Source organism: Manacus candei, unplaced genomic scaffold, assembly GCF_025592945.1.
Source record: "Manacus candei isolate 608988 ecotype Guabito, Panama unplaced genomic scaffold, ASM2559294v1 h1tg000073l, whole genome shotgun sequence".
Taxonomy (NCBI): Eukaryota; Metazoa; Chordata; class Aves; order Passeriformes; family Pipridae; genus Manacus; species Manacus candei.
Window position 1 is genome coordinate 3,385,024 of NW_026138121.1, and position 284,426 is coordinate 3,669,449.

Genomic DNA, 284,426 nt, shown 5'->3' on the forward strand with positions numbered 1-284,426 from the left:
TGAAGGGCAAGGAGAGGCCACGGCCAGGAGCTGCCAGGGCTCCCCTCGGGGGTCACCTTCACCTGAGGGAGGATGGGGACACCGGGGGGTGTCATAGAATCACTGAGAAAAAAACCTCTGAGATTATCGAGTCCACTCTGTGCCCCATCCCCACCTTGTCCCCCAGCCCAGAGCACTGAGAGCCACGTCCAGTCCTTCCTTGGACACCTCCAGGGATGGGGACTCCCCCACCTCCCTGGGCAGCCCCTTCCAACGTCTAATCACCCTCTCTGTGAAGAAATTCTTCCCGACGTCCAACCTAAACCTCCCCTGGTGCAGCTTAAGCCTGTGTCCTCTCGTCCTGTCTGTTGTTCCCTGGGAGCAGAGGCGGGACCCCCACAGCCCAATTTCAAGGAGTCGCAGAGAGCCAGAAGGTCCCCCCTGAGCCTCCTTTTCTCAGGCTGAGCCCCCCCAGCTCCCTCAGTTCTCCTGCTGCTCCAGCCCCTTCCCAGCTCCATCCCCTTCCCCGGACACGCTCCAGCCCCTCCGTGTCCTTGTCGCGGGGGGCCCAGACCCGGACAGAGCCCCGGCGGTGCCGGGCACGGGGGCACAACCCCGCTCAAGCCGCAACACGAGGGGAGGGGAGGACGCGGCCGCCCCGCACCTGCCCCGGGCCCTTCCCCGGAACTTCTCCCGGGGCTCCCCGTCCCTGCCCGGCCGCTCCGGCCCCGCCACCCCCGCCCGCCCCGCTGGCTCCTCCCCGGGGCCGCGGCCGCGGAGGGCGGAGCGGACGCGGCGCCGCCGCCGCGCAGAGAAGCGACCGAGCCCGGAGCGCCGAGCCCCGGAGCCCCGGAGCCCCGGAGCGCCCGAGCGGCGGCGGCGGCGGCGGGAGGAGGCGGCCCCGGGGGAGGCGGCGGTGAGCGGGGCCCGGGGGCAGCGGGGGGAGCGGCGGGAGCGGGGCGAGCGGCGGGTCCGGCCGCGGGGTGTCCCCGCTTCGGGCCTGGCGAGGCCGCGGCGGGGCGGGCGGAGCGGGGCAGGGGCCGGCGCGGGGTCCGGCGGGGTCCGGGCGGGGGCGGCGGGGACGCGGCGGGCGCTGCCGGAGCCCGGGCGGGCGGCGAGGGGGAGGCGGCTCCGCTCCGGCCCCGACCCGGCTCCGGCTCCAGCCTCCGGCCCCGTCCTGCCCCGTCCCGTCCCGTCCGCGGCTGGACATCCATCTTGTGCAGCCGGGCGGGGGTGGCTGGCCCTGGGCGAGCCTCGGGAAGAATGACCGGGATTGCCGTGGCGTTCGGGGCAGTCAGGTGTGTGCGGGGCGTCCCGGGCTCGCTGCACCCCGGCGTGTCCGGGGGGACTGTGCGGTACCGGCCCCCGGGACCACCGGAGGTAAAGGGGAAGAGAGGATGGAGGGTACCCAGGGTGGGCTGACACAGGGGGATGGCAGGACGAGGACAGGGGGATGGCAGGACAAGGGACAGGGGGATAGCAGGACAAGGGAGAGGCTTCACCAGCCCCCTCGCTTCTCCACCCCGGATGGACAGCAGGAGGTTTTGGGCAGGTGGGACAAGCCAAGGGGGCAGCCCCTCGTGAGCCATGTGGAGTGATGTGTTGGTCCATCCTCATCCTCTGGGTCCATTCTCATCCTCCTGACCCAGCCTCATCATCCTGGCCCACCCTCGTCCTCCCAGCCCAAGGACCAGTTGTCTCAGACCACATCAGCTCCAGAAAGGTTTCTTTGCACTTCCTTCGGTCGCTTTAAAGAGAAACTGTTCTCTGCTTAGGGAAACTTCGGTGTTTTAGATACTTCTCGTTAATTGGTGCCTTCGGTTGCGATATTTGAGGTGCAGTACGTGTGGTTTTGGCGCGAGGATTCCTGCGAAGCTTTCTCAGCAGGAGGGTTGGGGTTTGGACACACCGATTTTGACCAACACGGAGCTGGAATCAGCGCCTGGGTTTTGCTTTGCTCACTGGTTGGAAGGAGCTGCAAACAGGAAGGGCAAATCATGAATACTCTGGGTTGGGTTTTTTTTTTTTTTTTCCTTTTGGTAGCTTAACAGGGGAGATAATATTTCTTAAAATAGTTCTTTGACTTGAAAACGCCTGTCTGCCTTTGGAGTATTGTATCAGCACTCTGTCATTTCTGTGGCTGTTGTGATTCTCTCTGAGTAGCTGTTTTGCTCCACGTAAAGAGACACCAGATTATTTGAAGAGTTGAGTTGAGGGAAGCGGCTGCTCAGTTGACAGTGCCTGTCTGCCGTGAAATGTGTCACTGCTGGGATTCGTGTCGTTGCTTTTTTCTTGCTGGAGTGGTGTGTCAGTAACTCCCACTGGTGTAGCAGCATTAAAACAGGGTTTTAATGTGGGAATTTGTGAGGCTTTCAGGAAGTAACGGATGGAGCTTGGAGAAACCGAAAGTGGTGCATTAGCAGAGCTCTGTGCCTTCAACGACAAGTTATCCAAAATCAGCCAACTTGAAGGGAAGTTCCAGATGCCACATTCTTACTTTTGCATTCATAGAAGCAACTTTTTGAGTTCGTGGAAGCGATGCATCTCACCAAGTATGAAATGCTGGCTGATTATTCTGACATCATTATCACGTTGCTATAGTGACTTCATCACGCCGGGAATGCCATGTTCACATCCTGTTGCTATGGGGGGAAAAAAAAAAAATCGGCGTAATAAATAAAAACATTTAACGTTCTGTTCATCGCCGCGGCAGGAAAAGAGGCATCGATTTATTGACGCCGGCGAAGACCGGCAGCATATTCCAACAGCGGCTCTTCGTGCCAAGTTGGAAACTGGGAAATCGTCACTCGGAGCTCTCGGCAGATTGTCCCTTCCCTCCCTGTGTTGTGGCAGGTAGCAGAAGTTGTGAAATCCCGGTTTTGGAGCGGGAGGGTGACAGCGTGTGCGCGGCGTTCTCCAAGGTGGAGCCGGCAGGAAGCGCCGCGCTCGCTGCTAAAAATAATCCTGTTTTTGTGTGTGGCGTTCGCCACGCCGGGTCTGCGTGCGGCCAGATCGTCCACACGCGCCGAGTTAGCCTTAAAAACAGATTTCTTACAGCCTCTGGGAAGGTGTGAGGCGCCCAGAGGGGTGTAGGGGGCTGGTGAAGGGACCACGGTGACGTTTGGAGGCCCGGCGGTGTCAGAGCGCAGAGTTGTCACTCTGAGGGCTCGCAGGGAGCTGAGCAGTGTCTGCCATCACGTGTCCCGGCTCTGGCGTGGCCCTTTTGAGGGTAAGTAGCTTTGCTGGAGGTTCTGAGAGGATCTGTGTGCCAAAAGGGCTGAATTACCAGCGCAGCATAAGTCCGGTGACACGTTAATGCTTTTATTTGGAGACTCGTGTTTACACAGCGTAGCAAAACAGTTTATATTTGAAACCATAAGCTGCAAATATACAGACATAGGTTATTAGTGATGGCGTTTCGTGGCTGTTCATCCAGTCTGAGGGCTGTTCTTAAAAAAAAAAACACCTGAAAAGTAATTAAATAGCAGGAGTGTAACATGTGGACCTACTCGAACATAAAAGTTTTAATTGTGTATTGAATCATCGTCTTGGGCATAAACAACTCGAGACTTTGTTTGTGCTGTGTATTGCAGTGTTTTTCCTTGTGCTGTGCACGTGCACAGTGTACTCAGGGGCACTTTGAACTTGTGCTTAGCATTTAGGGAACAGATTGCTTCTGTGCAACTTCACAGGCTTCAAAAAATCATCCTGAAGAGGAATGTTAATATTCCGAGAGCAGGAACGTGTTATCTGTTTTCCTGGAATAAAAGGAAGTGGCTCTTTTGAACATAATGCAAGTTCTAATCTTCAGTCTTTATATTTGAAATGTTTTTTACTTGTAGTTGTTTGAAATTCAGAATTGTCCTTGGTCTGGTGTTACTTTCAAGCCTTCAGAAATCAGCTCGGCTGGCTCTGGCTGTGGATCCTGATGAAGACTTTGGGTTTTTAGGATAAGATGGGAGACTTCCTTTTTTATCACTTTGTTTTACTTTCTGAAGAACCACATTAATGTTGAACATCAGTCAGATTGTAACCTTGTGTATTTAATTCTGCAGAAGCAGATTCAAGAGAGGCACAACTTCTAAAACTCAGTCAAGTCCTGGGGTTGTATTTGGATTTTTTTTTGGCCTTGATTTGGGTTGGGTTTTGGGTTAGTGTTTTGAAGAGGTAGTGAGGATGGTGGTTAAAGTACAGCCTGAATTCATTTTATGCTGTGCTCTGAAATAGTTATTGATTTGCTTTTACTCTTCCATTCAATAGTTACTGGGAAATTAAACAGAACAGTAATGGAAGCATCTTCTTAAAAGGCTGCTGATAAATCCCAGGGACGAAATTTCACTTAGACATTTTGTGTTTGCACTTTGCAAAAACTTCTGCTGCTGGAAACATGACACCTAATGGCAGAGATAAGTAAGGATGTCCTAAAGTTTTCTGAAAGAAAAGTTAATCTTGCTGAACTGTTCTCTTTGGTCCAGTCTGTCTTGCTCAGGTGCTAAAACTTGGCTGAGGTGTTTTGGTTTGTTTGCTGCAGTACTGAAGTGTGGTGGCAGCCAGGATTTATTTGTGTTCCTAGACTGCTCTCTGGGTAGAAGTTAATGTCCTGAAAAGTTCACCTCCCAAACAGGTTTCTCCTTGGATTATATCCTTCATCGGAAGTAGGAAAGGATAAAGGAGGACTTGGCTTTTTGTTCCTAAAGCACAGGCTGGATCAACAGTAGAGCTGTGTCACCTCATGGCTGTTACTCAGCACACTCAAAATACAATGGGCTTCCTCCTGCTGGGATTGCAGATGTCATGGAATGTTGTTAGGGAATCCCAGACCACTAGCCCAGGTTGCTCCAAGCTCCTTCCAGCCTGGCCTTGGACACTTCCAGGGATGGGGCAGCCACAGCTTCTCTGGGCACCCTGTGCCAGGGCCTCCCCACCCTCCCAGGGAAGGATTTCGTCCTAATATCCAATGTAAACCTTCTCCCTGTCAGTGGGAAGCCATTCCCTCAACTCCTGTCACTCCAGGCCCCTGGCAATAGTCTCTCTCTTTCTGTAGGATCCCTTCAGGCACTGGAAGGTGGAATCCAGTTCCCTGTGTTTCAGTGAATGGAAATGGTGAAACAGAGCTCAGAGTTATGAAGATGAATTTATTCCAGTCCTCCATACACAGGTGATAGGAGGCATTAGTCAGGCCAAGGAGAGAGGCACAATTTTTGTGGGGAAAACACGTCCCAGAATGGTTGGGCTCTGCAGTTAGAACTCGTAGTAGGTTACTCACCCTGAGGTGAGTAAGGCAGGTCATAGATTGAACTCCTTTTCCCCCACTGTTGAATTTTTATTCAATAAGAACCCAGCAGGAGACCAAGTGATCCAGTTTGGTGTCTCCAGCACTAATATTAGAGTGAAAAAAACCACCTGTGTTGGTTAAAGCAAGAGCTGTTGAACTATTATAGCAGAAGAGAAAGGCTTAAAATAAGTGTGAAGATGATACACTTTCATTAATGGCTTCTGTGTAAGAAGGATATTTTAAAAAATTACCTAATGCACTTTATTTATATATAAATATGTTGAAATAGAAATAACCTTGATTAGCCTGAATATACACCTCACATTACATGTTGAAAAAATAGCATCCAGGCATATGACAGGAATTCTGTATTTCAGTGTGGCTTTTAGTTGTCTTCCCTTAAAATCCTGTACTGCCTACGAAAGTTATTGCAGGAAGGAGAACTTATATTTTTATATTCTTTGATAGCTCAACCCAAATGTAGTTTAAATTTGTGTTTGAGACAAGTCTGTGCTCTAAATAACTGAGGATGTTGTGGCCTGGATTTAGTTTGATGACCAGTTCTGCTCTGAAGTGGCCCCTTCTCTGTTGTTTCACTACCTGTATTTATGTCCAACTTCCTCCTTAAGATTTCTTGATTTACATGTAAACAAGCTCTCCAGAATGCATGGTTGCTTTTGATTTATAAAATATACAAGATTTTAAATACTGGCTTTTTTGGCCATACCTTGCTTGCTAAGGTTACTGTTTAGCAAGTGGACCTGGTGTTCAACACAGCATTTTTTCCAATAAGGTAAGATTTTTAGGAGAAACCTTGTTATAGCACATAAAAAAAATGATGTTTTGGTTGTATTTTATGTCACCAGGATTGAAAGCACCTACAAGGTTAAATGGCTTTAATGTGAGCTCTGAGGCTCCAGCCGAGTGTGCTTGGAGTTGATTTGCTTTTGCTCAGGTATCAGAGCATCCTCCAAGGCCAGAGTGGGTTTGCTGTGGGTGACAGTCCTGGGAGGGCAGAGTAGGAAACTTGGGTTTCTGTAGGTCAAGGGTTCCATGAGCTAAAAAAAAAGGAGATTTTTTTCAAATGGTATGTGGTGAGATGTGGCTGCCCAGGCATCTGTGTCATCAGAGAGACACAGAACTGGACTGGGCAAGGTCTTGAGTGACTGGTCTGACTTCAAAGCCCCATTTGGAGCAGAGGGGTTGTAGCAGAGGGCTTTGGAGTTCCATCTCAGTCTGAATGACCCTCTGTTTCCTGGGATTTGCGTGGAATGGTTGTCCTGTGTGGGAGGGCGGGCGGGATGCGGTGGAAGCTCAGCGAAGGCAGAGCTGCAGGCTGTGGTTTCATGGTCACACCCCCCCAGTGTCCCCTTTGCTCTCATCCTTGCACTGTACATGCTGAGGCAGCTCAGGGAGCTCAGCAAGCTGAGAACTGAGCTCATCCCAAAAATACAGGCGTAATTTTCAACCAGCTCAACTCTTGCTCTGACTCACTGTGCGGTTGTGGAGGTACCACTGCTGATGGAGGGAAGGAGCTGAGAGCAAGAAACTGCAGTTCCTGAGCAGGTCTGACTCAGGGCAGCGTCCTTTGCTCTTGGGTAGAGTAGGGGCAACGTGGTGGCTCAGCTTTGCCTGTGACAACTGGGAAGAACACGACCTGTGGCTTGTTCAGGGTGGTGGATAAATATGTGAGCGTTTGCTCTGTGTCCTCGGTGGTAACAGGTTGTTATTGGCAAGAACCAGCCTGCATTTATGGGAGTTACATCAAGCTGCCCTTCTGTTGCAACAAATTGAGGGTCTTCACTGCTTGTTTTTCAGCTGGCTTTGCTTGTTGGTGGTGGCTGTTGACGTGCTCTGTGAGCTGGTTTGACATGTCTGACTGAAACCCTTCGGAGCTAAATGGCTCATTACTAGAAGCTTCCTGTTCTTTCCTGTGATAGCATAATTTTGTTAATTAATGCCTATTTTCTGAGCTCCTTTCTGAAGACAGGGGGGTGCAGGGGGAGCTGTATAGACCCAGTGACAGCAGAGCATCAATCAGGACACACTTGTACCTGTTCAGCTGTTGGTGTTTCTGCTGAAGCACTTTGGGGCTGAACCTCTGATGCCATTTTACTCCCAGGTTTGCTATGAAACTCGTTCTGATCTGCAAAGGGACAGAAACTGGTTACTGAGAGATCACTTCTTCCCTTGCAAATACTGCAATAATTAAGGTTGTCTCAAGTAATCCATCTAACAATATTAAAATGAGGCGGCTGTGGGAAGGAGGGAGGAGCCACTGGGTGTTGCATTCCTGGTCAGAAATGCTGTGTTTAAACTTAAATTGCATTGATGTGCTGTGGGAAGATCCTCTGAGGTGTGTGTGTGGAGGGGGGAAGGAACAGGACACCAGAAACCACCCCTCTTTTGGGTCACCAGTCGTTTTGGGGTTTGTAGCTTCTACACTGGCAGGTTGCACTCGCAGCCCTGGAGCAGCCAGTGCTTCTGGTTAAAAAAGAGAGCTTTAAAACTCTGTGTTTCTGTCTCTCCCGTGGCAGCAGAGCCACAGGGCTCTTTCTCACCGTTGCCAGCTGCTGAAGCAGGTCGGGTGGCCCTGCCTGAATCCCAGTGTGGCCACATGAAGACGGTGTTTTGATGTTTTGATGTGTGTTCCTGCTCCTGCTGTGAGTGGTCCAGCAGGTATTGGGTGCTGGCTGTTGGGAAAGACCTGCTATACCTGAACAGGCACTTCCCCAGTGCAGCTGCAGTGGCTTGACCTGAACCCAGGGGGAGGCACGGATTGGATTTTTTTTTTTTTTTTTTTTTTGGGGATTGAGAAATCCAAATGCTGACAAAAGCAGACTCGGTGTGTTCTGAAAACTGCTGGTTGTTAGCTTTTGATGAACAAAATGATCTGTCTGAGGGGAAAGTCTGACCCTCCACAGGGCTTTTCTGGCAGGGAAGAAACAGGTAACAGGACAAACAGCAAAAAAAGAGTCCATGGCTGCAGGTGGTGCCTTGGCTTTCTCACCCATTTCACTTTGTTTGACTTAAAATCTGGGGAGCCAGGCAATAACCAATGGTCCTGTGGAGCAGGTGGCCTGAGTCATTATGGTCTGTTATTTATTTTTAATATTGATAAGCTGGAAAATATTTAAATCCAGCTGAAGCAAGAGGTCTGGATATGCCCACAGCAGTGGCTGAAACAGATCTTTATTAATAATTAAATGAGGCAATCAGAAATACACCGGTGACGAGCAGGATGAACCTTTCTGTAAGAGGTGGTTGTTGCCCTGTCAGAAATTACTGCAAAAAACCCTGCTTTTTGGAAATAACACTGCAACCAGCACCGTGTTTGTCAATGGGTTGTGTTGCATAACTGCTGCTTGCTGGAGCGTTACAGAAAAACAGACACTTGCATTTCACTTGTCGGTGGCTACAACTGCAAATTCAAGGCTGGCTGGAATGTTTGAGGGTTTGGGGGTTTTTTTGGGGTTTGTTTGTTTTTTTTTTGGTCGGAATATTTGTTGGATTTGATGATGATGTCGTGTTCTGCAGTGTTCTAATCCCGAAAACATTTGAACTCGTCACGTTTAAATCAGGGTTATTGCATGTGAAGTCATGGCAGGGAAAGCTGCTCTGGGAAGGATCTGAGCATCTCTGGCTGCAGCTGGGGCTTCACTTGGTCCAAGTGGAAAATCTGTATGAAATCAGGCATTTCTCACATTTTTATCAGGAAATAGACCTCTGGAAAGCCTGGGGAATGTGGGAGGAGCAGTTCAGCTGGATGTATGGGTTGCAGGGCCTTTTATGTTGTATTTTTATGTAATATTCTTTTCTCTCATGCAAATAAACTCCAAGTTGTAGGGAGGGGCTGCTGAGAAGAGGAAAACTTTCATTACAGACAGCTGACATGCAGAATAATATCTTTTTATGTGCCACTCACCACGTGACAGTTGGAAGTAATTCATAGTTCACTGGGTAAGGCTATTTCTGGTGCAGTTCTCTGTTTTTTGGGTAAGAGTCTCATTCCAGCACATTTTGCTTTACCCTGGGATTTGATGTTAGTCCTGTGCTGTGTAACAGTGACTGGGTATCAAGCCTGAAGAGCAGAAATCTTGATGGATTTATCAAATAAATACAGCTGAAGATAAATTTAGCCAATTGTTGCTTTCTACTTCGGGTTAGAACAGTAATTGTAGTTGAAAATTACATTAAGATTAAAGATACAGACTGAAGCGGTTCCAGACAGCCTTTGTCATGAAATATTTATGCATTTAGAGCTTTTAACTCATCAGATCACTTATAAAGTCATAGAGATTACAGTACTGTTATGGCTTTGCCTTGTTTTGTGGATACACTCCATTGACATATTGATCACTAGAACACAGTCAAATCTAGAGCAAAGCTTTTTCAGGAATCTCATTTGAAACGACCAAACAGATGTTTTAATGCTCCAGGGCACTTTCCTCAGTGGTGTGATTCCGAGAAAGTGTTCTTTATTCTGTATTTTCAGTGCTTTGTAGCCTCTGTTAAATGAACTGTTTGCTCTAAACCCTTGTCATAAACACAATATCGAGTCCAAATCCATTTAGCACTAAAGCAAACTCAAGGTGGGTGATGGGGGTGGCTCAGCAGGTGTCAGAAGAATTAAGTGATGTCTCTAAAGCTGAGATGCTGGAGCTTCTTTTGTTGCCCTTTACATGCCAGGTTCAGATCCACTGCATTTTTATGGGCAGGAGTTAAAATATATATTTAGGAACTTTTTTAAACCGGTGGTGATGAGCTCAGGGGTTTGGCTGATGTTGTACTTGTAGATTTGCTGGAGAAAAAACAGTTGACTGGGAGTTTCTACTTGGGTGGGAAGTGTCCTCCCCAACAGGGAAAGCACAGAAATTGTGGGTGATGGCAATTAACACTCAGATTAATTGTGGTGTGTTCTCAGGTCTTGCTCAGAGTGCAGAACCAGCTGTCTCCAGGCCGTGTGTTTAACAAATGGACATAACTAACATGGGAGAGATTTTTGTTTTTCCTATTGCCCCGTGTCTTGTCATTTCAAAAGCACATTCTAAAAATAAGGCTTTTTTTTTTTTTTGTTCCTCTTTGGATGCTCTTGGTGAGGTGGAGGGGAAGGACTGGCTGATGCCAGTGGTGCTCATCTTGAAGGATGTGTCCTCCCTTCCGTGGGAGTCAAACACAGCTCTGGGAGCAGGAGCCCAGCTGCCCCTGGGTTTTGTTTTTGTTGCTGTTTAAAGCCAGCTCTATAATAATCTGTTTTGGTTGTAGTCAAGCTTGACCTATAAATACTGAAATGGCTCATATAAAACTGATTAAACCATCAGATCTATTTCCTTTAGTGCCACCTTTTGTTTTCCATAAAGGAAATTCCAGGATGAATTGGCCAAGTAGTTTTGCCCTTTTGAGCAGGTTCAGGAGGATTAAAAAAACTTCAGAGAACCCCTCCCCAGTGCAGAGGCCAGATCTGCCAGTGGTTTGGTTATAACACTCCTGGCCTCATAGTTCTCACTTCAGCACTGGAGTGTTAATCACATATTTGAATATTCCTTCAGTTAAAACCTTCCCACAGAAGAAAGTTTCACTTTTCTTATAAAAGAAAACTCAGTTTCCACCCCCCTTCTGCCCCCCCAGGAAGCAGCATTAAGGGGCTGAGCTAAATACTGGAGGATCAAGCACCATATTAAACAACTTAATTGCTTTATGAAAGGTAATGAAACTGTTACTTTTGCCTCTATTTTAAGCTAATTCTGTGCTTTTACTGCTATTCAGGCTCCTATCAAGCCTTAAAATCTGCCGTGAAACCCTTTCAAGAGGTGCAGTTGTACCTCACACATCCGTTGTTAACTGTGTTTAAGCCCTCATTACATGGATACTCGTTGCTGTAGGGGTTTTATTTAAACTGATAAACAAATGCAGTATTAATAAGTGGCCATATGGTCAGTGGGGCTTTTCATTCAAAAAAAAATGGTTGTTAAAAGAGGCGTTTAATTAGCGGCGGTTGCGTGGGAACGGTCGGGCTTTGGTTGCTCGTGGCTCTCACACACACACACAACTCACCAGGCATTGGAAACCTCAGGGCTGCAAATGCAAACCTGACCTTTAGATCAGCCCCCGTGGCCAAATCCAGTGTGTACACACTGATTGCTGCAGCTTTGCCAGGAAGATTTAAAGAATCTTGATATTTTCGGGAATTTGTAAATTAGGCTCCTGGAAAGCTGGGAAGTGGCCCTTGCTGACAGTGTGGGTGTAGAGGCTTGATGTTAGTCTTGGAATTTATCACTGGTGGGTAGAAATCATTGAATCACAGAATGGTTTGGGTTGGAAGGATCTTAAAGATCATCTGGTTCCACCCCCTGCCACGGGCAGGGACACCTTCCTCTATCCCAGGTGGCTCCAAGCCCCGTCCAACCTGGCCTTGGACACTTCCAGGGATCCAGGGGCAGCCACAGCTTCTCTGGGCAACCTGTGCCAGGGCCTCCCCACCCTCACAGGGAAGGAATTTCTTCCCAATATCCAATTTGCTCAGTTATTTAGAGCATGATGTTCGTAACACCAATATTGTGAGTTCAATCCCCCCACGGGTCATTCACTTCAGAGCTGAACTTGATTCCAACTCCGAATATTCTGTCAAATTTCTGTCAGTCTAAACCTGCTCTCTTTCTGTATGAAATACATTAAAAGAGCAGTTTAAACCTCTACAACTTGAGAAATTTCAAAGAACGCTTTGCTCAGGGGGAAGCTTGTCTTGTTCTCTCCATCAAAGATTCGATGCTGGAGACCAAATAAAGGCAAACTGGGCTTTATGACCAGTGTCTGGGCACTGTTACTGCAGAAATAAAATAATTCAAGTGCCAAGCTGAAATGGCAGTGACAATCTACCCTACCTCATGTCACTTATTTACTCTAATTATATAAACCAGGAAGAATAGTGAAGAACGTTGCCAAGCTACTATCAGCACAACAAATTGTTCTTAGCAAGTATAATGGAGTTGGGCTTTTGCTATGACTGAGCTTCCTCGAGTCTGTCTGGAATTTAAACCATATTGTGAAAGGTCAGAATATTTTTCACTCTAAAGAAAATGGAGAAAGCAAAAAAAACCCTAACTTTATAGGACTTTAAAGTCAGTGGCAAGTTGGGGGTGGGGATAAACAACAGATGGAGGAAGTCCCATAAACGGCTGCTGTGGTGATGCCTTTTAACATTTACATGTTTAGCTGATGAGGAAGGGGGAAAGGAAGTATTTTTTCTTTTTTTTTTTTTATTTCCAAAAGAAGCTGTTGAGATCTCCTGAGTGGAGTTCTGAAATACTCAAGTAGGTCTGGATGAGAAGATGAGAAATGGTCGAGTGCGACCGTGGCGTCGCCTGGGAGGACCTGCGACCACACAAGGCTTCCTATAGGCTGTTTTTTTTATATATATATATTTATATATATATAAATTACTGAGAAGAGACTGTTTTCCCCTCAGTCCTCACACTTTGTGGCTGGCTGTCCTGTTTGCAGCTCAGTGCTCATTAGTATGAAATTTGCAGCAGTGCCGCAGTCGGTCCGGAGGGGCGGCTGCCAACTCCACCAGTGACGTGGAGGGCTGTTCTAATTTGGGGATGCAGTGTGTGTTGGCCTTTGAGTTTTGCTGCTGGCTTCCTTTCCCCTCTCTTTGTCTGCCTGGCACATGGCCCTAGCAACTTTCTGCAAGTGCAGACCAATAGGACAAAACATAAATTAGCCGTTTCAGCACGGCAAGGTTTGGCTGCCCAGAGCCCTTGTTCCCTTGCCTGGAGAGCTTCTCTAGCAAAGCAATTCCCAATGAATAATTAGGCAGTCACTTCCATGGAAGTGAACATTATGTTGTTCAAAATTGCAGGTTCAGCGTGAGGCTGATGGCACAAAAAGATTACAGGCTGAGCAGGATCAATCTCGCTGTGTTTGTGCCTGAAATGACTATTTCAAATGACAGAATTATTGCTGTTTTTCCAAGAAGTTTGTTCCTCTGCCTTGTTTGTGTGGGCTGCAGTTAATTTGCTCAAAGCTCCAGCTCAGCACAACAGTGGAGTCGGAAGGACTCTGTTGCTGGAGGACTTTACTCTTCGCCCAGGCTTTTATGGCCTTGGCCCTGGCTCAGGAACCTTCCCAGCCCGGCACAGAACATGGGGATGAGGCAGAAACGGGGGATTTGGATGTGGCTCACAGGAGCACATGGCAGGGGCTTGAGTTTTTGGGAAGGGGTGCAAGGTTTGAAGGCCAGTCTCTTGCCTTTTCTGGTTAAACACTTCAGGTAACACCCCTGACCAATGTCGTTGTTCATTTGTGTTCTCAGATACCTGTTTGTTTATTTGGCTTCTCACCAGCTTTATTTTTTTGCCTGGGTACTTCTTGCTGTGTCTTTTTGGGTTTATTTGCTCCCTCAAAAACAAAACAAAACAAAACAAATCAATTTACTTAAATTACTGATTGGTTGGATAAAGTATGTCGTTAAAATCACAGGATAATAGAATCCCAGAATGATTTGGATTGGGAGGAATCTTAAAGCTCATCTCACTCCACCCCCTGCCATGGGCAGGGACACCTTCCCCTGTCCCAGGTTGCTCCAAGCCCTGTCCAACCTGGACACTTGGACACTTCCAGGGATGGGGAGTCCACAACCCAGAGACACAAATGTGGCTGCCTTCTGGTTGTAAGTTTATGAATTATTGGTGAAAGCTCTCTTTTAGAAATATTAAAATATTGTTATACTTTCCACAGTCATGGTGAATTCAGTTCATAGTGCTTTTTAGGTTCAGGACTCGATGCAATTCCCAAGACTTATTGTAGGGAATTGGAACTTAGTTAAAGAGTTTCTTCAGTTCTTCAATGTTCTTGTGCTTCCCTCAAGAAAAGTCCCTGATCCCAAATACCTCTTTTCTAGTGCTGAAGCTGCTGACATATAAGGTAGTTTGATTAGGCTGTGTGAATTCCTGCCTGGAACCAAAATGTTTTCTTTGTTTTTAAAAGAAATAAGTTTTGTCCTGCACTGATTCCAGGAGACTAAAAGCTTCTAAAGCAAGAGGGATGGGATATGTGTCCCAGCATCAGGAATGTTCTACAGTGGGGTCATGACTCATCCTACCCCAGCCTTGTGGATACAGTTAATTACACATTTGTTGCCTTGATTGGTATTTAATTTGATGCTGAAAGCAGTCAGTGGAAATGATAATGATTTTATTGTTGAAATTAAAAAAATTGAGGCTGAGATTCCTGTCACAGTGTATAAAATATGTTTCCTCTTATGTAACATTAATATATAAAACACAATTACTTTGCTGTCAGATACCGCAGTGATAATGACTAATAAAATAAAATACAGTGTCTGGGAATGGAAGTTTGTCAAATTGTGCTTTAAAGTCACACTGAAGTCCTGCTCTCTGCTTAGTCTGGTCTTTTGGTCTTTTTATTTTCCTCTTCCCTCTCGTTTTTCTGGGGTTGGTGATCTCAGGAAAGGCGGAGGAGGTTTTCCACGTACCCTAAAGCCAGGGAGTTTGACTGCCTTGGGCAAGTGAGTCCATGGCAGTGATTTTTATCAATTAACTCAACTCCCTGCTAATTAACAGGGTCATCTCTGGCAGTGCTTGCCTTGCTGCTTTTCAGGGGAGGTGTCTGCTAATTAACTGTGGGATTTCCAGCCAAACACCCTTTCATTTGGGATCCACCATCGCTGCTCCCTGTCGCTCTCGTGTAACAGTTGTGTAATTGCTGACAGCTTTGATGAATATTAGGGAAGTATTTAATGTGCTTTTGACTTCATTGAGTAATTCAATATCTAAGAACAGGGTGTAGAACAGATCAGGGAGCAGGTGGTGAGTGGAGCTGTTGTTGGGCTGTGCTGGAACTGGTTGAAGCCGAGGGGAGAGCCCTGGTCTTGTGTTTCCAGCCTTCTCTGCTGGATCATTCTCTTTGTTTGTTTGGATTTTCCTTTATTGTAGAGGGAATCTGTCAGTTGGAGTGTGATTTTGATGGCTGTAAATCTTCCCTTTGCAGAAGTGCTGGATTTGGGTTTGTTTTGCCAACAGGGCTCTGAGTAATGAAGGGATTTTGGTGGAGTATTGAGCAATGTTTAGTTGACACTTTTAAAAAAAGAAAATCCAGCCCTTTCCATGGCCTAGTTTATAGTGACTGAAAAAAACTGGCACAGAGAACATTTACAAGTTGAAAATTAAACAGGTTTGTTTATAGTAGCCACGATCCAGTATTTAGCTGCCAGGATAAAAATAACCAGGACATGTGGCTGCAACATCCCAAGAATCTGCCTCTCAGCTGGGAAATGGGATGGGCATGGCCACAGGGGTGGCACAGCCAGCCTGGGGTGCTGGAGTTCACACAGGCATCTGTGCTTCTCTCCCAAATCTGCGAAATCCTGGTGGCACATTTCCCCCTGGAAATGCTCAAACTTCTGGTTCCCGCTGGTGAAAATCAGAAAATGGGAGGTGGGGGTGACGAGCAAGCAAGGAGTTACCCTCTTCTCTCTTCCTTAAAGCCAGGTGAGTGATCCTTGCTCCCTGCCCCTCTCTCCTCTATGCCAGGGACACCTTTCCCTGTCTTTCTGTATCCCAGTGCATCCTCCTGGGGCAGAGCCAAGCCCAGCTCAGTGAGCAGTGCCCGTGGCAGTGGAAGCTGTGCCGGGAGCGGCTCTTTCACAGTCTCTGGGAACTGCTGCTCTGGTTGCTGTGCTTCCTTCTGTGCCTCACTTCTTTCTGTTCCTTTTCTCTCACCCTTTTTTAAGCTCAGGCTGTGCCTTGTGCTTTTTGAGGGCCAGTGCAGTCGGTGCCCTTGTCTGTCCCCAGTCCTGTAGCTGGGACTGGCAGTGCTTGCACTAAAAATCAGGGAATCCCAGACTGGTTTGGATTGGAAGGGACCTTAAAGCCCATCTCATTCTACGCCCTGCCATGGGCAGGGACACCTCCCACTAGCCCAGGTTGCTCCAGACCCTGTCCAACCTGGCCTTGGAGACTCCCAGGGATGGGGCAGCCACAGCTTCTCTGGGCAACCTGTGCCAGGGCCTCCCCACCCTCCCAGGGAAGGATTTCTTCCCAATATCCCATCTCACCCTGCCCTCTGGCAGTGGGAAGCCATTCCCCCTTGTCCTGCCCCTCCTGACCCTTGTCCCAAGTCCCTCTCCAGCTCTCTTGGAGCCCCTTTAGGCACTGCAAGGGGCTCTCAGGTCTCTCTGGAGCCTTCTCTCCTCCAGGCTGAACCCCCAGCTCTCCCAGCCTTGCTTTAGGAGAAATCCCTGTTTTCAGGTGTGTCCAAATTGGACCCAAGCAAATACCTTCAGCAAGAGCTGACTGAATGAACTCTGCTTTGCTGGAGACTCACTTCTTATTATATTTGGGAAAATGCTTGACAGGGGTTATGACATCCATTATCAGTTTCTAAACAGTTTTGATTTCTGTGGCTCCAGGGTGGTTCTGGATTGCTGGGTACAGAGCTCTTAAAAGGAGATATTTTCAAAAAAGCAACTTAGCAGGTTTTCATTTGAACTTCCTATGATTCTAGAGGAACAACTGATTCTTTTATCCCTTGAAAAGAAAGGATGAAGTGCTGAACCTGTAAAAGACAGAGGACCCTTTGCCTGTCGTAGCAGCAGGCAGTGCTGTGATGACTGAAGTACCAGTGGTGCTGCAGTTCAGTGTTCCTGAACAAAGGATTGGGATGCTGCAGGTGTCACAGCCTCCTCAAACACTTGGACAGGAGCCAGAGGGTTCCTGGGGGAGGAGGATGGTGGTGCAGGGAGTTGTCCTGCTCTTGAGAACTGTCACAGAATCCCAGACTGGTTTGAGTTGGAAGGGACCTTAAAGCTCATCCCATTCCACCCCCTGCCATGGGCAGGGACACCTCCCACTAGCCCAGGTTGCTCCAAGCCCTGTCCAACCTGGCCTTGGACACTCCCAGGGATGGGGCAGCCACAGCTTCTCTGGGCAACCTGTGCCAGGGCCTCCCCACCCTTTATAGTAAAGAATTTCTTTGCAATCTCTACTCTCACCCTGCCCTCTGGCAGTTTAAATCCTGCCAAGATGCTCTGGCTGTCGAGGCACCCCCAGCCTGGGTTCCCCTCTGTGCCCTCCCCTCTGCCCTCAGCTCTTCCCACAGCTCGTAGCTGCTCTTTGAGTCGTGTCCCCGTGTACCACCTGCTCTGCCCAGCCTGTCCCCTCCATCCTGCTGCTGCCAGGTGGCTGGGGGAGGAACCGAGGGCACAGCAGGGCTGGGGGATGTGGGACAGGATGTTGGGCTGGTTCAGAGGGACTCTGATACCATCAGAACCTGCTGCTTCTGCTTCCTGTGCCTGGCACTGGCGTGTGCTGCAGGGCAGACACACGGGCTTTGTGTGTGCCCCACAGGAAAGAAACTCAGTGCATCCCTAAAATAATTCTACTTTTCAGGTGTTGTATTGAATTTTACCAGGGCAGTGTTGATCAGGAGTGATGGTTTTTCCCCTTTAACATCACTCAGGTTGTTGGGCTGCTCTAAACATCCTTTTCTTTGATAGTACTTTCTGTAAAATGCATTGCACACTTGATAGAGTCTCAAGCAGGGTTAGTTTGACCTCAGTTTGTCTTTTTTAAGTGAAGTCTTCCAGAGAGTATATTGGGAAGGAAAAGTCCCCAGGAACATGGTGGTTTGACTTAAGCCCTTCAGTGATGAGTTGCAAATGCTGTCTTTGAAAGATGATTAATTATTTTGATATTTTCTGGTTTTTTTCAGTCCCTTGTGGGGAGCCTGGAGGACCTTCAGTAGAGCTGCTAACACTGATGAGAGATCTTTTATGCCAAGGTAGGAGTTTTTTAGTGTTCTCAGAATATTTCAAATGCAATTTCTGTGAACATAGGAGTTGATAATGGATAAGTAAAGTTGTTGCACCCACTCTCTTTTTCAGTGTTGTGTTCACTTATCTTTGTTTATGCTTCTCTCTCCTCACCACCCGAGTTGTAAACTTCTGGATGAGCTGCTGAAACTTTTGTAAGAGGAGCAGCTAATTTTTGCATCAGGTTTCTGTCCTGAAGGGCCTCAGCCCTCCTCCCCCCCCACCCTCCCCCAGCTCCTTCCGCTGCTTGGGAAATACCCTCCAAGTTTTGCTTCTTCCTACCCCGGTTTGGCCCCAGGGCTGCAGGAGGGTGAAGGATGATTTGTGCATTTAGGAGAGTGCACAAGGCTCTGGCTGAATAAAGAGGCAGGTGAGTGGGTGCTCAGAGCCCCATTTCAGGTTACAACCCCACTTGTGTTTGCTTCCATCCTCTGGTCCTTCTCAGAGACCCCCTGCCTTTCAGTTTTGCACATTAAAACAAATATATTGCATCTTTTCTTTATTCAGCATCTGTTACCAGAATAGAGCCCTTCACTTTTGCCTCAGGAAGGAGCTGGGCATCTTGGGGCTGATGCTGTGAATTGATAAACATCCATTTCTGTTGCTTCCCTGGCAGGGTTGGTGACAGTTAGCAGCAGAGAAGAGATGCTCCTGTTAAAGAACAAAGAAAAGAGATTAATTCTGATGTATCAACTGTTTCACAGTGTAGAAGCAAAGGTTTTTGATGCTTATAGATGACAGAACCCTACTGATTTATTACCCTGCAGGTGCTGGGTGGTTTGGAGGGTCTGGTAGGGAAGGCAGGAGGGAGTTGCTGCTGCTCAGGGCAGTGGTGGGTTGTGTGACACGAGCTCTGTGCCCCGTGGTTGTCCTGCTGGAGCTTGGTTGGGCTCTGTGTGCCTGGGAGAAGGGAGCAGGAGCAAGGAGACAATACTCAGCTTTTGCTTTATTTCTGCACCTCAGCGTTCAGAACTAATGAGGGCACTTTCACAACATTTACAGTTATTTTTTCCACGCTCCTTAGCGATCATCCTCTTTTTTTTTGACTCCAAAGAAACGCTTAGCACCCATAATTTAATTCCATTTTGAAATGGAGCCCTTGCTTCATGGCATGTGACTCCACTCCAGGGAGCTCTGGAGGGAGATGAATGCTGCTGTGTGTGACTGTGTTTAGGTGGGCTTCAACAGTTGCCAAATGAAAAGTTGGCTGGGATGCAGCATAGTAATTTCTTGAGCACTCTATTCAATGTTGTATAAACAGATAACATTAACAGACTCGTGAAAGAGCTACAAGATAATTAAGATGTGTGGGGTTTGCAGTAATGAGGCTCGTGTGGTTCAGGATCTTGGTTTCCTGTTGCACCTGAAAAAAAAAAAAGTCAGCAAATACTGTAGACAAGAAATGAGAAGTTAGTCTTGTACTGCTCCCAGCTGAAACTTTCCCACAAGTGTTTTTTACTATAAATAAGAAGTGAAAGAGTTCACAGCTAAATTTAACCCTTAGCTTGGTCGCTTCCCAAGTTTTCCTTGGTGGAAGTGACTGTGGAGCTGGAGGAGGAGGAAGATAAACTGGATCAATAAGTTGCATTTGTGCTTTATAAAAAATGCCTTGCCTTTTAATTTCTAGGGATGATCAAGGGGAAAATAATTGTTAATTGGACTTTCCCTCTCCTCCCCATCCGAAATCGTGATTTTTGGAAGAAAGGAAGTGTTACTTCTCAGGGAAATGTTCAAGCAGAAGAGCTCACAGTTCCAGAATTTTAACCAAAACCACTGTAAATGTCCTAGAGTGCCTAGACCTCACTGGCTCTGCTTTTAGACAGCTTCTGGAAAACCCCTTTCAGTTTGACTTGGTTTCACAATTTTCATGAAGTTAAGCAACTGCAGCTCACATGGGCTTCAAGAGCTGAGGAAAGACCTCCTCAAGGTGCTTAAAATGATGGGCTGCACTGATAACTTCAGCTTTATTCCCTCTCTAAGGCTTGGGTGAGTGAAGGGCAGCTTTGCTATGTGACTCAGCACGGGCAAATCCTTTATTTCTGTTATTCTGACTTAAAAATGAGCTTGAAGTCGAGCTGAACTGGACACAGAATTTGTGTGTCTCTCTCCAGCTGCACGTGGGATTTTTTTCGTTTTTGTTTAAACCTGTACTTGTGTCACATTTAGACCATAAAACAGGCTGTGGTTGAGGGGTGAGGGATAAATTAGGATGTTTAGGGAAGGTCTCAGTGTTCAGCAGCTGGTCCTGATGCAGCTCTGGCAGGGACTGGAGATGGGTGAGCAGCAGCACGTGGGTTTCCTCTTCATCCTCTGTTTTCCAACTTCCCTTGGGAATTGAAATGATAGAACCTGCCCCCATTTAATGATTATATAAAATCCTGAAACACAGATTGTCAGGGAGTTCTCCACACTGCAAAGCTAAAAATACAATCCCTTCTCTCCGCAGACCCACTAACGGCAGTCGACAAGGTGATACATTTCTCTATCAAACTCCTTGGAATATGCTTTTATTTTCGAAGGCTGTAGCCAGTGAACCCATAAATCCTGTGGTAACGTTAGTTTGAAATGCCTTTGAGGAGTGGAGCTTGCCCAGGCTCCTTGCACTGGAGGCTCTGAAGCCTTACTTGGGAAGGAAGCTCTGTCTCGCTGGGAAGGGGGAATTCGCTGCTGAGGTCATTGTTTGCTTGAGCTCCGTGGCTCGGGACAGCCCAGCCTGCCTTCTAATGTAAACATAGTGTAAAATGTTTATCACCAGCTTTGTCATTTGCCTTATTTGTCAGGGACTCTGGAGGAGAGTGAGGAGTTTTCTGGTGCTGCACGGGGGGAGTCGAGGGAGTCGCAAGATTTCCATAAAAAGGCAGAGTCGGTGCTTGGGCGAGCAGAGAGGTTCTGCCTTGGCAGCCCTGTGTTGGGGCTGACCTTTTCCAGAGAGAAAACACTGACCTAAATCCTTCCCTGCTGGGAGTGGAGGGGAGAAGAAACCTCTTGGTTGCATCTTTCTGATCTAATTTCCTTGTCCAGCAGTCGGTGGTTTGTGCTGTGAAATGCTGAGGCAGCAGAGGACGCGCAGGGGGAGCTGGAGTGGGCACGTGTGGCTGTGCCATGTTTGTACCATGTGTGTCCTTCCTCTTCCTCTCTGAGCACCATCAGGCTGAGCTTTGGGCATCTCATGTAAACTGGGGCTGTCAGAGGTGCCACCTGAGTGTCCAGGTGGAAAAATAAAAAACATAACTAAGTATTCACAAAGACATCCTCGTTCTCAGGACTGCTTGCTGAAGGGAGCGTGTTGCTGCTTTCAGGAGACAGTGCCCTGAATCCACCTGTGTTTTTAACTGCTTTTTTTTCCTCCTTTGCAGATTGTTGCTGTCTGAACAGGCCACACCATGCGTGAGTACAAGCTGGTGGTCCTTGGTTCAGGAGGTGTGGGCAAGTCCGCTTTGGTGAGTTTTGGGGAGTGGTTCTCAAACTGACACACCAACTTCCAACTGTCTCATTGCAGACTATGTTATTAATGCATCAGGAGATCTGTAGGACTTTTAGTACGTGCCATGGCTTCACTGTTGCACTGCTGAGAGAGCTGAGGAGGTGTGTCATGATTTTGGAGAGGTGATTAATCACTGTTGCAGTAGCATTTCATGTCTGCTTCCTGCCTGGGTGTTGTGTTGTAAAACACTGAATGTCCGTGGCCAAGTATTAAAAACCCAACCTACACTGGAACAGCAAGTGAAGTCTGGCTGTGCAGTGAAGTAGAATAATGGAATTAGGGGTGGTTTCAACCCTGCACACCTTGAATGCTGCGTGTTGTCCATCCTGAATGAGCAACCTGGGCTGAAAAATGAGAATTCCCCCCCAGCCTGTGTGCAGTGCAGAGGGAGAAGCAGAGTGATGACACTTTGCACTCCTTAAGTGCTTGTGTTTGTTTCTAAGAAGAGGTTTACATAGCAGAGTTGATAGTCAAGCATTGTAAGAGGGATTCCTGTCACCCATTTATCACTAATCAGTCCAACAGCTCCCTGCAACAAGAAAGGCAAAGAACTGGTCAAGTGTAAAGTTATCTCCAACAAGGAACTGCCCTGTGTTCCTTGTCACAGGGGGTGATAATGGCTGAGCAGCCTTTCATGTCCTGCACCCTTGTTTATTCTGCTGATACAACCAGGTAATAATCCTGGTAAATCACCTGCAGAATCCAGATGAGCAGGAGGAAAGATTATTCAGTTGTGTATCAGATTTGAGGTGCTCTCTCAGAGATCCCATCCTAATCTTCACAAGGTGGAGGCATAATTTTTTTATAAGCTCTGTTCTTCCACAGCAACTTAAGCAATCTGTGTTACTTTTTGCACCAGCACCTCCTTGATTATCTCACTTTTGTTATGTAGCATTGACAGGCTCGCTGGGTAAAAGAGGCCACTTATTAATATGCTGTACATAAGAATTACTCAGCATCTGACATACCTGAATTTCCTTATTTGCTATTTGAAGTCTGAGTCAGCACCATCACTGCCCTTTTTTAACAGCTGAAATGCAAATACTCAGTCTGGTAAACAAAAGTTAAATTCTTTTTGGCAGTCTGGGTGCTAAATCAGCATATTTTGTAATTCATGTGCCACATAGATCCATTATGTTTATAACAGCACACAATAAGTGCCAATTAGCAGCTGAGAGTGGATAATATTTAGCTTTCAAGGTAACTGTTTGCTTATTTACAAGGAGTAGTTACAAGGTGGGATTTAAAATAATATGGAGGTCACTTTAAATTTTGTTCTTCCAACTGTATAAACTGAACTGTCCAACAAAGAGGTTGGTGTTGATTTTCAGCTCTGTGTTTTCATGAGAGTGGGGATGACAATATGATGTTGTTTTACTGCAGATCCTCCTTGTTGTTTTAACTCTTCTGTGCCAGTATGATGCTGATTGTGCTTTTGGTAGCGATGGTGGAATAGCAGAAAGCTTTTTACAGTTATTAAGGCACAGTTATTTTGCAACTTTTGTTTCCTGTTCAGCAGTTTTCTCCCCGTTTCTGAGGCTAAAAATGCTCTGGAGTAGCAGTGGGTGACAGTATTAGAAGAGTGTCCAATTGTTCAGAGTCTTACATAGAACTGGAAACTAAAGTTTGGATGCAGAACCCCAAACTAAGGGAAAGTTGTGTAAGTCTTGGAGCTACACAGAACCCAAAACCACCCCAGACTTGTGTCTTCTCCCTTGGCCTCTCTTTTCAGCTATAACCAATAAAAATAAAGTTCATCAGAGGGTAACAATCTTACATAGCAAAATAGGCTGTGGATTAAGGTGAATATAATCATACTTAGGATTGTAATTGTTGTCTGTGTGAACACACAGCACCAGTTGAGAGGACAGAAGTTAGGACAGTGATTTATCAGCAATAACACATTTTGAGAGGAGAATACATGGGTTCAGGTAATTTTCATTCAGTGTAGTGCTGTATTTGCAGATATAGAATAAGTTTTGTGGGTGTTATAAAAGAAAGCTTCAGTATTGTGAGTGATTTGTTGGATTCTCACACTCAGGGCTCACAGAGCTCCCAAAATAAAGTGGTGCAGATGTGACCAACTCCAGTGCTCATGTGTGAGCCTCCTGGCAAAGTCTCCTGGTCAGCAGCTGGGCTAACCTAAATATCCTAAAATGCTCAGTAACAGTCCTAAAATACAATCTGCAACCTACAATTCTTGCTGTGGGGTTTTATTGTTGATGTAACCCCGTCATCCACATTCAGTGGTTCCTTACTAGGATGATTTTGCTGAGATCTCTTATCTCAGGCAAACTGGGACAGCTGTTCAGTGTGACAAGAAAATACCAGAGAAGCTGAGACTTTGATCATTGGAGTGTAAAATATGTTTATTTAGTGATATAGAATGATTTTTAAATGGGGTAGATTGTCCTAGAAGTCGTTTCTTCTTATGTTAAAAGAAAGCAAATCGTGAGGAACTGCTCAGTTTCCAACAAGGTGTGTGATAGGAGATGAGGGAATGGCTTTAAGCTGAAGTAGGGTAGATTTAGATTAGATTTTTTAGGAAGAAATTCTTCCCTGTGAGGGTGGGGAGGCCCTGGCACAGGTTGCCCAGAGAAGCTGTGGCTGCCCCATCCCTGGAAATGTCCAAGGCCAGGTTGGATGGTTCTTGGAGCAACCTGGGCTGGTGGAAGGTGTCCCTGCCCATGGCAGGGGGTGGCACTGGGTGACCTTTAAGGTCCCTTCCAACCCAAACCATTCTGGGATTCTTTGTTCTCCATTGTCTTCTGCCCAAACAAAACACGATTTCTTTAAACAGGGAGTGAATTTGCAGAATTTGGGTATAAAACCTGTGGAAAGTTCAGTTGGCAGAAGGTGTTTGGTGTGGTTGTTGGTTTTCCAGAGGCAAAACGAAGCACTGGGATCTCAGCTCTTAGTTTGACAAACAATTACCAATATCAGTGAAATATTCAGACACTCCTGTGCTGTTCTACTGCAGATTGTTGTAGGTGAGGGTGAAAAGGGAAAGGGAGCTTCGCCTACAGAGGAGAAGGAAAACTGTGGCCAGAACACCCTGGGATGTCCATAGAGGGGCCACATCCATGTGACAACTCGGTGGGAAGTGTTTAGAGTAGATTTGCTTTGAATAATTATATGGGCAAGAAAGATTTCCCCTTTGGACTGAGTGGTGTCTCCTCCTTTAATGGTTTAACAGAGATTGAGTGGCTGGAGGCTCTCCAGGTGTCACTTGTCTGTGCTCTGGGGGTTTGATCCAGAGCAGCCCCACTGTAGCTCTGGGATGATTTGGACCAAAATGTGGATTTTCCACAGTGGACAGGTTGCCAGTTCTTCTGATGAAATTTCAGGTCTTCCATATTTGGTGGGTTTTTGTTCTTCTGAAGTCCCAGGCACTGGAGTAAAGGCATTTTTGAGGGTATTAACCTTTCTGAGAAAAGCAAGCAGGCAGTTCACATGCAGAAAACATTTTGAAAACGTGCTTGAATAAAGTGATCTTAATGGAACAGAAAATACACAAATTCTGTTTTAAAAATTGAAATTTTATATGTCTTTTTTTTCTGGTCCCCACTATTAAATTTTAACAGTGATTTTTTTGTTACTTCTTGATAAATGTTTCTGCTTGTGTTCAGTTCACTTAATTTTTTTTTTTCCTTCTTTCCTTTCTCCCCAGACTGTACAGTTTGTTCAGGGAATTTTTGTTGAAAAATATGACCCAACAATAGAAGATTCATACAGAAAGGTAAAATGCCATCATTTTTGTTTCTTTCAAGTCTCACAGAGCTTTCTTTTTAATAATGCAACAAAAGCTTGTCAGGATGAGAAGGGTCTTTTCCGAGGAAAAAAGTCATGTGTGCTTGGAATAGCAGAAGGAAAGGGATGCATGGGAAAGGATCAGCCTTGGAAATGGTTTCATGCAGGTAGTTTCCTTTGGCTTTCCAGAGTATTTTACTGGCTTAGGGCCTCTGAATGCAATCAGACAAATTGTGGCAGCTCCTGGAAAGCTGAATTATCAGGGCACGATGATGCCATGAATTGGGCTGTTTCCTCACTTAGTTAAACAGGAAGATTAAATCTCCATTACTCCATAAAACAAGAGCTTTCATGTTGTGTCTCTGATGACTGGGGGCAGTTTGAGGCTGCAGCTTCTCCCCTGTTTGCTGTTTATTCCTCAGAGGTTACTACACCTGCCCTGTGTGTGCTCTGTAGATGTTGTTACACAGGATATATCCCTCTAATATATCAGGTTGGATTGCTGGAGCACAGCACTTGCCTTGTGTTCTCTTTCAGGAATGGCTGTTTTGCCACTTAACTCAAACATGTCCTGCTTGCTTTGAAGGATGTGGAATTCTTTGGGGCTGTTCAGGATGCAGGGTTGGGATTGCTGAGCAGGAGTCCTTGTCAGGATCCCTGAGCTGTGGTTCTCTACTTAATTCCATCCACAGAGCTGCTTTCTTCACTGCACTGATGTCAAGTGACCCATTGTTTTAGGGATTAGCATAAATGTCACCATCATTAAAGGCACCAAAACATAAAACAAAAAACGTTTTTGCCCCGTGACAATCAAGTGTAAATTGTGGGATCAGTTCTGCTGTTAAATTTACTTGACTCTCCTGGAAAATTACCCTTGTTGGATCTGAGAAACTTCTCAGTGAGTGGAAGATTTGCAAAGCCTGACTGTGAGGGGCCTGAAATATTTTGCTTTTTCTTTTCTTCCTTCCCTCCCTTCTCCCCCAGCAGCAAAGAAAAATTCAAGTTTTAACGTCCCTTGATTTGGGAGAGTGGATTAAGTTGGGATATTTACAATCTCACTTAAGTTGAGATGTTTACAGTGAGCTGCTCATTTAAGCCTTTATAATGAAGGGAGTCCTGGAGCATGTGAGCTGACCCAAATGCCTGGCTTGGGGCATAATTAATCCTCTAAAAGCAGTGCTGCTCAGCCCTAGGGAAGTGCAGGTGCCTGGCTTGCTTAGGGAGGTCTTTGTGACAGGGTTAAAAATGAAGCTGAGATTCCTCCTGCCTGTCCCATTTCAGATATTTTAGTTCTAAGTGTTTGTCTCTTCCCTTTTTTTTCCCCAGCAAGTGGAAGTAGACTGTCAACAGTGTATGCTTGAGATCCTCGACACAGCAGGGACAGTAAGTCTTGTTTCTTTTTCTGATGGCTGTGGAGTTTCTTTGTTAAGAACGATAATCCTGCCCAAGCAAAACCAACAAATCAGCTGCAGTGATTTAAATGGAAGGATTTTGTTAAATAACCCCCACCCAGGGTGTTGAATGAGCCCCTCCAGTGGTGGTGCCCCAGTGCTGGGACACAAAGGTTGGTGCCTCCTGTGCCACTCACCTTTTCTCTGCCATCCACTGTCGTCTGGTTTTCAACACTCTGGCACAATTTGAATTCTAAACATTAATTTTTCGAGTGGCCAGAAGCCACAGACACAGACTGAAGCCAATCCCAGGCACAGGAATTGCCTCCCACATGTCACATCAGCCTGGTGGCACCTCCCTGGCACTGCCTGGTGCTGCTTTGGGAGGCCCACGTTGTCCCTCCAGAGCTGGGGTGAGTCCCTTTGCTGTGCCAGTGTCACCTGCAGCCCTGCAAAGCCCTGGCACTGAGCAAACAAACCCTGTGGTGGTCGAGTGAACATCACAGGAGGGGAGGTCCTGCTCCCTAAAAGTTGGATTTATTTAGAAAGCTTTGAGAACAACCAAGAGCAGGGGCAGAAATCGTCATCACTGGTGACATTCCTGTCACAGGCTGGGACAAAGGCAGCTCTGAGCTGGGACACACTGTCCAGCCTGCTCTGGCATTTCACTGATTGAACCTCTGAGCCACTGTCCTGCTAGAGATGTTTGGAATTAAACTGTGCATGTTCAGAGGTGACCAGGCAGTGCCTTCCACGCAGCAAATCCTGAGTGTGTGGCACTGTTTCCTTGTATGAGAGGAAAAAATTTGAATTTCCACTCCCTGCCTGTTGTCTGGGGAATTGGTTTGATGGCAGACTGGTGCTTAACACCTTATCAGCAAATAAATGCAAGATCACTGCAAAATATATCACCCAAATCTAAATACTTTGTGGTTGGGACGTACAACAGTCCATCTGCAGAGATGTTTATTGCTAATCTTTGTATAGAAGAAAGCCTTTTGTCTATTAGGGGGGAAAAAAAAACACACAAAGGGAAAGAGATGTGTTAATGCTTTTATTAAATTTCCATGCTTCAGTGGATTTCTGAGAGGGGAAAATATGTAAATCCACGTTGTGTGACACCATATTCTCTCCTCCAGTATAATAGAAGTATTCCTTTGTAACTGCTCATCAGCTGCATTCACTGGCTAATTACTTTAAAAAAAAAATATTTGATTACAGGAGCAATTTACAGCCATGAGGGATCTCTACATGAAGAATGGGCAAGGGTTTGCACTAGTATATTCTATAACAGCACAGTCCACGTTTAACGACCTACAGGACCTGCGGGAACAGATTTTACGGGTTAAGGACACTGAAGATGTAAGTGGAATATTTTTGTTTTGCTTCTGCAAATGGTTAAGAAGTGTTTGTGATAAACATACAGGATTTGGAGAGCGAAGTTTCTTTCAAAGAATGTTCTTGGTTTGTGTTGAATTAAGTTTCCCTCAGCGTTGTTATTTCAGTGTTGTTGTTTGAGGCCCCACACCTGCTAAGGGGCATCATGAAACCAGATTTTCCCATGTCCTGGAAGTCTGACAGCCTTTGGAATTGGTGGGTGTTGATTGAAAACAACATTATGTCTTTTTTTCTCCTTTTAACTCCTTTCCAGTATTTGCATTTTCTTTCTTCTCTGTGCTTTAGCAAAGTTAAGGAAAAATAACAGTTGAGCTCTCTGCTGCTGATGTTGTTGTTGGTAAATCTGCAGCTGTGGAGACTTAACCTCGCTCTTCCCAAATGTATGAAGGGGAAACTGAAGTCCAAAGCTGCCACATTTCCCAGAGGTCAGCTGGGAATTCCCTGGAGCAGGGCAGTGCTGTTCCCTGTGCCCTCAGGGGCACGTCAGGAGCCAAGCTGATGAACTGCAAATAGAAAGGAGTGGTCAACTTAGTGACCAGGCTGTGCTGTGTCCTTTCAGTGTCATTAGGATTAATAGCCTTTTTTTGGAAATCACTGAGTGTTCCTTGGGTTTCATGTCTCCCTGTGAGGGGCTGGGGAGCTGAGCTGAGAGCCTGACCCTGAAGTAGCCCTGGGTCTTGTGGCCTGAAGTAGAGATTCCCTTGGAATTGTTAAGGTTGGAAATGACCTCTGAGATCATCAAGTCCAGTCAACCCAGCAGCACCACCACGTTCACCACCCTCCCTGCAGCTGTGCAGCCTCCTGGTGTGTGGGCTCTACATTTATGGGACTTTAGGTTGTTGTATGAAAATGTGCTTGGCCCTTTCTGTAGGAAAGGAGGATGTTCACGGCTCTGTGACTCCTGTGACACGTGTGTGTGAGCTGGGATGGTCCAGCTCTGCCCTGCAGCTGTGCCTGTCCCTGGCAATGCCACTGGGAGCACCCTCACAGCCCGAGGCTTTTCAGCTCTCAACAGTTTTCTTCAAAGGAGGTCACAGAGTTGCATGAATTAAATAATTAAGACTCTTATGAGAGTCTTAGACAGTGATGCAAGGTTGTAATTTTAGTTGCTTAAAGCCCTTTTTAAAATAAGGAAAAATTCCATGTGGATGGTTTGCATTCAGTGCTGTTGGACAGAAGAAAACCATGCACCATATTTCCAATTCAGGCCCCAACTCCTGGAACTCCTTGGTGGGCCCTGAGTTCCTAAAGGTGGGATGCAGGTGAGGTTCCAGGTGGCTTTTGCCATGGAGGCTGTGTGGGAACCCTCTCTCTGTGTAGGCATCCTCCAGAAGAAGCTGGGAATGCCTTCAGGTGTTTGCCCTGAGGACTGGGAAAAAGGTTGCCCGTGTTTTTCCACTGACAGCTCCAAAGTGTCCCCTGCCTTTGCTGTGGATCCCTCTGGGGTGGTTTGGGCTGGGCTGGGCTCCCACAACTCTTGCCCACAGGGCCAGGACACCTATTTAGGCCAAATCCTGGCTAAGCCACGTGTGTTGTAGTCAGATCTCCATCCAGGAAAAGGCAGTTGGAGCCACCCAGGGCGACCTCCCAGGGCAGCTGCTTCCCTGGGATCCTCCTCGTCCCCCAGCCTGGTTACCTGGCTTTGCAGGGCTTTGCTTCCCTCCTTGGTTTAACAAGCTGAACTACTATTTATGCCAAACTGCTTTTCATTTAGGCAGGGATTATTCTGGGGTAAATCCCTGGTAACAGGAGTCCTGGATTGGCCTCGCTCTCTGGAGGGAATTTGTCCCCTGAGCTGGGCAGGTTCATCCCATAATGGGCACTGTGGCTTTCCTTTTTACTTCAGTGATTTAATTCTTAAAATGCATGTATTTCTTTTGTGATAGGGAGATTTTACTCACTGAATCCAAGCTTGAGAACCTTTTGAATGTTTAAGCCACATTCTGCTGAGTTACTACCTACACTCCTTCCTGTAGGTAGTTTCAGAATGTGTCTTTTTAAAGTCCCAGTGCATAAACCATTAAATTATCTATGTCTGGCAAAGTTTAAATTCCAGTCTTCTATGTGAAATACTAAATGATCAGAAGGTAGATGTCCATCAAAGTCCATTTTTGGCTCTGTGATAAACAATTAATACCTTTTGAAATAACCTTATACAGAGTTTCATGTCTTTCAAATCTATACTGCTTACCCATCACCTTTTACCCTATTATTTCACACCTTCATATACTTTTATTTTTTTTGCTGAACAAACACATTTTCACGTTTTGGTATGAGAAAATTTCTCATAACCATCTAGAAAACAGTAAGGAAGGGGATTAAGCTGATATTAGATGTAAATATCCCGTAGATCTCTGATTTGAAATGAGCTTTTTTTAATTTTTTTTCATCTGTACTGTGACTCCAAGTTCCTGATGTTGTATGTAAAGCTCTAGTTCTCCAAAATAAAAATATGATCATTTTCTAATGGGTTTTAAACACAAAAATGAATCCTGAACGTGGTTGTGTCGGGAAGAGACTACAAATACTAACATTGAAGCCGATTAAAAACACACACAGTGTGTTGCAAATTACCAAAGGAAGCGGATAATGATTTATTTTCCAGCTGGAAAGTGCTCATTTTCTGTTCAAAGAATGAAATGTCTGAGGAAATGGAGCGGGTGCACACCCTGATCAGCAGTTCTTTAGGGGTTTTTTTTCTGCTCCTACCCCGGGTAAGGGAAACAGGATGCTGCTGCTGCTGCTGCTGCTGCTGAGGGCACGTCCTGCTGTGGTCTTCCCTTCAAACCCACCTCAGCTGGGGCTGTCTCATCCCCTGAGGTCTGTGGGGTGCAGGATGTGTAAAAAGCAAATTCAGCATTCCACTGGAACCTGCAGTGCTCAGGTGCACAAAGGCCTGAACTCTGGGGGGCTGCCCCTGAGGTGGGGCTGGAGCTGGGACCCCCTGGAGGGACAGGCAGTGAGTGGGATCACGCTTGGCATCGTGGGGGTGTGGAAATGGCACCTGAGAGGAGGTGGGTTCAGTTGTCATCGAGAGATTTTGGGGTGTTTTGAGTATTTTTCGTTTGCTTGTTTGAGGTCTTAGAGAATCCCAGACTGGGTTGGGTTGGGAGGGATGTTAAAGCTCATCCAGTTCCACCTCCTGCCGTGGGCAGGGACCCCTTCCACTAGCCCAGGTTGTTCCAAACCCTGTCCAACCTGGCCTTGAACAGTTTCTTTTCTACCTATTTGTGACATGTTGGAGGGCTGCAGCTGTGGGAGAGGCTGTCTGAAAACAGAGAAAGCCTTCTGAAGTGATCTATCAGGACATTCTCTCTCTGAGAAGTCGTAGTGCTGGTTTTAACTGAGCTTTTTGCCTGATTTCTTTCTGCTGAGAGAGTTTTAACTCAACATCTAAGCATGACTGAGGAGAGCAAGTCCAGAAAAGAGCCCCCAGCTTTTCTGTTGCCCCTTGTGCCATTTATGAGGGGGGTGCTGGGCAAGATGTGTCAGGAGTTGTCAGGCTGGGGCTGTGCCAGGGCAGGGTCAGGTTGGATCTCAGGAAAAGGTTCTTCCCCAGAGGGTGGTTGGGCACTGACCAGGCTCCCCAGGGCAGTGGGCACAGCCCCAAGGCTGCCAGAGCTCCAGGAGGGTTTGGACAACGCTCTCAGGGACAGGGTGGGATTTTGGGGTGTCCTGTGCAGGGCCAGGAGCTGGACTGGATGATCCCTGTGTGTCCCTTCCAGCTCAGGATATTTTATGGTTCTGTTATTCCTTTCCCTGCTGCCTGATGCCAACAGGTGGGTAATGAGCATTTACTGCAGCCAAGGTCCTTTTCCTACAGTATTAAATGTCTGGGTTTCTACAGGATGTGTCACCAGGAATATGGTTTCCCCAAGGCACTTTTTTCCTCATGAAGGAGCAAGAAGGTGACTCACCCAGACACTTTAGAAAGCCAGTGGCTTAAGGAGAGGGGCAGATGCCATTTCATCATTGTCTTGAACAAATCATTTGCCTGCATTTGCATGATGAGTCCTTTGAACTTCTATCAAGTGTTTGTTTTGATACTGCGTGAGATTACTTTTGGGAAGTGATGTGCTTTCAGGAACTGAGCTGGTGGGTGGTCACTAGCTGGGCATTTCAATTATTCAAAGCTAATAAATATCAAGCAGTGTTTGTGCCTTTTGTAGTGAACATCCTCTGTGTGTGTGTGCAAAACATGTCAGTGGGATGAGATTGCATTGGGATGGGAAAGGCAGGTGGGCTTGTGCTCAGGGCTGTGGGAATACTTGACTCCTTTTTATTCCACATCCAGGGCAGTGATTTTTAAAGGTGTTTCCATTTATTATTGTGTGGCTTGACAAGACAGGTCAAAGGGGCTGAAACACAGAATATATGCCTGAAAACACGTGCTGTGTGTGCTGTGCAGACAGAAGTTGTCTGCTGCTGGCAGCAGCTCATCCTGCTGTCACAGGGAAGCCCTGAGATGAATTTCAGGAGTGAATTAAGTTTTGCACCAGAATGGTGTCGCAGAAAATAAAACCTCACTGGCTTAAAATTCTGCTGAAACATTATCATTCGGGTTTACATGTGTTTAATTTAGTGCCCCAGGGTGTCTGTGCTGTGCACTTTGTTCGACCCTTTCCCAGCAGGCACCTGAATTCCAACCTGGTCCATCAACTCTGCAGAGCTCCTGATTGTCAATGTTTTTCATACTTGATGCTGTATTTTTCCTGCTTTGTTTCCTCAGTCTGTGAGCCAGTTGTGCAGCCCACACTGTACACAAACTTGATGTCTCTCTCCTTTCTTCCTTGTTCCTCTGCAGGTTCCCATGATTCTGGTTGGCAATAAATGTGACCTGGAGGAAGAGCGAGTCGTTGGCAAAGAGCAGGGCCAGAACTTAGCAAGACAGTGGTGTAACTGTGCCTTTCTAGAATCATCTGCAAAGTCTAAAATCAACGTAAATGAGGTAACTATCAGCTGCTCCCCTGCCTTTCCGACTCGAATGTGACATCAAACCAGCACATATCTCTCCTAATTGGGAAGATTCAGGGTGATTCTGAATTCTCAGCCTGAGAAAGGTTTGCCATGCAGTGTATTTAGCTGCTTTCTGTTTGTTTTAAGGAGATCTGCTCCTTTTAGTCTGTAGAGGGTGGGTGACTTTCCAGGTAAGAGTTTTCTTACTGGGAATAGCAGAGGGTCCTGAACAAGCCTGGTGAGCTGGATGACTCTCAGCTCAGATAAACTTTATCTGCAAACTGTATTTCTTCAAGATAACTGCTGCTATTCTGGACGTGGGTTATGCCCCATTGTGTTGCTTGTCCCGTTGTGTAGTGCTGGCTGGTTTTGAAGTATTTGCATTTCACATTCCTGCTCGAGGAGTCTCCCCATCTCTCTAAGCCACCAACTCACTAAGACTGTGCCCAAACACAGATCCAAGCAGCTCCCCAACTTGAAATGAGCTGAAATGAGCTTGGCTCTTGCCCTGGAGTGCCTTCTCCTGCCTCCTGGGGCCGCGGGGTTGTGCTGAGGGAGCTCTGCTCCGCGCCGGGCCCCAGGTTTTTATTCGGCGCCGCGAATTATCTGCCTGTGACAGAGGCCAGGTTTGCAGGCACAAAAGCTAAGGTGACCCCGTGCAGCGAGGCTGGTTTGGTGCCAGCAGATAACTGGGAGCGTTTAGGAGGCTGGGAGATAAGCAGGAGCAGCAGGATCTTGGCCTGAGCCCAGGGCTGGGTTGGCAGCCGGAGGGACATGCCCGCACTGCATCGAGCTGGTTCAGAGGGAAGGGAGCTCCAGGCTGCAGGAATTGCAGCTTCTGTGGCTGGGATTAGCCTGGCTGGAGAGCATTGATCCAGCCCAGGAAACAGGGCTGAGCCACACTGCTGCCAGGAGGGCTTTATTCCTGGGTGTGTGTGGCTGAGCTGTAGTAAAACTGTGGCTGTTAATGAAGGACCGAGCGGCTCTGCCCTCAAACACCCCCCAGAGCTGGGTTATTTGTGTTTCTGCAGCTGGTGGTGTAACACTGACCTCTCAGCAGCCAAAGGTGCCTCAGCCCAGGGTGGGAAAGGGGGTTCTGTGGTGGGCAGAGCCCTGAGCTGTCCCAGCTTTACATCCCCCCATCCCTGACGGGTGAATCCCGGGTCTCCCCGTTTCCCCGCAGCCTCCGGGGAGATCAGATCACAGAGAGGAAAACAACTGTCTGGAAGATTAGTTTCTGGTTTCATTGTGATCTTCATTTTTCTGGGTTCCTGCCAGTTTAGGTTGTCTGGTTGTGAAAAGTGTAAAAGCTGAGGAAATCAAAAGAGGAGAAACACTGTGAATGAAGCAGCTCGGTGCTCTGGTTGTTTGTCCTGCTGGCCTGTGGGCTGAGGGAGTGTTGGCATTACTTTGGCTTTTGTTTTTGCTTTCTTGCTACTTTTGGACTTTCTAACCCTTGTTAAAATCTGGGTGAAGGGTGCTAAATTTCTATGTGCATTTGCTGAATGTGAATCAAACCTTTCATCCAAATAATAAAGCTTTTAATCCAGAGAGTGAGTCTTGGTAGCAGCACATCAAGTGTCCTTCTGGTGACCTCTGAGATGTTCTTGCCATCTGAACCACACTGACTTTTTTAGGGATGGTGGCATTTCTGAAACCTTGTTGCAGACTCCTGTACTCACAGTCAGTACTGGCACTTAGATAATCTAATTTATTACAAAGGAAAATCCTAAAATTTCCAGTTGTTACATTATGCTATAAACTGTCTCTTTGTCTTCTGAATTTCCTTGGAATCAACAAGAATTTGTGAGCTTTCAGCCACTCCAGGAAGGGAAAAAAGTAAACAAGGACAAGGGTGGAGCCTTCTGAAGGTTGAAATATTTCTCCTCAGTGCTGTGACCCAGCTCCAAGCTTTTTTGCAAAGCTCATTTCGCTATAAATGGGTTGAGTATTGCTGGGAAAACAACTCACAGCAAGAGCCTTCACAAGAAACTCGTCTCTGCAGCTGAAAGAGGGCCCTGTAATCGTCCCCTTCTGGAAATGTCGGAGTTCAGGGCAGATGTTTGGAGGGAGAAAGCCAAGGAAAAGGGCTGCCTGCCCTTTCCCTGCAGTGGGAATACACTGCTGCTGGTGGAGCAGTGCTCTGCAGACACTCCCCAGCCCGAGGATGCCAGGGAGAAGATGATCCTTAAGGATATTATGCCAGTCTTAAAAACCCTTTTGTTACTCCCCGTTTTTTTCCCACTTTTCCAAAGTAGGGAAGTCATTTCCATTTCATTGCCAGCCTCTTCTGAAGCCTTTGGTCATGATAAACTGAGTTTACAGCTCCCTTATGTTCTGCACACTGGTGTGAGCTCTGTGTCTCTTGTTCCATAAGCAGCTGCTTGAGAAACATGGCTTAGTAAATTCAGACACTTTAATTGAATTTATGCAACTGCAGCCACCAGGAAAGAGTGGCAGCTCCTCAGCCTGCCTCAGTTGTGACACTTGGTGTTTTATCAGTTGGGTTTTTCAGCTTGTGTTTTTCATTTTCAGATCTTTTATGACCTGGTCAGACAAATAAATAGAAAAACACCAGTGGAAAAGAAGAAGCCTAAAAAGAAATCATGTCTGCTGCTTTAGACTCCCACCATGCAGCAGCTCTGAGCCAGGTAAGAGGGGTCTGAATTCTACCTGTGGCTCAGGTGATTGGTGAGCTGCTCCTAACAGAAAGGACTCTCTCCCCTTCCCTCTGCTCCTCTTCCTTCTGTCTGCTCCCAGATAGGGAATTAAAAAGTCACTTTTGCTGACTGACCTGACCTGCTTCTCTCCCTTTCCCTTTTTGCTTGGGTTGATGAGTGTGACAGAGCAGGAGCTTCCTTTTGACTCCTGCAGGTTCTCCCTCTGGGTTGTGACAGGGAGCTCTGAGCCCCCATGGCTCAGTTTTGCTTCCTTTTCATCCTCTTGATGGCATTTGGTAGCATCTGTGTAACTTCTGTTGCTGTCTCAGTCCCGGGTGCTCTGGGGACAATTAAAATTGGGTTGGGTGGGACGTGGCTTTCAGTGGCACAGAAATAAAAAGCTGCCCACCAAAAAAAGGAAAACAACAAAAAACCCAAACACACACACACAAAAAAAAAAACCCACCCAAAAAAACACCCCAAGGTTGGACAGAGCTAAAAATAATCTTCCTGTGTATCTTGGCAGGGAACTCTGTGTGCTTACAGCTGTTCTGTCGTGCTCCTGAAAGGAAACAGCAGCTCTGTAGCTCCAGGTTTTGGACAGAAATATCCCTGTTTGGAGGCAGAGCAGGGAGCTGGGTAATGGCCCATCTCTGCCACGTGTCTGTGTCACCATGGGCTGCACAGGCTGTCACCTCAGGAGGGTTTCTGTGACCCAGCAGAACCTCTGTGCTCTGTCCTGTAGTTGATCAGAAGGCACAGTGAGCTGGCAAAGCAGCTCAGCTGCCCTTGTCCTACAGCATTTAAGACAAAGCTGTGGTCTTAGAAGGATTTCAGGGATGAATTCCTCTGAAGTCCATGCTGTAGGTGGTCATTTGGGCAGCCTGGGTGTGACTGAGCAGCAGAGGTGGAGCTGTGCAGGTAACCTGGCTGCTGATGGGCTTCCCTGGGGGATGAGGCTCTTACCTGAGCTCTGGGCTCCAGAAAACAACAGCTTAGGGCTTGGGGGGAACAGTGGCTTTAGGAACAGAAATGGAAGAGTCTTAAGTGGCTTTTCCTGCTGCTCAGGTGATCATCTGAATTGAGCTGGTGTGGTGTCAGGTTCCCCAGCCCAGGATGGGACCTGCTCAGAGCTGGACTGGCACAGCTCTGCCTGGGATCCTGCACACAAAGCCCAGCCCAGCAGCAGATGGGGACTGGAATACTGGGAACTGCTGAGGGAGTTCCTGCATTCAGTCAGTTATCCCAGAATGGTTTGGGTTGGAAGGGACCTTAAACCTCCTTCCACCCCCTGCCATGGGCAGGGACACCTTCCACCAGCCCAGGTTGCTCCAAGCCCTGTCCAACCTGGCCTTGGACACTTCCAGGGATGGGGCAGCCACAGCTTCTCTGGGCAGCCTGTGCCAGGGCCTGCCCACCCTCTCAGGGAAGAACTACTTCCTCACATCCAACCTAAATGTCCCCTCTTCCAGTTTGAACCCATTCTTCTTCATCCTGTCCCCGTATAAACAGTCCCTTTTCCTCTTTTTTAGAAGCCCTTTTGGGCACTGGAAGGGGCTCTGAGATCTCCTGGAGCCTTCTCTTCTCCAGGCTGAACACCCCCAGCCCTCCCAGTCACTGATGCCCCTTCACTGTCTCCTGCCCATGCCCCCAAATCCGCTCTGGATGGTCAAAATCCCACAGTGTCTCCCTCACTCTTCCCAAATCTCTTCCCAATTCCCTGCCTGTTGTTTGCAGCTGGATTAGTGCTCGGGTCTTTGGACTCATTAGGCTTTTAGAGCACCTCAGAAATACAAAAACTGAGATCCCTCCCCCCCTAAATTGTCCATCCATGGGTGAATTCCAGCCCCCTTTGCCTGTCTCTGCCTCACAGGGTGGGTGCTGGAGGGGCACTGGTGTTATCACAGCAGTGACACAGGACTGGCAGTTGGTTGTCACTGCTTTGTGGCCCTGATAAAACAAGAATATCTTTCTTAGAATTATGCTTTCCAAAGCCTCTTCGCTGTCTGTACCCAGGAACAAACCCCAATTCTGGGAAAGACAAGCTCTTCTGCTGAAGTTCTGTGTTTTACCAGCCTGGGCACGGGAAACTTTGAGGCCTTTGGGGTCATTCATCTCATCAGTAAAACAAAAAATATCCCTCCACCATCTTTTATTTTTTTTATTTTTTTTACTTTCTCCAGAGGGAGAACTGTTGTCTAAATGGGAACAAACCCCAGTTCTGGGAAAAACAAGCTCTTCTGCTGAAGTTCTGTGTGTTTTACCAGCCTGGGCACGGGAAACTTTCAGGCCTTTGGGGTCATTCATCTCATCAGGAAAATAAAAAAATATCCCTCCACCATCTTTATTTTTTTTTTTAATTTAATTTTATTATACTTTATTTTATTTTATTTTTTACTTTCTCCAGATTGCAGGAATGAAGAACTGTTGCCTAAAAATGGAAAGTGCCAGCATTCCCGACTTCAAAAACCTTATGGAAATTAATGACATATCGGAAGAAGCTTCTCCTGTTTTGGTTTTTTTTTTTTATATACTACGAGAAGAATTTAGATCTTAAAAAAATGGTTTGCACACACAGTCCCTGGAAAAAAAAGAAAACAAACAAACAAAAAAAAAAAAAGGCAATTGCTCTGTGTATATCTCTTGGAAATTTAAGCCAATATTCCTCCTCCTTTGCAATAGCAATTAACAGATGTGAAAATAAATATAATTGACTCTAGTGTATGATTATCCCAAGGAGCATGGATGCATTTCAAATGTTAGAGATTGCTACTATAATTAAAATTTCATATTGACCATTTTATCATCATTTCTCCCCATCAAGCACTAAAAATGTTCCACTGTTATATTTTATATCTATAACTATAGATATATATTATGTGAAATCTCCCTTTGAACTCACCACAGCAAATAACTTTTTGAGTCATTGACTTCATTTTATATTTAAAAGTTACGGAATATCATTATTTTCATTCTGCCATTATATTCTAATTAAAAATGTTTGTGCATAATGCTTTGGAAAAAATGGGTCTTTTATAGGAAAAAAAAACACCTGGGATAACTGATTTCTATGGCTTTAAAAGCAAAAATATATAATATACTAAACCAACTCTAATATTGCTTCTTGTGTTTTCCTGTCACAGATTAAATTACAGCTTTTATGAATGATTAAATTTTAGTACATTTTCATTTTTTTTGTTTCTGTGTTTTTGTTACGGTTTCCAGACTTTTGGGTTGTTTGTTTTGTTTTTTTTTTTTTTTTAATCCATGTTTTGTGAGTTCCTCTCCCATCCTGGCAGATTTTGTCACGACAGACCCCAACTCTGTGATGTCTCCCTGGGTTGGACGTGTACCAAAAGTACAGCAGGCAACTTCAAATTGATTTGGTGCGTTCTTCTGGTTGTTTAAAGATTGTATTTCTGCTGGAGACATTTCCTCTGTACACTTATTTTTTACTATGTACAAATTTCGTGCTGTACCAAGGCCTGACTGACAATGATTTTGGTTTCACCCCTTGTTTGGGGACAGTCCCTGTTTTGGCTGCTGGTCCCTGATCAGCTAAAAGGGTTTTTTTAATTTCATTTTGGGTTTGTTTCTTGTGTATTTTTATTTTTTTTTTAAATACCTGTTGGTTTCATAAAGCTTCAAAGAGCAGGATACGAAGAGAGCCGTGGGTGCTCCATCCTCCTGTCTGTGTGCAAGTCAAAGAGCCTCCCGTGGGACCCAAATCTCTGGAATTCCAACTCTCTGGAATTCCCACAGGGCTGGGGGACTTGCTCCTGCTTCGCTTCTGAGTAAGTGAGAAGAGAAATGTATCTTCACAGTGGAGAAAACTCAGGCCAGGCCTTGTCCCGGTGCTTTAAACGGGAAATCAAAATGTAACAGATGTTCCTGGACCCGCTGTAGAGTTTTATTGGAAACCAGGGGGGGAGAAATTTCTATAAATAGGTTTTTTTTCTAAAACTGTGTTCCTGATGCAGCTGTTGAATTATACAGAGATCCCAGTTTCTAAAAGCAGCCCAAATAAGACTGGTTGAAAACATCTGGATAATGTGAAAACATCTGCCTAACTTACAAGCTACTAGGACAAACATAGTTACTTTAGCTGGTTGTCTTCAACCTTCCTCTGTGCTTCCTTTTTCGGGAGGAGCAGGAGCATGGTGTTTGCAGGTTGGTTATCTTTACTAAATGTAAAAATATTTTAGTAATAAAGTAATTTTAATGAACGTGCTGATTGCTAGATGTGTCTCTTCTATAAAACCAGAAACTTAAAACCTTAATTTTTTTATTTTTATTTTTTTTTGAGATGCAGGGACGGTAGGGAGGGTCATCAAAATAATCTCTTTAACAAAATAACCTCGTTTTAGAAATGTGAAACCTCGTTTCAGAAATGTGAAACCTCATCTCAGAAATGTGAAACCTCATCTCAAAAATGTGAAACTTCATTTTATAAACTTTTATAAAACTTCCAGTGTGTTTTCTGTGGCAGAACCAACTGCTGGGTGCTCAACCTTCTGGCACTTTTCCGCCTCACTCCTCAGCCTCGTGTCTCCCAGTTTGGATGTTCCCGCAGTTTAACTGGTCAGGCTGGTGAAGGCAAGTCTAGCCTCTCCATTGGCATTTTTTCCCTGTCCCGGGATCTTCCTGGAGTGCTCAGGACCCGCTCCCAGGCCCCGATCCCACTGGGGGTGTCTGAGGGTCCCCGTGATGGGGTTTCTGCTCCATCACCTACAAAACCTGGAGGGGTTTGCAGTCGATGGTGGCTTCCCAGGAATGGCAGGATATGCATCCCTGGGATGCAGAAGGAGTGGTAAATTGGGTGTAAGGGATGGAGGAAGAGGTGGGAAGGCTTCCCGAGCCTCTCGGCTTTGCCACTAGATGGTGGTGTCGGAGAAGCTCCGGGCTGGTGGAGGCTCCGACTGAAGTTCCACGGGAATTCGGGTTATTTGCAGGGTGAAGCCCCGCTTCCCATCACTCCCCCAGCCCCGGGACCCTCGGTGTGCTCCCCTCTGCCTCCCACAACGCGTTGTTTTCTCACTGGATAAAAAAAACCACAAAACCCACCAACAAATCTCTAATGGATTTCAGCACAAAAGCCCCAGTTCTGCCCCGGGACACACTCGAGCCGCCGCGTTGTTTCGTGTCAAACACAAATGTCCCGGAGCACCGGGGGGGGTTTAATGTTTCACCGGGTTAAGAACGACTTCACTGGAGAATGTCCTCAAGAAAGGGTGAAAGGAAAACCTCCCAGGAGGAGTCACACGCCGCTGCCTTTGACCATCCAGCCGAGCAAAGCCACACTTTGCTGCGAGCAAAGGAGCGCATTTGGAATCTCACTGAAGCCCCAGAGCCATCCAGCTCCTCTCTGAGCTGCTGGAGTGTGCACAGATTCCACCAAAGTGATGCCCTGCCCTCTGTGCAAATAGGCTGTTCTCTAACTCCTCAGCCTGTGTTTATTTTTTGTGTCGTCTAAAGGTTGTTTTCAATCACGTTTTCGGGTGATAACAGCCCGGTGCCACATGTCCTGCCTCACTGGGAAGATGCAATTTGGGTTTTGACCCAAATGCACCAGCAAAAGAAAGAAGAATGTCATTTTTGGAGAGTGTGGAGATGCTGGTGCTCCTGTAGTTTCAGAGAATCGTGGAGTATTTGGGGTTGGACGGGACCTTAAAGCTCATCTCAATTCCAGCCCCTGCAGGGACACCTTTCCCAGTTTGTGGGCTGATGTGGGAGGTCTGACATCCAGCAGCCACTTAATGAGAAAATTCATGTTAAATTCAGCATCAACCTTTGCAAAATCACCCAAACTAATGAATATTTCATTTATTTTGCCAGGATTAGGCACTGAGGAAGCGAAATCGGATTTTCCAGAGGCCCAGGTGCCGTTTGGTGAATTGCTGGCACGTGCTGGCTGCCCTGGCTGGGGCTAAATGTCCTTCCCATCCTGCTGGCTGGGGCTGGGACCTGGCACTGCTTTCCCTGCAGCAGCTGGTCAGTGCTCTGGCTTTCAGCCACAGCCTTGTCTTTCCCCTCGGAAAGAAAAGCCCCGAATTTGGAGACAAACCCTGTGCAGGAGGAGGGAGAGGAGCCGCCCTGGAGGATCCCCAGCAGCCTCAGGAACAAAAAAAGAACGTGCCCAGCAGTGAAACCAGCACTGGGCTGGGTGCCTGGGGCCTTTCCTGGCTTTTTAACTTGGATTGTTGCCAGGGAAGGCCTCCAGCAAACAAGGTACTGCGTGGGGTTTTGTGCTGGGGTTTTGTGCTGGTTCCCCCCACCCCTCACCTGGAAAAGCAGCGTCCCTTCCAGGAGGGTGGTGCTGTGAGCAGGGAATGCTCCTGCCTGTGCCTTGGAGGGGTTCCTGCTCCTCCTGGGCCCCGCAGGAATGTCCTGCCCGTGGTGGGAGCTGGGGATGGGCAGCTCTGGGCAGTGAGTGCCCCTGGAGTGGGGGGCTCAGAGCTCAGCAGCCCCAAGCCAGGGCTAATCAGCCCTTCTGCAAGCTCAGGGCAGCCCTGGCACAGAACTGCTCCTGGCAGGGGCCGGGCTCTTTAGCTCAGTTACTAATCCCAGGGTTGGGAAATGCTGTTTGTGTTATCCTGGGACTGAAACAAGCCTTCTCTCCCTCGCTTTGCAGGGAAGTGGCACAGAAGTAAACTCAGCTCACTGCTCGTGTCAGAGGCCAGAGCAGTGAGTGGCACCCCGTGATCCATGCTGTCCTGGATCCTCTGTCCATGCTGTCCTGGATCCTCTGTCCCTCATCGGAGGGAGCAGCACCAGAGGAAGATGAAATCATTTGGCAGAGATTTTGGACAAGTCCCTGGTGGAGCTGGAAGTGCAGCCCCTGCTGGAGTCGGAGATGCCCATCCTGGCCTGGCCCTGCCAGCTCTGGACTCGCCCCTTTTTGCCCCACAGGCTTTGGGGACACAGGGATTGCTCAGATGAGCCCTTTTCCCCCCGGGCTGGCCCCGGAGTTCAAACATCCCTGGCATTTTCCTTGGGTGGCACCGACGTTCCAGGCCAGGAGCCAGCCCAGAAGCCAGCCCCCCTCTTCCTGGCACGGCTGGGGGTGCACAAGGAGCCCGTTGTGCTGCCAGGGAGGATGCTGAGGGAGGATGCTGGAGTGCTCCGTGCCCATGTGGGCGGGGTGGCAGCGCGGGGGGTGCGTGGTGGCAGCTGCTCCTCCTTCCACGGCCCAAAATCAAGGAACAAAGGACAAATTCATGGGGCTGGGAGTGGCTCCCCGTGGGCTGAGCACACTTGGAGCATTGTGGAGCTGGGAGAGGCAGCGCTGGGCAGCCCCTCACCCCCACAGTGGGTGACCACCCCTGTGTCCTGCACCTTTGCCGGAGGCTCCCGGGATCCATTTCCATGGAGGGCTGTTTTTCAGCCAAGAAACCTGAGAAACCCCTGGCTCTCCTTCAGAGCAACCCCATGGAGAGCAGTCCAGCTCCCCTGCAACATGGAAGTTTACCATAATCCTGCCTTTTTCCCCCCTGCAGGTGTTTCACATATAAATCAAGTTTCTCGCTCCCATTTTGGGGGAGCGATGGTGGAGCTGAGTGAAAGGAAGCAGTGTTGGAGCTCTGCTGCCCTTCCCTACCCAGGTGGTTACAAATCACTGCATAAACTGCCTTCAGCTCCCTTCCACCTCCACTCACCCTCCCCGTGGTCAGAATGTGGATCCAACACTTTGAGGGCCGCAGACATCCAGCATCCTACTCCCATTTTTCATTTAGCTCTGGAAATAAGCAGTGTCAAGCTGCTGTGTCAGTTTGGCTTAAATTCACAGGAGAACTCATTTGATTTGGAGCCGTTTGCATTATTAAATATGACTGCACGAGAGCCCCTGGGGGATAATCCTTTATGATAAATGATGTTTGAAATGAGGGAGACCCGATCCCGGCCGGCTCAGGCTCCAGTCACAGCTAATCTGCAGCAACAAGGAAAGGCACAGCAGAGCAAAAGGGCAGGGGCTGAATGTGGACAAACCAGCAGCTCAACCTGCAGCACCATCAGTGTGACAGCAAAGGCACAACATCTTTCTGGATGGTTCTTTCTGGAGCATCTTGCTGTGACACATCCCTGGAAGTGCTCAAAAGCCCTGTGGATGTGGCACCTGGGGATGAGGGTCAGTGGTGGACCTGGCAGTGCTGGGGAAATGGTTGGACTTGGTGGTCTTGGAGCTCTTCTCCAACCTCAGTGGTGCTGTGATAAAGCCAACACTTCCCTACCTGAGGGTTTCTCTCCTGTAAATGCACCTCGGTCCACTCTCGATATGGTTTAGTGCAGAAGCACCAGAAATCTGGCAAGAAACCTCAATGGCAAACAAAAGCCTCTTGTTTCCTGAAATTCCTTTGGAAATGTACGTGGGTTTCAGTGGAAACAAGGAAAGCATCCATTTTCTGCAGGACTCCAGCACTGGGAGACACTTATTTGTCCTGTCACCCTCTCACAGGCTCTGTTTGAGTCAAGGGTAACACACCTTTTGCTGGCCTTGGAGGGAAGTTTTCTCATCTGAATGTATTGATTTGGTTCTGACATGAAAATCCCTGTGCACAGGGAGGATAAATGCACAGAAACAGGGACTTAAGGTTTAAGAGAAACTGTGGTGAAAGTATAACCTTGGTATAGTTTGGGACTTCAGGGGTTAACTCAGTGCCCTCTCTCAGCTGAAAACTACCCCAAAGGAGGTTTTCTCCAAGAGACTCTCAATGTGCTGTTTGTTAGGAGTTGTTTAAAGGGTTCCCTGGTTGCCAGTGAAACCTCAGAGCTCTTCTGCCTCCCTCCCCAGGATTTCAGGAGCACTGAGCAACCCCAGACAGGCTCAGGCTAAAGGAGGAAGTGAGGAAACGTCTCTCCTGGCTGGTACTTGCTCTGTGTGCCCGAGCCAGGCTGCTATTTTGCTGTGTTAAGAATGGCTTTCTAACTGTGTCACAGCTGGGTGCACATTTCCCACCAGCTCCTGCAGGAACAGGGCCTGGATTTGCTGCCCTGCTGAGCTCAGGGTGTTGCCATCCATTCAACACTGAGATGCAGGGGCTGATTAGCAGCCAACAGGCAGCTTTTTGGCCCTTTCCTTCTGAAACAATCAGTGTTTAGGGCTTGACTGAGAAGGATTTGGTGTGAGATAAGCTTCCCAGAGTGGGGCCAGGACTGAAGTAATAATTGAATAAGTGTGAGGTGGTGAATGAGACACGTAAGGATGAGTCAGAGCCAAAGCTGCCCTTGGGAAGGAGGGAAAAGGCTCCTTGGTGTCTCCTCTGCCACCTGCCCCGGGTGGGACTGAGCTCCTCGAGCTGCTGGAAGGAGATTTTCTGGGGGGAAAGGCCAGGGAGGGGCTGTGCTGGTGTCCTGCAGCTCAGGGTGCTTGGCCACAGGGCTGAGCTCCTGTGTTGGGATTCTGCCTCTTCTCCCTCATCCACGCTGAGGTTTGGGGTGCCAGGGCCAGGACAAGGTGCAGGGAGGGAGGGACAACATCCAGCACGGGGAGCTGGAGCCCAGGACCAGCCTTGTTCCCACCCCTGGAAGAAAACACATCCCCGTGTGTTTTCCCCTGGCAGATGTGAATTTATTTGCTGCTGTCTGATGTGAGTTGTGCAGTCCTGACAGACTCGGGGCTGTGCTGTTGCCATCTCACTTCCCTTCTGTTGGATTTCCCACTTCCTTTAATTTTTTATCAGTTTGGTTGCTGCTCTCAGCAGAGGCAGCTCTGTGGGAAGGAGAAGAAATCAAATGTTTTATTTTTAGACGCTGCCAAAAGAGTTCAACCCAAGGCAAATACAATTACTTCAGGTTGTGCACAGGCTTCTGAGAAGCAAAGGAGGAATATTTTCCAAATGGGAAATGCCCTAAAACCCAATGCCACGAAGCCACTGGGCAATCAGGGCATCGTGAAGACATTTGAGGACCACATTTAACCCTTGTGGAAGGTGTCCCTGCCCATGGCAGGGGGTGGAATGAGATGATCTTGAAAGTCCCTTCCTAAACCAAAGTATTCTGTGATTCCAAGGGGTGGGAGGTGTTCCCAAACTATTTTGTGATTCCAAGGGGTGGGAGGTGTTCCCAAACTATTCTGTGATTCCAAGGGGTGGGAGGTGTTCCCACTGCCTGCTCTGGACACCCCACTGCTGCCTCACATCCCACCCAGCCCCTTGCTCCTGGCAAAGCCCCTCCAGCTCTGCCAGCCTGCCTCTGTCCTCTGGGATGTTTTCCTGCTGGAAGGGGCCTCCCAGATGCTATTCCTGGCCCAGTTTTAGGGCATCCACTGCCTGAAGCTTCCGCTGGGCTGTTTCTGGAGAGCTCCTGGCCGGGGCAGAGGAGCAGGGGTGGGCAGGGAGGCTCCTCACTGGAAGCTTTCACTCTGTAATTAAGCTGAACAAGAGGCTGAGTTAAATCCCTGGTTCCCTCGCTCTGCCTGAGCGAACACAAAGAGCAGAAAAGGCCCGAGCCAGACAATTAAAACAAGCAATAAAATTGCACAGAGAGGTCCGTGGAATGATTTTTTTTTTTCCTTGACACGCTCGCCCCCAACAAGTGCCACATGTCCTGTGTATAAATAGCAGCTGCCCAGACTTGCTTAATCATCCCATTGTTGCTTTATAATATTAATTAAACATTCCTCTGGGATTGTTTGCATCCTAATTAAGTGGGGAACTTACAAAAGGCAGCGAGGAAACCAAACAAGTGTGTGCTGGGGGTGCTAAACTGTGTGCGACTGGGGTTTCAAAAAAACCACCAAAACCGAAGTTTAAAATCGCAGGACTGTGGTTTAAAGGCATTTTTAATAGTCACCAGTGCTGGGGACTGTTTGATTAGTGGTTCTGGGGGGTCAGGGAGGGGCAATGAGGAGGGTCTGGGGGCACTGGAAGGGATGGGTGTCCCCCCATCAGTGTGACAGGAGCGAAGCGTCCCTGGCAGGGATATCAAAGGGCCAATTAATCCGCAGCTGCTCCGCTCCGAGGGGAGGGGATGGCGGGAGACAAGGACCTGCTGGAATCGGCAGCTGGGAGCCAGGGCCACGAGGAACCCTGGAAATCCCACTGGGCAAGGGAGGAGCCCTGAAAAAAAAACCGCACTGGACGAGCAGGGCTGAAGGGCCAGGAAAGGGCGTGAGGCTGAACCCACGCGTGGCAGGGTTTTATGGGGCGGGATCCTGATGGCTCCGGTGCCGGGGGAGGAGAAACCTTCCCCAGGGGACACAACCCCACAGCCCCGGGCCCCTGTCTGGGCTCATCCTCCCCATCCCCTCCTTTCATGTAGCCGGGAAGACTCCAGCACATTGTTCCCTGCTCAGACTCCTGCACCCTGCAGGGATGTGCTGTGAATTACCTCCCAAATTATGTGAGTAATTAAAATCAATGAGAGGGTATCCTGTTAAATAACGTAATTAGATGAGCACAGCGAGCAGGGATGAGTGCAATAGCGTTTTTGTTCTCCTGCCTGGAGACAGCTTTTAACTCTTTCCCTCTTGTCTCTTCCCTGGGAAGGGCAGGGAGGGCTCCTCGGGGTCGTGCCCCTCTGTGCCCTCCTCTCCTCCCAGCGCTGAGGTTTTTTTCCAGGAAAAAAACCTCTCCCTGCTTCCTCCAGTGCTTCCTTCAGACCAGGATTTTCTTTCCCCCCCTCCAATCTCCAGCCCTGTGTTATGCTGCAACCTCAGGGCTACAAACATCTGAAGCTCTGAGAAAACAGAACTGCCTTTAAATCCACTCCGGGGCAGAGGCAAACACGTCTCGTGCAGCAGCTCCTGCAGCCGAGCTGGAAACGGAGGCCCCACGGAGTGGAAATGGGAATTATCTTGATGTGCATAATGAATTGTCTGAGCCTTCCACCCCCAGGTCCCTGTCCCGGGGGCAGAGTCCCAGCCTGGGCGTTTTTCCATCGCCTAAACCGGGATGTGGGGCTGGGAGGGATGAGCAGCAGCACAGAGCTCAGGCTGGAGCAGCCAAACTCCAGCTCTCCACGAACACGTGTGTGTGTTTACTGAGGCACAAAGGTTTGATGTGTTGCCTTAATTCCAGAGGAAACTAAATGGCTGAGGAACCCAAGTGCTAAGAGTCATTTTTGTTCCATTCCTGCTGGTTCCCTGGGCAGGGAGAAGCCTCCAGTTCCATTAAGATCCTGGTGGATATCTCGATCCTTCAGCATGGAGTGCTGTCAGCTCTGAGGGGGCTCTGGTAAGGGTAAAGGCATCTGGCCAGATGGCTCTCATTGCAGGGCTGGAATCTAAATAATTAATTTATGGTATTGTGTTCAGGACTTTGCTGTCTCCCAAAGGAAGCCCTGAAAAGTCCTTAACTTGGTGCTTATTTTTTCCAGCTGCGACGCACAGAGAGATGCTGAGTCTCTGCATCCTGCTGGATTTTAAGCTTGGTGGTGATTTTTCCGAGGTGGTGAATTGTTGCAGAGATGTGCCACATCTAATTACACTTGTCACATGAAATCATATTATGGCAAAGTACCTGAGCCCCTGCTGGGAACGTAATCCCCTCGGGTAGGGATAGGGGGAAACCTACCTTTGACGTGCTGCAGGAGTGACAGGTTGTTCTAGAAGGGATTTAAACACACACACACACAAAAAAAAAGGCAGGAGCACACCCTCACGGAGCCTGGAGCTCCTCCCAGGTGGGATGGCTCTGGTGGGATGCTGGAGCCATCACTGCCATGCTGTCACCCCGCTGTGCTGCCCCCGGGGTTGGGCTCCTGGAGGAGATCCAGTGCTGGCACGCAGCAGGCAGGGCTGCACCCCTGTTCCTAAGCAGAGGAAGAGGAGGGAGGAGGAGGAATTGCCCTCTGGGTGTCGGGAAGAAACCACAGGGTTCGCTGTTTTATGGGCAGGGTGTCTTATCCTGTCCATCTCTGAGTGATTTAGAGGTGCCATAAAACCTCTGTGGAAGGAGGACTTTTGCTCCACTTTCCTGGCAGTGCATCTTATCTCCAGTGGATTTCCCAATGCTCTGCTTGTTGCTGCAAATAGAATGTTTCTCTTGGGAATAAATACGAATTCCTCTTAGGAATATATATGTTGTTTACCTCAAAAAGGCAAATAACACATGAATCCTGTGAAAAGCTCAGATCCTCTTGCTGGCAGCATCAGCCAGCGACACGTTTGAAAACCCAGGCAAGCAGTTAAACAGAAAGTCCCCTTCTTGAATGATTTCAAATCCAGAGGATCTGGTCTCTCCTTTTTTTTTTTTTTTTCCCAAGCAGAGCTCAATTCAGGGCACAGGAAACTCAGCACAAAGCCTGCCCTGAATGGTTTCCACACCATTAGCATGAGCGCATGCAGATCAGGCAGCTGCAGCATCAACGCCTGGCTGGCTGCCTTTGGGTGCAAACTCCCAGGAATTGGGCTGGAACAGAAAGAACAGAGAAGGAGGAGGAGGAGGGAGGAAGTCTGAGCAGGTAGTTCTGGAGAGCTGCAGCTGAGTGATCCCAGGATGGGGCTGGACAGGAGCAGACTGAGCAACATGCTCAGAACGGGGCCGGGATCCTCGGGATCTGCAAGGATGAGACCAGCCCCCCCCCGAGTCCCCAGGACACTTTTCCTGCTGCTTTGGCCATCTGCACTGTCTGGGAGCAGAGTCACTGGACACGTGGGTGTGCTTGGAGAGTTTGTTCCTTGTGTTCCACCACTGCCTGTCACAGCCTCTGCCACGGGGACCCCACTTCGTGCTGCCCTTTGGAGGGAACTGGTGCTGCAATGCCCTCGGTCTGGGCCAGGGTTGAACAATACTCTGCCACATTCCTGCTCTCTGCACACACCCAGCCCGTCCTCTGAGGGGACTCTTTCAGCCCCAGAAGACACAGACAATACAGAGAATAAAGAGAGCACAGAAAATACAATGTGGGGGCCTGGAGTGACCCTCCAGTTATCCCAAGCAGGCAAAGGGAGGTTGCTGGTTGCTCTCAGCACAAACATTTAAGAATAAATCAACTGCTTCATAAGGCAACTGCTCATGTCAGTCCCAGAATCTGCTCCTCTGCCCATGGAGCCTTCAGAGGTGACAGTGCCCTGTCCCTGCCAGCCCTGGCCAGGCTTGTGGAGGCAGAGCAAAGGGACTAATTAACCCTGACAGGACGTCACGTTCATTATCTCCGGGCCTGAAATGTCACATCTCCAACTCCAACCCCGATGCCAGGAATGCTCCAGAGCCCTCTGGGAAGGTCCAGCCTGGATTGCTGGGCTGTTAATGAGGGAAAGGATCTGCCCCCTCGTTGCCTGGGCAGTGGGAGCCCCACGGGCAGCGTGGAGGTGCTGGAGCAGCACAGGATCCATGTGGGAAAGCTGGCTGGGGCAGTTCTGTGCCACCAGCTCTCTGTGCCAGGGATGCTGCTCTGCCTGCCCAGGGACCCCACGTGAGGAGGAGCAGGGGAAGCACAAAACCACTCCACCAAGGCTGGGGCCATATCCAGCTCCTTCCCCTGGGTGCTAAGGATAGAGTGACCGTGAGCTGGGACCCCACAGCCTCCCCTCCAGATCCTGGAGCTCGTGTCCTTCCAGCTCCAGTGGGATTTAACATTTACAGCATGCTGGAAAGTGCTTTCTGAATTAACCTCCAGCCTGCCCAAGGTGAGGACTGACACGGGATCGGGCGTTTCTTCTTTCTGGGATATTGATTTTCCCCCCTTTCACTTTCCTGTTCAGCCAAAGACAGGAAATCTGAGCCAGCTCAGAGGCTTTGCTCCGTACTGTTATTGCAGGAAATGCTCCCAAAATGAGGAGGGGTCGCTGGTCCTGGCCAGGAATGACCCCTCCAGCTGCAGAAGGGCCAGTGAGGAGGTTGGGGACATCAGCCCTGTCCAACCATGCAGAGCTGAGCCAGGGGGGTGACGGGGCTCCCCCAAAAGCTGCCACAGCTCAGCCTCGCTGAGGCAAATTGTTGCAGTCAACTCATTTTTATTTATGCTCCAACACCAGCACAGGAGACTGCCTGCCAGCTGGAAGGGGTACCATTCCCTGATTAGCAATGCCACGTGGATACAAATGAACTTGAACAAAAGGGAAGAGAAATAAAACACAGCCTCCTCCGCGGGGACGTGCGGCCCGTGCTGCACAAACGCTGCTCAGAGAAGTGGAAGAGCTTCTGCTGCTGTTTAATAACACCAGGAAGGTGATGGGGAATAAACCAGTGCTGGACTTCAATTAAAATGGATCTCAGTTCGGCCAGGATGTGGCTGTTGGTTTCTTTCCTGCTGGATTCAGTAGGAATTGAGGGGATGTTGTTGTGTTGGCTGATCCATGGTCAGAAAGCCTTTTGGGTCAGCTGGGCACATCAGCACGGATGATTAACGGGGCCAGAGCTGAGCATCATTTGGGGACAGGAGCACTGGCAGGCCTCAGCAGCAGTGCAGGTTTGCAGGGCACAGGAGACCCCCAGTTTCAGCAGGTAAATCCCAGAACCCCACAGTGGTTTGGGTGGGAATGGACCTTAAAAATCATCTCAAACCACCCTCTGCCATGGGCAGGGACACCTTCCACTACACCAGGCTGTTCCAAGCCCTGCCCAGCCTGTCCTTGGACACTTCCAGGGATGGGGCAGCCACAGCTCCTCTGGGCAACCTGTGCCATGGCCTCCCCACCCTCATAGGGAAGGATTTCTTCCCAAAATCCAATCTAAACATACTCTCTGTCAGTTTAAAGCCATTCCCTTCTATCCTGTCACTACATAACCAGCACAAACACCCCGTGCCAGCAGCAAAGGAAAACCCTCCACGGGGCAGCGAGCCCGTGCTGCCCTTCCCTCCTGCCCAGCCTGAGAAGCCCCATCTCACTGTCAGAAGAGTAAGCTGTGAAATGGGGTTGAAAATAAAGGCTTTTTAATTGCAGGCCCATTTGTGAGCCTTCTGGAAGCCATCTGGCTGGGAGAGCAGGGTGTCAGCCTGGGCACTGGGAAGGGAAAGCCCAGGGAGCTGAGCAGGGAGCAGCTCCTGGAAAAGCCCTCAATTAACTTTAAGAGCTAAATCCTCTCTGGACATTAAGCCACACGGGCCTGATCCAGCTCCTCTCCATTCCAGTGGTACCTGATCCAGCTCCTCTCCATTCCAGTGGTGCCAGAGCAGTGCTGGGTGCTGTGGGCTTTGGGTGTGCTGCTCCTCCAGCCCCTGGATGAGACTGGACAGGGATTTCTAAGAATGCCAGAGCTGCATTCCCTGGGACAAGTTCACAGGGAACCTGTGATTATTCCTGTAATTATTGTCCCATGTTTAGGATTAACCACTTCTATCACTGATGCACCACACAGCCAGGGCCTCGTTAGAGACTGTCATTGTGCTAATTAGGCAGGTTTCAGACTTAATAACAAGGAACTATTTCATGGCAGTTTCATGAAAAAGAAGTAAAAAAAAAAAAAAGAGGAGTAAAAGCCATTATAATTTCAGGAAAAGTCCCTGGAGAAGTGAAATGGTAATTCACAAATCCAACTCTGATCTATTAGCTCTGGAGACTAAATTAGGGAGGATGTCTGGCTTGCCTGCTATTCTCTATTATTTGAATGTCTATAAAGAATATTTATTAAATATTTTTTCTCTGAAGAACTTTGAAACGCAGCTACATTTACTCACCATTTCCAGGTGCCTGTTTGAAGCCAAGATCCCACTAAATTTGCCCCTGGAAAATCCTCTTTTGATGCAAAACATGCTTTGAAGAAACACTTAACAGGCAGAAGAGAGAACATAAATTCGGAACTATGTTGGGTGTTTGGTCAGCTGTCCATGCAAAGTGCCCGAATAGGGTCTGATCCTTTGGAAAAGGAAGAAATTAAGGAAGAAATTAAGGAAACCACTGTCCTCAGGTGTCCACCCTAGAGCTGAAGGGAGGAGCAGTGGGTGCTGGTGGGCTCTGTCCCTGCCACAGGGATGTGGGTGGCAATGGGCACGGCCTGGGAAGTGCAGCAGGAGCAATTATTTGGGGTGGGAAAGGAACACGTGGGTGGCAGCTGGGGCCAAGAACTGCCCTTTCCACGTGAAACTACAAACAATAGTCCCTCCTGGGAGCAGGGCTGGGCCTGGCAGCTGATCCCTGAGCAGCAGGAGCACCCAGCACTGCTCTGGGGGGCAGCTGTCGGGAGCACGGGGGCCAGAGGGGCTTTTCCTCCAGAGAAACCTCCTGATGGTGCCTCAAGAGAACCCCATGGATGGGGGAGAGGCCCCACAACAGCTGCTGGGGTGTGGGATCAGCGTTTATGAGGGACCACTTGTGCTGGGAAAGGGGGTCTGAGTGTCTGAAGCTGCACAGGCTCTGCAGGGAGCTGGAGGTGGGACGGCACCCAGGGGTGGGGGGGAGTCCCTGAAAGCAGCTTCCCAACGTGCATTTTAAGCTCCAGATGTCCCTGTGTGCTGCAGAAACACATCCTGTCCCCTGGGTAACACAAGGCCTTGCAGAGGGAGCCACCTGCAGAATTGTACCCAGCACCTCCTCTCGCCCAAGTGCCCCCGTGCCCCTGCCCCACCCTGCTCAGCCTGGCCCTCCCCTGGTGCCCACCACAGCCATCACAGCCAAGGGCAATGCCAGGGACAGGTTAAAAAAGCCCCTGGTGGGTTTGTTTCCCTGGGCATCTCCCCAGTCACACTCTCTCCATGGGGCCCAGCCTTTGGTGCCAGTCAGGAACGTGCTCCTGGGGATGGGGGTGCCCAGGGTTGGGTCCCCCCAGGTTGTGCCTAGGCTGAAGGGAAGCCCAGGGGCGATGCCACACTTCCCAGGACTGAGGTTGGTGCAGGAAAAAAACTCTTGCTCTCTCCAGAAAACTCCTTCTCCTCTTTGCTGACCCTCTGGAAAAGGGGCAGGGAGGGCGTGTTTGTACCAAACAGGATGAACTGCTGATAAAAGAGGAGGAAAACAGAATGCTTTAGAAACAGCCCTTCAGCATTCAGAGAAATTAGGAAAGGGGGGAAACAACCAGCCCCGGAGCCTGTGAGGAGGAAAAACAAAAGCTTGCTTGCAACTCAGGTTCCTGAAAAAGTGCTGAGCACAGCCTTCGGATGCTGCCCTGCTCCTCTCCTTGTATGGGCACAAACAGGGCCTGCCTTGTGCCTATATTTAATTTGCAAGGGTGAAAAAAATTCTCTCTCCATGCCTCTTGCTCCACTGGCCTCTCTCTCTGCCTGGGGAAGTTACAACAGGAATAGAATTGCATGTTTAAAAAAAAAAAGAATAATAATGCCACAGCTCACACATAAGGCCTTCCTAAACTTGGAGTGAGTGGAACAGGTTTTTGGAACATAACACTGTGGCACACACGAAGCATCTGGTGAGGCTCTTGGCTGATGGGGAGGGGGGGCTGCAGTACAAGCCACAGGCTCTTGCTGTCTGCACATTCCTGTGGCTCCGGGAGCTGCCAGGGATTCACCTCAGGTTGAATTCCTGGAGATCAGGGGGGAACAGGAGGCTGTGGCAGGACCCCCAAGGCCCTGTGCCCCTCCACAAATCAGGGGCTGTGTGGCTCTGAGGCTCTTTCCTTGGCAGCAGTTTCTCCCCCAGAGTTTTTCCCCTGGTGGTGCTGGGGGAGGAAGGTGGATGTTGAAGTGTCACCTGAAGGCTCTCAGGGCTGTGCCTGTTCTGCAGTGGGATGTGCCCCTGGAGCAGCACTGGCACCCTGGCAGGGACCTCTCTGCCTGCAGCCCTTCTCCCTGCTGTGATTTACAACCTCTCCTTGAATGGAAACTCTCCTGGCTGCTCCCCAAACTCCCTGATCCCAGCTGGGAACAGCCTGACACGGACCACAGGCTCCCAGTGCCAACCCCCCCAGATGATCCACGTGTGGTTCCACGATGGGGAACACCCCAAAAGGAGAGAAGCAGGACCCAGGGTGTCCCACACTGGAGACAAAACTGATTCCACTTTATTGGAAACTCTTGGAGAGTCGGACACTGAAGAACTTGGTTCTGTCAAGACAAGGTTTGTACAACAACAGCAACAGGAAACACAACAATAAACGAAGTTTTTTTAACTTTGCCTGTGAAAACTCAACAATTAACTCTTGCAATGTTGTATCTGGTGCAACCTGTGGGGACAAGGGGAGGGGAGAGGGGCAAACCCCACCAACACCCCCAGGGTCACAAATCCCCCTGCAAGGAGCCTTGTGCCCTGCTGGTTTAACTGGCAGAGGAAGGAGAGGTGCTGGGAGCACACTGGTTTAAGTGGAAAACTCCCCCAAGTTGGGGTTTCACCTCCCATTCAGCAACTGTTCAAGTCTTATAAATTCAAACTTATTCCTTTCCATTTAAATAACAAGTGCTTCGGGTACAAGGCTTGGGCTGCCTGGTTTATAACCCAGTTTCAAGTGCACACAAGCAGGAATAGATTTTTCTTTGTTTTAAAAAACTATATATATATTTGCACACTCACACACACACACACACACACACACACACACACACATGCACACAGTGGATTTTGTGCTGCAGCCATTTAGCTGGAGATGATGGAATGGGCCTGGAGTGGCTGTCACCAGCCCAGGCCCAGGAGCTGGTCATCCATGGCACCACTCACCCTAAAGCTGCTAAAGATTCGGATTATTTTTGCAAACACCAGTCCCCAAAACTCTGTGTCAGCTGCTGCTCAGGCTGTCCCTGAAGATGCACTTGTCCAGCAAATTCTATCTGCGAGTGAAACCCTCAGCATGTTTTGCAGAGGACTCATCTCAGTCCATGTGGAGAGCTCAGGGGTCTCCTGAAAAGACAAGTGTGGCCCCCAGCTCCTCTCTGGGGTGGGACAAACGCTGGGCAGGGCAGAGAACACGGACAAACTCAGACCCAAACAGCTGTGTTGATGTCAAACCCAGACTGGGTGTAGTCTCTGGACTCGTGGACTTTCTTGGTGCCCGTTTTGGGGCGCTCGCTGTGGCTTTCTGCCTTCGGGCACCTCTCTGCTTTGCCGTGGTGGCTCCCGTGGAGTGGGAAGTAAAATGTCCCCTTGAGTTTGTTCATCTTTTTGGATCTCTTGGAGATCTCGGGCTGTTTGTCTTCGGGAGGAAGCCAGCAAGGCTTCTCCTTGAGCAGCCTGTCTCGGTCCGGCCGGACGCTCCTCAGGAACTTCTTGAAGATGTTGGCCGTGAGGGAGAACTTCCTGCAGAGCTCCTGGGACCTGCTCACGGACAGGGACGCCTCGCTCTTCTCCCCCTTCTTCTCCAGCTCTGGCAGGTCCAACCAGTTCCCAACCAAGTCTGCAAAGATGTTGTCCCCCAGCACCAGCGGCTGCCGGTTCCTGCTCTGGGACATCAGGGAGGATGTCCAGTCGTGGCCGTCGTCACAGCCCGGGCACTCCCGGCATTCCGGCCACCCCCCGGCCGTGCCCTGGATGCTGCACTCCAGAGCCCTGGGGCGGACGTGCTCGGCTCTGCTGGACACACAGGCAGGTCCTGTTGGGGCATAAACACCCTCCCCACAGAGGCTGCTGGAGGAGGAGGGGGTGTCCCCGAGGTGGTCGCTCTCCAGGAGCGCGGTGGGGCGGGCCAGCCCCGCTGGATGTGGGAAGGACGTGGGGCTGTGCCCCTCCACTGACGGCTCGTCCTGCCAGGCCCTGGGAACGTCCCCCCGGCTCCGGCAGCACCGGTGCTGCTCCACCCCACAGCCGGGGTTGCGGCTCCCGGAGATGTCCAACTGCTCCAGAGCCGTCTGGACCTGGAGCAGCTTCAGCTCCTGCAGGGCCCCCATCATGCAGTTCATCTGCTCGTGCAGCCCGTCCCCGACCTCCTTCATGGAGAGCTGTGGAGGGAAGGAAGCACACGTTGGATCAGCAGCCCCAGGAGCCAGGAGAGAGCAAGAACATTTGGAGCAGCTTTCTGAACCACCACCTCTTCCTACTGCCTGCATTTTCCACGCACTGCCCTGTACTACATCCATTCCACTGGATTTTCCTTAGATTTTTCTAGGAGTTTCCCCTCTAGGAATCAGAGGAGCTGACAGAAGCGGGTTGTTTGACCTGACAACAAAAATAAATAGTCTGAGTTCCCATTAATGGCTTGGCAGAAACCCAAGGTGTGGAACTATGAATGGGTTTTGGTTGCTGCCAGTTTTAGCATATTCTTCTGCTTTTGTGCCTTTTGTGCCCTGGCACCAACTGAAACCAGGGGCCAGAATAACGAACAGAGGTGCCTTCCATGGAAAACCTTGTTCCTTTACCTGAAGTGCTAAAGCAAACTAAAAATAAACCCCACACAACACATCTTCAGATCTGAACACCCTCCCTGCAGCCACCTCTCGCTAGAGGACAATCAAAGACACTTCACTGCACTGGAAATTTCGTACAAAACAACCAACAAACTCTAAAGTTACTTACAATCAACTAGGAGTTCCTTGATTCCCAGGCTAGGACCTTTAGCAGCAGTTCTGCTTTATCCATGAACCTCACCACAAAAGATTGAACTTTCTACACTAGACTTAAAATAAGCAAGTTATTCTCCAGAGCTTCTCAACTCCCCCCTCTTCTCTTTCGCTCTGCTGCTTTCTCTCTCTCCTGGAGGATCTGGATCATATTCCCAAAGCGGCACCATAAAACAAATGGGCTCTACTTTCCAACAGCTGCCACTTATTTTTTTTTTTGTTTTCCAGCAGGGAGGGGGGACTGGGGACTGGGCAGGAGAAGGGAGGAACAGCAGGGCACAGCAGGGCTGGAGGTGAGGCCGTGTCACACCGATGGAAGGTGGTTTGCACGAGAGATTACCACTGTCTAGGAAAGCTCCAGCCTACGCTGCCACAAACAGTTTAAACGGCTCAGCACCATTTTTGTGCAGCAACAGATCTCAAGATCAGGGTGGGGAAAGCCCAGGTTTTTTAATTCTTACGCCCAGCTTTACATTCTCACACTTTATTTTCTACGACTCCTTCATTTTAACTAAGTTAGTTCAATCACTTGCTCCATTTCCATCTCTGCACGTGGATGTGAGCAGAGAGAAAGAGCAGCCATCAGAACCCCTGTAACAAGCCAGCTCTGTAACTGCTCAGCAGTTCCTGACCACAAATCTCCATTTCAAACCCCAGAACCTAAAGCTAAACAGGTTACAATGATTTTTCAGAGCTTTGCTCTCAAGAAACTTATTTATCAGCCAGAACGAGCACACAGGCTACGAAAACACAGAAAATCTGTGTTTAGCTTCCTGCTTACACTGAGTGCCTCCAGCTCTCCCATTTTTTAAGATCAGCAAATAAACTACTTCTGCAGACATGCAAATAATGTCCCACTTCCAGCCTGACTGCACCCTGGCTCCCCACACCAAGCTGGGGCCATGTGCTCTACCAGCCTCCGACAAAACTATCACCTTACCTCTCCAGCTTGGCTGCAGTGCTGCTCGTCCTAACCTTTCTTGCCTTATTAATGGAAGCCTGTTTTATCTGGGGCTTTGCAAAAAGCTGGATTTGGAGCCGGCTTGGCCCCTCATTGGCCACTTCCCACCAAATCCCCTGGCTGGTGCAGGGCTGTAATCGCTCCGTAGGGAGTGACGAGGGTCCTGCCGTAATGACTGGGCTGATCAAACCCCCTGGCATCTGCTGGGCGGCTCTTGTTCACCTCATTGATTCGATTAACTCCCCCCCTGTGATGGGTGGGATCCTCACAATTCCTCAGCCAGGCTTTAGGAAGCATTAAAATTTCATAGGCGGCGTTTGGATAAGCGACGGTCGCTGTGACTGCTCTGCTGTGATTGCTCTTTGCAGGCAGATCCAGTCGCCCCCGACAAGAAAAGACCTGAAAAGCCCAGAATCCAGCACTTTTCTTCCTGAACAAAGGAGGTGGATCTGCCAAACCTGGTGCCAGCACCAGCCTGGGGAGCCTGAGCTGCTGGAAAAGGACTGGAGATGTTTTCAGCCGTGAAAAGCCTTTCCTGGAAGTGACTGAGATTTGGACACTTCCCCCCCTGATCCCCAGGCTGAGCTGCCCCCTCAGAGCAGGGGAGGGAGGAAAAGGGGGTTTTCAGGATGTGACTCATTTGTCCTGTTTCAGTGACCTGCTTTGGGTGGGATGAATCCTGCCCTCCAGCCTCGGGGTCCCTCTGGCAACGTGAATCCCCCCACCAGCAAAAAAGCATCCCAAGGCTTTTAGCTCTGCTTGATGAAATTTTGGGTTGTGCAAGATAAAAAAACGAAGCAAACCAATCCCCCTCTGCTTTATCTGGTATCTGCTCAGTCTTTTACAGACCTGGAGAGTGAGGGAAACCCAGCCCAAAGTGAAGTCACTGCCTGGTGATGACCAAACAGCCTGCAGGGCTTGGATTCCATCCACCTGTAATTATCCTGGGGTAATTAAGAGTATTCACCTTACAAAGAAAATTCTGGAGGGAAAAAAAACCTTCTTCCCCAGTGTCTAACTGCCACCCTCTCCTCCTTGCCAAGAAGATCTCAGTGAGAACTGAGAACCAAGACCAGAGTGGCTTCCCTGAAGCTCTCCAGCAAAGAATAATGTCCCAGAGAACAGGGACCATCACCCTGGCACAGGGTCAGAACTGAACTATCTGGGCTGCAAAAGGAAAACAGGATTCTGCAAATAATTCAGCACAGTGGGCTGGAAATCAGAGGCACTGATGAAGGAGATGGGAGGTCCAGGCTGAAGGGACAAGCCTTGTAGCCTCACTGGCTCTTGGTCACACATTTCAAGTAGAAGGAAGTGGAATTTGTGATGAACTGGAGGACAATTCCAAACGGAGCGTGAATGTGACACAAAACCCCAGAGAGCCTTAATTTGGCATGGAGAGAGCCCCTGACAGAACTTGCTGGGGTTATGCAAGTGCCATTATGTAAGCTGCCCACCACTGGCATCAGGAGATGTTCTGGCTTGTGCCTCTCTGTGAGCTGCAAATCCCAAACTTGTGCTTGGATCAGTTGGGCTGCAGAGTGCAGGGGCAGCAGCATTCCCCACCAAATTTTGGGTCCAGCACAGATCCTGCTCATCAGCATCCTCCCTTCTTGTCCCTCCTGGTCTCTCCTCAAGGTGCACAAACTCATCAGCATTTCAAAGGACTCCTGGTGTCTAATTTGAGACGCTTTGTGCTTCAAAATAAGTGGTGGTTTGGCACCTCTGCTTCCAAGAAAAGCCCTGTTAGAACTATGATAACTTGCAGATATCCAAATCTATCTCTACAAACCAGTTAAAAATCAGATGCCTCAAGCTGGATCTCATTATTCCTGAAACTTTTGCAATCCCTGAAAACTGGCAAGAAGAATTTTATGTCTAATTCTGCACAAGCCAACTCCTGTCTTTTAGAGCAAGACAAGTACACACAGGGCTGAGGGTGACGTGCGTGTTCCATTTCGGTGCCTGGGATTTGGTGTGTGATGGGAAAAGGTTCCTTTCTCCAGCAGAAAACCTGGATCTATCCTCCTGCAAAGGCAGCTCTGGCTAAATGTTTCCCCCAAAGCAAAGCTCTTTCAAACTACAGACACCCCAAGCACTGAAAACTGAAGTGCAAAATTCAAAATTCCACTCGTGAATGATCATCAAGGAATATTCAACACAAGGAGGGGGGCAAACAAAAAATTGTCAGAGTTCAAATATGGAGGTTTTTTGTTCCATTCCGAGCAGCCAAGGCACTAATTGCTTTGTAAGCCACCTTTTCAATTATGTCCTCAAAATACTTATTGCCAGAATGGGTTTACCCAGTTTGTAAGTCAGTGATCTCCCACCACTGATTAACACAGCAAATACCTGAGACCTGCAAATAAGGGAAATTTTTCCTTGTCACTTCCCACTTCCCAGGTAAATAAATAACTTTTTTAACCCACTTTGGGAACTGATGTTTTTTTTATTACCATCTACCTTCGCTGAGCTCTCAGAGTCCAGTTCCCATCAATCCCCTTGAGCCACAGCTGTCTGTATTCCCAGCCCATCCACACATCTGCAGCTTTGTGATGCTGATGGGAGGAAAGGAAAATCCCAACAACCCCCCTCAGCCTTCAGCTGAGCACAGAGAGCTGGGAAGAAGAGCCCTGAGTGGTGTTTGTCACCACGAGGAGGAAGACAGATGTCCAGCTCTTGGGGAAAAGAGCTGCAAAGAGAGGAAGTTATTGCTAAGAGGACAGGAAAGAGCAAATGGCAAATAGTTCTTAATAATAGTTCTGATGGGCAGCAGAGCCAGCGACAAACAATTGGTATTTAAAGGGGGTGACATAATAGAGACCAAAATTATTTTAGAACTGCTGAGCTGACCATATTGTTTCTGTGTTTTCCTCTGGGTCACTAACTGGATTAATCTTCAACAAGCCTGCAGTTGTGGCTGGGCATAACCCCTGCTGCACAGCTCCCAGAGAGCTTCTCTCCAGCTCCACATCCCACCTTTCTTTCCCTTCTCTTGGTGTTCTTTTAGTCCTTGCACTTTGCCACAATAATTTCATGCCTCTTTTTTCCCTCTTGTCCTTCCAGAGTACTGTAGGTGTAAATGAGGATGTGAACTGTGAGCTCACAATATCTGAAAGAGGAAGGATGCTGAAACTGTACCAAACACTCCCCCCCACAAGAGTTTAAATAGATCCAAACCAGATGTTCCCCATGAAAGACGTGGTTCACAGCACTCCATTAACCACCTTCCTCACTCAATGGCCTTCCTTCCCACTGGGATGATATTGTTCTGGGCTTCCCAATAACACTTGCTACGTTTAAAGGCAAATTAGAAAAATCAATTCTCTACAAGCAGGAAATAAATGGACCAGAAAGAGCTCCAAGAGACTCCTTCAGATTTTTACTCACAGATAACAGAGATCAAAACCTCAATGGATGGACTGACCATTGAAGATGATGGCTAAAAGTGCTGGTTTTCACCCCAGGGCTGCTTCCCCGGGGATCTGGTCTTTAAATCCCTGAACACACGAAGCTGGGAGTCTAAAAAAAATCCATCATCACCTTCAGGAGTCTTCTCTGGAAATAACCAAGCAGACAAAGCCTGTGACTGCTTTTTCTCCCCAGTTCTATGTGGCAGGACATCTGCTGTCAAGTCACTCCCTTGCACCTTCCCTTAGGGAACACCAAGGAACGAGATCCTGCCATAACCACCCAAGTTTCTGATGGAACCTCCAGCAGTGGTGGATAAAGTCACCTTTAAAGGGGCCATTTTATCAGCAGAGACACAAATGGAGCTGCCTGTTCCCACCTGCTGGAGCTGGGACCCTGAGGTCTGTTATTTGTGCCTCACACACCTGCAAACCAGAGGAGCTGCCCCTTCAGAAGGAGCAGTAAATGAAAACACAGCAGATCCTCTCAGAGCGTGACACAGTTACCAGAATAGGGCCCAGTGTGAGAGAAAGAGTAAAAATAATTGGCTGTATTTCTCTCTCGGACCAAATGTTCTATTCCTGCAGGATATTCATAGCAAGAAACATTGTCTACCAGGACATAAATTAATGTAAGGAAGGAGTCAGACTCTATCAAACTCAGTAATTCGATGCATTTATGACAAATGTGCAGGGAGAACACTCAGAAGTTGAAGTCAGACTGGTTGTTTTAAATAGCTGCTTTAATACTTTTCCTCCTAGAAAAAAAGCAACGGAAAAACCCAGAAATCTGCTGGATTCCTCTAGAAAAACACGCAAAGTAAAGTTATAACCACAGCTCATGTGACTGTGACCCCTTGCCTGTTACAGCCAGAGATAAATCTGCCCCAGGGACTCCCCAGTCCCCACTGAAAAGAAGGGATTTATTCTTGCTGCAGATGAGTCCCAAACCCTCATCCCACGGCGTGTGTGCTGATGTTGCTCCCCAGAAATGCAAGCAATCCCCATGTCAGAGAGTGCAGGGAGGTAATGCACAGAGAGGCAGGGAAATGAAATTCCTCCCTGCTAATCCCTCAGCAAGACAATTCTTGTTAAATCTGATCTTTCAGCTGAGATAAGGGCGTGCGACTCGCAGAGCAGACACAGTTCTGCTGGGCCTCAGGATGGTGCTTCCAGAGTCCAAAAGGGCTTTTAGCATCGGGATTAATGGCATGAATGGAAGATTCCCAAGCTCTGTGGCACATTTCATGACTGCCACAGGAAGGGCAGATGCCAGGAGTGGAGAAGCACAGCTTATTCCACCACCAGACCTACAAGCCAGCACTGCTTATTCTCACGAGCCACACTGTGTCCAGAAATCTCCAGGGGCTTCCCAGGGGAGAACAAGGTCTGATGGATTTTCTGCACACAGGGATGAGGTGCAGAGAGCTGGCACAGCTTGTCCAAAACAGCTCCATGGGCCAGTGTCAGCCTGGGATGAGGATCCCGGCCCCTGATCCCAGCACGGGCTGGGATGAATGGCTGTGTCAGCTGAGGCTCTCCTGGCTCTGAAGCATTTGCATGTGGAAGCTTCTGAATGAATTCCAATCAAAGGGACACCACACATGCCAGAAACTATCAGCTTACAATGGAAAACTCGCGGCTGGAATAGCAGATCTCTCTCTCCCATTGACTGAAATGGGGCAGATCCATCCCTGGGAGCCCTGGCAGAGCTTTCCCCCAGGAGATGGGAAGAGCAGGGTAAGCACACCTGGACCAGGCTCATCTGGGACTTCTCTGGCACAGCACGGTGTGGCCTCAGTGCTCAGGTGAGATGTGGGGGCACAGCAGCAGCCCAGGCCGAGCACACCGTTATTTAAACGTGTTTTTAATAAACAAAGCAAGAGAAAGCAAAACCAGAGCTGGAATCCTCGAATCTCACACTGGTGGGGGATTGAGTTGCACTGGAAGATAACCTTTCCTTGGGAACTGGGAGCTGTGCCAACGTCCTCTGCTTTTTGAGCAAATCCCCTCCTCAAAACCAGCCCAAAGTCTTGGTTGACCAAAGCAGAGGCTGTTTGCACTGGGACAAACTGATCCTGGGAACAGGATGGCCTCGTTTGCCATGGGACACTGAAACCTGCTTCCTCAAAAGTGGGAATTTCTGCCCGACTTCCCTGCCCGACAGAGCTGCTCCTGAGACACAACACAAACCACTGTGTTCCTAAATCCACAGGGATGCCCTGGAGCTGGATTCCCACTGACTCCACACGAGGTGGCTCATTGTGTCCATCTGGCCCAGCCATTCCCACCATTCCTGCCCTGTGACTCCTGGTTATGGTGCATTTAGTGTGTGAGGCATGACCTGCCCAGCAATGAAGAAAGTGGCAAAGCAGCAGGATCAGGAGCTCAGTTCCCACTCCCCATCGGGGCAGATGGGCCCAGCTGTCCCTCGTGCTGCTCTTTAAAGAAACATTAATCTATTTTAATTCCAGGCTATCATGACAGTATTGATGTTTAAAAGCTGTTATTGCTCAGGATACCATTTGTGGTGGTTTTAATTAATACAGTTGCTCCAATCTTCATTAAATGCAACCTGCAGCTCCCTCAAGTTGCAGGGGAAGGGGGAGGGAAGTGATTTCAGGGGTGAGCTGGAATTGTGAGCACACCCCTGCTCACAACTGCACTCTGACACCCTGAGAACTTGTGTTAAAGGAAGTTTTTAAGTCTGAATAACAAAAACTGGGCAGTGGAGGGAGAAAGAACAGGACTAGTGAAAATCAAATGAATGAAGATCCAGGCTGCTTTCAGACAAGGTGACAACTGTCCCTTCCCAGTTTTTTAAGTCAAGCATTCACCTAAATTTATGCCAGGCTAAGTCTTGGTTTATTAATGTAATAAAAATTGTTGCACTTTTAGAATTGAAAAGAAGTCTATTACTGCATTATAGCAAGGGTGTGAACAAACCCAGAATTTTCTCATTTCAAGTATTTTTTTTTTTGGTTTTCACATTAAGTGTGAGGGATTTGCCTCCCCTTTGAATATACTGACTTTTCAGAAGTTATGCACTACAAAACAGGCATGTTTTAGACTCACATAAAGGTGCAATGTTTAGGCTTTTCTAAAAAAAAATTGATCAGATAACAGAACTCATTTGTTTAGAAGACAAAACATTGATTTAGGATTCTTAGGATGCTCTTTTGGAAGTTACTCCTTTTACCCATCTCACCTTCCAACTCAGATTTTAAAGACCTCCCAGAGTGCCCTGTACACGTCCTGGTCTGCAGTTTGCATTTCATTCATCACACCCAGCTCACAGCACACCAGTGACTCTCATTTTCCTTTGTTTTAGTTTGTCTTCCAGCTCCTGTGTTTGCTGGGGAAACACTGGGAACGCCAGCAGGTTAAATGTCAATGCTGCCACATTTATTCAGAGTAAAAGGCCACTGCCCCAGCCCATGTTTCACAAGAGCTGGAGGAGCACAGGGTTCTCCTGCCCCGGGCACAACTGGAACTCTGCCTGGCTCTGTATGGCCTCGAATGGTGTTGTCACACAGGGAATGCTTCCTGCAACCCAGGCGTGACAGCAGCACCGCACACAACTCCAGGGAGCACAACAACCAGCCCCGTGCAACATCCCTTCCAGCCCAAACCGGGAGCTTTTGTGCATTCAGAAACTTCACCCACCCGCTTTTTTGCTCTGCCTTGTCTTCCCCTTTTGTTCTCATTATCTATTTATCAGGGTAGCGCACGGCTGCGAGCCAGACCCGCTGGGAGCCCTATTTCGGGAAGTATCAGCTCTTCCTACCAACCCACCCCCAGCGAGCCCCAGTGCACCAACAATCCCTTCGGGCTCGTGGACAAGCCTCAGCAAGTCGGGGGAGCGGGGTTACCTCCTGAACAGGAGCGGGAGGAGGGCGAAAACAGCGCTGATCCCTGACAAAGGCTTCCCTATTAAAGAAGTATTTTCAGAGAGTATCGGGAGCGCAGAGCGCTCTCTCCCTTCACATCCCTTTTATCCCTATAAACTTATTCTTAGCGGAGATCTCTGTGGGTGTTTCTCTGATTTCTGACCTGTGCTGGCGGCTTGTCCCTAAAGCCCCCGCACGCCCCCGGGCGCGGTTTCTCTCCGACAGACGGACGGACGGAGCCCCGAGCAGCTGGCGCTGCCTCCCGGCTCAAAGCAATGGGAGAGCCGGGACCCCCAACCCCCGGTGGGGACCCCCAACACCCGGCCGGGACCAGAACCGGGACCCCCAACCCCTGGCCCGGACCAACATCTGGACCCCTGACCGGGACCTGCCTCCCCGCTCACAGCAACGGGAGAAGCAGGACCCCCGACCCCTGGCCGGGACCAGCAGCAGGACCCTCGACCCCCGAGCAGGACCTGCCTTCCCGCTCACAGCCATAGGAAAGCAGGACCCCTGAACAGGACCTGCCTGCCCGCTCACAGCCATAGGAACAACAGGACCCCCAAACCCTGAGCAGGACCTGCGTGCCCGCTCACAGCCATAGGAACAGCAGGACCCCTGAGCAGGACCTGTCTCCCCGCTCACAGCCACAAGAACAGCAGGACCCCCGACCCCCAAGCAGGAGCTGCCTGCCCGCTCACAGCCATAGGAACAGCAGGACCCCTGAACAGGACCTGCCTGCCCGCTCACAGCCATAGGATCCCTGGCCCCCCCGGTGCCGCTGCCCACCAAGTGCCGACCCCTCTCTCCCCGCAGGACGACCCCCGGCACCCACCGCCCCCTTCCCTTTCCTTCGCGTCCCTTTTCCCTCCCTTCCCTTACCAGCTCCTGCCGCAGGCGCCGCAGGTGCTGCTCCATGGCCCGGCTCTGGGCGGCCGGGGCGCGGGCGGGGAGGGGGCTGCGCGGGGGGCGGCCCCGGGGGGCGGTGGCAGAGCGCGGGGCCGCGGGTGCTGCCGGAGCGGCCGCATCATCCCCCCGCCCGGCTCCGGAGCCCGCAGCACCGGGGGGGAAAGGGGGAGTGGGAGGCGGCGAGAGGCTCCTCCGGACCCAGCCCAGCGCCCCGCTCCCTCCTCCCAAAGTTTGGGTGGTTTTAGTTTGGGGGCTCCGTGTGTGTGTGTGTGGGTTCCGCGCAGCGCTGCGCGGGGAAGGACCACCCCGGCCAAAAGCGCGGATTAACCTACATGGCTTTAATCACGAGAAATTGCAAAGCCACCCGGTCGCGGTGTCCCCGTTCTGTCCTCGCCGCGGGGCCGGGGTTGCTCGCCCTGCGCTGGGGGATGTGACAGGTCCCGTGGGAAGGGGACAGCGGCACCTCGCACATGACCGTGCCCGTTATCCCAGTGCCCTTTGTCAGGCAGGGACAGCCGCGTGTTCGCAGAGCTGCGAGAAAACAGGTGTTGAAAATCCTTTTATTTTCAGAACGGGTTTTTTCCCCCCCTCCCCGTGTTTTCCAAGCGGACGGCGGGAGCCACTGGAAAACTGGATGTGTGAGGGATGTTGTCGCTGCTCCTCTAAGACCAGGATCTTTTTTTTTTTACCTCAGATCAACAACCTCTGATGCTGTTTGTCACCACAGGACATCAAACAGATGGACAGGCAAGCCCGGAAAAGGCACAAACACTCTTGGATCATCATTACAACTGCATTGAATTTGAAAGGGTTTGAATTTTTTCCGGGCTTCTCACAAATATATAAGTATTATTCTCAGTTTATATGCCAAATGTGGTGTTTAGCTGATAAGTGCTGAGTCCCCTGCAATAATTTAACAAGGTTTATCTGAATCTCTGCAATGCTAAAGAACCTGACAGGAAGAAGAATACTACTTTCTGTTTTCAAATTTGGGATTAAAAACATAATTACTTGCTTTTCCCCATAAATTTGTCAAAGACTGGCTACAATTTTTGCTTTCCAGGTCTTTATTTTTTGAAAGAAAACCTTTTTTTTTTATAGATGGCAATAGGATTTTGTTAGTTCCCTTGTTTGTTTGTAGAAATCAACCTCGGTGTTTTTGAAAGCTGACCTTTGTGTCAACATCCAATTTAAATAAGAAATCTGTGATCTGCCCTTTCACGTATGTTTGGGAAACACTCCAGAGTTAACATTTATTGATCCTTCCAGCATCTCTTTCATTATGGGCCAAAATTTCTTGCCTGTTTACTCGTTTCAGGGTTCCCATTTCCCATCTCTTAAGCATGAAAACAGCATCTGTCTTTGAGGCTCTGCAGAACGTTGGGCAGTAAACATATTAATGTATTTAAAAAGTGACCTTATTGAAAAGTCAATCACTTCCAACGAGGTATGTCATGATGCAATCAGGATACTTGCCAGTTTTGAGTCTTTTTTAAAGCCTAAGCCAACTAGCCCAGTTATGATTTTTTCCTTGAGATCTGGCAGGATTTGTTGGCCAGCTGGTTGTTCCCCACGGGCCAGGGTGGGGTGTGGATGTCCCCAGCCTACCCAAGCATATGGCAGGTTGAACAGCCAGGCAGGGGTAAAAAATCAGAGAGATGGCACCATGTGGAGAACAGGAGCTGAAATTCCTGCCTCCAGCACTCCACCTTCCCTTGCCTGTCCCAGTGTCCCAGACAAGGATCCGCGTGCAAGAAGAGCCCCAGTCTCAGCATCCAGGTTTCTGTGTTGCTTAGGTGGCTTGGGACCTTTATTTTCTACTAGAACTATGTTTTTATGGTTTCTTTTATTATCTCAGTTCTATCAAGTAACATTTAGACAGGATTTCTTCCCTGTGGCACAGCAGCAAAGCTGAAACAAAACTGCATTTTCTCTTGATGTTTTATCAGCACAGAGCCGGGTTCAGCTGGTCTGAGCTCAAAACGGACCATGGGCTTTATTTATCCCAGCCAGCTTTGGGCAGTGGTATTTTTAGGTATTGTTTTATATTTGGTAGGGAAGAGACTTCAATGTCAGTGACAATCATGAGGTTGGGGACTCTCCATTCCTGGATGTGTTCCAGGCCAGACTGGACAAGGCTTGGAGCAACCCGGGCTAGTGGAAGGTGTCCCTGCCCATGGCAGGGGGTGGAATGAGATGAGCTTTAAGGTCCCTTCCAAGCCAAATGATTCTGGGGTTCATTCTGTGATTCCATGATTCTCTTATCCTGGAGTTACCACACTGCTGATGAGCTCTATGGCTCTGGCACCTTGAAAAACTCCACGGACTCAGAGCAGGGATTATCCCAAGCACAGGATGCTCCCTGCAAGGTTTTCTTTACAATACCATGCATTTTTTTAAACCCTATCATCCCTGAGTTTGTTTTAACTGATGCTTTTCACAGCACTTTGACTATTCCAGCACAGAAGAGATACAAACAATGCACGTGGTTATTGGAAGCATCAGATCTAAGTTAATCCATACTGTATTTTCCAGCACATCAAGCATTCAGGAGGCCAACTGCAGGTGGACATGGCAAGTGTTCCAAAAAACCTCCTGTGCCACTTGCAAGACACCAAACTCTGTGATCTGCTGGCAGATGAACAGGAAGAGCTTTTAGGCTCTTTGGCTTCTGTTAAGGACATCTTTTTGATCCATTTTCCAGCCCCCGGGGCTGCTCCTGTCCCGGGAGACTGATAAAGGAGTTCATGAGCACAGAAGAAAGGAAAGGCCGGAATATTCATGTGCTCCAAACTCCTGGGAACTTGCAAGAGGAGAGAAAAATCTGAGATATTTTCTCAGTAGGATTTCCTTACTTAAGCAACATTTTTCTCTTGCGTGTAGACAACTGGTTCAAAGCAGCACCGACACCTCATGCCAGGCCCTGCTCTCCTCCTGCTCTGTCGTGGTGCAAACCATGAGCAGATGGTGCAGTGCAGTGGAAAAATCAGATCTCCAAGAAAACACGGAGCTGAGAATAAAACAGCCCTCGAGGAGAAAGCTGCGTGGTTTATTTCGGGATAACATGAAAAACTGAGATCCTTGGGCAAAAATTAGGCTACTCCTTCAGAGTGGAGTATTCCACTTCTGTGAACTGCCTCGTTCCTTGCCGAGTGAGGGAACATCCATCCCTTCACAGCTGAGGGCTCTTCTCATTTGTTGTCTTTCAGTTCATTGATCTGGTTTCTCCAGGCTCCCACGTGACTGTTCTTTGCTGAACTAACAAGCGTGATTATCCCTGAATTTCTCTCTCGTTTTCGACTTCCTTGCGCGCTGACGACAAACCTTTCAGAAAATTCATTCCCACTTCAGCTGCAGCCTGACCTGAATTGCATCCATCTTTGTTTAAACCCGCTGGGGCAGAAACATCCAGCCAAGATAGGTAAGGATATAATGTCAAAACTTCAATTCTGGTTTTATGTTTGTGCATAAAGAGATAAAATACCCCTGAAAATGTGAGCGTTTCTTCCATCAAGCCTGATTTAGTGCATGTGGTCTCTGCACTTGTGGCCTTTAAAGTTCCTGACGTGTCCCTGCCTCGCTGTGCCCTGTCCCCAAAATTAAAACTTTTAACTCTGCTCCAGTGAAATTCCAGCTCCTGACATTCCTCTGCTTGCACTGGGGTGCCAGGAGTGAGTACCAGGGAAACTCCTCGTGCTGGTTTGTGGTAAAGAACCGTTGGATTTGATCTCGGCTCGCTGCCTTTTCGTGACCTACATCCTGTTCACGGGAGCTGAAAAAAAATCTTGGTATCCAAGATTAAAATGGGGTGATGTTTATTTATCTGGAGGAAAACATCAGGAGTGAAATATTGGCCTTTCTCACAGAAATAGCTGCTCTGCCCTGATCCCTGGGTTCTGCTTTCTTTTATCTGCAGCTGCATCCCTGCGTGTGCCTGTGGGGACCCCCCTGTGTAATTCAGATTGCACCTGAAATTTGTGGAATTCTCCTTGATCCTTCTGACGAGGAACCAAACCCATTCTGCAGGAGGGCACGGAAATGAGCCTTAGATGGATGTAAGACCCCATCATCATCATCATTATTTTTGACAACTCCATGCACCAGACTTGCTGGGAAAAATCCAAGACTGGGCCAGTTACTAAAGCAACAAAGAGGATTCTGCTGCTCCAAAGACTTGCTACTTGTTGATAACTTGCCATCCAGCTTTTTTTTTTTTTTTTTCCAAAGGGAAAATGAATGTGGAGGGTGCTTGGAGTCAATTTTTGGTGGGGAATATGCAGTCACTGTCTCTGCTGGTATCAATGGCCCTTTCACTGTACTGGGCTTTACTGTACAGGGAACAAACACAGTTTCCATGGCAGTGTAAACACAAATACACCCCACACTCCAAAGAGTGACTCACACGTGCTGCAGAGAAGAGACAAACTTCCCTGTCTTAATCCGAACACATCTGGGAGAGGAGGATGAGATTATCTCAGTTTAAAAGTATTCCATAAATATTATGTAAACCTGAGATTTGCTCAGAATAATTCCATGCCTTGGCAGATCTGAAAGACAAATCCTTTGAAGGTAAAGGAATAAGACAAGGCCAGTGCCTGTTTGCAGTAGCAATGTTCAAATCTATAATGATTTTCTTCTTAAATACAGACACAAGCTGACAGCTCTGGAAGCTGATACAAATTCTCCATGAGCAGTTTATCTCGCTCTTCAGGGAGTTACAAGAAGAATTTAACTGTTGTAAATGAACAGTAAGTTCAGAACAAAAGGAAGAGATGGATAAATCTGGGGGGGCTACTTAGTACTGGTCTTAAGTGTTGCAGGTGTTAACCTGAAATAGTCTGAGATAGTGAGACCCTGACCTTGGGTATCAGCAGCATCACCTCACGAGTGTCTTAGAACATCATTTATCCAAAACTGATGTTCAGATTTGGAGGAAAATGAGTCTGGGATGGAATTAAAATCAAATATGTGACATGCACTTTGTAACGGGGAGGAAAAGGTGCTGAGCACTGTTTTGGAGGAATGAAACATGCTCTCAGTGTGTATGAAAGGAAGAGTTTTCCCTAGCAAGACTTTTCTAGGTCCCAAAACCTTGAGGTTTTTTATGACCCCGAGCTAGAGAGTTTATATCCCTTCATAAGAACCTGTTATTTTTGTCATACTCCATCTCTGAAGGATGTCTCATCTGCTTCTCTTACTAACCTAAATCCTTTCCCAGGATCTGCCTGCAGATTAAATGTCAAGATTTCCAAAGGCTGCTCTGAGCAGGAATATTTCCTTTGGATCTTACTGCAGGCGAAAGCAAAGCAATGTCATGGCAAAACTGCAGATTCCTCTTGGCTGGGCTGACATGTGAATGTCGACAAGGGGAATTCAGTATTTGAGAGTCACTGAGGTAAAACAAGGCCTGAAGGGTGAGGATTGCTATTTATACAGTGACTCATGGCAGAGCACACAACTTACAGAGAGCTTACAACAAAGTTAGGAGCAGTAGCAGTTAAGCTCTGCTACGGGAATAAGGGTTAAAACAAAACCTTTCATGAGATCAACTGATACAGCTGCAGGAGCCTGACCTAAATCTGACACAGCCCCCTCAGTCAGGGCCAAAACCAAAGGGAGAGGGACAATAAATCTGTCAGTCGTGGTGTCAAAGGGTGTCTCAGCACACAGACAGTGAGACAGTTTGGAATCTGTCCGAACTGAACATCTGAAGGGAAATTAAAGAACTACAAACAGCAGCATCTTTCTGAATGAAGGTGAAGTGTCTGAATGTCTCATTAATGCACTGCTGAGAGTAATGTCTGTCTCTAAATCACCTCGGTTGTACTGCAACGTGCAGGAAACCTCGGGGGAGAGAAGGAATAAGCGAGAAAAATAGAGAGGGGAAGCAGTTCCTGGCAATGGCTCTTGGGGGCTGTTTTGTCACCTCTTTGCTGCCCTTCCTCCCTGGGAACAGTCACTTCTGACTGCTCTTCGTTGTCTGTTCAAATCACATCAAGTCAAAAGGGTTATGAGAGGCTGTATTTAATCAAATGTTTGTTGTGTCCAGGTGTCTTTGTCTGTCTCCTTTCCCAGATTTATCCAGAGGTAATTATCTCGTGTTGGAGGCTCGTATCCCCTTGAGGACCAATGAGAATACCCACTTAAAAATTTAAAAATAATTGGACCTAACAGAATGCCTGGAGATCCCTGTCCCGTTCCTTCTGTCCTGGTCTGTCCCCACTTGGTGGAGGTGAACTCTCCAAACTGGAATTGTTCTTTGTCCTCTGGGGCCCCGCTCTTGGTCGGTACTCAGATATTCACAGGAAAAAAATGCCATAATACTAAAAATTACCAACTGAATAGAATCTGACAGACTTTTCTCCCCCATCAGGAACATAAACACGAGGAATTTCAAAGGCGTGACCAAGCCTGTGATGCACCAAAAGCCATTAAAATTCATTTTTGGGCTGCCTGGCACTGTAAGAAGAATGACACAGTGTATGTGCTCGGACAGTAGAAGCCACTGTGGAGATTTTTTTCAAATCCTGTTGCAGTGAATGGAAGCTACAATAACGGAAGCTACAACCACTAAAATAAAAGTTGATATTCATCAGAACGAAAGTTGATATTCATAAAACTCACCCACGATTTAAAATAAGTGGCCTGCAGAGGGTAGTAAGTAACGCACATAAGAGATTTACACTTTTGGCCTAGCCATTTGTGGTGTAATGAGTGTTTTAAGGTCACTCAAAAGCAAGGGGGGTGATGCACCACCACACCGGTGAGTACCATACTGTTAATTTTTGTAGCATCCTGGCTTTTAAAGCTTGTTTCCGTGTGCTGTAGAGCTGTGTCCTCTCCTCGGGGAAGCAGCCATGGCCCCAAGGCTGCCAGAGCTCAAGGAGCGCTCGGACAACGCTTTGAGACACGGGGTGGGATTTTGGGGGCATCATAGGCACGGCCACGAGTTGGACTGGATGATGCTTGTGCATCCCTTCCAGCTCAGGATATTCTGTGATTATGAGTGTGTTCGGACGGGATAGTTTGCACGTATCGAGGACATTCTGCGATTAAACCAAACCCTCACCCGCTCTGAGGCGGCGCCGCCATTTCTCTCCCCCCGCCCCTCCCCTGACGGAGCCCGCGCGCCGCGCGGCGCCCCCTGGCGGCGCTGGGCGGGGTATCGGGATGAAGCGCGGGATTAAGACACATCTCGCGATATTTCCCCCTCCGCCGTTCCCCCCCCTAAGATGGCGGCGCCCACGGAGCCGCCGCCGCCTCAGGGCCGGTTCCGCACCCGGGACGTGCTGGTGCCCGGCGGCCCCTCCGATTTCGGGTCTCTCCTGCTGTCTCCGCCAGTGCTGGCGGGGCTGGAGGCGGCCGGCTTCCTCCGGCCGTCGCCGGTGCAGCTGAAGGCCATCCCGCTGGGGCGCTGCGGGCTGGGTGAGCGAGCGGGCGGGCGGGCGCGGGGCTGGGGGTCACCCCGAGGCACCCCGGGGGACTCCCCTGACCTTTGTGGAGGCTCTTTGCAGATCTCATCGTTCAGGCCAAGTCCGGCACCGGCAAAACATGCGTGTTCGCCACCATCGCCCTGGACGCGGTGCTGCTGGAGAGCCCCGCCACGCAGGTGAGCTTTGCAACAGAAAATCTCTCTTTGCAACAGAAAATCCCTCTTTTTGTGGGGGAAAAAGGGCGTTGAAGCCCTTGAGGCACAGCGGTTTAAATCGGGCTTTTGCTGTCAGAGCCATCCTGCGGCTCTCTCGTTTAATCCTCGCCCCTCGCAGATCCTGGTCCTGGCGCCCACCAGGGAGATCGCGGTGCAGATCCACGCCGTCATCACGACTATCGCGATAAAAATGGAAGGCTTGGAATGCCACGTGTTCATCGGGGGGACCCCGCTGAGCCAGGACAAGAGCAGGCTGAAGAAGTGTCATATCGCTGTTGGCTCCCCAGGTAGGGATGGGCTTCGTTGTGATTCAGGTCCTGTGTGGTCCTTCACAGGACATAACTGGAGCTCTTTGTACCCAGGTGGGGTTTTTATCTTGTTATTAGTATTGCACAGCCTCAAAAGGTTGTGCTAGAGGCATTGAGACGAGCTCTTTTTAGTGAGAAGGTATTTTTCATGAGAGGTTTGGCAGGCTGAGAGTTGCAGCCTGGAGAAGAGAAGGTGGTGTGGAGACCTCACAGCACCTTCCAGTGTCTGAAGGGGCTCCAAGGAAACTGGAGAGGGGACTCTGCACCTGGAACTGGAGTGACAGGACAAGGATTATTGGGTTCAAACTGAAAGACTGGAAGTTTAGGTTGGATGTTGGGAAGGAATCCTTCTCTGTGAGGGTGGAGAGGCCCTGGCACAGGTTGCCCAGAGAAGCTGTGGCTGCTCCTGGATCCCTGGAAGTGTCCAAGGCCACGTTGGACAGGGCTTGGAGCAACCTGGGCTAGTGGAAGGTGTCCCTGCCCATGGCAGGGGGTGGAACTGGGTGATCTTTAAGGTCCTTCCCATCCCAAACCATTTTATTTTATGTCTCTGTGATTATTCCAAATATGCCTTTTTTTAAGTCTTACTGAAATAAATTTAAAAACCCATTAGAAGTTCATCATTAGAACCTTTCAGTTCATAACTTCTGAAGTTCTTTTTCCTCTTTTCCTCCTGTGCAGGTCGAATCAAACAGCTCATAGAGCTGGACTACCTGAACACAGCCAGTATCAGGCTCTTCATCCTGGATGAGGCAGACAAGCTCCTGGAGGAAGGCAGCTTCCAGGAGCAAATCAAGTAAGAAAAGCCACTCATCTCATGCATTTCTCAGTAGATTAGATACATTTTTGTTAATCATTCCCACTTTTATATCTCCCAGCTGGATTTACTCCTCACTCCCAGCCAATAAGCAGATGTTGGCTGTGTCAGCGACTTACCCCGAGTCCTTGGCTCGTACTCTGACCAGGTACATGAGGGAGCCAACCTTTGTGAGGCTGAACCCCACTGATCCAAGCCTCCTTGGTGAGTGAACATCCAATTATAGTGATATTGTTGCCAACAGATTAGGAGGAATCTACTAAAACCAAAATAGGTACCTTTAAAAGTCATGGTTTTTCATAATTTCGCTCCACACCTGAGTTGTTTAGTTATAAAATACTGATTCCCAGTGAACCTTCTAGTAGAAGGTGTCCACTAGACCATGGAATGAGATGGTCATTAAGGTCCTTTCCCACCCAAACCATCCTGTGATTCTGTGTATTTAAAACACCAGTGACAAATGTAACTCTCTGGGTTTTTTTATCCATTCAAAAAATATTTCAGCTTTTTAAGAAAAACCTCTCTCCTGGAGGTTCTTATTTGGCCACATGTGTGTGTTTGAATTGGAATTTTTTCCTTTGCCTGCAGTGACACAGTTGACATAGCACTGTACATGTTTTTCTGGCAACCCATAATCTGTTCTTTTGGTTTCTTTCCTCAGGGCTGAAGCAGTACTACAAAATTGTGAATTCCCATCCACTTCCACACAAAACATTTGAGGAAAAAACCCAGCACCTGCAGGAATTGTTCAGCAAGATTCCATTCAATCAAGCCTTAGTCTTCTCAAATTTGCACAGCAGGTGATAAATTTGAAATAAAAACTGTAAAAAGCAGTGGTTGTAATGCCCAGTCAGGGATAAATTTATGGATAAATTTATGGATATGGATAAGTTTATGAGACCTGTAAGGTCTCAGAGCACTCTGCACATTTCAGATCTGAAATACAGCCAGTTTTATTCCCAGTTTTCCTTGTCTGTGTTCCATCAGGGCTCAACATCTGGCTGAAATCCTGACATCCAGAGGCTTCCCTGCTGAGTGCATTTCAGGTGAGTCCATTCACAACTTCTAATGAACTTATTCTGTTCTATTCTATTGAAATTGTGCATAAATATAACCTAAAATAGGAAAATTAATCTTAAATCTTGGTTTGCATGGCCCCTGATTAAATAACTGAGAATAGCATTTGAATCTTCATAAGTCTCTTGAGACTTAATCAGTGTAAAAATTAATTAACATTTAACTTTCTTGTTTTTACATTTGTTTGAGAGCCATTTTTATGAATGCATTTGCTTATTTGCAAAGAGAAAGGACTCACATTTGCAGGTTGAAGCTGGGTTTCTTTGGGATGCAGGTGTTGAATTTAAATCTTTATTTCAGTAATCTATAAAAGTTGAAAGCTGGCACCTGCTGCTTTTTAGAAACCTTGAATTTTTACTTCAGCTTCCATGGCTTAGGTGTTTAAAATCCATCTCAAATCAGTGCTGTTTAAGTGGGTTAAGCATCTGCATAATTGGCTCCTATTGAAAATCAGTAGAATTATCTTTGTAACGAATTACCTTATTTTTCAAGTTCTGTTTGTTCCTTGTTTACTTATTTAAAACTGATATTTGAAGAGGTTTTTCCTCAACCTTATTTTTGATCTCATCCACAAGTTTTACAAACCAGTGTTTTTTTAGATTTTTGAGGGGCCTAAAGCTGCAAGAATGTACTTTATTTCTAATTTTTATCTTTCCAGGCAACATGAATCAAAGCCAACGACTCGATGCTATGGCCAAATTAAAGCAATTCCACTGTCGAGTCCTGATCTCCACAGACTTGGTGAGTTTTTACTGCTCTTGAACAAGCTTTGGACAGGTTTTATTTCAAATTTACTGCCTACTGTGCACATGGTGCAGCATGCAGGAGTATTGCACATAAAGTTACTCAGAGAATTAGATTTGACTTGGAATTGAACATAAAAGTGCTGACCAAGCACTGTGAGACTGTGTGACTTATTGTCACTGGGAACTTAAAAATTGCCTCCTATTCCTCATCTGGTTGGGATGAGATGATCTTTTAAGATCTCATCCAACACAAACCAGTCTGTGATTTGGTTCATAAATTAATTTATGTGTTGCTTTGTTGATGCTTTAAAGTTCAAGGGACTTCAGAATTGTTTCCTTTGCATGGGAGCTGTGGGGAGGAATAGTTTGTTTCTCTGGTGCCACAGTGACATTGCAAACAGCTGAACAGAGCAGTGGTTATGTTTGGGACACTCTCAGCTTCTCATTGTTGAGGAATTTTGTTCTTTGGTTGATGGTTTGAGGTGCTGCCATGAGAAGATGTCTCCGTGTTGTCAGCGTGGACTTTTTGAATCTGGGGGTGAAATAATCCTGGCTTGTATTTGAGAAGTGGAAGGTAGAAGAAAAATGATTCCTAGTTTTCATGTCCCAAAACAACGTGCCTGTTTTACCTGTAATGCTGTAAAATGGTTGGAAAATTGTAGGTGCTTTATGGTGTGTTATAATAATTCAAAGTTCTCATCTGAGTTGGTGGGAGTAACTCCAGGGAGGTTGGACCAGGTGGCCCCACTGTGGTCCTTTCCAGCCTCACCCTGTGCTCCTGTGTTCACTTAAAGCTCTGTTCAGCACATTCACTTCTCACTCCCCTTCTCTCCTTCCCATTTTCTCCAGACATCCCGTGGAATTGATGCTGAGAAAGTGAACCTGGTTGTCAACCTGGACGTCCCTGTGGACTGGGAGACCTACATGCACCGGATTGGCAGGGCTGGCCGCTTTGGTGAGAGCCAAATCCATGGATTTGTGGAGCTTTCCCTTGCTTTGCTGGCTCTCTTTGGTGATTAATTAATTCTTTTGTGTGTCACAGGCACTCTGGGTTTGTCTGTGACCTACTGCTGCCGTGGGGAGGAGGAGAACACGATGATGAAAATTGCTCAGAAGTGTAATCTGCAGCTCCTTCCTCTGCCAGGTGTGCTCTGGGCTTGGGATGCAGCTGGGATTTGGTTGTTTTGTGCTATTCAGAGCTTCAGGCAAGTCCACAGGGAGCTGATATGTGGCTTCTCTGCTGGAGCTGCATTACTTTTAGGCCAGGTTTGTCATACTCTCTGCTGATGACTCCTTGTGGAGCTGCTGCAGTTGTGTGGAACAGTAAAAATGGACTGAGTGCTCAGGGAGAGGAACTCTGCATCCAGCTGTGCTTAAGCAACCACATAACTACCTGGATTTCCAGAAATCTGGTATTAAACCTTGCTCAAGTGTGAAGATACAGCAGTGCAAGGAAGGAGTAATTAAAACAGCAGATTTGCTTGCCTTGCTTTGCCAGAAGCTGTTCTGCTGAAAGGGAGGATTTACCTTCTTGTCTAAGTTCAAAATAAGTGAAGAATAGATGACAAGGAATGCAGTGCTGTTTGTCCTCATCAGCCTCATGATGCCTTCCATGAAGGAAATGTTCTGGCTCCTTGAGCTCTTCCAAGAATTGAAGGAGTTGGTTTGTAGCCATAATTTAATATTTTACTGTGCAATTTTGCAGAGCTTTGTTTGGGTACTCATTCAAGTTCTAGGGGGAAGGATGGACTTAAAATTAATTGCCTGCTTGTTTCCCTTCTGTGCAGAGCCAATACCTCCTGGAATGATGGATCAGTTTGAAGATGGGGAGGTGGAAGTTAAACCTGCTGTACTTCCAGGACCTTTGGTGAATTGTGACACTGTGTGTCTTAAACCAGAGGAACCAGTGCTGCAGCCTGTCCAGAATGGTTTTCCAGAGGCACCTCAGCCTCTCTCCACTCTTCCAAGGGATAATTCTGCTGCAGAAAGGCCAAAAAAGTCTCAGAAGCAAAAGCAGATAAAAAAGTGCACAAATCCTGCAAATAAAAATAGTAGAACCCCCCGAACTCCCAGTTGTCACACAGAGCAGAGGAATCAAGTGAAAACTGTCTCCAGGACAGATGGACATGACAACACTCAGGCTCCAGATGAGGAGGCCTTAAAAAAAAACCTTCCCAAAATTCCATGCTTGTCTTCCTTCAAAAACCAGCTCAACAATCCCTGGAGCTTCTCAGAATTCGTTGAGGACTATGAGTATTTCATGAAAGAAGGGTCTGAGAGACAGGTGGAAATTTTGAGGAGCTATTCAGGCCCAGGAGAGCAACGTGAGCTCCCCAGGAACGGGGATGTGGAGTGGGAAGAGCTGGGACATCACACAGAGACAGCAGCAAACGGTGACATTTCTGGTGACAGTGATGGTTCAGACACTTCCAGGGATTCCTTTAGTAGTAGGGAGGATAATTCATGCTTTGAAGCATTTTCCAGGGCTTCCTCTAATGGCAGGGAGAACAACTCATGCTTTGAAGCATTTTCCAGGGCTTCCTCTAATAGTAGGGAGAACAACTCATGCTTTGAAGGATTTTCAGACACACAGGAGAGAAATGCTGTCCCCAAAAGGCATCAGGGTCGTTCAGGCTTCTGTCCTACACCAGAGAAGCCTCAGGAGCCATCCCAGGTCCCAAAGCAAAAGGAAGTGAAAAAGAAAGTTCTGAAACAAAATGCTAAACAAAAGAAAAGCCACAACCATCAATTCTCGAGTTCTTCCCCGAGGAAAACTGAAGAGGACTGGACCTGCAGCTCCTGGGATGATGCTCCATCTGAGCACTGGAGTTATGAGGACTATTGGAAATGTTATAATGAAGCTTGGCAGAGCTACTATGCAGCAGTGTCTCACTACAGGGAGAGTTACAGGCAGTTCAGCTGGATGAGGGCCTACCACATCAACTCTGTGTATCTCCAGGAGCTCCTGAAAAGTGGGGATTGATGCCCTGATGCTGCTGGTTGGGACCAGCAATGGACATGATCCATGAAAACTCTGCTGGTCTGAAGGACGTTGACAGACAGACATGGTTGGGGATTGAAGAAAAATGTTGTCTTTTTGTAAGCAGCTGTGTTTTGGTAAATGTTTTACACGAGTTCAGTGACGGTGTTACAAGTTGGTAATAAAAGGAAAAGAAAGGCAGTTGGATGCTCTGTTGGAATCTTTGCAATCCAAAGTAAACAAAGGATGATCAAAGGCAGCCATGTACATTTAAGAAATGTCACTAAGGAGAAAACACAAACTAATCCCAGTTGTATTTCATGGAGTCCCAGGATGGTTTGGGTTGGAAGGGACCTTAAAGCTCATCTCATTCCAACCCCTGCTGTGGCAGGGACACCTTCCACGAGCCCAGGTTGCTCTGACTTGGCCTTGGCCACTTCCAGGGATCCAGGGGCAGCCACAGCTTCTCTGGGCAACCTGTGCCAGGGCCTCCCCACCCTCTTGCTTGACTTGTCTTCCCTGTGATTTTGGGTGAAGAGGAATTCCCTGTAACTCCATAGCCTGTTCATAATTGGTGATCATTCTACATTCCATAATTCTCTTGGTAAACACCAGGCACTGATTATATCCTGGTTAAGTGAGGGAGTGAACATGCATCTCAATGCCTGTATTGCTAATTTAAATCCAGTTAATTACCACTGTATAAATAACATTCTAAAGCAAGGTGTGCAGCCCAAGGATGGTTTAATTATGGAGAGAATGTGCAGCAATCGTAATTGTTCTGTCCCTCTGGGTGCAACAATATCAAACTTGCCACACTTACAGGAAAGCTTTAATTAGAACTGAAATTACCTATTAGTGCTAAAACTAATTGATGTTTCCTGTTTGGCTTGCAGTGCCTTGTATGGAGCTGTCCTGAAGCAGGAAAAGATGGGAGTACTGGCTGGCTTAGGGTGCTGACCCTGGGCTGACTCTGCACTGATTTTGAAACTTCATCTTTTAGCTTTTAGTATGTTTGAGATCATTAGACATTTTTTTCAGCAACTTCCCTTGATTTCTCAGTGTTCCAATGTTCCCCAGAGCACCTACAGTGTGCTTTTGGTTGTTTTCTTTTCCTTGTGCAGACTTAGGCTGGAATTTTCTTAGCAGTGCATCCTGCCTATGAACTGCCCTTCCCAGGAGACTTGCTGCTTTAAATTGGTGCTCTGGGGGTCTCCAGGGCTGTTGGATTGCTCACCTTCAGCCACTCTTATTTTTAGAAACACACAGTTTTCCCTCAGCTCACACAAACCTGAGTGTTCCTGTCACCCTTACAAAATTCCCTGTGCAAATCCTGTGCTGTCCCCAGTCTTTCTGACCTTTTTTTTGTGGAGTGGTGGGTCTAAACTTTAACCTGTGTGATGCAGACTCGTTTTTCAGCGTGCAGGAGGTTTCTAACACTGATTTAGCTCAGGAATGGTGTGGGAATGCAGCCCAGGATGGGCTCTGGGGCTGTTCTGGGCTGGTGTGAGAGCAGCTCACTGGGGCACTGAGGGCTCCTAGTGGGACTCAGCCTTTACTACAAGAGAGGAAAGTGTGTGTAAGCTGTTAGGAGTCACTTAATAAGAGTTTTTGTTTTCTGCTTAAATAATTTTATAGATTTTAGTGATGCCTCCAAGTGCTTTTTTTCTGGCAACCCTCCTTGTTTTAGCATCAGCTTGTTTTGACCACGTCTGCAACACAGAATGTAAGACTGGCCTAAACAGCTGAGGCTGCCTTTGAAAAGAAAGGCATAATACATGCTATTATTAATATTAATAGATCTTGTTAGAAGTATTTTTCCTTCTCTGTTTTTCCTGCCCCAGGGATGGGTTTCACCTCGATTTTGTTGGCAGAGTTTGATGATTTTGTCTCCAAGACGAATTTTTTTGCAACCCTAGACATCCAAAAGGAGGGGTTTCACTTCAGTGTCTGTGTTATTGCTCTCCTGTGACAGCTCAGTGTTTTCATTAAATAAGAGCTATTAGTGTTTAAATGCAACTTGACTTAGTTAAACACCCAAAGTTCTCCAAAAGAACCTCCCAGGATTTGGTTATTATTTTTTTTCAGAAGAAATCTCCAGCATCATGTTGGTATTTGTGGCACATACTCTGTTTAATCCGGATTGGATACATCAGGTACAGCAGTGGCACAAGACTCAATACTGTAAATGATATACAAGTTTCAACATATGCACTACAATTCCAAAAGAAGACAACAGGAAACTTGGTTCTTCTAGAAAGTTGTTCTCAAATGAAGCTACCTGCAGCTGTGTACAGTACAGTTCGGATCTGTCCTCTGTAAGCAAAGCCCACTTAGAGTATGAAAATAGAAAATAATAAAGGTTGAGAGCTTCTCAGAACATAAAACTCCTAAAGGAAACACCACTGGAATGCCAGACTGGTTTATCAAAAAGAGACCATCACACCAGTGTGGAAGATGCTCCACTGGCCCGGGGTGGGAGCTCCTGGTTGGAGTGGCACCAGAAGGGAGAGGAGCCCTCAGTGTGGGTGGTGCCTTCCCCCCTGCCAGCTGAGAGTCCTGGACTAGCACTAACTGAACCCCAAAGGGAGAGGAACACGTGCACACGGATACACACAAGGGAACAGACCTGACTGAGAACACAGGAAGGGGTTTTTCACGAGCTCTTTGTCACCTGCTCTTTCTCCCGTTCCCCCCGAAGCCTTCCCGGCCCACGTTTTGCTTCCCCAACACCAGCAGCAGCTCTGGGGCACTGGCTGCAGAATTCCCTGTGGCTGCAGAATTCCCTGTGGCTGCAGAATTCCCTGGGGGATTTCTGGGGGTGTCATGGATTGGGTTTCACTTATTGCAAGAGGAAGGGTTGGTTTCCCTGCGGGTTGGATAATTGGCAGAGAGATGAAATGACTTTTTTTGGGATCTCTTAGTGGTTCATCAGGACAACCAGGAGCAGAATTCCCAGTGCTCAGTCTCCTGGCTCTGATCCTTGTGCTCCCTGCCTTCCCCTTGCTCTTACAGGATAAAATTATTGAAGAGTTTATGGCAAGTGAGAAGCCTAAAAACCCAGGCTTTAAAGCCACATATCTACTGCAGTTGGCCTAAAGTGTTGGAGAAAAAGAAGTGACTGAAAAGAAAATCAATTAAGATAGACTAGATGGGCAAATTATGTGGAAAATTCACCTAAATTCAAAAGCAGAATGAAATCTGCTGATATTCACAGCCATCCATGAGTGCTTTGTAACTCTGCATTAGTCCAACATGGAAAAACATGACAGGATCCAAGGGATGTTTCAGCACAGGAATGAAACATAATTCGTAATTTACTGAATATTCTTTATAATGCATGTAAGACACAACATGTTTGCAACCTCTTTACTTAAAGAAGCAAAATATTTGAAGAAACTTTGCTTTCTTTAGCTGTTATTAATCTGATTTTTTGTGTAAGCTGCCTAAACTAGAAGGATAAATGCTGGGTTGCAGTTTATTATCAATAGTTTTAGGTTAAACAAGTGGCACTGATTAAATTTAGTCTTTCTGGCCAATTAAAGAGGGATGTATTTTGAATTATCCATTAACTTTATTCCACACTGAGGCCATGTGTGTTACTTAGGTTATCTTTCCCCTGAAACTTCTAACAATGATAATTATTTAACGGATAAAAGTGGTCTCTGGGAGAAGAATTTGCTGTAGAAAGTTTTATATTCCTCTTGTGGAAAGGGGAATCATTTAAATGGTGCAAGGGAGTACAAATGGCAGCAAGAGAGGAGAAAATAAGGAGAGAATTATGGCTGAACAGCTGGAGAAAAATCCTTGGCATTGAGGTCTGTCACTCTGGAAAAAGCTCCCCAGGGAAATAGAGGAAGTCCTTGGAGAGTTTTAAATGTAATTAAGTCTAAAAGAGCAGTGCCATGTATCACAGTGAAGGATCCTGTGCTAGCAGAGGAGAGATTAAATTTTATAATCCTTGAATTTTTGTGTGCCAAGATGTGTTATCTGTGGCCTCTTCTTTATGGGCGTCCTTAAGATTTTTAAGGAAAATGAAAGTAAAAGGTGGATTTTGGATGGAGTAGATGGAAGTCAAAGCTTACATGTGAAAGATATTTCTCATCATTCTCTGCCACTTGGGTGTGACTCCTGTTTGCAGCCCAATGCCAGGTGGGAAGAGAGGAAATCTCTGAACAGAATGTGCTGAAAGTCCATGAAAATATTTTTTTTCCCCTCTGAAAAAAAACTTCAGAAAGGAAATCAAATGCTCAGAAAATCTGATATTTTTGATATTGCTTTTTGTACAAAGAACCCATTTTTATCTTTTTTTTTTTGTTTTTTTTCCCCAAGAACCTTTTCTAAAACTATAAAAAGTAAGGAATTAGGGGAGGGGGAAAGGCTTGGACATGATCTGCCAGCACACTCCTGGTGGACAGTCTGACCAACGGGGTTGTTTTCTAGAACCTGCCTCTTTTCCTGGATGCTTCTCCTCTCAGAGGGAGCTGGAGAAGCCTCAGGAATGACCAGGATTGCTGGGGGAGGTGCTGGTTTTTGGGTTGGGATCCATGGACATGCCTGGCCCCGGGATGGGAGGGCAGTGCTGGTCACACTGGGCAGCACTGGGACCACTGGGGAGAACAGTCCACACCCTCCAGGTAAAGTCCTGGCTGAGGAATTTTCAGGATTGGCTTGACCTTATCTCAGCAATGGTTTCTAAGTTGCTATTTGAAGATTGTGAAGATCTCTGTGGTTTGGGGAGGCTGATTTGCCTCCCTTTATTGAGGGAAGAAGTGGCTGCAGTGCCATTCCCGGGCTCTGCTCTGCCAAGGCTTTCCCTTTTTCCCTTTTTTCCTGCCAGGGATGCTCTGTTGTGCCCTTCCAAGCCCTGCCTGTGCTGTTTCAGTGCTTTCCCCCCAAGGATGGGGCTGGTTTTGGGCAGTGCAGGAGGGGTTTCAGAGTTACTTCAATTCCAGGTTAAAGGGACCTATTGCCTCCACTAAATATGTTTTTAGCCCTGTTCCTCTGGGCTCAGATTCCCTTAATTTTGCCTGGTTTTATGCTCTGAGAGTCTGGCTGTGTGGGGCAGCACCTGCCCAGTTCATGGCAGAAGAGGCAAACCACGGATTTCTGAGCAAGGATAACAATTCCTCTTCCATGGAAGAGAGCAGAGGCCGTGGCTGCCTTGACAAGCTGAGCCCAAGCAGCCACCCAGAAACCCCTAGGGCTGGCTTTCCTCCTTATTTTTATTTTTTTTCTTTTAAAAATGTTGAATTTTATATTTTTTTTTCCCCAAAAAAAGCCTTTTGATGGATAGCAATTAAAAGCCCCAGGAGTGCTTTGGCCAAGGGCTGCTACAATTGCTATTTACAGACTGAGAGATGGGTGCAGAGAGGTGACAAATCCATGATAAATCGGGAATAAGGAAGGCAGCACCAAGAATCCGTGTTGAATCCCTGATTCTCTGTGATTTTTTTCATTCCTGTGCCCTGTCAGCACATCTCACCCTCACTCTGTGCCAGCATGAATGAGGTTGCAAGGTGGGAGGTTGGTGGAGAGCAAGGCCTCTGATCTACAAGGGTGAGGGTGCAGATGATGACAGTTAATGAAATTAAAGCAAAGATTAAATTAAAACATCGAGAAAAAAACCTCAATAATGGTAAGATTAACTGCAGTACAACCTCCTACAGGAAGCAGCAAAAGGCAGAGCATTTTAATCATTAAAAAACAGGGCTAAACATAGTTTTTGGGGAACATATTGCAGCACTGGGATAAATGAGTAGAAGCTGGTGCAGCTACTGGAGGCTTAGCCATAATTCTAGTATTCCTGGGATGTTGTAGGATTCTAAGGAGGGCAGTGGGTTAATGCATCAGCCATCAAGTCCACTCTACAGACAAGCAGCAGTGCTACCAAAGCAGGTTGTCAGCTCCTATGTGTGAGTCAGCATGGAGGTCTATGAATTATCTATACATGTCTGTGTGTCTGGGGTTATTTAGATGTGGATGTGGCTGTAAATATTACATCAGGTTGGGGCAGATGTTAAAAAAAAGGTCATCCCTTTGCTGGATCAGCCCCAGACGTGCTTTGAGCTGTTCTTTTAACCCTGGTGTTGGTGAAACCCCTGCTCAGAACAGGACACTTGTTGTCTTTCCTCGTTCTCTACAAGCTGTTGGGGGGTGGTGCCTCCCCCTTCGTGGGGTCACTGAAGAGGTTTGGGCACGAGCACAGGGATCAGATGAGTGGGAAGGTGGGTGATGATGTTCCTCACCCTGCCCTTCCTCTCACACCGTGGATCTCCCCCTTGGAATGGGAGAAAAGAGTTGCTCACGTGGGGGGCAAAACCGGTTGTGTTTCAGGTCCCTGTGTTTCCTCACAATAAATCATTCCTAGAAGGATCTCAGGGGGTAGGACTGGCCACAGCTTGGGCAGAAGGATGAGCTACTTGGCAGTACCACCCAGTGCTCTTCAGTTTTTGGCTGATTTAGAAGTCCAGGATTTAGACTTTTCCCAGACTAAGGGTAGGGCTGTGAAAAGCAAATGCTGTCTCTGTAGCACACGTTCTCAGGTGGTTTCCACACTCCAGGACTGCTCCCCCTTCTCATCAGATCCTGTGCTGAGCCTGGAGAACTAAAACTGCTCATCTATCCCCAAAATCAGTGCAACCCAGAAGCCACTGCTGAGACAACTAGAGCCCTAAGACTGTGAGAAAGCCAAATACCTCTCTGTCCATGCAAGATATTTGGCTCTGGGGTTAATTATTATCAAGTATAAATCCAGACATTATTTGGCTACTATTTACAATGGGTTGTACGTCCAGTGCTAGCAAAGAAATTTCTACATAGAACCCAAAAATTAAAAAGCATGGGCATACATTACAAGAAACCTTTGTTAGACTTATGAATGCTTGATGCAGTTGAGTTCAGTGCTTTCATTCTTTGCCATTTGTGTGCACAGTATTAAAAAAGAATCCTACCTTTTTTTTTTTTCCTTTTTAAAAATACAGAACCGTAGTCTAGTCACACTCTTACAAGTAAGTGATAACAAAAATAGAAAGCAGATACCCATGTGGGACTAAAACTCTACTAAAGCCTGTCTTTTTTTTTTTTTGTTGGTTTTTCTTTTTGTTTGTTTTGTCGTTTAGTTTTTTTCCTCCACAAATATGTTTTCACAGACAATAATTAGCAGACAAACACACTGTTTGCAATTGCACTGTATTGACTTAAAAGGCGGGTACAAAATTGTCTAAATAAAGAAATGCCATCCAGGGTGAGAGAGAGGGTGTGTGTGTGTGTGCACATGTGTGTGCTGACACATGCTTGTGTTTCCCAATCATGGGAAGGTGCCCTGCCCTTTGGAATTCAGTGTTTTCCTGCTGCACACACTCACACACACACACACACACACAGAGGAATGGAGAGAGATCTCTGTGACAGGTGGCTTCTTTTTGCCTAAATCTTTTCCTATAAAAGAAAAAAAAAAAAAAAAAAGAAGAAAACGAGAAATGTGAAATTTTGGTCGGTTTAAAGGTTCTTGCTCCATGAAGAAGAAACGAACGAACGAACGGAGAAAAAAAAAGAAAAAAATAATTCACAAAAATCCATTGTTTTTTTTTTCACCTTTTCAGTCATTTCCTCGTGAATAAATATTATCCATTAAAAACCTTTAAAAAGGTGCTGCGATACACAGTGTTATATTCCCGTTTGCTTTATCGACTCTCTTCGGTTGCCACGATGGTTCTTCCCCTCCGGGAGGGTATTTTTTTCTCCTCTCGCAGGAATCCTTCCTCAGTCCCCGTCCGAAGGAAGGTGCCTCCCCCGCGGGGCCGGGGACAGAACACGTCGGTCGGTCCATCCAGGCACGAGTTTGCAGCACGAAAGGAGCGGCGGAGGGGCGGAGGGACAGGGGGACTTCCAGCCTCGGGAGACGGTCTTACAAGGCGGAGACCTTGACGATGTTGGCCGTGCTGGGGGTGGGAATGTTCGTGGAGTGCCCGGGGCTGCCGGGGGGGGGTCTGCTCTCGCCCTCGGGGGTGAGGGCGGGCGGGGTGGGGATGCTGATGATGGCTGTGGTGATCTGGGCAGCTTTGCAGTTCGGTCTCAGCCCGTCGTCTGACTTCATGTTGAGGCTGGAACGACTAGAAAACAAATTCAAGTGCTTGGCTTGTTGGTTTTTTGTTTGTTTGTTTTTTCCCCCTCCCCACGAGAAATATCCTGGCGGGGAGGTTTAGGTTGGATATTAGGAGGAATTTCTTTCCAGAGAGGGTGCTCAGCCATTGGAATGGGCTGCCCAGGGAAGTGGGGGATTCTCCATCCCTGGAGGTTTTTAAGAAGAGACTGGATGTGGCATCAGTGCCATGGGCTGGGAACCACAGTGGGGTTGGATCCAGGGTTGGACTTGATGATCTCAGAGGTCCCTTCCAGCCCAGCTGATTCTGTGATTCCATGGAATATTCAGAAGACTCCACTGAAATGGTCCCTCCCCACCCTGTTCCTGCAAGAAACCCTTTATGTCTGCCCAGATGACACTAAGCTTTGGTAATATTCCCCTTGGTTAAGACACGGCTTTTCACAGGGCAAATTGTTCTGTTTCCATTTCTTTCTTGCATAATTGTAGTTTATTTAGGAGGACATCTAAATACACTGTCCTGTGTACTGCATCTTTTCAGAGCACAGGTAGTTCTTTCTGAGGAAGATGTTGTCTTCCTTGCATTTCAAATACCTCTTTCAAATTCACTGTCCCTTGATCTTTTCTATTTTTTTTTTCTCCCTCTCTCTGCAGTAGTTTCAAGGATCTGGCAGCTGGGAGCATTCTTATTAGATCTGCATCAATTGCATCCTATAATTAATTACAGAGGGAAAATGATAGGTTGGTTTCTGTGCATCTGCACAGCTACAGGAGTCTGCTATTACCAGCCCAACGTGTTCATTTTAAACACAAGGTCTGTCCTTTCAGGATGTAAAGCTCCCAGTTGGAAAGCTCTTGCTGTTGTTATCTCAGACTGACTCACCAAGAGGACGGGTTTTGATCTCTCAAGCATCCCAAGAACAGCAGAACCCTTTCTGTGCTCCCTGGATGCTTCAGGCACAAGCTGAGAGTGGGGCACTTTTAGGGCCTGGGTGGTTCTGCCAGTGCTAACCAGTACACCCAGCTAGTTGCATTCCACAGGAAAAACAACTTAAAAGCTTTTTTTTTGTCTCTCTCTCTCTCTCTCTCTGTTCTTCCACAGTTTGGTAAGCAAGTGAAATAAGCGTTGACATTTAAAATATCACAGGCGTCTGATTTAGCACCCACTGAAACAGGCAGAATAGTTGACATTCCACGAAATTACTGCTTCAGGTGCTGGTTTAAAATATTGTCATATTGAAAGTGAAATAGCTGGAGACTTGTTTTGTGCTTATTCATTCATAATTCATGCTCTGAAATGCCCTTCTGGCACAAAGTAATCGCTTGCTGCCCTAAAGGCAGCTTTGTTTCAGTTCCTACATCCCTTTGATAGGAGTGGGGAGAAGAAGAATGGGAAGTTCAAAACCAGCTCTGGTGCACAAGAAACTTAATGAGCTGAGAGGGATTTAGAAAGTAATTTAATGTTTGCAAGAACGATACGGTGAATAAATGATTTTTTCCCAGCAAGTTATGCATAAAATGGAATTTTCAAAGTTTTCTATTCAGGGACAATTCACCTGTGTCATTTATGGCTTTTTAGGTGGGGGCTGCTAAGACAGCACTGTGAAATTCCTCCTTATTTGTTTCCCAGTGATGCTTAGAGTTGCAATTTAGACTGTTGGACAATGAAAATCAGTGGAGTGAGTGTCCCCGGGGGGCCATGTCAGTGTGTGCAGCTCTCTAACAGCTTTTGCTGACAGGCACTATTAGCCCATTGGGTTTGCCTGCTCCCAGGAAAGGTTTGGAAGTGCTGGGACGGCTGGGAGGGGGGCTGGGAGCTGGTCCTGGGCCAGCTTTGGTGAGTGCCCCACACCTGGGAGCTGCTCCTGCCTGTGCTGGGTGTCACTTGGAATTCATATTTCTACATCCAATCTGGCCAGAGAAGAATCACAGAATATCCTGAGCTGGAAAGGACCCACAAGGATTGTGGGTGCACAGGGCACCCCTGCACAGGGCACCCCAAAATCCCACCCTGTCCCTGGGAGTGTTGTCCAAACACCCCTTGAGCTCTGGCAGCCTTGGGGCTGTGCCCACTGCCCTGAGGAGCCTGTTCAGTGCCAACCACCCTCTGGGGGAAGAACTTTTCCCTAATATCCAACCTAAACCTCCCCTGGCACAGCTCCAGCCTGTCACAGGGAGGGAGAAGGGAGGAACAGGCAGACACTATGAATGGAACAGTTCATATATACAAATTACACTATTCAAACATACTTAGAATCATAGGATATCCTGAGCTGGAAGGGACCCACAAGGATCATCCAGCCCAACTCCTGGCCCTGCACAGGACACCCCAAAATCCCACCCTGTCCCTGAGAGTGTTGTCCAAACACTCCCTGAGCTCTGGCAGCACAGGACCCCCCAAAATCCCACCCTGTCCCTGAGAGCATTGTCCAAACACTCCCTGAGCTCTGGCAGCCTTGGGGCTGTGCCCACTGCCCTGGGGAGCCTGTTCAGTGCCCAACCACCCTCTGGGGGAAGAACCTGTCCCTGAAATCCAGCCCAAGAGCTGCACTAGAGCCTGGCTTAGACCTGGTTCATCCAGGAGCAGCTTGGAGCTGCTTTCCCGGGGTTATCAAAAGCAGGAGGGAAACAAAACCGCTCCCAGCACCAGCACCCCGTCCCTGGCTGGAGAAGAGTCCTGCAGGACCCTGCAGGTGGGTGATGCCCCCCGAGGCTGGCACTGTACCTTGTGGTGAGGGAGGGCTGCTCGCTGCACTGGATGTGGATGGTGCTGAGCTCCTGCATGCTCCGCAGGCGCGTGGCCGGCACGCTGGAGTTGGGCAGGTGAGTGGTCTTCTTGTTGCGGCGGGAGCAGCACGAGGTGGTCAGTCCGTGGTGGCTGGACAGGGAGGGGCTCCGAGAGGAAGGGTAGTTCTGCATCGAGCTCTCCATGCAGTTCTGCTCGAACATCTGCTCATCTATGAACTCGTGGTTCTGGCGGGGAGGGGGGAAAGAACAGGGTCGTCAGTCTCTGGTGGCACCGACGGCTTGGGCCCAACAGCAGTTTGTGTGTGATGGCACCTTGGGCTGGGCTGGGGGAGGGGGTGTCAACCCCTGGGCCCTCTGCCTCTGTGCCTGGAAAGATCTGCACTGGGCAGATCTCAGAAAGATTTTTAAATGATCTTTAAAAAGATCTTAAAATTATTCTGGTCTTAAAACGATTCTGCCCTCACTGCAACCACAAGGAGATTTTGCTCTCCTGTGCCAGCAGGGGAACAGGAGGGGTCTGTCAGTGCTGCCTTACATAGTCTGAGGTGGTTAATCTCTTGTGGTTGAATTTCCTTCCATTTTTGTGTCTGCACTCCAGAAGTGCCTTCAAAAATCCTGGAATGACACACGGAGGAGTTCATGCCCCCCCTTTTGTTTTTTATGCTTGGGGCAGGATTGTGTTTTATTTAGATGCCCACCTGGATGTAAAACTTAACTGCAGGATGTCACTGTTGGGTTCAAAGCATCCCTGCAGTGCCTTGGATGAATGGAATAAACATGGCAGGTGAGAGTGGGAAGTGAGTAGGGAAAGGAAATTCAGAAAGCTGACTCTGGAAAGAGTTATTTTGCTAAGGAACAAGAAATCCTGGAAGAAAGAACTCGTATGTGTGTACATGAACACTCACATAGTTCTAGAGAACAGACTTTATCCAGTCCCTAAAAAGGATAGGAGACAAAAGCAACCATGCTGAAGGCAGCCATCAGATTCCATCAGAACAACTAACAACTCTCACAGGAAACAAGAGCACTGGAGAACCAAAGGGAGCCACGTGCACAAACTCCCAAGTACAAGACCAAGAACGAGAAAACCAGCAAACACTCTGCAGACATGTCACAGAGACCATAGAGAAAACAGATCGAATTGAAAAGGAAATACCTTGATGGTGGAAGTTCGTACAGATAACAGGGGATCATCCACAAGATAGGACAATCCCTACGGGACAACATGCCAACAAAAGATAAAAACACAATTGATTGTCCATTCCAGCATTCAGAAGTTTAGTCCCAGCACTGCATCTCTTGCCTCAGCATTCCAGCTCACTCAAGTTTGAATGGGCAACAGGACCTTCTCTTCACCAAACCTCGCCTGAATCAGACCCCTTTTGTTCCTTCCTTCTCCAGCTTTTGAGTGTTCTGTTCTTGGAAACAGAACAAAACCCATCACAACGTTTTGACTTTGATCTTTTCAGAGCTGAAGGCGAAGGAAAACAAAGTTTCAGCTGCTGATTCGCAAGCCAAGAGTTGGAATTGCTTTGCCAATGGGTGTGGGGTTTGATCACACTCTGTGAAAACACAGCAGAAAGGTTTGGGTTGAAGGACTGGGTTCCAGGCACTCAGCACTTGGAGGAAAACACGGCCTGTGAATGTCCATGCTCAATCTGGGAGTTGGAAGGAGAGGAAAAACCTCCTTTTGTTTGAACAAACTCCATCTGTTGTGTTAATATGACAAAGTAATCTCTGTTGTGGCAGCTACAAGTACTCCAGGGTCACTTTGTCATCTGACACAGCAGATTTGTGAGCCATTCACAGCCATTCAGCTGTAAGTGTGTGCTGGTGACAGCCCAGACACCAGGTCAATAAATCACCGACTTTGAGAGTCCTCTCTAGTCTAAGGAAAGGTGAATTGCCCATTGAAACAAGTTTGCAACCATGGTACATTCCTCATTCCATTCCTGCAACTTGGTCACAAAATGACTCTTCAGCGTTTAAAAATGCTTTCACTACGATTTCAATTTTGGGGAGGAGAACTGTTGCACAGTGTTTTAATAGATTATGGGAGCTACAGAATTTCCACACAAAGCCATTGAACTATTTGGATTGATAATTCCAGGCCAGAACCCAAACTTGCAGTGTGATTTTGGTGCTGCATCATGGTAATAACTGGCTGAAAAATGTGGGGGGAAAACACATTAAACATTGTGCAGATTCTCTCTCTGGCTTTTAATCAAAATTCAAGTATCGCTGTTATTGCCATTCCCAGCTGAGAAGAGCAACATTTGGAATGTTTTCAATGCCTGAGCAGGTTTGTGTGCTGGAGGCAATCAAACCTTTGTTAGGCTGATTCAGGTACTAGGGTACAAATTACCCTGCATCCCCAAATTAGGGTCCACTTTGGCCACAGTGCTTCCATCACTCTCCAGGCTCATTAGTGATGGAGCAACTCCTGCAAAGCCCAGAGAGGTTCACCTGGCCTGTGCAGGGGTCAGAATTTCCAAAAGCCTTTATCAAATCAGGCCTTGCAAGGGCAGACCCTGCAGGCAGGGCTGTCAGCTCTGGTTTGCCTCACCCACTTTTGTTCAGGTTCTCAGGTGGGAGGGTTTTTGTGGAACACGGGTTGTGGCAGTGAAGGTTTTTGAGCAGAAAGCTCTAAGCTGAAGAGTCAGGCTGTGAAATATCTGCTGGTTATGTAACATCCAAAAATTTCTGGTCGAAATTAAAGGCAAGATGAGTCTTAAAAAACAAATTCAATAGTCATTGATACAGGAAGAATCAGTTCACTGCCCTCGGTGACCTTTAGAGCTCGTTGGGCTCAGAGGTCACTGTGATTAATCAGCATCTTCTTCCAGTGTATCTCTGAGGCCTAAGTGGTGTTATTCCAGCACAAACCAAACCATGGAAGTGAAGGTGATTTATCTAAAAGAAAGCTCTGGCAAGTCAAAAAAGCCAAAAGTACATTTGATGATGGATGCAGATAGAAAAAGGCATGAATATTTCAAGTGTTAACCTCGCTTCATTCTCTCTAGAATGAATCATGGGATAGATAATGTGTTCCTTTTCTGCAGAACCTTTTATATAAACCTGGAAGCGAAACATATGTATCAAATAAACATCTGAAACGTTCCCAGAGACTTCTGCATACACAATCACTTAATAATAAAAAACAAAGCTCTCACTGCCAACACCTTGCACGATGCAAACAGAAAAGTCATGCTGGAGAAAAACTGCTTGGCTGGCTTTGAGATAAATTACCTGCCCCTGTAACCAGGCTGAAAGGAGAAAAGATATGTGTAACCTTTAAACCCACTGACAGAGTTCATCTGCTCTGAGCCATCTCATGGGCTAAAGGTTATTTTCTTTCCAGCCTCTTGGCACTGGTGACTAGGCTGGGGTTTGGAGTCACCACCAGCATCTTCTTCCTCTTTAAGGCAGCAGAACTGTCCTCTGTTGCTAATTAGCACAAATGAGGGGTGGATATGATGTGTGACTGACAGTACAGGACAAATGCAGTTTAGTTCTCTTTCAGAAACACCAAAGAAATGAAACTTGTGATTCTGGGACCTCCCTAATTCTGTGCTGAAAACTTCTTTGCCTTCAGGCGACCTCGACTGAGCAACCTGCTGCTGACTTTGTGCAGGTGTAGGTGACTGAGGAGCAGCAGATAATCCCACCTTTATCCCCTTGCACGGGGATCATTTTTATTATTTTAAGAAGACAAGGAAATAGAAGTGCTTTAGAACATCAGGAGCTTTAGAACCAGCCCCTCTGGCACACACCAGGTACTGGATGTGTCTGACCAAGGGCCACCAAGAGCATTCCGAGGGCACTTTACCCATGGGGAGCCCTTGCCAGGCACACAGACCTGGGCGGGGTGGAGGGATCGTGTTGGTACTTACGGTTGTTTTTTCCAGGCAGTGCAGCAGATGGTGGTGTTGGCTTTCGATTAAGGAGGTGCCTTTAGTCATGTGCTGTTCCTCTTCGGTGGATCCCTGAACAGCCACGAAAAGAGGGGTGTGGGGGGGAAACAAAACCCAAACCAGGTGTAAAACCACGAAAACAAACAGAAATACCAGTCCCAGCACGAGCTTTCAGAGGGGTAAAGATAACACTTGCAGTGCTGCCAGCTCTCAGGTTTTTTTCCCAGCTCTTAGGAGTTTTCCTCTTTTTTTTTTTGCCCTAATGATTTGGGTTGTAAACTGAAGTGAGGAGCTCAGGTTGGATCCCAAACCTGTGTGTTTCCAGGTATTGCATAGCTGGGGAGGAGATGTGGGAATGACTGCTGGCATAGGATGTCAAGGCTCAGGAGCCAGAATGTCAAGAGAAGAAGAACCTGTGCTGTTGTATTTTTCCAAAATGCATTAAGGTTTCTAAGCTTGACGTGACCTTTGAATGCCAGCAGATGTACCCTGAACCCTGGGCTGTGTTAGGAGACAAAACAAAAGCTGTCCTGCCTTCTCTGAGCTAAAGCCTGGCTCTGCCTGACCTTCAGGAACTTGGGTGTGTTATTTGCCAAACCCTCCTGAGCCACAGCTGCACGTGGGAGCAGAAAATGTGAACCTGGGCACCCCAAAATCCCACCCCATCCCTGAGAGCATTGTCCAAACACCCCTTGAGCTCTGGCAGCCTTGGGGCTGTGCCCACTGCCCTGGGGAGCCTCTTCAGTGCCCAACCACCCTCTGGGGGAAGAACTTTTTCCTGAGATCCAACCTAACCCTCCCCTGGCACAGCTCCAGCCTGTCACTGGTCACCAGAGGGAAGAATTCCAATGAAGAAGCCTCGTGCAGCAGTGGCAGAGGGTTGATGTTCACCTGAAATGTGGCAGCAGTTCCTTGGCAGAAGGAAAGGTCCCATCTGCATTAGTTTCTGATGGATTAGATGGATTATGGCCCTCAGCAGCAGGGCTGCCTGTGATTTGTGTTTTAGTAACACAGCACTCAGGAGTCCTGCATACTGACCTGCAACCCTCTGGGCATCATTTAGCACAAAACCAGGACAAGGAGAACCTGGTCCAGAGGCCTCACCATCCACATCCTTGGCTCACTGCACAGGAATCCTGGACAAGTGGGAACCAGCTCTCTTCACCTGTGCACTCAAACTGCTGAAATGGGGGCAACAAATTCATAAGCTAAATCAAAGCAGGTGTGTTTAGGCAGCCTGTGCCTTTTGAGGAGCAACTGGGCACAGCTGAGAGTATTTAGCTTGAAAAGCTGTTAAAAGGAGTGGCTCCACCCAGGAAAGCATAAGAAGAGTTGGAGGAGAATAATCTGCTTTTGGTTTGTGTGGCTCTGGGTTGGAAGGACTCTTTGGGGCACTTCTGCTGTTCTGCCTGTGGCTTCTGCACCAGGTAGGTGTGTTTGTGGTGATTTGGGGAGGAACAGCTCAGGCTGCAGAGTTCTTAGTGGTTGGGATAAGCTCCAGGTTTCAGCCTGGTCTCTCTGTTAAGCTGAGGGACTTGAGCTGCTTGAAGCCTCTGGGACAGAAGTGGATGAGAGGTTGGGAGCTCGAGTTCAGTGGTGTTTAGCTCACACAGAAAGCTTTGTCTCAAGCACTCATCAAAACAGCAATAGCCCAATTTAGTTGACTGAATTGGTGTGTGGGGAGAAAACCAGGGCTCTGTATTTTTGATTTCTGCACCGTATCAGTGAATCAGATGTTTCTCAAACATCTGCCATGTTACTTCCCCTGTGATCTGATGGTCAGATACACCTCAGAAATTAATGGAAAAGTAGCAAATGGGGTTGCCTGCAGAGTTTCTGTGCTATGGGAGAGCCAGAAGTATTTTTCTCCCTTTCTCTGTTGTGTGGTGGCAGATTTAAGATTGTAAGGTGGCAGATTTTTAAGGATATTCTCTTACTACTACTACTACTACTTAAGTTCCTGGTCTTGAAGCTCCCTGTGATTTCATCACACTTTAATCTGTGTGTGTCTTTGAGGACCCGCATTTTCAAAGACAATGACGTGCATTAAAATAGCAATTAGGTGCTGTAAAATGTTTTCCACAAGTAAAGGGTGCCTGGTGTTTTGTGTGATGCCAAAATCCTGAAGTCAGAAGTGGCTGTGCATGGCTGGAATCTCTGCTCAGACACGAAGCAGCAATATCTGGCTGCTCAAGAGAGGTAATGGGTGGGATGGGAGACACGGCAGAACATCTTGTCAGAAGTGCCAAGACATTGTCTGTAGCTCCCAAGGGGGTCAAATCCATCTCTGGTTGAAGCACTGCATTTAAACACACCCCTGTGTCCCGGTGATTCACTGCAAATGCTTCTCCTGGATGCCATTTCCAGGCTGGTGCTGTGATCCTTAAGTGAAGGAATAACTCTGTCTCTGACAGATGCCAAAACACAGCTGAAGTGGTGCATTAAGGAAGCTGACTTACTGTACACAGAATTAATAGATTCCTGGGGGAATGCATCTTAGGCAGGTTATGGATTTTTTTTTTTTTTTTTTTTTTGGTTGTTGTTGTTGTTGTTTTGGAGGATGAGCATTCCCAGAAGTATTTTTAGAAGTGGCCCAAAAGAAAACAACAAAAAAAATCAGTTCCATTTTTCTTCTTAACAATCCTCCTGGTGAGGTAACACACCCAGCAGGTCCTGTTGGTACCTGCTGAGAGCACTGACTCTGCTGGAGGCTGGGCTGGAATGTTTCCCATGGAGGTCCTTGGAGGCCCTAAAGCAGATAGGATGCTGCACTAAAACACTGGAAAAGGAGAGGGGAAGAGCATATATTGCAAACAGTATCCTTTTTTTATGAGGATTTGCTCGGGAGGAAATCTAAATGGGATCTGAGAGCAAAGATAGAGCTTTGGTACCTCTGGCAGGAGAGTTAAGCCAATTGTTGAATGTTGGCAGCACAGCTCAGCCTCTCCCTGTGCCTTCCATCCCAAGGCTGGGTTTGTCACTGAGGGAAATGGCTCAAGGGATGTGTCACTCAAGGGCAGTGACCAGGAAGAACGTGGAATATCAGGGATTGTGACTTGTTCCTTATCTTCCTTTTGGATTTTTTTGGGTTTTTTTTCAGTCAGCTCAGTGTTTCCAGAAACAAAGAGCAGGCAACCACTGAGCCCACCCTAAGTGGAAATTAGGCATGAGATCTGCTGGAAGTCCTGCCCTAGGACAGTGACAGTGCCAACATCACAGAAACTGGGCATTTTGACAGCTCTGTTGAGGGAAATGAACCTACAGAGGTTGCACTAGTGGTACTGCAGGCAACCAAAATCTGTGTCTTCATTAGGAGAGGCTGGCTGGAATGGAGGAGCTAGTGGGGAGGAGGGAGGAGAGGGGATGGTTTGCTTTTGGAGCTGGGATGCCAGTTTTGCAGGGATTTGATGCCAGCTGCCATTCAGTTTGTTCTTGGAAGACATTCAGTGAACTGCTGGTTGCCTGGAGGGAGGCTGAGACACACTGAAATCCAAAATACTTCCACTCTGCCTCTCTTTAAGTGCTCCATCACACAGAATTGGGCCCTGGTGAACCCAGATGAGCTGGTTCAGGGGTTGGACTGTCCCTGCCCATGGGAGCAGCTCCAAGGCTTATCTATGGCTAAGCAGGTTCTGCTTGTGAAAAGGCACAAGACCTCACAAACCTCCTGTTCCCGGGATATACAGCTCCCAGCATTTCAGCTAAAAGGGAATTTCAGCTGGCTGTACAAGGAGATTAGTGCTAAGAGGATATGTAGGCTGCTGCCATGGGAAGGAGCTCACCCATCCCTTGAGCACATTTGACATAAAGCCCACTGAAAAAAAAAAATAAAACCTCTAAATGAGAAGCAAACAGTTCTGAGTACTTCGTGTCTAGATGGCAAATGCCACAAATCCACATGTTTGTGAAGCAAGAGCCTGTATTCTTGCTGGAAGCAGATCTCCTTCCTGCTGCTGTCCTTGGATGAATCCTTTTCTTCCCTCTTTCCCTCTGCTTTGATGGGAGGCCACGGGCTGGAGACGTGCTGTTCCCTGGGAGGATGGTGTCAGTGCATTCATTCTGCTGCTAATGAAAGGACATTCTGGCACACGTTCTGGAATCCTGAACAGTCCTTATTTTCCAATTTATTAGTTTGACTGCAGAGCCACAGCCAGGCTATGTCGTGGGGCAGTTGTTCTGTGACCCCTCTGAGTGTCAGAGTGCCAGGCAATGTGCTGGGCCTTTGTAAAACAATAACACATGTGGGATTGCTGCTGATGGAAGTGATAATATCTGCTCATGGCCACGGAGTAATTGCAGTTGGAATTGCTGCTGGGTGACACACCAGCCCTAAGGCAATCTGGCCATGTGCAGCCCATTACTGTGAGCAAGAATCCCGGGCAAGGTGTCAAAATGGGATGTGCACCTGACCACTGAAGCAGTTTGATCCTAATTTGACTGACAAATATGCACAGTATGGAGATAATATTTTGGTGCCTAAATATAGCAACTGCAGGAGTCACATTCCTTCATATTTTTACAGCTTAAAAAATTTGGCTGTCTAGACTAGGCTGTCATTCACATTTTGTACCCTTCAGAATAGTTTGTTCTCCTGCCATGAAATGAAAGGACATGAAATCCTGCCTCGTGGAGTTAAAATGGTCATGTAAAGAGAGGATGTTCTGCAGTCCCCATCCACCTGGGGATGGAGAGACGTGTTGGGTTTTGATTCAGGTCCTCAGGTAGTCAAAGACCATTTCCTGGTGCTTGTGCAGGTGCCAGGCATGGCTTTGGCAAGTTTCTTCTTTTAATAAATTAATAAAAATTTAGTAATTTAGTGAATTAAAAAAAAATTATATTCCAACATGTCACATAACTCTTTGACTATTTCAACAGGGAGTTCCTTCAGGGGGGGATATTTTCTTACAGAGTGTTAATACCAATGTACACAGTATTTAGTGCTTTTCAGAGTGGGATTTGTGGTTCTTACTGGGCTGTGGGGGAGTCATGTCAGCATTTCAACCTTCCATCTAGTGGCAGATTCCCTGTCCAATGCAGGGGGTTGAAACCAAAGCATCTTTATGTCCCTTCCAACCCAAACCACCCTGTGTCTCTGATTTAGAGTTATAAACCCACCAGAAAGCAAGTTACACCCAGAAAACCCTGCAAAAACCTGCTCTAGGTGTTACTATATATATAAATTTAGTTATTAATGGGTAAAAAAAAAATCCTCTAGAACCTCTTCAGGAATGTTTTTGTTTTAGTTCCTGTGTCTACAGGAGCTTTGTAGCCAACAAAACGATCCCTTTCCTGCTGATTTTTGGGCAGGTGCCAAGAAATGAGCCCATTCAGCCAAATATTTCTCTCAACCTCCTGCATTTTGGACTTTAAGCATTGGTGAGTCAGCTGCTCTTCCCTGAGTGGTCTTGGCAGGGAGTTTTGGTTGACAAGAGAAGTGAGGAGATTCTTGGTGGGATGACAGGCTGGAAGATCAAGTGCAAACCAAGTGTCCCTGCTAAGCTCTCCTGGCGTTTTTTTTTAAAAAAAACCAGAAATCTAAAGCTTAAAAGGAAATTTTCAATTTTTAGTCACATTTTTTTGCCTGTTTCTGGGTAGTGAAAAAGCAGAATCCCAGCAGAGTTGGTTTCCCTGAGCCCTTCCTGGATGGGGATGAGGTTCTGGAATAGGTGTGACCCGCCTGCCTGGTCTTTACTTGATAAAGAAACTTCTCTTGAGCTGCTCAACAGCAACATATGGTTCAAGAAACAGGTTTTTTCGGGTGTTGCTGCCATTCACAGAGCAGGAGACAACGTTGGGTGTGTAGCCAGAAGGATCAAACTTGTTTTGGAGGGGAGAACAGCAACTGATCTGGGCCCCCCACCTTCCAAATCTGTGCTTCGTGTGAAGGGCTTTTGTAGAGTCCCTTGAAAAAGGATTCCAGTTGTAAAGGGCCGGGTTTCTGGATCCCAGTGTGCACTGAGCACCTTCCCACGTGGCAAACAGGGTGCTGCACGACTTCCCTGTGCTGTGCCCACCAAACTGGGCTGGGAGTGGGCTCAGGGCTTTGGGGAGCAGCTTTAACCATGAACTGGAAAGGGTTTTCAGCTTGGATTTTATGGAACTGTTAAGGTTGGAAAAGACCTCCAGGACTGAGTCTGACATTTGACTCATCCCCACCTTGTCCCCCAGCCCAGAGCACTGAGGGCCACGGCCAGGCCTTCCTTGGACACCTCCAGGGGTGGGGACTCCACCTGGGCAGCCCCTTCCAAGGCTTGACCACCCTTTCCAGGAGGAAATTCCTCCTGATGTCCAACCTGAGCCTCTCCTGGCACAGCTTGAGGCTGTTTCTCCTCATCCTGTCCCTTGTTCCCTGGGAGCAGAGCCCGACCCCCCCCGGCTCCCCCCTCCTGTCAGGGGGTTGCAGAGCCAGAAGGTCCCCCCTGAGCCTCCTTTTCTCCAGGCTGAGCCCCCCCAGCTCCCTCAGCAGAACTTACTCTCCAGCCCCTTCCCCACCTCTATTCCCTTTCTCTGGACACAAATGCAAGGACATGCCAGGGAAAATCACATTTTATGAAGGATTAGACCCCAAGTAAGGATGCATGAACGAATGCTAGGTGGCTCAATTAAACATCCTTTATCTCCTCTCTGCTTCCCACGTGCATGGAAGGCTGATTTATTTGGAATGAAATCCATGAAATGTGCTAATACCTCCTCTGGTGTGGATCAGGCTTAATGTGATAACCTCACCTCGTGTTCACTGGTTCTGCTGAGCAACCTGACACACTCAGAGCTTCCCTCCTCCTGAACAGCCAGGGGCCTTTAAAAATAAACCCACCACCCAGCTGCCTCAATCAGGAGCTAGGGAATGTTCTCCTGTCCTGTTGGAGATGATCAGGTAGCCCATGTTGTGTTCTTAGAAAACAAATGACTGCGTGCTGGAAGGGAGTGGAGTGGGCAGAGCCCGGGCTGTGGAAACCAACAGAGGGATTAGAGGGAACTGTGCTCGCTGCTGGAAAGCCAGATCCTTTTCTATCTCGAGGAGGAACCCACAGGAGCTTTTTCCTCCCATCCAGCTGTATTCCAGCTATGCCTCCATACCATAGAATCACAGAATGAGCTGGGTTGGAAGGGACCTCTGAGATCATCAAGTCCAACCCTTGATCCAACCCCACTGTGGTTCCCAGCCCATGGCACTGATGCCACATCCAGTCTCAGCTTAAAAACCTCCAGGGATGGAGAATCCACCCCTTCCCTGGGCAGCCCATTCCAATGGCTGAGCACCCTCTCTGCAAAGAAATTCTTCCTAATATCCAACCTAAACCTCCCCTGGCACAGCTCGAGACCCAGCCCTCTTGTCTTGCTGAGAGTTGCCTGGGAAAAGAGACCAACCCCCCCCCGGCTCCCCCCTCCTGTCAGGGAGTTGCAGAGAGTGAGGAGGTCTCCCCTGAGCCTCCTCTTCTCCAGGCTGAACAGCCCCAGCTCCCTCAGCCTCTCCTCACAGCACTTGTGCTCCAGTCCCTTCCCCAGCCTCGTTGCTCTCCTCTGGACCTGCTCCAGCCCCTCCATGTCCTTCCTGAGCTGAGGGCCCAGAACTGGACACAGCACTCCAGGGGTGGCCTCACCAGCACCATTCCATGTGCGTGGCCACCACGCTGGATAACGAGCAATTAAGTGGCAACGAGAGAGAGAAAGGGAAGGGATCCCAGGGAGAGGAGTGGGAACAGGGAACTTTGGGGAAGTCTGTGGCAGGAGGTGGCACGTCCCCACTCACCGTGAGCTCCAGGGCTTCGTTGAGGAGGCCGTTGCGTTTGCTGTGCAGGTACGCGTTGGAGCTGCCGGTCTTGGCCACGCGGATCCGGGCGAGCCGGGCTTTCTGTGGGGGAGGGAGACAGCAGAGTTAGGACCTGGGACACACTGAGGGATGGGCATGCCAGGACAGGAGCAGGAGGAAGGAAATGTCAGGTTCTCGCCCTGCCTGGGGTGGGCAGAGGGGCCGAGGTGCTGCTGGAGCAGCCGGCACGGGCCTGTCTGTGGGACCCGAAGCACTTCAGCTGCCACAGAGGGTTAAAAACCTCTCCAGAGATGACAAATGAGCTGCTTCAGAGGGTTTTTTTACCCTTTCAAAAGTTCACTGTAATTTTTTGGGGTGAGCCTTGTCTTGGACCAGGATGATTTTGACTTTATTTTCTATACTTCACCCAGATTTCACTGTCCCATTTTAATGCTGAGGCTCCTAATCAGCATCTGAGAGCGAAATCTCTGTGTTGGGGCCAAGGTCCAATCTGGTCACCCTGAGAAAGGGGCACAGGTCTTGGACAAGGATGATTTTGGGTGGTTTAGCACCAAGCATGTGTTTTTTTCCTGGCTCACCTTCCCTCTAACGTGCTTGGTTGTTTAGTCCTTTCTTCATCTTCCAGCTCTGTTCTCTTGCATCTCTGTTGTCACTTGGCAGTGTTAGTTTATTAACTTTACTGTCTGATAATATAAAACTGCCCAAAAATACACATCTCTTAACAACTGACAGAAGTCACTCTGCAACAACACAGGCATTCAAGTCTCCTTGTGTTTATTCATCCCTGACCTTTTAGATCTCCAGGGGGACAAGTTAGATGATAAAAGGCAGCCCAGAACAAAGCAAACAAGAAAAATTAATGCCCTCTTCCTTTTTGATAATTTTTGATCATTCCTTTTAGCATTTCATTTTTTTTTTCCCAATTGCTGCCTGCTCCTCTGTCAAGTGCTGATTTGCCTTTTTCTACAGTTAATTTATGACTCAAACACCATTAAAAGTAAATACATGAAATAGCTGCGGCTATTAAAAAATAATTACATTGTGCTGTAGTTTTAAAATGCTGCATAATCCCTTAAATAACATGGAGCTCGTGATTTTGCCTTCTAATTAGAGGTGCTAATGGGTAGACACTGTAGGAAGAATAAAGTATCTGCAGTGGGTCCAGGGAGCACTGTCATTCCAGGAGCTTTATTCCTGGGAGTGTGTGAGTGACTGTGGCCTTCAATGGTTGAAAGATTTCTTTAACCTCAAGACCTTCTGCTCAAACAGACAATTTCCCAGGCAAAGACATGCCCAGGGGACCAGTTTGCAGCTTTAACTGGGTGACACAGGCTCTGACCAGTCTGAAAAATAGGTCGTCTTTTGACCCCCCCCTAAAATGGGGACATCCCAAATTGACTTTATTTTCTATACTTCACCTAGATTTCACTGTCCCATTTTAATGCTGAGGCTCCTAATCAGCATTTGAGAGTGAAATCTCTGTGCTGGGGCCAAGGTCCAATCTGGTCACCCTGAGAAAGGGGCACGGGTTGTATTTGCAAGATTTAGACTGGGAATACAACAAGAAAGTGAAATTGGAGCTTCAGTTTTCTCTGAAAACTTTCCCACCCTGCTGTGTTGCTTTAGGCCCCAAGTAAGACTGGCCTGAGGCTGTAATCCAAAAATCCATAGGGACTCCTATGGATTAAGGGGAGAGAGCAGGGGATAAGGGACTGAAGGATATTCCATTTTCCAGTGAAGTGCCATTGCCTGTCTGTTCCTGGTAATTCAATAGAAATGTAATTATTTCTTCTCTATGCAGGTATATGCCTTTGTAGCTCTGATCCTTACTTTTCTCAATGATCTTAAGACTGGATTTTGGATGCAGTAATGATCTTTACAGGGAGGCTCTGAGGGCTACCCCTGAAAATTCCCTTTTTTTTCTATGCTTGACCAAACATCAGCTCCTTTGCTGGAGGAATTGCCAGAGTAGCCCAGCTCAGCTCACCTGTAGCAGGAAAGGTTTCCTCCTCACCTCCAGTTCAGTCAATTGTTCAAGTGGATTCAGTCTCAGGCTGTTGTAATGAACATTATTCCCTTTGCCTCCAGGCTAGCAGGGGATCAAATATTAATAGCTGTACTCCATGTGGACTGAAGCTGGTTCATTTCTGAGGTCTGTTCTCTTTTTCTTTTTGAAACAGGGCCACCAGCTATCTAAATAATTAAGCCCCACAGCTTTTGTAGTTTAGAACAGACGTTATTTTAAAAAATGTCAGTGGGGCAGGACAGAAGTTAATCCCATTCTCCTCACACAAAGGATTGTCTGGGATCATCACATATCCCAGCTCTGTGTCCCCATCGTGATTAAATTTGGGAGATATCTTGATTAACTCAGCTAGAGCAGTTAATTAAAATGGGTGCCTAAAATTGGTTTGGCCCTCCAGACAGTTTCCTGCACTGGACTAGAAACAACTCTGAAACAACAGTTCAGGTTTTTAGGTGAAAGTCTGTGTTAAATGGGAATTATTTGGGGAAGCTTCTCGCTCAAGCACCACAAGCTTTGTGTATTTAGGTACCTGTTGTCTGTTTATGTGGGATGTGCTACTTTGGTCAAGCCTGACAGTGAAAAAGGGTTTTGAGATCCTTCAAATTCTGCCTGTTTTTACCACCTGTGGCTATGTTTTTGTCCTCCCTGCCCTGCAGAGCTCAGTGCTCCTGGTCTGAGGACAGAGATGGACAACTGGAGGACTGTGGTTTTCTGCCTTTGTGCTGCAAATGTCTTTTTTTTTTTTTTTTTTTTTTTTTTGAGGGAATTTGGGGGGGAATAGGTGCCTTTTGCATCTTATCCCCCAAAATGTGACAGACTAAAGGTCATCAGGGCCAGGCCTGAGATCACTGTTGCTGAATATAACCCCTGCACAGAGAGTCTAAAAAAGGAAAAGAAAGCAGCACGCTGTGTCTGCATGGAGAGTGGGGAGAGGAGTTGCTAGGAAACCACAGGATCTCAAAATGCATATGACCTAATCTGGAAGATAATTTATATGATGAAAATAATAATACTAATGACAGCCACTTACAGGTTAGAATGATTAATTTGGTTATCTTGGAGCCCACGTGTTTCTGAGGGCAGGATGGAAGGCAGGGCTCAACAACTTCTGGGGTTTTACTGTTTTTTGGGAAACTGGAGGCTTGGGATAAGGAGTCAAGACCTGTACAGGTGGAGAGCTGAGGTGCAGTGGGGAGGATTTCAGCATCCTGGGTATCTGCACTTCCCAAGGGGACTGGTAGAGGAGGAAAAAAAAATAGCCTGAGTTCATCTTCTAGCTTTTGGGAGAAGTGCAAGGAGCAGGAGCTGCTGGCTGGGAAAACTGCTTACCAGATGGCAGGCTCAGGAAACAGCTAATTATTATTTATTAATGATTTTCATCTAGTTCTTATGGAGATAAAGTTCACTCTTGATTTATGTGGTCTAATAAACTATTAAGCTACAGCCTGTGACATAGTTTCATATTTGCCAGACATCTTGAGCTTTGCAGACCCTCAGTACCTGAGCGAGGAGTGACTGCAGTACCTGTGTGTCAGTGATACGTGCACAGGTCCTGCACCCACCTCTCCCTCTTGGGACTGGAGCTGTTATTAAAATTAACCTTCACAGGATGGTTGAGGTTGGAAGGGACCTCTGGGAGTCATGCCATGGGGCATCTGGTCCAACTTTCCTTCTCAAACAGGGCCACCTACACCCAGTTGCCCAGACCTGTGTCCAGGTGGCTTTTGAGGATCTCCAAAGATGGAAACCTGAATAGACACATATTGTATATAAATATTGCTGTATATATATATTTAATATATATTCAGGTATATATTTATATATCTTAACATATATACATCAATAAGATCCCTCTGAGCTTTCTCTTTTTTAACCTAAACAGTCCCAGCTCCCTCAGCCTTTCCTGGTGTTGGAGGTGCTCCATCCACATCCCTTCTACTTTTATCTGCTAAAACCACACTAAGAGGATTCCTGGCAGAAAAACGCAGCCACACGAGATAATTAACGGTGTTTCACATGCTAATTCCCAAACAATTAGTAGTTTGAATTTGAATAGACCTATTGGTGGCTGCTGCAGTTTGGGTGCACTGCCCGGTTCTTTTAAGGTTGAAATGAAGCTGCTCTCAGAAGTAATCAAGAGAATATCTGATTTTTATTCTCAAGGTGAAACATCACAGCAAGTCTTTGCGTTTTTCTGCATCTGTTGCTAGGTTGGGGTTTGGGCTTTAATTCTGGATGGAAAGAACCGTGGTTGATTTTAGGATATGGAAAGGGCAACAAGCAGATTGTAGAGTTAAACAGGAGTTTGTGCAGGCTTAACACCAGGGCTTGGAGTATGGAGTGACAAAAAAGGATCTTCTTGTAGTTGTGTTCTCACCTCCCTAAAATGATCTTGTCTGTGGTACCTTCGACTAATTATAGCATAAAACTCAGAGAGGAATTCAGCAGAGGCTTCAGTCTGTGCTTCTGAGTGGGAACTCAGTGCCCAAATGTGACTTGGGAAGGGGATGGATGGACCCTTCACCTGGTGGGAACCAGCTCAGCCCCCCAGCCTACTGTGGGAGCCCTTCCTTGCCCAGCAGAACGTGGAAAAACCTTCATTTTTAAAAAATAATGGAGTGGAGAAGACATTAAATGGATCTAGTGCCCGTGGAGTGCTTTCCTCAGTCTAATGAGGCACCACTGATCATCTGTCCTGCTCCTGACACCGAGAAGCTGCTTTGCCATCTCTGACAGAGCAGGTTGGAGAGGGAAATCAGGGCTGGGGGTTGTAACACGTGTTTGAATGCTGAGTGGAATCATGGCTGTTTAAAAAGCAAATGGTCCATATAATAAGAACTAGTTGTTATTCTGCTTGCCATGGTCCATCTGGCTGTGGTAATGGGCAGGCAGTGGAGGCACAGAACTGTTACATGCTCAAAAACTACATTTTTTTTTTCCTCCTTTTAACCTTTTTTTTTTCCCCCCCTAAGAAACAAAAGTATGCACATTTAAAATTTCCTTCCTCTCCAATCTTTACATTAAACAGCTTTTGAGTTGAGTTTAAATATCCTGTCACTTCTGCTTTGGGGGGAGACGTTATAGAGCTGCATATGGAAATTAGATGGTGTAGAACTCATTATATTCCTATATAATTTGATAGAACCACTTACAGTCAGACCTTGATCTTATTTTGGGCCTCTTCATTACTTTCCAGAGATGAAAGATTCCCCTCTCCTCCTCTGTATCTCTCCTTTTAATCCTACCTTACCCTTGGCACCATTAAAGCAACAGAACATCATTTCAAATGAACTTTATCGTTTAATCTTTTCCAACACCGAAGAACACGATGTTCAACCTATTTATAGAACAATGCACAGAATATGGAGTTTAATGGATCTGGGCTTCTCTACCAGTCACAGATATCCTGGCTGATTAAACAGAGAATTTTAAAATTCTCATAATATGCAAAATTCACAGAGAAACGCAGGAAGCCCCTGGAGCACCAGGACTGGTCCCTCTCTATTGTAAACTACTTTTTGTACATTTTCATCCTGAGACTTACAAGCTCTGGCTCAAACTTAGTGAAGCTCTTACTCCTACAGGGCGTTTATTTCAGAAATTTATTCTTCTGTTTAGAAAACTTCTGATTTCCAGCCTCTGTTTATTCATTGCCAGTTTTACTCAGTTGCCATTGTACTGTCATTTTCTTTTCACACAGACCATCCCCTTTCTGGTGTTTTCTGCATTTTTCAGGGAAGAACAAAATAAACTTCACTTTTTTTTTTTTTATAGAGCTTGACAATTCTCACTTTATCCCCTTCTTTGCCATTTAAGTAGTAGGCTTTTTGGGAGGCCATTTCATATTTTTATCCTCTGAAGATGCCCTGCTTATTTTTAATACCTTTTTCAAGTTATCTATGTATTCATCCACCCAATATGGGTTACAGTCAGACCTTGATCTCTATAAGAACTGACCTTAGGGACAGTTTTTCCTTGATGGAATTATGTGTTACACAGTTGCTGCATCTTGGCTGGAATTCAAAGCTTCCTCTGTGCTGAAGTTCCCACGCTACCAGTCCAGCTGACTGACAAAGCCACCTCTCTTCCCTTCTTTTCCCCTTCCTGAAATAATGATAAAAGAAATCCCTACATGGGCTTTTTTAAAAATATTTTTAGTGCTATAAGAGATTTTAGAGCTTGGGTCAAAATTGCTCTGAGGAATGGTGGTTAAAGAGGTGCCCAGTTGCAATGGGAATAATCTGGTACAGATAGAGTTGTTATGGGGTTTAAATCAGGGTCAGAATTTGTCCAGAACTGTATTACTTAATAAAAGTATCAAGAGAAGACCCTGATGTTTTTCTGCCTCATTAATAGAGATGTTGCTGCTCTCTATTAATCTAAAATAAGGTTCTGTGTTTCACTGGAAGCTGAGTGTGATGAGCATCTGTCTGCCTGTGATTTATCTGTCTGTCTTTTTTTTAATCTATGTTTCCAGATCTCACTCTTGTAACATCTTTCACAGAGCTCACACCCCTAATTAATGGCTATAAAGTATTCAGGGGATGGAGAAATTAAGAGAATTTGATCTGGTGTCACATGCCAACTCACTGGGCCTGATAGATGAACCTAATTAATGATGTGGAGGCCTGTGTTAGCTGCAGAAGAGGAAGGGAACTGCTCACATAGTGCTGCTCACACCTGCCCAAGGAGGTGGTGAAAACCTGGGGGGGTGGGATGGGGGCAGTGACCAAAAAGCCTTGAAATGGGAGAAAAAATAAGCAAGTCTGTAAAATTTGTGTTCTTTGTTCTCCCCCCCGGAATGAAGCCCCAGGGAAAGAGATGATGATGGGGCTGTTGTCCTGCTCCCTGGCAGCTACAGAATCCTTTAGGTTGGGGAAGACCTCCAAGGTCATTGAGTTCAACCTGTGACCATCCCCTCCTTGTCCCCCAGCCCAGAGCACTGAGGGCCACAGCCAGTCCTTCCTTGGACACCTCCAGGGATGGGGACTCCAACACCTCCCTGGGCAGCCCCTGCCAAGGCCTGACCACCCTTTCCAGGAAGAAATTCCTCCTGATGTCCAACCTGACCCTCCCCTGGCACAGCTGGAGGCCATTCCCTCTCCTCCTGTCCCTTGTTCCCTGGAGCAGAGCCCAACCCCCCCGGCTCCCCCCTCCTGTCAGGGGGTTGCAGAGCCAGAAGGTCCCCCCTGAGCCTCCTTTTCTCCAGGCTGAGCCCCCCCAGCTCCCTCAGTTCTCCTGCTGCTCCAGCCCCTTCCCCAGCTCCGTCCCCTTCCCTGGACACGCTCCAGCACTTGGTGTCAGTGTGTGTCAGTGGGGCAGGTACCCACTGAGAGGAGTAAAGGGGGTTCTGTGCTGCATCCCTCTTCTCTGTGCTGCAAGTTTTCAGCATTAATTGAGAATTAATCGAGAAAAGCGTCTCTTGCTGGCAAACAAAATCACTCAGAACTCATCACACGCCAACAAAGCCACGGTGCAATTCCTTCCTTACAGAAGCTGCTCCCGCTTGTCCCTCTTGCTCTTGGTGTGTCTGGGGACAAACCTCTTGCAATGTTTGGGGGGGAAATCCACCTCAAACCCTTCCCGTGGTCGTGTTCGAGCGAAGGCTTCGGGGACAACGCGTGTCTGGGCTGCCGTCCTTGCGCTGACAGCCACAACACGCTGGCCCCGTGCCGGGCTGGCAGATGCGGCGGGAGAAGCCTCGCCTGGATCCGTCCCGGCCGCTGGAGCGCTCCCGGCTCGTCACTGGAGCTGCGGAGTCGTCATGGCTACACGCTGCTCTGGCCCTGGTCTGGGCGTCCCAGCATCACTGCCCTGCTGGAACGGCTCCTAATTGTCCCGACTCAAGCGCTGACGGGGCTGATGCTCGTCCGCGTGTGACAGGGGCGAGCCGCGGACAGCGCCTGGCATCGCTCTCTGTCGCCTGGCATCGCTCGGGCTGAACGGCTGCGCTTCCACCGGGAACAGGCGGCTGGAATTACCTCGGGCAGCAGTTTTTTTGCATCGTGAACACGGGTTCTGCCGTAGCGAGGCAGAGGAGAAACCAGGGACCGTTTCCTACCGAGCAATTTGTGGGCTGAGCTGCCTCCCCTTCCTGCGCGGTGCTGGCGGGCAGGCTGCGACTTCTCCACGTAGATATTTTTTTTTTTTTGAGAGTGTTTGTTATCTGTGCGAGTTTTATGCACGCTCTGGATTCCCCTGCCTGCTCGTTAACCATTCTCTGCCAGCGTTTCCTGCTCTCTGTGGCCGGTCAGGAAAGCTCACGCTGTCATTTCTGCCGCCTTGGGTGGTGAGAGAGGGAGAGCTGCGAGCACAGAAAGCTCTGATGGGCAAATTAAAAACCCTGGGTGTGATTGTTACGGCCACAAGATGGTTTCACTTTATGGCCTCTGCAAGAATGCACTGAGCCGGGGAAGGAAGTGGATTTATCCCAGTTTTAGGCACGAATAAAGGAGTCACAGAGGGAAGTATGGAAGGGCGATGCTGCCGTGGTGTCAGAGTTCGACTAAATAGGGTGTAATAGGGAGATGAAAGAGGAGGGCTCGTGCCTGGAGAGCACCTGCCTCGTGCTGGTTTAAAGCCTGATGTGATGTAGAAGTCACCAGCAGTTACTGTTTGATGGGATATTCACGACCTTCAAACTGCAGAGGCTCGTTCTGAGTCAGACTTTGCCGGCCACTGCTGCTGGGTGGAGTGGGAGGAGCGCAGGAATAAGATTCTTCGGGCTCCTCGAGGGAAGCTGTGTGAGACGTGGCAGTGTGTGAGCAGGGAAGGGCTGCAGTGGCCCTTGGGGATGTGCTGGTTGCCCACTGAGTGTTCCCATGGACCTGAGAGGTGATCAGAGACCCCGTGCTGCCATCCCAGCACCGCCTGTGCCAGCCACGAGTGCCATCCTGCATTTGCTTATTGCTGCCAGGCTACGAATTACTAACCACAATAAGCTCTACTACCAATTCCACCCACTTCAGTGATGTTTTTTTCCTGGCCCAGTGGATGTATCCATATCCATTAATCCAGACACAACCATGTGCTGGGGCTGAGCTGTGTTCATTGTGGAGCTTGGGAACTGCTGGGGGCTAAACTGTGCCCAGCCCACTCCATTGTGGTTATTTAGGCAGGGTGGTAAAATATTAACTAGGTGCTAAAGGTAACAGCAAAGAACCTGATCACCAGAAGCCAATTCCAAAGAGCAGGATAGGGCTTCCCAATGTTTTTTGGCTGAATGTTTTGCATCCAGGTCTCCTTGACGAGGCGATTTCAAGCCTGCATTTATTCAGACATCTGGGATGGAGTGGGCAACATTATCCATAACAAATCCTACCAACTGTGCTACATAATGGAGCCATCTGGACAGAGGCTGCCACACAAACCTGGGCTTCCAAAGACTGAGGAGAGAGACACCCTCGTGCTGAGGTGACCAAGGACAGACCTTGGGGATGGATTAGTTGGGTCCTTGTGTGTTGTAAGCTGTTATCTGGTGAGGGAGACGTGATGTGAAAGGGCCTCAAGGCATGAAATAAATGTAGAGCAGCTTCTGGACGTGTGTGGAAGTAATTTCAGCTGGGCACTGGGCCACTATTGACAACAGGCTTTAATATTTGGATGTATGGGATGGCTTTGGAGGCTGAACCTATAAGCTGTAGCTCAGGGATGTGAGCCCTTCCTTTCAGAGGAGATCTCTTCTTGTCTTATGCAATTTGGGGCTCAGGGAATTTGAACAAGCTGAACTGATGGAAAATGTCATTTTGCTTTCCTCGCTGATATGAAAGAAGAGAGGCAGGATTCCTGGTTGGCTTAATTGTTTCTTTAGTGTTTTTTTTCTCCCCCCCTCCCCCCTTGAACTCTACTAAAGGATGTGACAAACAGCAAACAGAGGAGGAAGAGGTACCTACCCCAGCAAAGTTGAAATATCTTTAAAAAAAATAATAAAAGAGCTTTTTTTCCCCCCCTGTCAAAGACTGTTAAATATCAACAACAACAAAAACATGTTCCACACAGATTCGTTGTGGTTGAAAAAAAACCCCATGTTTTTAAAATGTCAGCCAGCTCCAGTTTTAACCTTATTGTTTCTCCCTCTCCTTAAGTTCCCAACCCCATCCCCTGCTGGGGACTGACTCATGTTCTGTTGTGAGCTCTCCTCAGACAGCTCACAGCTCTGCTCCAGTCGCTTTTTCTGGCCCTTCTGTTCTCCACGCTCTGAGGTTCACTAAACCCACCTCCAAAATTTAGGGTGTCAGCTGGAAAACAGAACATTTCAAAGCTGACTCCCCTGCTCGGGAGCAAATCAATTATTCCAACGGCCTGGTTATTGGCAGGTGTGTGGGATGTCTTTCTCCTGGGTGCAGGGATGACACAAATCCAGTGTTCAGCGTTCTCCTCATCACCAGCTCCCCTCTCCATGCCCCCTGCTCCCTCCAGCCCTGCTTGCTGTGCCTCCAGCTCTGCAACTGCCTGTTTCTGACGTGCCTCTCAGGGAACAATCACACATTTGTGTCCTTACTCTCCCTTCCTTTTGGCTCAGGCCCCTTTTAAGCATCTCCATAGTTACCTCTTCCTCAGGCTGCACAGTCAGAGCTGCCTGTGTGCAACCATCTCATCACGAGGAGCTCTCGTTGTGTGGAACAACCTTCCTCCATCTACTTCCTCCTATGAAAGGATGCAGCTTTTCCCTCTCCTCTGGTGACTGAATGCTTTGATTCATCCACCAGACCATGTGTCCACTTCTCTGCTTCACCTAATTCATCCCAGCTGCCCTCTGATAGCCTGTGAGACAGCTTTCAGTCTGATATTACAGTTCTGTGTGAGAGCAGCTCTACAAAACCATTTTGCCCAGCGTAGTCCTTGCCTTGCCTAAATCTGTGTTTGACCCTTTCTTGGGAGCTTTACAACCTGGAGGATGAAATGAGAAGCTTGTCTCGAGGCTTTTGCAGTGCACTGCTTGTTCTCAGGGAGTCAAAGGCCAGCAGATAATAAATGAAATGAATTGAACAGACTAAGAGGCTGCGGTCGTCAAAAGCATATTTACTGCAGGCTTGAAACCAAGCACTGTGATTACTGAAGTTTTATATTTGCAGACAGATCCAGTTTAGCCCCTGTGAAATGCACCACTAAAACCAATGCCAATCCTCCTGAGATTATCAGCCATTCCAGGATCTCGGCTCATTTAGCAAATCTAACCATTAAAGGATAAATGCACTTCAAACAGGTTTTTTTCTTTTTTCCTTTTTCTTTTTTTTCCCCCCACAGCATCTGAGCAATTGCATTTCTCCTCCTGTTGTTCCTACCTCATTTTGTAAGGGACCACTCTTTGTTTTCCCCCAAACTGAGAACTAGAACAACTCAGTTAAATTTTAGCCCTCGGGGGGCTGGTCTAGAGACCATTTGCTTTAGGCTGGTTTTGCTATTTCCAAACTCTTCAGCAGCCCCTCTACCTCTGTGTGCTTCCTGAGCCTGTCCAAAACTGCTTTAAATGTGCTTTTGAGGGCTTGGTGTCTTCATCTGCACGTGTGTTCACGTGTGAGGGAGTTGGGGCTGTCATTTCCTCAGGAACTGTAGTGACAGGACAAGGGGGATGGATTCAAACTGAAGGAGTACTTTTAGATTGGGTATTGGGAAAAAATTCTTCCCTGGGAGGGTGGGGAGGCCCTGACACAGGTTGCCCCACCCCTGGAAGTGTCCAAGGCCAGGTTGGATGGGGCTTGGAGCAACCTGGGCTAGTGGAAGGTGTCCCTGCCCATGGCAGGGGGTGGGATGAGATGAGCTTTAAGGTCCCTTCCAACCCCAAGCCATTCTGGCATTCTGTGAATGCTTTATTACCTTTGTTATAGCTTTTATTTTTCTGTCTTACCACTTTTTCTCCCTGAAAAGCCCCCAGTGCAGGTGACTATGTGCCAGTCATTGGCTCACCTCAGCAAACTCACAGTTCTGAGAACTCCTGTAGCATTTATTGCCAGCTCCTCTTTCCCCACAGGACAGGACATTGGCTCTGAGGGGATTGTGCTGCTGGAATTAGTTGGGAGCAGTTTGGGGAGATATCAAAGGGATCTCTAGTTGTCTTTTTCTGCAGCATCATTTTGGGAACAAAAAGCCCCTCCCAGAACAAACTAATTTTGCCCTGAGCACAATCTTTCCAGCTGAGGGACCTGACTTGGTGATTTTAAAGCTGGACAAAGAGAACTATCATTGGACCTGGGAGATTAAGGACCAACAAAGGCTCCTATAATACTTTGAAAAACACCTTTCTGGAAGTATTGTCACTAAGAGGTCTCATTTTTGCTTCTCTCTTTTCTTCCTTTCTTTTCTGTTTTTTTTTTGGTTTGTTTTTTTTTTACTGTTCTTGCTAAGACGGTACCTTTAATTTTAATATTGGTTCTCCACTAAAAGACGTGGGAATAAATTTGCCTGTCAGCCTCTAGAGTTTGCTCAAGAAGAATCATCTTTGCAGGATTTTGAGCAGTGGCTGAGTCCAGCAAACCTTGGGAGAGCAACCTGCCCTTCTGGGATCTTTGCTGCACCCCACTATTGTGTCTTCCAGCCCTGCTCTGGTGGGAATAACTCGGGACTGTATTGGCTCAGTCTCCAGCTTCTAAAAAATGAACTGTTCTCCTTTTTCCACTGCTAAAGGAGCAGCATTCCAGTAGCTGTCAGCAGCTGCCTCTGCTTTCTCTTGCCAGGGTTGAGAAGTGGGTGTGGGAGGTGTAGCCCCTGAACCAGCACCAGATCCTTGCCTCCCTCTCCTTTGCATCCCTGCTGTAAACTGAACACAGGGAGAGAGGCTCCAGCATCATCTGAATTACAAAACCATTCTATTGTCAAGCCTTGAAGTGTCACATTCTCTTTCAAAACCCAAGGCTGTGATATTCACTGAAGAACAGCTCGTTTCAAAGTCAGGGAGGGCTATTCTTAGCACTTCAGTCAAAAAAGGAGGGGGAAAAAAATGTCTTTGGAGGGGGGGAAAAAACTACAACAATTTTACCAAAATGAACCTTGTCAGAAATGATCAATTCACCCTCCATTCAGGCTGACCTGGTCCTTGCTGCGTGCCAGAGGACAGAATTTGTTGACATGGCACAATAAATTAAGATTGCCAGATCTCCTTGTAATTAATTGTCTTGCAGCCCAGGTTTGGCAAAGAATAATTCAAAGTGATTAAATCACTGGTAGTTTGGTTTTGGGTTCTTTTTTGTTGTTGGGTTTTTTTTTTTCCCTTTTTGAGGAACGTTTCTCCTCAGTTAGTTGAAGAATAGATGCTGATGAGTAACAGCCACCTCCCAGTCCTTTATTTGTGCTATTTAAATACCTCTTCCTGCTAGACCAGTGCCTCCTCAGCAGTCAAGAGACAAAGACATTATAAGAGTTATGATTCTTAAATTAAATAGAAATTCTAAAGCAATTGTCCTAATACACACTCAACAAACTACTCTTCAATTAAACAAGAAAAAGAATTTACTGGGTTTCTAGAGTGCTAACTGAACATCTGTGTCTTCTAAATTCTGTCTATAAGGAGCTTCTGCTGGTGGATTCTTCATATTCAAGGGCTGAGAGTGCAAAGAGCTTTTTCCAACCTGCTTGAAAAAGCCACGCAAAATTATTTATATCTTTAATTGGATGGGGCCAGGGGATGTTTCTGAGGATGGGATTCATTGGGGGATGATGCTGGAGCAAGTCTGCTGTCCAAGCAGATCCTTGACACCCCTGGGTACATCCTGACCATCTCCAGAGGGACTGTCATTAATGTGCCTCTCTCTTTCCTTCTCTTTAGTATTCATGCAGTGATGATCATGTGAAAATTACTCACACTTCTGACTTGAGAAAACTTTCTTAGCCGAGAAATCCAACCAATATTGGAGGGAATTAGAAATTCAAATGGGGGGAAATTATACACTGTGTGTGTCAATACAGCAAACCTCATAAAGGCTGCAATCAATCACACTGGCATCAAAGGTGCTGGTACTTTTCCCTGTCACCAAGTCCAATGAATAAAGGAAAAGGTTAATCAGGAGAAGAAACCTTGCTTTGCTGCCTGGAGAGAGGCAAAAGCACAGAGCTGGAGTGAGTTCTGGAGCTTCTTTGGTTGTGATCCGTGCTCATGCACAAATCTGGGCTGCAGAGAAGGTTCTGTCTGTGTTTGTGCTGATTCAGTAGAGGAGCTTTCTCTCAATCTTCATTTCTTGTAATGGGCTATTGCAGTGTCCCCTCAAACCCTGCCTGAGTTCCCCAGTGCTTTGACACCTCCCCTGTTCCTGCTGCAGGTTAAATCCCAATTCCTTCTGCCTGGGTGCAGCCTCACATTAGGGAGCTCACTCTGCAAATCACTTCAACTCATTAAATGAATGTAATGATCCGTCCTGGTCTCCCACTGTCCAGCTGCTGATGGAACAGCATGTGGTGCAGAGTGGACTTTCACAATGATATCTTGATACTTTTTTTTATCTTTATTCTGCTGTATGACTGATCCAAACAGCAGCTCTCCCTCAAGGACACCTCCCCTGTTTCACCTGAGCAGTGTCAGACCTCGGGCAGGGACGTGTCAAACCCAGCAGTGACTTGCAGAGGCTGCAAGTGATCCCTGCACGATCCTGTCTCTCTGCTCCTTCTCCTTTTTGTTGTTTTGACTGCCAAACTGTGTGGTTTTGTAGGTCTTGTATCTCAGCTCTCTGCTGTCAACTCCCTGAGATGCAAGAAGCAGGCACGGCCCAGATGCTTGCCTGGAGCAGAAATAGCACAGCTTTCTACTACTATTCCCCATCAGGTCCCCTGAGCCGTGGATTTCTGGCAGACAGCATTCCATGGGGAGCAAAAGAACCTCAGGCCTTTAGTTTGCAGTTGTAAAAAACCCGATTCTGGTTTTGGTGTAATTTAGCAGATTGAAAGGGAGAAAGAATAAATCTCTGAGCGACTCAGGAAGCTTTTACTGGTTCAAAACTGTTCAGATTTTTGGAATATTCAGTAATCCCCTCGCATTTCCAGGGGCTTTCGTGTCCTCTCAGTGTCACAGCTACAGCTTTGAGGGGTATGTGTGCTGATAAGTGCATGTTTGCATGTTGCTGGATGGGTGTTTTCAAAACTACAAGAGGAATGAAGCAGCCAGAAGGATAAGCAGCTCCTGGTGATGATTTAAGACTTTCTGTGTACATATATATATTATTTTCAGACAGGGGTGTAGGAAAGGTGAGCAATAAGAGCCCCAGTGCTTCTGATGCTGAAAATACACCAGTTCAGCACGTGCAAAAAATGAGGTTGTGTCTGTACAGTGAAACAGGAGCCAGGCCTAAAAGAGTTAACTGAGATATCTTGGCCAGTTAAGAAACCCCAATACCTGTTTTGCTAGAAAAACCTTTTAGGAGCACTGGTTAATATCATGTTCTGTTCTGCTCACTGGACCAAAGGCCTTATTATAGAAAGAATAGGAGTAGCACACACACAGAGTAATAAATTAGGTAAACTAGGTGTTTGAATAAGATCTAGAAGGCCCAGAGCCAGGATTTTGCAAGCTTGAAGAATTCAGGTCACCTCATTGAAGAGGTCAAATTGAGGAAGACGTCCATGGCAACCACCAGAGGGATGAAGGCTTGAGGAGAAGACCCCCACAGCAGAAGATTGCACATGTCTGGAAAGACTCTGTCCAGAGACCAGCCTGCTTATTAATATGTCTAATAAATGATGTAACCACGGATCTAAAGTGTATAAAATGGCTCAGTTTTGCACTTGCAAGTCGAGCAAGTTTGTCCAGGGCGAGCTGGCTTGCTCCCAACGTTGGATAAACAAACACCTAGCTGCTTAAAGATAAAAAACCCATCTCTGAGCAGTCCTTTGGGCTGATTTTTCGGATCCAACAGGTGTGGGTGTAGGTGCAGGGAGTGCTCAGAACCATGCCTGGTGTCTCCCCAGCCCGTGGTGACCCTCCCAGGAGCTGAGGATGACTTACCTTCTGTGCCCTCCTCTTGTCAGCTCGCTGGTTCTGGTGGTAAATCCGGCTGAAGTTGGAAACAATGACTGGAACGGGCAGAGCAATGACCAGCACCCCGCTCAGGGAGCAAATGGAGCCAAAGATCTTCCCAGCGATTGTCTTGGGCACCATGTCACCATAACTAGGGGGAAAAAAACAAACAAACAAACAAAAAAAGGGAAGCCCCTCCTTCAGACAAAAAAAAAGCCTTCTCGGGTTTTTTTCGGAGCGCGCAGCGAACGGCGTGTCCACGTTGGACACTAAAAGCTTAGAAATCCGCCATGCAAGGGATAATTTGTGGTGCTGTCACCCTGAAATGACCACTGACAACCACACTTTGACTGGGAACGGGGCTAAACTAAAGAAAAGCACCTTTGTTGCTGGTTCAGGCAGCTGCTGAGTATTTAAATTCCTGTCCTCGCTTGTTCCGTGCCACCTCTCCACGCAGATGAGCTCTGGCAAACCTTAAACTCTGTCATATATTTTCATTCCCCTGTATCCAGGTGCAAATGAAGACTGATTTACACTTCCATTTCAAAGCCCAGCAGTTGCCTGGCCATCTGCACAGTGAGAAATTTGGGGGTTGTTCAGAGTCTGTGCTCAGTGAAAGGTGAATTCTCAGGGACGGGAGACCAGCTGAAAAATGTTCAGAGAAACCTCTGCACTGGGTTTGACCCAACAATCTTCATTTGTAATTTGAGTTACAGAGTAGGGACCTGGACCTGCAGGTCCAGAGGGTGTCACAGAGATGCTCAGCCCCTCAGCTCTGGAGAAAACCTGACAATGGAAATCTGGAGAAGCCCTTATCTGTTGTTTGGAATTTCTGTGGTCTTCTCTGAGATGTTCTAGTGTTTGATGCAGGAAATACTGAAAAGCAAAATGCTTTTTTTACAGCTGAGGCTTTATTTTTACCTTTGATGTCAGCATATGACCAGCAAAGAGCTTTGATGGGGAACAGAGTTGAGCCGAGAATAATTGACATCCAAGAGGAAAACCAAATATTTCAAAGTACCTTTTTTATCAGCTGAACTTCTTGCCCCCATCCAAGAACTTGTTGGTCTGAGGGTCTGAATAAAAGCAGAAGTCATTACATGTTAAATACTTCAGGCTTCATTAGCTAAGGCTTATTTATCCCAAGCACGATCCTTCTCCACCTTCACCCACGTTAAAACCCTCAGAATACCTCGAATCGATAATTGCTCTTCATGTCTATTAACTTTTTAGCTTCTGCTTTATGCAAAGATAGTTTCAAAGCTCTTTGCTAAGTGGCAAGGTCTTCTACCTCATTTAACAGTGGCTTAAAAAAAATAAAATCCTACTTTTCTCCTGCCAGCCCTTAACACAATAAGGCTGCAAATTAATCATATGCCTCAAACATGATCTCAGTGACCCAGAGCACGGAGAGAAAGCCCTTCTGTGCATTTGGAGGAAGTATAATGATAAGTGTCTGGCTCACAGTCTGTCTTGTGGAGTTTTGTTCTTCCATGCAGACTGAGAGTTACCTCATTACTTGGGGCTTCAGAGGAGGTGCTTTCAAACACCACCAAAGATCAAACTCCTGGAGCAAGGGAAGGTTTTGCCTGGGAGATGGAGAACTTCACTTGCAAAACTATTATGAGGGAGACTGGAATGAGGGACTTGGCTCTGGCTGGAGCAAACTGCACAGAAACAAGACCTAAACCTTGTCACTCTGACTCGTGGATGTACCACAGAGTCACCCACGGGGAGGACTCTGCTGGATTCTCCCCCCAGGGCTGGAATGGCACCTCAGGCCCTTGGGAGGGGTTGGCTGACCTAGGCTGGAAATCCCAGACCTGATGTTTGGGAATATCACAATAAAACCCAGCTGGAGCTCGATCCAGATCTCTTTGCACTTCATGAGAGGCCTCCTTTTGACTTTGAACCTCTACAGTTGCAATTGTTCTGCTCCCCTATTGACACACCCACAGCTCCTGCAATATTAATTGCTGGAGTGACTATTTCTGTCCTGATGGTACCATAAGGTACTAATGGCCCCATGGCATATTTATAACAGGTACAGTGCCAAATAAACTCAGCTATTGGATTTCAGTTAGCACTAATTAGGCATTTCAAACCCCAAAAACTTCTTTTCCCCAGACTGGAATGAGAGGACTCAACTTTCCCATTAATTTGTTTAGTAAAAAAGGCAAGTTGTCATCTAAAAAACTTCTACTGAAAAGTGCATTTTAAGTAATTCATCAATAATCTCATTAGAGAAGCAAGAAGATAGAGGAGTTGGGTAATGATTAACATTCAGGGGGTCTAACAGGATGTTTGAGCCTGCAAGAAAACAACAGGAGGCTGCAAATTCAGTAGGCTTTTAATGTGACCTCTAGTAAATCATTTCAACTTTCTGCACCTCGGTTCCCCACTTAAGAAAAAGGGCAATTAATTACTTATTCTTTGCCTGGTTGGTTAAGTAGGTGTTGGTTCTTCAGAGCTGGAGCTGCCCCATATTCTGAATATACCCAGTGGTGACTCCTTAGTGCTGCTGCATCACAAATATTAATAATGCAGAGCAGTTGTAGGGAAATCTGGGATAAATCTGGGATAAACACAGCCTGCACGTGGCTCCAGGCTCATTCCCTGGGACAGGCTGAGGGTCCAGAGCATCAGCTGGAGCTGAGCATCAGCCCAGACGTGGAACATGCCTGGAGAAAAACACACTCTCTGCTTATTTGGCCAGGAATCCAGTTAGATGGCAACAGATCCAGCTGGTTTGCAGCTGCTGAATTCAATGGGAGTGGAAGGTTCCTTGCCCATGGCAGGGGGTGGAATGAGATGATCTTAAAAGTCCCTTTGAACCTGAACCATTTTAGGATTCATTGCTCTGCTCTCTGGCTGTGCCAGGTGAGATGCACCCAGACAGCCCTGGGGGAAGGGGGGGTGTGTAAAAAAAAAAATTTAAAAAAATTACTTTTACTTGTTTTTAAATTAAAAATTTAAAATTAAATTTTAAATTAAGTTAAAAATTAAATTTAATTTAAAAAATTTAAATTAAATTAAATTAATTAAAAAATTGGTCACTCTTCAGACTGCAAAACATTGAATGCAGAATTTCAAACAAGTTTGTTGGGTTTTTTTTCTTTTTAATTTGTAGTGTGACTTCTACATTCTTTGGATATAAAATGGGGGTCATATGTCACTCACCCTAATTAGCAGCTATTAGTCTTGACAACATAATGTGCTGTTGTTTGTCTCTCTGTCAGCAGAGAAGGTGTTACCAAATAGAGGTCACTGCTTCCAAGTCCTGGTTTTAGCCACAGAGGTGTCTGGACGTTGCTCAGGTCCCCAGCTGGGGACAGCAATAAATAAGGTGCTGAACAGCTCATCAAATGACTCACTCCAAAAATAGCCTCTCGCAGCATCTCTGGTGATCCTGTGTCTCTGTGAAATGTTCACAGCCCTAGAAATAGGGAATTGCAGGAAAACAGCTGGAATACCCCGTGCTGCAGGGCCATGGGAAGGTGGAATGGCAGTGACAGCTCTGGGGGGACAGTGGGACAGCTTTACAGAGGATGCTCTTTCCCAGAAGCCTTTTGGTACCACCTCTTCTGCCTGGGGAAGGCAGAGCTGGGAAGGGGCTTCTGGCTCATAAAGGACCATTTGTCTGCTGGTGTCTCCCTGGGTTCCACTGGATGCAGAGGAGGCAACAGTGCCACTGAAAATCGCTGAGCCTGTGCAGAATTCTAGAATGGTTTGGGTTGGAAGGGACCTTAAAAATCATCTCAACCCACCCCCTGCCACGGACAGGGACACCTTCCACTAGCCCAGGTTGCTCAGAGCTTCATCCAACTGGCCCTTGGGCACTTCCAGGGATGGGGCAGCCACAGCTTCTATGGGCAACCTGTGCCAGGGCCTCCCCACCCTCACAGGGAAGAATTCCTCCCCAATATCCCATCTAACCCTGCCCTCTGGGGGCATTCCCCCTTGTCCTGTCCCTCCATCCCTTGTCCCCAGTCCCTCTCCAGCTCTCCTGGAGCCCCTTTAGGCCCTGGAAGGGGCTCTCAGGTCTCCCTGGAGCCTTCCTTTCTCCAGGTGAACATCCCCAATTCCCTCAGCCTGGCTCCATGGGCTTGGTCTTTGGACTCCTTCCAACAGCTCCACATCTTTCTGGTGTTGGGGATCCCACAGAGCTGGAGGCAGCACTGCAGGTGAGGTCTCACCAGAGCAGAGTAGAGGGGACAACACCTTCCTTCTTACCAGCAAACCTGGTTTTGGACATCATTCAACACCCGTCCCTGCTCTGCAGAGCTGCCTCCAGGGAGGGAGGGAGGGAGGTGAGGCTCCCACAGAGCTCAGCACATCCAGGTGCCCCCAGGTGACTTGGTTTGGGTCACAGAGCCACCACAAGGACTCAGGGGACACCCAAGCTGTGCACCCACACCCCAGGATGGTGCTTGTCCTGATTGCCAATTTTAACTGCTCAAGAGTCACCAGGCCTGGTGGTGAAAAACCGTGTGGTTTTCACCTCCCCAGAGCCTCTGAAAGCTGAAATATCTGATGGAGCTGGAAACAGAAACAATGCTCCTTCCCCTGATTTAGTATTTCTGCCTCATCCTGGCATTAACAGCTCTGGGAGAGCTGCTTTATCTCCCTAACCTTTTGCCCAGCACGGAAGAGTCAAAAGAAGATTTCACTCCAGCCTGTAAGTGTCTGCTTTTAGGACAATAAGGACAGAATAATAACATTATGTACTTTACAATAGACCATGATTTTGAAAGCCTTTTGCATGAAAGGGCTGGAATAAAGCATGGAATTAGCATGTAGCTTTCCAGGTGCAAGAGATCCTTTTTTATACTGTAAGTAAATCACGAGGCAATGTTGGGATTTGCACAAAGGAGAGGGAAAAATGGCTAAAATTCATCAAGAACGTTTCAGTTGCACTGGCAGACTGTGTGTGTTGTATCTGACAGCTCAGAGGAGCTCCTGTCCCTCCATTTCATAGGTGCAAGTCCAATGTAATCTTGTTAATGCTGCTTTGAACCCCCAGTGAAATAATGATCGTGTCACTTGTAATGATCCAAAGGAAACCAACCCAAGCATTACTCATTCCTTTTGCACATGACAAATGAGCAGGGAATTAACAGCTCTGCTACGAGGGCTGGGGGTAGTTAGGTCTTTTGTTTAGGGTTTAATTCATCACTTCTCTGCCACATTACCTGTTTCATCTGCCTGGAATTAGCCCTCAAAACCCACAGCCCTCTGGAGCACAGGGAATTGCTGTTTGCCTGCTGTTGTGACCATGGAATCATTGAGTAGTTTGAGTTGGAAGGGACCTTTTAAAGGCCATCTGGTCCAAACTCCTGTGAAGAACAGGGACATTTTCAACTAGATCAGGTTGCTCAGAGCTCTGTCCAACCTAACCTTGAACATTTCTAGGGAAGTCTGGTTGGGTTTTGTAGAATCCCAGAATGGTTTGGACTGGAAGGGACCTTAAAGCTCAGCTCATTCCAACCCCCTGCCATGGGCAGGGACACCTTCCACTAGCCCAGGTTGCCCCAAGCCCTGTCCAACCTGGCCTTGGACACTTCCAGGGATGGGGCAGCCACAGCTTCTCTGGGCAACCTGTGCCAGGGCCTGCCCACCCTCACAGGGAAGGATTTCTCCCTAATATCTAATCCAAATCCCCTAATCCTGTCACCTCTTCATTCCTCCAAGCATGCAAAGATGCTGTTGCCTTTTTCAGCAGAGCCATGGAAACATTCAGCTGAGTTGTAATAAATCCCTGGGCACTGGGCAGGTGGGAGAAGGGCTCTGGAGATGCTGGGCCAGTGATACCACCTGAGGGATTGAAGGTGGCACAGCAGCACTCCTGGAGCCTGAAACCAAACCCTGTCATGGCCTCAGGAAAGACAAATCCACTCTTTATCTGATTTTTTTTTCCCATTTCCATAAGAGATCAAAATATTTCCAGACCTGTCCTGGACAAATGTTGTGAGGATTAATTAGTGAAGGCTGGCTTGAATTTTTTAAACTCTAGAAGTGTCTTGGAAGTGTTTTGCAGCCTGGACTCTGTAACCCACGAGGATGGGGTGGGATGTTAATGTCAGCTTTTCAAACCAGCCCATCCTGGAAGGAGCAGGACGTGCTGCTGGAAGCCTGAGGGGGCTCGTGGTGCCTCCTCAAAGAGTTGAGCTGTAAACAGAGCCCTGATGGCTTTGAAGCAGGAGAATCTATAAACAGGCTGTCAAACAACAGGCTGGAACAGCAAATCAGCTGTGGCTGGGGAAGCACAGAGCCTATTTCATGCTAGGATTCTTTTACATTAAATATACTTATTTTCTACCTTGTTTTGAGCTGGGCAGCTCCCCAGCTGGGGATTCAACTTCGGCCACATCTGGCTTGGTTTTACGCCACTGTTTTCTTTTTTTTCCTGGCATATTTTATTTGGGAATGTTTTCTTGGATGCTCTAGATATTCAGCTGAAATTCCACCCATCAGCCAAGCTGTGAGGGATGAGGGCTGGAGATGGAGATCAGCTTTAGCAGCAGCAGCTTATCTTCAGGACGTGGATTCATTTTGATTTTATGTAAAGCTCTGGTCAGCTGTTACTTAGTAGGGATTTTCCAGGTAAAGTTGCCTTTTTGATTTTGTCCTGGTTTATAAATTCATATTTCTTACTGAGTATTGTGTAACAAAAGGACTGAGAGATGTATCTAAAATTGTCCTCCTCTGAGGAGATGCAAGTTCTGTTGCTTCTCTAATTAGGAAGAGAGGCAGATTATTCCCTGGTGGCTTTCCCAGGGTGCCTCTGAACTGGATAACTTGTACCAACCCTCACCAAATCCAGGGATAAGATGGACTTGGGGTCAGCTGTAGCTTGAACAGAAAAGGTGACCCAGTTGAAGGTCTCTGAGAGCAACTGGTGGCATAAATATTCCTTACAACAACAGCAGGTGCTGCCCAAAGAAATGGGAATGTTTATGTAGACTTGGGAATAAACTGAGTAGGTTATTTAATACACAGAGGGTGGAGAATACTTAATATATGAACACCCTGGTTCCATTTATTCTTCCTGGCTTGGATAAACTTCTCAGCCTGTAGGCAGTTAAAACAGATGGTCTGAATTTGGGTAACATTCAGACCTTGAGTTGGAGCTAAAAATGGAATTTCATTGGCAAGGAAAGTAGGTCAGAAAGCTAAAGCCCCTAGTCCTAAAATGATGAAAGGCTTCTAATCAAGCCTTCCCTATTACCATTCATTAAACAGAGCAGGGGAAGAAGTATTATTAGAGACCTTGGCAAAAGGGATTACGGTGGGATCATGAGCATCCTCCTTCCTGCAAGGAGACCTGGCCACTTGCAAACCTCTTTGGGTGTGAGCTGGTCCATTCCCAGAGTCCTGCAGGCTGGACTGGAGCCACAGCAGGATGGGGCTGGTTTTCTTGGTGGCAACACAAGCAACTTCATCTTCTGCTTCAGTCCCAGGAGTGCTGAGAGGAGCCTCTCTGCACATCCTCTATTAATACCTCTCCCACTAATCATCCCTTCCACGCTGCCGCTGTCAAAGCCCTGACTCAGGGTCTGTCATTCCGTGGGCTCTGCAAAGTGTGACTTGCAGCAGCTCTGGGCCTTTCAGGCACTGGTTTCTTTTGCTCTCCATCATTTTCAAATGTGTGCCAGCTGCTAAAGGCTCTCTCTTCCTTGGAGCTGACAGGAATTATTCAAAGCAAATGGGGAACCTGTACCAGCTCACACAGTGGTCCCAGTTCACTCCTCCTTCCAGCTCTTGATTAACACCACCAACCTAATTCCTGCTCGTGCTCATTCAAAGATGCTTTTGAACTGGTACCAAGGTGACTGTTTACTCCTTGCATTTGGCAAAGCCAAGCTGATGCACTGTCATTATTCCTCCCCCTTTCCCCTCAGACAACTGCTGGAAATTACACTCCTCTGGATGGAGAATTGCTGGCATTTCAGCCCTGCCAGCAAACGCATTTTCAGAGATAATGTCAGAGATGTCCTGTTTGCTCTCCCTTAATGGTAGATGTTGACCATCTGCCTTGCTCCTCAGCCATCACTGTCACTGTGGCAGGTAACAAAAGCAGGAACTCAAATCTGGATCATCCCATTGGTTTGAATAACTCAGCAATGGTGTGCAGGGAAATTTGCTGCTTAACAGAACCAGAAATAGCACTTTACTATGTCATACACATCTCACTAAAGGAGAAGAGATGATGTCTTCTTTTTTATGATAGCTCAGCTATTTCCATGACTACTTGTTAAAGCATTGACTATTTTTTAATGAAAAAAAAAAGGAATATTTAAACTGTTGATTTAACAGTTTTCAGAGAAAAAGTGAAATTTAGTTCAATGTAGAATCAACATAAGAGAAGCTGAATTTCACTTTGGAGAAAATACCTCCAGTCTTAACTTCCACACCTTGTATTCCTGATGTTTATTCATTCAGCTTTTCAGAAGAAGCTCTGCTCCTTTTAGTTCTTGCAAAGCTGAGATATCTAGCAAAAAGTAATCTCAGGGGTTTTTTGCTTCATGTCATCTGAGTTTTTGATCCTCAGATCTCAGTTTTGACTGTGACAGATGGATCAGAAAAAGCTTTTTAAGATTTTTTTTGTTTGTTTTGGTCCCCCTGCTGAACTGAACAGCAGTTTTGGTTAGTCAGGGTTTTTTTTTTTTCCAATTGACAGTTACTCATGATTTTAACTTTGTTCAGAAGACTTAATGTTTTTGGTGTTTGGGCTGTGATTTTTCTGACCAGATGATGACTGTGAAGAGGAAACATTTCAGTGGACTCCAGTACAAGTGTGGGGGTGGACATTTTATTCCATTCTGAAGTTCTCTGCACAGGAGAATTCGAGTGAAGAGCAGCTGCTACTTGTTGATGCAGCTCAGCCCCTCCAGCAATTCTGATCACATGCTGGAAGTTTGTGTGTGTGTGTTGCAGGACAATGCAGAACAAAAAAAAAGGAGGCAGAACCCATTTCCCACACTTAGAATTCCAGATTTTATTGTGTTGGAAGAGACCTTAAAGCTCATCTCATCCCACCCCAGGGACACCTTCCACTAGCCCAGGTTGCTCCAAGCCCCGTCCAGGTTGTCCTTGGACATCTCTAGACACTCAAATTTTGCAAATTGTGAAGGTTCTTGGTTCCCTGAATGAGGAAAGTTGGTCTTTTTTCCCTTATTCTAAACTGCTGATTGCCAGAGTTCTGCTGATGGCAGCGTGGGGATCTGGGGGTCTCCGAGGGAATTTATTGTCAGCACAATTAAAAAATGCATAAATGTTCCCAACAAGTTCCTGCTCAGTCCTTCAACTCACCGTTATCCCTTGAGAAAAATCTCACTGCTTTACCATAATAGAAGGGATTTATTGTCATACATGAGCAAAAAAGAAGAATCTATTTGATTCTCTCTCTCTTTGCTGACAAAGCCCACCCTGGCTCTGTCTTTCTATATAATTTTTTTTCCCCCTTTAAAGGTGAAAGTAGGATATTATTTTCAAGGACTCCTGCTTCCTTGGTAATGAAAGCTTTTCACCCTGAACCTGACAGCAAGTTATTCTAGGTCAATATTTAATTTAATTTAAATTCTGATGTGGGTACTAAGACTCAAATCCATTTACAAGAATTAGCCCTCGTGGTGGCACAGGGCAGTCACACCCCAGGGCTCCTCTTTGGCCCTTTAAAGCAGAGCTGTGGCACAAGCTGTGATGAGGCTCCATGGGCTGATCTTGGTGGTTATTTTAATGTGTTTTATTTCATTTAAGTGAGGGCAGGTCTGTGGTGTGAGCTCTGATGCTCAGGGGTGTCTTCCCTAGCAGCTCATGGTGATAACACGCCTGAAGAAGTCACTGTACACACAGTTATAATTAATTTATGATTTAGCTTTGTTATCATTTTACCAGGATGTCAGTCATCCTAATTTGTCTGCAAGTGAGCAGAGATGTATTTTATCCAACACAGAGCACCCACCAAGTGAAATAAGGCCAGGGAAAGTGAAAATTAGGGGATTCTGCCCCTCTGAGGTGAGACACCCCCCCTGCAGAGCTGCCTCCAGCTCTGGATCCCAGCACAGGAAGGATGTGGAGCTGTTGGAGCCAGTCCAGAGGAGGCACCAGGAAGATCAGAGGGCTGGAGCAGCTCTGCTGGGAGGAAAGGCTGGAGAATTGGGATTGTTCAGCCTGGAGAGAAACTTTGGGGTGACTTAACTGTGGCCTTTCAGTACCTGAAGGAGCTCCAAGAAAGATGGAGAGAGAGTGTTTGCAAGAACCTGGAGGGACAGCACAAGGGGGAATGGCTTCAAACTGATAGAGGGTAAATTTAGATTAGATATTGGGAAGAAATTCTCCCCTGTGAGGGTGGGGAGCCCTGGCACAGGTTGCCCAGAGAAGCTGTGGCTGCCCCATCCCTGGAAGTGTCCAAGGCCAGGTTGGACAGGGCTTGGAGCAACCTGGGCTGGTGGAAGGTGTCCCTGCCCATGGCAGGGGGTGGGACTGGGTGAGCTTTAAGGTCCCTTCTGACCCAAACCATTCTGGGACTCCATGAAACAGCAGCTTTGCAGCTCAGTGAGTTCTTCATCTTGAATTTCTCATTGTGACCCAAAGTAATACTTTTAACCTTCATGTTTTCTACAGCCATTAAATGTGAGGAATACTCAGGGAATGTTAGGAAGGAGTTCTGAGTATTATTGTCCATTTGAGTCTCATCTGATACAGGCATCTGGCATGGGAGCCACTGAGTGCTGCCCTCCTCAGTAATACCCACTTTTTAAAAAGTGTTTGTTTTAATGGAAAATAAAATGTCCCAGATTAAGGCATTATTTATTTCTGGCTGCATACACTAAAGGCCTTTTAAATTACTTTGTTCATGATTAATTCAAGAAGAATCCTCATATTACTCAGAGTGAAAACCTTACACGATTATCTGCTCATAGGATCCATTTTTTTTTTTTGAGCATCTTCAAGTTGTCTGTAAAAGGAACCTTTTTGGAAAACACACGGGCTGGAGAGGGCAGTCAGTGCATTGAGCAATTAGATTTCTCACCTAATAGCAGGGTTGAAGGCTCCCTGCCCTGTCTTAAATCCTTAGCTGTGGTGTCAGCTTAAAGGAAATGCTGGGTTTTCTCTTTCATTTTATCCTCATCTTTTTCTTTTCTGTCTTTTTAAGCAGCTTGAGTGTCCATGCTGAGCCGTGTCACATTCCAAATGATCCCCACACTGTGCATTTTAATGAGCTGCTAACACTGATTATACAAAAAGCAATCTCAGAAATATTTACTGAGTCAAAAAGCAAAAAAAAAAAAAAAAAAAAAAAAAAGCCTATGGGGAACTAATTAGCTTTTTAAGAATTGGCTTTTTGAAAGCCTCGGATTCTGGAAAAGTGGAACTTGGAAGGAGTTTCAAAGAAGTTGGAGAAGTGAGGAGAAGGAAAGGGAGTAAGTTGAGATGGAGTATTACACATCCCAGGCATCTCTGTGCTGGTCAGAAATGCACTGGAAGTTGAATATATAATATCTATACCTACAATAAATGCCATTATTATGCAGAGGAATGTCATGCTGTTCCTGGATCCTGTGGAAAGTCTCTGTAGCCTTTCTAATGGGTTGATCAGAGAGGGACAAAATCATTGTCCCTCTGTCCCTGGCCAGTTCCCTCCACCATAATTTTTTAAATCATGATGTTGGAAACTCACTTCATTCAAGGCAATGGGCAGTCTCAAGCAAATTCCTGATCTGATTAAAGCTTCCCTTTCCTGCCATTTCAGGGCTTGATATTCCTTAAATACACATTTCTGTCTCTTCCACGGGAAAGTGATGTAATAACCTGACATTTGACATCAAATAGTGCCAGGAAAGGAATGGAGAATTGACTTGGATCAGGCATAGATTGCAAATAAAAGATATATTCCAGTGATACAGGAATTGCATGAGCATCCAAGTGCTCATTTTGCACAGGGTACTTATGAGCTTTACAGAAACTACTTGAGTGCAGACTCCTCAAGCCCTGGAAATGTAAGGACCAAATCCTTCTAATAATGGGTTGAAAGGCAGTTTGGAAATTCAAATGTGGTGCTTGAGGGCTGGCTTTGTGTGCAGAGGATATGAGTGAGATGAGGAAGATCTGGAAGGAGTTTGCTTCACTGCCCTTCAGCACAGTCACAAATAACACTGCAAGTGCTGGGGGGTGGGAAGACAGCACAGGATTCTGGCTCTGTCTTTTAGAGGATTTGTGTGCAGGGTGTGCCAGCCTTCACTTTGAGCAGAGCAGGACCAGGGGGCTTTGGGAAGGTCAGGGTGTGTCTCCATGATATCCATGATCCATGTAGCCATGATTTCACAGGCACTGCCACAGAATCCCAGACTGGCTTGGGTCGGAAGGGACCTGAAAGATTATCCAGTGCCACCCCTGCCATGGGCAGGGACACCTTCCACAGGTTGCTCCAAGCCCTGTCCAACCTGGCCTTGGACACTTCCAGGGATCCAGGAGCAGCCACAGCTTCTCTGGACAACCTGTGCCAGGGCCTCCCCCACCCTCACAGGGAGGAATTTCTTCCCAATATCCCACCTGACCCTGCTCTCTGTGTGGATGTGTCTTTTGAAGGTTCCAAAGCAGCTCAGGGATCCTCACCTGTGAGGGTGGGGAGGCCCTGGCACAGGTTGCCCAGAGAAGCTGTGGTTGCCCCTGGATCCCTGGAAGTGTCCAAGACCAGGTTGGACAGGGCTTGGAGCCACCTGGGCTGGTGGAAGGTGTCCCTGCCCATGGCAGGGGGTGGAATGAGATGGGCTTTAAGATCCTTTCTGACCCAAACCATTCTGGGATTCTCTGTGTGATTACAGTGTGAAGCCCTTCCCCCTTGTCCTGTCACTACATGCTCTTGTAAAAAGTCCCTCTCCATCCTCCTTGTCTCCCTCCTGGAACAGGGTGCTGGATTCCCTCCTTCCAGCCTGGCCCTGCCCAGCTCCTCGTGGCTTTGCTCTCCCCTCGTGTGTGAGCAGAATTAGAGCTGATGTAGGGTTCCATTTCCGAAGTTAACTGAGCTCCTCAGAGGGCTCACTGAAGCACTGGTGCAGGCCTAATGCTATTTGCATCTTTACACACCTAAATAACTTTGCAAAGCCGGCCACAGACACTGCACAGGGCTCCTAAATCCACTCAGGTTTCAGCTCACATCAAACCCAGCCAGGAGACACAGGTTCCTGCTGCAGCAAGAGGCACAGGCTGAGCTTTACACACCATGAAAAACTGGGAGGTGGCACCCAGAAGGTGTTAAACTCTTCCAACCAGCCCAGGCTGCTCCCTCTGCAATGCAGAAGACACTGTTGGCGTGGGCTTGCTTTGTTCTGCCCTGAGTTAGACACTTAATGCTTCCTTCTCTGTGCCCCCCCCTCCTTTCTAATGGTCTGTTTAAATAAATATTAATGCCTTGGCTTTGAGCAGGTGCAAACCTGGGCTCCAGAAAGGCTGTGTTATGGTTGCAGAACCATTATCCCATCCCTATCAATCTCATTCCCATTTGCTCCTGGGATGGAAGGAGCACCTGTGGCTACTCAGCTACAGACTTTATGACAAGCTGGATGACTTGAGCACTCCTTGCTCAGAGCTGTGCTCCTCCTGCTTTCTTTTCCATGAATAAAATTTGAGGTTTTGGAAGCTTTGAAATAAATTCCACCCCCCCTTCATTTCATGTATAGCAGAATATAAAGATAAATAATAACCCCCCAAGAAATACAGGTGCCTCTCTGCAAACCTGCTTAGTGCAGGGCAGCAAAGGTGGTCACAGAAGACAGTGAAAACAAATAGTTTTTTCGTGTGCTCTCTACTCTTTCATCTTCTTTTATCTTGTTTTAATAGTGCTTCAGTAATAAAAGGTGAGCTTTAAACAGCACACTGCCACACAAAATTTATTCTGATAATTGTATGGTAAGCAAATCAGAGAATCTTTATTTCTTACACATGGGGGTTTTTTTGCTTTTTTTTTTTCCAAGTGGAATCTCAGTGCTCTGAACCTGCTCTGACTGATCCCTTGATCCCAAAATCTCTGACCCCTTTCCCCCTTCCCTGCCCCTCGAGGGTTGGCCCTCTTTACTTGGAGTGCCTGGACTTCAGGCTCTAGGCCCCACTTTTATCTGTGTTTTAGAATATCTTCTCCATTTGCTCTTCTAAGCCTGTGTTAATATTAATAACACCCAGATAATTTTTCTGAGTAAGAAATCAAATTCACCTACACGCTGCCAGCTCGACGCCTCCAGGGAAGTGCTCTGAGTCTAGAGCTGGTTGAATATTCTATTTCAGACTTCTCTTTCTTCCAAGATGGACTAAAGGAGCACACTCACAAATTCCCAGCTTCTCTGGGAATGTTTTGGGCTTTTTATTAGGAAACAAAATAATCCAAACCACCAACTTTTAAAGTAACAAAAGCCAATTGAAAATATGGGCTGCTTTTGTGCACGGTTCAATTTCCTTTGGCTGCATTTGATTAAAGCCACTGCAGATTTAACAGGATTTTTTTTTTCCCCAAATAGAAAGAAAAACAAGAAGAAAAATAGCCCTGCATGAAAGTCCCTGTTATTTTCTTCTCTGGTGGAGTATTTTATCATTCTCAGCAAAAATTAACTGGAGTTGTCGAAGTTTGCCAGTGATTGATAGTGTCACCTTAAATGTTACTAGTCAGAACTTGTTTTCTCCTTTTTTTCCACTCCTCCAGAACTCAGGTAGGCACTTTGCCAAAGTGTAAAATTCCCTTTTGGTGCAAGTTGGAAAGTCAGCAGCAGCGACCCTGCTCTCGCTGCAAACGTCAGCTCAGGGAACAGGGACAGGTCCCAGCCCAGGACAGGAGTCCCTGATGGGGGAATGGGGCTGGGATGAGGGCTGGGATGAGGTGCAGAGCAGGGAACACACTCTCCTCTCCTCAGCTGCCTCTGAAGGTGCTGAAGGATGTTGGTCAGCCCAGAAACACAGGCAGGGTGTTCCTGGAGCTGCAGGAGAGCTCAGGTCAGTGGTGAAAACAGAATCCCAGAGTGGTTTGGGTTGGAAGGGACCTTAAAACTTATCCAGTTCCACCCCCTGTCATGGGCAGGAACACCTTCCACTAGCCCAGGTTGCTCCAAGCCCTGTCCAACCTGGCCTTGGACACTTCCAGGGATCCAGGGGCAGCCACAGCTTCTCTGGGCAACCTGTGCCAGGGCCTCCCCACTCTCACAGACAAGAATTCCTTCCCAGTATCCCATCTAACCCTGCCATCTGGCAGTGGGAAACCATTCTCTTGTCCTGTCCCTCCATCCCTTGTCCCCAGTCCCTCTCCAGCTCTCCTGGAGCCCCTTTAGGCTCTGGAAGGGGCTCTCAGGTCTCCCTGGAGCCTTCTCTTCTCCAGGGGAACCCCCCCAGCTCTCCCAGCCTGGCTCCAGAGCAGAGGGACTCGAGCCCTTGGAGCATTTTCACAGCCTCCTCTGGACTCTCTCCAGCAGCTCCACATCCTTGTGATGTTGAACCCCAGAGCTGGAGGCAGCTCTGCAGGGGGGGTCTCGTGAGAGTGGAGCAGAGAACCTGGAATGGTGTCATCCCACATATCATTTAGGGAAGCTTTGGGCTGAGTGACCCTGAGCTGCAAAACCCCCCGAGCTGGGGCTGCTCCCAGGGAGGGAACCTTGTGGGAATCTGCCCATCCCACCCAACTGGGACTGGGCAGAACCTCCTGAAACATCCCCTCATTTGTCCATCCATCAGTGCAGAAGCCTCCTGCCCCCCCTGTGTGCCAGGCAGGCTGTGACAGCCACACACAGAGCGTGGGCACATCTGGGTGCTCTACCCAAGGTCTGACTTGGCTGATCTGGCTCAGCTCTGAGCTCCAGAATCGTGTTTCAATCTATTTACTGTGAGATTATGTAAATGTGCACAGCATTCCCTTCCTCTGGCAACGCTCAGAAAGTTGCTTTTGAACTTTTGGCCTCCCAAAGACGTTTCTCCCAGAAGAGAAAGCAGAGAGCTTGTGATGAAAATTAACTCGCTAATAAAAATAATTAGTGCACAAAGGGACAATCACCAAAATCAAACCCTGCTTTGTTTCCCTAAGTGTGTTTAAGTATTGCATGAAGAGGAACAGATTATAAGAATAAATCACTTGTGATCTGCACCTCGGGAACGAGCTGACTGATGGTTCTTGTCTCTCTAGATACCTCAGGTCCTTTTCCTTATGTTTTTGCATTTGAGCAGCCAGATCTTTATACACATTCAGCAGTACTTCAGAAAAAACCCACACCACTCAGTTGTCTGGTCCATTTTCTGGTCTCACAACTGCACAGAGAAATTACCATTTTGCAGTTTCCACCAGTAAATCTTTTGTCTAGTCCTAAATCCTCTGTCTAGCCCTTCCCATCACTGCTTGTACAGCTGGGAAATTCACTGCTTCCCCGTCAGCAGATTTTATTTTTCTAATTCCCTTTCTGTCTTAGACGATTTTTCATCATTACTTGCAAAATCTGAGATTCAAACCATCATCTCTTACTTCATTCCCCTGTCTGCCGTGAAGAATTTTCCCTTTCCCCCCCCTCAATCTTTATTTTTCTCTCAGGTCTCACGGGAAAAAAGCTGAGCATTGCTGTGATATTTTTTTCCTTCCTGTTGCTACTTATGCACCTTGAAAAGTTGAGCTTTTCCCTGCATGTACAACACTTGGGATGCTGAGTCTGACTTGATGCCTTCATAAAACACCCGACTACGAATTCATTCCCTTGCAATTACTGATTCCCCATCCTTCCTCCAGGTACCAACCACCACAGATAACATTATTGGAATTTATCTCTGGGAGTGATGTGCAGCAGCCTCGTTCCCCCAGGTGATTTGGGAATAAACAAGCCAACAAAAACCCAAGCCAAAACCCAACATAAAACCCCTCAAACAAACAACCAGGGGGACAGATCTGCAGCAGGAGGTTTTTTTTTTTTTTATTCCTGTCTTTCCCATAGAGAAAAGAAGGATGTCAGGATTCAGGTGCCTGTGCAGCTTCACCATTTGGATCTGTCAAGGATTTATGTTGTGATGGGCTTGGAGGCTCCTGTCCCTTCTCCCTGCAGATTCCTGAGACAGCTGGAAGAGCCCTAAATAGTGAAACAAGGCACAAACAGTCCTTCCCAGGCTGGCCAGGGAATCAGGGGAGGGAGAGCTGCCTGCCAGAGGTTTGTTTCTTTAGATATTTGGGTTTCTTTTGTTATAGACCTTGAATAAAAGCATGGAATCATTAAGGTTTGAAAACAACTCCAAGATCAAGTCCAACTCTCAACCCCCACCATGCTCAGCCCTAACCCATGTCCCCAAGTGCCACATCCACATGTCTTTTAAATCCCTCCAGGGACTGTGACCCAACCTCTGCCCTGGGCTGGACAACCCTTTCTGAGAAGAAATTCTCTCTAATATCCAACCTCAGCCTCCCCTGGCACAACTTGAGGCCATTTCCTCTCGTTTTATGACTTGTTACCTGGGAGAAAAAAATTAATGGGAATAAATGGGAAACAACCCAGATTTCTCACTCCTCCTGATTTAGGAAAATCAGTGGCTGACCTTTAAGCTGGCTGCATTCAGCCCATGGATTTCCTGTGGCTTCTGCACATCTTGCTCCTTTTGTATCCCCGGGGCAGTTAAGCCCCTGCCAATCTAACCCAGCAGCAGTGAGATTTCAGCCCTTTTCTATCCAGTGCTAGATCCAAAATACCTTCTAAAAATATCTTGCATTTGAACAGTTCTTAGGGGTGTCACTTCTGCTTCATTTTGAGGAAGACAGGAGGAATGGAAGACACCCTTCCCCACTCTGGGGAGCTGCTGAAGTTCAAAACAGAATCATGGAATCCCAGAACGGTTTGGGTTGGAAGGGACCTTAAAACTCAGCCAGTGCCACCCCCTGCCATGGGCAGGGACACCTTCCACTAGTCCAGGTTGCTCCAAGCCCCATCCAGCCACAGCTGTAGCACAGAAAATGAGATTTTTAGTCTTACTTCAGACCCAGAGAAGAGCAAACTGAAGAGCCCCACAGTTAAAGCTGTGCAAATAAAGCCGGGCTGCAAAGCCTGCCTGAGTGGAGGTGTGGGTGTGATAAAGCCTAATAAGGAGTAAATCTGGGGATAAATCTGAAGGAATCAGTGTTTAAGGTTTGCATTTGTTCCCTGTGCACTGCTGCAGACCCTTCCAGCACAGTGGGAATTAACTGTAATTCCCTGAATCCCCAGCACTTGTGTTCTCATCCTAGAGGGACTTCCAGTGTTCAGCTCTCCTTGGAGAGAGCTTTGCTGGTCCCAGCTCTGGGTGGGTTTGGTCTCTGGACAGTGGGATTTATCCTGCCCTCCTCAGACACTCGATGCCAGCTGGATTCTAGAGGGGGGGTGGGACCAAGGATTTGAGCAGCTACAGCTCTTTGTTTCAAAAAGCTTGGACTCCATGATCTTGGAGGCCTTTTCCAACCTTTATGGCTCTCTGTGCTCAGTTCTGGCTGCTGCAGGTGCCCAGCCAGTGCCTCCCACTGCTTGCTGGGGTGTTGGGAGGGAATTCTTCTTGCTATTTCTGTTTTTTTGTTTGTTTTTAAAGCGAAACCATTTCGCTATTGAAAAGAACGGGTGGTTTTAGAGCTCGGTGGAACCAGAGTTTTACTGGTAAAATGAGCCTTATTTCCATCATTAACACTTGATGATTGTACCTCACAAAGTAACAGTGTCCCCTATTCCCATCATTACACCTGATGATTGTACCTCACACAGTAACAGTGTCCCCTATTCCCATCATTACACTTAATAATTGTACCCCACACAGTAACAGTGTCCCCTGAAAACAGTGGTGAAACTTCCCTGCCCGCCAGTGAGAGTGGGACAGGGTTTATCTGACCTTTATCTGACGTCAGGAAAATGATGTTAAAACCCCAAATGACTTCACAGACCTCACACTCATCCTCCTGGGTATGAGGCAGCTTAGCCTGATGTGTGCGAGCCCAGTGAGGTTTTGTGATTTAATTTTATTTATTCAGCATAATCGCTGTGCTTCCAACAGGAAAACACATCCAGGGCCTTGTCTTTTCCCTGTCCCGCCTAAATCTCATCTGTAATGTCAGAACAGCCAAAGTTCCTTGCCTTCCTAGTGAAACAAACTGCTTAGGCACTAAGCCCTGGTAATCCACTTTATGTTTTCGTAACAGTAACTACAGTACCAAGATCTGCACAGCTTGTGCTTGATGTAAGCACTGAGATCATGGCAGTGCCCCTAAACCCTTTTATTTTAAGATTTATTTAGATGATAAACTTCCCATGCTCGTCCTTCATTTGTCATTTCTAGCAAGGGGTTTAGCCCAAAAAGCCAGTTTTCTATTCCTTCTGCTACCCCAAGTTTTGCTTTTGCCTGGAGATTTGTTGGCACAGGAGGCTCAGAGATGTCACCTGCAGGATGTTAAAGCAAGAGGCTCTAAGAAATGTGACTTTTGGGTCTTTATGTGACCTTGGAGAGCCTAAGCAGCTCTTTTCTCCTCCCCTCCCCTGCCTAAAAGTGAGGAGCTCTTATTTCCTCCCCTCTAATCCCCAGTGTTTCCTTTTGCTCTTTATATAAGGGGCTTTGCTCTTTGCACTGACAGTGGCCAGTAGGTATTTTCATAATCACTATTTACACTTAGATTAAGCATTCATATTAGCCAGTGGGTGGCATTAATAATATCAAAATGCCACTTTATACAATATTTAAGATCAGGATTTCCTATTGGAAATCAATGAGAACATCTTCCTAAAAAATTAGTGACCCCAACGTCCGTTCTTATATAAGAATATCTATATTTATCAGTGCTGATCTCAGCTGTGGTTACCTGGCTGTTCATGGCTTGTGCAGAATTAGGTGATGTGTTTCTCAGTCACCTGTCAGGAGTGGGTGACTTTTAGTCTGCAGCAAGGTTTGAAGTGATCTCTGTAATTTTTAGGTCTAAAACAGAAGAGGTGAAAGGCCCCATCTCCCAAGAACAGAATTACTTTGTCCTCCAACTGCAGCCCTTGCCCAGGACACTCTGTTAACTAGAAAGGGTTGTTCCTCCTCAGTCCCACACGGCTCAAGGTGACTGAGCAATTCCCTGCTGGAGTGGGTCTGTTCAGAATATAACTCTATCTGTTAGACAGAGCTGGGTCAGGGAGAGAGCCTTGATTCTATTCCCAGTCCTGAGATGACTTTCCCTGCTGGAAATGACACCTCAGTGTATCCTGGACAAATTTAGAGCCAGAGCTCAGATGTCAAGTGATCAATGCCATGGAAAACCAAGCTCTCTGTGCATCTCTCTTTGTCCTGTGATAAATCTGGATATATTGGGCATGATACATAACATTTGCACTCTGGAATTGCAAGGGATTAAAGCTCTGTTTGCTGACCTTAAAATGTTTATCTTTAAGTTTTTATACATCCATACATATGTTATATATATATATATATATATATATATATATATATCCTGTATCTATTTTAGTCTGAGGAGTAATCAGCAAAAAATTGCAGGGTAACCTTATCACCTGGAAGAAATCTAGTGGGAAAATATGCAGCACCAGCAGGAATTCAGATTAAAGATTTTTTAAAAAATCTACCCTTTCATCATCGCTTTCTTCCTCATTAAACACGGGGTTTGCTCACAAGTATTTGCCAAATAAAAAGGGAGAAACAGGTAAAAGTTAATCCTGCACAATTAAGTTCCTTTGAATTTCCCCAGAAGGTTCACCTTTGCTTAATTTAATATCCCCTCAGTTGTCCCAAGCCATCTGTTTGGCTGAGATGCAAAAACAAATGTGTATTTTGGTGGATTTTATGGTGGAAACCTGGGGGGGTGACAAGAGCTCAGAGCACACAGGTTTGCTCCCTGACCCCCCAGGCTCTGATTCCTGCCTTGGAGGAGTGTGGCTTCCCTTCCTGGGAGCTCTGTGGGATATTAAATCGAGCTCAAATCTCTGTGATGCTTTTTCAGACCTCGTTTTTTATTTATTCTTTCATATTTTTTTTACGTGCTCTGCCTCTGGACTTGCTGGTATTTCAACATTAGGTGTGGCTTAACAAAGATCAGTTTTTTATCCCAGTAAAATGTCAACAAAATTCATTCCTTGGAGACTGCTTTGATGTTTCACTTCTCCAATTTGCACCAGGGGCAGAATAAGTTGCTTGGGGAGTTCTTTAATATTCATAAGGTATTAGTTCACTGCTGTTTCAGATGGAGGTTCCTACAAGGTCCTCTGGGCGAGTAAATGGACTAGTTTGACTTGCAGTGATTTTTCATACATAACAAACCCTGTAGATAAGTCAAGTTTGGCCTTCAGCTGGGTAATTTTAAAAGTGCATTTGTATTCATGAGTTATCCAGCAGCCACTATTTCACAACCATAGGATGGTGTTTGGATTTAGAAAAGGAGGGGACACGTCTGGAGCTGTGCTCAGATTTTTGGCCTCAGTGTTCTTACAAGTCGTATTTCTGTGCAAAGCATCCTTGGGATGTTTTGTACCAAGGTGTTGTTTGTTTGGCTCTGAATGCTCAGGGTTCACTCTGCTCCAGCTTTATCCTTGTGGTTTTCCAGCACTTTGGCCCTGGAATGTGAAGATGCACTTTTGGGCAGAGCTGCAGTGCAGGATGGCAGGGCAATGCTTGAGAGTTCTGGCCCTAAATTGCAATTTGGACTAATGTCATATAAATGTGCTTTTAGAAGCAGCTTTTCTTTTCAAAAGTTTAAGTTCCCAGCTAAGATGCTCTTTCCAGTTGCAAGGAAAGTGTGAGGCCACCCCTGGAGTGCTGTGTCCAGTTCTGGGCCCTCAGCTCAGGAAGGACATGGAGGGGCTGGAGCAGGTCCAGAGGAGAGCAACGAGGCTGGGGAAGGGACTGGAGCACAAGTGCTGTGAGGAGAGGCTGAGGGAGCTGGGGCTGTTCAGCCTGGAGAAGAGGAGGCTCAGGGGAGACCTCCTCACTCTCTGCAACTCCCTGACAGGAGGGGGGAGCCAGGGGGGGTTGGTCTCTTTTCCCAGGCAACTCTCAGCAAGACAAGAGGGCTGGGTCTTCAGCTCTGCCAGGGGAGGTTTAGGTTGGATATTAGGAAGAATTTCTTTGCAGAGAGGGTGCTCAGCCATTGGAATGGGCTGCCCAGGGAAGGGGTGGATTCTCCATCCCTGGAGGTTTTTAAGAAGAGACTGGATGTGGCATCAGTGCCATGGGCTGGGAACCACAGCGGGGTTGGATCCAGGGTTGGACTTGATGATCTCAGAGGTCCCTTCCAACCCAGCTGATTCTGTGATTCTATGAAGATGTATCCACGGATGGGATTTGTTTTCCTTTGGCATCTCCAAAGTTAACCTGGATTGTTCTGGATTTAAACCACTAATTGTATAAAAAGGAGAGCTCTCCATTTCCTCTCTGCTGGCAGCTGTGCTGTGTCAAACACAGAGCCATGCCCAGCACACATCACACCTTCCCAAAAGCTTCTCAGCTAAACATTTTAAAGGGAAAATTGTTCTTGGTCTGTGTGTTGACTGAAGTTCCATAGAATCCCAGAATGGTTTGGGTTGGAAGGGACCTTAAAGCTCATCTCATTCCACCCCCTCCATGGGCAGGGACACCTTCCACTAGCCCAGGTTGCCCCAAGCCCTGTCCAACCTGGCCTGGGACACTTCCAGGGATGGGGCAGCCACAGCTTCTCTGTGTCACCCTGCCAGGACCTCCCACCCTCCCAGGGAGGAATTTCTGGCTGTACAGGAGTGTCTGTGTGTGAGATACTGAAATGCAAATTCCTGCTACGTGTCTGTTCTTCAGCTGAGACAACAGGTTGTGTTTCCTTCTCTTTTTACGGGAACAGGATGCGGATGAGACTGGCTGTGTCTGAGACAGTTGTAGGTGAAGAAGTGAGCAGTTAGTGGGGAAAATTCCTCTGTCAGATCAAGGATTTTTGCTTTATTATTGTGGGTTTTACTGCTTTGTCTGCCACGGACACTGGTGTGGGACACATGGGGTGTGATACCCACTCCTTGGTTGCACTCTCACGATACATATTCCAGATATCTTGGCATTTTTTGGGCATTGAAATAGGAGATAAACCCTTCTGGAGCTCTTCTTACGTGAAAGCAAAGAACAACAACTCCATGAAATAAAGGAGCTGTAAAATCTGTTCTTTCAGCTGCTCTGCTGAGGATTTATGTTATTTCTGAGGGAACCTTTGAATTCTGAAGTTGCAAAAAAAACCAATAAACAACCCACCCCAGCCACTCTACCCAAGTGGTACGTCTTTTAGCTGATTACACTCCAGTTCTTGTTTTAAAAAAAGCCACTTGATTGTTCTTCAAAACCGTCTGTGGAGGGCTGTGGGCTCTAAAAAAACAAGTAATTTTTGGAAGTGCAGAAGCAGAAAAGGATCATAACCAGCACCAGAGATTTTCGCAAGTATAACACGCAGGCACCCCGAGGCTGGGAGGATTTCATGGAGCTATTTTGGCATCTTTGAGTGACTTGAAAAAGAACTTGATGCTTGTGTCATTTTATGCAAATGGGGCCCCGTCTGTCACTGCCTATTGTACGTAAAGGGGTTGGGAAAAGGAGGGTTTTTTTTGGGAATGCACGAGGCTGTTTGTGCGGAAATAACCGGCGCACGCACAACACTGGCAGGGTTTTTTTCCATAATTGTGGCACAATTTCCCTGTGGAGGGAAATCAGAGGAGGATTTTTACAGCTGTCCCAAGGATATTACGGAATAGTTTGCGTTTTAAAGGCAGTTCTGAAGTGTTTCACTGCCGAGAGAATATTTACGTGGGATGGACGTGCCAGCTCAGGCCAATGACCTGGTTAAGGTGGCAAAACCCCAGGGAAGGGTAGTGGCCATTGGCATCATCAGGATGCTGCTTCCCAGGTAGGGATTGCACCATCTGCTGAAGGAGAGAACCCCATGGAAGTGGTTTCAAGGTAAAAAACAAAGATCATGAAGAGAACAAACAGAAGGACCACGCAAAGGAACAAAGCTAGACATGGAAAAGCTTTTTTAAAATTGCATTTTTCCCCTTCCCTGTTTTTAAAGGGTCAGTAAACTGCGACAGCACCTCAGAGGAGACCTTATCTCTCTCTTCAACTCCCTGACAGGAGGGGGGAGCTGGGGGGGGTCGGGCTCTGCTCCAGGGAACAAGGGACACGAGGAGAGGCAACAGCCTCAAGCTGTGCCAGGGGAGGGTCAGGATGGACATCAGGAGGAATTTCTGCCTGGAAAGGGTGGTCAGACCTTGGAAGGGGCTGCCCAGGGAGGTGGTGGAGTCCCCATCCCTGGAGGTGTCCAAGGAAGGCCTGGCCATGGCCCTCAGTGCTCTGGGCTGGGGGACAAGGTGGTGTTTGGTCACCAGTTGGACTCGATGGTCTTGGAGGTCTTTCCCAACCTCAGTGATCCTGTGCTTCTCTGATTCATAGAAAAATTATTTCCATGTCTAGAAATGCCTTAGGAGGAGTTCTGGGTGTTACAACCAGGGGTTACAGGTAACCTGTTGCTCTGCTCCACTCAGCAGCAGTGGATTCATCACCAGTGCTGGGCCTGTTAATCAGTGTACACAGAGAACTGAGAGACAACTTGCACTGCCAAAGATAATTACAGCTCTTAAATCTATATGTACAAGTCTAAAGTCACTGTGATAGAGTTAGAACTGTTACCCCCTGGGCTGTGCTTGGTTGTGAACTGGGGATTTAAAAGCCTGGCACAGGAGCCATTTTCCTACTTCATCGTGGTTTTCAAATTGTTATTAATAAAACATAGCACTGTCTACGTCTTGGTGCAGAGAGACCTTAGTCTTAGTACATGCCCTTCCCATTTATTATTTATACAAGCATTTAACAGCTCTGACATATTTCAACAGTAACACCGGGCAGTTGTTTGCAAACCAGAATTAGTAACAAATAATATGAGATACTTCAAAAGGGTTTGTTTTCTTTTTTTTATATGTAATCACATGAGAATTATCCCTGGGCCTCTTGGGTCATGGTAGAAATGATAGTGCTTGTGCTGCCTTTTGAGATCTTCAACACTTTTACCTCTTGCCTTCTTTCCCCAAGTTAAAAATGCCATTTACATCAGAAGGTATTTCAGATATGAGTGTGTGTATATATATATGGTTGCTAATTTAATTTATATATGCAGCAGGGGTTGATTAAGAAATGAAGAGATTAATTGTGCCTTCTTATGAGAATTTTGGAAAAGCTGATTGTCTTTCCTTGCCTGTTCTCACTTCCTGAGGGATGAATGCTCCTGTGAATGCTGAGGATTCTCCCTCCTTCCATGGGGGATTAGCCAGGCTGCTCCTGTGAGCTCTGCTGCAGGTTCAGAGAGGTTTAACAGCAGCTTTCCAGAGCAAGGAGATAAGCAGTGGAGTGGGAAAGACTCTCCTGAGAAATTTCCCTGAGCAAAGATATGGGAGAACCAGAAAAAACCGACCAGGGAAGGTCACGTCTCCCAAAAACGTGGTTTAAAACCAATGAGAAAAGCAAACTTAAAACACCCTTGAAAACAAAGACAAATCTGGTGTAATAAGTCAAAGCAAACAGTAAGACCCCAAGTTCCAAGATAAAGTGAGGAAGCTCTCTCAAGCATTTAAAGGAGAACAACACTGGTCCTGCACTGCTGAAGGGAAGGGAATTTTACGGTTGACTTTGAGGGAGGCAAAACCAAGTCTTTGAACTGGATTACTTCTTATTTTCATATCGCTGTGGAAAACACCTCCAGCTCCTATGGAAACAAGTCAGGATTATCTCCACTGCCAGGGCACTGAAGCTTGGAGGGTGTGAGCCTTTGGGAGGTCAGACAGAGCTGGGTCCCAGACCTGAATTTCTCAAACTTCAGCCCTTTCTGCCACCTTTTCCAAACGTGAGAATTCGTGTGATGAGTCTGAACTGAGTCCTTTTCCAGCTCCTTTCCGGTGGTGTAGGTTAAAAACTTGGAAGTAGGTTACAAAGGACTCGAGTGCTGAAGATCAAATATTCCTCTGGTGACTTGGTGCTGGCCTAGTTCTTGGGCAGCAAAGTCAGAGGGGACAGAACATTTCAAATCACACCAAACAAACGCTGGAGGCACTTTTAGGGAGAGGTCCAGGGAGATATGCAAAGGAAAGTGAAAAGATACTGTGAGTTCTTTAGGAACTGCTGGTTCTGAAGTGTTTAACAGGTCCCTGGAGGAGAGGAGCAGGAGGGCAGCAGGGTCAGGATGTGCCAAGCAGCTCCCTCTGGGGCTGGAGACCAGCAGATTGCACTTGAACCATCCTCAAGTGCCTTTTGTCCATCACCTTCTACCCTTGTGTTACTGCTGACCACGGGTTAACCCAGCTCTTGAAATTCATTATGTATTTGGATGAATACTTGATTAGAAAGTGCATTTAATGCCCAATTGAATGAAAAGGGAAAAAAAAAACCCTTGAGCTGTTAAATGCTGTCTCTGGTCACTAGAAACAGATTTCAAGTGTTTTTTAAGGTGCAAAGGGTGCCTGCCCTTGGAATGCCCTTTGCTGGGTGAGTCACAACCACACCAGCCTACTTTGTACAGGGAGAGAGAAAGGATGCCTGGTCTTGTACTGAAAGGTTTTATGGGACATGAAATAATTTTGCTGGTTAAAAGCTAAACTTTATAGTGTTTCTATTTTTAATTAAATATTAATTGCAGGAGATGGCTCTGGAATTGACTGTTCAGATCATTTAATCCATATAGATGACCTTTTACGTTGAATTTATTCTCTCATGCTTACACTGCCCTTCAACCCCATCTGGGGACTGACCTCATCTGGCAGCCTGTTCCACTCTTAATTAGAAAGATGCCAAGCTTACACTCCTCTTTAATGTTTATTAATGTTCCTTTGCTGAGGAGGCTGTGGGATGGAGAGCTGGTGATTACTGCTCTAAAGTTTCCCTGTCAGTTCTTTATGCACAAACAGCCAGTTATTCTTCCACAGCTTTCGAGAGTCAGATGCACTTCAAAGGGACAAGAAAAGGGGGGAACAGTTTCTCCTGAAATTAAAAAAGCAAACCCACCTTCTGTGCTCTCTTAGTGGAACATAAGTATTACTTGAAAAATCTCTCTTTTTTCCTTTTTTTTTTTTTTATTGCCTCTCCCAAGCATTTTAATTCATTCCTTTTGATGCTGATAAGCAGCTTTGTGCAGCATGAAATTTTCTGCCGTGATTCTGAGTTGCCTCAGAATTCAGGTATAAAAACCAACCACTGGCCAGCAAGAAAAACTGTGTGTTCATGTGCTGAAAGGCCCTAAAAGGATTAGGTCCATTTGCAAAACGCTGTTTGATATTATTGGATGGGATTCTGCTTTTTGTGCCAGCGCACAAGTCATGGGAACTGCTGTGGTTGAAGATGGAAAAGTTAATTAAAATGGGAAGTTAAGGAGGGAAAAGGCAAGGGTAAAAGAGTCTTGTCTGTGGGACACCTGAGAGCAGGGGCTTGCACCAAAGGGGAGGGTTTAGCTTTAAATTACTTTAAATTACTTGAGTTGCTTTGGCACACCAAGCTCGTGGCTTCTACTGCTCTGCTGCTGCTGTGCACTGAAGTGAAAACAAGAGGGCTGGGTCTTCAGCTGTGCCAGGGGAGGTTTAGGTTGGATATTAGGTTGGATATTAGGAAGAATTTCTTTGCAGAGAGGGTGCTCAGCCATTGGAATGGGCTGCCCAGGGAGGGGGTGGATTCTCCATCCCTGGAGGTTTTTAAGAAGAGACTGGATGTGGCATCAGTGCCATGGGCTGGGAACCACAGCGGGGTTGGATCAAGGGTTGGACTTGATGATCTCGGAGGTCCCTTCCAACCCAGCTGATTCTCTGATTCTATGAAAGTAAAAAAACCTAAAAACCCCACCCCAAACTCCTAAAAAGTTACTTCAAAGGACCAAGAGACTTAGTGGCAGGGAGCCTAAAAACATTCTGGCTGGTGGAGTGTGTGAGATGATCTCCTGCAGAGGAGTTTTCAGAGCCTGGTTTGGCTCAGGGCTGAAGAATGTGCTGGTTTGGATGTTCCCAGCAGATCCTTTGCCACAGCTCACTTGTCTAGAGAGCAGCAATCACTCATGCTCCCAAAAATCATGATGCTACTCTGGCTGATGTCATCACAGGGAGAAGAGGAGGGCACACAAACAAAAGCTTCGAAGTTATTCCTTGAAAGTCTGTTTTTTACCCCCTTGGGGTGACAGTAACCACCCTCTGTGCTGTTTAGGATAACTGAAGCCTATCAGTATGTTGCTTCAGTTTGGGGATTTGACACATGGATCAAGTCCCTTAAGCCTGCTCTGGAGGATTTGGAGATTTTTGTAAAGCTCAAATGCACAGAGCAGCCTCTGAGCTGTGGCTGCTGGATGGATCAATGAAGCTGCATTTAACTTCTCAAGCAAAATCTGCCATGTTCCTTTTTCTTGCATCCTCTCCTGGAATTTCTATTTAATATTTAATAAGGCTGCTGTTGCTCTCGTTGTTGTTTTCAGACAACAGCCCCCTCAAAGAGGGCAAAAATCTCCAAGAAAAGAAAGCATTGAGCTCTTTAGGTGTATTTCCTAAACCTCTCCCTATCTCTGCCCTCCAGTTACATCAAGTCTATTATAATTCAAATCTAAACATAAAACAGCCAAAATTCTTCAGCTGGAAAGTTAGACATTTCTATGCTAATGAGCCAAACACAAGGGCTGTGGCAGCAGCTCTTTCAAAGTGACCCAATATTTCCCCCACTCTCCCAGATTTACAGCTCTGTCAACTTTTGTTCCAACCTATCACCTGGTGCTCAAGTCACAGATAGGTTTGATTCCCCCCAAAACTGGGTTCTTGGTTTAGGCAAAGACTAAAGGAAATCCCCCCCACCTCCCAGGCAGGTACAGCCACCCAAGGAACACCAAGCCAAGCAGGTCATTTATCTGTTCTAAACACAGGAATGGCACTGGATATTATTGATCTGGTTTGAACACTGTCTAGACATGGTCAACACCTTCCCCTTTGGGGACCTGTTGCAGTTTTCAGAGACCTCAACATCTTGGCATTCTTTTCTCAGGGCAATGGCATCGAGGATGGGGCATGGGAAAATTGGAAATGGGCATTTTTTGCTGTCTCTTCTCTGTTGGGGAATCAATAGACTGGCTAATAGCAGAAACTCTGCACTTACCCTAAATCATGCCATTAAAATGCCTGGTGTAATAGAGCAGAGAATTATTTGGGTTAGGAGGGACCTTAAGGCTCACATTGTCCCAGCCCCATGGGCAGGGACACCTCCCACTAGCCCAGGTTGCTCCAAGCCCTGTCCAACCTGGCCTTGGACACTTCCAAGGATCCAGGGGCAGCCACAGCTTCTCTGGGCAACCTGTGCCAGGGCCTCCCCACCCTCTTACCCCTTTATCTCCAGCTTTTTCCTTGCACTCTCCATGGAAATCCCTGTGGAATCCCTGACCCAGGACCAGCCGTGGCTCCTTTGCTGTGTATAACCATGCACTGGGTTATGATTTCAGGCCCCAAGGTTGCCAGAGCTCAAGGGGCCTTTGTGCAACACTCTCAGGCTCATGTGGGGTTGTTGGGGTTTTCCTTTGCAGGGCCAGGAGTTGGACCCTGTGATCCTCATGGGTCCCTTCCAACTCAGGATATTCTATGATTCCCTGATTTACCTTTTCTGTTCAAAACCTATATTGAGCATGTACAGAGCACTTTTGGACCCCAAAATTTAAGAGATCTAAAAATCCAGCTTACTTGAAAGAATAAATACATACTGATCACTTAACTGGGCAACTTAACTCACAAGGTCTTCCACATCAGTGCCTTTTGCCACAATATTTGTCAGGTGCCAGCTGATTTCTATCTGTCAGCCTGGCTGAAGAGGTTGTAAATCTTGGTTCTGCTTCCAGCAGAGCCCAACCCTGCCTGGCCTGGGGTCAGAACACTGGTTTGGGACAGGCAGGGATGTGCAGTGTGTGAGCAGCCCCAGCTGCTGGGCCGTGCCCTTTGTGCTCTCCAGGTGATTGGAAATCTTCCCCTGCAGGTCTTAACCAGCCTACAAAATTATACTGCTGACTTTAGGAACGGATAAGAAGAGTAAGTTTGATTATTTCTCAGCCATGCGTTGCCGTCTGTAATTGCACAGATTTTGGACTTTAATTAGTCAAGTTGTTTCCTCAGCCCAGAGTGGGACAAGACAATAACATTGACATAAAAAGCTCAGTGTCCCCTTCTTATCAAACCCAAACCACAGCTCTGCTTGTCCTTGTACTTGTCTCTTGAAAGGTCTTGGAGGTTGGAGTTAGACCCTGGATCTAAACACTGCAATTGGGCCACACTTAATTGGGGTGTTTGTGTTCTGTGTTTGTTCCTCGGTGTGTTTGCAAAGCTGGGTTTGTGCAGCAGGAAGAGAGAGACACTGGCAGTGCAACCTGACTGAAATCCATGTGTGCAGTTTGCACCCTCACTCAGCTTCTCCCCCTGGGACAAACCTGCCCAGGCACTTGAGTTTTGAGCCACAGGGGCCTCAGAAACAGATCCCAAAAACTGACATAAATCAAATTTTACAATTAGATCCCCCACGCCCAGAGAAAAAGATTGCAGGGGCCTAAAAAAAGAGATCCAGATCTGCTGGTGAATATGAATATACTGGCAAGTCACACTTCACTAAGCTTCACAGCTTCAATAAGCTTCATAGCTTAAGAACCAGTCCCTGGAAGAAATGCTCAGCAGGCTCTGTTTTAACCTCTGGCTGCAAAGGTTGATGTTCTGATCCAGCTACTCAGTTTTGCTTCCTGGCTGGATAATATTCCTAATGTTGGGCTGCTTGACTGAGCACTCCCAACCACCTAAATCTTGGGGTAATTATTTTAATAAATATGAATTGTGGGACCCCTGCCTGGCCATGTAATAGAAATCTAATCCATAATACAGATGGAAAGCAGTGCAGCTGCACTGTGTTAATTAAGTGTACACCAAACATATGGCAATACACCTCCAGACCAACAGGCACAGAAGTCTCTTGGATGCAATTAGCTCCTGTGCAGGCAAAAGGAATCAGCCAGGAACTCCAAAAATGCAGAAGTCACAACCTCTGACTGATGGAATGATTGGTGCTAAACTAGTCCCCTTCCACTGCAGGAGTGCTTATCCAGTCATTGAGATGCTGCCGAGTTTTGGGTGTTAAAAAGAAATAAAAATACCCTATTTTCATCTGGTTTTGCTCTTCTTTGCTCTACAGTTTTCCCACATTAGAGCTTTGCCTCTGAGGAACCAGAGGAGTGGCTTAGAGAAAGAAATACAAGCCCAGAGGGAATGATATTCCATTACCCTGCAGTTTGTGCAGTTATTTTTACGGGTTTAAAATAGATGAAAAACTGGTGTAAAATATTACTTTCTGATATAGCCTCACTCCCACTCTTGATGTGAATTTGCAACAAGATGCAGAAGGTTCACAACAACAAAATTTTGACCCAATCAGTAAATAATACAGACAATAACAGTACTAGGGCACAAAATATTCCATCACTGACTGTTATTTGTGTGAGAGCAGTGGAAGGTGCCCTGGCTTGGGTGTGATGGGCACTGTGCAATCACAGGGGGTGAGAAGTGACAAATCAGCCCTGACTTTGATGGCATCTGGATTTCACTCACCCAGACCTATAAATGCCACCTCCAAGAGTTTACAAGCACAGTATAAGCAAAGTACAACCAGTGATACAACATGAGAAGCAAGGAAAAACACTGGGACAGTCTGAGACTAAAAGGTGGCTCAAGGGGAAGGCTGAGCCTGCTTCCCACAAAGGATTTTTTTCAAGATTCCCAATGAAATCCTGCTGGCCTGCCCCTGAGTGTGCAACAGCCACGGGCTCCCTCCTCTTGCTAAGAACTATTCTGAAGTTTCAAAGCTCCAGGTTAATGTGATTTTTGGCTTCGTGTCACTTAGAGAGCAGGGTGACTTCACTCTTGGATTGTAAATTGGAGGGGTTTCTTATTTATTATATTAATTTATATAAATCTGTATATATTTTGACAAGTCAGGCAGATCAGGCTGGCTGTCACAGACACAAATTTGGGAGAATATTGGTCCTTCTCAAGGGAAGCAGACACGTTTGTCTCTTCATTGCTTTCCAAAAAAAACCCAAACCACCTTTCCAGTTTTCTCCACGAAGTTTCCTGGTCCCTTGCTGCTGTTTTTCCCAGGCTTGGGATGCAGCCCTTGCTTCCAGCAGCGCCCTTTGCTGGAGTCAGCTGTGGATTCTGACTCCAAAAAGGGAGATTTCGAGGACAGTGAAGTTTATCTGAGCACAGGCAGTCTGAACGCTGCTCACCCGGAGACACAGAACGAGATTCAGATCAACTCCTGGAGACACAAACAGGTTCAGCTCTGCCTTGTTCTCCTTCCAGTAAAGATAGATATCACCTCTCAGGGCAGACACTTAACACTGGCTTTTCTTATTCCCAGCCTGCTGCAGCAGCCTATAATTAGTTTTCACACCTTGGCTATGTTTAACTCCCCTCTGTCTCATCTGTTAATCTGCTAACAAGCAGCAAATGTGTTTTAGAGTGGGCTCCAAATGGGAGGCCACGACCTCATGGCTCACCTTCAGAGGGAGGTGCTCAGAGGGCACAAGTCTTAAATAATTTCCAAATATCTTGTATTCACGTGGATTTTACAGCCTGGACAAAACTGAGATTGTATATCTTAATATTAATGCGGAAAGTTGTAAATGGACTAAAAGCTAAAGCATAAAATAATCTTTAATTTCTTTTTTGGTGCAGTGAAATGATTTAATATCAGTAAAGTACCACTTTGACAGCCTGGAAGCACCTTTTGCAAACCAAGCCATTTCTGTTCTATCAGAATATTCTATTTCAGTTTTGTGGCAATTTAAGGGGAGGGGGGTGTTCCAAAAGAGACTGTCAGTGGGTATTTTGAGAGTGGGAAAAAAAATGGATCTCCTTCCAACAGAACTCAGATTAGTATATCCAGAAGAAATACTCTCCTAAGCACAAGTCTGGGAGGTGGGAGACTGAATATGGACACTGGAGTTCAGTCCCTCTCCCAGTGACTTGGGGCACAGGTGGACTTTGCCTCCATGACCTCTTGGCCACCACCTCCAGGGCAGGAGCTGTGGTGGGAATCTCCTTCCCCCTCTCAAAATCTTCCCAAACAAGAAGTACTGAGAGCAGTGAGTATCCAAACCCCTTTTGCTTCACCAAAGCAACCTCAAACTAGAAGCAATGCAAAGTGCTCTGTTATTCAGTGCATAACAGCCCTGTGGTCCCTTTGGCTGCAGGAGTTGAGGATCCACAAGCTCACAAATTGTGGGTTAAAAAACCCACCTCTTTGAGCATCTGTTGTAGGTTAGTGCTGGAGCCCAGACAGGTGCTTGGGTGAACTTCTGACAGAATTTCTGCCTGGAAGGGGTGCTCAGGCATTGGAAGGGGCTGCCCAGGGAGGTTTGGAGTCCCCATCCCTGGAGGTGTCCGAGGAAGGACTGGACGTGGCCCTCAGTGCTCTGGGCTGGGGGACAAGGTGGGGATGGGGCACAGGGTGGACTCGATGATCCCAGAGGGATTTTCCAACCTAATGATCCTGTGATTCTGTACAGTGAGTGTGGTTTTATCTGACATTGCCTGGTCTAGTCGAATCAGCCTCCACCAGCTTATTTATCTCAGTCATAAATTTTGACTTCATAGGTCAGACCTTCTTTGTCTGGACACAAATGAAGACAGCATTCTTTGGGGCTTGGGGTTTTTTTTTTGGCATTTGTGCTCAACGTTACAGCAGTCATTTCTGCTGTGTTGCTGCATCTGGAATATCAAATTTGGAGTTGATCTAAAGCCAGCCTGAGCAGGAGGATAACCTCTGCCTGTCATGTTCCTCTCCATATGACTGTCACTCAGAGCCCCACACAGGCATGTGATGCTCATCTCAATGTGAAACGGCTCCTTTGCGTCAGCGGGCGAGCCTGATTTTTATTCATTTGTTCGTTTATTTATCTATCCATCATTCCCTCAAATTGTTTGCATAAGAATGGAGATTAAAACTTCTGCAATAATAGCTGGAGCTGAAATTGGATTCTAAGCTTCCCGGGCCACGGGATGATTAGAGTTGTCAGAGCATGTTCCCGGAGAACTCTCTCCTCGTTAGCGGCGATGATGTCCTGCCTGGGCTGGCCCTTCCCCCCCAGATTAGAGGAAGATTGTTCTTCCATTTTCATATTCTGCAGCTCCCATTCGCCCAAGTAAATGAATTGAAGCTGCCTGTGCCATTTGTCCTAAGTCTCTTTCCCAAAGAGCTGCCACTGATTATCGACCTTTTTTATTTTCCATTGTTAATCCTCCCTCCTTCCTTCAGTGGTCTGTTCATTTACTAATCCCATCTGTCGTGTACGTGGATGTTAAGAGATGGAAATCTAATCCCAATGAGGTTTTCATTCTCTGTCTAATGTATTTATATAGATTCAGAGGATAGAAGCTTTTTTGGAGGGGGTTGTTAGTGCAGCAGGATGCCCAAATGACCATTGCTACCCAGCCTGGGGAAGTGAATCCAGACATCCAAGGATTTGGTTTGGCTTTATTCGAACACAGCCCAGGGGGGTTTGTTTTTTATAGTTATAAATTGCACTCTGATCCTTCCTGATAATTTCACTGAGACAGAAGTGGTCTGTTAAGAGGTTTGGAGCCTTTCCCAACCAACCAGCTTCTTTAAACAGGATCCAGGCAGAGCCAGGGTTGGAGCTCCTCTGTGGAGGTGGAGGCAAAGCAGGACCTCGTGCTGTCATGTGTCCATCACCCAGTGGGATGGCTGGTGGTGTTACACACTGGGTTTAGGACTCTAATTCCCTATGAAAAATCCATAGGCTGGCAGCTCTCAAATCATTTTGTGTAACTACTGGGAAGTCTGGGCTGGATCCTTAGAGAGGGAAGGACAGATTGGCACCTCCTGGATCCCACCAGTTTCTGGGACCCCAGGAGAGGCATTCACCATCCTGCCCCCAGTTTTGGAGAAGGACCTCCTGGCTGCTCGTTGAGGGCAGAAACTATTCTTAGGTAGTTGTAATTTCCCCTCAGAGGGGCTTAATTTAACTGGGGTGTCTTGCATAGCCCAAGCTATGTCCTACCTCCCACTGTTTGATACGACACAGGATTTCCTAAAAGCTCAACCAAACGTGCAGCTCCTGAGGGCACTTTAGGAAGGTGCTGAGGTCCCTCAGCTCCTTGTGTAGCACTTTCTTTTTTTAACTGGCTTGCCTAGTTCTTTAAGAACTGCAAATGGGCCACTCCTATGTTAATATCTGCTTTTGGAGTGTGGCTTTAGCCTTTCTCTCTGTGAATACTCCACCTTCTCCCTGAGGTTGTTTCCCCCAGTTCCCCATGCTCTGTGCTCTGGGGTTATCCAGCTCAGTGCCATGGCCCTGCATGCCATCCCATCAGACTAGTTTCAGGCAGTTTCTCCTCTATTTTTGGCCACATTGGAGCCTTTTCCACGTGTTCCTTCTCACCTGGATGTCTGGCTTAGTTGCCAGGGTGGGCATCCAGTGCTCTGTGCAGCACTGGTGCCACACAGCAATGTGGTTTTGGGAGCTCCAGCGTGGTTCCCTGGGATCCCTGAGTGTGCCTTGTAGTTTATAGGTGCCTCCTGCTTATCCCTAAACCCTGGCATGGCTTGGATTCTTTCCTCAGGATGCCATCAACTCCTACACTGAAAACTGCCCTCTGGCTGCAGCTGCTGCTTTTCAAGTGACAGACAAGAGGAAACGGCCTCAAGCTCTGCCAGGGGAGGTTTAGATCACATATTAGGAAAAAATTCTTCAAAGAAAGGGTTGTAAAGCATTGGAACAGGCTGCCCTGGGCAGGGGTGGAGTCACCATCCCTGAGAGTGCCCATAAAACATATGGATGTGGCACTTGGGGACGTGGTGTAGTGGTGAACGTGGTGGTTGACGGTCGGACTCGATGGTCTTTTCCAACCTAAATGATTTTATAATTCTAGAATTTTATAATTCTACGGCTCCCAACAGCAGGGTCCAAAGCTGGGCAGCTTTTCTGAGCTGGGCAGGCCTAGGGAAGCTGGCACAGGCACGTCACCGAGCAGAGGCTTTGAGAGGTGGGGAGGATTGACAAGTTTAACGTCACAAGCGTGTTTCCAAATGAATCTGTTGTGATAGGTATTAGTCATAAGTATAAACTGCAGGGAGATTTGCATTTTATTCTCTTTATCCTACTTCAATCCTGAACAGCCCCTTCTGCCCACCCCAATTTGGCATATTTAAGGGGATTTGCTGCATTTTTAGCAATTAAAGGTCCCAGAGAACAGTGAGCTCCTTTGAACGGAATATGTGCCCACGCTCAGGCCTGGGTGTGCACAGCTTTTTGTGCCCAAACACTTACAGAATCATGGATTCATTAAGGTTGGAAAAGCCCTCTAAGATCATCAAATCCAACCATTAACCCAGCAATGACACGTCCACCCCTAAATCCTGTCCCCAAGTGCCACATCCACGCGCGGTGCTGGGCGAGTCCTCAGGAGTCAAACTGGTCACCGGGTGTTTTGTGCTCATTCCCACTGGGAATCTACATTTCCCTCTAGATTATTTTGGGGTTTCTGTGCTCCTGGTTGAGCCCCAGCCCCATTCCAGCCCAGCAGAGCTGCTTATACCTCTCAAACCCAGCGTGACTTCTGTGCCAAGAGTCTGAATTTATCTGGTCTCTGTCACTCGCGGGTCTCATTGCGTTTTATGACCTTTAATTAATTAAGCTTCATAAAATTCTAATCATGCAGGAATTATTAATCCTGTTTTAAATTAACTGGCCAAAGAGAGGTGAAATGTCTTACCAGCCTGTGGATACCTGATTTGAACCCTGACGTTCCTGCTGCCTCCAGCCTTGCTGGAACCCAGCAGGAAAAGTTCCTTCCTGCTTCAGGTGAAGCCTTTAGCTCTAAAATTCCTGGGCTGAATTCCTCCTGTTGCTCATGGATGCAACTCCTTTGACCCTAAAAAAATCCCATGCATCTCTTATTTTAGGGCCCAACTACAGCTTTTGCTTTAGAAACAGCCTCATTAAAAGCAGGAGTGAGAATTCCCTCTCCTGGCTGCTGTGCCAAAAACTTCCACGACTCCTTAGCTCCTTTCACACAATTGCAGAAAGCAGTCCTAGTTTATCAATCTGAGCCTGGGATTTCTTGGCATTAACTGACTTGTAATTTTCTTTGGAGGGAAAGTTTGTAAGTGGTTATTTAAAGCTCTGCTGCTCCTCCCTGGCGAGGTGCACCAAATCTCCATCCTTCCCGGGAAGGAAGCAATCCTGATGAGAGTGTGTGTTCTGGCCACATTTCACTGAGCTTGTAGCCAGGCAGGAGGGTGGGATTACTTGAGGATGTTGAAAATACTGTATTTTTGTCTGTGTATGTGTGTGTTTTCATTATCTTCTAATCTTCCTGATGGTTGCAGTTTGATTTTGCTGTGAAGGGCATGCTCAGAGGCAGCGGCACCTGTGACCACAGGGGTGGTTGTAGACAAATTGTTTCTCAGTCACAGAGTGAGATTGCATTTAAAAATAATCTCACATAACAAAGAATCCCAGAATGGCTCGTGTTGGAAGGGACCTTAAAGCTCCTCTCATTCCAATCCCCCTGCCATGGGCAGGGCCACCTTCCACAGACCCATCCAGCCTGGCCTTGAACATTCTTATTTTAATTAAAAAAACCAAATAAGCACGAATTTCTTAGTGAAAGTCTGCACTTATTGCATCCTTCCCCGTGGAGGGCTGGATGTGAGCAAAAGAGACTTATTTTGCTCAGTGTCAGAGGAAAGCTGACAGCTCAGTGTAACATATTATGTTCAAGGAACAGTTTCCCAAGTGCTGGAGATCCCTCTGTGACTGAAACAGCCCATTCTGAGATCATTCTGCCAGAGACTCCCTTCCCTGATTCCCACTGTGTGTTGTGACACTGCTTTGATGCCCTCGAGGTGCTGCTTGGCAGAGTCAGCCCTGGCAGGGACTGGGAAGGCAGGTTGGTACCTGTGTCTCCTGCATTTTAGTTGAGACTCTAATTACTTGTTGTGTGACCTTGGGCAAATCCATATCTCCCCTCTGCCAAGGAACAGAGCAGAAGAGACTTTCCTGTCTCTTCATCCTGGTGGAATGGGGCTGGTGACCCTTCCTGCTGTGTGGTGGGGCTGTACCTGGGAGATATGAGAGGTTGAACCAGCAGGAATGTGGGCTTGGGGAGGGAAGAATTCCCACTTGAGGTCCCTGCCAGACTGGACCATCCTGGCTGTGGGAGCAGGAGCCTGAATCCAGCAGAGCACAGCTGAGCTGGTGCATGTGGGGAGGGTTTCTCACTTGTGGGACACTTCCCATCCCAGCAATTCCCCTGTTATTTCCCTGTGAGTGCTGGCACAGCCCTCTTGGTGTGATCTGCACTCTTGCCTTGGTCAGGCTTTGTAGTGACTTGCACTGCTGACTTCTCTGAGGTTTCCTGTTCATTCCTGTTAATCCCCTCCCCATGGAAGAGCTGCTGAGTGTCCCAGACAGGTGACACACAGCCCTCCCTGGCTGCTTATGAGCCGAGGCTGAAAGGCTCACACCCCACCAAGATAACTGCAGTATAATATCATATGTCCTCTGTGCCATGGTTTAGTTTCATGCTTATTATAATCCACATGAGTCTATGGAATTAATCATAATGCCAGCACTCCCATCCAGCTGCCTCAAAGCTCTTTTCAGACATTAGTCACATTAGTCTCCTAGTCCCTGTCTGAGGTGAGAAAATGCTGGCTCTGATCAGCATCATATGGCTGAGAAAGCTTCTGCTTGGAGGGGGGCACTGAAAAGCCCCCCAGTGCCCTGTCTGAGGGCTGGGAGTCGAGTCTCTGCTTCCCACTCCTTGCCCAGTGCTTCCTGTGGCCAGGACTGTTGGTCCCCAGTTAACTCTGGGGCTGGGGGGGGGACTGGTGAAAACTCAGCTGCTTCCAGCTTGTTCCCTCCCGTGCCTGGCAAGCACCACAAACTGCTGACATGATGGGGAAGGACACAGGAGTCGGATATTGCTCCTTCAGCCAGGGATTTACTGAGAGATGTGAAATCTCTTGGATACCTGATTTGAACCCTGACGTTCCTGCTGCCTCCAGCCTTGCTGGAACCCAGCAGGAAAAGTTCCTTCCTGCAGGACTTCAGGTGAAGCCTTTAGCTCTAAAATTCCTGGGCTGAATTCCTCCTCTTGCTCATGGATGTAACTCCTCTGACCCTAAAAAAACCCCATGCATCTCTTATCTTAGGACCCAACTACAGCTTTTGCTTTAGAAACAGTCTCACTAAGAGCACTCCCTCCTTCCTCAGCTCACTGTCTGTGCAATGAGGACAGACCCAGGGCTCTGATACCAAAACATAACACATGAACCAACCTTTTCGGGGTCAGGACCATCACACGAGTCCTCTGCAGCCCCACAACGTGCCACAGTCACCAGTGCTGGCAGTGCTCAAAGTTCAGGGAAAAACATCCGCCATAAACAGAGTTTTCCTTGCCTTTCATAGAATCATAGAATCACAGAATCACAGAATCAGCTGGGCTGGAAGGGACCTCCAAGATCATCAAGTCCAACCCTTGATCCAACCCCACTGTGGTTCCCAGCCCATGGCACTGATGCCACATCCAGTCTCTTCTTAAAAACCTCCAGGGACGGAGAATCCACCCCTTCCCTGGGCAGCCCATTCCAATGGCTGAGCACCCTCTCTGCAAAGAAATTCTTTCTAATCTCCAACCTAAACCTCCCCTGGCACAGCTCAAGACCCAGCCCTCTTGTCTTGCTAAGAGTTGCCTGGGAAAAGAGACCAACCCCCCCCGGCTCCCCCCTCCTGTCAGGGAGTTGCAGAGAGTGAGGAGGTCTCCCCTGAGCCTCCTCTTCTCCAGGCTGAACAGCCCCAGCTCCCTCAGCCTCTCCTCACAGCACTTGTGCTCCAGTCCCTTCCCCAGCCTCGTTGCTCTCCTCTGGACCTGCTCCAGCCCCTCCATGTCCTTCCTGAGCTGAGGGCCCAGAACTGGACACAGCACTCCAGGGATGGCCCCACCAGCACTGAGTACAGTATTTCCTGTGCTGAGCAGTATTTCTGTGCTCAGGGTGTCTCTCTGGCTCTCAGCATGCACAGCACATCTGATAAGTGTTCCTGTGGGGTCATGTCACCTTGAGAAATATGCTGTGCTCCACAGAGCTGCTCACCCAGCATCGTTTTCCCTGCGAGCTGGGCCCTGGACATTAATCTTCCGGCCCTGCCGAGATCGGGGTCTGCTGAATGCTGTTTATAAGATTAAAGGGATATTAGGAGTAACAAGTTCTATTTAGATCTTCGGGGCTATTTCAGCGCCAAAACATTTGAAGCGGAGTGAAACGGGTCGGAAAAGGCTCCAGAACTCAAATATTTGAAGCCAGGGGGGTTTTGCAGACATGGAAAGGGATTGATGACATGAAGTCGGGGCGGGTGGAATCAGGTGGAGATGAGGAAACACAGACTGGGATGTCGTGTGCTGAAGGGGATGGGGTGATGAATGTGTGGCTGGGTCTGAAGGCAAATTTGCAGATGACACTAAGCTGGGGGGGAGTGTTGATCAGCTGGAAGGCAGGAGGGCTCTGCAGAGGGACCTGGACAGGTTGGAGAGTTGGGCTGATTCCAAGGGGATGAGGTTCAACCAGGCCAAGGGCCGGGTCCTGCCCTTTGGCCACAACAACCCCTGGCAGCTCCAGGCTGGGCCAGAGGGGCTGGAGAGCAGCCAGGCAGGAAGGGAGCTGGGAGTGGGGATGGACAGGGAGCTGAACAGGAGCCAGAGTGTGCCCAGGGGGACAAGAGGGCCAATGGATCCTGGCCTGGCTCAGGAACAGGGTGGCCAACAGGTCCAAGGAAGTGATTCTGCCCCTGGACTCAGCACTGGTGAGGCCACCCCTGGAGTGCTGTGCCCAGTTCTGGGCCCTCAGCTCAGGAAGGACATGGAGGGGCTGGAGCAGGTCCAGAGGAGAGCAACGAGGCTGGGGAAGGGACTGGAGCACAAGTGCTGTGAGGAGAGGCTGAGGGAGCTGGGGCTGTTCAGCCTGGAGAAGAGGAGGCTCAGGGGAGACCTCCTCACTCTCTGCAACTCCCTGACAGGAGGGGGGAGCCGGGGGGGTTGGTCTCTTTTCCCAGGCAACTCTCAGCAAGACAAGAGGGCTGGGTCTGCAGCTGTGCCAGGGGAGGTTTAGGTTGGATATGAGAAAGAATTTCTTTGCAGAGAGGGTGCTCAGCCATTGGAATGGGCTGCCCAGGGAAGGGGTGGATTCTCCATCCCTGGAGGTTTTTAAGAAGAGACTGGATGTGGCATCAGTGCCATGGGCTGGGAACCACAGCGGGGTTGGATCAAGGGTTGGACTTGATGATCTCAGAGGTCCCTTCCAACCCAGCTGATTCTATGATTCTATGATTATTTTCTCTCCTCTACATAGGACTCAGCAATATTTTCAGTGTGGAAAAGCAAGGCTGAGCACCTTAGTTTCTCTTCCCATGTCTCCTTCTCCCAGCTTGTGCCCATGGCTCATGCCCTTCCCACCTGATCCCCTCTCCCATCAGCAGAACGGGGCACTTGAGAGCAGGGAAAATGCAACATTTCATTATTTATTTCCCTGTGGTGATCCATGTACACTTGAGTCATGAGATTTGATTACATTTACATCCCTGTTAATAATTCATCACATTACCCAGGCTCTTAAATCCAGATACACAGGGCGTTATCAGGGAAAAGATTCTCCACCTGTCCTTATTTCTGGCCATGTTTTAAACATTTTGATTTTTCTTACTGCTTTGGGTGCACTCAGGAGACTTTTCATTGTCTCTCATGTACCTGCAGTGTAGGTAACTAGAGCTAGGAATGTTTTCCACGACATTTTAAAATGAATTTTAAATTTATGGGTTAGTGGAAGGTGTCCCTGCCCATCTCAGGGTATGGAATGAGAGGAGCTTTGAGGTCCCTTCCAACCCAAAGCATTCTATATAGACACAAATACATATACATATGTGTGTATGTTACTTGGAGCATCTTTAAACACTCACAAATTTAGATTTTGTGCAGTCCAAAAGCCACACAGAGTGGAAATGGGAGGCTCTGAGTTAAATGATGTCACTGATTCTTGATCACAGTGAGCCCAGGGACTCCCAAAATCGGAATTTTTTTGAGAATTCCCAGCAAGATCATACTGATAACCTCGGATTTTATTTGAAAAAGGAAGATTAAACATCCTGATCACAAGGAATAATCGTTCCAATATTTCACATTGCACTGAAGCTCATTGCTGAAATCCTGTTTGACACTGGTGAATATTCTGCTATTTTATCACACGCTGACTTGCACAGGAAATGGAGAATTCTGTCAGGAGTGAAAAGCAACAGCCCTTTTCATCTTAAATTAAAAAAAAAAATAAAATAAATAAAAGCAGACAGTTCTCCAGCTACCTGGGCTTTGCTGTAATGAGGTTTTCATCGTGTCTGTTGAGGAGAAGGACCTGTCAGCAGGTTATTACCCAGCACACCAGACCAACCTCGCTGCTTTCACTGTGAACATTATAACCTTCATCACGATTAAGACTCATCTAGTACTTGATAAAAAACGCCCCAAATTCTCCAGCAGAAGAGGAAAAGTGTGTTAAAGTTAAGGAAGTTGCCGACAAAGTGGGTCATTAACAACTTTCCGAGGCCTTTGTGCAGAGGTGGTCGAGGTAAATTGTCAGTCACAGGTTTGTAATTTCCTGGGTTTTGTCATTTTAATGCAGATTCTGAACCCGGGTGACTTTGTTTGTGAAACGCTCCCGTTTGGGTTTAATTGCCTGCTTTTCTTTTACAAATCTGATCTGATAATGGAAGATTTGGAGGCAAATTCGTTTCGTTGCAATAGATTTTTCTCCACTCTTTTCCATTGTATTCTGGATCCAACGGGAGGGGGATTGAGCTGAAATCACAGTGAGTGTGGAGGGAGCTGAAAAGGGAACTCTTTTACTCCTGGGGGGCACAGGGCAAGTTCCTGAACAGAAAAAAAACCTGTCACCTCCCTCTGCACTCTCCAAGTCCATCTAATTATGCCAATGAACATCACTAATGAGGAACCAGTACCCCACAGGCAGGTGCCATGTGTGCACCCAGCTATCCCCCAAAATTCCACTCAGTTCATTCACATCCACATCATTTTCCTGTAAAATTCCTACAAAATATTTTCCTCTCAGCCACAGGTGCCAGTCTGAATATCAGCACTCCACTAATAGACATTGTTTGAAATGTGGAATAAAGAAACCACCCTGAGTGTTCAGAGTCAGCCCAGGACACTGATCTGTGATGATACAATTACTGCCCACAGATGTGTCCAGCCCAGATCTGTGGTCTGACAATGCATGCAAAAAAAAAATAGATCTAAGTTTATCTCCCTTGTCAGAATTGTTTAAAAATAGCCTTTCTTTCTCAGCTTTTTTTTCTTTCTTTTCATGTTATCTTGATAAGGACACAGTGAGTTTGTAATGAAAAACTTGTTCAAGAAAATAAATGAGGTTTCTAATCTATTTTTGTTTTTCCTCTCAATTTCCATTTGACACCCATTCATAAGTATACTCTAATTTAACACCTGTTTCCTTTGAACCATTATTTTACTTTTCTCCTTATTTTAATGTCCCCCTTGGATTAGTAATCTCATTTCTGGAGAGCTGTTGGGTCTCAGAGATACCTGCTGCTCCAAACTGTGCCTGGGATGCTCAAGCTTCTGGTTACTGTCCTTCCCCACCTCACCCCTCCCTGTCTGCTCCTGACTGTTCCTGCACAAGCTTTAACAGCATCTAAACATTGTGAGTAGTGTGTTCATGCCATTTGAATGGCCCTAATTGTAATTATCTCGAGGCTATTTTCCTCCAAGTATGTTTGTTAACAAGTGCCTACTGCAGGAAATGCTCTCCTAATACCTGCAGTGTGTCTCCAAAAATTGTTCTGACATCAGATGTCTTTCAATTACGACTCTTAATCTTTATAATAACAGTTCATTTTCCTAATTACCAAATGATAACCGCAGTGCTCTTAATGAGAACGGCAGAACTCTGAAATGCTCCAGCATTTCAGACCCCTGGAGAAAGGCAGAGAGGCTTCACCTTCAGCGAGCTGTCCCAGCTGCAGTGGGTGGGTTTGACATGTGATGCCACGGGGTCAAACATAGAATCACAGAATCATAGAATCATAGAATCACAGAATCACAGAATCACAGAATGAGCTGGGTTGGAAGGGACCTCTGAGATCATCCAGTCCAACCCTTGATCCAACCCCACTGTGGTTCCCAGCCCATGGCACTGATGCCACATCCAGTCTCTTCTTAAAAACCTCCAGGGATGGAGAATCCACCCCCTCCCTGGGCAGCCCATTCCAATGGCTGAGCACCCTCTCTGGAAAGAAATTCTTCCTAATATCCAACCTAACCCTCCCCTGGCACAGCTGAAGACCCAGCCCTCTTGTCTTGCTGATGGTTGCCTGGGAAAAGAGACCAACCCCCCCCTGGCTCCCCCCTCCTGGCAGGGAGTTGCAGAGAGTGAGGAGGTCTCCCCTGAGCCTCCTCTTCTCCAGGCTGAACAGCCCCAGCTCCCTCAGCCTCTCCTCACAGCACTTGTGCTCCAGTCCCTTCCCCAGCCTCGTTGCTCTCCTCTGGACCTGCTCCAGCCCCTCCATGTCCTTCCTGAGCTGAGGGCCCAGACTGGACACAGCACTCCAGGGGTGGCCTCACCAGCGCTGAGTCCAGGGACAGAATCCCTTCCTTGGATCTGTTGGCCACCCTGTTCCTGATCCAGGCCAGGATGCATTGGCCTTCTTGTCCCCCTGGGCACACTCTGGCTCCTGTTCAGCTCCCTGTCCATCCCCACTCCCAGCTCCCTTCCTGCCTGGCTGCTCTCCAGCCCCTCTGGCCCAGCCTGGAGCTGCCAGGGGTTGTTGTGGCCAAAGGGCAGGACCCAGCCCTTGGCCTGGTTGAACCTCATCCCCTTGGAATCAGCCCAACTCTCCAACCTGTCCAGGTCCCTCTGCAGAGCCCTCCTGCCTTCCAGCTGATCAACACTCCCCCCCAGCTTAGTGCCAGAGAGTGGAGTTTGTGTGGAAGCCTCAGAGCTGTTCACATCCCTGGTGTGGTGAAGGTGCCCTGGCAGTGGGGCAGTGGTTCAGACTCCAACCACGATTATTGGGCTAAAGTGGTGGATTTTCCTGTCCCAGAGTCCTGCACACTCAGCCTGTACCCTGTGAAGAAAGGAAAGACCTCTCTGCTTTCCTTTCACTCCCCTAAGTGCAACCCCTGGAGGCTGTACAGCTATTTTTATTTGTCCCTCGAGGCAGATGCGTCCCATGGTGTGGTAGGAGCTGTAGAAACATTGTGGTTTTGTGTAAAGGAAGGGGCCAGGAGCTTGCAGGTGCACTGGAAGCCCTAAACAGTCTTCCAGTAAACACCTCTTGCCTTCTCTCCCGAGAAGAAAAGGAACAGCAAAACTCCCTGCTCCTTCCATTCTGACAACTGGAGGTTTTCTGTTCAGCTCTTTCCCAAGATGTTATAAATCCCACCTTCTGCTTTTTCAAATAAAATCCCATTTTTACCTCCAAGGAAAGCCATTTGAAACGCACTTAGCAACCGCCAAAGCCTATTTTTAGCTCCTATCAGGGTGTAATGTACAAAATGTAATAATCTCATGCTTGAAGCTTTTTCCCTTCTTCCCAGAGAGGTGAAATTGCTGTGATTGAATAAGAGTGAGAGAAGCTTGTGTGCCTCAGCCTTGCCCAGGACTTGCTCTCCCCCTCTGTCTCCCCACATCTCAGGCTGCCCACGTTCACCTTTGGCAGTTTGGTTATTTATGGGCAGACCCAGCCACTGAGAATGTGCTGAACAAGGTAAACCAAGCACAGGCTTTGAGAGTCCTCTCTTAGCAGTCAAGGATGTTTGTAGGACAGAAAAGCAGAGGGAGTCTGGAGAGAGAGTGACTAAACACCTGCCTGACTTTGGGAAAGGGGGGGGGACAGAGAGGCTGTTTGGCAAATGAGGAATGACTTCAACCTCTCCTCACCCAGTGGACCTGGAAAACTGGGCTGTTGGTCCTAACCTCGGTCCTAAAATATACTTTCCATTTCCTACAAAGGCACTGCACCCCCTCAGATGCTGGGAACGGGGCTCTTGCTGGAGCTGTCAGGTCTGCAGCAGCTCTCAGGGTGTGTGTGGGGGGAGATGTGTCTCCCATTAATCTGTCTGTGCTCGCTGGAGCAAAGCAGGAAGGATGATCTTACCATGGTGGAGCTGGGGTGGGACACCAGTGCTCCCAAATTACTGCTGTGCTACACTGTGTGAGACCTTGGCTAAGTCATTAAAGTCATTAACCTTCATGTGATGTAGTTCATCACTCTCAGCTCGTATTTCTACCCTTTTTTCCAACTCTTTGACAAGGCTGCAATAAACAGAGTTTGTCTGTCACAATGTTTGTATGCTGGGATAAACTATCAAGGTTTTGGATAACATCAAGCCTTCATCTTCAATATTTAGTATTGTCTGTTTAAGATGAGTCTTCCAGGACCAGGTTGTTATTTTGGGAGGTCTGAAAGGCCTCATCCAGCTCGATGCTCTCAGTTTGTGCTGGCACAGCTGAGCCAGCAGACACGAAGCAGCTGAGCCCAGCTTTGGGCCCCATGTGATGGGTACAGGGGTGTCAGGATTCACCCAGTGAAACCAGTTCAGGGCTGCAAACAGCACAGAGAATTGGGATTGTTCAGCCTGGAGAAGAGAAGCTTTGGGGTGACCTGATTGTGGCCTAAAGGGAGCCTGTAAGGGAGAAGGAGGAATGGCTTCCAACTGACAAAGGGTAGGTTGAGATGGGATATGAGCAAGGAATTCTTCCCTGTGAGGGTGGGGAGGCCCTGGCACAGGGTGCCCAGAGAAGCTGTGGCTGCCCCTGGATCCTTGGAAGTGTCCAAGGCCAGGTTGGACGAGTCTTGGAGCAACCTGGGCTAGTGGGAGGTGTCCCTGCCCATGGCAGGGGGTGGAACTGGGTGATCTTTAAGATCCCTTCCAACCCAAACCATGCTATGATTTTATGATTCTGTAATACTAGGATGAAAAGAAGTCTGCTGAGGTTGAACAGCCCTTTCCCTGAGCCACAGGTGATGGATCTGGGCCGTGTATTTCCCATCCCTTTGCTCGTTGGAGTTTTGAATGGCAGCAGTGATGGGGCTCCCGTTGCTCCCTTCTGGAGATCGAGTGACCTCCTGTGCCAGATCAGAAACAGACTTTAAATAATTCATTGAATAAAGTCTAGGATTTCTGTAAATGTCTGTCTGATTCTCCTTGCTCTCTATTATTCCTGCCTTTCCTCCCAGCCCGTGGAGCACAGTCCCATCCCTCTTGTCATCACATCTCCGTTGCCTCTTTGAACATTAGTTGAATTTTTCCTTTTCCTCTCGAACAAGGGGAATTATTTTTTTTTTTTGCCTAATAATACAACTTTGATTTCCCTCTTGCAGTGTGCTTTGCTGTGATCTGAGAGAGGACACAGCCATTAACTTCCTCGGCGTGGAACTCGCCTCCCCTCAGAAGTCAGCGTGTTAAAGCAAATTGCAGGGTGCTGTAAATATCCAGATTCAGGCTCTGCTCTCATTTGTATCCACGCAATCACGCTGAGCAGAACTCAGCCTGTGGAGCTTAAAGACGTGCTCCTAATCCTGTGCATTTTGTAAGACTAATAACCTGCCTGGAGGCTCCAGGGCACCCTGGGCAGGGTGATGCAGGGGAGCAAAGAGGCAGGGTTCTGAAACGTCACCCTGTGCTGGGAGGAGGACATAAAGAATTTGTTAATATTCCTTAATTCCAAGCCCTCTCACAGTCACATCCTCGTTGCCAAAAGGAATGGATTTGTTTGTGCTGTTCAGCTTGGGGCTGGAGCAGAGCAGAGTATGTGTTTCCTTGCAATTCCTTGAATTTCCTTCCATTCCTGTTTTATTTGATGGTCTAAAATTAGATCAGGAGGGATGTTATTTGATCAGGGAAAAGGGAAAGAAACGGGGAATAAACAGGCATCCGATAAATTCCTGGTTCTCACTGTGTGACACGTGAGGTCCCCTGGGAAGTTTGGAAGTGCTTGGAGAGCATCAGGATTGTGTTCTCTTCCTGCATGGTACAGGTTTCAGAACTCCTGGATGGCCTCGGGGAGAGCAGAACTAGAACTCTTCCTGTCTTTTTTTTTTTTTTTAAAAAACTGGTACAAACTTGTAGTGATTTATTCCCATCCCAGCTCAGCTGCCTGTCTCGCTCGTGCTGAATTTATACCAGGCTAAGCAGGAGTAAAATGTACCTTCCTTCATCCACAAAACCTTGTGTGAGCTCCAGTTTCCTCCACTGGATGAAACAGTTATTCCTGGGATGCTGGGGTGAATTTGCAAGCCTTTAGTCACTACTTTTTCCCTTTATTGTAGAAATTAAAGCCAAAGAGGCACAGGCTTGATTAACAGTCCTGGTGGTGGCACCTGCCAGAATGTTTCTTGTTCTGTGGCTTCAATAGACTTAGTTTTAATTTTGACAATTATATTTCTTTTGTAACACAACCCTACTAGTTTAGTGTGGATTATAGCATTCCTGGTGGGTGTGTGTACACAGGAGAGAAAGAAGCTGAAGTCAAACCCAGAGCCCTTTAAGTAACAAAACAAAAACAGCAACACAGAAGTAGAATTGCACTGGAGCTCGTTTAAACCTCCCTGAAATTTCCATTGTGCCAGCGTTTAAATGTTGTAGTTACTGTGGCACATCTCATTTTCCTTTATTCCCTGGTGGATGTTTCCCTGAGAATTTGGTACAGATGCTGAACAATAAAGCCTGTTGCAAATTGCTTTCCAACTGCTAGGTAATTACAGCAGATTTTATGCTAAATGTAAAGAATGTACTGCTATTTTTTAATAAAGGGAACATCTTTTCTTATCTGATGCTTTAATACAGACTCATTTGTCTTACTTCCCAGCTGAAGGATAACTTCCAGTCGTTCACACCCAGTTGGAGCTGCTGGCATGCCTGCCTTTCCACATTCTCCCCCAGAATCCGTGTGTTCCAGTGATCAGCTGGAAGTTCAGACCCTGTGTGTATTCAGTAAGTAACTTTAAATATTTAATATGACTCCACGGAGGGTACAGAGCATGTTTCTCTCTGTTCTTGTTACCGAATCAGACAGAATATTTGGTTTCAGCAGGCTCCAAGGATCAACTGCACGTTGTGTCACATTTGTCAGTGTTTACTAACATGACCAGTGACATTATCATCTCTCACATGCTGGGCTGAGTAAACATGAAGATTCTCATCCCTCCTTAGAGGGAGTTTTGTCTCACTGCCTCTGCACAGACGAGCATCTTGTGCTGCAGGAGGAGCGTCACTGATTCCTCTGCAGGGCAAAGCAGATGAGTGGGATGGTGGGATTTGTTTTGTGGGGAAAGACCATGGGCAGAGCGGGGTTTGGGGGATCCTGCTTCCCAAAACGTTGAGCAACTCGATCTCCAGAGGTGTGCTGAGCTGCCCAGTGTGGCACAGGCTCTGCAGCCACGGAGAGGGTGGTGGTACCTGTGCTCCCACCCCAGCCTGGCACTGCTCACACTGACCCTGGGTCACAGTCAAGGTCTGCTATTCCAGTGGCTCAGAGAGAGCTGGGTCAGAGCTACCTGGGAGAACACAGGAGCTGGGAAGGGCTCAGGGATGAGAGTGAGCTGAGCTGTGTTTGAATCCCAGCAGGGAGCTGGTTCCTGCAGAACAGGAGCTGCCTGTGTGCCACTGCACCCAGGCTTGGGCTGGCTGGATTGATGGGAGCAAGGGAAGAGCAGTGTGAACAAGCTCCAGGATTCACTGTGGGGTACAATTCCCTGCTAATCAGGGCCTGCTAATCAGAACCTCCTTCCCTCAGCAGTGCTTTGTGATGCCTTCGTGGCGAACACCTGTGTTTTGTCACAGCAGAGGTGACAAAATGTTACAGAGCTTGGCACGAGGTGAGGGGAGGATGCTGCTGCTGCTGCTGGCTTTTGTTCCCTGGCCAGCTGTGGAGCCTCCATTTCCTCATGCTCCCTCAGATTATTGTGGGCAGATTATTAGGGAGAGCCCCCCAGGCTGGGGAGAGGGTGTGGAGCACTAACTAATTGCTCTGAGGGCAGTGGGACACCATTCCTCAAGAAACTCTGTTGCTGAGCTATGGAAAAGCAGCATTTCTGCTCTGCTCAGGGTAATCTGATAAAGTCAGGGCTTTGTGCTCAGCCCTGGGCTCCTGGAAAGCCCCCATGGCTCTGCTGGGCTGGAGGAAGTGAAGTGGTTCCTTTGCCACGCGATTCAGTGGGAGCGGTGGAACTCACTCAAAGGGTGGGCTTGATGATCCTGGAGGACTTTTCCAACCTTCAGGATTCTATTCTGTGACTCTAAGAGCCCCTGGAGCTGCTGCAGGGGTGCTGGAGTCTCCCCCCTGCTCCCATCACAGCGTGGGGGTGAGCACTTCACTCCCAACCCACGGCGTGGCCTCCGCAGCGCGGGTGGTTTTTGGGGCTGTCATCATCTGCCCTTGCCAATCTGTACCTGGGATCTATTGTAAACCTGCAGCTGAAAGGTATTTTAAACACGTGTCAGTCACTGGAATCTAAAAATTGATCTGAGCCCACACAGGGAGCAGGTGCATGGGAGCAGATCAGAGGAATGTGTTGATTAAAGACGGTGTTTGAAAGAGCAAAGTTACTGCAGTTTGAACTGATGGGGGAAAATGGGATACAAAGCCAACCCCAACATGTAGGAATCTGAATTTCCAACCTGCATGGGAATCAGGAAAACCTACTGTAAAGATGTTTTCCAGGAGAAGGTGCAAGTGTGAAACAAAATATTTAACGTTTCTGTGAAGGAGAGAACTAGTCATGGAGAGGTCATTGAGAGCACGGTATAAAATGATGTTCACAGTTCTCCCAGGGAAAAAAAAAAAAAAAGAAAAGAAAAACCTCAAATTTAAACAAATTAGCCTGGCCAGTAAACCAGAATTTGGTTAATTCTGGTTGTTTAATTCTGTGCAGTTACTTTGACACCTAATGTGATAGTGGTGAAGGGCAATGGGATGTTTCCTGAGGTGCCCAATACTTTCTGGTGGTGTTTCCAGTCATCTCCTGCAAGTACCTTTCCAATGGTTTCCTGACAAGAAGTGGGATGGTGTTTGGGATTTGTTTAATAGCTGGTTTAGCTGCTCCTAGAAAGAGCTGTGTGCTGGTGAAATCCATGGTGCCAGAATGTGCCTGCAATAAAAGCCTCTGCTGAGGGAAAACTGCTCTCAGGCCCTTGTGGATATTGTAGTGAGGTTTAAAATGAAGCTCTGCTGTTGCTGTTTATGACCTGCTTTATCTATTTCCCATTAACTTTTATATGGCTGATTGATGGGAATGCAGAAACAAAGAGGTGCAAACACTGCAGGGTGATTAGCACAGAGGTTTCCAGCTCCTGTTCATCTGCTGTTCAGATAGAGCAGCACCAAATCACCCCTCTGGGAGGGAGGCTCTCCCTGGAGGTCCCCCTGTGTGTGACAGCAGGGCTTCCAGAGCCTGGGAATGCCACCAGCATCCTCCAGTGTGACAAGTGGCTCTGGGAGGAAGCCAGAGGTCTGACCTTCTCCCATGCCTGGTGCTGGCAGAGGTGGCAGATGAGATTAAATCCAATAAGAAGAGGTGAAATGAGATGAGATGGGACAGTCTGGGACAAGGGAGGGCACTCCTGCCCACCCACCAGGTGACACTAGACCCAAAGCAAATACCCACGTGGCTCAGGAGGCAACAGAAGCCCCATCCAGATACTTTCTGACTTCCAATAACGCTGCTGAGTGGTTGAAATGTGCAATTTAACATATGGCTAATAAACTACTAATTAAAACAAATAGGAAACAGTCAACTAATCAAATCTCCTTGTTGCCATATGGCAAAATTCCCTGGCAGCCTCTGAGAGAGGAGTCACCCAGTCCGGGGTATCAACAGGGCCCCAGTGACTCAGCAGGGGATTAGGGAGAGGCAGGGAATTTGGGATGATTATTCACCTAGCTGTCAAACACAAAAAAATCTCCTTTTCTCTATTACTTTGGTTGCTGGGAGGTTTTTACCTCCTCTCCCTGTTTTCCCTGCTGGGACTGGCAGGGTGTATCTGGCAGGTGCCCAGCCCCAGTTCCCAGTCCCAGTTCCCAGCCCGGGCTCCCATCACCTGCTTGCCAGTGGGAGGAGAAGCACATGAAGCATTTGACACACTGCAGTGGCAGCTCAGATGTTCTCCTGGACTACAACACCATTCCAGGTGCTTCCACCTGCCTCCAGGTACTGAGTGTTTGAGATAAATTGTGTAAATTGTGGACTCCCCATCCCTGGAAGTGTCCAAGGCCAGGTTGGACAGGGCTTGGAGCAACCTGGGCTAGTGGAAGGTGTCCCTGCCCATGGCAGGGGGTGGAACTGGATGAGCTTTCAGGTCCCTTCCAACCCAAACTCTCCTGTGATTCTATGAAATACCTGCCAGCAGTCAGCTGGGAGGAAAGTGGCCACTCAGAATCCCAGCAAGCAGAGCTGTTCCCCTGCAGCTGGGGGTGCCAGGCATCCCACTGGAGTCACAGGCTCCAGGAATATTAGCAGGGAAGAGCCTGACAGCAGCTCACAGATGAGGATTTGCCTGCTTTGTGTTTCAGCTGAGAAATGCTGTGTGCTCGTGCATGTGGCAGGAGAGCAGCCGGGTTAAGGATAATTTAGAAGCAGGAAAAAGGCCTTGGAATGATTCAGCAAGAATTAGCTCTGCTCCACACATGGTTTTGATGCCACTTTACGGGCGAGAAAGACACAAGCTCTAGAGCTGAGGGGGGACTTCAGCCTCTCTGCCCTGTTGCATCTTTGCCATTTCTGCCTGGACCACTGACTGCGGGTTCAGTTGTTGTGGTGATGCTGTGATGGGGCTTTTTAGTATAAAGAACAGTATTTAATGACACTGAGGAAGTGGAGGGGCAGGCACTGATCTCTGCTCTCTGTGACCAGGGTCAAGACCCCAGGGAAGGGCTGGAGCTGTGCCAGGGCAGGGTTAGGTTGGGTATCAGGAAAAGGTTCTTCCCCCAGAGAGTGGTTGGGCGCTGCCCAGGCTCCCCAGGGCAGTGGGCACAGCCCCAAGGCTGCCAGACTCAAGGAGTGTTTGGACAATGCTCTTGGGAACAGGGTGGGATTTTGGGGTGTCTGTGCAGGGCCAGCAGTTGGACTGGATGATCCTTGTGGGTCCCTTCCAGCTCAGGATATTCTGTGATCCTGTCTAGTGTTTCACATGTGGAAGTGGTGATAGACTGTCCAACAGGGAGAGAAGGTTGGTTAATTAAGCTACATCTTAGTCAATGATAGGAATTAAGAACAAAACAGGATGTTTGCCCTCTCTCTTTTATTAACTTACTCCAGCAGCAGCTGGATGACTCACAACCTTTGCTGAGGCACAAGGATCCTGTGGTCACGTAGGCTCCACACAGCCAAGCCCCTGCTTTAGCACTGGGGCTCATTTTCTGCATATTTCTACCCCAGAAATTTAATTTGAAATCATTTGCAACAGCTGAGGTTTAAACTGGAGTGATAAGAGACAATAGAGATAGTAAATCCTCCCGTGAGTCATGAAAGCTGTGTGTCCTTTCCTAAATTTATGTGTTCCTATGGAGGGTATCTTTTATCCTCCCTTGAATAGCACTTTCCAGTTCTTAAGTGGAATCATCGTTCATAAAGGAGCTATAACTGGATTTTTTTAGACCTTTTGCCCTTGTCTTGCTTCAGCTTTAAGTCATGTCACGGGGAATATGAATGCAATGTAAAACTTGGTGTTAACAGACCACAGCCATGAGGTGCAGGAAAGGTCATTTGCTATGGGGGAGGTGAGGCCAAAGGTGCCCAAAACATGGATGGTGGGAAAGATTTCTGCAGTGAGACGTCATTACAGGGTTTTATTGGGCTTCTTTTTGCATGTGGCTGGTGAGAGACAAAGCTGGATATTCTGCATGAAGCGACAGAATTATAGCAAAACGTAACAGAAGAGACTTCACAGCCACAGGGAAATGCTGGGCTGGATCCATCAAGGCCCTCAGAGTCCCAGTCATCATCCAGGAAAGCACTTAAGCACCTGCTTTACTGTAAGCACTGCTTAAATCAATGCTGATTTGCTTTGCTGAATCAGGAACAGGGTTCAGGAGTCAGGCTGGGTGCCCCTGTTTTTCATCAGCACAGTGGGTCACTCCTACTTTGAAATCCTCTCCTCTTGAACAGGGGAAGCTTTTGGAGCAGAGAATATTTCTTGGAAACTGTTGGAAACACCCCTGGTAGCCTGGGGTGGAGGAAAGGAGTAAGTCGAGTCACCCAATAAATAATGACAGTAAAAAGGGGGGGCTAAACTTGATAGAAAACATGACTGATTTTCAAAAGTGAGCAAATTAGTCATGAGGCCAGTGTAGTTATGGCCTTTGTGGTGAACACCTCTGTTTTATCACAGCAGAGGTGACAAAATGTTACAGAGCTTGGCACGAGGTGAGGGGAGGATGCTGCTGCTGGCTTTTGTTCCCTGGCCAGCTGTGGAGCCTCCATTTCCTCATGCTCCCTCAGATTGTTGTGGGGAGAATAAATAATGACAGTAAAAAAGAGGGGCTGAACCTGATAGAAAACATGACTGATTTTCAAAACTGAGCAAATTAGTCACGAGCCCATTGTGGTTATGGCAGAGCTACAGGTACGTGGGTGTTTGGCCTTTTGCTGCTGAACAGCCAGTCCCAGGGTGATCACAATTTCCCTTCTGGCCTTAAAAGCTGTTAATGAATTCCTGATCTCCCATGGCCCACCTTCTGTTTGTTTACCTGTGAATTCTGCCTTGCTTCTCCCACTGGGCATCGAGGTGCCCAGCCCTTGGCAGGACTTTGATTCATCCAAAAGGAATGGATTTCTGTCATCTCCAGGTATAAACAACCTGCTCTGAGAGGAGTGGATTGTATAGGAAAGGGACATCTCCCCAGTGATCTGCTGCTTAGTCTTTATAAGAACATTGTTCAATCATATAGACACCTTTATAGATAAATATCACACACGATTTCCTCCAACGAATGTGAAGCCATGGAAGGGGAATTTAGTTACATTAAACAAGTCTTATCCCCCAGGACTGGACTTTCTGTGGCTGGACCTTGAGCTTTCACTGGCATCCAAACCTTAGTTGCTGTCTGCTCTTCCCAAGCTCAAACAGTAGCCAAATGCTTAAACCTACACCATATGGCCTTTTGATTTTACTTTTGGACAGGAGTCAGGTCCCCAGTGCTTCCTCCTAAGTGGGCCAGACAAGCCTGGAGACGACAGGATGCTGGGGAGGCAGGGCTGTGCCCCAAAGGAGCTGCAGGAGATTTAATTTCCCTCCCAAGGGTGTGTCTGGGCCCTGGGAGGGATGAGACAGGCTCGTTTTTCACTTGGAGCAGGGTTGGCAGCAGACAGGCCACCTGCAGCAGCAGGATGCAGAGCACTGAGTGTCTCGTTTGCTCAGGTGTTTCTCCCTCCCACCCTTTACCAAAGACCCCACTGCTGAGGGGTGCTGTGCAGAGAGGTTGTGGAATCCCCACCCCTGGAAGTGTCCAAGGCCAGGTTGGATGAGTCTTGCAGCAACCTGGGCTAGTGGAAGGTGTCCCTGCCCACGGCAGGGGGTGGGATGAGATGATCTTTCAGGTCCTTTCCAATCCAAACCATGCTGTGAATCCCTGATTCCCTCTGTGCAGCACAGATATGATCTGCCCATGGCAGAGGGCTCCGCAGGAAGGGGTTTTCCAGACTTAAGCCCCTGGGTTCAGAGAAGTCACCCAGCAGGAGATCATAGAATCATAGAATCAGCTGGGTTGGAAGGGACCTCTGACATCATCAAGTCCAACCCTTGATCCAACCCCGCTGTGGTTCCCAGCCCATGGCACTGATGCCACATCCAGTCTCTTCTTAAAAACCTCCAGGGATGGAGAATCCACCCCCTCCCTGGGCAGCCCATTCCAATGGCTGAGCACCCTCTCTGCAAAGAAATTCTCCCTGATATCCAACCTAAACCTTCCCTTCCACAGCTGAAGACCCAGCCCTCTTGTCTTGCTGAGAGTTGCCTGGGAAAAGAGACCAACCCCCCCCCGGCTCCCCCCTCCTGTCAGGGAGTTGCAGAGAGTGAGGAGGTCTCCCCTGAGCCTCCTCTTCTCCAGGCTGAACAGCCCCAGCTCCCTCAGCCTCTCCTCACAGCACTTGTGCTCCAGTCCCTTCCCCAGCCTTGTTGCCCTTCTCTGGACCTGCTCCAGCCCCTCCATGTCCTTCCTGAGCTGAGGGCCCAGAACTGGACACAGCACTCCAGGGGTGGCCTCACCAGTGCTGAGTCCAGGGGCAGAATCACTTCCCTGGACCTGTTGGCCACCCTGTTCCTGAGCCAGGCCAGGATCCATTGGCCTTCTTGTCCCCCTGGGCACACTCTGGCTCCTGTTCAGCTTCTTGTCAGCATCTCTTTTTGCAGCAGCTCCCAGGTCTGTTCACACACCATAAAACCTTGTGAACCCTCAGCAACCACCTCACTCCCTCATCCCTGTGGTGTGGAGCCTGAGCTCTGGTTCATCAGTGCACAGGTACCACGTCAGAAACAACCCAATCCCATGGGAATTACCCCAGGAGCCCCTGCCCAGAGCTCTCTGTAATCATCATTTTCTGTCTGTGCCTCTGCACCCTCCCCAGCTCTCTCTGCCCAAGATCAGGACACAGCTTTTGGTTGATGGTTTTGGTTTTTCCTACCCTGTTTTTAAGGGAGCCCACACCCATTTAATTTCTCATCAGGGTTCAGAGTGCTCCTAATCATCCCCCTGAGATTAATTAGCCACCAGTGAAGGTTCAGTCATTTTATTTCAATCATTTCATTTCAGTCATTTCAAGGCATCACTGGCAGATTCCTCAGCTGAGGTCTGAACACTTCTCACTTAGTCCTGCCCCAAAACGTGCTGACAATTAGGTCTATCTGGGAAATGTCCACAGCATGTCCACAATGCTTTTTTGGTTTATTTATCTCCCAGAGTTGAAACTCTGGGAGGTTTGCAACTGATACTAAAATCAAACATCTCATTGTTCCCTTTCCCTGCACAAGTCACTTTAGAAAGAGCCTGGGTGAATGTCCAGGGGTTCTGTTAATCATTTGTTCTGCACTTCAACCATATAAAACAAGAAAGTTGGGAGTGAAAAAACCACTGGGGAAAGTGCAAACCTGTGGCCACAGGGCTCCAGACTGATCTCATGTACTTTCACAAGAACCTCTGGGCTCTGAGGCTTGAAGGGAAGATTTGAAGAATGACAATGAGGTCATTTTTTCAGATATTCCCAGACTGCTCTTCAATGTTTGATGAGCAGCACTGGGGCCCTTGATGGAAAATGACTCCTGAGTTTTATAGGTTTTTTTAGTTTGCTCTAATTTTTATTTATTCCAGTCTCATAAGGTGTTTGAAGAGGCTTTTTCCTAACTTTGGAGAGGTGATCTGGGCTTGCTGAAAGCCTTGTCTCCACAAAAGCAAGGCTGTGTGATACAGGTCTGTCCTTGCCTCGCTCTTGCTGGCAGTGTCTGAAGTGGTGAGTGATAACACCCAGTAGTGCTGCAAATGCTCAGCAGAAGTGATCAGATGCCTTTAGTATCTCCAGTGGAGAGTTCATCTCCTGCCTTCTCTGTGATTCAGTAAAAATACCCTGGCATCAAATATTTATGGAACACAAATTAAGATTTAGGCCCTCGGATACCGGGGCTGGGTAACGATGGGTTTATGGGTGTTGAGGGGCTGGAAATGGGCTGGGACGAGGCACAGGGGGCTGCTGGAGGCCAGGCAGTGCTGGCACATGGCCCTGCTCACTCCTCTGCCCCACCAGCAGTGCAGCCTCCTGCCTTGCCCTGGGAGCAAAGGGGTTTGTTTGACATTTGCAGAAAATTCCTGCCGGGCACACGAAGGGCTGTGAGCAAAGCAGGGTCGGTCCTGCAGTGACTTCAGCCAGGGGTGAACGAGTGAGATGCTTCTTTCTGCTCTGGAATTAAGGTAAAATGTGTAATCCAAGGGAATGTGGGCTTGGGACCCCTTTTTTTAATCAGTGAATCACAGTTTGGTTGGAAGGGACCTTGAAGTTCATCTCATCCCACTCCCTGCCATGGGCAGGGCCACCTTCCACTAGCCCAGGTTGCTCCAAGCCCCATCCAACCTGGCCTTGGACATTTCCAGGGATGGGGCAGCCACAGCTTCTCTGGGCAACCTGTGCCAGGGCCTCCCCACCCTCCCAGGGAAGAATTCCTTCCCAATATCCCATCTAACCCTTCCTCTGTCCATGTGAAACCATTCCCCTTTGTCCTGTTGCTCCAGGCCCATGTCCAAAGTCCCTCTCCAGCTCTTTTGGAGTCCCTTTAGGCACTGGAAGGGGCTCTGATGTCACCCCAGAGCCTTCTCTTCTCCAGGTTGAACAATCCCAACCCTCCTGGCCTTTCCTCACAGGAGGAAAGTCTCTCCATCACTCCAATCATCTTTGTGCCCCTTTTCCTGGCACACCCTCTTTCCCCAAAGACCCGGGGTGGGGTTTCTGCTCCCTTCCTCTTCCTCCATCCCTGTGGCTGGGGAGTTCCCAACGTTGTTCCCAGGGAGCTCGGGGCTGTCTCTGGGAGTGACAAACACCCCATGGACCACCTGCCCCTGCCCTGGGGTGGAGGGTTGGTGTCACCAGGTCAGAGTGGGCCCTTGCAGCGTGGCCACAGGAAATCTTGGTGCTCTGCAGCTGGGGGAGGCTCTGCTGCCTGTTACTGGAAGTTCTCTGGGTTCCTTTCCCCATCCCAGTGTTTTATTCCGGTCGGCACATGGTGGTTCCACACACATCCCTTCCAGAGCCTCACCTGATCCCTGCTGGGCTCAGAACTGCCAAAGCTCTACCTGGCCATTAGTGAGGTACCTAATCCAGCAGCTAAATATAGAACTGCCAGAGCTCTCCCTGAACCTGTGCCAGCACGGGGAGAAAATCAATGTCCTTCCTCACACAGCTCCTTGACAGGCCTTTGCTCCCAGACTCTTATCTGGGCCTGGCACTGATTCCCAGATATTCCTTGATTCCCTTTAGAAAGCCCAGAGCCACCAGTGCCTAATGCAGAGCTGACCCTTCCCTGGAAAAGCACCTCTTCCCTCCCTCCAGGGCTCCAGCTTGTTCTCCCAGGTGAGATCCCAGTATTGAGATCTGCAGTGGTGCAGCCGGGCTTGGTATTTGTTCTTAAATTATATTGTTTCCTTGTGTACTTTTAAAGTAAAGGTATTTGCTTCTCTCTGGTAAGGCTCAGTATCCTTTTGGCATTTCAGAAAAGGTGGGCAGGATGAATTATTCATTTGAAAAGTGTGTGACATTATGATGGAGCTCCAGCAAAGTACATTTAAACATTACAAAATAGGATGAATCAGTTTAAACTCATCTGAGCTTATCATATATCAGATGAAATGACTGATATAAAGGCTAAAAAGGAAGAAAAAAAGCTCTTCTCAAACCATTTCTAAATTAGACTCCAAAACCACACCAAATACAAAAGAGGGTTTATTTTCAGATCATTAAATGCCAAAAGGTTTAGGGAAAATTGATGAAAATACAGAGTTAAACCCCTCTTTGCTAAAAAGCAATACAACTCTTAGAACTGGGCTGATGTACATCCCTGAAAGCAGGAAAGGGACACACCAGGGTGGATCCCTGGGGATCTGAGGACACAGATTCCTCAGGAGAACTCATGTAGATGAGAAAAGGAAAAGCTCTGGTTGAAGCCTAAAGAATAAGGTGGTGAAAATCAGCAGAAAGGACCTCATGGAGGTGCTCCAGGAGTCTCCTCAGGTTTGTGTCTGCTCTGTCTCCTTTATTCTGAAGTTTTTTTTTTTCTGAAAATACAAATATTAGTTTTTTTCTAAATCCCTCTGCAAAATCTCCTTCTGCCTGCATCCAAACAGGAGGATCCCTTTACCTGTAAAAGGGATGTCTGGAAGTGCAGAGCACTGGGAACAGGATGTTCAGACTCAAAATTTATACAGCCCTCGTTATTTTCATGAAAATTCTGTCTTAAAAAGTCAAATTCGGGGGGGAAATCCACTCTAAGGAGTCCTCTAAGCAGAATTTCTGCTTGTCTTTATGCTTTAAATATTGCTTTTTGGTGACAATTGTTGTCCTCCCTCCCAGGGCAACTGCACTCCCAGTTGAACTGAGCACAAGAGGAGTCTCCTTGAGGCTCCTGCTCAGACCTGCCTGGTTTGGGGTCTGGATCCTGATTATCCTGACTCTTTTGGGGAGGCCAGGCTGCAATTCAGCTGAACCCTTCATTCCAGCCTTCCTGCACATTTTTTTCCCTCAGATTTCCCACTGTGCTAAAATTTCCAGGCTCTGGTCCAGCTGCTCCATCATCTTTTCTTCCCTGTCCCTGTTGGATGAGGAACCCCCAGGAGCTGCTCCTGCCCCCTCCCTGTGCTGCTTTGATCTCTCCAAATATTTATTCCACTCCCACTTTTCTTTAAACTTTCCAAACAACTAAGTTTTTTCCCCTTTTCCTAAAACCGATCTTAACATGCAGGAGTTACTGCAGGAATAACACAGATGTTGCAGGAAGAGCTGAGAGGCAGGGTTTTGGTTCCCCTCACGATTTAATGGAGCTGTTCTGCTTTACCCAAATCCCCTGGAAAACTCCCTTAAAGCTCCCTGCTGATGGATGTAAACCCAAGGTCTGACTCCTTGAGATCACCGGGATGAAAGGGAATAAAAGCACAGGTGTTCTCGTGAGCAGGAGCTCCAAAAATCCACCCAGTTCAGCATCCTGTCACTCCCAGTGACAAATGGGCAAAAAAAAAAAGACCCTGAACAAGGGAAAAACCTGCCACCGAGGCCATTCCTCTCTGAATTCAAAAGAATTATAACCTTTTCTAAGTTGACGTTGTCTTATTTTGACGACGAGTCCTGGGTTCCGATAGAAATGTCGGTTCTTTCTGAAAAGGCAGCTGAACTCCTGCTCCCAGGGATGTGTTGTGGCCCCAAATCCCTGAGGTTTAATCATGTGGAGGTGCATCCAGTGACCTGTTGGTTGAATTTGTCCCTTTGATTCGAGGCCTCTCAGCCCCTTCCCCTCTCGTGTCTGTAAGACCGGTGGGAATTGCCCCTTCTCACCTGGGGCTCTTTCCCTCCTCCTTCAAGGTGCACTTTCTGAAGAACACGGCCAGGCTTTGATCCAATCAGGTTCAGAAGGCAGTAATTGCATTCTGCCAGGCTAAATTTCCTTGCAATTCCAATTGGATGCAGTGCTGCTCATTAGGTGAGGTCCTAATCGCCTGCACCGTGTTGCTGTGCAACAACTGCTCCAATTAATCCCCTGGGTCAGGAGACTGAGAGAGTCCTCCTGTATATTTGTAATTTGTAAAGCTGTAATGGGCCCTTTTCAAGGAATATTACTTAATATTTAATAACACTAATACTAATGGACTCTGCATTTGCTCCAATTAAACCCTTGCAAGAGTGGATTGTGTAAACTCTGCCTTCAGCTGCTGGAGTGTGGCAGGTTTTGGAGAGACTTTGTACTTGATGAAGTGAAGAGAGAAGTAGGGTAATATGATTCCCAAGCAATTATGCATTAGGTCCACATACTGCAGCTGCTGAAAGCATTTATCATAATTAATGGAACCACACTGATTATCAAAGGATGTTTGGATAATGATTGATTTGTCACTTGTTGTAAAGCCGTGCAGGACATCAGAGCACAAATTACACTGATTTACTGGAAGAGTTATAGGCTTTCAAGCAAAGCCATTCCTTAGGGGAGAGTCTGGGGCTCTGCTGCTCCTTCCTGGCCCTCTGGGTCCCTCAGAATCATTTCTATGGGATAAAATGGAATTAGGAGACTTCCTGCTAAGAGGGGAAGGGACGACGACCTTGAATGAAGGGACAACACTTGAATGAAGGGACAACTTGAATGAAGGGACGACGACCCCTTGAATGAAGGGACAACACTGCCAGGGCTGCTCCACACCTCACAAGAAAACAAAACCCTTTCTTTCTTCTCATCAAAGAGAAACAACAAATTGCCTTCAGCTGTACCAAGAGAGACCCCCCCAGGAGGGGTTTGAAGCCCCCGGGGCAGCTTTTCCACCATCACCTCCCATTATTGCCTCGCCTATTTTTAGTGGAAGTTCCAGGTTTTCCCAAGCCAATTCTTTTCAGCCATTCAACATTTTCTCCCGTGTCAGAGGGAAAGGATGGCTTTACACGGCGTTGCCATGGAAACACCTGCTGGATACGGGCTGGAGATGGGCGAGAGAGAGGGAAATGCTCAAGAGAACTGAAAGCAAAGGTGCAGAAGCCCCAGTGGGTTTCTTTCCTCAGCAGGGCAGTTTGCAGCAGGGATCCCAGGTTTTTTCTGGATTTATTTGCACAGTTCAGGGCAGTTTGCAGCGGGGATCCCAGGTTTTTCCGGATTTATTTGCACAGTTCAGGGCAGTTTGCAGTGGGGATCCCAGTTTTTTTCTGGATTTATTTGCACAGTTCAGGGCAGTTTGCAGCAGGGATCCCAGTTTTTTTCTGGATTTATTTGCACAGCTCAGAACTTCGTGTCAGAACCAGGGAATTTGGCACGCTGCAGCAATGGGGAAAAAGGACAAATGTTATCCCTGGTGATTTCATCACCCCTTCCGAAGTCACTGCCTGATTTTTCCATGGAAATCTGCTCCCAGCCTGCTCAACCCCTTCCCCTTCCCTCAGGCCACTGATGCAGCCAGAGCAGGGCTCCTTCCTTGTGGGTTGTCTTGGCAACATGTGATGTCCAGAGGGGGTCAAAGCCATGGGCAGGGGTTTCCTGGGCTGACCCTGTGATCCCAACGCTAAAAGGCATTTTTGAGGGGGAGAATTAACATAACTTATCAGGCTGAGTGCACAGGAGGCATATTTTTAATTTTGAGCGTGTGCATTTTACATTCCTGACTCCAGACCTGATGGTCAGTTCCTCCCTCTGCCAGCCTGACCCAGGGCTTTCTGGAGTCAACAGGACTCTGTTTTCCCCAGTGATCTTTGGCTCAAGTGTTGCCATAAAAGCTTTTGGATCAAAGCACATTGTACAGAAAGTCAGACAGGTATAAAGAGCATCTGTTGTGTTGAGTCATTTGAGTTTGTGCCATGCCTTAGACCACTTGTGGATAAGCTCTCAGCTTTCTGCTGTGTGTACACCACTTTAAACCAAGCTTGATGTCTGCCTCTCTAATTTTAAGCAAAGGGAAAAATATTCCCTGAGTTTATGCTTCAGCATCATGGGCTTCAAGAGCCTGTGGGAGTTAAAGTGCTGGGAACAGGGCAGAGAGTTTCAGGAGGGTTTTAAGAGCACAAACTCACTGTTCAGTGCTTCTGCAGCCTTTGCAGGACACCCAGGTGTCAGTGGAGAGATCAAAACCCACTGGGTAATTGTGAGGGATAAGTCCATGGATGGTGGATGGCTGGTTACGGGGATGACTTCATAAATCATAGAATCATAGAATCATAGAATCAGCTGGGCTGGAAGGGACCTCTGAGATCATCAAGTCCAACCCTTGATTCAACACCACTGTGGTTCCCAGCCCATGGCACTGATGCCACATCCAGTCTCTTCTTAAAAACCTCCAGGGTTTTTAAGTGCAGGACCCGGCACTTCAAACAGCTCCAACTCTTAGATGTCTTCAGACCCACCTTTCTAAGCTCATATCTGTGTGGTTTCAGAGCTTTCTCTTGCTGTATTCAGAAATTTAAACTCGTGTCTCTCAGCTAGGGGTGCTGCCATGCTGTTGAGCAGTGACCAGAGCAGGATGGAGAGATGTAAGTACCCTGAGGATGGACCAGCCTCTCCAGGGAGGTTGTCCCCGTGTTCCTGACCGGAGCAGCACCAACCTGTGCAGCCCAAACCGCCTCTTCCTGCACGGTTTGTCTGTCTGGTTGTGCTGCCCAGAGCTAAAATGACCTCTGGAATTCAGTTATCCACCAAAAATAACACCCTTCTGGGAACTGGGTTTGAAAACTGGCTCTCTGTCACTGCTACAAATCATCTGCTAATTGCTCAGAGAACTATTGCGAGGAGTTGAGTGCTGAGTCTGTGCTTCCCAAACATCCCTGTGTTTCCTGGTCATCCCTTATCCTGCTTTGATCCCTCCTGCTGTTACATTTCCCCCATCACTGGTTTTTTTTTTGCCTCTCTCTGCTGGGACCCTGAAATGTGTGTGCTCATCTTTAGGGCTCGATTTTCCCTTTTTGTGCCTCCTGCAAATCTTATTAAGCCTCGTTGTATTAAATGGCAGAAATGTGCAGTTAAGTCTGAGGTTTTCAAAATGCATTAGACCTCTTTTCAAGTATGCAAAGTGTAAATGGATTTTTGTGCTTTGGGAATGCAGCAGTGTGTTTACAATTTTGGTTAGATAAAAGGATGCTGAGATGGCCTTTAACATTGATTTCACGTTACGTTTTTTCTCGGCTTTAATACAGCCTTGGAGGCTCTTTTTAGTGTTCTGATTTACAGAATGCATCGGAAAATGAGTTTTATTTTATTTATCACCCAGTAATGGGCTTTTCTTTGTGTTCTTCCTCGGTGTAGTTGGCTTTAAAAATAGTAACCTGTGTAATCTCGTTAGGTCAGGCTCTCTTCTATTGTAGGTTTCTATTGTAGGGTGGGTTGAAACACTGAGAAACACAAACTTCTTGCACTGGTTTGTTATTTTTCTTGTGAATCCAACTCAAGCCAAGTGAGCCACGACAGGTATATATTAAACCTGAGCCTTTTTGAACCTGAAAAGAAAGTTTTCTGAGTGATACAGTTTTAAATATCAGGAGAAACTGAGCTCTCTGTGTGCTGGTCGTGTAATTTTGGAGCACATCTGGGCAGTTGAGCTCAAATTCCCATTCTGCACATCCTGGGCTGCAGCAGCAGGGGCTGATGGTATTTATTCACCTTGCAGAGGCAGCTGGAAGGTTGTGTTTGTTACACATAAACTGCACTTGGACAGTGAAAGCTGCCATGGAAGTGTTGTACATAAATGGGGTGATTTGTCCAAGGAGGCTGACAAAAAGAATGGCAAAAAATAAACTGCTCTCTTGGGTGAATGGGCATTATCTGTGTGTTCTCAATCCTTTGAGGGGACTCTGGAGCCCTGGGGTGGCTCTTGCAGGAAGCAAAGAGTGGCCAAAAAAACCAGGCCTGGAGTTTTGACTTTTTCAAGCACCTTCGTTATTGAAATCTAAATTTAATTCCAGTTATGATTGCTTTGAGAGTGATGCCAAGTCCTATATAACCTGACCTACTTCAAAAGTGTATGGAGAAATATATCCATCAAACTGACCTTCCTTTTGTCATTTCACATCTCAGTTGTCACCGTGGAAAACTTGGCATTAATTTTTCAACAGGCAGAGAGAGACAGATGGGGTCAGACGTGGTGACTTGCAGGTAACAGGAGGAGTATTTGTATTGATCAGCAGAAGGAGATGAAGTGCCTGAGAGATGGTGAATCTCCTGCTCACTCTCTCAGTTTATCTGTCCATGGATTTGGTGTAGAATTCCTTGATAAATTACTGGTTTAATGCCCTTAACTCTGTAGAATCCCAGAATGGTTTGGGTTGGAAGGGACCTTAAAGCTCATCTCATTCCAAACCCTGCCACGGGCAGGGACACCTTCCACTAGTCCAGGCTGTTCCAAGCCCTGTCTAACCTTGACCATTCCCAGGGATGGGGCAGCCACAGCTTCTCTGGGCAACCTGTGCCAGGGCCTCCCCACCCTCCCAGGGAAGGATTTTTCCCATATATCTGATTTAAATCTACACTATTACAGTGTCTGTCAGCTCTGATGCTGCCTAACAAATGTATGCCTATAAGGAGGTGCAAGAAATGGTGATTTAAACAGAAAACAAAACCCACTCAGTGTCTTAACCAGGAGAGGGTGAAACATTTGGCCCATTCCATGGGTGGCTGGTTACACTCCAGAGCTCTCCCTTGCAGATGTTGTGGACAGAGCTGTGGTGGATTCCTTGCAGTGCAGAGATCCCTGAGCAGGTTTGGTGCTGGCAAGCTGGGAGGCACCAGGAATATCCTGGCTGCAGCAGCACAAGAGCTCAGTTTAGATCCCTTTAGCCCACTGAAAAGCCACGTGCTGTGCTGTGCTGTGCTGCAGAGCCTGCACTGCTCTGGCTTCCTCAGCTTGGCTGAATAAAGCTAAAAATCCATCACCTTCCTCCCTTCCCCTCGCTCAGCTGAGGGGTGAGAGGTGGTAGGTAGGAATAAATCATTGCTTTGAGGCTCCTTCTTTCCCTCTACAAAGCCAGAACAGTGTAAAGGCACCTCAGTAAGAGCAGGTCTTGCCCTCTGCCCAGGAATATGTTTCTAAAAGAGGAGTCTCAGCCTTTGCAAGGGCGTTTTTGGCCTGTCTGCCTTTGCTATTCCACAGGTCTGGCCTCCACTAGACTTCCATGGCCACTGAGGGCTTTTGGGGATGTTGGATTTCATCCAAGTGGTCCAAATTCAGGGCAGACTGGGCAGCCCCAGCAGGGCATCAGGAAAAGGAAGTAAGGAACGTTCCCTCTTGTGCAATTTAATATGTGGGAGAAACATGGGCATGCCTTCTGTTTAAATCCCATTTACAGTTACAGATAGGCAAAGATTTCCAAGCCTGTATTATGCAAAGAAATTTCAGAATGAAATGTTTTGTGCTTGGCTGAGAAGTTGATCTTATGACCTCGGGGGAGAGAAAAACTGGAGGAAAGGAAACTACCTGCATAAAAAGCAGATTTACTGAAGTTTTATCGTTTTTTCCCCATAATATTGATGGAAAGGGACATCCTGACCGAGTGTTTGCAATGTTTTCTCTCAGTCCAAGTCTCAACTCCCTCCCTTGTGTGTGAAGCAGAAGGAACTGGCTCAGCAGCTGAGCCCGATCAGAGAGTAAAACATTAAATCCAAAGCAGCTCTCAGCTCCTCCAGCCAGGAAAATATCCATGTTTTATTCATAGATGAACACTAGTCAACATCCTCCAGTTCCCTGGATACAACCCTGAGTCTATAAATAGCTCTGCAATGACACAGCAAACCAGCATGGGGATGGAAGGCAGCGGCACGGGGCTCATCCCACCTGGATCCTCATGGGAAAACACACTTGGAGTCACCTCCAGCAGCTGGAGCAGGGCAGTGGGGCTGCCCAGGGTAGGCTGGGGTCAGGGGGCTTGTCCAACCTGGATCCACGTGGGAAAATGTGCCTGGAGTCAGCTCCTACAGCTGGAGCAGGGCAGCGGTGCCCAGGGCAGGCTGGGCTCAGAGGGCTCATCCCACCTGGATCCTCACGGGAAAACATCCATGGAGCCATTCCAGCAGCCAGAACAGGGCAGTGGGACTGCCCAGGGAACACAGGGATGCCTGGGCTCATCCACCTGGATCCTCATGGGAAAACATCCATGGAGCCATTCCAGCAGCCAGAGCAGGGCAGTGGGACTGCCCAGGGCACACAGGGCTGCCTGGGCTTATCCAGCCTGGATCCTCATGGGAAAACATGCCTGGAGTCAGCTCCAGCAGCTGGAGCAGGGCAGTGGGACTGCCCAGGGCACACAGGGCTCCCTGGACTTATTCAGCCTGGATCCTCAGGGGGAAACATGCCTGGAGTCAGCTCCAGCAGCCAGAGCAGGGCAGTGGGGCTGCCCAGGGCACACAGGGCTCCTTGGGCTTATCCAGCCTGGATCCTCATGGGAAAACATGCCTGGAGTCAGCTCCAGCAGCTGGAGCAGGGCTGTGGGGTCACCAAGGGATGCTGTTCCTCCCCCCTGGGGGGATCTCAAGTTCCTGACCCCTTCCACTCGTGCCCTGCCCCTCTCCTTTGCCTGCTGGTGTGTCCTGCCCCTGGTTGGTTCACTGACACGAAGCTCACCTGGATTTTTCTTGCACACCCAGAGCAGGTGTGTGTATGTTTAGCAGAAGAAAGCTGGAAGTAGTGGATAAACTTGGGATGGAATACAGTTGGGAAACAGAGAATAAATGCATGCCCAGCTCCCTAATGATGCTGTGCCTGATGTATGCTCAGTAATAATTCTCTCTGTAGCTAAAACTGGCTGGATCCTAATTTAATGTAAACTTAGGTGAGTGCAGCTGTAATCATTTACTCCAGACAGGGATGGAGGCCTGGGAGACTTGCCTGGAGTTTCTCACACGTGCCTCAATCATATTTTAGCATGGCTTTAACAGTTCAACGGGCAGAGCTGGCATAACAGATTCATCATGCATGCCCATGATTTATGGACCCCTGTTGATCTATATCCTCGCTCTCCTTATTTTCCAACGCATTTATCATTCTCACGTGGTCATTTCTTTCCACTCTGCAATTCTCAGTGGCTTCCAGGGTTTTTTTTGGGGGGGGGGGTTGTGGGTTTTTTTTTCTTTTTTTTGGCTGCTCCTGAGAGTTTCTCAGGAACTTTATGTGGACCAGAAGAGCCCTCAGCAGAGGGTTCAGCTGCAGAGTTGTGGAGATGGGGACGGGGAGGGTTTTACAGAGAGCTATTAATGCCTTGTGTGATTTCAGCACAAACACAGAGACAGCTCCGTTTTGTATTTTTACTCTTGGGGCTTTTAACGAGCTTTTTCCCCCCTGACTTTAATATTTATTGGACCAGAATAACGTAAGATTTAGGATTCTCTGGTAATTCACTTAGGCAGGAGCCAGGCTACGATGCAGAGCTCTGCTCCTTTTAGCTCCAGACACAAACAGCTCCTTCAAAAACATGAATGTGCCTGCAGGAAACAGGGAAACTCCACGGGCTGGAGGACAACCAGATGTCCCCCATCCAGATGTGCAGCTGCAGCTGCCTCCTGGCCAAGCCCCAAGCCCTGGGGGCTGTCAGATGATGGGATGAGGAGCAACCTCAGCTCCACGGGCAGGGGTGAGGGGGGAATCTGAGCTGGGTTTTGGGGTGGGTGTCTCACAGAAACTTGTGTTACCCCTTCCACTGTGGGCACCTTGTACTCCCAAGGCTAAAGCTCTTGTGAAGGAAGCTGTGGGTGAGGGATGGGCTGAGAGATGAGCTCTGCACTACCTGCCTCTCTCTAATTGCTGTGATGCACACGGAGTACTAGAAAGTTGTACAGGTTATTTTTAAACTGTGGAGGAAGTTATGTAAGGTGGATCATGCTAAGGGTGTATTTTATTTTTTAATGGCTATATTTAAAAATTCACGCAGAAGCATGGAGGGACTTTTAATTACTAAATTTAAACCTTCAAGTGACACTTAAGCAAAGGGGGGGGGGGGGAAGCCTTTTTCATTATTTTTTTTTCTGGCCTCCTTTTCTTTGCAAAGCAAACGTAGGAGCAGGCTGGGAGGTTACCCTGAGACACGACAGAGCTTCAGCCTGGGCATGAGCTGCAAAAGCACAGCCCTATTTCACAATATCTTATACTTCACTGGTAATGCAGCATCTTCCATTCTCCATTGCAGGAACTGGCTCCAACACGACCACTTTAATTTCCTTGGGGAGTCCACGATATTACTTCCTGAACTTGCTCTGTCTGGCTCTGGGAAGAGGCCTCAGAAGCTTAGGAGGGAAGGGCTAAGCTGGAGACCAAAGCACAGCAAAGCTGGTGCTTAAACCAGTTTGTGTCCCAACCTTAGAGAGGTGCTTTGCCAAAGGCAGCAGGATATAAACACCCACCAAAGTGAAATATGTGCTGGGTGATTCAGCCTGGAGTGAGTTGGTGCCTTGTTCTCACAAACAGGGCAACCACAGCTTCCAAAAGTCCACATTTCACTCCAAAAGAACAACTCTCCTGCCTGCCCAAAAGAGATTTTAGGGGTGATGGAGAACCACGCCTGAAAATATTATCTGGGTTTAGTTTAAAGGGATGTTCTGGCTTAGGTGTTACAACCTTGATCAGAGGTGGAAATGAAGGAAAAAATCACATTTTCTTAGGGAAAGTTTTTAGGAAGTTTAATAAGCTTGAAGCCAGTAAGAGGTTCAGAGATTTAGTGGAGTTTTTAATGTCAGCCACAAGTCCTGGAGATGAGAGTAAATTCATAGCTATGGCCTCAAGTCAGCAAAGAGTTTCTATTCAAGGTAGAATTTTAAACCACTCTGAACTCATCTCTGTGCTTCAAATTAAATGTAAGTTGGAGGTCTGGCTAAACAGGAGTGGATTATGTAAAAAAAAAAAGATTGTATTGTAGTTTTTTGAGGCACAGCCATTTTTTTGCATGCCTTCCAGGGGCAGGATTACAAATCTTTTAATGAGGATCTGCTTTAAACCCTCTGGCCATTCTGTTTAGGCAGAAACGTTTTCCTTTTCTTCCATGCCAAAAGTAACACCAGAGGAACACGTATTTATCCAGAAATAAAAATTAAGAAAGCCCCAGCTCAGCTTTTGTGTTTGTTATCTAATGCTGGAAAAGCATCTTTGAGGCTCCACAACTCACCAAGCCCGTTCTTTGTGTTCCCCTGGCCTGTGTTTATCTTATTGACTGGAGAGAGAAGAGAGAGGAAGAGTGTGGTTTAATTAGTGGGGAGAACTTCATCTGTTTGGAGGTCAAACTGCAGCAGAGTGAACCCCCTCTGGGACTGGATCTGCCACTTGCTCAGGGGAGGGTTCACGGCACCTTCCTGCTCTGCTTCAGTGCTTGACTGGGAGCCTTGCACAGATAAGTTTAATAGATTCATTTTTACCTTAAAAAAGGTTTCTTTTCTCTAAAAAAGAGGCTTTACTTTTATTCTGATTGGCTGCAAGGCGTCCCCTCTCCAGGATGATGGATCTTCCTTTGTTCTTAGCCCAAAGAGAGAGAAGAACTCCTTTTGTACAAAAACGGCCCCAAAAGATTTTAAGAACTCTTGCATTCCCCTTATCTGGCTGAAAAAGACCCTGACACCCAAGTCCAGTATTTTGGAACTTGGATATCTTACAACTTTGCCATATGCCTATAAAAAAATTGTATTTTTATTTCTCATCCTGTCATGGGCAGGGAGACACCTTCTACTAGACCGAGTTGCTCCAAGTCCTGTCCAATCTGGCCTTGGACACCTTTCCTTTTGCCTTTGTACCACGAGCAGAAGTGATTCCCTTTCCTGGATCCCTTTCCATCGTGAGCCTCAATTCCTTCCCCTGCCCAGGGGAGGGTGACAGCCTGACCTGCCTCCCCCAGCTCTTGGAATTCAGCAGCTGACACGTGAGGACAAACTGTTCTTTTCAGCAACAAGCAGCCTAAATACACCCCAAGAATATTATTAGTTTCTCCTCTCTCCAGCTCGTGCCTTTGTTTTGTTCAAGTGACAGCCTTGAAGGGGGCACGGAGGTTTTACAAGTCTTGGAGCTTGTACAGCCTGAAGGGAACAAAAAAAAAAATAAAAAAAGAGATTCTCCCATCTAGTTTTATTGAATATAACCAATCAGGCACAATTGATTGCTCTGAAGTAATCCCAAACCTCACCCTTCCCTGAATGGGAGGCTTCAGACACGATAATTGAAGTAATTCAAATCCTCTGTAAGAAACAACCTTATTGTCTCCTGCCGTGGATGTCTCTGTCATTTATGAAGATGCACTGGTTATCTTTCTGCCAGTGGACCCTAATGAAAGAGGTGGCTGCACAGTTAAATGGGCCAAGAACCAACTTTCAATCCCCACAACACAATTTAGATAAATTCCTGCAGTGGCACCAGAAACTATTCAGATTAGAGGCACACAAAGGCTTTTGTGGGTTTTTCTGAAGGCACTCGAGAGCCCCCAGCAGCACCTGATGGTTTCCCAGCTACCTGACTAATGAATGACAGTGAAAGGGTTTGGAAGAGATCCCATTACAGATTTGCAGCAGTTTTTTCCCCTGGAGCTGATGTTGTCAGGTCTCCCATCCTTCCTGCTTTGCCTCTTTAGTCGCCACTTGTGCTGAGCAATTTAAAACTCCCTGCTAAGCTCAGGAACCAGCCCTGAGTCCCTGCTGCTCCCTGGGGCTGGGACAGCCCAGCTGTGGCTTTAACAGGAGATTTCCACCCTGGGGAACATCTGCTGTGCTCCTCCTGCCCCACTCAGGTGAGCCCTGACTTCTGCTTCCCGAGCCTGGAGCTTTAGGGAAAATTGCAGCATCTCCTGGGGGTGGAGGTCGTTGCTCCACAACACACAAACAGGTGTTTTAACTACTCCAAATACAAATAAATCTTCCTAAAATTCACATCAAAGTTATGTGCAAGCCGTGGAAATCCTCAGGAATTGTTCCCAGCCCCGTTTAAAGCACATGGAAACCACGGGATGAGTCCAAATGTCTCCAGTCTGACACGTCTCCTAGAATGATGAAGCTGAAGTCTAAAGAAACCCAGTTTCTTCCTCCTCTTTTTGCAGAAAGTGCTCATTGTTAATTTAGTTCTGAAAGATCCTTGATGGATGGTACCAGGTAGGTTTCCCCATTATTCTTTCTAATCTGCTTGATATACAATTGGAGGCAGTTGAGGGGGAAAAAAAATAAGGAGGCTGAGGAACTTCAAATCAGAATTCATTTATGCAGCAGTTCCAGCATCCATTAAAAATAACCCATTAAATATTGTCCTCTGCTAAATTTAGAAAATGCTCAGGTGTGTCTGCTCTTGTGCTGCACAGAAAGTTTTAAGACAGATTTAATCATACCCAGTGTTAGGGGAAAGAGCTAATTAGATTGACAAATTTAGAAGGCAGTAGTATATTATATGGGAAGAAATGGGTGATTAGATATTATTCACTGTAAAAGTGACTGGCCCTGGGGAATATCTTTAAGGATATTACATGACATAATCCTAGTTTAAAAATTGAGAAAGTAGAAGTTCACATCATCCTCAAAAAATACTTCAGTGTTTCAAAAGGATTTTTCCCAAGGGTAGTTTTTAGGGGTTTTTTTTTCAGCAGCTGGAGTCAGGAAATGGGCTGGGGAAAATACCACTCCCTTCATCCCCACCTTTGCAGCCCACGGGGTGATGCTGCTTTGATACAGCCCATCATGAACTTGTGGGATTTCTGCACACAACAGCCTTTGTTTATCTCCATAAGTTGTATTCTACAGTAGTCATTAAATTGTTAATTAGCCACGTACAAATGGACTCCCTCACAACATCTTCAGCGTTGCATTTCCCCCATGAAAGCAGGTCTAGAAGGGGAAAAGGGGATTATTTTCCTTAAACAAGTAAAAAAGTCTACTTCTTAACATGATATGGGGAGGGAAGTCTCAGTATTAATGACTTTGCTGAGCCTTAATCACCATAAAAGATAAATGTAGCATGTTGGGAGTTAAAGCCCATGGAAAGCCTGAGGAAGCTGTGTTTTTGTAGTTGCCCTTCTCACTGTGTTTTCCAGCTCTGCTCACATCAGTCTGTGGTTTTTCTCTGACTGTGGTGCTCTTGGAGCCACTGTCCCCTAGTGCCAGGACGTCCCTCTCCCTCTTTTCCCCATGAATTAATTCCCAGCCACCTCTAGCTCCCTGTTCCACCTCCTGAGGTCATTTTATACTGTTCCAAGAAAGGTATAAAACGTGTCAGGAGTTGTGCTTACTCCCCAGCCCCAGCACAGAGGTGATTGATAGAATATGTCATTGCTAAATTGCTCACATAAAAAATGATTCATTCCAGCTCCCTTACACTTGTCCTTCCATTATCCAGTATGGTCTAATTGCAGGGACCAACCTGTTTACAGAAAGCTTTTCAACCTCACTTATAAACAAAAGGAGAGATTAGTTTAGGTAGAAACAGTATGGCTGGGTTTAAAAATGGCAATAATCACAGAAGCATGTGGTGTGATATTAGTGACTTTGCTGCCACAGTCACTAAATACAGAATTATGTCCAACACAGCAGCTCTGGTTCAGGCTGGCTGGATGCTTTCCACCAGCTCTGTTAACTTTATCAGGAAAATAAATCAGGAGCTTGTTTTGTCCTCAAGCACACACGTGGGTTGTTTTTTTTTTTTTTCCCCTCTTCTAAAGCAAATTTCTGTTTCATCCTTCTGAAGGGGGTCATTTAATAGCGTGTGAAATGAAATGTCAACAAGAATTAGAACAAATGGCACTGTAAGCCCGGAGAGACAGCAAGTTTCTGCTGGGAAAGATTTCCAGCCAGCCCAGGGCGGGGAGAGGAGGGGAGAGGTCTCAGGTGCTGCTGCAGGGCCGGTGCCAGAGCCCTCACACCACCTGGAGCCCCGTTTTGGGCAGCATCAGCTGGGCTCTCCTGGAAACTTTGGGACCCTGGCCCTTGAAATTCGGGAGCCAAACGCACCTCCCTGCCCAGGATGTGTTCAGGGGATGGGTTTTCTCCCAGCCCCTCCTGGTGCTGCAGAGCAGAGGGGTTGGTGGGGGCTCTGGCAGCAGGCAGGGTCCTGTGCTCCAGCTGCTCCTGAATCCCAGGGCTTGTGCCAGCAGCTCCTGGTCCCCAAGTGGCTCCTGCAGCTGTGCTTGGATCCAGGAAACAGCTGCTCCACTGCAGCACTGGGGTTTTGGGGGGGGGCTGCACAGGGGGAGGCACGAGAAGTAGAACTGAGATGGAAGAAAAAGAAATTCTGCTCCTAAAGCTGGGGTTCATGGAATCAGAGAATATCCTGAGCTGGAAGGGACAATGAGGATCATCCAGTCCAACTCCTGGTCCTGCACTGACACCCCAACAATCCCACCCTGTCCCTGAGAGCGTTGTCCAAACACCCCTTGAGCTCTGGCAGCCTTGGGGCTGTGCCCACTGCCCTGGGGAGCCTGGGCAGTGCCAACCACCCTCTGGGGGAAGAACCTCCTGAGATCCAACCCAAACTTCCCCTAGGGTGGAGAAGCCTGAGCCCTGGCAACACAGGAGAGATGAATTCTGGCTTTGAGACTGTCATCAGCTGTTTCTCTATAGCTGCAAAAGTCCTTCTGAGACACAACCCTCTCATCCCTTCTCTCACCAAAAATCGGCTTTTAAGCCCCGAGTTCCCACTTTATGGCCTCGTCCTGTGGGTTCTGTGCCCTGCAGATGGAGACAGGTGAGCTCCAGACATGAGAGGGCCACACTGAGCATCCTGCCCAGTCCCTGGGGTGTCGTGGCACAGACAGAGCCGAGGCCATAAATGAAGTTCCTGCCCTTGGGATTATCACTTTCATTAACCATAAAGCCCAGTGTTTATGGGAAGCTCAGAAACGACATGAAAACATAAATGTGAGGCATGCAAATAAATCCTCCTGACAGAACTGTTCACTGGACTCATTACTATGGAAATAAATTTAAAATGTGACTTTTGGGAGCCGCCGAAAGCCATCACTTTGTGGAGCTGTTCTGTGCCTCTCTCATGAGCAAATGCCAAAATTTGTGGTGTGTGGGGAAGGCTTTTCAGATGTTGCTTGCTTTGAAAGTAATTCCAGTGAAACAAAGGCCACTGGATAATTTGGAAGCCTCTATTGTGGTGGATGAGTTGGGCCTGGCATGCTCAGGTGCCCGGGCCCTGATTGTGGCCCATTTACATTCTGCACAGAGGTTGCAGACCTATTATTGTGATGTTGCTCACTGCATAAAGCCCAATTAACGAAAGGTTAGGAGGCAATTAAAAAATCACAAAGTGTCCTTTATTTCCAAGTGAAGTTTATACTGCAGGACGAGTTCCTGGCACGCCCTCCAGAACCCTCCCCAAGGACTGAGGCAACTGCTGCCTGTGGGTTTGTGTGTTTGTTTTGAGCCCTCTGTGGGATTTTGTGGGTTTCTCTAAAGGGACAGAAACAACATGCCAGTCTCAGTCGACCATTTACAGCTCCTTAATGGATCTGTGCCTCAAGTTTGTGCTTTTCAAGTGGTCTTAAATGGGGAGAACCGAAATGAGAGGCATCAAAACTACCTGTCTGAGCAGCAGAGTTTTCTTCTGGGGTGATATGACAGTGACTGGCATGAAAACTACAGGTGGAAAAGTGTCAGACTGACTCTCTGACCATCAGAAAATCTCAGTGCCAGCCTTTGCCTGTCTGCAGGAGGTGACTCTTTCTGGTCACCTTCTGTGGATGTCCAAGGTTTTTATAGAAACAAGGAAGGATTTGATCGAAGCTGCCTCAGATTGAGGTTCTGGTACAGGTTGATGGGCTGAAGGATCCACAGGATTCCGCTGCTCCCATAAGAAATGTTCTTCTGCCCCAAAACAGGAGCAGGAATTCCTGATTGTATGGTCTGTGTAGAAGTTGGAGCTTTGTCTCTCTTTGATTTTACACCTGTGAAATAGAGATGTCAATGCTTATCTGGGAAGGCAGTGAACTTGAACAACAGTTGTAGCATATTCTGACAGCCTTGGTACAGAAATATCACCAAGTTCACTTCTCTTGAGTTATTTATTCCTTTTGTTATCAGTCCAGTGATATGTGGGGAGGTTTCTTCACTGCAGAAGAAGCCTGTTGCTGTTGTATTTGATGCGAAAGTTGGGAGTGTGCAACAGAGTTCAGCTGTGTGAGCACACTTGGGGCTGCAAATGGCACGTGTGTGTGTGTCTAACATCTGTAATTAAACTGATTGACCTTTCCCTGCAGAGGCTGGAAGGGAGAAAAGCACTGGAGAAGATGGATTGAGAAGTGAATGAGACGCCAAAGTAAATCTCATTTACCCATCCCATGTGTCAATAGCGAGCTGGGAGAACATTAACTCTGCAATCATCTCACGTCACCAAAATCGTCTCAGACAGCAGCTGTTTGCTCCCAGAGCTGTCACAGGGTCACAGACTCAGCAGCTGCTGGGTGGCAGCTCCAGGTCACCACCACAGCTCAGCACAGGCACTTCCCCTCCTAAACCAGCCCCCAAACACAACCCCAGCACCCCTTGCTAAGGCAGTGTGGGACTCCCATGAAACTGGGAGGATGTGTATCATGAAAAAGGCAGCAGGAATAACTGGCCCTTGGAAGCTCTTTTCTTCCCTCAGCGGCTCTTTTCTTCCTTAAGTCCCTAAAAAAGAGTCTTTTAGGCTTAGTAATTAACCCCCCGAGCCTGCACTGGCACGAACAAACACCTGAGTGGGACAGAAGACAAGTGGTTTGGAAGTGTTCTGCCCTGCCCCTCCCTGCTGGGCAGCTCACATTCCCGAGCTAAGGACAGGATGGATGAGGACTGAGCAGGAGAACTGTTCTCCCTGCAGTGAAAGGATTTTGGGGAAGGAAATAAGCAATTTACCTTTAAGCACTTCTGCTCCTACTGCTGCCCAGGGTGACAGTGTGGGGATGGGCAGGTTTGGCCGTGAAGATCCATGTCTGGGGTGGCATGTCCTGCCCTTGGGTCACTCTCTGTCCCCAGACTGGCTGGGGAATGTGGCCCACAAGCCAAGGACAGAGCTGATTTCCTCTGAGCAGGACCACAGCCCTGCTGGGATGGGCAGTGGGATCACAGCCTTGCTGGAATGGGCAGTGGGATCACAGCCTTGCTGGGATGGGCAATGGGATCACAGCCCTGCTGGGATGGGCACTGGGATCACAGCCCTTCTGAGATGGGCAACAGGATCACAGCCCTGCTGGGATGGGCAGTGGGATCACAGCCCTGCTGGAATGGGCAATGGGATCACAGCCCTGCTGGGATGGGCAGTGGGATCACAGCCACACTGGGATGGGCAGTGGGATCACAGCCTTGCTGGGATGGGCAGTGGGATCACAGCCACACTGGGATGGGCAGTGGGATCACAGCCCTGCTGGGATGGGCAGTGGGATCACAGCCCTGCTGGGATGGGCAGTGGGATCAGAGCCTTGCTGGGATGGGCAGTGGGATCACAGCCCTGCTGGGATGGGCAGTGGGATCAGAGCCTTGCTGGGATGGGCAGTGGGATCACAGCCCTGCTGGGATGGGCAGTGGGATCAGAGCCTTGCTGGGATGGGCAGTGGGATCACAGCCCTGCTGGGAATTGCAGCCTGCAGCCCCGTTAACGTGAGGCCTCCTAAATGGTCGTGTCTGCCTGACAGACAACCCCGAGCAGTGCTTAGTTTTCAAATAGATCATTCCTGACAAAGCCCATTATTCACAGTGGGCACAAAGCCAATATCCCTCTGGTTCAGAGAATCCTCCCTGCCACACTGCCGGGGTGAGCTGTGACCAGGGGGGCACGTGGGGAGGAGGAAAAGGGCTTTCACTGACAGCTGCTTGGAATCTCTTCATCAGCCAAACCCCTGCAAAGTTACACTTCATTTCCTGCTGCTCCTCGGGAGGGTTGATGTGTTTTGTGTGTATCATCAGACCAGGATTCAGATTGTTGGGTTCACATCACTCCAGACACAGACCAGAGCATGAGCATCTCCAGCAAGGTGTTGAATTCCTCTTGTGGGCTGAGGAGGCTCAGATTAACTTTGGGTATTTCAGAAGACAAAGAGCAATTTTTTGATTTTGTGATTTATGATTTTATCGTAAAGTCCACATACTTTTGGAAAATGAATCCGTGAGTCCCTCTCCTAACAGCACATAATGAGCTCCTCTTGAATTATGGACAAGTTTGAACACCAAAGAAGGAAAATAATTTGGAAATTATGGGCTAGGCAGAGGAGAGAGACCCCGTGTCTCTGCCCTGTCTTTCCTCAGGGCTATTTTTTCCATAGTGTTTTTTTCCTACCACTCAGTACTGCTTGTTTTTCTTTGGTTTTGTTTTTTTTTGTTTGGTTGGGTTGGGTTTTTTTGTTTTCTTGTGGTTTTTTGCTGTTGTCGTTGTTTTGTTTTTGTTTTTTTGGGAGGGGGGTGGTTTTTGGGGGGTTTTGTTTGTTTGTTTGGGTTTTTTGTCTGTTTTATTTTGTTTGGGATTTTTTTGTTTGTTGGTTTACTTTTTGTGTTTTTTGTTGGGTTTTTTTGTTGCTGTTTTATTTTTGGTTTTTCTTTCTGTTTGTTTGGGGTGGGGTTTTTTTGTTTTATTTCGTTTTTTAATCTTTTTTTACAGAAGGGACATCATTTTCTACCATATCCGAACAGCACCATTTAAAAACCCCTTTGCATGGATGCCAAATCATTGAGACTTTCAGCACTTTCTTTTATGGTTATGTTTTACCATATCTAGCAGTGTGATTGCTTTTCACATCTCACACATAATCCTCCAGACAAGCTTTTCCATGCCCGCTCAATCTGATTTACTGCCAGTTGGATGCACGGATGGCAATGGCTAAAGGTGCACTCACTGTACTTGTGGGACTCCAAAACTGCATGTTAATAGTTCCTATTTATCCCTGGATTCAGGTGGCTGCTCTCTGCTCACCTGGGATTGGGAACACCTCACCAGGTGTGTGAACACTCAGGTTTGCAGCTGGAGGGGAGACAGATGCTCTGTTTTGGGAAAGGTCAAATTATGGAAGAAAACCAAGAAGCTCTTCTGAAACGGATGAAAATGCAATTAAAATGGCTGGAAATCTCTGGTTTATACTTGGAGATGTGGTTGCTCTTGATAAAGGGATTTTTCTCTTTAGGGACAAGAGAGATCTGGAACCACTCCAGGGTGTGGTGTCAGGGGGGGTTCACTGCCTTGTTCCATAGACAAGCAGAGATAGGAATAAAGACAATCCAAGACCTGCTGGTTATGTGAAATCTGGTTTGGGTTTATCACTTTTACAGCCACTGACTAGAAGCAACATTAGTCTTTTGCCATAGGATATAATGTTACAACATTATTTTTGTTTCATTGATTTAACCGTGTCCTCAACAGAGTGGGACAGAAAATTGCATTTAAAAGATAACTGGGGAAAAAAAAAGATCTACAAGATGCATCACATCTTAGATGGCAAACTGACTGCTGTGATTACATTCTGTTATGCTGAGTACTCAGGCTATATTTTTTTTCTAAAAATCCAATTTTACCATAGAACAGCATATCCAAGAGTGCTTTAAAATGGATTATGTAGTAAAAACTCAAACCTTGCATTATATTGTGACTCAAACGAGGTGATTTTGCTGTTATTTAACATTTTACATACTGTGTGGCAGCTCTGGTCACAGAGCACATACATTCCACTTTGGCAACTTGCTGGATAAAATCCTGAGGAACATCCAACTGCCCGGGGCACGACGAGCGGCCGTAGCTCAAAATATGGTCTGGTGCACTTGTTTTTCTTCTGGATAAGGGTATAATACATGAAGCCTGATAATTTACAGGCAGAGTTTGATGTGAGGAAAGGGAAGTGCGAGGACAGGAACAGTTGGGAGCACATGGCAGGTGTGGAACAGAGCAAACGGCTCCGCTCAGTCACGGCGCCGACAGGAACAGCCCGTCACAGGCTGTGCTGGATGACAACCTCCTGGCAGAGCCTGCTGAGAGTGTGTGGGGCTCTTTCCATGAATCCCTACGTGGCTTGGCTGGATGATTCTGCAGATTTGTTATTTATAGTATTTTAGTATTAAATAATAAATCAGCGTCTGGGAAAGCAAACGACTCCCCGGTTGCGTTTGCGTTTTGCTAAATCGTGAGAGACATTCCTCAGCTCAGACCTGAGGAATGTCTCTCATTCTGCCATCTAAGATGCTGTGTGGTTTTTGTCACCACCCTCTGCTTTTATCTCTGAGAGGAGATGGAGTTCTTTAATATGCTATTTAGATTGTGTGGCACATTTGGAAGGAAGTCATTTGAGCTGATTACTGATACACTTGGGGTGTGGGTGACCACTGTCAGGTCACCTTCTCTCTCTGGACCACTCTTTGAGCTGTGTGGTGGACACAGGGCCTGGCTGGCAGCAGAATTGTTACTGCAGCAATCCAAGTGTGGGATGAGAGGGATATCTGACAGTGCATATTTACTTGGTTAAATTCCAGAGAGGTGGAAATTCATAGAGTCATAGAATGGTTTGGGTTGGAAGGGACCTTAAAATTCATCTTGTTCCACCCCCTGCCATGGGCAGAGATATCTTCCACTAGCCCAGGTTGCTCCAAGCCCTGTCCAACCTGGCTTTGAACAGTCCCAGGGGTGGGGCAGCCACAGCTTCTCTGGGCAACCTCTGGCCCTCATAGGGAAGAACTTCTTCCTAAATGTTCATCAGGCCTTTCCCAAAAGCCTGCCCAAGGCTGCCATGGGAAGCACAAAGTTACCATGACTTTGCCTTGCTCACATGGAGCTCTTTGTGTCCTGAGTCACAGCCAGAGCTTGCACAGGAACAAAGATGTTGTACTTGCATTTATATCTTTCTCAGATGATAAGACTGGCTGAGGGAAATGGTCAGAGCCATCCAAAAAAACCCTTCACCTTGGCAGTCAGGGCTGGCCTTCAGAAGCCCATTACACTAAGCCACTGTGACAGCTCATGAGAGTGAAACACTGTCCAGAAATGCAGGACACAAGACATCCCCCTTCTACAACCTGTTTTATGGTATCCCCTGTCAAATGTGATGCTGACCTTTAGAGAAAAAGGTGGATGTCTCTGTGCAATCCAGCAATGAGCTGGAGAACAAGCTGAGAGTAATCAATCAAGTGGGACACACCAAGCTGTCTGCCCACAGCTTCTTGGAGACTCTCCACCAGCACTGCCAGGTAACTCCTTTTCCCCCCTGGGCTGCACTAACACTGTTGGCACTCATTTGTGTTCAGCTGCCTGATGCTGCAAGCCCAGCAAAGGTGCTGTGAGTGCCCAACAGCTGGGCAGTGCCCACGGGTCTGTCTGTCCATGGCTGGTGTCATTTGTCTCTCTGCAGGGGGGGTGAATGCAGGGTGCATTATCTCAGCTTATTGCCTACAAATCCCACAAATCACACATAGAATCACAGAATCAGCTGGGTTGGAAGGGACCTCTGAGATCATCAAGTCCAACCCTTGATCCAACCCCGCTGTGGTTCCCAGCCCATGGCACTGATGCCACATCCAGTCTCTTCTTAAAAACCTCCAGGGATGGAGAATCCCCCACTTCCCTGGGCAGCCCATTCCAATGGCTGAGCACCCTCTCTGCAAAGAAATTCTTCCTAATATCCAACCTAAACCTCCCCTGGCACAGCTCAAGACCCAGCCCTCTTGTCTTGCTGAGAGTTTCCTGGGAAAAGAGACCAACCCCCCCCGGCTCCCCCCTCCTGTCAGGGAGTTGCAGAGAGTGAGGAGGTCTCCCCTGAGCCTCCTCTTCTCCAGGCTGAGCCCCCCCAGCTCCCTCAGCCTCTCCTCCCAGCACTTGTGCTCCAGTCCCTTCCCCAGCCTCGTTGCTCTCCTCTGGACCTGCTCCAGCCCCTCCATGTCCTTCCTGAGCTGAGGGCCCAGAACTGGACACAGCACTCCAGGGGTGGCCTCACCAGTGCTGAGTCCAGGGGCAGAATCACTTCCTTGGTCCTGTTGGCCACCCTGTTCCTGAGCCAGGCCAGGATCCATTGGCTTTCTTGTCCCCCTGGGCACACTCTGGCTCCTGTTCAAGGGGGAACTTTGGGGTGTCCTGTGCAGGGCCAGGAGTTGGACTGGATGATCCTTGTGGGTCCCTTCCAGCTCAGGAGATTCTGTGATTCCATAAAATCCTTGCCTTTTAGTCACCACTTGTTTTCATCCTGATTATTTCACCTTGCAAACAAAGCACTCAACATCCAGGAATGTTCAGACACTGCCCTTTCTCTCAGTTTGGGATGATTTAATGGGTGGATTTAATTTACTGTACAGTTAAGTGCTATAGGTGGTAGATGTGCTGTCTGCCCACTCTGTTTTGATATTGCCAGGGATGCAGTTATTAATGGCACATAAATTCTATCCAACAGTTTTCTTAAGTGCCCTAACAATAGTGCAGCATCACCACCATTCCCAGGGGTCCAAGGGAAGCACTGGGACCCAGGACTGATGAGATGGGGCTCTGTGGAGGACCTGACACCAAGAGGCATCTCTTGCCATGATGACTTTCCCACAAAAATAGTGCATAAAGTGCCTCCCAAACTCCACCCCGACCTCTTCCAACCCGCAGAGCCCAGCTGAGCTGCCAGCAAAGCTTGTTTTTCACTGGTGTGACTCACTGGCTGTAATGGAGTTACTCCCCATCCACGTTGGGAGCAGAGTGGGCAGGCCCATTAAAAATTATTTCCATAATGAAATTGGGAGGGGGTGTCCAAGCTGCCAGGAAATCCAGCCTGGAAGGACACACAGAGAGACACAGCCTGGCCTGAGCAGGGGGTTTTATACCCCCCCTGGACAGGGCTAACGAGGCAGCTCCAGTGCAGCCTTTGTTTCTGACCAAAAAAAGAAAAAAGAATCATAAAAGCTGCTGAAATTCATTTTCAGTTCACAGTACATTTGGTGCCAGACTTCCCTGCTGCAATCATGTGAATATATCCTGACACGTACAAGGAGCTGCCTGGGTGTTTATTTACCCTGGGATGTGCACTTGAGGGCATGTGTGTATGCATGGGTTTAAATCTATATATTTTAAAGGCTGAACACCTGTTTTCTACTAAAAATCTTTACCTCTCACCAAATTATCTGTTATATTTTGCTGAAAAGTTCAGAGATTTTCCCTTACTTTTCTTCTTCCAACATTTTTGAGCTCTGCTCAGATGATAACAGGCAAATGATGGACTGTGGCAGTGTTTCAGTGTGGCACAACTATAGGAACTGAATAGTTTTAAACAATACTTCAGCTGTTGAAAATCTAAGAAAAAAATGGTAAAAATAAATGCAAATGTTGCTCTGTAGAAGTCAAAAATAAGATTTCATCTATAGATCTATCCTCCTCTTCTGAAATCTCATTTTCTCCTTTCACTTCCAAGCCAAGAGAATTGAAAACTGGGCTAAACAGCATGTGATGGACCATTCCTTATGGACTACATATTCCAAGACTCCTGCCTTTCTGGGTAATAAATGATCCACAAGAAAGTGTGGATGTGAGATTTCCTCTGGGCCTTTTCCAAACCCCCTCAATTGGCAGCTGCTCTGACAGATCTTCCCAGGCACCAGAGCAGGGCTGGAGTTTCAGATGGAGCTCCACAGAGATGAACCATTTGTTGATACAATCCCAGAAGAATTTTGGTCAGGAAGGGGCTCTGGAGGTTCCCCACTCCAGCTCTGGGGTGTTTTAGGTGGGGAACAGTCTGATGTTAATGGTGAAAGAAAAGTTATCAGGACATCTGTGTGTTAACAAGTCACGTTGGAGCATCAGAACTTGTAAAGACAGGACAAAATTGGGAAAGAGCCTCTGCTCCTTGTGCCTTTCCTGATCCATCCTGACATCCACACCTTGGGAAAGGCTCTGCCCACGACCCTGAGCTTGCTCCTGAGCTTCAGATTTCTCTTCTGTGAGTAAACTGATGGAGCTGTTTACCTATGTTTGATCTATTCCAAGGGCTTTCCCTAGGCAGGAATTCAAGCTTGTTCAATAGAGCTCATTAGGTAATGAGCTTATTCACTAAGCTCATTAGTGGTGGAATTCATCCTGCTCAGCCCTCTGCAGCCTGGAATCTTGTATCCCTTCAGCCCAGCTTACTACTTGTTCTGACCCTCAGCAAGAGGGGTGACTTTTACCCAATTTCATCTATTTTATGTGTTTTCATTCAACAGCTGTTTTGCTGAATGACTGTTTCTATTATTTAATCTGGCCTGCTCTCCCTGTGTAGCAGAAAAATATCTAAAAGTGCTGAAGTCTTTTGCAGCGAGTGTGCCAAGGCTCGAATATCATGCCAGCTCATTTCATGAACTGAAGCAGAGTGTCTGACTCAGTAGGACTCATCCTATTCCGTGATGGATGCTCCCTGGACTGATGAACAGACGGTTGGGCAGATGTAAGTAGGCAGGAAAACGAAAGAGGCACCAAGTAGAAGTTGTGATTGCCTCCTGCGAGCTGACCGTGATTGCCCATCTGTACACAAATCTAGTGGTCTTGTGGGAAGTTTTAAAGCACACACAGGCATGGCAGAAGCTGGGAATCTCATATTTTGGTTAATTATGCAGAGATCAGAGAGCGAGGCTGATAAAGAGGATATCTCAGGTGCAAAGACGGGGTGGGAGACGGGGTTTTAAATCTCCCTGAACCAAGAGCACAACTGAGATGTGTGACAGTGAAGGATGTGTGTTGGCAATAATGCTTCATTGATTCATGCTCGAAGTGGTAAATTTAAGCCCTGTTTCTACTCATTTCAGACACTGATTACTAGAAAAAGGCTCTCATGCAGTGGAGTAACGGAGGTGTCAGAGCCTGTTATGTCGACACAGCCTGTTCCCATCTTCCCTCAGAAGAGGCAGAAAGAAACAACTGGAGCTTTTCTCGGATTAATACTGATGACAAAGCTCAAGAAATGATGTAAACATAAACCCCCCCACGAAAACAGGGTTGTGATTGAGAAGGAGTTCTGCAATCAGTCAGGGAAAGGATAAGTTTGTATCTGCAGTAGCAGGAGCTGGGCTGGAGCAGAGGACCAGGCACCCACTGAACACACCTCAGGAGGATTTCTTTCAGACCAGACCTGGTGTGGTCAGTGATTGAACACCCATTTGCAGCAGGAGCACACTGGGTGTTTTCCTGAAGTGGTGTTTGATCCAGAAGGGATGCAGTCCACGTGCTCTGCAGCCTCTCTGCACCGTGAGCCAAACTGCAGCAGGGACAGCAGGGCTGGGTTTGCTTTCCCAGAGCATTCCTGAGCCAAACTAAGTAGATGGGCTCCAGGGGAAAGCAGCTCAGAGCAGCTTTCTCTCCCTTTAGCTTTCCTTTTGAAGACAGCTTACTTCTGCCCAGCATTAGGCTGTGAGAAGAGCTGGCTTGTATTATCCCTTTCCATTGAAAAATAAAGTGCTATTTTTGTTCTTACCATAGTGGCTGTAATTAATATTTAAGGAGGATGGCTCCCTGGTGCTCCAGATCATAAAAATACAGAGAAAAGGGTGCACATGTCTCCAAATTACACCCCAAAAGTGCATGTGGACCATACAAACGTGGAATTGAGGATTGTGGCCCCATCCCTGGAAGTGTTTAAGGCCAGGTTGGACAGTTCTTGGAGCAACCTGGTCTAGTGGAAGGTGTCCCTGCCCATGGCAGGAGGTGGAATGAAATGATCTTTAAGGTCCCTTCCAACCCAAACCATTCTGTGATTCTCTGATTCTAACCATGTGAGAGAGACAATAAGCAGAGTTAAATAATAGTAAGAAGTGTTTTCCTTAGTGCAGAGAGGAAAAAAAGGGGGCTGTTTTGTTGTGGGGTGAAATCTTGTTATCAAGGATTTGCATTTACATATTAAAGGCTGAAAATGACTCAAGATTTTATCATCTGCTGTTTTCACATCTGATGTGAAACCCTGGGTCTAGAGGCAAGATGAGAAAGACAGCAGCAGTTTGTGACTTTTAGGTGGCAAAGTGGAGTCACATGGCCAGAAAGAATAAAGCAATGAGTGCATGAAAAATAATGACCCATATTAAAAAAGCTCAGGGTGCTTCACAGTGTTGGGGAGGTGTTATTTGATTAACAGGAGCTTTGTTAAAAGTGAACCCAGCAGACCTGATGAGGCTGGGGAGGTTTGGGGGTGCCAGGGTGTTATTGCTGCCACAGGAGGTGCATTATCAGTAACAGCAGCTGCTTCCCTCCATGTCTTTAAGATTTATCACTCGAATTATTTGATCTTTTTATTGGGAGGCTCCACAGCACAGACCTCTGCAAGCTCAGGGTTCGGGGGCTCGTAGCCTCGTTCCACAGGACCCCTCCCTTCCAAGGCAAACAGCCCCTCTCCAGGGCTTTCTGGGGATGTGCAGCAGCCAAATTTCGCAGGGTCCTGAAGGCAAAAAGCTAAAGCTGATCTGTGTTTTAATTCTGCTGCAGATGGCAGGCCGAGATGAAAGCAGCAGGTTTCCCCAGGCGATGGCTCTCGGAACCCGGGCGGGGGAAAATGGCTTTGAGTGGCTGCCCATTCCGGGGTGGTTGTTGTTGTTGTTTTTGTTGGTCTTTGCAGATGCTTTTATAGGTGAGAGATAATTCATGCACAGAGTTGCCACTCTGCATCAGGAGTGACAGCCCTGACAATGCCCTGGCTTGTCCCCCAGCCCCAAACACCCCTCCCGGCCCCGGGAGGAAAGTAAGAGAAAAGTCCACAATGCACAGGCAGAACAAAAGGGGGAAACCATGAAAGAATGAGGGAAAGAAAGAGCCAGATGCTCCAGCGTCATTTCTGAGGCTGCAAAGCAGAATGAAAAGCCGGTAAAGACTTGCACCTTTTAGAGGAGTAATGAATTGTTTCCTCCTCTGGCAGGCAGTGATTTGACTTGCCACATGCCTCCCAGTAATTTCCCAGCAGGTTTTAATGTTGGAACAATGGCATTCTGTTAGATATTGATTTTAAAATAACTCTTCCACACTTTACTTGTAATTTTAAGAGGTGAATTACAGCCCTTGAATGTGTTCTAATGTAGCAGTGGTAAATAGTTAAATGGGCACAATCTGTTTCTGCAGGCATTGCCTGTCCAGGAGAAGGCAGAGCTCGGCTGAAACCTGCCTGTCTTCTGGTCTGCAGGAAAAGCATTCATTAATCTGCCTTCACCTAAGGAAAATATTAAGAAATTCACAGTGGATGTGGTGGAATTTGACAGAAAAGAATGTCTGTGCTGGGTGTTGAAGCAGCGAGAGTGGGAGGCAATGGGTAAATGACCAAATTGCAGCTCTTCTCTTCTTCAACCTCACTGAGCTGTGATGCTCACTGGGGGACATCACTGCCAGCACCCTTTGGTGAGCCTGGAGAGGTGGCTGGGGGTGACCCTGGGCCCTCTGCCTGCACTTTGGTCCATGAGCAGTGCAAGGACCTTGGGGCATTGCCCTTGCTGAGGCTTGTGCTGCACAAAAAATAACCCAGCCTGCTCCGTCCCTGGGAGCTCTGCCCGGCCAGGGCTGAAGGGCAGGGAGGCACAGCCCGGGTTAAACACAAACTGTGCATCACTCCCACTGAAACCACGGGAATCACACGGGGCAGGGGCTGGGGTGCACTGAGTGCCCCAGGTGTGAGTGGGGTGGAGGGCAGGGACAAACACTGCTTGGTGCTGAGGAAAAGTTTCTCTGTTTATCTCACACTGTTTTGTTGTTTGTTTGTTTGTTTTTCTTGATGAGGTGATTGCATTACAGTGCCTGGAAACCAGCTGGGTTTGGTCACAGGTGATCCCATATTCTGGCTTCAGCTGCCTGGAATGGTTTGGGTTGGGAGGGACCTTAAAGATCATTTTGTTCCACCCACCTTCCACTAGCCCAGGTTGCTCCAAGCCCTGTCCAACGTGGCCTTGGACACTTCCAGGGATGGGGCAGCCACAGCTTCTCTGGGCAACCTGTGCCAGGGCCTCCCCACCCTCACAGGGAAGAATTTCTCCCTAATAATCTAAGCTAAACTTTCTGTCTTGCATTTTGAAGCCATTCCCCCGCCCTGTCCTGTCACTCCACACTCTTGAATGCACAGATCCCTTAAGAAATTGCAATAAAAAGGTCTCATGTTATTTTCCCAATGTTACAACGAGGTGGGAGTTTTATTTCATGCCAAATCCAAGTGAGCAGGTCTGGGTAAGGACGTGAGGCACAGATTTCACTGTGAGGATGAGGATGAGGATGGGTGTTGGCAGGATGAAGCTCTGGCCAGAGGGGCTGCAGAGACTCAGTCACTCAGAAACTTGCTGTGCTCCTCTCCCTGTAACCCTCACGGGCTGTAATCAGCTAAAGATGTAATTAGTTTTGGCTAATTTGTTGCTGGGCCTTTAACTTTCCTACTTCTGTCCCTGCTTTCCAACTGACAGTGGCTACTCTGTCCTTTATTTTCAGCTGATGTCTGTAAACTGATTACTTTTACTGGGTCAGCACTGTTATGAAATTATCAGTTTATGAGACTAAAAATAGCTCAGATTCAGTCAGCACGCCAATCACTTCCCTTCATCTCCAATGATAATACAATGTTATCTTTAATCTGTATTTCTCAGGCACTTACTTGTGTTGCAGGCTAGAAAGAAAAGGAGGGGGGAAAAAAAAAAGAAAGAAGAGCTCAGGAAAAAAAAAAATCTGTAAATCAGTTGCTATAGATGTATCTCTGCCAAGGCTTCCACTGGTAAATTTAGCAGTCACGTTACAGTTTTAGTCAGCACCATTTCTTGGCCTTATTCAAAATAATTCACTTCTCACACAACGAGTTACCCTGAAGGCAAGTTATTTTGTCTTGCACATTAAAGATGGTGTGTTTGCACATACAAATATCCAAAGCCACAAAAAGCATAAGGATGGGTAATTTTTTCTTTTCTTAAGAGAAGGAAAAAAAAAAACCCAACCCAACGGTAAATTCAACTTGCTCTGAGAATGAATAAAGGTATTTTAATACATCTGGGGTTCTGGTGAATACAAATAGCTCAAAAATGAGATGCTTGCCTGCGATTTATATCAAGACAGTGACGGGAAAAGGTTCCATCTGTAGTTTCTGATACAAAGACATTTTGCTCACAATATCTGTAAATCCATTAGGAGAAGAAAATTGATACACGTTTCATATAAGATGAAGCTGGGAGTCAGGAGAATGAAAGCTCAAGGAAATGGCTTCTTTGTGTAGCTCCATCAATTCACTGTTTGATTGGACTCCCTGTATATTAAATTCAGCAGTTCTTTGGCCTGTGGATATAGGAATTGTTGACTGTGTGGGGAATGGCGAGAGCGCTGAAATCCCAGCGCTTGGCTTCACAAAGGAAACATCCCACCTCTCATCCATCACCCCATCCACGATGGCAAACATGCAAAGCAGCTTTTCTGCTCAAGCCATTCTTCCTGATTCAGTTTAGTGGCACTTAACAGCAGTTCTGACACGCACACTGTGATTCCAGGGCCAAAAAGACAACAACCTTTCCGGAGGAGCCGGCAGCGGCAGCGCTCCAGAGATGATTGATTATTTCCCTTACTTTGCAAACTCCTCTGAGTTTTGCATGGAGGAGGGTGAATGAAGGTTGCTATCAGCTCCAGTGGTTTTGCTGGGGAGGCAGGAGTGCAGAGCGAGCTCTGCTCACACGGAGCCCGGCGGCGCCCGCGGAAGCGCGCTCGGGATCCGGCACGTTCGCGCCAGCCCAGCTGTCAGCACTTTGCCAGCCAGGGTTTCACATCCCGCTGCACTGCTTAAATCTCAGCCCTTTTCTTTTCCCTGACTGAACACCAATTGAAAAAAAAACCAACCAAACAACAAAAAGCCCACCCAAGAAATAAGCAAACCCCAAAGTGATGTTTCCATCAGAGGCGCTGCTCGGGCGCCCGTTCGCTCGCGTTCGCTCTGATCCAGGTTTTGCAGAACTAGACTGAGCCAAGGCAAACCAAAACAAACCCTACCCCCAAATCCCTGCTCTCTATGCACTCAGCTAATGAAACCTCTAAGAAATTTCAGCTCTTGCTCCAGCCCAGGCTGTTGACATAACCAGGCCAGCACGGCTGTTTTATTGACTTCCCAGCCTTAACCTGGTTCCTTAAATGAATTATACAGATGGGACTGTGTTGTCCGAGAGCACTGATGTGTGTCTTTCAAACTCATTGACCAGTGCAGCCAGCTCTGAAAGGGAGATAGTGTTCCCAAAAGCATTATGGTCTTGCAAACTGTAAGGGAGAGAGACAGAGATAGATTCTCCAAGGACCACCCCGAGGGCGCTGAGCTGTGGGAGCTCAGCCTTCATTAGGCAATAGGAAACCACACAGTGTATCCCTGAGCTCAGAGCAGAACAAAATCCATCATCAGTCTCTGTCTCTTGGTCTGCATTTCTGCTGGTTTCTTGACACAAATGATCAGAAGTGATGACTCCCTCCATGGATATTCCCTCCTCACAGAACCTTCCAGTACCTAAAGGGGCTCCAAGAGAGCAGGAGAGGGACTTTTTGCAAGGGCCTGCAGAGACAGGACAAGGGGAAAGGGCTTAAAACGGACAGAGGGTAAATTTAGATTAGATATTAGGAAGAACTTTCTCCCTATGAGGGTGGGGAGGCCCTGGCACAGGTTGCCCAGAGAAGCTGTGGCTGCCCCTGGATCCCTGGAAGTGTCCAAGGCCAGGTTGGATGGGGCTTGGAACAATCTGGGATAGTGGAAGGTGTCCCTGCCCGTGGCAGGGGGTGGGATGAGATGAGCTTTGAGGTCCCTGCCAACCCAACCCACTCTGGGATTCTATTCCCCTGCCTGGGGCACAGTGGGAGCCCGGCTGTGATGCCCAAAGGGACCCTCGGGAGCCTCTCCATGCCCAGGGAGGTGCAGGCAGACGTGGCACTCTGGTTTTCACAGCTACAACTTGCTGCAGGCCATGGACACTGCCCAGGAGTCTGAAACATACTGCTCTTGTCAGGTGAAATGAAAACAGCTGTAAAAAGCTTAGAAAAACATCTGTTCTGGGCAAAACTGGCGTGGGGGTTGAGTGGTGTGGGAGAGGTCTCGTCCCACTGCTGTGTTTGGGATGCACATGGAGGGGCAGCAGTGGAACATGAGGCTGCCCCATCCACAGCACTCTGTAAATGGGAATAAAACTGAGTATTGGACAGGGCTCTGAGCAACCTGGGCTAGTGGAAGGTGGCCCTGCCCGTGGCAGGGGGTGGAACAAAATGAGCTTTAAGGTCCCTTCCAACCCAAACCATTCTGTGATTCTGTGAAGGCCAACACGCCGGTAACAAGGCAACCAAATTTATTAGCATTAAATCATTTTTTAAGTAGATGTAAAACTGGTGGTTATTGCACATCAAGTTAGCTAAAAACCAGGACAGGGACGTGAGTGCTGGGATGGGACCAGCACTGTGCTCCTCCCCTGCTTTCAGGGGGGTCCTGGGGGTCAAAACCTCCTGCAGGACACAGCAAGAGTCCTTTCAAGGCCAGTGCTTGTTGTGCTGGTGCTTTAGAGAGGATGGGTAGCTGTTTGCCTCTTGAGAAAAATGTTTCTGCATGAATTGGAGAGCTGATTTTGAATTAATTTTGAATAGTTGTTTCAGTAATTCAGATTGATTTAAGATGCACCCAAGAATAATGCTTTCATTATAAAACCTCCTGAGCAAAATTTAAATCGTGCTAAATTAAAAACAGCCTCTGTTAAACCAGGGCTGATGAGCACAGCAGAGGGATCAGAGATGCAGGGTCAGTATAATTTAATTCCTTTGCTTTGTTTCCCATTCCAGAAAAACTATTGTACCTGTCTCCTTGGGTTGTTAACTACCTAAGGAGCTGGATCGCCCTGGATTTCTCTAAACTGATTTGCATAGTAACCCCACCAAAAGCAGCAATTATTTATTGATGCAGAGCTTCACCTTCCAGAAGAACAGCATTTTTATTGCTTTTTATTTATGGGTCAATCCGGAAATTCGATTGCATCCTAAGGATCCTTGGGAAACTGGAGCAGCAGCTGATGCACAGCACAGTGGGAGGGTTCATGGTTTCCTACTGCTGGCCTTGTTTGGTTGTTGTAAGTAAACTTTCCATTTTATATAAATGGGGCTAATTTTTAGCATCTTAATAACACAGGCAAAGTTATCCTGCATGTTCCAAATGGCTCCTACAAAGCACTCTGTCAAGGCAACAGTGGGATTCCAGTGTCAGGGAAACATTCACTTATCTGCATTTCAATGTATCAGCGGTGAAAACAAAATATACATGTATAGTTTTGAGTTAAAAAACCTGCTTTATAATCTCTTGCTTTAAATGCTGGCTGAATTATTAAAGGCAAAAGGCAGAAAATATTTAGGATACCAATAAAAGCTCTGAGTGTTGCTGAAATACAAGCAGTGAACTGGCAAGCACTAAGTAGGCAAAGTCTGATGGATTAGGAGACCTTGGCTGCATTTTTGGCAACGTGTCTGTGATGGGAATTGCCAGTACTCTCATTAGCAGCAAGATCCTTCCAAACATATTGAAATGGCTTCTGAAGAGAGATGTATATGAAATATTGCCTGGGAGCTCCAGTTTGTCAGAACTTAAAGGATTTTTGGGGAAATGAAGGAGGCCAGGAGGGTTAACCCCAGGGGGGTTCATTCCTCCAGGAGGGTCCACAGCCCACCCCACACAGTGGGAATGAGGAGGTGGAAATGAGCTGAGGACAAAGGGTTTGCTCCTGGAGCTCATGGATTCCACTATTGTGCTGCCAAATTGTGGGGGAGAGTTGTGGGCACAGCCAGTGCCTCGTTCCACCAGCTCTGGGACCCCACCACAGTCCTGAGCAGCCCCAAAAATGCCTCCCCGGGGGTGTCTGGAGGGGGCTCTGCAGAGCTGGGCTGGCAGCAATCAGGTTTTTATGGCTCAGAGTTGCAACTTTTCTTTCTAGCACAGGTTTTGGGAGAGTGTTTGGCTTCAGGGAGCTGCTGAGTGTGGTTGTGGGCAGATGGGTGTTGTCCAAGTGCACAGGGGCTCCTCAGGGTCTGCTGTTATTGAGGTTTCTGAGTTTCTTGTAAATCTGTGATAAAACACTAAACTCAGCTGATACACTTTTTGCTAGAGGCACCTATTTTAATTACAATCCTGCAAAAAAAATCCCACATACTAGAAGCTTAAGCTTTAAGATTTTGACAGCATTTTATGTGTCCCTTCCCAACGATTTTTTTTTTTACAAAGCTGTGTTTAAACGTCTAATTTCTTAAATCCGTGTCAACTCATTTAAAGATTATCCATAATCTCTGTGATTACAACAGATTGAGAGCACTTTAAGGTCCTCAGGAGCACTTTGGTTTGCGGGTCTGTGCGTTCAGAGAGGGAGGGAAGGAGACCAAAACCAGTGCCCTGATGGGAGGAGAGGCTCAGCTGCTCTCCAGCACATTCTGCACGTATTGGGTTTGTTCCCAGAATGTCCCCTTGACCCCAACTGTCCTGTCACAAAGATGTAACAGCAAAAGTGTGAATGGGCACAGGAGTGTGTGGATAGAGGGGTGGCTGTGATCATTACCAAACAGAAACCCCAGGAGAGAACTGGATTTTCATGCCTTTCCCCTGGGGCAGAGGACACAGGAAAGAAGCTACTCAGGGCAGGTGTTCTTCTGAAGCTGCTGGTGGGGACAGGAGAGCGAGAACTGACCAGTATGGACCAGTCAGAATATGGAAAGCTGAGCCACAGGGCGGGGGAGTGCTGGGCTGCAAAACCCACCTTCCATTTCTAAGCAAGCACTGACTTTCCCAGGGTAAGGAGCAGCTTTTGCCATAAACTTGCACACTTTGCTTAGATATTAAAAAGGAGGAATAAGAGATCTTTAGGTGACTATGACAAAAGGCTTCTACATTTGCACTTAATGAAGAAATTCAGACTTTCGGTTGTCATATGCCCGGATTTGGCACTTTTCTGACAGTTGAATTATGATTTTAATAATTTAAAAGTGCTACTGTGAGCCTGTTCACGTCTAATGGGCACAGGGAAGTGTTTAAAATCAAAAGCAGTTTAGAGAAAAAGTGGTCACAGTATTACAAGAACAAGCATTGTCTACATTGGAATATTAAACCTGTGTGAACTCTCCAGTGGGAAAACTCTTTGTAAAGTAACTATAAACTTAGTATATTGTTCTGATGTGTGGAATGGAGAGATTGCACTCCATCACAGCTTTGCATGGCCTGCAATGCCCACTTTCCTTTACATAACCTTGTCGGGGTGAGGGCCTGGCTATTCTGCTTACAAAGGTTTTAGTTCAGAGCAGCAGAAGCACAAATCTATAATCTCAGTAGCAACATCTGTAAGACTGAAATGAAATATAAGTGGAAAAAAGCGCCCTCCAGGCTACACTCCTCTTGCTTTGATTCCATTATCTTTGTACCTGTCCATGGGAATGTTTGAAATTCTACTGCAACCACCACGGCGCGCTCAGTTTGCAAACTCACAACTACCCCCAGACAAGAAGCCCATCTCCTGCTCCACTGAGTGCAAACCAGACCCTGCCCTGGTGATCTCGGAGTATTTTCAGTCCACTGACCCACAACATCCACCTGAATTCAGCAAATCTGTGCCTCCTGGCCAACACCACGGAGAGACACAACAGACCCATCAGCAACTTTGTGTAAAACCTGCGGCTCGAATGAACGTCAGGACAAACCAGCAGCTCCCTCTACCACCCCTCTGCCCTCGTGGCAACTTTGGAGCGCGGATCAGGACCCGCCACTGCACCTCCCTGCTCCTCCTGCACTCGCTTCCCGTTGTGCCAAGTGTTTGCCAAGCGGGTGGAAGCGCTTTTTTCCCTTTTGTACAACTTCCCCCGACCCGCAGAAGTTGTAAGGCAAAGAACAATCGAGCCCTCAGCGGTTCCCGACCCTTTCCGAACATGCACCCGAGGAGCAGCTGAAGTCAAGCTCCCCGCACATGCTTGCCTGCTGCTCAGGGAAAGGAAAAGTGCTACTCACCCCAGCGTTGTCATGGTTACAATAGTGTACCAAAAGGAAGCAGGAATACTGGTGAATTTGCTCGCCGAGGACCCTTTCTCCGCGTAAAACATCACAGTTGCAAAGATGATGATTGCCATAGTGAGGGAAAAGAGGAGAAAGCCAAGCTCGGAGGCACAGCTCTTCAAGGTGTAGCCCAAGATTCTCAGGCCTTGGGAATGGCGGGAGAACTTGAAAATCCTGAAAACCCTAAAAACCCTCAGCGTGACGAAGGCCCCGCTGACGTCCTCGTTGTTGGTCATCACCAGGCCGATGTAGTAGGGCATGATGGCCACCACGTCGATGATGCTCATCACGCTTCGGATGAACCTGTAGCGACTCGGGGCCGCGAAGAGCCTCAACAGGTACTCGACGGTGAAGATCATCACGCAGGCCGTGTCCAGGCAGAAGAAAGCCACGGCGTACCTCTCCCCGCACGGCAGCTCCTTGTTCCCGGGCACGGTGCCGCAGGGCACAGTCTCCACCACGTTGGTGATCACAGAGACGGCGATAAAGAAACCGGTGACGTAGTAAAAGACTAAGGCTAAGGTGCTGGTGTGGGGGTTCTCGAAGGCTCGCCACATGGTCTGCCGGAAGCTCAGGGACGGCATGGAGCCCTCCTGGTTGTTCTCCGAGTCGTTGTCGTCCATCAGCCGCTCGGCGTTCTCCCGCTTCCTGTCCTTGTACTCTTCGTAGCAGCAGTCCCCGATGATTTCGGGGAGGATCCCGTAGAAGGCGAGCTCCTCGTCGTAGGCAGAGATGCACTCGTACCTGGGGTAGTGCAGCTTGCCAGTTCTATAAAAATTTAGGATGCACCTGAAGACCTCGGGGTCCCGGTCGAAGAAGTACTCCTTGGTGTCCTCGTTGAAGAAGAACTCCTTCTCGGTGCTGCCCAGGAGAGTGTCCGGGTATCTCTCCAGTGTAGTCCTCCAGGTCTGGAATCGCCTGCCACTCACATTGAGAATGATCAGCTCGTCCTGCCTCTTGTTTTTCTCCGTTGGAGCCAGTGGCATGGGGCAGTTGGCCACTGGCATCCATCCTATGGCAGCCGCCCTGGCAAAGGGCAACCACGCTGCTACTCCTGCTGCCATGATGAGCCCAGGCCTTGTTACTGGAGAGGATAATCAGGATGCTCCCAAGACCTGCTGGAAGTCAGATCAGTTCCATCTAAAACACAGAGCAAAACAGAACACAGTGCTCAGTCAAGCAGGGGGTGTCTTGCCCTGGTGTCGACACAGACACAAGGATTTAAAACAACTCTCTCACCCTCACCTCCCAGTCAAAGAAGGATGTTAAACAAGGCACGTGATAATCAGCTCAGCGAGGTTGTGGCTTTATTCTAGACTGAAACTTTGAATAGCAAATGATTCCTCATTAAAAGCATTTTAAAAGTAGCATAAACACGGTAATTTATATTTGCTTCCTCACAAACAAGACTAATCCATAATTCCCCAGGTGTAAGACTCGTGTGCTCATCAGTTTAACTACAGCTGTCAAGCAAGAGCTGGGAACTCCAGTGAAATCAGCTGGCAGCTCACCCCGTGAAATCCTACACCACAAAAACCCCAGGCTGGGCTCAGCTGTGTTTCCAGCCTTAAACAAGTTCAATATGTTCTGAATCTTGCACTAAGAACATACTCAGCTGAAAGGGATGGGAAAAAAAAATCTCTGGCTTTCACTGTTTTTCTTCCACCTTTAATGCAGGGCCTGGCTTCAGCAGCAGTTTTTTGCTGCTCTCCTTAATTTAGAGGTGGGTTTTACTCTCGTGGAGAATTCCAGCCCTTCGCCAGACCAGGAGCAAATTCTGGCTTTCAGGGAAACATTGCTCAGAACACCTGAGCAACAGCAAACTTCAGTGCCAGGGGTGAAAGCTCATGGATTAAGCTACCAAGAGCATCAGAATGAGGGAAGCCCCCAAAGCTGGAGGGTTTCCTTCCAGCAGGAATTCCTTGCTTTTTTCCTGGCTACCAGAGAGGCAGAAGTCCTTCACCTGAAGAACTGAAGGACTATTAGTTTGACACAACATTTGTTCCCTGCACTCTTGGATTTTTAGATGAAAAATACCCCGAGTTGTCCAGATCCTCAGCCAATATTTTCTTGAAGTTCAAGCAGGTTTTGTGGTTCTGATCTAACCATGAATTTTCTTTAGATTTTTGATCTTTGGTCAGAGTTCTTACAGTCTTTAACTTTTATTTTAACCTGCATTTACTTTCATTTCCCTAATGTTCTTCTAACTCTACCATGAAATTATCTGAAGAAAGGTGCCATTATCATAAGGGATGCATTAGGAGCCCTATCAAAAGTCGATTTATCAATGGAAATTCCATTGATTCCACTGACTCGGGCCCTCAAAGCTTAATTGTATCTTTGTAGGCAGTTTTCCTCTGAAGTTTTGCAATTATGTGAAAGCTGCCATTCCAGCCAGTCAGGCTGCAGCATTATTGATTCCAACAGGCCATGGAAACACTGAACAAAACCTGACGGAATCCATCTGTGGTGAAAATGACTGAACTGCTCCCAGAAACACCCTTCCTCTTCAGGGCAAATTAACATTCATCACCTGAATGGGGAGCATCTTTCTGTGCAGTTTTACTGCCTAAAGGACAATTGAAATCCCCCGTGTGAGCATCTCACTGCTGCTGGAAGAGCTTTGGTAATTATGGAATGTGTAATAATCCACAGTGATGCTTATCCCAAGGAGACACTTTGCTTTATCTGCATGGCACTGGAGCAAACATCCCACATTTCTCTCCTAAGGACTGTTCAATATTACAAAGCACTACCTTTTCTCTTGTCCTAAAGAGGGAATTTATTGCGTTCACAGTGCCAGACTGGCAGCCCTGGGGACCAGGCTCTGTCGTCTGTGCCAGGCAGAGAAACTTTCTTTGCATGACTTTGAAAAGATCCCCCAGTCCTCAGCTGAAAGGGCATCTCCAGGGGCTCAGTGGGCTCAGGCAGATCCCTTCTACCAGCAGTGGTGGATCTTTTAATTTTTAGGGAACACTTTAGAACAAGAGGCAGCAAAACAACAACTATTTCATTCATTTATCAACAAATACACACAGGCAAACAACCAAGAAACCAAGATGAAGCATCTTATTCTTCCTTTCCCTGCTGGTAATCTGTCTTCTCTGCTTTTTAATTTCAATTAACACCACCACAGTCCTTCTACCAGGACTGATGCAGGGTGACCTGAGCAGCTTCCTCACTCATCCTCATCTCCCCTGATTTCTCTGGGGAACTGCATCAGAAACCTCTTCTGTACTTTCATAACTTTGGTTGTGGATTCCAGGTTACCTACATTAGCTGCTCAGGCACTATAAATACTTCACATATAATTGTTCTAATCAAGCAATGGCAACTCATAAGTGACTTACGCATTTTTAAATCAATTTTTAAAGATAAAATGGGTCCTTCCATGCTGGCAGGATGCATAGGGAAGCTATAAATATCTGAATATAGTGGACAGGATATTAAAGCAAAAGAGAAAGAGAGGGGAATTCTTCTGTGAAAGTTCAGTTCCCATTTCTCTGGGACCAAGAGACACAGCTGGTTAAGAAAACAGAGCACGCACAGCTCAGTTGTTTAAGTTGCATTGAATCTGCCCCATTTGATCCACAAATAAACACATAAAAAAGTCTTTTTTGGCTATAAATTTTCTTAAGAGCGACAGGGAGAAGAGTAATGAAATCTCCTATCACAAAGGTCTTGCTTTTTCTTGTCCATAAGTCCTTGGAACTTCACCCGTCCCCGAAGTAAGAGACAGAAAATTAGGAGAGAGATAGGACTGGACTTGTAATTCAGGGCTGCACAGGCTGAGCAAAAAAAAAAAAAAGATGAAATAACAAGTTTACCTACAGAATGGGGGAAGAATCCTCCTTTTCTGCCTGCCTGGGTTTTGGTAGCTGCTATGCAAAGCAACTGGCTAGACTCAAAATCTACTGTACTGTCCACAGAGTCTCTTCAGCTCACACAGAAAACAGACACACTCTAATTCTAACAAGCATATCTTTAGCTATACCCATATTTCTAATTTTAATTGCCATAATTTCTGCATGCAATTTGAAAGGAACTAGTTGCCAGCAGACTGGCACCCTGCTGATGACATTTAGAAGACCTGGCACACGAAATAAAATAATTTGCCTCCTGATTTAAAAAAGTCAGCATCTGTAGAGAAAGGAATCTGTTTTCTTTAGAGATAATTGTGGGGACAGTGAAATGGTCAAGCGAATTGGATGGAAAAGGCTGAGGTTTGAGCCCCCTGTCCCCCTCCCAGGACCTCCAACCTCATCGGGGTCCCTCCCGACCACTGCTGGTTCGTCTGTGCTGCAGCCACTCCGTGGGCACCGGGGTTTCATCCCACTTGGAAAAAATAAAAACCTGACGGGCATGGCAGGTCAGGAAAGCTCGGGAGGAAAACTTCAGAGAACAGTTATGTCTGTTCACCTAAAGGGTCAAGAAATAAAGGCTGGATTCTTACCCCGTTAGCTCCCACGGCAGTGCCACACTTAATAATTGTCTCTTCATCCTCTCACGAAAGCAGAAAACAACCCAAAAATCTCAGTGTTTCCCTTTCTAGAAGCAGACAGGGATGATTTGAAATGTGCCCCACAAACATACTGTGAGTTTCCTGATGAGACACTGATAATGGGAGTGAAGAGCCTTGACATCATTCCTTCCTCCCTGTCCTTGTTGGGTCAGGCTCAGGCAGCAAAGAGACATTTGCTTTAAAGCAAAACATGTCAGCCAAGACTCGCTATCCTCGCTCAGTCACACGCCCTTTCCCTTCACGACCACATCAGGAAATAAAACTTTCTGCAAAACACTCGCTCCCTCGGTCTGGTGGAGAGATTTAGGAGCAAAAGCAACAGGCTTAGGATGAATGCATGCAAACTTCTCCCCTCCCTCCCTCCCGGTCAGCCCAGAGAGCCCCATCTTGCCGGCTCGCAGCGCTGCCTTACCTGGCAAGGAAAGACACCCGGCGCCCAAAAGTAGGGCTAAATGTGGGGAACTGGAAGGAAGGGGGAGCAGTCACTCCTCGGGATGAAAGGTGAGCTGTGCTGCCTGCCTCTTGACTCCCTCTCTACGCGCAGTCAGCAGCAATCAGTAAATGCGATCATCATTGTGAAAGTATATATAGAGAGATGACTAAACAGCTTCTCCCTCATTACTGCCGAGACGGAGGCTCTCCCTCTGCCTCTCTCGCCCGAGCTCGCTTCGCTTTGCCCCCTCCCCTTCCAGGACCGCTCGGAGCTTTGCCCTGGCTGCCTGATCCAGCTGGGAACGGCATCCGGGTCCCGGAGAATCCGCTGGGGTGGCCGCAGCCGGGAGATGGACCCGGCTGGTCCAGGGAGGCAGGTTGTGGAGCGCGGCTGGAGAAGGGCGGTGTGAGCTGACAGAGACACTGGCAAATGGAGTCGTTAAATACACAGAGCCTACCCTGCATGCTAATGTGCCAGCAGCGGCAAGGGGGGGATGAAGGGGGGGAAAAGTACGAGATGAACTTCACGGGTCCCTCCCGGAGCTCCCGGTGTGTCCCTGGCTCTCGGTCAGGCAGGGACAACACAGGAGAGGTTCCTTCTGGACAAGAAAACGAGCTATTCCTCCAGCATCACAAACCTACAACCAACCTCCCTCCAGGGCGGGAGGCTACACTCAGCAATAAAAAGAAATAACTCAGATTTAAACTGATCTTCCCCTTTCTCCTTCTCCCCTCTGCCTTCCCACCGCCTTCCCCTTTTTCTCTTGTTCTGGCTTGCCCTGCTCCTTGGCAGCTCTTACCAGTCCTGTCTCCACACCACCTCAGCATCCCTCTTTCATCCTCGGTCAGAAGTTGGACTCGGCACGCTCAGAGAGACCCGGCAGCCTCTCTCATTTATCTGTTTGCCGGCGAAATCTCCATTAAGTAAATAACTACGAGCCCAAATCAGAGCGAGCCAGCCTTGCCCCGCTCCGCCGGGCAGCTCCCGGCGGTGACCGATGCGCCGCAGCGATAGTTGGTGACTTCCATAAAGTCACATCGATACGCACACGGGCGAGCGGAGCGCGGCCGCCTCGCCATCGCCTCGCCTCCCTGCACAGCCCAGCTCCGCGCGGCGCTGGAGCGGCGGGATCGCGGCATCGGCGAGGGGCGGGATGCACCCGGGAGGGATGCACCCGGGAGGGATGCACCCGGGAGGGATGCACCCGGGAGGGATGCACCCGGGAGGGATGCACCCGGGAGGGATGCACACGGGAGGGATGCACACGGGAGGGATGCACACGGGAGGGATGCACACGGGCGGGGGGGCGCGGGGGTGGGAGCCCAGCGGGGGCACCGCGCCTGCCCCTCCCCGGGACCGATGTCCCCCGCACCGCTCGTGGATCCCCCGCACTCGTGGCCGGTGCTCCCCTCCCCACCCCGCATCCCCCGGGGACGGTGCCTTTCCCCCCCCCCGTCCCCGCGGACCCCCCTCACCTCCGCAGGGCGCTCCCGGCCGCGGCCGCCCGCCCGGCGCCTCCGCGGCCATGCGGCTGCCGGGAGCGGGGCGCGGGGACGCGCGGAAGTGCGCGGGCGCGGGGCGGCGGCGGCGGCGGCGGAGGAGAGTCAGCACCGCGCCCGCGGAGAGCGGCGGAGCATCGGCCCCGAGCGGGAGGGGAGCGCCGGGAGCGGGGGGCGGCGGAGGCGAGGGCAGGGCGGGCACGGTGCCGGGGGGGGGGGGGACTCCGGAGCGCGGCGCGGGGGCTCTTCCCGCACACACGGGCGCGTCCCCGCAGAGCCGCCGGCAGGTGTCACCCGGAGAGAGCCCGCGGGCCGTGCGCGGCACCCCCGGCGCGGGAGGGGTGCGGGGGGAGCGGGGTCGGAGGGTGCGGGACACCGCGGGTGGAGGGATGCAGCGGGCGGGGGAGTCGAGGATGCGGGACCCCCGAGCGGGATGGGTGCGCTGGGCTCGGGGGTGCGGGACACCGAGGGTGGAGGGATGCGCGGGGAGAGGGGTCGGGGATGCGGGACACCGGGGATGGAGGATGCGGGACCCCCGAGCGGGACGGGAGCGGGGTCGGGGGTGCGGGACACCGAGGGTGGAGGGATGCGCTGGGAGAGGGGTCGGGGATGCGGGACACCGGGGATGGAGGATGCGGGACCCCCGGGTTGAGAGGTGCGCTGGGCAGGGGGGGTTGAGAGGGCAGGACCCCCGAGCGGGATGGGTGCGCTGAGTACTGGGGTGCGGGACACCGAGGCTGGAGGGATGCGCTGGGAGAGGGGTCGGAGGTGCGGGACTGGAGGTGGAGGGTGCGGGACACCCGGGCTTAGGGGTGCGCTGGGCAGGAGGTTTGGGGGTGCAGGACCCCCGGGGCGGAGGGATGAGCTGGGAGAGGGGTCGGGGGTGCGGGACGCCGGGGGTGGAGGGATGCACCGGGCAGGGGAGTCGAGGATGCGGGACACTCGAGCGGAGGGGTGCGCTGGGAGGTCCGAGGGGGGCTTGGGAGTGCGGGACGCTGGCGGTGGAGGGATGAGCAGGGCAGGAGGCAAGCGGTGGGTGCGGGATCCCTGCAGCAGCCCCACAACGAGGGTCCTGCACCCGCAGACCCGACCCGAGGTGGAGAGGTGCTCTGGGAGGGGGGTTTGGCGGGTGTGGGACCCCAGGGGTGGAGGGATGAGCTGGGCAGGGGGGTCGGGGGGGTGCAGAACCCCTGTTTGGTAGAAGTGGCAGATGCCCCTCCAGCTGCATCACTGTGAGTGAGGGGGAGAATGTTTTGGGGTCTGGTGTGCCTGTGGTGCCTTAAAATAGGGGAAACAGGGACCTGGCACAGCCAGTGCTTACCAGGGGTGGTTTCCCAGGTGATTTGTGTGCCTGTTTTATGCTGTGACTTTCATCCCACAGCTCTTAACCCAAGTCCTTCTTTAAGACAAAAAAAAATGGGAAAAAGCCCTCCAGATCCTCAACACTTCAGCACTCCAGTTGTGTAGTTTGGAAAGTGTAATCTGGAAAATTCTGATATCCTTATTACAGCGTCATTAAGGTTGGAAAATACCTCCAAGATCATCAAGTCTAAACTTTGAGTGAATCCCACCATGCCCACGAAACCATATCATCAAGTGCCACGTTGACTCATGTTTTTGAACACTTCCAGGGATGGTGATTCCACCACTTCCATGAGCAGCCCATTGCAGTGCTTCACCACTCTTTCAGTGAAGAAATTTTTCCTAATATCCGACTGAACCTTGATCAATCCAATTCAGGGTCTCAATGTTGTCTAATTTCTGGTAATTCAATGCAATTATTAAAAAATAATACTAATTTCTGAGTGTCAGATCCTGGGTAATCCTCCCCAAAACCAATCTTGCCCGATAATATTTGAAAGCTGCATTACAGTGTCTGCAAACTAGTTATGAGGTTATGCAAATGCAATGTACTATAACCTTTAGTTTATGGATACCAAGGGTTGTGTGCTGGACACATGAATAGTTGTGTGCAAAGTGAACCTTAAAACTTCCATGAGAAAATTCCAGTGGCTGTAAGAATTTAAACATATCAAAGCAACCCAAATCCATCTTTATTAGATGTCTTCAGAACTGCTTTCCGCTTTTAAACCCTCCCTCTATCTCCACTTGCTCTTTCCCTCTTGCAGATGCTCAGAAGAAAGCAAAACCAGAAATGTCATTTGGCTTTTGCTGGTATAAGAGATTTTTCTGTGATTTTACAGTGTCATCACTTCATAAAACTTCCTGACTCTTCTCTCACTGGGGCGTGCTCTGGCCTCACTCCCTGCTGGTGCTGCCCTGGCTGTGATTCCAAATCTTTTTTCCCCCATGACTCGGCCCCTTTTAACTTCCAATCTCTATTAAAAAGCTAATTTGGGAACTCTTTTGCAATGCTCCCAATTTTGTATTTTTAAATAGAGTATGAAAGTCAAAAGCAAGCTCTCTGCAGATAGTCTGATGTGAAAATATTTCTTCTCTCTTTTTTTCTTTATCTTTTTCTCTACTTCTTTCCCTCTTTTCTCTCTTTAACTCCCTCTTCTTTCCTTCTTTCTCTTTTGTTCTCTCATTCTGCCTTTCCCTTCCTCTCTCTTTCTAGGAACAGCTCCTTATTTTCCACTGCACCAATTAAAGCTTTTATTCAAACTTTTTTAACAACTTTTCCTCATTCCACTCCTGAAAAGTAGAACCAGCTGCTGTTAAAACGAGCCACATTCCCGGAGAAACAACTGGAATAAACTATGCATGGTTAAATATCAGTATTAAATATAGCTCACTTGATTTTTTTTCCCCCTTTTAATTTTCTGTATTTATATCCTGTGCCTCTAGAGAGTATTTTACTTATTGTGGTTGTTCTTTGCATTGGGTGCTATCCTGCATAAATTCTGGATTTAAATATCCCGTCGACTTCGTGCTGCAGAAGATTCTGCAGTGACAGTGGTGTGAATTCAGCTTGGTTGCCTGAAATTACAGCTTGCCCTGACATTGGAGCTTTGTGCTCTGATTGTGTCCTATGGATTGTGCCAAGAGTTTCCTTGCTCCAGATCCAAGTTTGTGGAAATGCCTGCATGGATTAAAGGAAGATCATTAATATGATTAAGTGAAAGAGTCGGTCTTTTTCACCTTAAAATTCCATATGTGGTGCAGTGGTTGAAGCAGCCTGGAAAACACAGCTGCTGGGGTGGATCTCTGTGCTTTGAGAGCTCTCTCAAACCCTGGATAAAATTCTTAATCTCTGTGTTCATAACTCACAGAATCCCAGAATGGTTCGGGTCGGATGGGACCTCAAAGCTCATCCCACTCCACCTCCCTGCCATGGGAAGGGACACCTTCCCCTAAAACAGGTCACTCAGAGCTCCATCCAGCCTGGTTTCCATCCCAAGGAAGAATATAACAATATCTCCTGACAAAAAAAAATGTATTATCAGAATGTGTAAATATTAATAAGGGGCTGTAAGATTCCTGAAGGACATGAGATGTGCAAAGGTGTAAAGAGAACAGGTAGTGCTAAAAATGAATGCATGAAGGCATAAGGCACATTTTATCTCATCCTAGAAATCCAATAAAAAAATATCTGCCACTTTTCCTGAAGTGAGATGCCTTCCTGCCACAGGCCTGGTAAAATCAGGAGTTCCAGCATCTTTCTCACTCCTGTGTCCATCTCATGTGTATATTTTATCCCTGGAAACTGTAGGTGGAAATGGTCTTCACTAGGACCAATTTAAATTTTCTTTGAGAAAGGAAAAAAAGCTGCCAAAAAATGGCTTTGGATCAAAAAATTTTGCAGGCTTTCTTATAAGGAAAACTCGACTATTAAATTGGGAAAGTGTCCATAAGAAATAGTCCTTCATAACACAGTTCTGCTTTAGGGTTTTCTGCAAGGCCAAGATTGGAAATGTTTTATAGAGATTTGTAAAAAACTCTGAATTCTCTCAGCATCCCTTGAGGGTTTTTAATGGGACCTTGTTATTGTCTTAAAAATATCCCAGAGGGAAAAGTGACTCATTTTCAAGCCCCTTTTGAAGCAGGATCAATGCAGGGAGATGTTAAAGGTCAGGGGATTTATTTAGGATGACTGGAGAGTGTGTTAGCTCCACTTTGGGGGCAAAACTCAGAATTTACAGGGGTGTTATTCCCATCTTTTTGTGATTCTCAGACCCATCCACGTGCCTGAGATGGTGTGTGATGGACAATCCACATCCCTGCCTTGGTCTGAATCTTTCCCTGCCTGTTGATATTGGAGAACCAGGGGATTTGGTTCAAGGCCATCTCTGATTTACAGCATGTTCAGTTTTTTTTCCCCCCCTCTCCATTTGGAGATCTTCCAACCCAAAATAAAGCCTCCCAGGCAGCTGCATTCTGCCACTTCTTCCTAAAAGGGAAGAGGAAGGAGCCATGGATGGGGTCCAGCAGCTCTGAGCCAGCCAGCAGCTGCAACATTTGCTGCTCAGCTGACATTAATGAATCCAGAAAGGATCACACATGACACTAGAGGGAAAAGACCCTTGAAGGGCAGGAGTGACACTGATTTAGGGCTTTGATTTTGTCCTCTGTCCCTTCCTGGTGCGTTCCATGACTCGCTCTCCCAGTCTCGTTCCACAGGGGGAGTAAAACAACAGCCCTGGGTTGCAAAAATCAGGAGTGAAACAACAGCAGCTCATTGGGGATGGTGCTTATCCTGCCATATTCCATGTTAGCAGCATCCAGACATCAGCAGTTCCTGATTTGGGGTGAGAGTGGGTGTGTTGCACAGGGCAGGTGGGGAAGGGCGAAGTGGAAAGGGGGGCTGGAGGACACGGGGCTGTCCAGGAGCAGGGGAGAGATGAGTTACTGCTCCATCCATGGCAGAGAAATGGAACAGGCTGCCCAGGGCCTGGGCACGGCCCCAAGGCTGCCAGAGCTCAAGGAGTGTTTGGACAACAGTCCCAGGGACAGGGTGGGGTCGTGGGGGTGTCTGTGCAGGGTCCCAGGTTGGACTGGATGATCCCTGTGGGTCCCTTCCAGCTCAGGATATTCTGTGAATGGTTTGGGTTGGAAGGGTCCTTAAAGCCCATCTCATTCCACCCCCTGCCATGGGCAGGGACACCTTCCACTAGCCCAGGTTGCTCCAAGCCCTGTCCAACCTGGCCTTGGACACTTCCAGGGATGGGGCAGCCACAGCTTCCCTGGGCAACCTGTGCCAGGGCCTCCCCACCCTCACAGGGAGGAATTTCTTCCCAATATCCAACCTAAATCTATCCTCCTTCAGCTTAAAGCCATTTTCTTTTGTCCTATCACTGCAGGCTCTTATTAAAAGTCCCTCTCCAGCTCTTTTGGAGCCCCTTTAGGCACTGGAAGTGGCTCTCAGGTCTCCCTGGAGCCTTCTCTTCTCCAGGCTGAACACCCCCAGCTCTCTCAGCCTGTCAAACAAGTGGCAGATTCACCCAAGACAAGGGAGATGAACAGAGAAATTATGATGAGAGGGAAATCAGGACAATTGGCTTGAAGTGAGAAGCTCTGTGAAATCATGTGAATTCTTTGCTGCTCTGCTCTGCTCATGCTTTGGTGTCTCATTGTCCAGGCAGGACTTTCCACGTTGTTCTTTATCCCACTGCTCAGCAGCAAGTTTCCTTTGCAAGATCTGCTTCCAGCCAGTTGGGAATTCTTGTAATTATGAGTCAACCCAGGCTAAAAATCTCTGAACTGAGCAGAGCACAAGCTGACTGTGCTCCTTTGATCTCACACTCCTTGGGTTAACCAGTCACCATCAAAGCAATCAGCATTATCTGCTGCAAGTTGAGAGACCAATTAAAGAATAGCAAAAAAAACCCACCTAACAAAACCCAAAACAACCTGAAATAAGTGATTAATGTTAAATTATCAGGTTTGGGATGGTTACCAGAGCTCCAGTGATGCTGAGGGTTTTGCTGCCAGAGTCAACAGCACAATAAATTGGAATTGCAGTTTTTCGGTGGCTCATAAGCAGTAAATCAGGTCTGGGAAACTATACATTTACTGCAAATTTAAGGAGCTGTTCTCTCATGTTTAAGACTGCATTTTAAATCAAGTCAACAGCCATAAAACAATATACAGCCTGCCCAGCTACTGTCTGGGGAATGAGTCCTGTACTATCATCATTCCTTTTTATTATTATTAGATATGGGGGCAGCGAGATTGTCAGTGTTCAGCACCAGGTATAGAAGTGTGTATACCTGTATATATATATATTTACAGAGTATGTGGCTGCATCAAAAGGGATGAGATCTCCTCTACCCAAGGCTTGAGGGATCTGGGGGGTTTGGAGGAGGAGGAGAAGCCCCTCACCAGCAGGGGTTGGTCCCAACTCTTTGCTGAGGAAAAGAAACCCAAGCAGAGGTGGATTTAACCCCAAACCAATTTATCACACCAACCCCCTCTCTCTACACGAGAATTCGAATAGGCAGAAATAAATTTATTCTTTTATCTTGGAGCTGATTAAAAATAACTTCACCTGCAGACAAATTCTACGAGCAGAATTCAAGCTTAAATCTTAATTTCTTTTTTTAATATTGAATCCAGTAAGATCATTATTTCTGCCTTGCTCTAGCAGGATGTAGAATTCCAGCTAAGGGAAATGTTCATGTGTGTGTCATTAAGAGCTAACCTGGAATTCAGATCTTAATCCTCAGTACAGACCTTTGATAGAGAAAGGAAGCTTTTGTTAATGCATTAATTTAAACTTGCTCCCAGCAGCAGCAGTAGCTGATAGCTTGAAAGTAAATTCAGTTCGTATTTTTGGATAGTCCAGGGCTAAAGGAAGCTCTTCATGAATGGAAAAATCTCTCATCTAAGCCTCTCAAGGAGCTCAGAAAGGATATTTATGCAAACATCTCGCTGAGCAGGAGGTGCTTTTGCTCTTCGTGTAAAAAGATTCAACTGTTAGGCTTTTGCTGTCTCCTAGGAAAATGTGTCATATCACCAAAGAAGCAAACTTTAGTGGTGTTGAACCATTTTCCTTCTGTTACAGCAAGGGGGGAGGTTAATCAGGACATATTGGCACATTTTGTTAAATATGACTGGTTTTGCTCACGGCAAAATTCAGGGTCGAGCTGATTAATAATTCTGATTTTGTGTGAGGTGAGAAGCTGGCAAATCAAAAGAACCTGAGTTTTCAAAATCACTGCGCTCACGTTTCTGACCAGGAAGCCTCCTGGAATGAAAATTCATATTGTTCACCCAGGAATGAGTTACACTGGCTCCTCTTTTCAATTAGATAAGATAACCTTTATGGTCGTGGCTGAATGCTCAGATAATGTATTTTCCAGCCCTGTGTACAAGGAACAACGTGCAGAAAGTAGCAAGATCTGGAATGATGTAGCAGGACATAATGCAACCAGCTTAAATAGGAACACAGCAAATGTTTGAATGGCAAACAATAAATCCATGTAATAGCCTTCGAATGGAGTTCAATCCAAACGATGGCTTTGGGACTGATGAAACAGCTCAATTTTATGCCACTGCTTATTTGGAGAACTCTGAGTTTGCAGACACTGTCCAGTTTGTCAGAGCAAGAGAAGCAGCTCTTTATTTCTGCTGATGGCAGAAAAAAATTCCTCTTTTTCTCAGTTTTCAAAGTGGCGAAGAACCTTTCGCCTCCAACAACTTATTTGTTGAGGTACAACCTTCCTGAGGAACAGGGTGAAGAGTGACACACAGAACTAGGAAGTTGGACCTGAGGATTCTTTTACTGCCATTACAAACACCAGCAGAAAGAAATTAATATATTATCTGTATATTACAGACCCAAATAAGACTGTACCTTATTCCCTGGCTGTGTAAGGGGCTGGAAACAGCAGCACTTGGCAGGCTCAGGCTCAGCCCCTCAGGTGTAAAGCTTAATGAAAAGCAGGACAAATATTCATGAAAGCTCTGCATTTGATGTGACCTCCTTTCCACCTGAGCCAGGCTGCTGATCTGAAGAATAGCTTCTGATTTCCATCTGATAGGGCTTACGTTTTTTTGGCAAAGGGAGGCTCAAAAATAATCCTTTTCTGAGCAGATAAATCATCTAAAGCACTCCAACATGCAGGGAAAGGTATGGCTAAATCTGCTGGCTGAGTTCCCGTGATTGCTTATTTTCAGGAGTCCCTGCTGGGAGCTGATTTTGTGGGAATGGCTGGGGGGGATTTGGTCCATGGCACGAGGACACAGAGCAGGGCTGTGCCCTGGGGCTGGGCAGAGCTGACCCCAGGCACTCAGCCCTGCGAGGTGCTGACTCTTTGGAGCCTTCAGAACTGTTTAAACCCGTGTTTCAAATGAAAATCCTGAAGGCCCAGCAAGTCAAGGGGCTGCTAATGTGCATGGAGCAAACAGGCACTAAGTGCTCTGCTGGGCTGTAGCCAGGGGCTGACTCTGTAGGATCCCAGCCCCTGTTAAAATGTGGATTTTAGACCCAGCTGATAACAAAAGGTGTCACGTGGCAGTTGGGACCTGCTGCTGATGTGCAGCTTTTCTGCTCCAGGGCTCTTCAGGCAGCTGAGTGGAATCAGCTACAACCCTTCCTTCACATGAGGACAGAGTGGTTATGATTGTTTACTAATTATTCCAGTGCAAATAAACCCATGGAAAATGTTCCTTTACAACTCCTGGTGGTTCACAGGGTGAGACCAGGGCTTTGCACACTATGGAGGTGCTTTTCTTGTCTCCAGCAGGAGAACTAGGTCCAAAAAAACAAACTGCTCTTAGGGAAAACAAACATTTACAATTCTAAACGAGATGAAATAAGGAAAGAGACAGTACTGTAGGTTTTAATTAGTGCTGGAATGTTGTCTAAACCAATGTATTCATCATTTATCTGAGCCCCTGAGTGCCCAAGGGACTGGACCAGATCTGGGATCACACTCCTGTAACATCTCTGTCAACACGAGGACATGCAGTGTCCCAATAAACCTGGACAGGCATTTATGTGCAGCTTGGAGAGCAGGTAAATGGTACAAAATCACAGGATGGGTCAGGTTGGAAGCTACCAGTGGTGAGGTCATCTGGTCCCACCTCCCTGTTCCAGCAGGGTCATCCCAGAGCACTGGCATGGGATTGTGTCCAGGTGATTCCAGGGAACAACAGAGCAGCTGAGAATCACACTGTCACCATTGTCAGCCAAAGCAGCAGCAATAACAGCAGAACTGCAGTGCTGCTCACCTGCCCAAGGCTCAGAACTCTGTAGAGACCACCAGGGCTCCCATTAATGTCCCCATGTGTAGAGGCAACAAGCCCCAGAGTCTCCCAAGATTTCAAAACAATGGGAAAGGGAGAGCACAGAGGGAGCTCAGGCTCCCAGCTCTCACTAAAATCTTGTTTCTTGCCCTCATAAATATAAGGAAAAGCTTGAAAATATGAACTGAATTATGTCTGCTTGAGTCTACCCCTGATCTGTGCCGTGCCCTCCCCGTCCCACCTCTGCCCAGGGATGGGGGGCAGAGCCCACCCAGGACGGGGCTGGCTCCTGGTGCTCTGTGCTAATGAGATGTTTGGTGCACAGGCAAAACGGTTTCATAAAAATAGAATTTTCCAGGGATGACTCATGTTACAGGATCAACTCTCTCCATTGGAGCAGCACCTGCTCTAACTCACTTCCAGGGAAATCCAGATATGGAATTTGCAGCTCTTGCAGGGGAGTGTCAGAGCAGATGAGAAGAGAATTTGGCCCATGGGCTGGTCAGTACTGCTGACAGTCCAACTGAGGGCTGCAAAATGAGCCTTTTTCTCTGCACTGAGTTAAATTCCAGGAGTTTTCACCAGTACCACAACAATAACAACAACAAAAGGCACTATTAAGAATAAATCATTTTAATTAGCACTTCCTGACTTATGTTAGTCATAGCCTCTCTTCAGGAACAAAAGCAGGGATGGAGGATTCTCATCTGACCTTCAAACAGAAAGAGGCACAGCTATAAAATATTGCAAACAGGGCTCAGGATAATTTCCCCTAATCCTGACAATACAGCCCCAGCCTTCCCAGGAGGATGATGACATTCAGAGCGTGAGCTGTTGCTAAGCTCTCAAAAAACATTTATTCTTTGGCCACGAGCTGCCTCTGGTCTTTGTCATTAGTGGAGACATTCATGTCAGAAAATGTTGTTCCTTTTAAAATATTCGGTGATAAAAGGCACTGAGACGTCCAGAGTGAGCTTTAAATTAACACCAAAGTGGGTCTGTGCTGGAGGAGCTGCCGGCACCTCCACGTTCCCCACCTCGCCCTCAGCAGTGCCAGTCCTCCCACCAGGGGTTATCTCTGCACTTTGGGGCACAAAGACCAGAGTTAAACGATTTTTCTTGACAGGACACACTTGTTGGCTCAAACAATTTCCCTCCCAGTTTCTCGGATCAGCGTCTGGTCTACTTCCATGGCAATAAACAAGTGCAAACTCTTAACAAGCCACAAATTGGCTGTTGCCATCTCTGCTGGCTGACTCCTGGCTCCAGAAATGTCACCACTGAAGGGGTGTCACTGAAATGCTCTACAAGAGCCTAAACTCATTTCTTGTAGGCACGAGCCTTCACTTTTGTTCTCAGAAAACCTTTCCTTAGTCAGCTTGTTTAATTTAACAGCACCGAGTTGCCATTTAAACAGAGGAGCTTTAATTTCCTAGATTTTGCAGAATTAAAGGACATTTATGTTATTTTACTCTACCTTACAGTTATTTTGCTCAATTTCTTTGGAGGACAAGTTAACAACATTCTCCTCAGTTACAAAAATTGCCCAAATTATTCTTAAACCTGACATGCAAGCAGCTGGCTCTGAGCCTTCTGCACTGGAGGATTAAACCTTAGACAGTAAAAACACTTATTTGGGAGTTCAGAAAAGCACAGAGACATCAGATTACCCTGGGCTGTGACACTGGGTGGGATATCTTCCAGGAAGCTCTTCCCTTCCCACTCAGGGTCACAATTACCTGGGAACAACTTTGGATTTTCCTCACCCAGCTCTTAATTTTTTCTGCTCTTTCGCTGCTGTGAACAGAGAATTTCAATATCCCAGCTGGCCCCTGGGTTTGTGTGATGGGTCAAGGTCTGGATCCCAATAGAGGTTTGGGATGTGTAGGAATTGACTCAGATTTACCCTGTCAGCTTTAGCATCTCCCTGTTTCCATCAGATTCCATTTGCTCCTGGTCTCACCAGAGGCTCTTTGGGATGGTGACTCCCAGAGGAGCCTGAGTTTTGTTCCTTGAGTGATACCCTGGAGGGGCCTCTCTGTCCCTGCACTGCAGGGGAGGTTTGCACAAAGCACAGCTCCAAGAAGGATGAATTTTTGGGACCCCGGGGTGGCCACTGGAGTGAAGGGCAGACACAGCTCTGCATGAGCTGGGTGGGAAGGCTGGTGTGGGGAGAGGATGGAGAGTGAGCTGCTCTTGCTTTTCTTTGTTCATTCTCAGCAGAGGTTCAGGTTCCTCATTCATTCAGAAGGTGACGTTGCTCACCCAGCCCTCACCCACTGCTGAGGGGGTGTCAGGGAGACACTGCCCTGACCCAAAACTGGAGAAAGACTTAAATGCTCAGAATTTTAAGATGATGCCCAATGAGTTTCTGTTGTTTCTTCCTCCTTTGTGCTGTAGCAACAATAAACATCTTTGAGGGAAAGGTTTTTCAAAGAGGTAACTTATGCCTGTGCAAGGACATTATTAAAAGTATAGAAAAAGGTATTCAGCAAAGTGCAAGAAGTTTCATTAATGGTTCTTGGCACAGCAACACCTCAGGGAAAGACATGCTGTGGGAACAGGACCTTGTGGTGCTTTCAGATGATCTCAGAGAGAAAAGCCAATGCAGGAGTCCCAGTTTGGCTCCACAGTCTTGGCTCCAGCTTTGTCCAGTGCAGTCTTCAATTTTTCCCGGAGTCAGGTCAGGGTTAAAAACACCCAGCCCAGTACTGTCAGTGCCTGACTGTGTGTGTGTGTCCTCACCCCCACAGCTCCACAGAAAGCTGCACTGATTTATCTCATTCCCCCTCATTTCCTGCATCCGAAGAGCCCAGTGAAAATCTGCACTTCCTGCGAAGGACAGTGCCTGGCAATTACTTGGGCAGAAGCTGAGTGTGTTCAATTTGGAGATAATTATAAATCTATTTAGGAAATCAAAGAAGCCACAGTGTATTTTTAAAGCGGAGTATTTTCTGCTCGACGCGGATAAAAACAGATAAACACGGCAATAAAAAATATTTCTCCTTCTCGTGTGGGCAGTTCAGCACCACGGAAAAGCAGAGCTTTTAACCTTTCCATGATTTAAAGATAACTTTCCCTCTTATTAGATGCTGATAATTAGTAATCAAATGCAGAGCAGAGCATGCAACAAAATGAACCCACAATTATTTCATTCCAGCAAGTTATTTCAACTCCAGTGGATTGATCTCTCCTTTCAGGAGCTAATAACCCAAACATTTTTGTAACAGGGCCAACATATTCTCAGCTCCTCAGCATTGCATCATTCTAAAAACCTTTCTGTGGTGAAGCAAAAATTGGTGTTTGGCATCCTTGGCTGGGTGCTGTGCCCAACCTCTGCATCTGAACCCTCACGTCTCAACCCCCAGCACAGCTCACAGAGGGCAAAATAATCAAGGAGAGAGCAGAAATGGGGGAAACTCATCCCAGATGTCGTAATTCTTCGTTTGCAGTGTAAATATTGGCTCTGTGATATGTGTTTATGGCTGTGATGAGGGGAAGAGAAGCAGTTTGAAGAGGGGAAATGAGGTGGGGAGATGGAGGTACCACCACACCAAAGCACCGGTCAGTCAGAATTGCCAGGGTGGAAAAAGCAAAGGAAAATAACATGAGGACTGTTCTGTGGGCTTTCTATGTGTTTGTCTGGTTTTTAATTATCAAAGGAAGGTGTTTGGGCAGCCACACCCTTGTCCAGGTGAGGCAGGTAAAGCTTTGCCTCTGGCCACCACTCCTTTCATGAGATGTTGTACTGGGCATGGTGGGATTCAGTCAAAGGCTGGACCTGATGATTTTGTAGGTTTTTTCCAACCTTACTGATTCTATAATTCTATGATCATGTTCCTGTTGCACAGACACAGAGTGGGGGTATTTTGTCCCTTGGTGAGCTGCTCCCAGCAGTCCCTGAGCCCCCAGCATGTCCCTGCTGGGCTTAGCTCTGCAAGGTATGGGCATAAATTCCTTTCTGACCCTATTATTGGTATTGTTGTAACCTCTGGGAAACTCCCCCGCTCGCATCTGTTTGTTCTGAAGTGTTTTCTAAATGAGAAATGCCAAATCCACTGATTTGTGAAATCCCTTTGTTGTTCATATTAAAACAAATAAAAAAAAAAAGCTGTAATTGTTCTGGGTAGGATGCCAGGGAGCAGCCAAGGCAGCAGAGGAATGAAGCAGGAGATTGGAAAGGGGCACAGTTGGTGGCACAGGGCTTGGCACAGGCTGGTAGTCCCATATTTTGTTTTTAACCCATTTTTAGCTGGTGCAGCCTGGGGAGGTGGAGCAGGTTGGCTGCCTCATCCCACAAAAAACGGCCTGGAGAACAATCCTTCACCACCCAGACACGTGCAAGTGGAATGTCCAGGATCCCTCTCCATTATTACCCGTTGTGGTCTGACTTAAATTCCCTTCAGTTTGACCCAGCCCTGGTTTTCCTGGAGCCTGGGAAAGGCAGCAGGTCTGACAGACCAGCTCACCCCAAGATGTTCTGAGGTTCCAGCATCAGGAGGCTGAGCAGAAACATTCCTGGAACTGGGAAGTGGGCTTGCTGGGAGCATGGGCAGAGAGCAAGGAATACAGCAGGGAGCAGGGATGGGATTAGGGCGTTCACAAGGAATTTCAGTGTTTGAACTCGGGCTGGAATTCCTCTTCCTTACCCAGTAGCCATTCCCAGTAATCAGGTGCTTCACTGAGATGTGCTGGGGTCTGCAAAGGGGATGGTTTGGGATTAAACTGTGAAAAAATAAACTGTCACATTGTGAGAACGGGGTCTTTCAGGTGGCCACCACTATCTGCAGCTCTCTCTCTACACAACTGCCTGAAAGGAGGTTGTGCCAAGGTGGGGATCAGGCTCTTCCCCCAGCTAACAAGTGACAGGACAAGAGGAAACGGCCTCAGGTTGCACCAGAACAGCTTCAGGTTGGATATTTGGAAAAAAGTCTTCACTGAAAGAGTGGTCAGGCACTGGGACAGGCTCCATGGGGAATGGTGGCATCCCTGGAAGTGTTCAAAAAATGAGCTGGGGCGGCATTTCATGATGTGGTTTAGTGGACATGGGGGGATTGGCCAAGGGTTGGGCTTGATGATCTTGGAGGGCTTTTCCAGCCTTAATGACTCTGTGATCAGGGCAGGTCTTGCCCAGGGGGTCTGCAGTGCCCTCGTCCCTCTGCCAGCCCCAGCACGTGGCAGTGGGAGCGATGCCCCCAGCCAGGGGGAGCTGCCTGGGCTGCCCCCGAGGACAAATAACCAGAACACAGCTCTGTTATTCCTGTCTTGGCTCAGCTGGGAGGGGAAGGGGAGCTGCTGGAGTCGATGCCACGCCAGCACAGGGAGCTGTGCCCGTGCCAAGGGGTGACAGAGCCTCCTGTGTCCAAACCCGGCTCCCACAGGGAGCGAGCCCACATTCCCACCCCCCTCCCCACGCTCTGGGCTCACCGTCAGATTTGGGGTATAACCAGGATTTAAAAGGCAATTTGCTCCTTGTTCCAGCAGCATTAAAGATCCATTGTGAGTGCCGGGCGGTGAGGCCCCAGCTGTGAGCCAGGTTCGCCGGGAACACGACAGTGAATACAATGAAATATGAGATTTATTGATCCCGTCTGCGCCGCATTGTTATTCACACCGGGCGGAATTCACCCTTAGGCGCAGGACAGACGTTGGAGTCGGGGGGGGGGGGGAAAAACATTGCAGCTGAATGTTTCATTTGGTGGAGAGGAAAAAAAAAATAATAAAAAAAAAAAAAGGCAGGTTTGAATGGGCTGAAAATCTGCTTGTGAATTCGTGTTGTGTTTGTCAAAGGGTTCCAGCACATAAAACCTCCCCGAGAAGGTTTTTCACGGCATCAAAACATTTGCTGCTGATGTTTATTAAACGCAACATCTACATTTTAAGGTCTGAAACAGCACTTTTTGAATATTAATAAGATTTACTTTGGAAATAATACTAACCCCCTGAAAAAAAAAAAACAACCACACGAAAGGGTGTTTTGCTTAGATTGAAAATCAACAAAATACCGAAATTAGAAACAAATATTAGGGGGTGTTCGGTTTTGAAAGCAAACACAGCGTTCTTCAGGTTGATTCAAAAATATTTCCCTGTTCCTTTGGTTTAGCCCGTGAGAAACCCATTATCCCAGGTCTGCTGGGCTGGAACGGGGTGTTTGTGCCACTTCATTTCCGACACGATGCCCCAGTGCCCCGTTGGCCTTGGTGTGACCTTTCTGTCTTAGGCTTTGCCTTTCCCCTGGTTTTCTAAGCTTTTCCTAAGTGTTATGAAACCAGCAGTGACTCTCAGGAGGTGGCACAAACTGGCACTTTGCTGAGTGAGTTGAGATCACACAGAAATGCAGGAGGGGAATAAAAGAAACAAGTCAGAGGATTATCCTGAATTGGCAATAGATTTACATCAGTGTACGTGGAGCAGAGTCAGCTTTTAAAAATGTCTGTAACAGTTTAATGTGCATTATTAAATAATATGGATCTCAATGCAGCTGGTGGTGCTCCTGCCTGCAACAGTAGCATCTTGTACCTTTTATTTTTAATTGCAGACAATGTTCCCCTCTGTTCATCAATCTTGCATCGAGGCGTTGTTCTGCAGTGGGCTGGCACGGGTGCCAACAGCACCAGCACGCCAGCAGATCCTCAGGAAGGGCTGAGGGGAGGGAAAACCTCTCCAGGCACTGTTTTTGGGTGTCTGTGCCCCAGCAGAGCCTGGGCAGGGCACTGGGGAGCAGTGGAGGGGCTGGGGGGGCTGCAGGCGTGGGCACCACACTGTGGGGTCCTGCTGGGTGGGGTAGGATGCAGCTGCTGGGAAGGGGAGAGGGAAAATTCAAGAGGGAAAGAGGATGATTGAGCACCCCAGCACATCACAGGACCCTGTGGGTGACCCTGTGCTGGCAGCAGTGGGGGTGACCACCATCCCCTGGGAGGAGCTGCAGCATCTCCCCCAGGGTGAGCTGAGCTGAGCTGCCCATCCTCTGCTCCTCCTTGGCCAGGTGACCTCAAAACTTCTTATCCTCATCTGCCAACTTTGGCATTTGCACTGGCAGGACACGACAGAAACAGCCCTCAAAGAGGGGGAAAAGGAGAAAAGAAGATCATGTGATCCTGAAGGAAAGTAAGTGGAGAAGAGTGGAGATAAACCAAGACAGCCAGGGATTTATTCCATGAAATCCATCACATTTGTCAGGGATCTGCTGAATGGGAGCCTAATCAGCTGATCCAGGTGGCTTTTCCAGCACCTCCTCCATCATCTGCTTCCTTCATTCTTTCCCATCAACCATGCATGGCCTCCATGTCAAAACATCATTTTACCATTATTGTCTCTTTTCAGGATGTCTTTTATTATCCTCATCTCACTTTGCAGCCCAGAAAGTGGCACAGGGTTGGCTGGATTCCCTCAGGTTTATGAAAGACTGCGGCAAGAGGGAAGAGCCTTTCTCCTCTTGCTCAGCCCCAGGCCCAAACCAAGGCTCTCCAGAAAAACAACTGCATAAATCCAGATTTTCCACATGTCCTCGGCAGCTGGACTTGCTCCTGTGTGCACACAACTGGAGTAAATGCTTTAAAAAGCATTAATAATAAATATTAATAATTGAAAAGGAGATGTGATGAGATCAAAGTTACTTGTGGAAACAGAGAATCACAGAGCATTGAAGTTGGAAATGACCTCCAGCAAGTCCAACTTTCGAGTAATATATCAGTAATAATATAAGTAATTATAAAGTGTGTATTTTTCAGCAAAGAAGATAAAACTCCCCACACCAAACCATCTATTTCTCCCCCTCCTTGGTGAGGATGATAAACCTGTGGGGTTTGTTGTGGGGTTTGTTGCAGTGAGGGACCAAGGGGGCTCTGCTGTGCTGCAGTGCCTTCCCTCTGCAGAGCTGGAGATGTGCTAACCCAGCCTTCCCCAGATTTATTCAATATTTTGCAGTTTAGGCCATTAAATTTTTACAAACAGCCACAGCCAAACAGAAGGGGAGGGGAGTGTTTGAAGGGTATCCTGACTTAGAAACCTTTTCAAAGGTATTAGCAGAAAAACGTGCCTCTGCTTTGCTGCACATATGATTATTTAGGTCCTAATCTATCAAAGAGATGCAATTCTCAGGGTCTGACCAGCTAATTCCCTGCCCTGGAATTTACACATCATAATAAAAAACATTTAAGCCTTTGGGGAAGTGAGTTCAGCTCCTCCAAAAGCTGAATAATTAAGGGTGACCCTTGTCAAAGGCATGGTGTGTGCTATACATCATTGGATTACCTGTCTGCTTGGCAGCATTTTGCAGGCATTTTAGAGCTCTTATTATATGTTGTTTTTCATTTAGGTGCAATTTCTTTTGTAATGAGGCAGAACTTATTTCCCAGCCCCTACAGGTGCCTTTGTCAGCTCTCCAAACCGTGCGTGGAGAGGCAGGTTCCCGATTGATCTCTCAATTAGGGTTTTGTTGATAATGGATAAATGAGGGTTCACCTGGTTTGGACACAGCCTTGTCTGCTTGGGGGCCAGGGCTTTCATGTGAAAAACCACATTTTAAAATGAAAAAAAGAGTCTTTGGTGCTGCTTTTCCCCCCTTGACTGCACAGGCTGAGCACACGGGTTTGTGGCCGAAGCTGTGGATGTAAGAACATAAAAGCAAAGGTTCAGGGGGAAATCTGAAGCAAGTGATTTGTTGGCACTAGAGGAAGTCAGCCCAGCAGGATCAGCCCTCATGCAGCTTGTCAGAGAGCTGAGATTGCAGGATGCAGGTTCCAAAAGGAGCCCTTTGGCTTTGTTCCAAGGTGCTGGGTTCCTGATGTTCGCTGTGGAAGCCCATGGGAGCTTCAGGCCTTTAAAGGGAAACCAGCAGGGGAAATGAACCCAACTCAAAAGAGAGATTATAAGTCAGAATAACAATTTAATAAAATAATACAATAAGTACGATTATACAGACAAACAGTTGGTTTTAACCCACAAAACCCAAATGTATAACCCAGCGCCCTGGGGCATGAACAGAGTGGTGTTCTTTGGGCCCCCTGAGTCCAAAGTAAAAGGAGAGGGGAAAACCTGTTGGTGAGAGTGCTGGTGCAGTCTGGGCAAGGGTGGGGATTGCAGTCTGGTTGAGAGTGGTGGTCACAGTCCTTCTCTGGATCCCACGAGTGGTTAAAAAAGTCCCAAGACTCCAAGATTATATATTCTCTGGTTCAGGCAGGAATGCCCAGTGCCTCCCTCAGGGGTTCCACAATGGGTGTGAGGACAGGAGCATCCTCCTGTCTCTCAGGCCTCTTAACACCCAGTTTATAGCCTGAGGAGTCAGGGCTGCTCTGGGCAGAGGGTGTAAATGGTCTATTGGTAACAGTTTCTGGGCAATGGCATGGAAGGCTCTAGAATACCCAGTTTTGGGTTACACCCATCCAGGGATGAACTGGTCCCAGCTGTTCTAACTAGGACAGTCTCACACTGGGCACTGCAGTTGGTGGAGCTTCTGCTCCAGGTCACATTTACCCCGTGTGGCACCAGCTGCTGCTGAAGTGCCTGAGCTTGGCAGCACTTGGACTGTGGGAAGCAACATGTCCTGGTGTTCAAGTGCTCACAAACAGCCCCTTTCCAGCTGCTTCCAGCTCAGGTCTTTATGGGATCAGGCTCAGGCACTGCAGGTTGCAGAGGCTGTTCCCACTGTCTGCATTTGTGCTTTTGGCTGCAGAATGCTGTGAGGAAGGAGCCTCCTGTGGGGCTGCAGGAGGCAGCACTGATCTTCTGAGGGGTGACTTGGGGACCTGGGACCTGCTGATGGCCAGAGAATCACCCCACCAAAGCTGTACCTGCTTGGCATCACTTGCAGGGTCACAGAGAAGGCAGGAGCAGGATATGTTGCCCTAGTTTGCCCAATAAGTGCTCTGTTTTTGGGGAAACATCTTGCTGAAGCTGCAGGGTTAATTCTCGTGCTGACCACAGCCTGTGGCACAGCTCCACTCCCCCTCCAAGTCCGTGGGATGCACAGGTTCTCCAGGTTATGGCAAATTCAGCACCTGGGATGTTCTCAGCTGCTCTCCCAAGTCCTCATGGCCAAGGGCTCCCAGTCCCAAGCTCTGCACTGGAGAATGCAAATTATGGTTGGAGCTTCCACAGGGGCTGTCTTTGGGGGGGTTCAACTTCACCTTTAAGAAGAAAGAAAAGCAGTATTTGCAGCCCAGATGAGGCCCCAGTTTGCACAGCAGCGTGATCTGTTTAGGCAGGTAATTAACTCAGGCTTATTGACCACAGCCCAAACGCCTAATGGAAGGAGTCTGGAAACTGCTCCAAAAATTATTTCCTGCTAAATCAAAAGCTGAGATGAAAGAGAGGTTAATTTACAAAGATGGGCAGAAAGTTTAATAGCAATTTAATTTTTTTGAAAGATGTTTGTGTTGCCACGGTCTGACATCAGGGAGGAAATTGCAACAGTCCTGGAATAGACCTGCTGCCTGATTTTAGTCCCATCATGTAGGTTGGGTTTTATGTGCAACAATTCATTTGATGGCAGCCTGCAGGTATTAGATTTACAGTAAAAATCAATGTGAGGTTATAGGCCCAATCTGAGTTTATGGCCCTGTGACACCACACATTCCTGCTCCTTTATCCATGCAGGGCACACAGGATGAGGTGGAGCTGCCCCAGCCTTTGACCATCCTCACCACAAACATTTTTCCTCGTGTCAGGAATCCCCTGCTGTCCTCCCCCCCCAGCCTTCTGGTGCAAAGTTGACCTTCTCTGACTTCTTTAGCCACTCTCCTGATCTTTAAGCAACAACAGCAGCTGCTCTGGAGATGGGTCACCACTTCTAATCTGATGGAAAAGTTTGTTTGCCCATGCGAACACACGCCCAGAGAAATTAAATCTCCACAATTAATCGTGTGGAAAGGATGGGTGAGTTCCTTACTTTCTCCTACAGACAAAATCTCCCTTTCCATTGGTTTTCCACAGCTAACTGCAATTCCTTAATTTCTCACAGCGCTCCTCTTGTATTAAAAATCTCTAGATTTATTTTCACAGCTTTAAATAAAGGCAGCACTTACTACTGTTCTTGGGTTGTGCTACCAGTGCTTTATAAAGTATTTTTTTTTTTCAAAGGATGATTCCTTGCATGCCAGATGTGTGTCACTGCCACTGCTCCCAGAGCCCAGGCACAAATCCATGCATTTTTGGAGGTATGCTGTTTAATATCAAAATGTTTGAATTAGCTTGTTCCACGATCCTGCCAATGGACTGGCATATCCATTAATAATATTATGAGCTTTCCCAGGGAGCTGTAACCTCTTTGGTATACATGAATTCAGTAATAACTGTAATTATTATGAAGTTAATATAAAACATGATGTCTCACTCTGCCAATTCAAGGGCAATAAGTGTGAAAAACAGCTTCCCTTCTGATTGCACAGTGCTCACTATTCCCTGGGTCGTGCAGCAGCCCTCAGGTTTGGAGGGGACGATGCCACAGCAGGAGCAGCTCCATTTGCTTTTCCCAGCCCTGGGTGATGGGGGGAACCCACACTGCTCCCCCCAAGCCTTCCTGGCTGTGCACTGGGGGCTCCTCCCAGCCCCAAAGAGCCTCTTTTCTGCTGTTTCTGCTGTTCCCAGCACAGGAGCCCCTGGGCACAGCACCCACGGGCACGGAGCAGTGTCCTGCCCTGCTCAGGAGGATGGCACTGAAAGCAATCCCATCACTCCAGCAAATGTGTATTTGGGGCATTTATGGCTCTCTTGGCAGCCACCAGAACCGAGTCCATCTTCCCTTTATGTCTCCATATAGTTCTTTAAACACACAATTTCCTGGAGGTGGGAGTCCAACCTGCCAAGCTCTCGCCGCAGCTTCGCCCTCCCTCTATTTACGGCCCCTTTCAAACCTCCCCACGGACTCCGTTCACTTTTTAATGCATCAGATGAAAACCAATTCTGCCAGGGCTTTCTTGTGATTCTCTGCCAGTGACATCATCGTGGGGGTGTGGGATCAGAGCCCAGCAGAACCCAGGAGCTCTCCTGTGGGATCCCTCTGCCTTGCAGAGCCCTTTGATGCTCGTCCTCAGATGTGTCACCACGACGTGCTCTTGGATCTTCCCCAGAAGAAAGAGCCTCGATGTTCACCTGCTCCTGCTCATCCTGGAGGGGAAGAACAGAGGCTTTCTTGTTGAAATGAATGGCTGGGCCCATTCCATGTGCCTGGATGCCAATGGAAGCACAGCTTCCCAGCCACACCTCGGGGCTCCACCTCTGCAGGTCAACGCTCTTGCTCCTCTTTCGGACCAAAATGCTGAGCACAAACCTTTGATTCATCAAACCTTTTTAATGCCAAGCTAAAAATAGCAGTTTCAAATCCTCAATCACGTGTAATTAGCCCTGCATTTATTTTTCAACAGATGTTCTTCCCCTGTTGCTTCTGAATAGGGGAGGGTTGAATGGTGTCTGTGTCTGCACGAGCAGCCGGCGAGGGAGGTCCCTGCAGGATTTCAGCTTTCCCATGGGAATGCTCGAGGAATCAGGGCATTGATTCCTCACAGCACCTTTGCTCTGCCCTCTGCAGACACGTTTTCTTTCCCATGGACAAGGGTTGAGTTCCTTGGAGAGTTTTCACCAAGGTTGGTCTGAGGGAATCCATTTCTCCTGCCTGCAGGCACTAAGGGAATTAAGCCTGCCACGAGATGATGGATCAGCAAATTTTTCCCTAGGAGATCAGATTAATAGGGATTATAGAGAAGTTGCAGTATATTTATCAAAAGAAAAAAAAAAGAAGAAAAGAATTAAATTCCTCCTCCCACCATCAGAACTGATTGTAAATTAGGTAAATCTATTTTCCTTTAAAAGAATAACAACCATAGATCAGACTCCCAGAATCTATATCCCTGAGGGCTCTGAAAATGTACTGAATTAATCTTGGCTCCAGGAGCAGCCCAGATCTTCTGTGTTAATTATTGTGCATCTCATTTGCCCTTTATATCTGGACTGATAAGGCACAGAACTCTGTTAGGTGAGATGACAAGCTGAGAGGTGAAGCAGGGACTTCGTGGTGATTCAGCTGCAGATCATCTGGAGGAAAAATCTGGAGGCACAGACAAGAGCCTGAGGAGTGTCAAGAAGATCACAGGAAGCCCTAAAACCCCTTTACACTGGAAGTCAGTGTTTGCTGCTGCCTGGCAGGGAGAGAAGAGGAGCTGCACAAAGCTGTTGTCATTTCCTCCTCTTCACTGGATTTTCCTGAATGAATTAGAGGCTGCCAGCAGACACTGTCACAGCAGAATGGCAGAACAAAAACACTCCTGAACCCGGACTTGTAATTTGCCTGCAAAAACAAAGATGATGTTCAAGGGAGTTGTGACATTTCAAAAAGAGACTGCCAAGGTTTCCAGGCTTTTGTTTCATCTTTTCCTTTCCTAGTGTTGAGTTACTGCTGGTTTTCATCCTGTAAATTTACATGAAGATGAAAAATGAAATGAATTAAAGTATCTGAGCTTAAAAACTTGTGGGGGGCCTCAGCTGCCCCTTTTCATGAGCAATGGCTGGGGCTGGGGAAGAGGAGGAACTGAAGCCTGGGGGTTCCCTCTCCTCCTGCCCCTGGGGCTGGTGGCTCCCAGAGCTGCTCCAGCCTCTCCTTCCCTTTTCACCCCTTCATTTACCTGGTTAGTTCTCTCTCACCCCCCTCACTCCACATAGATATTGGAATTTGGAGCTGTGCTGCCTCCAGCCTGGGGTCCAGGCAGGTTTACAGGTCACGACCCACCTGTTCTTCAAGGGCTCTGAGAAAATCAGTCTCTTTCCAAAAAAACCCCGTGGTTCCCTCCTAATTCCAGTGCAATTGTGCTACAGTGAGGTGTGTTTATTACATTTTATCTTCCCTGTGCAGCTCTTTTATGATGAAGAGCTGGATTTCCCTAAAAGCAGGCAGACTTTATGCACAAGCCCTGCCACAGGGGCCTGAAATGTTTAAAGCTGATTGCTTAGTAATGGTTCTGGCAGAAAGGACAGAGGGCTGAAGGTACAAAACCTCAGCATAAGCCTGACTTGATTCCACTGTTTTAACCTCATTTATCCTCTCTGTGCTTACCAGAACCATTTTACATTTGTGCACTTAAAAGATTAAATAAAATAAATGGAGATGATTATGAGTGCCCGGCAAAGGCAGTGTGCAAAGGCACAGCCTTTTGTTGCCTCTGGAATTGTATTTGTGCTGTTTCTGTGCTCTGCAAGCTTTCCAAAAAGGGGATGATGAATCATGCAATCTCCAGCTCCCTACTACTAACAAGAAGCCTCTCAGCAATATGCTCTTTATGTACTAGTTATCAAGTGATAACTAGTACAGTGCTGCTCCTCTCCCTCGGTGTGAAAATGAGATGCCAACACGTGCCAGCTCTGATGCACAGCCTGGCAGTGGCTCCAGGATCCTTCAGATCCCTGAGGAGTGTGATGTGCAGGGAACCTGGCTGTTATCCTGCTGCTCCCTTCGGCCGTGGGTGGAAATCATGGAATTGTTTAAGCTGGAAAAGAGCTTTGAGACCATCGAGTCCAACTGTTCCACCCCTAAACCGTGTCCCCAAGTGCCACGGCTCTTAAATCCCCTTGGGGCTGGTGACTCAGGGTTGCAGTTTCACATGAACAGTCACAAAGCTCTGATTTCTCTTCCTGAAACAATCCATTCGAGAGTCAAACCCCCCCGAAGTCTGAACTCGCCCGGAGAAAGACGACGCTTCGTGTTTTCCTGGTTCCTCAGGATGAGAAATAAATAATCTGGTTTTATTGTAAGCAAAACGAATTTAGTGGGAAAACAGAGGGTGGTGGGACTTTTCTTTCATTTAATTCCAAGGGGTTTAGGTGCCTTGTGGAGGCTGGAAGGTGAAAGGCCCTGTCTGGGTCTGATGCCAGGAAAACGTCATGGCTGGGATAGGGGGAAAAAACATAAAAATGGAAAATATACCCTGGCCACATTGAAAGTGAGGATTTTTCTGACACTCAATCCGTGTCACTGAGGGAAGAATGAATCCTGTTCAATTTGCAGCTGGGGTTTGGAGCAGGTAACACCCCGTGGCTCTCAGAGCCTGAGCTGAAGAGCTGCTCCCTGTGCAGGGAGCATCATGTCACACTGTGCAGGGAGCATCATGTCACACTGTGCAGGCTGGGTCACTTCAACCTGATGCCTTCAGGTCCATCTGATTTTTTTTAATTTTTCTAATTTTTCTAAGTTTTATAAGCAGTTATACAGCAGAAGTAGATTTAGAAGCAGCAGCATTTCATTCCCTTACCCTTAGCACAGAAATTCCCCAACCCTATTACCCCATTCCGTGCTCCCCATGTCAATTCTACCCCTGAATTCCACAGAAATGTTTAGTCTCTCTTTAAGATAGGCCTGTTCTGTTTGGAGAATGTTTGTATCTCAGCCTAAACTGCAGAACATGGTCAGAAACTGGGTGACTGTGTACCCTTTGTGCTCTGAAGAAGATGAAGATTGATGAAGAGTTACTCCTGGTTTTCATACTGTGAATTTAAATAAAGATGGCAAATGAAATGGATTAAAGTGTCTGAGCTTAAAAACTTGTGGAGGACCTCAGCTGCCCCTTTGCATGAGCAATGGCTGGGGCTGAGGAAGAGAAGGAACTGGAGCCTGGGGGTTCCCTCTCCTCCTGCCCCTGGGGCTGGTGGCCCCCAGCCCCAATTCCCAGGGGGTGGGATGGGGGTGGATGGGGGCAAAAGCCACAGGGTGGGAAAACCTGGGATTGGACAAGCAGGATTATAAATTGTGACATCTGTACAGAGGGATGCACATGCACCTTGTAATCTCATGCCTGGGCACAAATTAAAACCCTTTCCTTGTCTCACCTCCGAAACTAAATTGTCTCGGAGCTTTTTTTCTCCCTGAATTTTCTTTGAGGCATCAAGCCCCTGAAGCAATGAGCTCTCCCAGCTCTCCCTGGGTGCAGAGGCAGCTCCAGAGCCTTTCCCTGCTGGCTCTGGAGGTGGATATGTGCCTGTGTGTGCCGGGGCTGCCGTGGGCTGGGTGGCTCCTTGAAGCAGAAAAACCCAACCTGCTCCCACAGCCCGGGCTCCTCTGGTGCTTCCTGGGGGTAGGAGCCTCTCTGTTGTCGTGCCTGTGTGATTCAGAGCTTTCCTAAATGGAACAGAGAGGAGAGACCTGCTTGTCAAAACCCTTCTCCAACTGCTTTTCCATGTGCTGTCGCTGGGATTGGAGCTGAGCAGCTGCTCCCTTGGGTGTAGCTAATGCATCTCCAGCCCCGGGCTGGATTAATGGCATTATTTCCCCCCGGCTGTGAAGCACTTGGGGCTTATCTTGTGACAAGATTCAAGCACTGGGTTGTCAGTCTGAAGTGCTGGATGACTGTTTTCTGAAGTCTGCTTTGCAGCCTCAAGGGAGGGGGAGAAGGGTTTTTTTAAAGCAGGAAAACCCATCACCCCCCCGCCAACTCCTCCGGCCCCTCTTCCCTGAAAAAAGCTTTTCCTGGGAGCACAAAGTGCTGGGACTTTCAGTCCTACAAGTCTGTCGTTTCCCCCCAGCCAGCAGAAGTTGTGCAGCCCATGAGTTGACTCCTGGGTGTGTTTAGAAACCTCTGACATGCTGAGCAGCTCAGCCTGTTCCATCCATGGAGGTTGGAGATCCCCAAAAAGGGTCCTGCCCTCCCCACAGCTCTGAATCTCCCCAGATCAGCACAAGGAGCAGAGGAAATGTTCTCCTCTCAGCACCTCTGCACATCCCTCCCTCAACTCTCTCAGCATTTTAGGGTGAAAGTTTAATCTGTGACTATTCTGACTTTGTAGGAAAAAAATCCCATTAGAACACTGAGGGATTTACAGAGGTGTTTTTTGCTTTATATATATATATTTAAAGATACATTTTAACACTCATCTGTTTTTCTTTGCTGCCTTTCTGAGCCTTGTGAAGGAAAAGGTGGTTTTCCTCTGTGGAATAACATTGTACATTTAGCCAGTGGCAGCAACAAACATATGTAAACATATATTTTTTCTGTTCTCTGTGGCATCCAAGTCTAAGCCATTGCTGGAGGCAGGATGGTAAAGCAGTGGGAGAAAAGCCCCCTCCCACTCCAGCCCCTGTCTGCCACTGAAGAGAACAGCAACTGGTGCATTTCCAAAACTAGAACAATTTCAAACTGACGACGAGCTGTTATTTTATGTGCATTTATTATGGGAATAAGTTTGTAAATAATGCAAAACAGGGATGGAGAGTGAGAAGCCGTGTGTGCTGCCAAGTGTGTGATAAACAGCTGCCACTGTAACTGCTCAGTTTTGCCTGGATTTGGTCATTCTGGTAGAAATGAAGGCAAAAAATCCAGGAATTAAAGATGCAGCTGAAGCCTGGCAGCAAAAGGTTTATTGAAGATGCATCCTCAGCAGCCCCCCAGCCCGGCTTGCTGGGCCACCAGGTGATGTGCTGAAGGGAGATCAACAGAGAAAATGCCTCTTTCCTGTCTGTTTTAAATTGCCAACAGAATCCTGCAGTGGTTAAATGAGTTCCAACAACAGAAAAATAATTTTGAAGTGAAAATCACAATCCTGCCAATCCTAATTTTTACATTATACATATCCCATTGTGCCACTGACAAGACTAGAAACCAGTATGACATGAAGGGATGTTTGGAGCAGCAATTCTAATGTAATATTCAGACTTTTAACAATAAGAAAACACTTGAAGGTTCATATATTTATGACTTTCTTACTCTTTGTAAGGAAATGGAGATCAACAGAGAAAATGCCTCTTTCCTGTGTGTTTTAAATTGCCAACAAAATCCTGTAGTGGTTAAATGAGTTCTAACAACAGAAGAGTAATGTTAAGTGAAAATTGCAATCCTACCAAACCTAATATATAGAGATATAAATATAGATAGATATTTATCCCATTGTGCCACTGACATGACTGGAAACCAGTATGTGATAAAGGGATGTTTGGAGCAGCAATTCTATGTGATGTTCAGATTTTAACAATAAGAAAACACTTGAAGGTTCACGTATTTATGACTTTCTTGCTCTTTCCATTCCCCAATAATTCTTTGCCTTCCTCAAAGAAGATTTCCTTGGCAAGCCATAGCAAGATGCTCGAGTCTCAGATGCAATTAGGAATCTTGAATCTGCATTTGTTTTCAGCTGAGGATTCGAGTAACATGGAATTTTTCTGCTAGGACATCTCTGGGAAAGCACAGTGGGAGTTTTGTATTTATTTGGTGAGTTGTTCACAAGAATCCATGACATTTCTGTGCCCTCAAGAAGGCAGGAGCAGCCAGTGTGTTGGAGTTTTTTATTAATGTAGTGATTGACAAGATCCTTGAACATAATTACACGTATTAAAAACATTCAGGGTTCTGCCCAACAGCAATTTAGAGGAGAAACTCGATTCACTAATTTAACTGTGATTTCTTGTCTGTTATTATAATGAGCCAAAAAGGACTGAAAACCTGCTGATTAAAACTCACAACACTTCTGAGCGATGCAGAGGAGCAACAAACTTCCACGTTGCACAGCAAATACCGAGAGAGCCTTCCAGAAAAAAATAATTGGGAATTATTTTCAACAGTTTCACTGTTGCCCTGGGAAGCAAGACTCTCCTGGTGCTTCTCCTAGGAGAGAAATACGGGGAAATGATAATATATGTATTATTCTCCCTGCACTGAGATCTCGTCCTTGCAGCCGGAGCAAAGCAATGAAAAGTGGGATGTTGGCTGCGATTTCTTTTTGTTGTCACTGGCAAAAAAACAAGGTGAGAAGCTCGAGGAGGGTGTAAATGCAAAGATCTCAAGTGGCAGCAGCCTGCCTTGGCAGGAACACCCATGTTGGAGGAGCAGCAGAGAACTGGGGCTTTGGGGGCTCTGCTGTGTTCCCTCCGTGTCTCCCTGGGAATGTTGCTCCTGCTGTTGGAGGAGCGAGGCAGCAACAGGTACCTGTGCTGAGACTTGACAACAAAACACTTCCTTCCACCCCCAGCAACCCCCTGGGAACTGGCAAACACAGAGAGCCCCGTGTGCCCCAGCCCTGCACAGGGGGCTGTTCCCATTCCTGGTGTTCCCTGGGATCCCAGAAGCCTGGCTGGAGTGAAGCTGGGCCTGTTTAATTAGCCAGATCCTGTGTTAAACATCCTTAACCAATATTATCAGAGTTTGCTCTTGGATTTGATAAGGTCCTCCCACAGCTGACATTCATTTTAAGCAAGTGTGATTGGAATTTTGTGACCTTGGGAGATGGGGGAGAGGGAAGCACTGCCCTGAGATGGGGACAGGCTGCACCTCTCCGGGAAGGAGATGCTTTGCCAGAACACTTGGGCACCCAGGTGTGTGGGAAAAATCCCTCTTTTAAATTTAGAAATACAGCATAATTCAGGGAACAAAGAAACAAAGAATTTATTTGGCCTGCCGGGTCCTTCTCTCACCGAGTTTTTAGGGGAGAAAGACCCCGTGGGGGCACAACTTATACATTTTATAGTTTTCCAAAATCCCACCCCTTTTCAGATAAGTTTTAATGTATTCCTTTTTACCTAAAAATGTTTCTTTTCTCTGAAAAGGGGCTTTCCCTTTCTCCCAATTGCCTGCAAGCCATCCCTTGTCAAAGGTGAGGGATCTTCCTTTGTTCTTAGCCCGAAGAGAAAAGGAACCTCGTGTACAAAATGTCCCTAAAAGATTTAATTTTTAAGAATTTTCTCATTTCCCTCATCCTGCCGAAAGAGACCCTGATCCCCAAGTTCAGGTCTTGGAACTTGGATATCTTACAACTTCATGATACACCTATTTATATAAAAAGCCCTGTATTTTTATTTCTCATACAGAGATCCCTGCACAGCCCTGTTGGGGTGGGATCACCTGTGGGTGGTTGGGGATCACCCCTTCCCAGCCTCTCCCCACCTGGGGGTTGCCAGGAGCAGCCTGGGATGGTGGGAATGTGGCTGAGATTCCCAAGCAGTGTGGATGTGCTTCTCTCCCAAGAGTTTTTTTTTAAGGTGTTTTCAAACAACAGAGAGGCTTCTGGAATTTTTATTTCCATTCTTAAAGGATGAGCAGAGAATTCTTTTTAAGCGTTTCTTGCCTTGACAAAAGTTTGGAGGGAGGTGTTAGTTTTAAGTAGGCTGGAATAAAAAGTGAGCTTGTCTGCTGGGGGAGCAGGTCACAGTCTGTGCTGGTGATTTTGGGAGCTTTGGGGTTCCCACGGGGCTCTCCCATGTGGGAGAGCTGTCCTGCAGAGAGCAGATGGAGAGTTATGGCTGGAGTGCCTGGAAATAGTCAGCATGTGAAGTCAAAGAGCTGCTGTGCCTCTGGGAGGCTCTAGAAATAGGATTAAAATATTTGCTGGGAGAGAAAGGGGTGGTTAAAACACAGGAGGAGGTGATGGATGGGTCTGGCTGGGTGTCAGCCTCCCAGGAGACTATCAAGCTTATTTTGTTCAGCTATTGTGCACCTATAAACTCAATGTTTCTGTCTGCAGTGTGCTTCCTGGGGAGCAGAAAGGGACTTTCTGCCAGCTGTGGGGGAGCAGAGGGTGACTGGAACCAGCCCTGCTCGGTGGGGGGGGAGTGGCTGCCTTTCATCCTCCTTTTCCAGAGCCTCTCCCCACCCCAGTGAGGGCCCCTTTCCACTCCAGGGGGGTTGTAAACACAGCACCTGGCAGTGCAGGGGTACAGAGTGACAGGACCCCTCTCTAGGTGTCCTTGGGTGGCTGGGGGAAGCAGGAGTGATGCTCCTGAGTGTGTTTGCTGGTTTTCTGTTTTACATTCACAGTGGTTCACTTCTGGCAGTGCTTTCCTTCCCCTTCATTGCCTCTCTGAGTACAGAGAAGAGACACTTCACAGCTTTCGGGTAAACACTGCCTGGATGGGGCTGAATGCTGAAAGCTTCCCAGGATTGTTAAGGTTGGAAAAAGACCTCTAAGGTCAAGTCCAGCCATTCTCCCAGCTCTGCCAGATCCACCATTAAAGCATGTCCCCCATGTACATGTGTTTTGAACACCTCCAGGGACTGTGATTCCAGCACTGAACAATCCCAGCCCCTTTGGGAGCACTCAGCTGGAGTGGCTCATATCACAGGGGTGAAACGAGGACCTGCTGCCAAATTTCCTCCTCAGGTTAGGAAGGAAAAAGCCCCAGTCTCTGCCAGGAGCAGCACTGGCCTTACAGGATTTTGTCATTCCTCATCAAACACCCGTTACTTTAAGCAACTAATGTCAGATCAAGATCAAGCAACACTCTAGTCTAAACTTTATGCCTTTCCCTGTAATAATTACTGTTCAACTCAGTGCTTTATAGAGGCCTTTGACTTTACTTTGAAACAGGCATTACTGCCTGGTGCCAAAGACAGCGACTGAAATGAAAAATCTTTGATCTAACTCAATATCACAACTTCTTTTTTTTTGGCATATTAACATAATCTCTGCACTGAAATTAATCTGTGGTGTGGCTGCAGTCTGTTGAAGATTATGTTCATTAGCATTCAAGATGATGACTTTTTATTTTTTTTTTTTTTTTTAAGCAGTAGCAATTCTTACTTTTTAAGCAGCTCCTATTTTAGGAGTGTCTCTGTTTTGCCCTACAAAATACCCTCAGGAAAAGTTCAGGAGGTATCTGCAGGCAAACTGAGTTTATTCCTTCGGATGAAATCTGTTGTAGGTGTGACTGTGCAGCTGCTGGGTCTGAGCAAACCCCAGGCTCTGTGTTAGGCCAGTCCCTTGGAAAACAGATGTACAAGGATTGTTTTGTTCTTTATTCCAGCCCTGGACACCAACTTTGACCCTGCAGTGAGGCTTCAGAGCTGATGGAGGTGCAGCAGCTTCTCTGCTGGGAGCTGGTTCAGGTAACGGAGTCGACTCTTGGGGTTGGTCATGGAAGGATGTTGGGAAGGCTGAAAGGGAATTAATGAAGCACAAACCTCCTCATGCCACGTTGTCATCTGCATGGAATGGGGAACTCTGGGGGCACAGAAGTGCCAGGGAACATCTGCATTACACACCAGGCTGGGAGCAGGTTCAGCCGCGCAGGAGGGAATTCCACACAACTCTTGAGTGGCTGCAAAAATGTGGGTTTTGTAGTGAGGGTGATAAAAGAACTGTGTGCTGGGCTGAGGGACAGGTGTGTCCTGGCTGGACAGCACAGCCCAGCTGGTGTGTGTCACTGAGCTCACCCCTGGGGGATGCTCTGCATGTCTCTGGTGCTGGTTTTTCCCCTCGTGCCCCTCTGGTTTATCCAGGGAGCACGTTGTGCTTCTCCCCTCAGGCAGGGCAGTGACCCAAACTGACCTAAAGAACACTCAGGGCTGTTTAGTCCTCCAAAATCTCACTGAAAGCTCTTTCCCAGCCCTGCTTTCCCGTGGTGCTCATCCCAAAGTTGGCTGTTGTCCCAACAAGGATTTGCCTCGAGCCTGTGAGATGCTGGTGGGCTCAGTCCAGGGTGGGCAGGTGGATTTGGGCACCAAATCTCCCTCCAAATGGGTTTCAGCTGGAAAAACATCCATGCAGTTGATTTATTCTGTGGAGATAAAACCTCTCAGGGGGCTCCTGTTCTGCACTGTTCTGCTTTTCCTTCGTGATATCACTCAAATCAGAAGCATTCAGCTGGTTGCACAGGCCTGGACATCTTGGTTTGCAATAAGAAATTGAATTAACAGGAGGAAAAAATATCAGCTTTGCATAAGACATCAGAATACATTTAATTTTTGGCTTTTTGTTGCCTCTTTAGCTAACAAAATAAGCCAAATCTGTATTTAAAAGGACAGGATTTTCCAACAGATTCATTAAATGAGTTTGTAACTAACAACTGATGCCATTAGCAAGAATATATATCTCTTATTTAAAGTATTTCCATCCTGAAAGCAAAATGTCTGTTCTATAAGTCTATTAATATACAGTTAATTAAACTAGAAACAACTATATAATTAGGAAACAACAACAATTCATTAGTCTTAATGGGATTTAATAAAGTTCCTAAGCAAGGATTCTTCAGAGAATTAATTACAATATATTAATCAGGAAAAAAAATCCTGTTCATCACTCAGATATGTATAAATCACTCAGAGATTAGGGGCCCTGAATCCCATCACTTTTTTGGGGTGTTCCCACAGTTGTGCTGGGCAATTACCACCATCCCCAGGAAGGTCCAGGTCTTAATCCAGCAAAAGTGTAAATGGGAATGTTTGAATTTTATAGCCCTTCCTAAAATCCATTTTTCACCAGGGATTTTCATCCATGCCTATGGGGATTTTTTTTTTCCCATTATTAGCCACTTTTTTTATTAATTAAACAGCACCAATTGAATTTTCAAGCAACACCTGCCACAATGCAGGGAATGAAAGGGGAAAGATGTGTTATCTTTAATGCAAATGGTTTTCAATCCAGAGATACTTGATCAGATTGAACTGAAAATTAAATCATAAATTAATCAAATGAAAGGGTCAGCGACGTAACAAATGACTCTGTCGTTGTCACTGTCATGTGGAAGTGAAGCAGTTTTTAAAAATGGAATTAGAAATGCAAGTGTTGGCTGTTGCTGGCTGTTAAAGGTCAGGAATGAGGTGGGAATTATAGTGACCACCTTCTTCTACCCTGGATCTGCAAAATGAGCAAAAAACCAGCATCTCACCGTGGTGGCAGAGCAATAATTGCTGTGTCACAACCAGAACTGGGGGCAGTGTGGGGTGACTGGGGGTTTTTGCTCTTTTTATTGTGCTCTAGGGCTCCAAGGCATGGATGGGTCTGTTGTCTGTCCATGCCATCTTCTCTGGGCCTAATCCAGCATCTGTACATGGATATTTCTGTTTTCTGCCCATGGAGCCAGTCCCAAATTTCACCCTTGGAGAAGCTACCAGGTGATCATTTGTGATAACCAGTTCAAAAATACTGACCTTTATTTTATTTTTTTATTTTTTTTCTTGGACCAAAATGAATTCTTCCTCTTTTCCATGGTGGGGCTTTTCTGAGGATGCTGCTCTGGGTTTCCCTGGGCTGGGAAAGGAGAAGCTTGTGCCCCCAGAGCCAGGATGTGTGTTCTTACCCATCCCAGAGGATGTCTGGGGATTGTGGTGTCCCTCTGGCCTGGAATCACAGTTCTGAGGACAGGAATGAGCTGTGTGTGAGCACAGAGCACTGGAAATCACTGCTGTGATCTCAGGGGGCTGCTTTACCCTGGGAGCATTTGGTGACTTGAGCACTGCAAATAAATCTGTAAATCAACAGATAGAACGTGCAGAACTCCCAGCTGGCTGGTTTGCACCACCTAATTCAAGCTTGGTTTATGTTCATTATCCACTAATCTTCCAAGAAGTCCCTGCTGCAGTTTCCCAAGTGCCCTGATAGGGATCTGCCTTTTCCTCTGGTGTCTGATGTGCATCTGTGAGAGGTTTTTGTGAGAGAACATGTTGAAATCCGTGTTGACATCCTTGGCTGAAAGGACAGCCCAGCTTATCACCCCCATCCCACCCCCTGTCTCAGGTGGTTCAGCAGGGCAGGGGCTGTACCTTTATCTCAGCCCCCCTGGCTCCCTGTGCCTTTCCCTGCTCAGGGCAGCAGTGCTGCACCTCAGGAAGGGCTTTGGAATAAATTTCTACTCCAGTTGTATAACAACTTGAACGTATTTTGTGAAATCCTGCCTTGGATATCAGATCCCTGTATCTCCTTTCTTTCCCCCCTGCTTGTTTCGGGATTTATTTATTTATTTTACCTTTCTGCTGCCGTGTCACTGAGCTGAAAAGATTAATAAAGAATGATGAAGGGCTGCAGAGAATATTTTACAGTGATAGACTTAAGGAGCTCAGTCTGTTTATCTTATCAAAAAGAAGCTTGTAACTTAATTTCACTGGGTAAGTACCTTCACTGGGAGGACGCTCCAGGTACTGAAAGGCTTTTCCTTCAGAGAAAGACCCAACAGATTTAAGCTGAAGCCAGAAAAATCCAATTAACAAGGCAGAAATTCTGAACTTGGAGGATCATTAACTAGTGGGAAAATTAGGCTGGGTACTCCCTTCTCTGGATGGCTTCAGATCCAGATCTGATGCTTTGCTGAATGACCTGCCCTGATGGCACTTGTAAAAGCAGAGGAGAGCTCTGGTTACCAAAATAATTTTACCCTCTGGGTCCACAAATATCCCCAAGTTAATCCTGAGATGCTTTACTTGGCAGTTCAAGCACTGGCTGAGGAAAGGCTTGTAGGGACCAGCCAGAAACAGAAATCAGTGCTGCTCTCCAGGGTTGTTCTCTCTCTTGGGGTCTGGCCAGTTCCCCCCAGGTCAGGATCTGGTTTGTGGGCTGGGAAGGTCTCAAAATACTTCTGGATGAGAAGGATGAGAGGATGAGACCCCAAGCCCCAGCAATGTTCCATCAGCAGGCAGAGATGTCTGAGGGTGCAGCTGCAGGCATCCCACGATCAGCTTTGTGTTTTTAAAGGTTACCCACTCAGCCTGTGCAAACTGGGGAAGCAGCTTAGAAGTGCACAGAGACACTAATTGGGTGTTTGAACTTTGCCTGGAGGGCCCTTCCAGCAGGGACAGCCTGGACCTGCCGACCTGGGGAGGCTGAAGTGAAAAGAAGGCAGATCCCACTGAGGAAGAGTCAGCAAGGAGGAGGAGGAAGGCCAAGGGCTCTGCACAGGGATTTCCAGTGCATTTGGGTAGCTCTGTGCAGGAGAACACAGATGTGGAAACCCTCCCCTCTCCCCTGGTTCCTCTGCTCAGCCCTGCCCAGGTTTCAGCCCCAGAAGATGAACAAGGACATTCCTGCGCTCTCTTTGCTCTCTCTGCTTGCAGAGCTTGGTTTATGGGATGCACAGATGTGCAACAGCAGCTCTCTCTGAGTGACTGGCTCTAAGGCTGTGGGCAGGATTTTGGTCTCTCCTCTCCTGTGTGAAGCCATTTAGTGATTGTGACACTTCACAAAACCCTGCAAAGTCACAGCTTGGACACAGAAATGGATTAAACCGTGTCTGCAATTCCCTCCTGTCTGGAAAACCACAGATAAACTGAAGGATGCTCAGTTGTACAATGGTTAAAACCAGCCCATGGTATCCAGCCAGGCAACATGTTAAATATTAGGGAGTTATTTGTGAGTGATAATATATAATTTTTGCCACAACTAACCTGCAGTAACAGGATTTTGCAAAAGATTTATCAATCGGAGCCCGAGCAGGATGTTGCCATGGAGATGGGAAGTAGCTGGGTGATATTTTTTTCCTCCTGCAAATGTATTGTTGCAAAACACAGACAGGGAGGGGGAAATGAGCCACTTGATTTTTAAAGAAGTAAAAAAAAAAAAAAAAAAGGGTTTAGGTTGTCACAGAGAGGGAAAAGTAGTTCTCTTGGACTGTGGGGGTTCAGGAGAATCCTGTTGGACAAGAACCCCGAGCTGGGCTCTGCAGAGCAGGCTGGAAACCTGGAAGGGGCCATGGGATGGTGGGACCCTCAGTGGGGCTGCCCAGTCAGCAATAAAAGCAGTGGATTTTCCTGTGGCAGAAGGTCTGTGGAAATCCAAGGTCACCAGAACCACTTCTGTGGCTGCTGCTTATCACTGCAGGGAGATAAAAAAGAGCAATTAAGTGGAGGCTGCCAATTTGGCACATTAGCATTAATCTTCAATGAAATCAGAAGGTGTTTGTTTTTGTGGGAGCTCAGCTAACGTTTCAGTTCATTACTAACAAGCAGAAGCCATAATTACTCTTCTATTTGACAGAATTTGAGGATGAATTTATTGACAGCTCCCCATGTTATTTATGCACACAAGTCATTTACTTAAGGGAAAACTTTAACGACGAGTATTTATTTAATTTCCCTAATTCCCATCCCTTCCTGCTCAGCAAATAGCAGAGTTTTGGGTGATCTCCACTGGAAAACCGAGATGCAGAAATCGTAGAACCTACTTAAAAAGTCTGGGATCTTGTGGGAAGAATATAAAAAAATAATGAATTCAAATATTTTCACCCCCAAATGACAACACCTTGGCACTGGAACCTCTCAGGAAGATGTTTCAGGACTTAATGTTCTGAGAAAAGAAAAAATAAATCCATTTTTGGCTTTGTTTTTGAAACGTAATGGATGTAACTACAAAATACTGCCATTTTCAAATATGAATTTGGGTAATAACTTCATAAATTTGAGAGGATTTTAAAAGATTTTGAGGAAATAAAGCCAGAAACTGTAATTTTTGGAACTGCATTAGGATGAGCCCTAAGTGTTTCCTGAGCCTGGGGAAGGAGTGGTCGGACACTTTGTTGCTGTCACTGGTTTATTTTCAGTGTTTGTCTGTAAATTCACAGGGTTTAGCTGGAAAAGGAAAGAGAGAAACACCAGCAGCTCTGGAATTCCCCACCGGGAAAAAGCTGCTGAAAATTCCCGGTGGGGAAGGAGGGAGTGAAAGCTCCTGGAAGTGCAGCACACGGATAAACAGGGGTTCAGGGGGCTGGAAGGGGGTTGTGGGTTCACCCCAAGAGCCCACAGGGGTTGGGATGGCTTGGCTTGGATCTTCCCATAACATGTTTAGTCCAGATGTTTCATGGAATCTCATGGTTTGGGTTGGAAGGGACCTTAAAACCCATCTCATTCCACCCCCTGGGACACCTTCCACTAGCCCAGGTGGCTCCAAGCCCCGTCCAACCTGGCCTTGGACACTTCCAGGGATGGGATAATGTAAGATTCAGAGGATTTAAACCACCTAAACTGAAGGCCAGAGGGCAAAAGAGAGAAAGCCACGGGGTTTGGCCAAGACATTTGGCCAAATGGGTTGGTTTCGCTGCTCCTGGAGTGATGAGTCCATCACCTCCAGCATCCCATAATGGCAAATCCGGGAAAACCGTGGGTTTTTCCCTGGATTCATTGCAGCAATAAGAACAGCAGTTTTATGTGCAAGGCCTGGCCTTGCCTTTGACTTATTATTCACTTCACTTAAGTACTGGTATCATCCTAAAGTGACCTGCACTTGCCGTTTATTTAGCAGCACAAAGAACATTTTATGGGTTTATTGTCCAAAAAAGAATAAATGTGAAATACATTAGGAAGGGCCCTGACTTAGGGCTGGGATATGCTGATGGGTTGCATGGATTGCATTTGGCATTCAGGCCCTACTTCCAGCACTTAATGGCTTGGCTTTAATGTTTCTGATTTCTTTTTATTAAAAAATATCCCACAAGACCGTGGGGTTTATTACAGGGCTGGGTTGGGGGCATTCAAGGCATTTCTAAACTCACAGCAACACTGTATGTTAAATATTCATAACTGCAGCTACCATTTGCTGTTGATAAGGACATTGATTTTCTTTGGAAGTCCAGGAATTATTTGTGGCATTTTTTTGTCTGCTAGAATGGTTTTACATAAAATCAGGGGAAATATTAAGCACTGTGCTTTTGGGTTTACACCCTTCTACAGGGAAAATGAAACTCAAGGTCTACAATTTAGTTAAATATTGTTTCTCAGGACTGGGCTAATGCAGGAGTTACAAGCTGGGAGCAAAATGTCACAGCCAGTGAGGCTCTTCGGGGCAGTGCAGTGGCTGTGACTCGGATTTTTGGGCTTGGTTTTGCACACAGATATTGGGGGGGGAAAGTCTGTAACAAGGTGAAACCCTCCCAGGGAGATACTGCCTTGTGGGGCCGTGTGAGAGCCACCCAAGGAAGGGATTAGTGATGGTGCCCAATGCACTCCTGGCAGGGGAGGTCAGGCTGTAACAGGGAGCTAAATGGGAATGTCTCTGGAATGGGCTGGGATGGGGATATATTGGTGCTTGTGCTGAGCCAGTGACCCCAGAGGGAGCTGAGTTCATCAGGACCTCCCTCAACACCTGCTGGCTCAGTTCATAGACTCTTTCTTTGCAGAGAGGGTGCTCAGCCATTGGAATGGGCTGCCCAGGGAAGTGGGGGATTCTCCGTCCCTGGAGGTTTTTAAGATGAGACTGGATGTGGCATCAGTGCCATGGGCTGGGAACCACGGTGGCAGTGGATCAAGGGTTGGACTTGATGATCTCAGAGGTCCCTTCCAACCCAGCTGATTCTATGATTTAGTTTGGAAGAGCCCTCTGAGATCACCGAGCCCACCCTGTGCCCCATCGCCACCTTTTCCCCCAGCCCAGAGCACTGAGAGCCACGTCCAGTCTGGCCCTGAACACCTCCAGGGATGGGGACTCCACCACCTCCCTGGGAGCTGATGTGGGCCTTGGATGAAGGGAGAGGTGTTCCTGAGGGGTGTGGTTTGGTTTGGGAGCCCCAGCTCAGCCCAGGCAGCCAGGATGGGGGTTTGCTCCCAAGAGCACCTCACCGAGCTCTCCCCCAGCCCTCAGCCTCCTGCTCACTCTCTTCCCAAAGGTTTGCACTGGAATTTAAAGTGAATTAAACAAAACTTACAATCTGGGGTGAAATGAAGGTAATTAGCCAGAGCTTGGAATAGAGCAGGAGCTTGAAATAGTGCCTGATCCTGCTTTCACAATGCCCCTTGCTCTGTGCCCTGCAGGGCTCACCAGCCTGGGCTCTCACGTCTTTCCTTTGGCTGCTGGAGCTTTTCTTTATCAGAAAAGAACAAGTTTCCCTTTTTTCAAGCCACCTACGTTGGCTGTGACTGCAGAAGCTGAGCCCTGGATGGTGCAGAGCAGGGCAGGGCTGTGTGGGAGGGCATGTGCAGAGGGGTTTTGTTTTAGCATTATTGGTGTTCCTTGCAAATTAGGGGGTGCTGTGTAGAGCTCTCCCTGCTGCACAGAGCTCTCCCTGCTGTGACATTTGCAGATGATCCTCACCCTTGGCTTGTGCTGTGCTGGGAGGTCACTCCTGATGGAAATGTTCTCCCCCAGGCCGGGGGAAGTGCAGCTGCACAGTTCTGCTCTCTCCCTGGTAGGGAAGTTGAACTGATTTCTGAAAGAAAAGCTGCCTTTTTTTTTTTTTTTTTTTTTTTTTTTTCCCTCTCAGTAGCAAAGTGCAACAATTTACTTCCAAAGATTTTAGTGTTTCCAAACCCAGACTGGGCCATTGCATCACCCTGTGGGCCACAGACCATGAGTTTTCATAGCTGATGACACTGGGACTGCACCAGGATCCTGGTTCTTGGGCACTTGATGTGCCTGGAGGAGGGGAGAGGCTGGTGTGTGCCCACCAGTGACTGCCCCTGTTCTGAGGAGCCCAACTGAGGGTCTTTTTGGCTGTTTCCAACCTGCATCCAAGCTCAAATGCTGGGAATCCACTGTGCCTCTTCCTCAGCCCAGGTGTTGCCCTTTCCATCCTGTGAAAAGCAGCAAGGAGTTAGGAAATGTCCAGGGAATATGCATCAAATTATCCACCTCAATTGGCCCTGATTAGTTTCTAAAGTGTGTTTGGGTTGGCAGCCCTGGTGGGATAACTCCAATAATGTTCCCAGCTATTCCTGCAGCTGCAAGACTTTACCTTAACTCAACCCTTGGAAAGGTTACAGTGGTGACACTAAAACATCTGCTCTGGCTTTAGAGGTATTATACTGATAAACTCTCTAAGAAGGGTCAATACAAAAGCCAAAAATCCCTGTTTGAATGTGTCACCCTCTGAGTGCTTTCCATGCAGAGGGACACTTTGTTCCTGAAAGAAGTGCTGTGATTCCACTATTATTGAGAAACACCTACTCCTGCTGGTGTTGGTCTATTAGAGTGAGACCTGGAAAGGAAATGAGAGCCACAGGGGAATGAGAACAAAGCACAAACCAGCTCCCTGTTCACAGGCTGGAGCCTGCTGGGTTTGTTTTGGAAGGACCTTGTTCTGTGGGTGAGGGATTCCAGCCCCAGCACCAAGTGGGTTTGGTCGGGATGAGATGGGATAATAAGTGTTTGCTGCACATCCAGGGGAGCCCCGTGGGAGTTAATCCTTATAAATAACCCACAGGCTGTCAACTCAGATCTTCTCCTCTCTGCCATGGAGAAGGGTAGGGCATGACAGAGGGAATGTGCAGCCAGCCCAGCCGGCCTCGGGTTTGGAGGGGGAGAAACAGGGGGAACTTTGGCATTTATGCACCACCTTGGTGCACACAAAAAGGCATCTGCCTGCTCCAAGCCCATTTGCTTGCTTTTTTTTAATTAGCTCTGGAAAATCTTGTACTGATATTATGAGATCTTTGGCCCTTTGAGGCAGAAGCACTGACCATTCTATGAGAAATAAAAATACGGGTTTTTATAAGATATTGTAAGACATTGTAAGATATTGTAAGATATTCAAGTAAGATATTCAAGTCCCAGACTGGGACTGGGTATCAGGGACTTTTTTGGCTGGATAAGGGAAATATAAAAATCCCTAAAAATTAAAATCTTTTGGGGCCATGTAAGAATTTTGTACACAGGGGTTTATCTTCTCTCTTTGGGCTAAGAACAAAGGGAGATCCATCATTTTTGACAGAGGATGTCCAGTGACCAATTGGAAAGAAGGGAAAGCCCCTTTTCAGAGAAAAGGTTGGCAAAGACCTCTAAGATTGAGTTCTAGAGGACTCAGATCTGGACACAGACTCTATAAGAACCTCAAATTGTCATGGTAGAAAGATGAAAGTACCAATACCCAGAGTCTGAAAAGTTTGGCTTCCGAAATGACATGATGAGTCTGAGGTTAAGGAGTTGTTTATTCATTTATAGAGACTTTAAATTCTCTTTGGTGGCTCTTGCTTTTGAATTTGGGCTTCACAAGTTTCAAATGTTTGTTCTGGGGGAGAAAAAAAAGACAAGAGGAGATGGGAAAGTTCTCAAAAGCAAATGTTTCCATCCTCAAATGAAGTTTTTATCTGTGGCTGGAGTTATCACTGGGGGCTTGGATTCAGATCATCTCATTCCACCCCCCTGCCATGGGCAGGGACACCTTCCACTAGCCCAGGTTGTTCCAAGCCCTGTCCAGCCTGGCCTTGGACACTTCCAGGGATGGATGATCATCAGGTCCAGTTTGTTCTGACTTTTAACAATTCAAATCCAAGGATTTTACATGAGAAACAGTGTTGAACTTACCCATTTCTACACCTCAGTATAATGTTATTTCTTTATTTCCACGATCACCTCATCTGAGTTGTCCATAATTCTCATAACTGGGAAAAGGAATACAGGTATTTTGGGGTTTCTTTTGCCTTTCTTCCTGAGTAAATATTTGCATAACAGGTCGAAGCAGGGGATCTTCCACTACATCTTGACTCTGTGCCCTGCCTCATTCTTACAAAAGCTCTGTGGATATGGATAAAGATGAGGAAAACAATCTAATCTCGAGGAAAGTGTACCTATTATATAAAAGGAACAGATGGGAAGTGCAGAAAACTCCATTTAGCTTCGACTTGGAGGGAGATGGGTAATTCTCTGAACTTCTGAGAATCTCTTCCTTTCTCTAAATTAGGGATATTGTGCACAGACAAGCAGAGCACAGGGGACTCTTGCTGTAATTGCAACGCTCTGACTTGTTTACAGAGGCAATGATTATAAGATTATGTCCTTTTCCATGAAATTCCTTGTCAGGGAGTCCAGCTGCCGTGTGGCAACTGGGGGTGGAAGAGCTGTCTCCTTCCTGGGACACGTTTTCCCAATTAATGTCGTTGTTTCTGCTGCTTCAAAGCTCGTGCTGAAACATTTATTTATTTATTTTTAAAGTCAGCTCTGGATTTATTTATTTATTTATTTATTTACTTTTACTTCCCCTCCCCTTTCTTTCCTCCCCTTTTCCTTTTCTCCCCTTGTCCTTCCCCTTTTCCTTCCCCCTTCTTTCCTTCCCCCCTTTCCTTTTCTCCTTTCCTTTTCCCCTTTCCTTTCCCCCTTTCCTTTCCCCCCTTCCCCCCCCTTATTAAATCTTCCTGATCTGACCTGCTGCTCTTGTCATGGAATGGCAAAATTCACAATGCCTTTCCTGGAATAAAACCAGTCACTTTTGGGGAAAATGGAGAGGAGAGGGAGGAAAACAGGGCTGTCAGGAGCTCACTGATGTCCCTGGGGCTGTTCCCAAAGCAGACCTTGCAGGAGCCAGGATTTATTCCTTTGTACAAACATCCTGTGCAAAAAAAAAAATCAATGTCTTGCTACAAAACTGGAGTCTGAGCTGGCACAAAGCCCAGTTGTCACTTAGGCTTGTGTGAACTTAGGCAGGAGTGAACCTGGAAAGGGGAGAAGCTGAGAATTCTTAGAGAATTGGGGAGTTTGGTGAGTTTGGGGGGTCTGTGGTAACAACTGGAACAGTGTGGGCAGATCATGGGATCCTTCACGTGGGGATTTGGGGTTTAATGTATGGAAGTAGGTGCTCAGCTCTGGGTGTGTGCAAGAAAATACTTCAGAGTCCTGAGCAACAAGAACTCCTGTCTCTTGAGCTATTTTTCCTCCTGGTGTTGCAGCTGTTCCAGATATGCAGGAGCTTTTCATGTGAGCCCTTTCTTCTCGGATGTTTAAAGCCTCAGCAGAGTCAAACACTTCTCACCGTGAGGAATGTCATCCTTTGCAGCTGCTCTTCCTACCCACAGGCCTCTCAGCATCCCACTTTCCTACTCACAAACCTGATCCCTCCTCTTGGTTCCATTGACACCAAGTTGGGAGGGAGTGTTGATCAGCTGGAAGGCAGGAGGGCTCTGCAGAGGGACCTGGACAGGTTGGAGAGTTGGGCTGATTCCAAGGGGATGAGGTTCAACCAGGCCAAGGGCCGGGTCCTGCCCTTTGGCCACAACAACCCCCGGCAGCTCCAGGCTGGGCCAGAGGGGCTGGAGAGCAGCCAGGCAGGAAGGGAGCTGGGAGTGGGGATGGACAGGGAGCTGAACAGGAGCCAGAGTGTGCCCAGGGGGACAAGAGGGCCAATGGATCCTGGCCTGGCTCAGGAACAGGGTGGCCAACAGGTCCAAGGAAGTGATTCTGCCCCTGGACTCAGCGCTGGGGAGGCCACCCCTGGAGTGCTGTGTCCAGTTCTGGGCCCTCAGCTCAGGAAGGACATGGAGGGGCTGGAGCAGGTCCAGAGGAGAGCAACGAGGCTGGGGAAGGGACTGGAGCACAAGTGCTGTGAGGAGAGGCTGAGGGAGCTGGGGGGGCTCAGCCTGGAGAAGAGGAGGCTCAGGGGAGACCTCCTCACTCTCTGCAACTCCCTGACAGGAGGGGGGAGCCGGGGGGGGTTGGTCTCTTTTCCCAGGCAACTCTCAGCAAGACAAGAGGGCTGGGTCTTCAGCTGTGCCAGGGGAGGTTTAGGTTGGAGATTAGGAAGAATTTCTTTGCAGAGAGGGTGCTCAGCCATTGGAATGGGCTGTCCAGGGAAGGGGTGGATTCTCCATCCCTGGAGGTTTTTAAGAAGAGACTGGATGTGGCATCAGTGCCATGGGCTGGGAACCACAGCGGGGTTGGATCAAGGGTTGGACTTGATGATCTCAGAGGTTCCTTCCAACCCAGCTGATTCTGTGATTCTATGATTCTGTATCAGGAGCTGTTGGGATTAACAGGTTTCATGGGAAAATGCCTGGGGGAAGAGAGTCAAAACCTCAGGGATAGGTGTCCCCCAGGACAATAGGGACACTGCTTAATTTTGCTGTAGCTGAAGCAGCAAGTTGTGTTTCCCATTGAGGTCTTCCAGTAGCTCCCATTTGTTTATCCCAATCCTTAACTGTTTTTTTTTTTGTCATTTCTTAAAAACTGGAGGTCTTAATGCTACCACCTCCAAGGACATTTGGGAACAAAACCTGGATGAGCCACGTCGGGCTGGAAGCAGCTGGACCCAGAGATATTTAGCCAATTTATCTGAGCCTGTTCTGCACCTGGCAAAATAAAACTGGGGGGTGTGATAGATAAATTGCTGATCTTATTGCTAAAATTAACATTTTGATGTTCCTCTTGATGTTGTGACATCGGAGTTGTGACAGACTCGGGGTGATGTGCAGCAGCTGAGTGTGATCACAGTCCTTTCCCAAAGACAGGACCAAAGGAATCTAAAAACAGAAACTGAAAAATAAAGCAGTAAATGTTCAAAGCAGTGTGTTTTCCAGGAGACGAACACCTGAAACTTTGGCAGCACGAGGGAGTTCTCTTTCAGCACACACTGAGCTCTTCCAGCCCTCTGGAAATACCTACGTGGGCTTTAAGGTAGAGCTGAGACAACAAGAAAATGTATTAAAAGGAGCAAATAACAAGCAGGAAAACCTGAATATATTCTGACCTACCTGAAATGGGTGGTGTTAAGCACTTGTTTCAGTTGTTGTATAAATCCTTTTGACACTGAGTCTACATTTTTATTTCTCAAGTTTGACACTTTATTGAAAAATAAGTGGGTTGTTGTTGCCTTTTTTTTTTTTTTTTTTTTTAAAGTAAAGATGGTGTTGATAGGACTTGTGAGTAACAGCCCATTCTGGGACAAATTTGGGACCAGTACATAGAATTTACACAAATATTCTCACACCTAAATCTGGGAGCACTTTAGGCCTTTGAGCAGCACCAACACTGTGTTATTGCTGTGGAAACACTGGTAGTAGGTGCTAAAGAAGTCAAGAGTTTTCTTCTGGAAGATACAAACCTGGAGGATTTCAGTGCACACCTCAGGAACTGGGCTGTTGATGTGCACATCAACTATTTATAGGGGCTAATGCCGTGGGTTTACCCTAAACCAGAGGAATTTGATGCAGCTCTGCTCTACAGCAGGAGCTGAAGTTTCATTATGTCCCTCCTGAAAACAGAATTTCAGGTTTCAAATTCACTTCAGGGTCTCAGTGCACCACCCCACTTCCATAAATACCTATATCTGTTGGATACAACCCCCCAAACCCAGTGGTTTATTTCTTGAAGAAATCAGATTTTTGTGATGTTTTTCTCTTCGCTGCTATTTACTCATTATCTTTTGCCAGAAATAACTCTTGAGTCTGCTTTGGGAGAACGTGAAAAACACGACTGCAACTGTTAAAGGCAATAAAAGGGAGGTGGTGTCAGAAAACAACTTTGAACCATCTCTCTTCATTAAAAAATAATGCCTTTCAGTCAGGGGTTTCACAGAGAAAACACCCTAAGCCTGTTTTTCCAGATATTCCAAGACCAGAATAGCAGCAACAATTCTGCTAATAACTGGAAATTACAGGGGACAAATTTCTGGAGTCGTGGCTTTAGAACAAAAGGAAAAGCCCAAAATATGGAAATCACCAAATATCTGGGTTGGGGGAGCCCATGGAGCACTGTGTGGAATCCTTGAGCACTGCAGGGGATGTCTGGGCTAATGTCTGTGTTATTTCTAATGTCATAATCCATCAGTTGAGACCAATTTTTAACGAATTTTACTTAAATGCCAGCTAATTAATTATTCCAGGTGCACCACAGAGAACGAGTTAATAACTTCTTTTTTTTTTTTTCCCCTGATGCTGAGCCAGTTCTCTGGAACCACAATCTCTAATATATTTGGTAAATCTCTCATATCTAATCAGCTAGTTGGTAAATTAATACAGAATTACAACTCATTAGCGAATGATGCATTGATGTCTAATAATTCCCTGCTTTCTTATTTGGAAGAAAGTAGGTTATGCTGTTATTCAGTTAGTGCATTAAGTTTCAATGCTCTTTTATCATAGGCATTAAGAGCTTTTTAAAATATGTCTTAATTAAGAGATTACACCCACATCAACATTAAAGCATTATAGTTGCTGTAATTATGGAATAGATTCTGGTTTCTCCAGCCATGGCACAACAGTGAGGAGCCCCCACTGGTCTGGGTTCACTGGGATGACTCACACCACGAAAAGGAACTTAAAAAGACCTGGGGCAGCATCAGAAAACAGTGGGATGGGGAGCTGGGCTGAGGCACCTTGGTCTGCTTCGAGGAATGTGAGGAGGCATTTCCCTGGATGGGAGGATTTCCAGCCTTTGGAGAGGAGAGAGATGTCAGGAGGTTATAAAGTCACAGTAGGGGTAGAACATGGGGACTGTTATCAGCTGTTTGTCAGAAATAGGAACTAAAGGATCTTTTACCACTCTCCAGAGGTGGTTTAAACAAAATAATTAAAGAATAGTATCTGAAGGGGCCTACAAGGGAGCTGGAGAGGGGCTCTTCATCAGCAACTGTAGTGGCAGGACAAGGGGAAAGGGTTCAAACTGCCAGAGGGCAGGGTTAGGTGGGATATTGGGAAGAAATCCTTCCCTGGGAGGGTGGGCAGGCCCTGGCACAGGTTGCCCAGAGGAACTGTGGCTGCCCCACCCCTGGAAGTGTCCAAGGCCAGGTTGGATGGGGCTTGGAGCAACCTGGGCTAGTGGAAGGTGTCCCTGCCCATTGTCTTCTTTAAGGTCCCCTCCAACCCAAACCATTGTGTGACTAAAACTGTGGAGCCTGGTTTTGATCTGCTGGAAAAGATTAAGTTTTGGAAACGATCACATCAGCACATCAATATTAAATGCAGACATCAAAGAGCCAAAAGTCTTTTCTTAAGTGTTCCAGTTTACTTTCTTTTGTTGCTTTAAGTTGACTGGTAGTTTCTAATCTCTGCACAGCCTGATGGATGAGGCTGGGGGAGCAAAGTGACACCCATTTTTATTTCATGCCACATCAGTACAAAGATAAACTACAAAAAACCCTCCTGTCTGGTGCTACTTATCACCACAAGTTCAAAGCAAGCTCCATTCGTGCAGGATCAACTTATCCCATCAGGCAATTTATCTCTGACAGGGAGGAGGGTTATTATAAGAGGTAGAAATGCCCATGGGGCAAGTAAACTTAATGAAGTTCGTAACAGACTGCAGGAATATCAGCCAAATTATTAAGAATATGACACAAGAAACAGTTGATTAAGACTGTCCAGCCATCTCTCTCCTGCTCAGATGGTGTTTGTTCTGTGAAGTTTAGGTAAACCCAAGCAGCCTTGCTTTCAGCAGGTCCTGGTCCTTGCAGCAGCTGGAGCAGGAGCCTTGGGACAGCTGGACACTGATGTCCAGCCAGGGCACACACAGGAGTGATGGGACACCTCCTGGCACCCTGGAACCTGTGGCACAGGGCCTCCAGCTCTGCCCTGAGGGGTTCCCATGCAGAGCAGAGCAAGGGGACACCACCACAGACTGAGGGACAGAAGGAGATGAGGTAAAAAATCTATTTCTTCAACTTCCAGCTATCGGGGGTAGGTCCCTGCCTGCTGTTTTAAGGAGCTGTTTACAGACCTGTTGTCCATGAATCCACTTAATTCCTTTTTCATCCTCTGGCTTTCATCCCTGGCAGCACTTTCCAGTTCACTCTCTGCTCTAAAAGCTAAACTAAAAGCAGACAGTTCAAGAACCCTCCTTTTATTGCTTTCAAACATCCTCCCTGCCAGCTTTGCTGAGTTCTGCTTCTCAGGGGGTTGGTGAACAACAATTCTTCTTTCCCCTTCTCTTCTGCCTTTAAGATTTTGAAGATATCATGTTCCTTGTGAACCTCAATTCCCATTCACAGCAATATCATTAAGAAAAAAGGTGCATATACATATTTCCAGCTCTGGAAGTGTCCAAGGCCAGGCTGGACAGGGCTTGGAGCAACCTGGGCTCGTGGAAGGTGTCCCTGCCCATGGCAGGGGGTTGGAATGAGCTGAGCTTTAAGATCCCTTCCAACCCAAACCATTCTGGGATTTTATGATATTTGTAACTCCCCTTTTCACTGCTGGGCAGGGTGGTGGATGCCTGGGTGGCTGCACTGGGTGAAGAACAACACTAAAAAGGCCAGTTAACAGTGTAGCCCAGAGCATTTGTGCTATAAATGCATCAAAACATGTGTTAGTTTTAATTATCCCCACAGCCACACATAATCACTTCCCTGGTCAATTAATTTAATTACTTTTTGGATAGTTATTTTCCTCAATGGTGCATTGCTCCAGCCTGTGGTAGTTGTTGTGCAGCAGAACTGTGAGATGGGAGAGACTTGGCTTTGAATGACACACAGGACATATCAGGAAAACACACATTTGTAACCCAGACACCAGAATTAATGACATCCCTTTGGAGTGAAATGGAACAATTCCTCCTCTGGATGGCTCAGGAAAAAAGCACCTCGTGGCAACAGTAAAATTGGTCCAAACGTGTCAAAAAGACCTTTTTTTTTTTTTCCTCTGTGCAGCCTCCTTTGAGTCAGAGCCTGGTTTAAAATTCAGGAAAACTTTTAACTGGGCTGTGGTGGGATTTAAGTATTGGGAGCTTTCTGAGTCCTTCAGTCAGGATAAAGACAGCAGCTGCCTGCAAACACTGAGTGGCAAAATGAACTCACACCTCTGGCAGTCTCAGCTCCCTCTTTGGGGCAGGAGATGTGAAATCTGGAAGTCACCAACATAAACCCAATTTATAAATAAATTTAAATAAAATAATAAAAATGATAAAATAATAATTGTAATAAAATAATAATTGTAATAAAATAATAATTTTAATAAAATAATAATTTTAATAAAAATTGGCTTTATAATTTATAAACCCAAATATTTCCCAGCTTGGATGGATTGCTGGAGATGAGGATGATGGAGTGATCATTAAAGGTAGCCAGGACTGAGAGAGAAGCTTTGGAAGGTGATCTGTTGAAGTGATTGTGACCTGAAACGAAGCTCCCATGTGAAACACAGAGCAGGGAATGATGTTAAAGCTGTTCAGGATGTTAAAACTGTTCAGGATGTTAAAACAGTGCATTTAAAATCTCTCCTGCTGCATGTGCTGTGTGTGGTCACATAACTGTGTCTTATCCCTGGCCCCACACAGGCAACCTTTGGGTGATACATTGCCCTGCACAAAAATGGGGAAAATCCACCCAAACAGAAAGTCTTGTAGAAATGTGTCAAAAAAATCAAGTTTGCCAGTTATTTGGAGGAGAAAGTTGCCAAGAAATGTGGCTGGTTTGGTTCCAAACCTGCCTCCCAGCTGTGAGTGTTAACAGAACAAGGAGCTGATGCCTAAATATATATATATATGAATATGTATATTATAAATATTATGTTTAATTTATTATATAAATCTATCATTATAAATATATTTTAGATAAATAAATATATATAAAAATATTTAGGTGTTTTATATAAATAAATATATAAATATTTAGACTTCTTTTATATAAATAAATAAATACAAATAAATATATATATATAAATAAATAAACAAATATTTAGGCCCCTTAACTGAAATTAGACAAGGGTGTTACTGGAGGTCTCCTGGGTGTGCCAGTGACTGCCTGGCCCTCTTATTTTCTGACCCATCCATATCCTGTGATCCTGTGCTGCTGTTGCTCATTGAAATGCTTCAGCTCAGATTTCCTCAGCACATTCATCTGTTCAGGTGGCTTCTTCCTCAAATGCTCATTAATATCCACATCCATCCCTGAGCTTGCCCCCTGGGTTGACGTGTTTCTGAGGGCAGCTGGCTCTGGAGGAATGAGGTTTGACATCTCTCTCATGATTTCCATGAGAATGGATGCTCTGGGGTGTCAGAAATGTCTCCCTCCAGCCGGACCTTGATGGGTTTTCAGGCTCCTGCCCACACCTCCTGAAATGCAGGCAGTGCTCCTGCAGGGATTGGAAATGCCAGGGGACAGAAACTGGAGTTGAGGTATTGCTAATTAGACCAGAAATGGAAATAGCAGGGGGAAAAAGCTTAGCATAAAGCTAATGATTTTTAGATTTCTGGTTTAATTTTACAGAACCCAGAGACCCATAAGGCTTTGGAGAAACTAGCAGGGACTTGAGGGATTGCTTTTATTTATCTCAGTCATTACAGGACCTTGTTTTGTTCATTTTTACTAACGTATCTCTGATGAATTATTTGCCTTATTGTTATTTATTCACATGTCTGAAGTGCTTGCATGTTCCAGTCAAATTTATCTTAACTTGGGTTGGAAAGCCAAGAGCTCCAGTCTCTGGGGTGGCAATATTTGATCAGCAGCCATGCATAGGAGGGTCTTCACTTGAACAGATCATGACAGCCTTCAAGTACTTGCAAATTCTTACCTGGAACATCTGTCTGCTCGAAGAACTCCTAAAGGACTGCTAATACAAAAAGCACATAAATTCATATAAGTGCATTGCTTCTCTGGGGTAGGCATGTATTATGGGATGCAAACTGAGACAAGTTCATGGAGTTGAGTGCAGAGTTCTGAAGTGTAACTTTATAGGGTGTTTTAAAGCCTTTGGTCAAGTAGCTGAGCTGGATAATTGAGGTGATTTACTCGGGTGCTCTTCAGCCACTTCTGATATAAACAAGGCAATAAATTGAGTGCGTGGGGACGTGTCTATTAACAGGCAAAGTAAGAATGAGTGGAACCCCAGGTGCATTGTCAAGATTAATAAGCTCAGTGGGCAAAGCTGGAGTGGAGCCAGAGAACAGGGGCTGAGAGATGCGACGGGAGATAACACGGGCTGGAAACAGCACAAACCAAACAGGGAATGACATGAAACAGGGACAGGCACAAAGCTGAACAGCCAGGTATCACAGTTTCCATAAAGATTTATTTATTTTTTTAGGGGTAGAGCAGATCTACTCGGTGTTGGACTCCTTTTGAGCACGAGAGTATTTTTGATTTTAACCTCCGGAGCATCTTATGAGAAATAAAACACAGGGTTTTATAGGTGTGTAGTGAAGTTGTAAGATATCCAGGTTTCAAGAGCTGGACTTGGATATCAGGGTCTCTTTCGGTGGGATAAGGGAAATGAGAGAATTCTTAGAAATTAAATCTTTTAGAGCCATTTTGTACACGAGGTTCCTTTTCTCTTTGGGCTAAGAACAAAGGAAGATCCATCACCTTTGACAGGGGATGGCTTGCAGCCAATTGGGATAAAGGAAAAGCCCCTTTTCAGAGAAAAGAAACCTTTTTAGGTAAAAAAGAATACATTAAAACTTATCTGAAAAGGGTGGGATTTTGGAAAACTATAAAATGTATGGAATTTAAACTGAAGGTGTCTTTTTCCCCAGAAACTCGGTGAGAAAAAGACCCAATGCATTGAATAAATTCTTCCTTGTTTCTTTATTCCCTAAGTTTATGCTGTCTTTCTAAATTTAAAGAGAGGGATATTTCCCACAATCTGGATTGATGGTGCCCCCCTGGAAGGGCTGTAATGGATCCCCTGCTGTCATCAGTTTGGTTCAACAGATCTTAACGAGAGGCGAGGAAGAAAAATGAGGGGGAATATTGGACAGGAAAAGCTACTTAATGTGAGTTCTTTCCCTGACAAAAAGCTTATTATGGAAATATCAGTGAGAAGAGTGAGAGAAGCACCTGAGGGCACTTGTGCCAGTGCCACAGCAGCAGCAGAGTCCCTCATCCAGGGGCTGGCAGAGGTGGCATCCATCCTGTTGAGTAGGTGGAGGATGAAAAATGATGTTGCTGTTTCAGAGGGTTGGTGATGGGCAGATATCCCTGTCCTGGAGCCTGGAAAATCCTTGAAATCCTCCATCTGTGTTTTTTTGGCCTCACTTTTCCTCTCTTCCCTGTTCCTCGTTCCAACAGTGCCTGGAAAGGCACCAGGTCTCTGTGAAAAGCTGGTGGCAACAACCAGCATTGTTTATTTAGAACACATATAATGTTGTGCACTCCCAAACCCACTAAAGAGGCACAATTACTATTGTCATAATGTAAAAGTGCTCAGATGAAAATAGAATAACTAAAATGTCCTCTTAGCACAAAGAACAAGGACCCCCCAAGCAATTAGGAGCATTTACCAGCCTTTGTCCACTTCAAAACGACTGGTAAAGGATGTTTCTTGCAGTAGGCTTGGGGTGATTAGTGTGAGGAGGTTTTGCTGAGTGTTTTTGAGGTTTAGAACTGCACTCTGAAAGTTTTTATACTGTGAAGTTCACTCTAAGATCAATCCTTTAGGATGAGCAAGGAGGAATAAGGAGAGGCTCAGCTGCCCGTGGAAGGAGTGTGTTCCCTTTGCTCTGGGCCTGCTCATAGCCTGGCTCACAGCAAGTTCTAAGGGTCTCCTCAGGCAGAAGTAGAAACAAACTGGTGTGAAACAAATGCCCAGGAAGGTGGTGGAGTCACCACCCCTGGAAGTCTTCAAATATAGGTGTGGATGTGGCACTTGAAGGATGTTGGATTCTAAATTTTGGATATGAGAAAAAGAAAACTGCCAGGTTTAAACAAAAGCCTTGGGCTGACAGAGACTGGGGAAAAAACGTCCATCCAGAGTCCAGACAAGGATCCATGGATGTCACGGGTTTGGAATGTCCTGCCCAAGCCCAGAGAAACCATGCCCTGATCTCATCAAACCTGTGCAGAAAACATTTGTGTTTTATCTCTCCCTTTGTGTTACCTGTTCCCCCTCTAAGATAAAATGGGTTTCCCCCTATGATGTAAGTGCTTAAGACCCAAAAGTTTGTAATTTAGGTTTTCCCCTTTATTACCTCATTTCTGTAAAGTCCCCAATTGTAACAGAATGAATATGCAAACCCCCTGTTGAATATGTAGATCCTAAACCCTTTAAATGTGAACTTGTGAGTCCAATAAAGTATTCCAGCTTCTTTCTTCCCTGGGATCATCTCAGCTTTATTGACCTCTGCATGAGGACAGGGTTTTGTGGTGAACACTGTGGGGCTGACAGCTGGACTTGATGTTCTTAAAGGTCATTTCCAGCCTTAACAATCTCATGATTCTGAATGAAAGCTTTTTTTCTATTTGTGGATGATGATTAATGAGGCCTATCAGACTTCCCACCTTAAAATCCTCTCCATCAGATAAGGCCCCTCCTGTCACTCCTTTTCTTTCAATCCATTTTCCCCCCTATTTCTTTGAACGTGGCCTGTCAAAACAGTCTCTGCTGCTCTGTGTCCGTGTGTCACATTTGCTGACAGCCCAAAACCAGAAGATTCCCGGGCTCAAACCTCAGGAAATGTTAAGTGGGAGGTGTCCGTGTCACCTGGGTGCCACCGGGGTGCCACTCTCGGGGGGCTTTGGGCGCCTGGCACGTTGCTCTGCCACGGGGACCAGCAGCTGTCCTCTGCTCCCCTCAGCCTGGGGGGCTCGGGGCTCTTTGAATCTCCAGAATCGAGTGTTCCAGGGCAGTAAAGTTTTCCTGGTGGGAAGGAGTTCCCCTAGCAGAGGGACCTGGACAGGTTGGAGAGTTGGGCTGATTCCAACGGGATGAGGTTCAACCAGGCCAAGGGCCGGGTCCTGCCCTTTGGCCACAACAACCCCCGGCAGCTCCAGGCTGGGCCAGAGGGGCTGGAGAGCAGCCAGGCAGGAAGGGAGCTGGGAGTGGGGATGGACAGGGAGCTGAACAGGAGCCAGAGTGTGCCCAGGGGGACAAGAAGGCCAATGGATCCTGGCCTGGCTCAGGAACAGGGTGGCCAACAGGTCCAGGGAAGTGATTCTGCCCCTGGACTCAGCACTGGTGAGGCCACCCCTGGAGTGCTGTGTCCAGTTCTGGGCCCTCAGCTCAGGAAGGACATGGAGGGGCTGGAGCAGGTCCAGAGGAGAGCAACGAGGCTGGGGAAGGGACTGGAGCACAAGTGCTGTGAGGAGAGGCTGAGGGAGCTGGGGGGGCTCAGCCTGGAGAAGAGGAGGCTCAGGGGAGACCTCCTCACTCTCTGCAACTCCCTGACAGGAGGGGGGAGCCGGGGGGGGTTGGTCTCTTTTTCCAGGCAACTCTCAGCAAGACAAGAGGGCTGGGTCTTGAGCTGTGCCAGGGGAGGTTTAGGTTGGATATTAGGAAGAAATTCTTTACTGAAAGGGTGCTCAGCCATTGGAATGGGCTGCCCAGGGAAGTGGTGGATTCTCCATCCCTGGAGGTTTTTAAGCTGAGACTGGATGTGGCATCAGTGCCATGGGCTGGGAACCACAGCGGGGTTGGATCAAGGGTTGGACTTGATGATCTCAGAGGTCCCTTCCAACCCAGCTGATTCTGTGATTCTCTGATTCTATACTAATGCTCCTCATCTCCCACAGAGTAATTCCATCACTTGTCATTGTGCAAGAAGGTTGCTCCTGAAGTGTTACACCAAATAAAGATTATTTTCAAAATGTGAGTGCTTTCCAAGCCAAAGGACACTCAGGCCAGCTCAGCCCCTTCTGCTCTGCCCTGCCTTTACTCCACCTTGCATTTCTCCATCACAGAACTCCTTTTTTTTCCCTCTTGGCACATCCCAGAGGTGCCAAATCAGCTGCATTTCCCCCCAGCTCGCTCTGCTGGGAGCTCTGAGCACCCCAGAGTGCCCCAGCTCATACTAATGTGGTTCTGACAACAGAGCTCATGTGTTTGCAGGGTTACTCAGGGCTGGCTTTGGCTCAGCTCTGGGATGGATGAATGGCACAAATGGCCATTCAGGACTAAGTTCCTGCCAACATGAAAGCACCCAGTTGTGTTTTCCTTGCAGCCCTTTGCATCTTTCATGAAAAGCTCATAACCCCCCAGAGCTGTAGAGCAAAAAATACAGCGGATTTTTATTTTTTTTTAATGCATTTTTACTACTGTTTGTTACCCAGAGGGCTCAGGCTTGCTGATTTTCATGGCATGGTGTTATGCAGATGCACAGCTTCCAGACAGAGAGAGCTCAGAAGGGAGGATGAGCATCTGTCTGTCCTCAAACTGCATCTCCTGTTTCTCCTCCCTTCCATAAATAGTTTTACTTTGCTCCACAGAAATTTTTTGAGAGTACTAATGTGAAAAATGATGAATTTGGGAGTTATGCTTGCTGGAGATACAAGACCCACAGCCAGTGTTTCTTCTCTTGCAAATACCTTTGGTGTTAATAAAAGGGCTTGGAGAACATGTAGGTACTTTAATTGCATGGGAATAAATAAATGTATAAATATTTGAGCACACTGGGGACCACATTGCACTCTACAGACCCTGAAAGGAGGTTGTAGAGAGATAGGGGTTGGTCTTTTCTCCCAGGTAACAAGTGAGAGGACAAGAGGAAATGGCCTCAGGTTGCACCAGGGAAGGTTTACATTGGATATTAGGGGAAATTTCTCCAGAGAGAGTTTTTCAGCACTGTAACAGGCTGCCCAGGGCAGTGGTGGAGTCCCCAGCCCTGCAGGGATTTAAAAAGACATGTAGATGTGGCACCTGGGGACATGGGTTAGTGGTGGCCTGAGCAGTGCTGTGGGAATGGTTGGACTTGCTGATCCCAGAGGTCTTTCCCAACATAAATGATCCTGTGGTTGGGTGTGTGTTCAGAAACAGGTGTGGGACATACATCCATTTCTAGACCAAGTCAATAATTGTAGAAAAAACCCCAAATACTGACAAAATTAGGAAAGTCTTCAAGGACTTGCACCAAAAACCTGAACCTTGGAAAATGTTCAGCCTCGGTGAACTTTGCTTTAACCAGGGGGATCTTCTGGAGGAATATTAAAGGCTGTAATCAACCCAGATAAAGCAGCAAATATTGACAGTACAGATCATCCAGAAGCTCCTGGAGTGAGAGAATTACTTTGTGCTTACAGCAGTTGAGGGCTGACTCTTGCACAGGAGCAGAAAGGCCAGTGCTGTGCTTCACATCCCTGGGAAAGCTGGGATGGAGGGAGGGAGGAGGGGGCTGGTTCTGCCTCAGGGCTGCTGCCTGAGGGGCCTGTGCCATGAGCTGCTCTTGGGCTGGCAAATCCCTTTGATTTGGGGTTTTTCCACGTTTCTGTCAGCAGCAGTGAAGGCAGAAGACACATGGCAGGATTTTGTTGCTGCCCCGTGCAGAGCCAGGAGTTGGGCTCAGTGACCCTTGTATGAGAAATAAAAATACAGAGTTTTTTATATAAATAGGTGTATCATGAAGTTGTAAGATATCCAAGTTCCAAGAGCTGAACTTGGGGATCAGGGTCTCTTTCGGAAGGATGAGGGAAATGAGAAAATTCATAAAAATTAAATCTTTCAGGGACATTTTGTATACGAGGTTCGTTTTCTTTTTGGGCTAAGAACAAAGGAAGATCCCTCACCTTTGACAAGGGATGGCTTGCAGGCAATCGGGATAAAGGGAAAGCCCCTTTTCAGAGAAAAGAAACCTTTTTAGGTAAAAAGGAATACATTAAAACTTACCTGAAAAGGGTGGGATTTTGGAAAACTATATGTTCCAGCTCATATAAAATGTATAAGTTGTACCCCCACGGGGTCTTTCTCCCCAAAAAACTCGGTGAGAGAAGGACCCGGTGTGCACCAAATAAATTCTCCGTTTCTTTATTCCCTGAATTATGCCCTCTTTCTAAATTTAAAAGAGGGATTTTCCCCACACTTGTGGGATTAGGATATTCTGTGATCCTGTGCCTCAGGATTTCTCCTCCTCTTAAAAGAGGATAATTCATTACCAGTTGATAATTCATTACCAGCAAGGCAAGGACCTTGTCTGTGCTTTCTCCGACTCCTGCAAACGCTCAGCCCCAGACGGAGGTGGAGGTTTTGGCCCCTCCTCAGCAGCCCCATCAGCTCCCACTCGGAGGGGCAGACGGGCTATTTAATGTCCTCGGTGCTTGAGTGCTCAAAGATTAGCAGAAAGCAAACACGAAGGAGTAACAAGCGCCATCTAATTGAAATTTCCTCTTGTATTTGAGTGACTACTCAGCGACACTTCTCTCCGAGTCCTGATTGTCTCATTTGAACCGCTCTTTGTTTTGCAGTTTGAGAGCTGCTTTAGGTGTAGCAGGCAAACACCTGACCTTCAAAACAGCGGAGAAGGGAGGAATTAAACGCATTAATGCGCCTGCTATTTAAGCGCCGCTGGTGGGTGGGATTTTTTGGCTGCCAAAGCCCCGTTCTGTGAATACGAGACATCAAGGCCGTGGATATTTCAACACACTTTCTTTTTTTTTATCAGCAGCGCAAACAGACACTTAACACGAGGTGTTTTGCATACAGAACTTAATGTATTCACTTCAGCGGGTTATTTTTAGCTGCCAAGCGCAGTCATGTGGATGGCTGATCCGCTTGTGTTGCCCCAGTAGATTGCAGACATATGTTGGAGTAAATGTGGCAGAGAAAGCGCGGCTGAGAACAGGCATAAATCCTTTTAAGATCAATTATTGACATGCTTCTTACAAAACCCCCCTCCCCGAGTTCACTGGGACAGGGGAGGGACAGAATTTGTGAGGTTTGCATCGCGCCAGAGGGTTGTTTGGTCCCATAAGCGCTGTAGGATGGGTTTCACATTCCTGCATCCGAGTGAAACGGGAAGAAAAACAGCAGGGGGAAAAAAAAGAGAAGAAAAAACTAACATAGTAAAGCCAAGAGGAGGAAGATACAAATGTAGTGACTCAAATCCACAGCCACAAGCTCATTAAAACGTGCTTGTACTGAACATGAACCACGAAATGATCCAGAATAGGCTGTTACCATAATGAACATAAAATGGGGTGAATGAGGTCAGCTCGCATTGTAATGTAAATTGTTTTTAAGTCTAAAATAAAGCTGATCTCAAAAATCAGTCACATACACTTGTACAGTATCTTTGGCAATATAAAACAAATAACTTTGATCTCTCTGTGTGTTTGAAAACCAAGCAGCTGGGAGAGAAAAACCTTTGCACTGAAGGGAACACTTTGTTCCAGCTCATATTTTTTTTTCCCCAACTCTTTGGCTACATAAAAATTACTTTAAAATGCCTCGACCTTGTTAAAAGTGCTTTGGAGATGCAAGAAACCCTGAAAACCTTGTAAATGGTTCGTCCCTGATGAGCAGCTCTGGTTTTTTATCCTTGATAAAACAGGGAAACTTGGTGCATGAAGGGTCCTGCTCGTCCTGAGCAAGGACCAGCGTTTCACAGGCACAGGTTTAATAACTATTTAATTACCCAGTTTCCTATTCATGCTTTAATAATCTCCATTTATTGAAGCTGTGTGCTGGAATGGACCTTCCCAGCACTCCAGCCTGGTGTCTGCCTCTTCAAAGAGGAGTCAGGATCTGCCCACCAGGTGAACAAGAGCATCCAAACACGAGTGATATCAAACGCTCCTGGTTGTTTTCTCTGCAGCAAAGCAGTTTCCAGGCAGCTACCTGGGCAATTTTTTGAATAAGCAGAGGTGGAAATGGAGAGGCCAGCCTTCAGGGAGTTCAGAGTAAAGAAAAGACAGTTTGATTCAAGAAAAAAAAAAAGTTCAAACAGAAAAAAGTTCATCTATAATTCTCTTATAAAGCAGGAAAAAATAAGGATGCTCCGAAATTTTATTCCATTCCTGTTTCATTGCTTGGACTCTGTCTCGAAGGAGCTTCTGAGTGCACTTTACAAACATTGTATAACCTTCATATTCTTTGTTTTTTCTTACTTAAAAAGAAAAAAACCAAACTCTAAAACCCCAAACCAAAACCAACAACAAACCCAACTTTAGGCCTGACTGGAAAAGCAGAGGCACAACTGACCTGAGCATCACCAGAGATCTGCATCCCTCATTCCCTAAGGGAGTGAGACTCAGGCTGGGCTGAATTACACTGTTACAGAGTGTTTCTTGTGGGTTTTAGACCTAAAATCCAGATGACTTGTCACTATCGCTGTTGCTGAGATAAACACAAAATATTTGGAAAAGGCTCCTAAGCATGGAATTGTCACCATGGCTCGAAACTCCTCAAGCAGTTGTAGCTCAGGAAACTTGAGGGACTCCCAAAAAATCACACGTGGGAAGAAGCCTGTGAGCAGCACTCAGCCTGTGGCTGCCCAGAAGGGTTAAACCCCGGAACAATATAAAGAATATAAAGAATATAAAGAATCACAGAATGGTTAGGGTTGGAAGGGACCTTAAAGCTCAGCTCATCCCACCCCCTGCCATGGGCAGGGACACCTTCCACTAGCCCAGGGTGCTCCAAGCCCTGTCCAGCCTGTCCTTGGACACTCCCAGGGATGGGATCCTGCTCTTTGCCTCCCCTTCTCCTCAGCACCCACCAGCACCCGAGGTGTGCAGGAGGAATTCCTGCTGGTGGAAACCATCCCCCAGAGCCTGTGCTGGAGGGCAAGCTTTGAGACAGCTCATCAGGTGAGCCCTGACCCCTCTCAAGGTTGTGTCTTCTGGGCCAGCACGACTTTGCTGCCAGGAAAAGCCCTCGAGGACAACCCGGAGCCTTTGGGGGCTCGCCCGGGACGTGCCTTGCACAGGGATTTTGCAAATGATGTTCCAGGTCAGTGGCCAGGAGGGGGTAAGTGCAGATCAGCTCAGGAAATGGGATATTTTATTAGCCAAGCAGCCACACTTGGCAGCTCTAATACCCGACCCACAGAGCAATCACTCAGGCACCCGAACGCCAAGCTTGCATGATTTTTACTGCCAGGCAGGAGCAGTATGGATTTTTACTCTGTGTTCTCTAGGAAAGGGTATTGATTTGGCACAAGGGACATCAATAGGTCCACGTAACTGAATAAAGAGTCTGAAACCAGCCTTAAAAAATAATAATAATAATAATAAAAAGTGCAGTTGATAAGTGAAATGAGCCATTTATTATTCTGAGAGCCACATTGGTCACACCATTTGAATTCTTTGCTGAGTGTTGATTTTTCCACTTGCCTTCTGTACAGTTTTGCTCGTGGAATAAAACATATTAGACAAGGGAAGGAAGGCTGTGGGAGGTTGGGGCTCTCTTTATTATCTGCCTGCGTTTCTGGAGGCTTCTCAGTGCATTTCTTCTCATCTGTAGGAATCTGGGCTCAGAAATGCCAGTGGTACGTTCTGGAAGATGCATCATTTCTTTGAAATGCAAAGAAAATTTTCATTTTCATCTGCTTTCATGTCTGGTTTTCATCAAAATTTTAGTCTTTGAAGCTTTTCTGTTCATCTCCACAGCTCGCAGACACCTCTGCCCTGCTCTCCACTTCTCAGTCCTTCTGGTATAAAAGGGAGGCTGGTACAAAACAAATGTGTAAGGCTGAGCTTTGCACTGCTGGGTGTCTGAATATCTGGGACTGGCAGCACCTTGGCAGAGTTTGCCACCCCCTTGCCCTGGTTCATCCAGCTCAGTGCCAGTTTGGGCAGGTCGGGCCCTGAACCAGAAATGCGGCTCCAAAGAAATGGATGCCTTAAGATTCTTTTAGTGTTTTGATTTTTCTAATTTTTCTAAGTTTTATAAGTAGTTATATGGTAGAAGTAGATTTAGGTTTACCCTTAGCACAGAAACTACACACATTCCCCAACCCCTATCACCCCATTCCATGCTCCCCATATCAATCCTACCCCTGAATTCCAGTAGAATATTTAGTCTCTTGTCAAAGTAGGCCCATTTTATTTAGAGAACACTTGTACCTTGGCCTGAACCACAAAAGTACAGTCAAGAACTGGGTGAATATGTGCCCTTTGTACTCTGAGGAAGATGATGATTGATGAAAAGGAGGTCTCAAAAAGCCCCCAGCCCCTATTCCCAAGGGGCAGGACCCAGGGTGGATCAGGGCAAAAGCCACAGGGTGAAAACATCTGGGATTGGACAGACAATATTATAAATTGTACCACCTGTACACAGGGAGGGGTGCATCCTGTACTCTTATGTTTAAGCACAAATTAAAATCCTTTCCTTATCTCACCTCCAAAACTAAGTTGCCTCGGAGTTTTTCCCTCCCTGCGTTTTCTTTAGGCATCAAAATCCATCACTATTTAGTACAATCTGCTGTAATCTCTCCAGTGTAGCAGAGTTTGGCCAATTCTCCACTGAAGTTATGGTCTAATGTGTCCTTTTTCCCTGCCTGTGCTCTGGGCCCGGAGCACATTCCGGCACCGCCGGGACCATTAAATCCATTTCCCCTCGGATTTACGCCGCCTTTATTCAGCACTTTCTGCCTTTCTGCCTCTGCTTTGAGCTCCCTCATTTTCCGAGCTCTTACAAGGCAGCTTCAGAAAAAAAAAGAGGCCACAGAAAATGGGACTAACAGTTGGTGAAATGAACTGGAGGCAGCTGAACCACCCCCCTTTCCCTGCGTGCCCGGCGCCAGGATGGAACCCAGAGCTGTGCCCTGCTCTGCTCACAGAGGTGTTGGAGCTCCCCCCTTTCCAGGCAGGTGTTGAGGTATGGAATGGGATGGACTGCTGGGTTTTTTACCTGGAAGATGGGGAATGCTCATGGTCAGCCTGGGGGCTCTCAGCTCAGCAGGGCTGTCAGTCGGGTGTTCCTGTGCCATCTGATCTCCTATTTTGCAGCAGGGATTGTTCATCCTGTTCTTTCTTGCCCTGAGGAAACTTGTATGGTCAGATCCTCAGCAGCTGCTGGGTGACACCTTACCTGGGTGCAGACCCAACTGCTCAGCTTAACCACAGGGAGATCTTTATCCCTTTAATTCTTATTTTTATTTTTTTCACTTGTCTGCGGGCAAATTTCCTGGGAGACGGGACTGGTGAGCAGTGGTGGAAATAAAAAGTGTTGCTCTATTTCCAGCAGGGTATAATCAGGGAGGAAGAGGGTATAAATAAAACATCCTGCATAAAAATCTGGCAGGCTGAGGCTTTCCATCTGCATCTGCCTGGGGCTCACAGAGCACAGGGAGCCTGGGGCAGAGGAACAGTGTTGGCTGTGAGGAGAGCAATGAGTTCCCCAGCTCCTGGTGCTGCGAGGCAAGGCAAGCCAAGGATGTTATGGCTTGGTGCTTCAAAACCTGGATAATTGGCAAGTGAGAGGCAGTGATTCATTTCCCTCCTCTGTTCCTGTTCCCCCATCACTTTGTGCACCTGAGTTAACAGCAATGGCTTATTTTCCCTGGCTGTAAATGACCCTTTCCTCAATTATGGGAGCTGTTCCCTTAATGGCCTCCTCTCTCAACTCTGCCTGGGGTGGTGGGTGCCCTGCCACCCTGTTGCCCCTGCAGTTGGCACATCCCTTTATTTGGCATTTGGAGGAGTTGATTCCCCCTCCCCTTGGGGTGTTCTCCCTGCTCCCATCTCTTATTCAGTGCATCCCCTCAAACACAGAGTCCATCCTGGAGGATGATTGTTGCCCCCATGGGTGGTGTCCTCTGCAGGGTGTTCATCAACAGAAAATAGTATCAGTCCACATGATTTTTGGTGAGATGAAGCCATTTTCTACAATATAATAAAAATATATTTCTGCCTACACTTCACTAGGTTATATCTTTGAAAGCCTAGAGGAAAGCTGTTATTTTTTAGGCTCTGTTGAGGTGTTAAAATTCTCTCTCCTGGGCCCTCCCTGTTCTGTCTCCTCCATCCATAGGAAGTGCCATGAGAAGTTGTGGATCCCTGGAAGTGTTTAAGGCCAGGTTGGCTGGAGCCTGGCCATGCCCTCGTGGCAGGATCAGGGCAGAGGATGCTCCCAGCCTCTGCTGACTCTGTATGTGGAATTTTTTTCCATTCCTCCCCAGTGCAGACTTTTGAAATCCGAACATCTCCATTAACGCCTGCGCTCCCCTTTCATAAATGTCCTAAATATAAAGGGGAGAAACAAAAGGGAAAGGAAAAAAAAGCTGTAATTAAGCCTTGTCAGATGCCTGCAGTGTAAGGGGGAAATCTGAATAAAGACAATGGGGTGTGAGTTAAGGGTGTGAGTCAGCCTGGAGTCAGCGTGGATTGGAAAAGCTGCCTCTGGATTGTCTCCAAGACCTGATGCTACACAAAAATAGGTTTCTATTTGTGTTACAGTAGTGAGGGACGTCCTACACAGGCAATTTGGCCTCTGAGAGAGTTGTAGACTCCTTGGCTCTGAGGATGAGAGACATTTCTCTCTCTTTGTGATACACCTGGACTTCAAGGCTCTGTGTTTTGACTTTGAGTTTGGTGTTCAGGAGCGCTCAGATGTGACTTTCTTCAAGGATGTGCTTTTGCACCATGAAAACTTGCAGCTGGAGCACCAAAATGAACAGGTTTGAACAGAAACTTTGATGTTTCATTGAGGGGTTTTTTTTTTTAATGTTTCTAAGTCGATGAGAGAGCAGCATTGAGTGCTTGTGTTTCCTGGAGTTTGGGGTAAGGAATGGAAAGTCTTTCATCACATCCACTCAACACATCCCTGCTCTGCTTTTCTTTTTAGTGGCAAGATTTTTTTTTTTCTTGAAGAAGAAATACATTTCTCAGTGTTGCTGATTTGATCCTCTGTGGCTTCTTGAGTTTTCTTTCAAGCCACTGATGCCTTCAGGAGAAAGCAGGTAGAGCTGCCGTGGAGGCAGGTGGGACACCAGCAGAGGAGTAGCAGGGTCTGTATATTTAGAATGAATAGGAATGTTGGTCTGGAAGGTTCCCTATACCAGTCTCAAGGCCTGTAGAGTTAAATGGCCGTTAAAACCTGGTTGGAGCTGGTGTACACAAGGTATCCCATAGGATTTTCCACTGATACAACCTAAATTAGCAGGTTTCTGTGGAATGCAACAGCGCTCAGAAGAAACACTCTCCAGGAGCAGAGCATTAAACAGAGGATGATAACCACCCTGGGAAATTTACTGGGAAATTCTATCCCCATTAGAGAGTTCTGTGGGTGGATCTGCAGAGCTGGAGGGGGGTCACTGATCTGCCAGGCCCTGGCTGGGCTCTGCAGGGACCACCATCTCCCACCACGGGCTAATCCTGCCCTGCCCGAGGTTCACTGGAGCTGCACGGACACAGCCCTTGCCCTGGCACCACAAGCCAAGGAGCCCTTCACCTACCAGGGGGCACAGATGGCAGTGCTGATCTTTAACAGGCTGTCACAGGAATCAAAGCCATGGAGCAGCTGCAGGTTCTCTCACCAGAGAGGTTGAAAGCAGAATCTTCTCCCGGTGCCGGCGCCGGGAAGAAAACCGGCATTGTTTAGTTTGGGGAATGATTTCTCCTGCTGTCCTTGCAGCCCCCATCCAAGCTGATTTCTCGCCTCACCAGCTCAAAAGAGGAGCTGACATGTTCCAGAATCTCTGTGACATCCTGACAGCTGAGGGTGTTAAGGCTGCTGAGGCTTTTTAAACGATCGGTGTCTCAGAGGGGCAAAGGAACAACTCACAGGGGCAACTTTGCCTTCAGACCACAGCAACATTAGTGTGGTGGCTGGTGTGGTGGGGAAGAGCCTGCAGGGGAGAGCAAACAGCAAAAGCAACTGAAATGCCATTTAATCAAATTTTTCTGCCTTAGTAGAAGGGCAAACAAAGAGAATTCCTGACTCGAGGGACCCCAGGGAGAAGCGGCAGCAGCTGCAGTGGGAGGTGGGATGCTGAGATCCAGATGGGAAGGCCCTTAGGGACAGGGGTGGGAGGGTGGTGGTGGTGACTCCAGGTTATCTGGACAGTCAAATAACCAAAGGGGAAGTCTCTTCACTCAAAAGAAATCTAGACAGGACCCTTTGATGCTGTGGAAGGGCTGTTTTCAGTTCAAATTTTACCTCAGGAATGGCAAGAAGGGAGAAACCAGGAGAAACCTCAGAGAACCAGAGGTGATTTATGTGACTCAGGTGCTCCCTGTTGATGGGTGGTTGAACCTTTCTTTGCTCAGGTGGCCAAAGCAGGTGATTAAGAAGCCACAAAGTCCAAATGTCACCAGCCCTTCTCCAGTGTTTACTCCTTTCCAGTACCTCCCTGGCTAGAAGGAGTCGAACCTGCTGCCCTGAGGAGAACATCAAAATGAACCCCCCTTCCTCTCAGCCTCACAGGGACCCTCCCAACCTCAA

The 284,426-nt window shown here is 47.4% G+C and overlaps 4 protein-coding genes and 1 long non-coding RNA gene across 15 annotated transcripts; 2 read left to right on the forward strand and 3 right to left on the reverse strand.

Annotated features, from left to right (window-relative positions):
- Window positions 1-744: 744 nt before the first annotated feature.
- On the forward strand, window positions 745-38,914 carry RAP1A (RAP1A, member of RAS oncogene family). Of its 2 annotated transcripts, none has more exons than XM_051808681.1 (9): window positions 745-895; window positions 17,987-18,055; window positions 21,443-21,526; window positions 25,241-25,309; window positions 26,647-26,703; window positions 27,933-28,073; window positions 32,914-33,057; window positions 35,601-35,716; window positions 38,133-38,914. In XM_051808681.1, the coding sequence occupies exons 3-8, from the start codon at window positions 21,470-21,472 to the stop codon at window positions 35,685-35,687; spliced, it is 555 nt and encodes a 184-aa protein (XP_051664641.1). In that variant the 5' UTR covers window positions 745-895; window positions 17,987-18,055; window positions 21,443-21,469; the 3' UTR covers window positions 35,688-35,716; window positions 38,133-38,914. The 2 variants fall into 2 exon arrangements, with proteins under 2 accessions (XP_051664641.1, XP_051664642.1); XM_051808682.1 differs by lacking the exon at window positions 745-895 and adding an exon at window positions 2,693-2,832.
- Window positions 38,915-54,536: 15,622 nt separating this feature from the next.
- Window positions 54,537-73,279, reverse strand: INKA2 (inka box actin regulator 2). 5 transcript variants are annotated; one of them, XM_051808646.1, is made up of 2 exons: window positions 72,835-73,279; window positions 54,537-56,422 (listed from the first exon to the last, which is right to left on the reverse strand). In XM_051808646.1, the coding sequence occupies exons 1-2, from the start codon at window positions 72,880-72,882 to the stop codon at window positions 55,466-55,468; spliced, it is 1,005 nt and encodes a 334-aa protein (XP_051664606.1). In that variant the 5' UTR covers window positions 72,883-73,279; the 3' UTR covers window positions 54,537-55,465. The 5 variants fall into 5 exon arrangements, with proteins under 5 accessions (XP_051664606.1, XP_051664608.1, XP_051664610.1 ...); XM_051808648.1 differs by lacking the exon at window positions 72,835-73,279 and adding an exon at window positions 66,543-66,706; XM_051808650.1 differs by lacking the exon at window positions 72,835-73,279 and adding an exon at window positions 66,184-66,505.
- A 121-nt stretch (window positions 73,280-73,400) lies between these two features.
- DDX20 (DEAD-box helicase 20) lies at window positions 73,401-79,987 on the forward strand. The gene is made up of 11 exons (XM_051808547.1): window positions 73,401-73,635; window positions 73,725-73,819; window positions 73,977-74,145; window positions 74,848-74,962; window positions 75,045-75,187; window positions 75,645-75,783; window positions 75,971-76,029; window positions 76,719-76,801; window positions 77,656-77,761; window positions 77,849-77,950; window positions 78,594-79,987. Exons 1-11 carry the CDS (start codon window positions 73,443-73,445, stop codon window positions 79,787-79,789), a joined length of 2,400 nt encoding a protein of 799 aa, XP_051664507.1. The 5' UTR covers window positions 73,401-73,442; the 3' UTR covers window positions 79,790-79,987.
- A 6,795-nt stretch (window positions 79,988-86,782) lies between these two features.
- KCND3 (potassium voltage-gated channel subfamily D member 3) lies at window positions 86,783-219,990 on the reverse strand. 6 transcript variants are annotated; one of them, XM_051808565.1, is made up of 8 exons: window positions 219,928-219,990; window positions 213,453-214,637; window positions 118,277-118,439; window positions 102,303-102,404; window positions 94,532-94,624; window positions 91,795-91,851; window positions 90,616-90,863; window positions 86,783-87,900 (listed from the first exon to the last, which is right to left on the reverse strand). In XM_051808565.1, the coding sequence occupies exons 2-8, from the start codon at window positions 214,559-214,561 to the stop codon at window positions 87,696-87,698; spliced, it is 1,977 nt and encodes a 658-aa protein (XP_051664525.1). In that variant the 5' UTR covers window positions 214,562-214,637; window positions 219,928-219,990; the 3' UTR covers window positions 86,783-87,695. The 6 variants fall into 6 exon arrangements, with proteins under 6 accessions (XP_051664525.1, XP_051664522.1, XP_051664523.1 ...); XM_051808562.1 differs by lacking the exon at window positions 219,928-219,990 and adding an exon at window positions 219,252-219,580; XM_051808563.1 differs by lacking the exon at window positions 219,928-219,990 and adding an exon at window positions 218,432-218,940.
- LOC127480502 (uncharacterized) lies at window positions 180,463-181,922 on the reverse strand. Its single transcript, XR_007907931.1, has 2 exons — window positions 181,671-181,922; window positions 180,463-180,589 (listed from the first exon to the last, which is right to left on the reverse strand). It is a non-coding gene; the product is annotated as an uncharacterized LOC127480502 (long non-coding RNA).
- Window positions 219,991-284,426: the final 64,436 nt, after the last annotated feature.

Bases quoted from the DNA above. Each gene is read 5' to 3' on its own strand.
- KCND3 (XM_051808565.1), bottom strand. From the start codon at position 214,561: ATGGCAGCAGGAGTAGCAGCGTGGTTGCCCTTTGCCAGGGCGGCTGCC. The intron at 91,852-94,531 runs GTAAGTACCAAC...GTTGTCCCGTAG, and splicing joins ACTGCCTGGAAAAAACAACC to GGATTGTCCTATCTTGTGGA. The intron at 90,864-91,794 runs GTATTTCCTTTT...CCTCCCCGCCAG, and splicing joins TACGAACTTCCACCATCAAG to AACCACGAGTTCATAGATGA.
- DDX20 (XM_051808547.1), top strand. From the start codon at position 73,443: ATGGCGGCGCCCACGGAGCCGCCGCCGCCTCAGGGCCGGTTCCGCACC. The intron at 76,030-76,718 runs GTGAGTCCATTC...TTATCTTTCCAG, and splicing joins CCCTGCTGAGTGCATTTCAG to GCAACATGAATCAAAGCCAA. The intron at 77,762-77,848 runs GTGAGAGCCAAA...TGTGTGTCACAG, and splicing joins TGGCAGGGCTGGCCGCTTTG to GCACTCTGGGTTTGTCTGTG.
- INKA2 (XM_051808646.1), bottom strand. From the start codon at position 72,882: ATGTGCGTTACTTACTACCCTCTGCAGGCCACTTATTTTAAATCGTGG. The intron at 56,423-72,834 runs GTGAGTTTTATG...TTCCCTCCACAG, and splicing joins CCACTTATTTTAAATCGTGG to CTCTCCATGAAGGAGGTCGG.
- RAP1A (XM_051808681.1), top strand. From the start codon at position 21,470: ATGCGTGAGTACAAGCTGGTGGTCCTTGGTTCAGGAGGTGTGGGCAAG. The intron at 25,310-26,646 runs GTAAAATGCCAT...TTTTTTCCCCAG, and splicing joins TAGAAGATTCATACAGAAAG to CAAGTGGAAGTAGACTGTCA. The intron at 28,074-32,913 runs GTAAGTGGAATA...GTTCCTCTGCAG, and splicing joins GGGTTAAGGACACTGAAGAT to GTTCCCATGATTCTGGTTGG.